The following is a 259,298-nucleotide window of genomic DNA, read 5'->3' on the forward strand; positions in this document are numbered from 1 at the left end:
GTGCACATGACGTAAGCAATCAAGATTAGTGCAACTGCAAGAAGAAGTAATTTTTCCAGCAATGATTCAGCACTTACTTCGGTTTTATCACCATGATAATTTCTCCTTGCAAAACCAGAGAAAGAGCTAATCTCTTGATGATGTTTAAACCCATTAAAATACCCAGATTTTGCAGACCCAAATAACCCACTACACTTATTAGTAGATTGATTGTAAAACAAAGATGAGGAATTCGAATGAACTCTTGGAGTTGGAATAGTACCAAATGTTTTGGAACGCAAGTTGAGTTTTAAAGCATTGTAGACAAACCTTGAATTTCTGTACCACGCCATGATTTTTGAACAACAAAAGCTGCTAACTTTGCTCCAAATTCTTGAATTTCAGGGTCAGTTATGAACTGGGTTCAAGTAACATACCAAAAAAAATTATGTGATTTTTGAATTTGAAAGGTAAAATTTACGAGATTAAGATTTTAGATGAAATGGGTCACAAGAGTTGTTGCTTCCATAAATGGTTATGATATTCCTACTGAATTCCGAAAGTGCAAAAGTTTTCTCTGTGCAAAAGATTTCTTTTGCAGCCAGCTATGCACTACGCAACAAACTAAGAATGGATTAATGGGGTGTACTATTATCGAGAGTCATTCGTTTTTCGTTACGTACCTAGTCATTTTAAATTTTTAGATGTTGATTTGATAATTGGGATCAGGGGATGAAATTTTCTCTAATAAATGGAACAAAATATTTCGAGTAAGTGCGTCAATGCGTTACGAGTCTCTAAATGACACATGCTGAGAGTCTACGACAACTAGAGTGTTTTTTTTTTTGAGAGGACTTCTAGAGTGTATTATAACAATAGCTTTAGACTCGGTTTTTTAGGGAATGGAAAAGCGCAAATAGGAACATGCATCCAAGTACGCATAAAGGATGGTGCACCTTCTGTTAAACGATGTAGGTTTAATATTTTAAGAATTTATGATTTAAGAAAAAGTTGTTATCTGTTTCATTAAATCTTGCAACTTGTTTTACCTTTTAGGAAAAATGGTTGTTGGCGAGATTCCTTTTTTCAAATTTTTACATTTAAAAGTTAGGTTCTTTAAATTTAGACTAAATGTTCATTTACAATAGATGCTTTTTTTTAGGTTTTTTCAAATGTTGTTGGAGATTTACATGTTCTTTAATTTTATATTGTATGCTTTTTTTATCTTGAAAAGTTGTTGAAAAAAAATCATATTCTTCTATATGAATGGTATGTTCTCTCGGGTGCACAATGCTGCTTTGTTCTGAAATATTGCTTTTTATACCAAAAGTGAAATTGTTGCAATAGATGTAAAATTATCCAAAGTAGTAATTGTTGCAATAGAAAAAAACGTAGATTAAAATACACTTAATATCAATATACGAGGCCCGAGGGATTAAAGTGCAACAAAGACCTACAATGTATGCAAATGTTATAGGAGTTTTCCTATGAACAATGTGATTTTCTTGTTGATATTTCGTTGATTCACTAGCTTTATAAGCAGTTTCCTATATGGGTTTCCTCGATTACAAAAAACTCCTGATAAGATATTTTCTTACATGGTGAAAAAATATAATCAAAATTGATGAAATTTGAGTTTGAGAAAACAAATGGCGAATTTTATGGGGATAGAAGAAGTAGCTAGTGCTAAAACAAATCTTTGTTGCATCAGAAAAGGAGAGAGCTTAAAAGTCAACTGTAGCTTAGTTTAAATTTTTGTTTCAACATTTTTTTTTTCATTAAAATTTGTACAAATTTTATCATATACCTAAATGTTGCGAGCATGATACATTTAAAGGCTATTTTTTTGCCTATTATTTATTTGAAATCATTCAAATGAACAAAATATATTAAATAAGAGAATTCTAAATAAGCAAATGAACATAAATTAGTATTGAGTGTACCATGTCAACCGTACATCTAAGTATATGAGGAACGAATTCCGCAATTTGAACCCTCTGTTACTTTTGACTGATGCAACAAAAATTTTATATGATATACAAATAAAAAGTTTCAACCTGTTTAGTTAATTTTTTTACTCAAAATGCACGGTTCTAGCCTTCCTAGGAAGTTTTTTTTCCATGTATTTGAAATTCCTAGGAAGTGTAAAATTGTGTTTGGTTGATAATGGGAAGTAGAACTTCCTATGGAAGCTCTACTTATCTAGGGGACCTAGGTAAGTAACTTCCTCCATTTTGGAGGAAGTAGAACTTCCTAAGAAGTACAAATTCCCATGATTTTGCCAACCAAACAACTTATTCATATACTTCTACTTTCTAGGAATTTTCACTTCCCATGATTTGTTTTGTCAACCAAACAAGACCTTAGAATAAAAAGTTCTAGTTCATTAAGGAATCAAATTATGTACTAATATACCTTACAAAAAGATGTGTATTAATAAAATGGATGGCACGGGACCCCTAAATTGTCTGAGACATCCCTGATTTTGACGATCTGAATTCATATATACTTCCTCCGTTTTAGTGGTTCATATTGAATTTTGACATTATTCATCTAATGTAGTTTGTCTGTCATAGTCATTCGTCTCAAAATATACTTTCCAAATATCAACTTTTTGTAATTTTTAATCATTTACAATGGGATATTAAAGGTCTAGTTAAGTTACGTTGTGCAACGGCAGATCTAAGATCTAAGATCTTTGAGTTTCTTAACACATATTTTCAAACTATCACAATTTCTTTTTAATTTTACTACCACGTAACTGAAAATAATACAATACTCGAATACTGTCTTTGAAATCGGAAAAAACATAAAAATATTGAGCAAGCAATTCTTTTTCTTTTTCTTTTTTTAAGATAAGGAGCATTTCCTTACAAGAATTTGCAAAAGGTGAGAATCGAGCTCCTATTCAATAGGTGGTAGAGGGACCTCACAACCACTAGGCCAACCTTAATTAATCCTCAAATTAAGCAAACAATTAGAGATAGAGGGATTATAAATATGATGAATACAATACAACAATAACGGTTACAATCTTATACCACCATGTATAAATCACATTATTGGCAGGATTGAATCAAACACAAGTAGAAATATACATAATTCAATTCTAATGAATCGAAAAGTTCGAAACCATGCTATCGTAGAAGGACCATCTAGTGAGCTAGAAGAGATTTTCTAGTTGAATCACGAGAGACTGGATTTAGTACTTCATTATTGAACATTATTATGATAGATTACTAAGTTTATGTGGAATTGTATAACATTATTTATTGTAGTACCCTCTTTATGACTACTTAGAAAAAAAAAGTGCTGTTTTATGTTAACCATCGAAAGGCAAATCATAACAACAAGTTTGGTTTTGGCCACAGCATATAGTACAAGGCCAATCACAGTCATTGGAGTCACTGCACGGGTAGCCACAACCGTGAATTTGATATGCTGGTACGCCTGTAGGTGTTACTGCTAGCGGCGGCGGCACTGGTGCTGGAGCTGGTGTTGCTACCCCTGATATTGGTGGGGGTGCTTCATTTTTGCATCTTGCTTCTGCTGCAAATGGAACTACAACTGCAAAATAATGATGTGATTGTAACTTTTTAGTTTATTGTTGTCCATCCTTCAATATTATCCTAGACGATGTTAACAAAGTTTATATCATTTTTTTTTTGGAAAAATTGTTTTAAATAAGTCAATTTTTGCGCGTTTTCTCATTTTAAATCTACCTTTTGATTATCCTTGGTTGAGTTAGGTTTGTATGTCTGTTTTCTTCTATTGAGTTTTAACCTATTTGTGACTTGTTTAATCGGTTACTTATGATGTGTGTTTTTTTTTTTTATCATTTTATTTCACAATCCTTTTAAAAGGGTACTTTCGTCTGCCACTTACATCATACCATGGGAGGGGGTCGGTTCAAAATTAAATGGGAGACTTTTTCCATCTAACTACATCTGAGAAAACATAGATTTCTCCAATTGCATTCTGTTTTACTTGACTTGAGCAGCTTGAGAGATAATCAAACTTAAGAGGGAGCTTTTTGCATGTAGATCTGATGAAGTTCAACAGGAAGGAGAGATTAGTCGGACCAGATGAGAGATTGAGGCACCAACTGATAGCTTGGCTGGATTCAGAGAAAATTGAGATTTCTCGGTCTTTTAGATTTTGCACACTGAGAGAGATTTGCAGAGCTCGGTGAATTGCAATCACTGCAACTTCATTAATACCCATTGGCGGAAAAGGGCAGGAGAAGGAGCATAAGATCACACCCACTTCATCTCTGAGGAAGCCTCCAAAAATGCCTCCTGCTCTAGCACCTTCTTTTGGCGAGAACGGGGTGAAACCCACCATCCACTTGAGACAAGGGTCAGGGGGTTAGATCTGAGCTGAATTAGAGGGGGGAGATGGGAGGTTTTACTTCTTCGAGGCACAGCGCTACCCCATAAGAGACATTGTGGGATTCTGATGACTTCTTCAATTGTGTACGGGAAGGAGAGGTTCCAAGGCTTCATCCACCAACATAAACGGACAAGAATGAGGTTTTTGATTTCTGAAACTGATGATTCTTTCTTATTGAAAATTCTCTCATTGCGTTCTCTCCAGATTGACCAGATAATCACAATGAATGCTGCCAGCCAGATTTTTTTGAATAATTTTTCCTTCCTTGGGCAATTCCATTGAGAGAGGGCAAGATTTAGAGATTTTGGCCATACCCAAGATAGGTTCCAAAGGTCCCACCACCAAGCCCAAATCTCCATTGAGAAGGGGCAAAACAAAAAGAGGTGCGAAATATCCTCAGGCTCCAAACTACATAATGAGCAACCCACCTCAGCGGGTGGATAATGTTCAGAGAAGCTAGTTTCTTCTTAGTATTGATTCTCTCTAGCACTGATAACCAAGTGAAGATTTCTATTCGGAAGGGAACAAGTCCTTTCCATATCTTTTGAGGGAGATTTTCTAGACAGGGCTTCGAGCGCTTGTGAAGTTCTTCATAGAAGGAGCGAACTGAGAAATTACCAGCCATACTAAAGTTCCATATTAACTCATCTGATTCATTGAGGCGGACTGAGATTTGCTGGAGGGAAGGTTGGAGCTGCTCCCATTCAATGCGGTCTCTCTTTCTGAATTCTCTGGACCATGGCAAATTCCATTTCCATTCCAAATTCACCCAAGAACCCATCTCCGCTACTGAAGCCATGGGTAAAACTGAGATTAGAAGAGTCTTGGGAAGGTTAATTTCAGAGGCAAATTGCCCAGCCAAGAGTCATGCCAAAATAAGGTATTCTCCCCATTCCCTAATTCTTTTCCTGGTACCTTGTTTCAGAAGTTCATTGTTGCTTGGTGTTTTAGGAGATGGTTGCAAAGATGTCTCCAAGGACCACCTGATCTTATTGGAGCAATGTCAGCATCATATCATCATTTGCGCCTGGTATTTATATTTGGCTTTAATTGATAGTCTCCATAGCGAATCTGGATTCTAAAAATACCTCACACCCACTTACAAAGGCGCCCAATTTCTAATCAGAAGGTTACTCACATTTAAGCCTCCAACGCTTTTGGAAGCTGGACATATTCCCACTTCACCATAGATAGCCCTTTTATCCTACCACCACTCCAAAGAAAGCTTCTCTGAATTTTATTAATTTTTTCTATAACTCCTTGTGGCATAGGATATAAGGACATGAAATAGATTGGCAGGTTCGAGAGTGAGGCTTTTAGTAAAGTGAGTCTTCCACCAATCGAGAGTAATTTCTCTTTCCATGTGGCCAATTTCTTCCTCATTCTCTCCAAGAGAGGTTCCCATGTTGCTAATCTCGCGGAACTGCCACCTATTGGAAGCCCAGGTAGGTGATCGGGAAATTACCAATCTGCAAAATAATTGCCTTGCCGCTTTCTTTAAGCCAAGATTGAGGAGTATTGATTCCAAGGATCTCACTTTTGTGGAAGTTGATCTGCAAGCCTGAGGATAGCTGGAACAGGATGAGAGTTTTATGGATGTTATTGAGCGCCTTCAAATCCGGAGTTGAGAATACTATCGTATCATCTGCAAATTGAAGATGAGTTAGAATAGGACCCGATTTACAAATAGCAATACCTGACCATTTATTCAATTCTGTGGCTTTTCTGATCATGAGATTCAAAACTTCCGCTGCTAACACAAAGAGAAAGGGAGAGAGAGGGTCTCCTTGACGGAGGCCCCTCTGGAGCTTGAACGGAGTCGAAGGAGAGCCATTTAGGAGGACAGATGCGGCTGCAGATGAGACACAGGAGGAGATCCATTTTCGCCATGTTAATGGGAAGCCCATTTGATCCATGGTCCAATCCAAGAAAGACCAGGAAACACTGTCAAAGGCCTTGTGGAAGTCCAGTTTTAACATTACTGCCCCCATCTTGGAACTTTTGTATGAGTCCAATAACTCGCCAGTGATTAAAACACTATCCAAGATCTGGCGCCCCTCAATAAAAGAAGATTGTTGGGGCCCAATAAGATCGTTCATAACATTTTTCAGCCTGAAGGAAAGCAACTTCGCAATTATCTTGTAAAGGCTACCGACCATACTGATGGGTCGGAAGTCCTTGAAGTTTGAGGGGGCTTCCACCTTGGCGATCAGCGCTATGAACGCTACATTACTACCCCTTGGTAGTGTTCCAGACTGCCAGAATTCATTGACAAGTGAGAAAATGTTTCTTTGATGATTGCCCAGGAAGACTTTATGAAGTTAAAATTGAAACCATCCGGGCAGGGGATTTTGAAGGGCTACATGATGCATACTGCTTTTTCTATTTCAGAGTGTGAGAAAGGTTTGGTGAGGTCCGAGGATTGTATTGATGAGAGTTTTTTGAAGGCTAGGTTCAAGAAAGTTGGTCTGGAAAAGGTTTCTTTCTGAGAACAGATTTTGGAAATAGAGTGAGGCTTCGGCTTTGATTTTTTCCGGGTCACAGACGGTCTCACCATCGATCGTGATGGAAGAGATATTATTCTTCCGTCTTCTAATCGATGCATAGGCATGGAAGAACTTTGAGTTCTTATCCCACACTTCAACCAACTTATACGAGAGTTCTGGGCCAGTGAATTTCCTTGCGTTTGATCCAATCCCATAAATCCAGTTGGGCCTTGGATCTGAGACTCAGTTCATCAACCGATAGGTTTCTCGTGTTGGCAACAGTATCCCATTTGTGAATTTCGTCTTCTAATTGAGAGATATTGGTTTCTAGATTCCCAAATTTTGACTGGTTCCATACTTTCAACTCTTTTCTGACAGCTTTAAACTTCTCTGAAATTGTGAATCCCTTCGAATCTTCCCATACTTTCCTAGTAAGGATCAGGCAATCCTTGTGGGTGAGCCACATGTCAAGAAATCTGAAAGGTTTCGGTCCCCGGTCCTTAGATTGCGACTTCAGTACAAGAGGGCAATGATCCGAGATACTCCTTTTGAGGATGGAGGCATTAAGGAATGAGAATTTCAGAATCCAATCTGGTTGGACAAGAATTCTATCCAGCTTTGATTTTGATTGACCCCTAAACCATGTAAAGTATCCATTGGAGGGTGTGATTTCAGTAAGATGAAGGTTGGTTATGAATTGCCTGAATTTTCCGGCACTAGTTTCATCTATTATCCGGCTGCCTCGATCTTGGGAAGATAGTACCTCATTGAAATCCCCCGCTATTAGAAGAGGTAAGTGTGAGTTTCTGCAAAAATCCTCTATATGGTTCCATGTGTCTGATCTAGTCGAAGCATCACAGGAGTTATAAATATTTATGAGAAGGCATTGAAAATTTTCCCTCACCACCATTCCTTCCATTGCGATCCATTGTGATTCGATTCTACTGGAAACCAGATGAAATTTTGAGGGTCTCCATAGGGAGATTAATCCTCCAGAGGATCCGTTTGATGGACTGATACAGAGGCTGAGGTCATCATCACACCAAATTGATTTTTGCAATTTAGAAGGAATACATTCCAGTTTGGATTCTTGGATGAATACTATCATGGGGTCATGAAGGAGTAGTAACTTTTTGAGAACATTTCTTTTAGGCCATGCTCCGAGGCCCCTGACATTCCACGAGATTAACATGGAACAATTTATTGAGAGTATAAGATGTACTTATACATTGGAAAGCCAGTCCTGCTCCTGGCGTGACAAAATTCCAACAATTTTGTCTTGTAGATCTGATAGTTCACCATTGAATTTCATTCCTAGTTGCAAGCCTAATTCAATAATTTCCGAGGCAGTGTTCTCATGAGATGTTTTCGGGTTTGGGGAGGGAGAGGGAGGAAGAGGTGGGGGATTGGAGGAGGAGGAGGAGAGGCGGTTTTTGGCTTTATTTTTCTTCAGTCGTTTTTGTAATCTCCTTTTTTCATGATGGGCTTTCAGAGGGGGAGGAAGGAAGTCTTCAAAACCGGGGGGGATAGAAGGGCTGGACGTCGAAGGAGAGGATGAGAGTGTCTTAGTTTGGGATTTTGATTGGGCTTTCCTTAGTAGCGGGCCAAAGGAATTATCAGTGTGGATCAGAGGATTGTAGTAAGGAAAGCTTTGGTCATTGAGGCTGGGCTTTAAAGGAGAGTTTCGACTTGTAGAACTAGGGGAGTTTTGTGTATTTTGGGCAGGTTTGGGGACCAATGGGCTTATTGGGCTGATTATATTATTTTGGGAGATGGGGGGATTATTATATTTAAAGGTTGGATCAGGGCTAAAAGGTGAGCCCAGTTTCGTTGTTGGAGGGAAGGGTAAGGTTTTTCGATGGTGAAGGTGGGGCTTTTTGGAGTTCAAGTGGTTGGGAGGAGGACTTTTGTTGATTTAAGTTCCCAATGCAAAGCAGACTTGGGGAACGTGGTGGGTATTAAAGTTCAGTTGAGTTTTGGGAGGTTTAGGGTATATGGGAGGTTTTTGTTTTGCATTGGGAGGACCTTGGCACTAGCTTTGGTAGGCGAAGTAATGATTGTCTCATTATTAACTCCAATGTCCGAGATTCCTGGAGTATTTCCCGATGCATTGAACTCGGAGTTTGGGAGGGTTTTTGGGGTGACCTTTCCCCTCCCGGAGGATCCCAGTCGTCACTATCACGATCATCATCATCCAATGGATCTTTATCAGAGGATTCCGAATTCGAGTTATCAGAATCTAATCTATGGAAGAGGGATTTGGCATACCTTTACTTGCAGGAGGATCATGATTTGGACCAAGACCAAAGTCTTCTGTAACAAAAATCTTAAACGGTTTATCTTCCACGTAAAAAACTATGGGGTTATTGACTTTGAAGAGACAATCTGTGATTAACTGAACTCTGGCGTAATCCATGCGAGAATATTCCACCGATAGCACTCTCCCGAATATACAACCAATTTCTGAAAATTTTCATAACTCCATGCGATCAATGGAACTCCATAAATTGTGATCCACATCTCTCCATCAATGCCGTGCTAGCGTTATTCACATCCCTTAGCTCCAGGAACCATCGTTCAAGCCATTTGCTTTTTATCATGTCATCCTTTTCTTCAACCGAATTGAACTGGATAAGATGAAGCATTCCCCCAAGGGGTTTAATCTTCAGATAGTTAACCCCTTCCGCCAAGATATGCTCATGGATAATCTTGGATGGAGATGAAGAGTTTGCGACTGCTATAACGCTTCTTTCCAGTAACTCCAGGATCTCTTCATTTTTCTCCCTGAGATGGCAAGAATCTGATCGCCCTCTAGTTCCACAAGTTCCACTTGGTCCCTTATTCTCTCCGTGTCTTCCCCAAGGACCCTAGAACTCATCCTACGGTGCTTTGTCATTTCTTTCACAATGTCAGTACTGAGAGGTTCAAGGATTTGGTTAGGGATGATTGATTCTATAGGTGAAGAGGATAAATTCGTTTGATGAGGTGGTTTCCGGGTATTAGGTTTGGTTGAGGGATTGATTGGTGGAACATCAGTGTGGATTGGTATTTGGTTTGGGTTCGAGACATCCTTATACGATCGGTGGTCTCTCCAAGCTGGATGATATTGTACCGGGTTTTTTTGAGGCTGTCTGTGATTTGGTTTAGGATTTGGAAAGTGGTTTTTATGGGGAGGGTCTTGTTTGTCATATTTTGCAGGGTTAACTCGCATCAAAAAATTTCCCATTCTTCTTCCATTCTCCTGCTTAATCGCATTGAGTAAAGCATTCATGGAGAAAAATTTAATGAATGCGTATTTGTGCCCACAGTTTTTCCGGAGTTTTGCTGGTATCACTAAGTCCTCCAGATCACCATATCTACTGAATATGTTGTTGTGATTGTTTGGGTATCAATATTGGGAGGAAGGAAATCTATGAAGGCTGTTCTCAAGGCTCTAGGTTGTGGTTTACTGGCTTGGGGTGTCTCCTTCTTACCATTGTCCATTCTCCTTCTCTTCGCTCGCTCCAGAGTTTTTCTCTCTCTCTCTCTCTAGGCATTCTCTCTCTACCTAAGATTGCTATTACAAATGCAATGACTACTTATGATGTGTGTTACAATGTCATTTCTTCTCAAACAGACGAGAGTGACATTGTAATACGTATCATAAGTAAGTAAGTAACCTACTAAACAAGTCATAAATAAATTAAAACTCAATAGAAGAGAACATACATACAAGCTTAACTCAATCAGAAATAATCAAAAGGTAGACTCAAAATAAGAAGACGTACAGCACAAAGGTTGACTTATTTAAAACAATTTTTTTTTATAGACTTGAGATCTTGACGTCATGAGTTAGTGGCTAAGATTGTATATTATATTAGAGATTCAAACAGTAGAAAATAATTTTGCTAATACAAAGATAATTTTGGAGATTATCAGAGACACTTACATGATGCAGAAGCTACGAGGACAACTAGAAAAGCTAACTTAACTGAAGCTCTCTCCATATATTATAAGTGGAAATTAATTATTAGAGATAATGATGAAAGTTTTGAACCTCAAAACTAGCTATTTATAATAAAGAGATATCATCGTAATTACCAACTAATATGAACGATTGTTATCTACCAAATCTACAAGCAAGGTATTTGACTTCTTAGTCTTAAAGGAGGTGCAAGATTAGTTATTATTGCACCATACAGCTAAGATTCAAAGAACATAGTGCTATATATTGCCAAATTATTGCCAAATTTTTCATATGGTGGTCTAATGTCATATAGAATTAAGGAAGAAGCTGACTTTGAAATGGTATAATTTCGACTCTAAATTACTAACATTATTTCAAGGATAGAAGTATCAAACGCCTAGATATGTTAGTTAAATTGGGAGTGATACCAAATAGGCCCTGAAATTTTTAATTTACTAATAGTTTTTTCAATTAGAATAAAGTGTCATATAGGTGATTTTTTTTATAAAAACTTTTTGAAAATTCAAGGTTAGTTTGTCTAAAACACTAAAATCAATATAGAAACTTGAATCACGTGAAAGTGTTCTTAGAAGAAAGATTCTAACGGCAGATTTCTGATTTGGTTTATTATTAGTTACAGACCCATCAAGAGATCAAAATGTGGACAAAACATCTTTTCAAAAAGAAAATATACCATCAGATGTCCTTATAAAAATTCCATTTGGACCGTCACAGAATGGTTCTTTACCCAAAACCACCTAAGGTAGGTAAAGCTCCCAATCCCGTTGTTCCTCAGCTTGGATTCCTCCACCGCTAAACCACCTAAAATTAACACTGATGCATCTTTCTTCTTGGATACTAATCTTGCTTGCTTGGGTATGGTATGCCATGATCATTTGGGTACCTGGGTCCTGGATTGAGGGTTAACAACTCTCAACTCTCAACTATTAATTCAAATACTTAAAAAGATTACCTCTCTCATTTGATTGATCCTTGCAGGGAGTTGCTCCAAGATCAAGAATGCGTTAGACTAACTCACGAAGGAAGAGGAGCAAATAGCCTTGCGGATAGTATAGCTAGGGAGGCAAAGGGGAAAACGGATGGTTTTGAAAACATTTAATTTGTATTTTGAGTGACCCTTTCCGGTTTATACTAATATCTACCTAAAAGAGAAACTCATCTCCACTACTCTGCTATCTACTACTCTGCTTAAAAAAAGAAAAAGATAAGAGGACTCTTGAAGGAGAAAAAGAGCAGTGATTAACATAGGAACCAAATTAGATTGAATTAACAAGTGGATAACACACTAATAGCAAGTTTTCAACTCAAATTAACCTCTAAACTTTGTCAAACAGACGAAAATATAACGACAATATAATTGATCCATGAGCTGTTTAATTTTGATTACCATAATTAACATAAACAGGCGAAGCTGCTAAAAGAAGATGCTGGTTGGTAAATGGTACTGAAGACCTTGAATTGCACGTCCTGCTACAACTTCATTGTATCTTATCTGCTTCCTTCATAACATCAGCTGAGCTAACAACTTTGCTCTCATTCTTGCAAATGGATGATTGCTAAACAGTTCCAGTCGCCCAGTGGCTTTGCAAGCTTGTCATATACTTGAGGGCAACTCGGGGTCGTATCCAGCAGAAGCCATCAGAAGCACTCCAATGTGATCTGCTTCTATTTCCTTCCGACCAAAATAAAGAATAACACCAAGGAAGACAATCCAACAAAGCCAATCGCAAGGTAGTTCGTGGATAATTGATGAAATCTAGCCTGAATAATCTTCCAAACCCGTAAATTGACACTCTATGTTACCTAACTCGCATATATATTATAGTCCACAACTCAATTTTAATGTGTCAAATGTAAATAAACAACATCAATTTAATGTTATCTGCGGCAAAGTATAGAATATGTGGAATATAGCAATCCATAATTGATCCAAAACCATTACTCAGTAATGGATTAGATTTTGTTAGCATCACACCTCTCTATTTAGTTCTATTACTTTTCCATTCACAACTTGATACAAATTTAAACTTGCTCTCAAATGGATGTCTAAATGAAATCGCTGACAAAGAAACAAGTTACGAGGTCCGGGCAATGTGATATGTTTTGCAATTATGCAGTAACATATGTGATGCAGTAACACAGTTATGCAGTAGCAGTACCACATGTTTGTTTAATCATCAAGAAAACATTTTAAGAGTAAGAGACTTACTTTTGCAAGAAGGATGCCTTAAGAGTAGTTTTGATCTTGCATTGGCAAATTCAGGCGCAGTAAATAGAATTTCAAATAATGTCACGTAGAACCCTAACATTGACCACCAGAACACAGCTGTCCAATGCTCTGCCTCATGTCGAGCCACAGCATGCCCAACCTAACAAATACATACCACCACATTGACATATGACATTCATAATGTAATCTGATAACCTAAAATTCATCAGTTTTTTTTCATATAATTCCTTTCATGTTTTTTGTATAGTTCTATTAACCATCAGCTTAAGCACATAATTGGAGTCCCAGGAATAGTTTTATATACCTGATGCGCGATAATTGTAGCCATTCAGCATCAGAGTTGAAATGGTTGAGCAATCCGGTGTAAACAACAATCTTCCCATCAAATAAACAACTGGACTCAACCAACGGTTTATCAACAACGAAAATTTCCCAATTAACCCTTCCAAATGGTTAGTAGTTATCTTAGCCCCACTATGCTTCTTCCTACTATCTTTATCATCAACTGTCTCCTCCTTCCAAATGGTTTTCTCCTTGAAAGTTTCATCTCTTTCGAGTTCGAGTTCATGGTGATTAATCTCTCTTTCCAGTGATTCAATAATGTGTTGGAATATAGACCTAACCCTCTCAGTATCAGGGTGTGTAGCAGGTTGTATTTTCCGCTTCTCAACTTCTCCATTTTCATTCTCACGAGTTGTTGACATAAGCACATAATGCTTCCTTCCTGTATATGGCACAACTACTGGGTGCACATGACGGTAAGCAATCAAGATTAGTGCAACTGCAAGAAGAAGTAATTTTTCCAGCAATGATTCAGCACTTACTTCGGTTTTATCACCATGATAATTTCTCCTTGCAAAACCAGAGAAAGAGCTAATCTCTTGATGATGTTTAAACCCATTAAAATACCCAGATTTTGCAGACCCAAATAACCCACTACACTTATTAGTAGATTGATTGTAAAACAAAGATGAGGAATTCGGAATGAACTCTTGGAGTTGGAATAGTACCAAATGTTTTGGAACGCAAGTTGAGTTTTAAAGCATTGTAGACAAACCTTGAATTTCTGTACCACGCCATGATTTTTGAACAACAAAAGCTGCTAACTTTGCTCCAAATTCTTGAATTTCAGGGTCAGTTATGAACTGGGTTCAAGTAACATACCAAAAAAAATTATGTGATTTTTGAATTTTGAAAGGTAAAATTTACGAGATTAAGATTTTAGATGAAATGGGTCACAAGAGTTGTTGCTTCCATAAATGGTTATGATATTCCTACTGAATTCCGAAAGTGCAAAAGTTTTCTCTGTGCAAAAGATTTCTTTTGCAGCCAGCTATGCACTACGCAACAAACTAAGAATGGATTAATGGGGTGTACTATTATCGAGAGTCATTCGTTTTTCGTTACGTACCTAGTCATTTTAAATTTTTAGATGTTGATTTGATAATTGGGATCAGGGGATGAAATTTTCTCTAATAAATGGAACAAAATATTTCGAGTAAGTGCGTCAATGCGTTACGAGTCTCTAAATGACACATGCTGAGAGTCTACGACAACTAGAGTTTTTTTTTTTTTGAGAGGACTTCTAGAGTGTATTATAACAATAGCTTTAGACTCGGTTTTTTAGGGAATGGAAAAGCGCAAATAGGAACATGCATCCAAGTACGCATAAAGGATGGTGCACCTTCTGTTAAACGATGTAGGTTTAATATTTTAAGAATTTATGATTTAAGAAAAAGTTGTTATCTGTTTCATTAAATCTTGCAACTTGTTTTACCTTTTAGGAAAAATGGTTGTTGGCGAGATTCCTTTTTTCAAATTTTTACATTTAAAAGTTAGGTTCTTTAAATTTAGACTAAATGTTCATTTACAATAGATGCTTTTTTTTTAGGTTTTTTCAAATGTTGTTGGAGATTTACATGTTCTTTAATTTTATATTGTATGCTTTTTTTATCTTGAAAAGTTGTTGAAAAAAAATCATATTCTTCTATATGAATGGTATGTTCTCTCGGGTGCACAATGCTGCTTTGTTCTGAAATATTGCTTTTTATACCAAAAGTGAAATTGTTGCAATAGATGTAAAATTATCCAAAGTAGTAATTGTTGCAATAAAAAAACGTAGATTAAAATACACTTAATATCAATATACGAGGCCCGAGGGATTAAAGTGCAACAAAGACCTACAATGTATGCAAATGTTATAGGAGTTTTCCTATGAACAATGTGATTTTCTTGTTGATATTTCGTTGATTCACTAGCTTTATAAGCAGTTTCCTATATGGGTTTCCTCGATTACAAAAAACTCCTGATAAGATATTTTCTTACATGGTGAAAAAATATAATCAAAATTGATGAAATTTGAGTTTGAGAAAACAAATGGCGAATTTTATGGGGATAGAAGAAGTAGCTAGTGCTAAAACAAATCTTTGTTGCATCAGAAAAGGAGAGAGCTTAAAAGTCAACTGTAGCTTAGTTTAAATTTTTGTTTCAACATTTTTTTTTTCATTAAAATTTGTACAAATTTTATCATATACCTAAATGTTGCGAGCATGATACATTTAAAGGCTATTTTTTTGCCTATTATTTATTTGAAATCATTCAAATGAACAAAATATATTAAATAAGAGAATTCTAAATAAGCAAATGAACATAAATTAGTATTGAGTGTACCATGTCAACCGTACATCTAAGTATATGAGGAACGAATTCCGCAATTTGAACCCTCTGTTACTTTTGACTGATGCAACAAAATTTTATATGATATACAAATAAAAAGTTTCAACCTGTTTAGTTAATTTTTTTACTCAAAATGCACGGTTCTAGCCTTCCTAGGAAGTTATTTTTTCCATGTATTTGAAATTCCTAGGAAGTGTAAAATTGTGTTTGGTTGATAATGGGAAGTAGAACTTCCTATGGGAAGCTCTACTTATCTAGGGGACCTAGGTAAGTAACTTCCTCCATTTTGGAGGAAGTAGAACTTCCTAAGAAGTACAAATTCCCATGATTTTGCCAACCAAACAACTTATTCATATACTTCTACTTTCTAGGAATTTTCACTTCCCATGATTTGTTTTGTCAACCAAACAAGACCTTAGAATAAAAAGTTCTAGTTCATTAAGGAATCAAATTATGTACTAATATACCTTACAAAAAGATGTGTATTAATAAAATGGATGGCACGGGACCCCTAAATTGTCTGAGACATCCCTGATTTTGACGATCTGAATTCATATATACTTCCTCCGTTTTTAGTGGTTCATATTGAATTTTGACATTATTCATCTAATGTAGTTTGTCTGTCATAGTCATTCGTCTCAAAATATACTTTCCAAATATCAACTTTTTGTAATTTTTAATCATTTACAATGGGATATTAAAGGTCTAGTTAAGTTACGTTGTGCAACGGCAGATCTAAGATCTAAGATCTTTGAGTTTCTTAACACATATTTTCAAACTATCACAATTTCTTTTTAATTTTACTACCACGTAACTGAAAATAATACAATACTCGAATACTGTCTTTGAAATCGGAAAAAACATAAAAATATTGAGCAAGCAATTCTTTTTCTTTTTCTTTTTTTAAGATAAGGAGCATTTCCTTACAAGAATTTGCAAAAGGTGAGAATCGAGCTCCTATTCAATAGGTGGTAGAGGGACCTCACAACCACTAGGCCAACCTTAATTAATCCTCAAATTAAGCAAACAATTAGAGATAGAGGGATTATAAATATGATGAATACAATACAACAATAACGGTTACAATCTTATACCACCATGTATAAATCACATTATTGGCAGGATTGAATCAAACACAAGTAGAAATATACATAATTCAATTCTAATGAATCGAAAAGTTCGAAACCATGCTATCGTAGAAGGACCATCTAGTGAGCTAGAGAGATTTTCTAGTTGAATCACGAGAGACTGGATTTAGTACTTCATTATTGAACATTATTATGATAGATTACTAAGTTTATGTGGAATTGTATAACATTATTTATTGTAGTACCCTCTTTATGACTACTTAGAAAAAAAAAGTGCTGTTTTATGTTAACCATCGAAAGGCAAATCATAACAACAAGTTTGGTTTTGGCCACAGCATATAGTACAAGGCCAATCACAGTCATTGGAGTCACTGCACGGGTAGCCACAACCGTGAATTTGATATGCTGGTACGCCTGTAGGTGTTACTGCTAGCGGCGGCGGCACTGGTGCTGGAGCTGGTGTTGCTACCCCTGATATTGGTGGGGTGCTTCATTTTTGCATCTTGCTTCTGCTGCAAATGGAACTACAACTGCAAAATAATGATGTGATTGTAACTTTTTAGTTTATTGTTGTCCATCCTTCAATATTATCCTAGACGATGTTAACAAAGTTTATATCATTTTTTTTTTGGAAAAATTGTTTTAAATAAGTCAATTTTTGCGCGTTTTCTCATTTTAAATCTACCTTTTGATTATCCTTGGTTGAGTTAGGTTTGTATGTCTGTTTTCTTCTATTGAGTTTTAACCTATTTGTGACTTGTTTAATCGGTTACTTATGATGTGTGTTTTTTTTTTTTATCATTTTATTTCACAATCCTTTTAAAAGGGTACTTTCGTCTGCCACTTACATCATACCATGGGAGGGGGTCGGTTCAAAATTAAATGGGAGACTTTTTCCATCTAACTACATCTGAGAAAACATAGATTTCTCCAATTGCATTCTGTTTTACTTGACTTGAGCAGCTTGAGAGATAATCAAACTTCAGAAGAGGGAGCTTTTTGCATGTAGATCTGATGAAGTTCAACAGGAAGGAGAGATTAGTCGGACCAGATGAGAGATTGAGGCACCAACTGATAGCTTGGCTGGATTCAGAGAAAATTGAGATTTCTCGGTCTTTTAGATTTTGCACACTGAGAGAGATTTGCAGAGCTCGGTGAATTGCAATCACTGCAACTTCATTAATACCCATTGGCGGAAAAGGGCAGGAGAAGGAGCATAAGATCACACCCACTTCATCTCTGAGGAAGCCTCCAAAAATGCCTCCTGCTCTAGCACCTTCTTTTGGCGAGAACGGGGTGAAACCCACCATCCACTTGAGACAAGGGTCAGGGGGGTTAGATCTGAGCTGAATTAGAGGGGGGAGATGGGAGGTTTTACTTCTTCGAGGCACAGCGCTACCCCATAAGAGACATTGTGGGATTCTGATGACTTCTTCAATTGTGTACGGGAAGGAGAGGTTCCAAGGCTTCATCCACCAACATAAACGGACAAGAATGAGGTTTTTGATTTCTGAAACTGATGATTCTTTCTTATTGAAAATTCTCTCATTGCGTTCTCTCCAGATTGACCAGATAATCACAATGAATGCTGCCAGCCAGATTTTTTTGAATAATTTTTCCTTCCTTGGGCAATTCCATTGAGAGAGGGCAAGATTTAGAGATTTTGGCCATACCCAAGATAGGTTCCAAAGGTCCCACCACCAAGCCCAAATCTCCATTGAGAAGGGGCAAAACAAAAAGAGGTGCGAAATATCCTCAGGCTCCAAACTACATAATGAGCAACCCACCTCAGCGGGTGGGATAATGTTCAGAGAAGCTAGTTTCTTCTTAGTATTGATTCTCTCTAGCACTGATAACCAAGTGAAGATTTCTATTCGGAAGGGAACAAGTCCTTTCCATATCTTTTGAGGGAGATTTTCTAGACAGGGCTTCGAGCGCTTGTGAAGTTCTTCATAGAAGGAGCGAACTGAGAAATTACCAGCCATACTAAAGTTCCATATTAACTCATCTGATTCATTGAGGCGGACTGAGATTTGCTGGAGGGAAGGTTGGAGCTGCTCCCATTCAATGCGGTCTCTCTTTCTGAATTCTCTGGACCATGGCAAATTCCATTTCCATTCCAAATTCACCCAAGAACCCATCTCCGCTACTGAAGCCATGGGTAAAACTGAGATTAGGAAGAGTCTTGGGAAGGTTAATTTCAGAGGCAAATTGCCCAGCCAAGAGTCATGCCAAAATAAGGTATTCTCCCCATTCCCTATTCTTTTCCTGGTACCTTGTTTCAGAAGTTCATTTGTTGCTTGGTGTTTTAGGAGATGGTTGCAAAGATGTCTCCAAGGACCACCTGATCTTATTGGAGCAATGTCAGCCATATTCATTTGCGCCTGGTATTTATATTTGGCTTTAATTGATAGTCTCCATAGCGAATCTGGTTCTGAAAAATACCTCCACACCCACTTACAAAGGAGCCCCAAATTTCTAATCAGAAGGTTACTCACATTTAAGCCTCCCAACGCTTTTGGAAGCTGGACATATTCCCACTTCACCATAGATAGAGCCCTTTTATCCATACCACCACTCCAAAGAAAGCTTCTCTGAATTTTATTAATTTTTTCTATAACTCCTTGTGGCATAGGATATAAGGACATGAAATAGATTGGCAGGTTCGAGAGTGAGGCTTTTAGTAAAGTGAGTCTTCCACCAATCGAGAGTAATTTCTCTTTCCATGTGGCCAATTTCTTCCTCATTCTCTCCAAGAGAGGTTCCCATGTTGCTAATCTCGCGGAACTGCCACCTATTGGAAGGCCCAGGTAGGTGATCGGGAAATTACCAACTCTGCAAAATAATTGCCTTGCCGCTTCTTTAAGCCAAGATTGAGGAGTATTGATTCCAAGGATCTCACTTTTGTGGAAGTTGATCTGCAAGCCTGAGGATAGCTGGAACAGGATGAGAGTTTTATGGATGTTATTGAGCGCCTTCAAATCCGGAGTTGAGAATACTATCGTATCATCTGCAAATTGAAGATGAGTTAGAATAGGACCCGATTTACAAATAGCAATACCTGACCATTTATTCAATTCTGTGGCTTTTCTGATCATGAGATTCAAAACTTCCGCTGCTAACACAAAGAGAAAGGGAGAGAGAGGGTCTCCTTGACGGAGGCCCCTCTGGAGCTTGAACGGAGTCGAAGGAGAGCCATTTAGGAGGACAGATGCGGCTGCAGATGAGACACAGGAGGAGATCCATTTTCGCCATGTTAATGGGAAGCCCATTTGATCCATGGTCCAATCCAAGAAAGACCAGGAAACACTGTCAAAGGCCTTGTGGAAGTCCAGTTTTAACATTACTGCCCCCATCTTGGAACTTTTGTATGAGTCCAATAACTCGCCAGTGATTAAAACACTATCCAAGATCTGGCGCCCCTCAATAAAAGAAGATTGTTGGGGCCCAATAAGATCGTTCATAACATTTTTCAGCCTGAAGGAAAGCAACTTCGCAATTATCTTGTAAAGGCTACCGACCATACTGATGGGTCGGAAGTCCTTGAAGTTTGAGGGGGCTTCCACCTTGGCGATCAGCGCTATGAACGCTACATTACTACCCCTTGGTAGTGTTCCAGACTGCCAGAATTCATTGACAAGTGAGAAAATGTCTTCTTTGATGATTGCCCAGGAAGACTTTATGAAGTTAAAATTGAAACCATCCGGGCCAGGGGATTTTGAAGGGCTACATGATGCTACTGCTTTTTCTATTTCAGAGTGTGAGAAAGGTTTGGTGAGGTCCGAGGATTGTATTGATGAGAGTTTTTTGAAGGCTAGGTTCAAGAAAGTTGGTCTGGAAAAGGTTTCTTCTGAGAACAGATTTTGGAAATAGAGTGAGGCTTCGGCTTTGATTTTTTCCGGGTCACAGACGGTCTCACCATCGATCGTGATGGAAGAGATATTATTCTTCCGTCTTCTAATCGATGCATAGGCATGGAAGAACTTTGAGTTCTTATCCCCACACTTCAACCAACTTATACGAGAGTTCTGGGCCCAGTGAATTTCCTTGCGTTTGATCCAATCCCATAAATCCAGTTGGGCCTTGGATCTGAGACTCAGTTCATCAACCGATAGGTTTCTCGTGTTGGCAACAGTATCCCATTTGTGAATTTCGTCTTCTAATTGAGAGATATTGGTTTCTAGATTCCCAAATTTTGACTGGTTCCATACTTTCAACTCTTTTCTGACAGCTTTAAACTTCTCTGAAATTGTGAATCCCTTCGAATCTTCCCATACTTTCCTAGTAAGGATCAGGCAATCCTTGTGGGTGAGCCACATGTCAAGAAATCTGAAAGGTTTCGGTCCCCGGTCCTTAGATTGCGACTTCAGTACAAGAGGGCAATGATCCGAGATACTCCTTTTGAGGATGGAGGCATTAAGGAATGAGAATTTCAGAATCCAATCTGGTTGGACAAGAATTCTATCCAGCTTTGATTTTGATTGACCCCTAAACCATGTAAAGTATCCATTGGAGGGTGTGATTTCAGTAAGATGAAGGTTGGTTATGAATTGCCTGAATTTTCCGGCACTAGTTTCATCTATTATCCGGCTGCCTCGATCTTGGGAAGATAGTACCTCATTGAAATCCCCCGCTATTAGAAGAGGTAAGTGTGAGTTTCTGCAAAAATCCTCTATATGGTTCCATGTGTCTGATCTAGTCGAAGCATCACAGGAGTTATAAATATTTATGAGAAGGCATTGAAAATTTTCCCTCACCACCATTCCTTCCATTGCGATCCATTGTGATTCGATTCTACTGGAAACCAGATGAAATTTTGAGGGTCTCCATAGGGAGATTAATCCTCCAGAGGATCCGTTTGATGGACTGATACAGAGGCTGAGGTCATCATCACACCAAATTGATTTTTGCAATTTAGAAGGAATACATTCCAGTTTGGATTCTTGGATGAATACTATCATGGGGTCATGAAGGAGTAGTAACTTTTTGAGAACATTTCTTTTAGGCCATGCTCCGAGGCCCCTGACATTCCACGAGATTAACATGGAACAATTTATTGAGAGTATAAGATGTACTTATACATTGGAAAGCCAGTCCTGCTCCTGGCGTGACAAAATTCCAACAATTTTGTCTTGTAGATCTGATAGTTCACCATTGAATTTCATTCCTAGTTGCAAGCCTAATTCAATAATTTCCGAGGCAGTGTTCTCATGAGATGTTTTCGGGTTTGGGGAGGGAGAGGGAGGAAGAGTGGGGGATTGGAGGAGGAGGAGGAGAGGCGGTTTTTGGCTTTATTTTTCTTCAGTCGTTTTTGTAATCTCCTTTTTTCATGATGGGCTTTCAGAGGGGGAGGAAGGAAGTCTTAAAACCGGGGGGGATAGAAGGGCTGGACGTCGAAGGAGAGGATGAGAGTGTCTTAGTTTGGGATTTTGATTGGGCTTTCCTTAGTAGCGGGCCAAAGGAATTATCAGTGTGGATCAGAGGATTGTAAAGGAAAGCTTTGGTCATTGAGGCTGGGCTTTAAAGGAGAGTTTCGACTTGTAGAACTAGGGGAGTTTTGTGTATTTTGGGCAGGTTTGGGGACCAATGGGCTTATTGGGCTGATTATATTATTTTGGGAGATGGGGGGATTATTATATTTAAAGGTTGGATCAGGGCTAAAAGGTGAGCCCAGTTTCGTTGTTGGAGGGAAGGGTAAGGTTTTCGATGGTGAAGGTGGGGCTTTTTGGAGTTCAAGTGGTTGGGAGGAGGACTTTTGTTGATTTAAGTTCCCAATGCAAAGCAGACTTGGGGAACGTGGTGGGGTATTAAAGTTCAGTTGAGTTTTGGGAGGTTTAGGGTATATGGGAGGTTTTTGTTTTGCATTGGGAGAGACCTTGGCACTAGCTTTGGTAGGCGAAGTAATGATTGTCTCATTATTAACTCCAATGTCCGAGATTCCTGGAGTATTTCCCGATGCATTGAACTCGGAGTTTGGGAGGGGTTTTTGGGGTGACCTTTCCCCTCCCGGAGGATCCCAGTCGTCACTATCACGATCATCATCATCCAATGGATCTTTATCAGAGGATTCCGAATTCGAGTTATCAGAATCTAATCTATGGAAGAGGGATTTGGCATACCTTTACTTGCAGGAGGATCATGATTTGGACCAAGACCAAAGTCTTCTGTAACAAAAATCTTAAACGGTTTATCTTCCACGTAAAAAACTATGGGGTTATTGACTTTGAAGAGACAATCTGTGATTAACTGAACTCTGGCGTAATCCATGCGAGAATATTCCACCGATAGCACTCTCCCGAATATACAACCAATTTTCTGAAAATTTTCATAACTCCATGCGATCAATGGAACTCCATAAATTGTGATCCACATCTCCCTCCATAATGCCGTGCTAGCGTTATTCACATCCCTTAGCTCCAGGAACCATCGTTCAAGCCATTTGCTTTTTATCATGTCATCCTTTTCTTCAACCGAATTGAACTGGATAAGATGAAGCATTCCCCCAAGGGGTTTAATCTTCAGATAGTTAACCCCTTCCGCCAAGATATGCTCATGGATAATCTTGGATGGAGATGAAGAGTTTGCGACTGCTATAACGCTTCTTTCCAGTAACTCCAGGATCTCTTCATTTTTCTCCCCTGAGATGGCAAGAATCTGATCGCCCTCTAGTTCCACAAGTTCCACTTGGTCCCTTATTCTCTCCGTGTCTTCCCCAAGGACCCTAGAACTCATCCTACGGTGCTTTGTCATTTCTTTCACAATGTCAGTACTGAGAGGTTCAAGGATTTGGTTAGGGATGATTGATTCTATAGGTGAAGAGGATAAATTCGTTTGATGAGGTGGTTTCCGGGTATTAGGTTTGGTTGAGGGATTGATTGGTGGAACATCAGTGTGGATTGGTATTTGGTTTGGGTTCGAGACATCCTTATACGATCGGTGGTCTCTCCAAGCTGGATGATATTGTACCGGGTTTTTTTGAGGCTGTCTGTGATTTGGTTTAGGATTTGGAAAGTGGTTTTTATGGGGAGGGTCTTGTTTGTCATATTTTGCAGGGTTAACTCGCATCAAAAAATTTCCCATTCTTCTTCCATTCTCCTGCTTAATCGCATTGAGTAAAGCATTCATGGAGAAAAATTTAATGAATGCGTATTTGTGCCCACAGTTTTTCCGGAGTTTTGCTGGTATCACTAAGTCCTCCAGATCACCATATCTACTGAATATGTTGTGGATTGTTTGGGTATCAATATTGGGAGGAAGGAAATCTATGAAGGCTGTTCTCAAGGCTCTAGGTTGTGGTTTACTGGCTTGGGGGTGTCTCCTTCTTACCATTGTCCATTCTCCTTCTCTTCGCTCGCTCCAGAGTTTTTCTCTCTCTCTCTCTCTAGGCATTCTCTCTCTACCTAAGATTGCTATTACAAATGCAATGACTACTTATGATGTGTGTTACAATGTCATTTCTTCTCAAACAGACGAGAGTGACATTGTAATACGTATCATAAGTAAGTAAGTAACCTACTAAACAAGTCATAAATAAATTAAAACTCAATAGAAGAGAACATACATACAAGCTTAACTCAATCAGAAATAATCAAAAGGTAGACTCAAAATAAGAAGACGTACAGCACAAAGGTTGACTTATTTAAAAATTTTTTTTTATAGACTTGAGATCTTGACGTCATGAGTTAGTGGCTAAGATTGTATATTATATTAGAGATTCAAACAGTAGAAAATAATTTTGCTAATACAAAGATAATTTTGGAGATTATCAGAGACACTTACATGATGCAGAAGCTACGAGGACAACTAGAAAAGCTAACTTAACTGAAGCTCTCTCCATATATTATAAGTGGAAATTAATTATTAGAGATAATTGATGAAAGTTTTGAACCTCAAAACTAGCTATTTATAATAAAGAGATATCATCGTATTACCAACTAATATGATACGATTGTTATCTACCAAATCTACAAGCAAGGTATTTGACTTCTTAGTCTTAAAGGAGGTGCAAGATTAGTTATTATTGCACCACTACAGCTAAGATTCAAAGAACATAGTGCTATATATTGCCAAATTATTGCCAAATTTTTCATATGGTGGTCTAATGTCATATAGAATTAAGGAAGAAGCTGACTTTGAAATGGTATAATTTCGACTCTAAATTACTAACATTATTTCAAGGATAGAAGTATCAAACGCCTAGATATGTTAGTTAAATTGGGAGTGATACCAAATAGGCCCTGAAATTTTTAATTTACTAATAGTTTTTTCAATTAGAATAATAGTGTCTATATAAGGTGATTTTTTTTTATAAAAACTTTTTGAAAATTCAAGGTTATGTTTGTCTAAAACACTAAAATCAATATAGAAACTTGAATCACGTGAAAGTGTTCTTAGAAGAAAGATTCTAACGGCAGATTTCTGATTTGGTTTATTATTTAGTTACAGACCCATCAAGAGATCAAAATGTGGACAAAACATCTTTTTCAAAAAGAAAAATATACCATCAGATGTCCTTATAAAAATTCCATTTGGACCGTCACAGAATGGTTCTTTACCCAAAACCAACCTAAGGTAGGTAAAGCTCCCAATCCCGTTGTTCCCTCAGCTTGGATTCCTCCACCGCTAAACCACTAAAAATTAACACTGATGCATCTTTCTTCTTGGATACTAATCTTGCTTGCTTGGGTATGGTATGCCATGATCATTTGGGTACCTGGGTCCTGGATTGAGGGTTAACAACTCTCAACTCTCAACTATTAATTCAAATACTTTAAAAGATTACCTCTCTCATTTGATTGATCCTTGCAGGGAGTTGCTCCAAGATCAAGAAGGCGTTAGACTAACTCACGAAGGAAGAGGAGCAAATAGCCTTGCGGATAGTATAGCTAGGGAGGCAAAGGGGAAAACGGATGGTTTTGAAAACATTTAATTTGTATTTTGAGTGACCCTTTGGTTTATACTAATATCTACCTAAAAGAGAAACTCATCTCCACTACTCTGCTATCTACTACTACTGCTTAAAAAAAGAAAAAGATAGAGAGGATCTCTTGAAGGAGAAAAAGAGCAGTGATTAACATAGGAACCAAATTAGATTGAATTAACAAGTGGATAACATACTAATAGCAAGTTTTCAACTCAAATTAACCTCTAAACTTTGTCAAACAGACGAAATATAACGACAATATAATGATCCATGAGCTGTTTAATTTTGATTACCATAATTCATAAACAGGCGAAGCTGCTAAAAGAAGATGCTGGTTGGTAAATGGTTACTGAAGACCTTGAATTGCACGTCCTGCTACAACTTCATTGTATATCTTATCTGCTTCCTTCATAACATCATCGAGCTAACAACTTTGCTCTCATTCTTGCAAATGGATGAGTTGCTAAACAGTTCCAGTCGCCCAGTGGCTTTGCAAGCTTGTCATATACTTGAGGTGCAACTCGCGGGTCGTATCCAGCAGAAGCCATCAGAAGCACTCCAATGTGATCTGCTTCTATTTCCTTCCGACCATAATAAAGAATAAACACCAGGAAAACAATCCAACAAGGGACAAGCAGATAGTTCGTGGCAGTAATTGTGGAGCTCTAGCCTGAATAATCTTCCAAACTCTGTAAATTGACACCATATGTTACCTAACTCACATATATATTATAGTCCACAACTCAAATTTATTGTGTCAAATGTGCATAAACAACATAAATTTAATGTTATCTGCGACAAAGGATAGAATCTGTGGAATATAGCAATCCATATATCGATCCAAAACCATTACTCAGTAATGGATTAGATTTTTTAGCATCACACCTCTCTATTTAGTTCTATTACTTTTCCATTCCACAACTTGATACAAATTTAACTTGCTCTCAAATGGATATCTAAATGAAATCGCTGACAAATGAAACAAGTTACTAGGTCCGGGCATGTAATATAGTTTGCAATTATGCAGTAACATATGTGATGCAGTAACACAGTTATGCAGTAGCAGTACCACATGTTTGTTAATCATCAAGAAAACATTTTAAGAGTAAGAGACTTACTTTTGCAAGAGAGGATGCCTTAAGAGTAGTTTTGATCTTGCATTGGCAGATTCAGGCTCAGTAAATAGAATTTTAAATAATATCACGTTGAGGATATTAACAACCAGAAAAATGCTGTCGAATCCTCTGCCTCATGTCGAGCCACAGCATGCCCAACCTAACAAATACATACCACCAAATTGACATATGACATTCATAATGTAATCTGATAACCTAAAATTCATCAGTTTTTTTGTATAGTTCTATTAACCATCAGCTTAAGCACATAATTGGAGTCCCATGAATAGTTTTATATACCTGATGCGCGATAATTGTAGCCAATTCAGCATCAGAGTTGCAATGGTTGAGCAATCCGGTGTAAACAACAATCTTCCACCTAATAAATAACTGGACTCAACCAACGGTTTATCAACAACGAAAATTTCCCAATTCATCCCTTCCAAATGGTTAGTAGTTATCTTAGCCCCACTATGCTTCTTCCTACTATCTTTATCATCAACTGTCTCCTCCTTCCAAATGGTTTTCTCCTTGAAAGTTTCATCTCTTTCGAGTTCGAGTTCATGGTGATTAATCTCTCTTTCCAGTGATTCAAGAATGTGTTGGAATATTGACCTAACCCTATCAGTATCAGGGTGTGTAGCAGGTTGTATTTTCCGCTTCTCAACTTCTCCAATTTCATTCTCACGAGTTGTTGACATAAGCACATAATGCTTCCTTCCTGTATATGGCACAACTACTGGGTGCACATGAGGGTAACCAAGTATACCAAAAGTCAAAGATTAGTCCAATTGGAACAAGGAATTTTTCCAGCCATGATTCAACCTTACTTCGGTTTTATCACCATGATAATTTCTCCTTGCAAAACCAGAGAAGAGCTAATCTCTTGATGATGTTTAAACCCATTAAAATACCCAGATTTTGCAGACCCAAATAACCCTACACTTATTAGTAGATTGATTGTAAAACAAAGATGAGGAATTCGAATGAACTCTTGGAGTTGGAATAGTACCAAATGTTTTGGAACGCAAGTTGAGTTTTTAAAGCATTGTAGACAAACCTTGAATTTCTGTACCACGCCATGATTTTTGAACAACAAAAGCTGCTAACTTTGCTCCAAATTCTTGAATTTCAGGGTCAGTTATGAACTGGGTTCAAGTAACATACCAAAAAAAAAAATTACGTGATTTTTGAATTCTGAAATGTAAAATTTATGAGATTAAGGGTTTTAGATGAAATGGGTCACAAGAGTTGTTGCTTCCATAAATGGTTATGATATTCCTGCTGAATTCCGAAAGTGCAAAAGTTTTCTCTGTGCAAAAGATTTCTTTTGCAGCCAGCTATGCACTACGCAACAAACTATGCAACAAACTAAGAATGGATTAATGGGGTGTACTATTATCGAGAGTCATTCGTTTTTCGTTACGTACCTACTCATTTTAAATTTTTAGATGTTGATTTGATAATTGGGATCAGGGGATGAAATTTTCTCATTTAATAAATGGAACAAAATATTTCTACCCCGAGTAAGTGCGTCAATGCGTTACGAGTCTCTAAATGACACATATTGAGAGTCTACGACAACTAGAGTGTATTATCTTTTCTCATTTGCTAAACGACGCCCTAGAATATCTTACTAACGCCCTAAATACGTATAATATACGTATTTTTCCATTTTCAGATTTTCCACCTTCTACATTCACTTCTCTCCCCTCTTCTCCCACATTACCATTGGGGACCATTGCACCACCACCGCCGCACCAGTCGCCGTCGCACCAGTACTGCGCCGCACCACCGACACACTGCCACCGCACCACAACCGTCGTAACCCACCCTCCTCTTCTATGTTTCTTCATTAACAGTAATTTGAAATTTTTTTAAAAAAAAAGGGGAGGCGTCTATGGCAGGCGCTTCACCACATGGTGAGGCGCCTGCCATGGACGCCTCCACCAGTGGTGGGGCGTCCATGGTGGACGCCTCCCCTTTTTTTTAAAAAAAAAATTCAGAAAATAAAGAAAACGGAGTAGAGAAAAAGGGGATGGTGGTGGTGTGTCGGGGGTACGGCGGTGGTGGCCGGGATACGACGATGGTGGGGTGTCGGGGGTACGTCGGTGGTGGTGGTGCCGGCACAATGTTGTTAGAAGACATAAGAGTCAGAAGTGTGAAATTGGAGAAGAATATGGTAGTGGTGGTGTGGTGGCAGTTGTGGTGGAGAGGAGAGAGAAATTGGTGGCAGTTATGGTGGAGAGGAGAGAGAAAGTGAGTGAGTGAAGGGGAAAGAGAGGAAAGAAATGCAGGTATATAAATACGGTATGAAAATACCGTATTTAGGGCGTTACCAGAAAAATTTAGGGCGTAATTTAGCAAAGCCTTATTTTTTTTGAGAGGACTACTAGAGTGTATTATAACAATAGCTTTAGACTCGGTTTTTTAGGGAATGGAAAAGCGCAAATAGGAACATGCATCCAAGTACGCATAAAGGATGGTGCACCTTCTGTTAAACGATGTAGGTTTAATATTTTAAGAATTTATGATTTAAGAAAAATGTTGTTATCTGTTTCATTAAATCTTGCAACTTGTTTTACCTTTTAGGAAAAATGGTTGTTGGCGAGATTCCTTTTTTCAAATTTTTACATTTAAAAGTTAGGTTCTTTAAATTTAGACTAAATGTTCATTTACAATAGATGCTTTTTTTTTAGGTTTTTTCAAATGTTGTTGGAGATTTACATGTTCTTTAATTTTATATTGTATGCTTTTTTTATCTTGAAAAGTTGTTGAAAAAAATCATATTCTTCTATATGAATGGTATGTTCTCTCGGGTGCACAATGCTGCTTTGTTCTGAAATATTGCTTTTTATACCAAAAGTGAAATTGTTGCAATAGATGTAAAATTATCCAAAGTAGTAATTGTTGCAATAGAAAAAAACGTAGATTAAAATACACTTAATATCAATATACGAGGCCCGAGGGATTAAAGTGCAACAAAGACCTACAATGTATGCAAATGTTATAGGAGTTTTCCTATGAACAATGTGATTTTCTTGTTGATATTTCGTTGATTCACTAGCTTTATAAGCAGTTTCCTATATGGGTTTCCTCGATTACAAAAAACTCCTGATAAGATATTTTCTTACATGGTGAAAAATATAATCAAAATTGATGAAATTTGAGTTTGAGAAAACAAATGGCGAATTTTATGGGATAGAAGAAGTAGCTAGTGCTAAAACAAATCTTTGTTGCATCAGAAAAGGAGAGAGCTTAAAAGTCAACTGTAGCTTAGTTTAAATTTTTGTTTCAACATTTTTTTTTTCATTAAAATTTGTACAAATTTTATCATATACCTAAATGTTGCGAGCATGATACATTTAAAGGCTATTTTTTTGCATTTATTTATTTGAAATCATTCAAATGAACAAAATATATTAAATAAGAGAATTCTAAATAAGCAAATGAACATAAATTAGTATTGAGTGTACCATGTCAACCGTACATCTAAGTATATGAGGAACGAATTCCGCAATTTGAACCCTCTGTTACTTTTGACTGATGCAACAAAAATTTTATATGATATACAAATAAAAAGTTTCAACCTGTTTAGTTAATTTTTTTACTCAAAATGCACGGTTCTAGCCTTCCTAGGAAGTTATTTTTTCCATGTATTTGAAATTCCTAGGAAGTGTAAAATTGTGTTTGGTTGATAATGGGAAGTAGAACTTCCTATGGGAAGCTCTACTTCTAGGGGACCTAGGTAAGTAACTTCCTCCATTTTGGAGGAAGTAGAACTTCCTAAGAAGTACAAATTCCCATGATTTTGCCAACCAAACAACTTTTCATATACTTCTACTTTCTAGGAATTTGCACTTCCCATGATTTGTTTGTCAACCAAACAAGACCTTAGAATAAAACAGTTCTAGTTCATTAAGGAATCAAATTATGTACTAATATACCTTACAAAAAGATGTGTATTAATAAAATGGATGGCACGGGACCCCTAAATTGTCTGAGACATCCCTGATTTTGACGATCTGAATTCATATATACTTCCTCCGTTTTAGTGGTTCATATTGAATTTTGACATTATTCATCTAATGTAGTTTGTCTGTCATAGTCATTCGTCTCAAAATATACTTTCCAAATATCAACTTTTTGTAATTTTTAATCATTTACAATGGGATATTAAAGGTCTAGTTAAGTTACGTTGTGCAACGGCAGATCTAAGATCTAAGATCTTTGAGTTTCTTAACACATATTTTCAAACTATCACAATTTCTTTTTAATTTTACTACCACGTAACTGAAAATAATACAATACTCGAATACTGTCTTTGAAATCGGAAAAACATAAAATATTGAGCAAGCAATTCTTTTTCTTTTTCTTTTTTTAAGATAAGGAGCATTTCCTTACAAGAATTTGCAAAAGGTGAGAATGAGCTCCTATTCAATAGGTGGTAGAGGGACCTCACAACCACTAGGCCAACCTTATATTAATCCTCAAATTAAGCAAACAATTAGAGATAGAGGGATTATAAATATGATGAATCAATACAACAATAACGGTTACAACTTATACCACCATGTATAAATCACATTATTGCCAGGATTGAATCAAACACAAGGAGAAATATACATAATTAAATTCTAATGAATCGAAAAGTTCGAAACCATGTTATCGTAGAAGGACCATCTAGTGAGCTAGAAGAGATTTTCTAGTTGAATCACGAGAGACTAGATTTAGTACTTCATTATTGAACATTATTATGATAAATTACTAAGTTTATGTGGAATTGTATAACATTATTTATTGTAGTACCCTCTTTATGACTACTTAGAAAAAAAAAGGTGCTGTTTTATGTTAACCATCGAAAGGCAAATCATAGCAACAAGTTTGGTTTTGGCCACAGCATATAGTACAAGGCCAATCACAGTCATTGGAGTCACTGCACGGGTAGCCACAACCGTGAATTTGATATGTTGGTACGCCTGTAGGTGTTACTGCTAGCGGCGGCGGCGCTGGTGTTGCTACCCCTGATATTGGTGGGGGTGCTTCATTTTTGCATCTTGCTTCTGCTACAAATGGAACTACAACTGCAAACTAACTTTTTAGTGTATTATATTGTTGTTCATCCCTCAATATTATGCTAGACTATGTGTAACAAAGTTATATCATTATTTTTAAGACTTGAGGTCTTGACATCATGAGTTAGTGGCTAAGATTGTACTCCCTTCGTTTCATTTTAATCTACACAGTTACACTTTTCACGCATGTCAATGCAAAACTTTGAGACATATATCTTTAGTTTTGTATTTGTAAAAATTATAAAAAGTACATATTAATAAAATACATGTTATGTTGAATTTAATAAGATCTCACATGACTATATTTTCATCCGCGTATAAATCACAAATGATGGTCAAAGTGAAATTTGTGAATAGTGTAAAATATCAAAATGTAACAATTAAAATGAAACGGAACGAATATATTATACTCCTTCCGTCCCATAATATAATGCTTGTTTCTTTTTACACGGTCTCAAAGACGTAACTTTGACCTTTAATATCTTCAATTCCGTATTAATAAAAATTGGGACGGAGGAGTATTAGAGATTCAAACAGTAGATATAATTTTGCCAATACAAAGATAATTTTGGAGATTATCAGAGACACTTACATGATGCAGAAGCTACGAGGACAACTAGAAAAGCTAACTTAACTGAAGCTCTCTCCATATATTATAAGTGGAAGTTAATTAGAGATAATTGATGAAAGTTTTGAGCCTCAAAACTAGCTATTTATAATGAAGAGATATCATCGTATTATTAACTGATATGATATGATTTTTATTTCCAAATCTACAAGCAAGGTATTTGACTTCTTAGTCTTAAAGGAGGTGCAAGATTAGTTATTATTGCACTACTACAGCAAAGATTCAAAGAACATAGTGCTATATATTGCCAAATTATTGCCAAATTTTTCATATGGTGGTCTAATGTCATATAGAATTAAGGAAGAAGCTGACTTTGAAATGGTATAATTTCGACTCTAAATTACTAACATTATTTCAAGGATAGAAGTACCAAACGCCTAGATATGTTAGTTAAATTGGGAGTGATACAAATAGGCCCTGAGATTTTTAATTTACTAATAGTTTTTTCAATTAGAATAATAGTGTCTATATAAGGTGATTTTTTTTTTTATAAAAAACTTTTTAAAAACTCAAGGTTATGTTTGTCTAAAACACTAAAATCAATATAGAAACTTGAATCACGTGAAAGTGTTCTTAGAAGAAAGATTCTAACGGCAGATTTCTGATTTGGCTTATTATTTAGTTACAGACCCATCAAGAGATCAAAATGTGGACAAAACATCTTTTTCAAAAAGAAAAATATACCATCAGATGTCCTTATAAAAATTCCATTTGGACCGTCACAGAATGGTTCTTTACCCAAAACCAACCTAAGGTAGGTAAAGCTCCCAATCCCGTTGTTCCCTCAGCTTGGATTCCTCCACCGCTAAACCACCTAAAAATTAACACTGATGCATCTTTCTTCTTGGATACTAATCTTGCTTGCTTGGGTATGGTATGCCATGATCATTTGGGTACCTGGGTCCTGGATTGAGGGTTAACAACTCTCAACTCTCAACTATTAATTCAAATACTTTAAAAGATTACCTCTCTCATTTGATTGATCCTTGCAGGGAGTTGCTCCAAGATCAAGAAGCGTTAGACTAACTCACGAAGGAAGAGGAGCAAATAGCCTTGCGGATAGTATAGCTAGGGAGGCAAAGGGGAAAACGGATGGTTTTGAAAACATTTAATTTGTATTTTGAGTGACCCTTTCCCGGTTTATACTAATATCTACCTAAAAGAGAAACTCATCTCTACTACTCTGCTATCTACTACTACTGCTTAAAAAAAGAAAAAGATAGAGAGGATCTCTTGAAGGAGAAAAAGAGCAGTGATTAACATAGGAACCAAATTAGATTGAATTAACAAGTGGATAACATACTAATAGCAAGTTTTCAACTCAAATTAACCTCTAAACTTTGTCAAACAGATGAAATATAACGACAATATAATGATCATGAGCTGTTTAATTTTGATTACCACAATTCATAAACAGGCGAAGCTGCTAAAAGAAGATGCTGGTTGGTAAATGGTTACTGAAGACCTTGAATTGCACGTCCTGCTACAACTTCATTGTATATCTTATCTGCTTCCTTCATAACATCAGCTCGAGCTAACAACTTTGCTCTCATTCTTGCAAATGGATGAGTTGCTAAACAGTTCCAGTCGCCCAGTGGCTTTGCAAGCTTGTCATATACTTGAGGTGCAACTCGCGGGTCGTATCCAGCAGAAGCCATCAGAAGCACTCCAATGTGATCTGCTTCTATTTCCTTCCGACCATAATAAAGAATAAACACCGGGAAAACAATCCAACAAGGACAAGCAGATAGTTCGTGGCAGTAATTGTGAGTCTAGCCTGAATAATCTTCCAAACTCTGTAAATTGACACCATATGTTACCTAACTACATATATATTATAGTCCACAACTCAAATTTATTGTGTCAAATGTGCATAAACAACATAAATTTAATGTTATCTGCGACAAAGGATAGAATCGTGGAATATAGCAATCCATATATCGATCCAAAACCATTACTCAGTAATGGATTAGATTTTATTAGCATCACACCTCTCTATTTAGTTCTATTACTTTTCCATTCCACAACTTGATACAAATTTAACTTGCTCTCAAATGGATATCTAAATGAAATCGCTGACAAATGAAACAAGTTACTAGGTCCGGGCATGTAATATAGTTTGCAATTATGCAGTAACATATGTGATGCAGTAACACAGTTATGCAGTAGCAGTACCACATGTTTGTTAATCATCAAGAAAACATTTTAAGAGTAAGAGACTTACTTTTGCAAGAGAGGATGCCTTAAGAGTAGTTTTGATCTTGCATTGGCAAATTCAGGCTCAGTAAATAGAATTTTAAATAATATCACGTTGAGGGATATTAACAACCAGAAAAATGCTGTCGAATCCTCTGCCTCATGTCGAGCCACAGCATGCCCAACCTAACAAATACATACCACCAAATTGACATATGACATTCATAATGTAATCTGATAACCTAAAATTCATCAGTTTTTTTGTATAGTTCTATTAACCATCAGCTTAAGCACATAATTGGAGTCCCATGAATAGTTTTATATACCTGATGCGCGATAATTGTAGCCAATTCAGCATCAGAGTTGCAATGGTTGAGCAATCCGGTGTAAACAACAATCTTCCCACCTAATAAATAACTGGACTCAACCAACGGTTTATCAACAACGAAAATTTCCCAATTCATCCCTTCCAAATGGTTAGTAGTTATCTTAGCCCCACTATGCTTCTTCCTACTATCTTTATCATCAACTGTCTCCTCCTTCCAAATGGTTTTCTCCTTGAAAGTTTCATCTCTTTCGAGTTCGAGTTCATGGTGATTAATCTCTCTTTCCAGTGATTCAAGAATGTGTTGGAATATTGACCTAACCCTATCAGTATCAGGGTGTGTAGCAGGTTGTATTTTCCGCTTCTCAACTTCTCCAATTTCATTCTCACGAGTTGTTGACATAAGCACATAATGCTTCCTTCCTGTATATGGCACAACTACTGGGTGCACATAGGGTAACCAAGTATACCAAAAGTCAAGATTAGTCCAATTGGAACAAGGAATTTTTCCAGCCATGATTCAACACTTACTTCGGTTTTATCACCATGATAATTTCTCCTTGCAAAACCAGAGAAAGAGCTAATCTCTTGATGATGTTTAAACCCATTAAAATACCCAGATTTTGCAGACCCAAATAACCCACTACACTTATTAGTAGATTGATTGTAAAACAAAGATGAGGAATTCGAATGAACTCTTGGAGTTGGAATAGTACCAAATGTTTTGGAACGCAAGTTGAGTTTTAAAGCATTGTAGACAAACCTTGAATTTCTGTACCACGCCATGATTTTTGAACAACAAAAGCTGCTAACTTTGCTCCAAATTCTTGAATTTCAGGGTCAGTTATGAACTGGGTTCAAGTAACATACCAAAAAAAAAAATTACGTGATTTTTGAATTCTGAAATGTAAAATTTATGAGATTAAGATTTTAGATGAAATGGGTCACAAGAGTTGTTGCTTCCATAAATGGTTATGATATTCCTGCTGAATTCCGAAAGTGCAAAAGTTTTCTCTGTGCAAAAGATTTCTTTTGCAGCCAGCTATGCACTACGCAACAAACTATGCAACAAACTAAGAATGGATTAATGGGTGTACTATTATCGAGAGTCATTCGTTTTTCGTTACGTACCTAGTCATTTTAAATTTTTAGATGTTGATTTGATAATTGGGATCAGGGGATGAAATTTTCTCATTTAATAAATGGAAAAAAATATTTCTACCCCGAGTAAGTGCGTCAATGCGTTACGAGTCTCTAAATGACACATATTGAGAGTCTACGACAACTAGAGTGTATTTTTTTCTCATTTGCTAAACGACGCCCTAGAATATCTTACTAACGCCCTAAATACGTATAATATACGTATTTTTCCATTTTCATATTTTTCACCTTCTACATTCACTTCTCTCCCCTCTTCTCCCACATTACCATTGGGGACCGTTGCACCACCACCGCCGCACCAGTCGCCGTCGCACCAGTACTGCGCCGCACCACCGACACACTGCCACCGCACCACAACCGTCGTAACCCACCCTCCTCTTCTATGTTTCTTCATTAACAGTAATTTGAAATTTTTTTAAAAAAAAAGGGGAGGCGTCTATGGCAGGCGCTTCACCACATGGTGAGGCGCCTGCCATGGACGCCTCCACCAGTGGTGGGGCGTCCATGGTGGACGCCTCCACCAGTGGTGGGGCGTCCATGGTGGACGCCTCCACCAGTGGTGGGGCGTCCATGGTGGACGCCTCCCCTTTTTTTAAAAAAAAAATTCAGAAAATAAAGAAAACGGAGTAGAGAAAAAGGGGATGGTGGTGGTGTGTCGGGGGTACGGCGGTGGTGGCCGGGATACGACGATGGTGGGGTGTCGGGGGTACGTCGGTGGTGGTGGTGCCGACACAATGTTGTTAGAAGACATAGGAGTCAAAAGTGTGAAATTGGAGAAGAATATGGTAGTGGTGGTGTGGTGGCAGTTGTGGTGGAGAGGAGAGAGAAAGTGAGTGAGTGAAGGGGAAAGAGAGGAAAGAAATGCAGGTATATAAATACGGTATGAAAATACCGTATTTAGGGCGTTACCAGAAAAATTTAGGGCGTAATTTAGCAAAGCCTTATTTTTTTTTGAGACGACTACTAGAGTGTATTATAACAATAGCTTTAGACTCGGTTTTTTAGGGAATGGAAAAGCGCAAATAGGAACATGCATCCAAGTACGCATAAAGGATGGTGCACCCTCTGTTAAACGATGTAGGTTTAATATTTTAAGAATTTATGATTTAAGAAAAATGTTGTTATCTGTTTCATTAAATCTTGCAACTTGTTTTACCTTTTAGGAAAAATGGTTGTTGGCGAGATTCCTTTTTTCAAATTTACATTTAAAAGTTAGGTTCTTTAAATTTAGACTAAATGTTCATTTACAATACTTTCTTTTTATTCCGGCCTATGTTATTTTATAATTGGAGATTTAGGGTGCGTTCTGCTCAACTTAAAAAAATTAAGTTTCAGGTCCAATAAGTTCAGATAAGTTGTAATAAGGTCTAATAAGGGCAATAACTTCCAATAAGGTCTAATAAGGTCCAATAAGTTCCAGGTGCAATAAGTTTCAATCAGGTGCAATAAGTTCCAATCAGGTCTAATAAGGTCCAATAAGTTTCAATCAGGTCTAATAAGGTCCAATAAGGTCCAAATAGTCAATGTTTAATATACATTTGTATTATTGTCCATTATTTTGTTATTCATAATTTCATATCACTATTAGTTGATTATGTTATTATTAGAATTTTAATTAAAGTACCACAATGATTATATAATATTATACTTGTATTAATGTCTATTACTTTATTGTTTATTTGTATTATGTCTATTATTTTGTTATTTATCTGTATTATGTTTATTATTTTATTATTCATATTACTATTAGCTGATTATGTTATTATTAGAATTTTTTATTAAAGTACCACAATGTGTAGTATTATACTTGTATTATTGTCTATTATTTGATTATTCATATTGCTATTAAATAATATTATAATCATGGTCAAATAATTAAGGTTAACAATAATAATAATAATTATAATTACAATAATTTGCAATTCGTCTTTAAATAACTAGAGATAACATGTTTTCGTTACTAATAACAATGAAAGACATAATTGTTGTCAATTGATTGCTTCATTATCATCACTAGAGTATCTTTCTTCATCGGGGTATCTTTCTTCATCTTCTACATCACCCTCTTCAATAAATGTTAATTTTTTATATGTGTCAATTTTAACTTGTTAGCAATAAATGTTAATTAACTTTTGATTTTCTACTAGTGTTTTATAAAATCAAAACATATTAGTGGTGAAAGTTATGTATAGGCAAATATATAAATAGTAAATTTTTTTATTAAATTAATTATCATAAGAGATAATTAATAATTATTATTTTTAAAGGACGAATTATAATAATTATTACTCCATAAAAAATTTTGAGGGGTAGTATTTACGTTAGTGGTAATATTTATGTTATTCATGGTCAATGTTTTTGTCGAATAAGGTCCAATAAGGTCTAATAAGTTTCAATCAGGTCCAATAAGGTCTAATAAGTTTCAATCAGGGCCAATAAGGTCTAATAGGTTTCAATTAGGTCAATAAGTTCCAATAAGGTCCAATAAGTTCCAATCAGGTTTAATCAGGTCCAATAAGTTGAATCAGGTCCAATCAGGTTTAATAAGTTCCAATAAGTTCAGTTCAGGTTCAATAAATTCAGTTCAGATAAGGTCCAATAAGTTCAGGGCCAATAAGTTAAATAAAACGCACCCTTACATGTTCTTTAATTTTATATTGTGTGCTTTTTTTTATCTTGAAAAGTTGTTGAAAAAAATCATATTCTTCTATATGAATGGTACCCTAGTGCATAATCCATGCTTTGTTCTGAAATGTTGCTTTTTATACCAAAAATGAAATTGTTGCAATAGATGTAAAATTATCCAAAGTAGTAATTGTTGCAATAGAAAAAAACGTAGATTAAAATACACTTAATATCAATATACGAGGGCCGAGGGAATAAAGTGCAACAATGACCTACAATGTATGCAAATGTTATAGGAGTTTTCCTATGAACAATGTGATTTTCCTGTTGATATTTCGTTGATTCACTAGCTTTATAAGCAGTTTCCTATATGGGTTTCCTCGATTACGAAAAACACATGATAAGATATTTTCTTACATGGTGAAAAAATATAATCAAAATTGATGAAACTGAGTTTGAGAAAACAAATGCGAATTTTATGGGGATAGAAAAAGTAGCTAGTGCTAAAACAAAATCTTTGTTGCATCAGAAAAGGAGAGAGCTTAAAAGTCAACTTTAGCTTAGCTTAGCTTAAATTTTTGTTTCAACATTTTTTTTTCATTAAAATTTGTATAAATTTTATCATATACCTAAATGTTGCGAGCATGATACATTTAAAGGCTATTTTTTTGCCTATTATTTATTTGAAATCATTGAAATGAACAAAATAAGAAAATTTCAAATAAGCAAATGAACATAAATTAGTATTGAGTGTACCATATCAACGGTACATCAAAGTATATGAGGAAGTAATTCCGCAATTTGCACCCTCTGTTACTTTTGACTGATGCAACAAAAATTTTATATGATTTACAAATAAAAAGTTTCAACCTGTTCAGTTAATTTTTTTACTCAAAATGCACGGTTCTAGGGACTTCACCAATCACCACTTGACCAAAAAAAAAAAAAAAAAAAGAAATGGAGTATTCCTTTGAGGCTTTGAAGACATAGGAAAATGGTGCATACTATAAGCAACAAAATGATAGATATACAAAGAGTTTACAAATTAAATAATATTCATGATCTTAATTTCCTCGCCTAAAAGCTTAATTGCCATGATTTTACCTTACAAAGTTGAAGCAAATCACATTTTCTACAGACCATCTGTTAATAAACTTCATCCTTATCGTTCTTTATTATTAGAAGAAAACAGTTCTAGTTCATCTATACAAATATATTTAAAGGTGTGCGTGACAATGTATACCCACCACGTGGCACCTCTGTTACTTCAGTAGATTTGTCCAATGTGTATATATCTCATGTCAATTAACAAAAGTAAAATAAGCTTGCAAAAAGATTTGAACTTGTAGTCTCTTGTTATTATACATGACACAATTACCATCTCAACCAACTTTTAATCATGCTTTAAGTCTCCATATTATTATATTTGTATGGTTTAAATGTTGAGTTTTACTTAATACTCCCTCCGTCCCAAAATATAGTTCCCATTTCCCTTTTTTCACGGTAATTTATGTAAGTAGAATATAAGATGAATAGTAATGATTTTTTGTTTATTTAAATAAATGTTGTATGGGAAAAGATGATTTTAGGAGAAAGAGTGGAGAATAATTGGTAGAAGAGCATTAATTGTAACATTTTGGTTGAATAAACAAAGGAAAAACCAAAATTCAAGAAGCAAATAAATGAGGGGACACGGTTTTTCTAGACAAATTACGAAAAAATGTGGAACTAAATATGGAAATGGGATATGGGAACTATATTTTGGGACACCCAAAATGGAAATGGAAACTATATTTTGGGACGGAGGGAGTATATTTTAATGGAAATGAAAAAAAAAAAAATGCATATCAAATTCAGAATACAATACTATCCCGGGGCAACACCCAAACCCAAATACTAGTTAAGAAATGAAATCATGTACAAATATACCTTAAAAAAAGTTGTATTAATATAGGCACATTTAAGCTTGAAGACAATAACCAACACATTCAAATCATCAAATGCACTACAGAGGGCTATCAGGTGAAGGGTCTGCAGGGTTAATCACTCTATTAATGCATCTTGAAGCAGAGCTCATTAGCTTCTTACATCCCTCAAAAGGGTTAAGCAGGAACATGTTCAGCCCGACCCACGACCCCTTTTTCTCCTTGGTTTCCTTCTCCTGAGCCTCAATTGCATCGCAGCTCGTCTGCAGAAGGGTGAGGTAGAGCAACAAAAGAGCAACTAACGTCGATAGACCGACCCACAAGTTAGTAAAGTAGTCATGTTTAAGTCTAGTCTTAGCCTTAATCAACCAACGAGCTGAGTAAGAATTAAGACATTCTACTACCTCACACAAATAAGATTCTTGACCATCATACTCCACTTCTAGGCAAAGATTGTTAACAAGCTTAGCCACTTGTTTGTTGCTACCTAGTGAGTGTTGTATCACTCCTTCATAGTGAAGAAGTCCTACATCTTCAGTCGAGTTAATGAGCTTGTCTAAGAAAAATAGATATGCTGTCATATCTGGTTTGCAATCGTGGTGGCATTGCTCGTAGGCCACAATATTCCTGAAGAAGCTACCAGTGTGATTGTCTATCAGTAAGCTCGGTATCCTTAACTTGCCTCTCTCGAATCTCAGCTCGAGAGGCTGAGTGTTCCTAAGAACGCGTACCTTGATGCCAGCCTCTTTTAGCTCTGTTACAGAGCGGTACATGTGAGGTTCTTTCCTTCGCTCCACTTCTCCATGAGTGATACTAGAGTGGAAGACATCAAGCAGGTGCTGAAAGTTCTGATCATAACCATTGATGGGTTTCCGTAGATTCTTTTCTCGAGGCATCAAAGGGTCAAAGAAATCGAGAGCAAGTTCTTCTAAGGGGGTATTAGCCCCCCTCGATGGTGATTTTGTTATTGTTATTACATCAAAAATTTTCTTGAGGACTATCAACGGGAGTTGATTTTCAAGAGTTATAAGGTCACGACGAACAACAGGCAACATCCATCTCTTGGACAAGAGGGATGAAGAAGCGAAGTTGTTTTCTTCAAGCTCTCTAAAGAGCTCAACAATGAAGCACCCATCAAGGAGCATCATTTTTACAAACTCATCTCTGCTTAATTTCACATCTTCTGAGTAACATTTCCGAGCTTCTTGCTCTACAGCTTCTAAAACTGTCACCAATTTATCAAGTTCTTCAACCCTCAGTCCCTCGCTTAAGCCAACAAGCCGGTTTAGAGAGAGCCACTTGAGCTTCTCTGAAGCCTGCAAGTTAGCTATGCCATGATGATAGGGACCGATAGATATAAAGTGAGGCTCGTAAGCTTTTGGATCGATCTTGCGCAACTTTGCTGGGACGCGGTATATGCTGATCTTGTTAGTCTGCAATGAAAATTGCTGCTGTTGCATTGTCTTCATGTTCTCTTCTATGGAGACACTCAAGTTTTTCCTCCTCGTAACATAGTGCTGAGCTTCAGCTAACAGGGCTTGTGAACATAATTGCCTAACATAGATAATAGATCTTGAGAAATTCATAAAATGTAGAGATGCAGATTTGTTTCTCATCATCTTTTGATACGTTTGGAAAATGGTAGATGTTCAAATGTAAAAATTATACTACACAGAGTTGATTATGTAACTAAATAAGCTATCATTGACTCATAGTAAACTACTATTTCCCTCTTTTGTCACTCTCATTGGTTGATCCAGTGTAATTTAACTACTCCCTCCGTCCCAAAATATAGTTTCCATTTCTATTTTGGGAGTCAAATTTTAAAAACTTTGACCAAATATTCTTACTAATGTATACAAAAAAACATATTCATGAGAGATCTTGTTAGATTCGTCTCAATGTATAAATTCGTAATATTAATTTTTTATATTTTTACTAATAAGAAATAGAAGATATCGTAGGGCAAAAATACATCTTGGAGACTATGCAAAATGAAATAGAAACTATATTTTGAGACGGAGGGAATATATGAGGATCATAAATGATGCAAAGTCATGTATGAAACTGCAGACTATCTTAAATGCAGCATATGATAGCTTAATTTTAAAAGCGCAAGTGGGTAGGTTAATTAATACTGCATTTCTATATGTGATTATCTTAGGCAAGTCAATTAGTGATCAAGTCATTGTTTAATTTTAAGAAGCTGGCTATGATGATCCCGTAGTTATTACTATAACGGCCCGTTTGGTAGTTGGTCATAAATGGTGGTAATGGGAATGAATTTGTGTGTAAATTTGTGAAAAATATCATTGTCCATTCCCATGATAATGCTAATTTATCCTAAAGTGTCCACTTTCCTTCTTGAATTTTCATTCCCATCCAATACCACCTTGTTAGGTGGTAATGAGTGGTAATGAAAATTGCTTCCCCTTGGAGATAAAAACACTAGTTTAGGGGTGAGATTGCTTGTCCATGGAGAAAATATGCCTCCCCATGGAGATTTTAAGGGTGCTTCCCTAATAAAACTATACTTAAAATTCATTCCCATTACTGCAATTTATTAACGACTACCAAACGAGCCGTAAGAGTAATTTATTAAGCAAGTTGATGGATGTAGTTGAATAAGAACAGTAAATCCAGAAAAGTAGTTAAACAATTACATTTTGAAATTATTGCAATGCAGAAGTCAATATGAGAGTAATATAACCAAGTCATTGTTTAATACTATAACGCGGAAACTACAAACCTTTTAGTCCTTTTTTTTTTATTTGCTCTGTTTTTTTTTTGCTTGCTATATTTTTTTTGAATGGATGTCCCAAATTACAAACCAAATTTTTTTTCATACCCATTGAGAAGTGAGGAATGCTTCCACTGTAGCTTAGTAACCGTAAGATTACTATTTTGCCTTTAGGAACAGTGATTTGACGATTTTGCCCTTCACCCTTTACATAACTACTTCCCTACCCTTTCTCTGACACGCGTGTCCTTTGGATGTTGCTTTACCTCGTGGCTCGTCCATCTTCTCTTCCCCTTTCTTTCATCCTCCTCTCCTGAATTGTTCCTTTCTTTTCAAATTCCTCACCTATGATGGAAAGAAACATAACATCAGGAAGTTCAAACCGATGGTGAAAAGAAAGACACAAGTGATCCACACAAACTAAAAAATCCACAACCTGATTAGCCTCCAAGAGCAATGGGAGAAAAAAATATTTTCAAAATGAAGCAAGTCATACCGTGCATTACAACAAAATTATCACATCCCAAGAAATGCTCCAAGTCTTACTAAGAGAATTGATGACAATCAGGTTCTCCTTCGATGCAAATATGAAACATGATATACGATCCTTTGTCTTTTTTATGTGTTATATTTTTCATAAGTTGATGTCATTTTTTACTTACTATATTTTTGCGGAAATTGTTAAAAATCACCCTAAAATTTCTTAAATCGTCTCAGTTCCACTTTTAATTTACTATTGTACCCCTTCTTTTTTTCCACAACTCGCCAACACCTGCCACCACTACCCCTTCCCCAAACAACCACCTCCTCCACCAGCCACCTCTTGAAATTTTGTTATGGGCGAACATCCGGCCTAGACATTTCACCCATGGCCCGAATATCTGGCCTAGAAGTTCGGGCCATGGGTAGAACGTCCAGGTCGGACATTCACCCATGTCTGGGGATGAAAATGGATTGGGTTCGGGGCCAGTGGAGCTTCACTCGTATACATCCACTCCACCCGCATCCATCCATCCATCATCCACCGCGTGAAAGGGTGGTTAGCGGGTGAGGACATATATAACAATTTTTATTTTTAAAAATGTCATAAGATATATATTTACTAAAATCTTTAATAAAATATGAAAATAGACATATATAATTGATAATATGGATGATGGGTAGGCGTTAAGCGGGTGATGGATAAAAAAATCTTACCCGCATCCATCACCTGTTTCACCCGCTTTAAATCCATTTATTTCGAGTTTTCACCCACTTAATAAATCTGGATTAAGCTGATGATTGATGATCCATCATCGATTTCCATCGCTACCCATATCCCCATAATAAATAAATAAAATTTTGAGAGGTGGTTGTGTTGGTTTCTGCGGCCTGCGGGGGTTGGGGCTGCTCGTGGCTGGTGAAGGAGGTGGCTATGTGAATGGAGGTGGTGACGGTCGGGGTGGTGGCAGGAGTGGTGGTTTTCTTTATTTTTATCATATATCGAAATACTACCTCTGTTTCGTTTTAGACGCAACAATTGGAGTGGCACAGACTTCTAGTCGAATTTTTTAAGGGGTGATTAAAAAAAGGAAGGGGCATGTGATTATATTTAAGTGGCGAGAGAAAGTGGATCCAAAAAGAAAAAAAAGGGGGGGGGGATGTGGTCATCTCTACCACTGTCATTAGCTACCACCACCACTCCTGCTGCCATCACCACCACCAAACCACCCTACTAGCACGACCATCACTTTTGCAGCCATCTTCACCGCCGCACCCACTCTACTACCACGACCACCACTCCTGCTGCCATTACCACCACCTTCCTTTTGTCCCCATCACCACCCAACCACCACTACTGCCACATCTTACCACCACCACCGTCAAAAGCACCACCACCATCTAAACCGTAAATCCACTTCATAAACCACTATCAAAAGCACCACCACCATCTAAACCCTAAATCCACTTCATAAATCACCGTCAAAAGCACCGCTCAAAATCCACTCTATAAACCATCGTCAAAAGCACCCGTCATCAAAACCCACTCCACTTCCACAACAACTTGAAGACGAGAGCAAGGGATCGGATAGACAGAGATGCAGGAAAGAAACATATGGAGAAGAGAGAGAAATCGAGAGAGCACGAAGTAAGATGGAGCGAAGGCGATTTTGGGTTGGAACAAAGGACAGAGGATGGACGCCGGCGGTTTTGGGTTGGAACGAAGGATAGAGGACGAGCACCAGTGGCAGAACGAAGGTGGTTTTGTGCTGGTGAGGGAGGAGATCGAAGGTGGAACGAAGGTGGTGAGGATGGTGGGTGCGGAGAACAAAGGACAAAGGACGGACCCCAACGATAATGGTGATGATGATGGTGGTGGTGGAGAAGAGAAAAATGGTGATGGAGGATGGAGGATGGAGGATGGAGGAGAGAGAGAATGATGGAGTACGATGGAGGAGAGAGAAATGGTGGTGGGTGGTAGGTGGTGGGTGAAGGTGGTATTGAATGTTTAGGTAGATTAATTTTGATTTAATTTGTATTTAATTTGATTTGAGTAAATATACTAATATAATATGTGTTTTAAGTTTTTTAATAAGGATATTTTGATAATTTCAAAAATAGAAATCATACTAAAAATTAAAAAAAGGAAATTGTTATATTTTAAATTGTCAAAAATAAAAATTGTTGCATTTAAAACGTAACCAAAGTAATTGAGTATTTTTTTTCTATTGACCGCGTTTGACTCAGTTCAAACATCAAATAGCAGTATAGCATCAGTCCAGTCTGGATCCTCTAGAGTTTTCGTGAAATTCTACAAGGTAGAGTTGTATCTGAGCCATGCATTTTAAAATCAAGGCCTCATATTGGTGGAATGAAAAGATTTAATGGTAGATTTTGATGAGATAAAATAAGGGGAATTTTGGAAAGAGAATATCTGAGCCATTGATTTTTTATTCCATGGTTGATATTGCTCAAACTCTACCTTGTAGAGTTATTTTACAACTCTAGAGGATCCAAACACGCACCAGTCACGTCACGTCCTGCCACTTTCTTGCAGAGCCATTGATGAGATTATTTTCTTCTGAACCGTCTCCTCAAAAACACTTAAACTCCTCAAACCACCCAAAATTTAACTCTTTTCCTTAAACCCAGTTCTAAAATTTGAAGAATTTGGAGCAAAATTACCTTATTTTTCTCTTCCAAAATCATGGCATTTCACAGAAATTCAAGGTTTGTCTACAATGCTCTAAAACCCAGCTTCAATTCCAAGTTACTTACTAAAACTTCATCTCATTCCAATTCCTATTCTTTGTTTTACACTCAATTTAAGTTTTTTAGGTTACATGGGTCTCCTTCAATTTCTTCAAAATGTGGGTACTTCAATAGGTTTAAACATAATCAAAACAGAATTATTTCTGGTGTTGCTACTATCAGAAATTCTCTTGAAGTTAAAAAAACTCAGAATTTCTTTGGAAAACAGCTAAAAAAAAAAAATTCATGGTGGGGGGACGGTATTTTATTTGTGATGACTATTTATTATAGCATTTCAGAAGTTGTACCCTTTACAGAAAGGAAGCATCTTGTGATTCCGCTAACATCTCTTGAGATAAAAATTGGGGAATTTATGAAGAAGAAATTGTATGATGGTAAAATATTGCCTGCTACACATCGTGCTAGTGTGAGGGCTAGAGTAGTATTTGAACACATCATTGTATCTCTTGATCACAAGCTCATACATGAAGGGCATGGATCTAAGACAACTACTAAGCATTTGAAAGTTTTCGTTGTCGACGAACCCCGGGTTTTTTCCTTTTGTTTTCCAGGTGGAATGATTGCTATTTCTACTGGGTTGCTCAACTATTTCCATTCAGATTCTGAATTGGCTGCAATTATTGGGACTCAGGTATATAAGAGTATACTTCATGATAGGTTTTTCTTGCAAACATACAAAGTTTTATTATGTTGAGAATCATGTGGGAGCCCAATGGTTGGATCTCCCAACCTCATGGTCGTTAGTTCGACTCTCGTCAATCCCATATTTGGGGTGTTTGTGTGGATTTATGTTTCTGGATATAAATCTCCAGTTTCAGTCTTTGAAAGTTTCCTGGTAGGTTGGGATCCCGTTCTTACCTTCAGCTCATGAGGGTTGAGTCTGCTTGGGCCAGCTAATTACCAAATCAAAAAAAAAATACAAAATTTTATTATATTGAAAATCATGTTGGAGCCCAATGGTTGGAGCTCCTATCTCCCAACCTCATGGTCGAGAGTTCGACTCTCATCAACCCAAAACGGGGTGTTTGTGTGGATTTATGCTTCTGGATATAAATCCCTAGTTTTCGGTCTCTGAACGTTTCATTATGGGTTGGGATCCCCTTCTTACCTCCCAGCTAATGAGGATTTAGCCTGCTTGGGCCAGCTAATTACCAAATAAAAAAATACAAAACTTTATTATATGAATATTAGTTTAGTGATGAAATTTTTGGTTGCTATCATGATAATGTGATGTTATATGGTGGTATGTTCTTGATAGGTTGCGGATGCTGTGGCTCGGCCTTGTGCAGAACTCTTTCCAAAGTATATGTTGGCTATGTTTGTCATTTCGATTATCAATCCCAGTGCCAGGTCTTATGAACATATCTGCCCCTTTTTTTTTCTTAGAGATTATTGCAAATATTGCTAGTTTCTAGTGATCTTGGATTACTTATTTTGTGGACTGTGGTTAACCTGAAATTCAAACATTCTTGTCAAAATCAAATTGGAAATGACTCACTCAATTCTCCAGACTTCTCTGCTACTGATTTGCAAATTTCATGTCCTTCTATGATATTCTATGCTTCTTTTTAGTCATTTAGTTGCAATACTTTGGCACTTGGCAATATACAACTTTGAGCATTAGTGTTGCTAGTCGAAGTTAGTATATGAATAGTATGAAGGTCAAAATATTGCAACTAATAAAAACAGAGAAGCTACATGGAAATTGAGTAGTGAAACATGTTATATGTGCATGTAAGTTTTGTGACATAGGGTGTCGATTTACAGAATTGTGAAGATTATTCAGGCTAGAGCTTGTAAACTACGGCCATTCACCGCTGGCTTGATCAAATCTGGACTGAATTTTACCGGGCTTCTGCTGTGTTTTGCACCATTGGATTGTTATTTTCTTTGGAGGAAGATGGAAGCAGATTACATTGGCCTGCAGTTGATGTCTTCTGCTGGATACGACCCACGAGTTGCACCTCAAGCATATCAGAAGCTGAGAAGGCAAACTATAGCTTAGTTCTTAGCTCAAGCTCAGATGATGGAGGAAGCGGGTAAATAAGATACATTGAAGTTGTAGCAGGTTTTGCTGAATATGATGCTATGAATATGAATTCACCACAACATCTTCTTTGTAGAAGCTTTGTCTGTTTATGGTACTCAAAACAGCTCATGGATCATTTTCTTGCCATTACATTTCTTCTTTTTGACAATATTAAGAGGTTGTTTTGACTTGAAAATCTGCTAGTATATTATCTCAGTCTGTCAGTCACATTGTTAATTCAACCTAATCTTAGTTTCTAATTTCAATGCTCTTCTACTCTTCAGAAATCCTCCCTATTATTGTTTGGTTTTGAACTTTATTATTATGTTTTGCACATAGTTTCCTGCTTGGATGGTGTTAGTATTATAGTTGCGTAAAAGGCCACATCTTTGTTAGAGCATAAAACGTAGATTTATATATCATGAAAACTATCAAATTCTGATATATTAAGATAAATTGCCTCCAATAACCTTATTTTTGAGCCGTCTACACAATTGACATGAACTTGATGCTATGACAAAAATACCACAAAGTTGCTTACTTTCTATACCCAGCAGGAAGCAGGACAAAATTTCCCTTGTTACTCCCAATATCACGACTGCTGTCAGAGGTATATCCACCAAAGTATCGTTGCTGAGTGTTAAAAAGAGACACTCGGTCTTGTTGTATGTGTGAAAGTGGGAAATTTTGTCTTATATTTGTCATAGCCCCAAGCTCGTATCGATGCTTATAGACGGCCCCAAGTTAGATTCACTAAAGGTAATTTTCTGTTGTCAGAGGTATCTTCCTGATCATTTTCAGTGGCAAGAACACGACTTGAGTGACAAGCCGAGAGATGAATGGATAAGACTCTCTGTTGGTAAATTTAAGACATCGTCTGCACATGTTGGAAAGATGACCTTCTCCCTGGAAGAGATCGAGCCTCAGCTGATAATTCAAGGGGTAATTATCGAACCTAAAGCTTGAATCTCTGAACTGCTGATGGAGGCATGGAGCCTGATCTTCCTTCCAGTTTTACTGCTCTGCCATGCCGCCTTTCTTTCCTCCTATCTTCTGGGCCATTTTTTTAGATTGTAGTTATGTGAATACCTCTGTACCCCTTTCTTTGGGGCTACCTCCACGACACAATTCTCCTCATTATATACTTTCTCCATAAACCGACATATACCCCTACCCCAGATAGATGAATTCACTGATCCTCACTTCGATGGAAACACTCCAATGATTTGACCTCCACCTCACACCTTTGCTCAATGGTAGATGTAATTTCCATCACTGTCTTACTGATTCATCAATCGTCAATTCGTCACCAACACTCGCCTTAGTGCTGTTTTTAAGTACTTGATGTATTCCCACCGACAATTTTGATGCACTCTCACACTGTATTTTGGCAACCCATGTATAAGGCATTTGCTAATTGCCCGTCCTACCCGTCTTCGAGCTCAGGTCTGCATCTGGATTGCAGTTGGTCAACTTCGCCTTTACCATTGTTGTGCAGTGCATCAGTGGCTAATTCTAACACCTTGGAACCTCTCAGACTCTTTTCAGGTACAAGAAGCAATATGTATATTCCGTACATGTGCATAGCAATTTTGCTGCCGGACATATTTGACAGAAAGAACGGAAGTCCATGACAGGCTCCTACTGAGCTTCAAACGCACCTACCCTACAAAAAGGAGCTTCAAACGCATCAATTGGTACGTAAATGGACTAAAAGTCTTTGTTAATTTCAAATGATATCCAATCTTGTCAAGCCTACGAAAGGCTCGTCCCACTGTAATAAAGGCTTGGACTTTTACAGTAGTTGATACAGAAAAAGAAAGGATAAAAAATGAAGTTATGCGCAAATCAGAATCATTCAGATTTGTTATGTGCAAGAAAATTTGTGTGTGTTTGCAGGCAAGCTATTCATTGAAAAACAAGGAAGAGAGGATTTTTAGATAATTTTAGTTGCGGTAGGCGCCAACCCGTCTTTTGTTTCTTGTTTTGTAACAAAGTGTATGTTCTTCAGCCACAATAATAATAATAGACTAGTAGCTGTCTCATTTCTCTAGCTTAGTAAAATTTTGTGGAAGTATCAAGTAATGCTTAGTCATTCTCTAACATGATTTAGATGTATATGGTGTCAAAACAAGGCCGCATTCTATCATATCGCCCGTGTCGTCAAGGTTTTCAAATCTACCGAATCGATATTAGCCGCATCGTAAACGTGTAAAAAAAACCGCATTACGATAACCGTATTATCCCAGTTTCCGCATCACCGTGACGGTTACCACTACCGTGACCAAAACCGTATTTTCGAACTATGGTTTATAATAATACATCAGAATGCGGAGAGATTGGTCAGCATTATTACCAATTTACTGAGTAGGGTATAGTTAGGTGAAAAATCAACGCAACTTTCTAAGAAACTTCCATGATTGTAGACTTCTCGAAAAAAAGTACCAACGACTCTTCCAGTCAACTGGTGATATTAAGTGAAGTATCTCCATCTCATCTCGCCAAACTCCTCTAGCATCCATTAGCAGCCTCTTCTGGTGAATGGTAAGACTTCTTTTACTCTGCCTTTTATTTAATCAACTACTTTATGTTTTATGATCATGTATATTTTTATGATTTTCATGCGCTTCAAATTTCTTTGAATTTCAATGCTTCATCTTTGCTTTTGTTTGATACTAGTTTCAACTTTCAAATTAGCTATTTGTTTGGCTGATTCCTGCAAATGGTAATGGTTTTTAGCTATATTGGTTGGCTGCAACTGCAAATAGGGGGAACAAGGGAGTTTAAGCTTTCTTCATGAATTAATAAATTCCAACTATTAAGTGGAAGAATTAAGTCCTCTTTGCTTTATTACTAGTCAGTTTTAGCATGCTTCAAATGGTTAAACCATTAATCTACTATCCATACATCGAATTACTGCGTTGATGATGTTGTAAGTTGCTTCTAAAGCATTATTACCTAATTCGCCTTTTGAATTTGCCAATTCGCCCAAAATGTGCCAAAAATGAACTGAATTCGACCATAGTTCACTTTTCTCAATTTCTAATTAGCGGAGAATTAGGGAATTAGGTAACAATGTTCTGAAGTATGAAAAACTCATCAAGCACAATTATAAAATTTTCTCTTTTTTATGGGAACTTATAATATAAAAACCCTGGGTTTTAGTCTTTTAGATGTTATTTTGTCCATAACCCCTGCGTCTCCACCCCTTCACTTGACAACATGATTGACTGATTGTAGTTTGACTTAAACAGCTAAAGATTGGTGCAAACTTAAGATCACAAAAATGGGTAGTTAGGTTCCGTTAAATGCGAAAAATAAACATTGTGGTTCATTGATTTTGGGAATGGAATGCGTATAACTTGAGAGAAAGATGGATATATCAGTTTCAGGGTTCTAAGTGGGTGTGACCATGTGAGAATGGTTCTTGAACCTTTATCTGTTATGAGTGAGTTGTCATGGGTTTGTTGCCCAAAATCGTTAAGTACATGACATTTTACAAGTCAGAGGTTCACAAGATGGGGTGCAAACGCTTGGGTATTTAGGAAAAACACCTTAAATATGGGGTTATATGGTATTGTATCCTTTTCATGTAGTAGTATAAATGTATAATATGAGCACACTCACAACTATTGGTTGTAATTTGCAATTTCGGACCAAGTTATTGAACTTCATTATATGTAATAAGTACAATTATCTTAGATCTAAACCCAATTGCTAAATTTTGGATACATCATTGCCTAATAGATATTATATATGTTGAAGCAATATGCTAATTAAACATCGATTTCGACAAGTGTAGTAGGGACTAGCTGCAGTATGGCGGCATCTCTTGTAGCTTCTGCTATTCAATGGATTGGGTCATTGCTCATCCAAGAGGCAAACATGTTATTGGAAGTGGCAGACCAAGTAAGGAACCTCCAAGAAGAGCTTGAACTTATGCAGCAGTATCTCCAAGATGCTGATGCAAAGCAAGAGATGAATAAGGAAATTTGCACTTTGATCAGGCAAATTAGAAAACTTGCTTATGATGCTGAGGATGTCATAGATACTTACATACTTGAAGTTGAAGCAGAGGCTTATATTGTTGGTAGTAAAGGATCATTTATGAGATTTATGTGCTTCCTGCATACTGCACCTCAGGCTTACACGATAGGGAAACAGATACAATTGATGCAGAGTAATGTAAAGCGAATCACTGACAGGTTAATAAGTTATGGAGTAAGAAGAATCACTAAGGTCAGTGAAGATTTTCGATCATCAAGTGACTATCAAAGAAATTCAAGGCAAAAGCCGCGAAGCTATCCCTATGATGATGATGGTGAGTTTATTGTTGGTTTGGAGAAAGATATCAAACTTTTAGTAGAAGTATTGATGGGAGCAGGTAACATTCAAAAAAATATTGTTACCATTGTGGGAATGGGTGGCTCAGGGAAAACCACCCTTGCTAGGAAGCTCTACAACCATCCATATACTAAAGAATGCTTTGATTGCTGTGCATGGGTTTATATTTCCCAAGATTGGAACACCAGGCATGTTCTATCTGAAATCTTAAGGAAGGTTAGTAGTCCTATGGAGATGTCCAACTTGAACTCCAAATCAAGCGAGGAAGAGCTCGTGGACAAGGTTCGGAGCATCTTGGAAAAGAAATCTTATTTAGTGGTATTGGATGATGTTTGGAGGAAAGAGGCTCTAAAGGAAATACTCCCTGCCCTCCCACGGGTGAACAATAATAAAGGAAGCAAAATTATTATCACCACCCGAAACCAAGAAGTTGTTCAATTTCAGAACCTCCAACGGCACCTATATATCCATGAGCCAAGGCCTCTAAGCATGGAGGAAAGTTGGGAACTTTTCTGCAAGATCGCTTTCAATTATCATACAAATTACAATAATGAAAGCTATGAGGATCTGGGTAAGGAAATGCTCAAGAAATGTGACGGGCTTCCCTTGGCTATAGTAGCATTAGCTGGAATTCTGAATGCAAAAAGAAGCATCACGGAATGGCAGCAAGTGAGTGAAGCGGTACGATCAAGGGTGATGGAAGGTACATGCACACATATGTATGGTAGAGTTGGGGATATGCTAGCTCTCAGCTATGATGATCTCCCTTTTGATCTCAAACCTTGCTTTCTTTATCTGAGTGTATTTCCGGAAGATTGCCAAATTCCTGCTGGAATGTTAACCAGAATGTGGATAGCTGAGGGTCTCATGGCTGAAACTGAAGAAATGTCCCTAGAAGATGTAGCAATGCAGTGTTTAGAAGAAATGAGCCACCGCTTCATGATTCAAGTAGTAAGAACCAATTTCAAGGGAGCCATCAAAGCGATTCACTTGCACGATCTATTGCGTGAACTTTGTGTCAGAAAGGCCAGAGAAGATAACTTTCTTCAGATTTATACTCTCCTCAACAACAATTCTGCCGCTAATGATACATCTACAACAGCAATTCAGTCACGTAGGGCTGCTCTTCATTCCAGGTAATAAGAAAGATTTTATCAACATGATCTTTGGCATTCTCTCAATCCCACAAAAAGTTAGTTTGCTATCTGATTCTTCCTCTTGTTGCCGTTTACTCACAGAACAGGAAAACAACTCTCTCTTAAGTATTAGTAAGTTAGCTCACAACAGTATGCATAGATGGCAAAATTAAAAGCAAAGAGTTCTCAGGTCCAGGTTCTTAGTATTAATTCCCAACTGAGTTTCTTAGCTTAGCTTGCAAATAACAATCTTGTCCATATTTCTTATGGTATACCTCCTATATATGTATGCGTAACCCAAATGAGTTTTTTCAGGAATTGCTAAAGATAGTGTTTAGTTAAAAGTACAGTGATAGGTAATGGTTGTGTATAGAAAACCTTGTTTAGAATATGTCCAATATTTAAGTCTTTGCATAATGATATAATTCATTACAGACGTTGAGGTATAAATCATGGAATCTAACATTTGCTTTGTTCTTTCTCATTCTTGCTCATGATTTATATGCATAGTTAATTTGCTGTTTTTCCTTTTTCCAGCATCTCTTTTCCAACACAAATTTCCAGTTTGAGGTCGCTTGTACTATTGACAAAATCTACTGTCATGCATTCTGCCTATATTTCCAAAGAGACATTAGATTTGAGAATTCTCCCTCACAATTTCAAGTTACTTAGATTGTTAAATCTCTGGGGCATTAAGACTTCTGATAGAGCTTTGCCCACACAAATTGGAAGTTTAATACACTTAAGGTACCTTGGGATCCGTGCTTCGAATATAACCAAACTCCCCATGTCAATTGGGAATTTGAGAAATCTATTGACTTTAGACTACAGAAACGTTGATTCTGATAATAATAATGTCAAGATACCTAATATCTTGTGCAAGCTCATGCTACTTCAGCATCTATTTTTGCCAATAGAATGTCCTTGGGATCCTGAAGAACTACAATTGAGTGCATTGAAGAACCTGCAAGTACTCTGGGGAGTACAATGTACAGGGGGAAATTGGTTTTCAAGAGAGATACCAAAGCTCAGCACTACTCTGAGGAAACTGAGGGTGGTTGTATCAACCGAAAAGGATTTGGAGTCTGCATTCAGTTGCCCAAGCCTCATGTCTGATCGACTCCGTACATTCCATTGTGAGTGGAAAGTTGGCGTGGCATTGCGTGTGAATTGTATGTTCTCTCACAATCAAAACCTTCATAAACTGGTATTGGTTGGAAAAATACGGGTGGAGAAACTGTCTCTCATATTGCCGTCTAATCTTTTGATTTTAGAATTGAAGGATAGTGTTCTGGAGGACGAGGATCCCATGGAAGTTGCTGGAACATTAGCCCATTTGAAGCTCCTAAGACTCTCAAATTCATACATGGGAGCTGCATTAACTTGCAACCTTAGTTCTTTTCCTCAGCTTGAGGAGCTCTACCTTGAGAATCTTCAAAACTTGAGCACATGGAGGATAGAGAAGGGAGCGATGTCAAGTCTTAAGAAACTTGAGATTGTAAGCTGTAGAAAGCTGCAACACTTTCCTCAAGGCTTGGCATTTGTCACCACCCTCCAACAACTTGAATTTTTTGGAGTTTCTGGAAAATTCGGCGAACAAGCTAGGGCCTATGGGTGGTCACAGAGGCTTAGGCTGCCTCATAACTTTGAAGCCATCATTGAGCAGAGTGACACTCCGGTTGACATGTCCTCCATCCACAGGCTCTATGAGCAGCTCACTAATGGCATTTTTCTGAAAAACAAAACGAAGGCAAGTCCATCGATGACTATGAACTCTGGACAGGCTTTTGAGTTTTCAACTGTTAAATATTCTGAACTTTTTTTTTGTGTGTGTTTTGTTGATTATATTCATGTTAATGTCTAAAAGCAGAAGTTCTGGGTCGTGAAGCAAGAGGACCACCAATATAATTGCTTCATGGTGTATGTGACTAACCTCTTTGTTGCGACAGAACATGATATTGATGGTCTTCCAGAGTGGAATACCATACATGATATGAATGAAGATGATATATGGACTACCCTTATGCGTGACTGGGAATGGAGTGATGTAGAAGAAAGGTATTTACAAAGGAAAATTGTTGTTTACACTGTTGAAATGATGTATGTTGTCACTAGATAAACTATCATGTTTTCTCATTATAAGGTTAATCTGAAAAGGAAATCTTCCTTATAATGTTAATGTTTCTGCAAATTAAAGACTCGTAATCTTTGTTCTTTTGCAGCAGAGATGGTTCATTGATCAAAGTGGCGAAACTAAAATCTGAAGTACTCGTGCTTGATGTGCATGGAAGATTCAACATCGCTGATCTCTCACCGCATGTCATGTACTCATTCTCTTTTGTGGTCATGTTAGATGACTCATTCGTCGATGATGTGTCTGTTAGAACTCAAATTCACCTCCCTGATGGCAGTTCACAACAGCTGGGACGCCCCTCGCTGAATGACAAACCAAGGAATGAATGGATAAAAATCTCCATAGGTGAATTTGAGACACACCCTAACAATATTGGTGAGGCCGAATTTTACTTGCATTTTAAATGGCGACAGTATTCAAAGGTTGGGTTTAAAATCAGAGCGGCTATTATTGAACCCAAACTCTAATCCTCCATCAAGTTTAAGGCCTGGTTTTCCTGGTTGTCAATGTATGTTGCAAGAACGCGGATGAATGGATCAAACAATGATGGGAGGAAATACGTTGAGATCTGGCTCACCCGAGCTTGTGTTCAGCTGCAAACGAAAGCCGCAGCAGATCAAGAGCCAAGGTTTGCTGTCATAAGCAGGGCTTGTTGTCAAAAGATATCACTTCACATTTGTAATTCTTAAAATTGTAAGAGATAGACTCTTGGATTAACAAGGATGAACATCATGCTTCTAGTGTAAAATATAATCAAAGGGAAGTATCTTAGACTTGTAGAAATTTTCTGGTTTATCATATATCTTCAAAATGTCTTAACTCTTTTTTTTTTATAGTTCTTACATATCTATAGTTAAACTTTATTAAGTTTGCTAGCTACAACTGGTGACGATGATTTTGGTGAGTTGTTGCTGGAGGGAGAGACAAACAAGGGTATGGTGAAGGTGGTACTAATTAGTGTTACACTTATAATAAGTAACAACTTGATACTTCTTTCATGTATAAATAAACTTCTTGTTATAGTCCTTGATGGATCATGAATATTTTTTATTACGTATTTATAAAATTCGTTGAACTTTGAGATCATATATAGAGATTAATTTAGTCCTAACTCGTAACATTCTGATTTTTTTTAATTGATGAGAATTTACCGTCAAAAATTTATAAGTTTACCCAAAAATTCAAACAAAACGTTATTTGTGGGCAGTGATATCCATTTATGTAACAACTGTGGTGGATCACTCTCCCAGTAATTAGCTTTGAACAAGCTCATTATCAATCTACCAAAAAAAAAGCTCATCATGACAGCATCAATGTCAAAATGTCTACCAAACATCTTTTGCTGCTCCTCAGCATGCATTGCTACCTGCAATCTGCAAAAGCAAAGAAAGCATAAATCCTGAGGAGCCACAATACCAAGCATCTAGTTTTTCCTCCCTTTTAGCCAGAGGAGTTCATACAATTGCAATAATTTCATCTGAACGATGAAAATCAAACACATAACTCAGCAAATTCTACGAGTCCTGAGTCCGAAACTGACATGTGTTCATCTCTGTACCAATGATTATTACCTCGAAATAATTGTACACCATTGCTCCTCAATCGTCTAAATAGGCATATTACATTTCTGAAGCAACATGGAACTATCTTTCTAGCTTCACATACTACAAAATGCTAAAATTCTGAAGTTTCTGAAGGTATAACCATGTATCCTACTTCCAGATCATAACTTCCACATAGAAAAAGCAACTAAGATTCAAATAGAAAAAGTGATCACAAAGAAGAAACAAAATTTCTCAAGAAAATCAAATATTAACACAGATGGAGGGGAGCAATCCCGGCAAATAGGGACATAAAAGAGCTTTGTATAAAATCTTGAGTACACAAGGAAAGACTGCCTCCTCAGCAGCTTCCTTTTTCTTTTTGTTAAGCACCATTGTCAAGAGAAGCTAGCTTAATTCCACCAGCAGCAAGGAACTGAATTTTCATTATTTCGCTCTGACGTTCTTCTTCCTTCTGCTTTGCAGTTAGCAGCAGGCCAACCTCCTTTCCTCTGCCTGCCTCAAAAGCTCCTCTTGCCTACGTCGCTCCTCCTCTTCTTTCTTTTGCCTCTCTTCAGCCTCTTTACGCCTAGCAATTTCCTCTTTATTTCCCCAACATGCTTAGGAAGCTTCTTGTCTCCCCCTTTACTCTTTGTTTCATTCTTCACTTCCTCCTTCTCCTTTATCTCTGCTGCTGCAGCAGCTGCTGCCTTTTCCTCTTTCTCCTTCTTTTTCCTTCTTCTTCGCTGCTGCTGACTCTGCAACTCCTTCATCTTCACCCTATTTTTCACCTGTTGCTTCACTGGAGCCAACAGGTTCCACTTGTGTATCAGCTTACTCAGCTTGAGATAGTGGAGCTGGTTCCGGCTTTGAGGCTGCAGTCCCTTCCCCTAGCTTCTGCCAGAATCTCATCCAAATCATCCTCTTCCTCAGCCGTCTTTCCACCCTTTTTCTTCTTCTTCTTCTTATTCTGTGAAGTTTCAGCAACCACTTCACTGACCTTACCTCGAGTCACTGAATCGTTCACTTCAACATAAGCTACTCTCGCCTCTATCTCAATGGTATCATCATCTCCTAATGAAGCAAAGGCACTGGTACCTTTCTTTTTTAATGACTAAATTTTTACCAGTAAATGCAACCACCTCATCAGTTTCCTCTTGACCATCTTCTTCCAACAATGCAGCAGTGAACAAGCTCCCACCCTGAAAAAAAGAATAAACGAGTTTGCTTTTTGCACAACTGGGAGTCGATCCCGCGACCACGAGTCTAAAGGCATGCTGACTCAACATGCAACTGAAACAAAATCATCTTGCTCCGCTTGCTATTCATGTTCAATATCGCACACAAAATATATCAGTTTATTAAATTTTGGTTATTTAAAAAGAACTGCACAATTTTTTTCAAAGTGAACCCATAGTATATCCGCCCAACTTAAGTCTTAGTAATATTTAATAGTATGATGTGATTTATTATAGGTGCAACAACGAATTGGTTTTGCGAGTGCTAGATCATTCTACTGAACAAGAAAAGTTAGTGTGTAATGTACAAAACAATTAGGAGAGCCAAGTTGGAGACCAGTAGCCTTTCATTTGGAATACTAGTCACTTTTGACTTCAGATAGGTGCATCTCAAAAGGCTTGAAGTGCATAAGCATGCCAGAAAAACCTGCAACTAAACCTTAGATCCACAATATACTGTCTCAACCTTTCGGGGAAAACAAATTACTATCTCATTTGTATCAAGAATCAAAATTTGGTACAAAAATAGCAACAAAATTCGAAGAAATGAGAGCCAGTATCCATGTGCATTGTGTATGTCTACATCTATTCTATTCACAGATAAGAACTACAAACTCTTGCCACATTCTATTTGAAGCGTCAGATCCTTAACCCCTGCGTCCTGAATTACGTGCATGACACGAGCTTTTGTTGCAGCTTTGTCAATGTCTGATGAAACATGAAGCTTTAAAGTGCCGATAACATCTGTGTTCGTCAAGCTCCAGACATGCAGGTTCTGGATGCCAGAAACTCCCTCTATCTTCATAACATCATTAACAGCTGCCTTAAGATCCTGTTCGTGAGCTCGGGGAACCCTCTGCAACAATATAGCAGCAGAGTTCCTCAATAGTGGTATTACAGATGATACAATTAAGACTGATATGAATATAGAGCAAGCTGGATCTGCCACAAGCCATCCCTTATAATTGATTAACAGGGTTGATATCACAACTCCTACACTCCCCAAAGTGTCTGCTAAAACGTGCAAGAAGATGCCCTCCATATTGTGGTCAATATGCTGGTGATGGTGCTTCTTATCATGTGCGAATTCAGTCTTTGAGTCTGGATGATGACTATGACCGCAAGAATCTGCTCCAAGAGGCTTGGTGATGCTCCTGCAGACATGAGTATCATGGTGATGATGCTGAAGATGATGACTCTGCTCATGATGATGGTCACGGTGATCACAAGAGTGATTGTCGACCTGATGTCCATGATTATCGCTGTGATCATGGCCATGACTGTGTTCATGATCATGGTGTGCATGACTGTGTTCATGGTCATGGTGCGCATGACTATGATCATGGTCATGGTGCGCATGACTATGATCATGGTCATGGTGCGCATGACTATGACTGTGATTGTGATGTCCATGGGAGTGATTGTGGCCAAAATCTCCATGAGAGTGACCATGGTCAAGTTGATCTCTAACACGGTCCTTATCAAGAGAATCATGCTCACCCTTATCATGGGAAAATCGTTCTTCTGAAACCAAAATGCCATCATCATGCATTATCTCAGTAGCATGAACATGGTCATGGTGGGCATCAGAGTGGGAGTGGGAGTGAGAATGAGAGCAAGACCCTCCATGGGCATGATGATGCTCCTCATGGAAGAAAATTAAACCCACAACATTTACAATTAGTCCCCCAATAGAAACAGCCAATAAACTATTTGTCGAAATCTCTTGAGGATCCAGAATTCTCTCTAGTGACTCCAGCACTATGAGAGCTCCAACCAAAACCAAAAAAACTGCATTAACATACCCTGAAAGCACCTCAAACCTTCCACGGCCATAGTTAAATTGCTCATTAGCAGGCAAACGGGAGATATAACTAGCATAAAGCCCAATAGCCAGTGCAGCACAATCAAACAACATATGACAAGCATCAGATATCAGCCCAAGACTGTTGCTCATGAACCCAGCTACAAATTCCACCACCATATAACCAGTATTAATCATGAGGAAAAGTGCAATTTTGCGAGATTTACGTTCACTTAGCACGTGGCGAACTGGCCGCATTACCATCGAAGAGAATGTTTCCGAAGATTCAGCCCCTATTTCCACAAATCTTGCATGGGCCCAATTTAATTGCCGAATGGCAACCCATAGCAAAAAGCCACAGATCAACAATCCCCAAAGTGAGAGCTCTGGAAAGTAAACGAGCTCCAAAACAAGTGTACACGCAAAGGTGATGAGAAACTCTTTCTCGGAGTCCCTAGGATTCACCAACTTCTCATCATTATACCACTCATTCAAGAGGACACCAAACAAGACTGTGTTTGCCAGCAGCCAACCCAGAGTCATAATGGAGACACTCCCACCCTCTGCTTCAAAAACAAGCATATTAATGATGGCAGGAAAAAGAAGCATAAAAGTGGTGAAGAACAATGAAACCAACTGCACCCTTTTTCGACCCAATTGCCTAATAGTCCCCCAATTCATCATATCCCTTTCACAACATCCCAAAAACCCAGCCAAGAAAGGGAGAAGCATAGGCACAATTCTCAAACACTTCATATCAACAACCACCATTAATGAGCTTTGAATTTTATCAAGATTACTATGAGAAAGAGGAAAACAATCCATCCGATCCCAACTCACAGATAGAAGGAATAACCCAACAAACAAGGCGAAGAATCCACGAACCCTTGAATGCCCGTCTCGATCCCAGTCCTGGTCTTTCCAAAAACGAAAGGCAATATTTCCAGACAATTCAGCCAAGATCATAGCTGCAGTCCCGCAATAACGGAGGGCTTGGAATCGCAAGAGGAAGACAATAGCGAGGAGAAAGGACTTAAAGAGGAGATGCCTAACCTGAGATCGGGAAAGGGAGGAGAGAGAAAAGAGAGGAACGCGAGGGTGTTTGGAGCAGAGAGAGAAAACGAGAGTGAGGAGGAAGGAGAGGAGAGAGACAAGGAAAGAGAAAGGGAACAAAGAAAAGGAAGGGGAGGATCGGAGGAAAGGAAGGAGGGAGTAGAGGGATCGCAAGGAGAAAAGGAGGAGGAATAGGAATGAGATTGAAGATTTATTGTTGATAGTGCTGCTAGATTGATGTCGGAGTTTTGAAGGGGTGGGAGTCGGGGTTAAAGGATAGGCAGGAGTGTGGCGCACGGCTATGGGCACAGTAGTCCGTGATGGGACTGATAGGCGATGTGGCCGGTGATGATGGTGGTGGCTGTCTGCCATCTGTCTGATTGATGAGGATCTGTGGGAGATAAAGGAGGGACAGTTAGGGAGGTCGCAGAAATGTCAAAGGTCTTCCCATAGTAGCTTCACCATTTTAAAAAGAAACTCACCAAAGTACCTAGCATAACAAGCAACAGATCATACAAAAAATGTTAACATAAACATATATCATCAACTAATCAGCCAAAACTATATCTATCTTATATAAGCATACATCATCAACGTATAAATTCATGTTCAAAATCTTGTCTTTGTTACCACGTCAAGTGACAAAAAACAATTTTTGTCTTCTTGGATTGTGTTTTCTTTGCTAGCTAATACAGAATGGGAAATGAAAAGGTCCGAAACTTCCACATTGGAAGTTCTATCACACAGTTTCAAACTAATCATCCTACATTCAGTCAAAATTTACTCTTTCCTTCCCCCTCTCACAGGTCCCACTCTCCCAACACTGGCTGCAGGTTGCCACCCTATTGCCAGCATGACCCCACCTCCAATCCCATTCATCCTTCTTCCTGTCGGCTACAATCTAAGGTCATTCAAACTGTCTTTGAAACCCATCTTGAAAGTTTTGCAAATCTGAGAAAGTGGGGAAAACAGCAATAAGTACTTTGTATCTTATCCGTGAGGATGACCAGTTCTTACTTGAAAGATGCATATAAAATGAACCTGCCACTCCCTCAATTCTTATGTACTAGGCCACATTTAATTTGCGGATCTTTTTCATGGATTTTAGCTAAACCTAGAAATATCCTTTACTTTTTAGTATTACTTTAACTTAAACCACAGCAATGTAGATTTTCTTCACGATTTTTCTTAGGGTATAATAAAGGCCTTCAAAAGTATGTTGGAAGATATAATACTAAACTTAGAACATGGCCTACTGTCATAGGACAACATAGCACTATTTAGTAACCAAATTAAGTTCAATTGTAACACACACCTCTTCTTTCAACATATTCTCATTCTACATTGTGGAACACTCTCCTTCACGCCTACGAAGCCACGTAAAAGAGTAAAACTATGAATCCACGGCATTTCAATCAAGAGCTTCATTTTATTCTACCCCAAAATCATCTTCAACGACAATATATGTCACAATTTTAAATTTGTCTTAAGAGTTGGTAACCTTATTATTTCCAACAACACTGCCACCATTCCTTCCCTTCTTTTCCCATCCTACCCAACCATCACTTTGGCAATTTGCCCTGTACCTTGCTTCTCCCCATCTCTCAAGCCACTAAATAGAAATTCGAATCGACAATTGAAACTTTGACGGCGAAAATAAGGGGGTTGCTAACAATGATCTTCAAATTTTTTCTTTGTTCTGGCCAAACTCTCAAGAAAGTTTAGTGACACCTCAATTCACCAACAAACTTCCACAAAAAACATTCATCTTACTTCTACATAAAGAAGACATTCAAATCCCTAAACAATTATCAGCAAACTTGAGCACCCACAAAACAGATCAAAACTCAACCAATTCAACAACATTAAATTTCCAGTAAACATTAAAAATCCAGTAGTAAATAAAAGCACACTCCCAGAAATAAAATCACTTACCCTACAAAATCACAACAATTTTCTCAAAAACAACCCATCTAATATTAGAGAGATCTTCACATTATAAAAACAACCCAGAAATTAAATCATTACTGCTAACAAGATCGAAGAAATCAACTTGAACAGACAAATTCAATAACAAGAAAAAATATCAACAAAAAAACCCAAAATTATACCAAATAAAAAGACAATCGAAATTTGTTGATTCATACTTCAAATTTATGTCACAAGAAAAGCCAACAATTCACCTGAAATGACGCTTTTTCCAAGCTGAATTTATGATTGAAACTCTTTGGCAGAAATTTGCAGTGAGAAGCAAGAGTTTTGGAACAAAAATGCAGATGTTTGGTTTTATACAAGGTAGCAGTTGTTGACTGAGTTGAAATCTGAGATTAGTCGTTGGAAATTTAAGTAAGTAGGAGTTTGTTTGGGGACAAAAGTTTCAACACACATGGGATAGAAATGGAACACAAACTCACAAAGTACTAAAACAGGAAATTGGCATTTATGGCAAAACAATTTTCATGCATTTCTACTTTAATAAATAAGTTTTGGGCTAATAAGATTAGTTAAGTTCGTATAAGTTTCGTTTAAAAAAGGTTCGATTAAGATAATTTACTTTTTTAATTTTTCGTTGGATAGAGTTTTCGGGAAAAAAAAACAATAATAGTGGAACCAAATAGAGTGAATGTGAGAGTAAAGTTATGATTCTCTGTAGTTATTTGGGATAAACTTAATGTAATACTACCTCCGTTTCTTTTTAATTGTTACACTTACACTTTTCACGCATGCCGATGCACTACTTTGAGCCTTTATATCTCTAATTTTGTATTTGTAAAAAATATAAAAACTACATATTAAAAAAATACATACTAATACGAATCTAACAAGATCCCACATGACTATGTTTTTATTCACGTATAAATCACAAACGAGGGTCAAAGTGCAATTTGTGAATAGTGTAAAATGTCAAAGTGTAACAATTAAAAAGAAACGGATGTAGTATATTCAAATAGACCGACCGCCTTTCAATTATAAATTGGATTTTGTAGATCTATGTTTTTTTTCTATTAAAATTGTTAAGCTAAGCTAAGGATTTTGTTCCTTGATATGTCACATTTATATATAGTTTTTAGATGCATTTTGATTGCATTTAGAACTCCTTTTAGAGCATTTAGGTGTATAATGGAATGAATTACGTAAGTTGTGCTCTACTACTCCCCGTTTGCGTGTTTTGATCATTTTCAGGTTACTTTGATGCAAATTGATTAAGATTACCTAAGATCAAGCCTATTAATCATTGAAGATGAAGATATCTTGCACAAGGATCACAATGCATCATTTCGGGACAATTTCGAGTTAGAATGAAGCAAAGAGTTGGTGAAAGAAGTGTCAAAACTGATACATGTTCACTATTTTGGCCATAACTTTTGATATACAACTGATAATCAAGAAATTCCAGTTGGGTTGGAAACTAGACTTCAAGTTCTTTCCAATGATAGGTCACACGCCCCAATCCGACATCTGGTTTGAGAGATACAGCCATCACAAGTTGACGCAAAATCACTGTTTCTCCGCCCGGTCGACCGGGCGGTTTTGCCCGACCGGGCGAAATCAATTTTTCACCAAAATGCAATGAATATTAGCCCGGTCAACCGGGCGAGAAAAGATCCAAAATCGCTTGCGCGCCCGACCGGGCGAGTTCGCCCGGTCGACCGAGCAGATTTCGCCCGGTTGACCGGGCGGTTTCTCGGGACGCGTTTTTTCGGGTTTTTTAGCCGATTTTGTAAGAAGTATAAATATATTTTTTATATTTTCGAGAGACCTACTTTATTTTCTACTTTATGAGAGCAAAATACTTAGTTTTTCTCTCTCTAGTTTTGTTGAACTTTTATATTGGAAGATTATATAGATCGTCGATTTGCTTTTTCATCGTTCTTCAATCATTTGGTATTCTTCTCTACTTAGTTTAATTTTATGAATTCTTTTACTTTGATTATGTTTATTGTGTTTAATATCATCATGAGTGAGTAGTCTATTTCTAGGGTTTAGAGAGGGAAGCCATGTTTATACCTTTTTATTGTGGTTTGATGTTCTTCAATAATTGGATTGAATTAAAATAATTCCTATTGATTTGTTATACTTGTTTAATTCATGTAATTGCGCAATATCATGAGTTATGTTTAGCTAATAAGAATTGATTATGCTGAGCGACCGTACTGGCATATGTTAATCTAGGAGTTGTTAATGCCTGACCAAGGATTAACGAAATATTCATTTATTCGAACCTCAATCCAAGTGTTGTTGAACTATATTATATTGATTAATCTGGTGTAAGCATGGTGGACCGATCGATTGCCCTAGGTTTTTAATTATTTGATAAATCCCCATTTTTCTGCGTTCTAGTTACTCTAGCTTAGTTATTAATTCCTCAATTATTTTTCCTCTCTGGAAGTAGTTAGATAATTGAACATAAATCTGTAGAACTCCTCTCCCTGTGGATTGACCCGTATTTGCCAGTTTCTGCTAAACAGACACCGTGCACTTGCGGTATATTTTAAAACTCATCATTCCTCTTATTTGAAATTTAATCAGTTTTGATTGAAAAAAGAAAATGATAGGTGCCACAAGTTGATGGTATAGAGATTAGAGAACTAGATACAAGCATTAACAATTGTTCAGAATGGTGGTCTTATTTTGCCTTTAAATTTCTACATTAATTCATGGAAATACATACTTCAAAATACACTCGATTAGTATTCAAGTATAGGCAATGTGTGTTCCTCCCGTAAAAAAAGAAACAATATGAATTTGAGGTTGGATGTGAAGATCTTAAGTATCGTTGTAACATGTATTTTTTTAATTATTAAGATATGAAATAGGAATTTTTTTTTCTCCTTTGCATGACCCAAAGCTTAAAAAGCTACAACCATTGACAAAATTCAATACTAAAAAAAATTCACAAGTAGACCAATAATTTAATACCTATTAGGATTAATAGAAAGGTTTTCTGTCAGAGTAAATGTTTTGGGTATGTATGACTATGAAATTAGGTCGACAAATCTAGTTAATTTGCAAATAGAGATATAAAAACAGAATCCTATGTGAAAAGAGATAAAGAGAAAGATTATCTCAATATTGCAACTAATTTAAAACTACTTGAAAAAGGTAATGTTACAACTAACCTGAAGTGGCAGAAGAATATACAATCAAAATAGAGTATGTGAATAGAGCAAAAATCAAGTGTTGCATCTGGAAAAAAAACATGAAAAATAATACATTTTCCAAATTGATGTTATTTGCACTTGTGACTTGTGATTTACTTATGCAATTATACCCCTAACATTTCAATTATACAGAGTCGTTGGCTTGTCTATAGAGGCTATAGTCAGTTGTACAAGCCCATATAAAGCAGATGACTATTCTAACATATTCTCGCATCTTGGTCTCGATGTTACATGATGAGTGGACCAAAGCATAATATGCACAGTTCAGGCGATCAAAAAATAAGTGAATGCCTTCAGCTGGTGCGGCGTTCATCAGTTGGAAGGAATCGAGTTCAGGCATCACACGTGCAAGCTACCAGAGCTGCAGCCGCTTCAATTTTCCTTTTGCTAACTTGTCTTGATCTATTTAAGCTTTTACCAACAAAAAAAAAACATTTCAATTAGTCTCTTTGTGCCGCCAATGCAAATTACTAGTTTTATCTACACTAGTTGTTGGCCGGCGCGCGATGCGCGCCGCCCCCAAGGTAGAAAAATTCGATAGAAATTAAAATTAATTGTGTAACTATTTGGACCAAATCCTAATGTGTTATTATCTAATTTAAGTGTATTTGTGATATTCAAATTAAGCTAATTGTAATTAGTGTATTGAAGTGAAGCTATTGCTAAGGTTTTTATATTGTAATTTTGGTCTTATAGTTGTTGAGCAAAAGTGATTGCGGACAACTAAATATTAAGCATTAGCATAAGTAAGGAGAAACAAAGGCATCTAAATTTAGTAGATAAAGAGCATAAGCTAAGTAGATTGCACAACATATATGCATATATCCTTGTTAGTTCTGGCTACTGTTGAGTAGCAAAATACGAAAAAGTTTGCTGTGAACATTGAGCCACGAGTTATGTAATTATGTTCCTCTAAAACTCCCTTGAATAATTGTTATATATATTACAAGAACTTAACGATGCGTATTAGCAAAACATTAGTAGCAAAGATGCTAGGTCAATCATAATTGAAGGTTCCCTCTATCAGACTATGTAAATCCTACAACGAGAATGGTGAAGAATACAAGGAAGCAACATAGCTTAAACTGTCTGGGCAGATCTCTGTAAAGTTTCAAAACATTTCTGAGTTGGTCATCGTTTATGTAAGATAGCGTCCACCAACAACAATCCACTCAAAATGCGTTACCAATAGCTTGATTGATCAACTTAGTGACAACTAATAATGTGAACGTCTTCCGACTTACTGAGCATGACAAAGGCCAGGCAAAAATGTCATTCATGCACACAATAGAAGGCTTAAGCCAAAAGATATACGATTCTGACCAGAATATACAATAAAAATGTCTAAATTAACAATGAAAATCCCTAACAAAAGTTCCATCGAGAATTTCGAAATTTCCTAAAATTCTTCGTAAATATTCCAATTGAATCTCTCTCTACCCTCCCTCTCTCCTCTTTCTCATAACCTCCTTATCTCCCCCCTCTCTATCTCTCGCTTCCTCCCTCATCTCTCTTTCGTTCCCCCTGCTCTCTCTCCCTCTCTCCCTAGTCCTCCCCCCTCCCTTCCACCTAACCACGTGGTATTTTCCTTCCCTTCCCACAAAGCATTTTTTGTGACTATTCTTTGTAACCATCATCCGGATAATATATGTAAAATACTCTCTATCTCTCTCGCGCCTTCCCCCCCCCCCCCCCACCGTCCTCTTTCCCTCCCTCCCCCTGTTGTCTCTCCTTCTCTCCCTAGTCCCTCCCTCGTATTTTCCTTCCAATCCCACAAAGATTGAAAGAATTATGTACCTGTTTGAAAGTTCGAAAATCGTCGGGACGAATGTGTGATATGACTGTCAAAATCTTATGTTTTTCTCAGATTTGTGTTTATAGGTAATTTTTGTGAGTATGTAATTGTGAAAGGTTTTTGAGAACAATGATTTGTAAGTGAATTTTGTAAATGTTTTGTGTGTATTGACGTTCTACTATATTAGTTTGAGTTTGTAAGTTAATTTTTAGTTTTTTGTAAAGTTTCTGATCATGTGAGTGATTTGCGTGATTTTTTCAACGTGATTTTCTCAATTCTTTGAGTGATTTTTAAAGCTTCTTGATATAAGTGATTTGTGAGTGATGTTGAAATTTAAAATCTGGTGGCTTTGTTTGAACCCCATTTTGGTATTGATATTCTTTTTGTAATTTAGAAAGGGAAGGGGGCAAAATAGTCAGTTCAAAATAGGACACCATAGGTTCCCCCATCCCTTATGTAATAGAGATAAATGAATAGTTGTGACTGTTTAAAGATAAATAAATAAAGAGTATAATTATTAAGATCTTTGACATTGTATTAGAAGTAACACTTTATGAGTTCGAATAACCAATGTTAACTAATGCGCAAGGGCACAAGACACATTAGAATCTTACTTGGAAGGAGAAACAAGAGTTGAAATTGTTGTGATGTGAAGAGACCCATGATAGGCTGTCGTACACCCGTCAAAGATAATTCCTGCAAAACCTTCTAACAATGTAGTAGGGTAAGTAGGGTCGAATCCACAGAGAAATGGTCGTTTTAATCTAGTTTCTAAGGTATAGAGAAACTAAACAATATCACAAATATCTGAATTAAAGTTCTAAACTAATCAAACTACGAAAATCAAGCTAAAAAGATCTAGGGCAATGGTTCACCATGTTTATACTTCTAAACTATCAAAATATTATCACAGTTCAATTAATCATATATCTAGAGCACAGGTTAATCCTTGGTCAGGAACTAACGCTCTCAAATTAACATATGCTAGTACGGTCGCTCAACATAATCAGATTTGCTAATTGTAGGTAAGCCTCTAAAGAGTACTATCTCTCGATCTATGACTCGATATTAGCAATATTTAATCAGACAATTAATCAGGTTGCAAGATTAACAATATAAACACTAATCAATTAGAAATAACAATGACTATTGAAACCATCAATAAATCATCAAGAATTATAGCATATAAACATGGATTCCCAAAACCCTAGATATAAAAACTACTCTATCATGAAATAAATAATGAAATCTAAAACTATAAAAGAAAATATAATCAAAGAATAATAAAAGAAACTAAAAGAAATCATGAATTAATGAAGGAGATGAAAATTAGAGTTTACAACTAAAAACTAGAGAGAAAAAGAGGAGAGAAAAACTAAAACCTAGAAAAATAATCAAATAACGTGAAGGGAGGAGGAGGAGAAAAAGAATGAAAACCAATCTAAATAATATTCACCTAATATGACTAGGAAAGTAATTTACAAGATAAGGAAAGTATTAATTAAATCATTAATAGGCGGATTAGTGATCCGCGCGTACGCGTGGCAGATTCCAGTAGAAACAATGTAATCTTCCGAAAGGCATAACTTCTTGACTAGAAGTCTCCTCGGGGCGTGCCACCTATCGTTGGAAAGATCTTCAAGTCTAGTTTCCAAATCTGCTGGAATTACTCGATTTTAAGGAGCACATCAAAATGATCAGAAGAGTAGACGTGACTCTTTTTCACATTTCTTCTAATGATTTTCCGCTTCGTTTTTGCTCAAACTCGTACTATAACAAATCCATACAATCCTTATGCATTGTAACTCCTTTCCAAGTACTCCTAATCCTCAAGTTTAGCTAATCATACTCCAAATGCATCTTCAATGCCTGAAATTCATCAAAAACAAGAAAACATACCGAATAGGAGTAGAAAAGTATAACTTAAGAATATAATGCAACAATGAACCTAAATATGAAACTAAATGCTCTAAAATACAACCTAAATGCACCTAAAAACTATATATAAATATGACTTATCAACCCATTATCCTTAAAAGTAATTTCGTCATAGCACGAGTGTAAACTTTTTTCCGACGACCAATCTCCAGGATTAGCTTAGCGTCGTCCGTTTATGCGCCCTCACAAGCAGACGGATGAAGTGACTTAATTCAACTCACTTTGAGAGAGAATATTTTTTAGAGAGAAGAGAGCAAGGAAGAACATACCTTTCTTAAACCAGAAAACAGGGATTTAAGCACGCTAAAGAACTAGAAAAGAAAAAGGTAAGGAAATATATTGAGAGGAAAAATGTCACATATAATATCAACAAGAATTGATTTGTTATTTCAAATTGTTCATTTTTTGAATCCCGCAAAATAAAATCTTAAAATAAAAATGGTTACTAAATGAACCAAGTCATAAAACAAGACACATACCCACAACTCACGCTCACCAATTTTAGGGGCTCTAGGAGCGGGACGGAACCGATTGGAATAATGGACTGACATTTGGAAAAAATTTGGACCGAAAATTTTCCGATCCAATTTTGGACTTATTGGATTGGATTTTTGATATCTAATCTAAACATATTTATAAATTAGATAAATTAAAATTTAATAATCTTAATAATAATATTCCTAAAGGTAATAAATGTTTCGTTTTTAACTTTTCACCTTTTAAACATTTTTAACATATAAATTTATTTTACTAAAAAATCAAAAATTACGATCCACTAGTCAGGTCCATAAACGAGATTTTTAGTGGATCGAGGAACGAAACAGAATCTTCGGTCTGATTCGGTCTTGACCCTGGTCTTTGCAAAATCATTAAAAAATACCTTTTAAAAATTCACCAAAAAAACCCCAAAATCATTCAAAAACCCTTTTTAAAAGTTCAACAAACCCATCTCAAAAATAAACTTGTACAAGAAATTACAAAAAGTCTCAAGTAGTGAGTTTTAACTCCTTGTTTTGAAAACCCATGCTATCTTCCAAATACAAGTCTTTAGAATTCCATAAAATCTTTTGTTTGCCTCAAAATCTTCCGTTTCTCTTTAATCACGAGTACTATTTTCTGGGTTTGTTTTAATGATTTTAACGTTAATCCCATTTATGAGAAGTATATGAAATCGATAAATTTCGGTATGTGTGCGAGGCTGACAGTTTATTTATAAATGTATCAAGACGTGTAAATTAACCGTTCTAAGTGTGGTATAAGCTATAATGCGCGTAGCGTACGTTAGTTGTTGTGATGGTTATATTAGCTATAATGTGCTGGAAACACGCGTATATTAGCTGTTAGAATTGTGACATTCTATAATGCACGTAGAAATGAAAGTTCTTAGTTGTATTTCCTGGTACACGTGGGATATATTTTGATCTTGGCGTGATGACGTGGAATGTGATAGTGGATATACTTTTATTTTATGGGAGAAAATAGAGTCAAGTTGAATAAATTTTATTTTTTTCCATGCATTCTAAATGTTATATTATTGATTTTTTATAATTAAAAATTATAAAAAAAATTGATATTTAAGATTCTCATATTTAGAAGAATTTAGGCTATGTTCATTTGAATTAAACTAATAAAAAATCAGTTCAATTCAGACAAATTCATTTTAGTTTTGTTAGTTTTCTTTCACAGTTTTCATTTATTTCAGTTTAGTTCAAACAAATTCAATTCAGTTCAGACTAATTCAGCTCAAAAGAACAAAGTCTTAACAAAATTATGTTTACCTATGTATTTTTTTTCTTATGTTCTCAAAGTTGGTTAAAGAATAAAGAGGTGATCATGTGCCGGGCCGCGGCCAAAAAAATTTGCCCATTGGTCGGGCCGGGCCCAAAATTCGGGCCGAATTTTTGTGTCCAAAGCCCGCTATTTCGGGATTAAATTAGCGGGCTTTTGCGGGCCAAAACGGGTTGGACCAAAAAATAGACCAAAAAATCGTTTTTGGCTTGCCCAAAGCCAAAAAAAATTCGGTCCGGCCCGGCCCCCGGGCCGAAAAATTCTGCCCAAAAACGGGTCGGGCCGGGCTGATCACCTCTAAAAGAATAATATCCAAACATCAATGGGTGCAATTAAGAAAAATATAAGAAATAAGGCAACTAACCTGACAGGTCCATGTTGATAGGCTATTAAAAAAATTACTAATAATTTGTATTTCACTATGTATTAAATTATGTTTCTAGTGAATTTATCTACCTAATTACACCTAATGACTAGATTAAAATTATATGAAAAGTTTAATTATGGAAATCGTTGTACTAAATTGACACTACGAGTTGTTTTAAATTATTTCAACTTTTGTCATTTCTCGTAGAGTTGTCCCAACATTTAAGGGTATATTCCAAAAGCAATATCCTTTATAACCTTGTTAAATTAATTAATTATGAGACATAAAATTATCCCATAAGCACTTTAAATTAACTTAAGTCAATCAAGGAATTTACATAATATATATATATATATATATATATATATTATATATTAATATATATATATATATATATATATATATATATATATATATATATGGGTTGGGTTCTAGTGAGAACCCTTTATGGTGAGAACCGTGAGAACCACTTAAAATAAGCAAAAACTTCCTAAAATGAGCAAAAAAAGTAACAAATGAGCAAAAATATAAAATGAGTAGAAAACATTAAGTTATCAAAAACGTAAAATGTACAAAAATGTAAAAGAAGAAAAACGAAAATGAGCATAAAAAAGTTCAATGAGAAAAAAAAGTAAAATGACCAAAACGTAAAATGAGCAAAAACGTGATAAATGAGCACAAAGTTGTTAAATGAGCAAAACCATAAAATAAGTGAAACAAAAAATGAGCAAAAATGTTATGAAATGATCAAAATCTTCGTAAAATGAGGAAAAATGAGTGGTTCTCACGGTTCTCACCATAAGGGTGGTTCTCATATGAATTTAAACTATATATTCATATGAGAACCACCCTTATGGTGAGAACCGTGAGAACCACTCATTTTTCCTCATTTTACGAAGATTTTGATCATTTCATAACATTTTTGCTCATTTTTTGTTTCACTTATTTTATGGTTTTGCTCATTTAACAACTTTGTGCTCATTTATCAACGTTTTTGCTCATTTTACGTTTTTTTCTCATTGAACTTTTTTATGCTCATTTTACGTTTTTCTTCTTTTACATTTTGGTACATTTTACTACTCATTTTATATTTCTTCTCATTTGTTACTTTTTTTTGCTCATTTTAGGAAGTTTTTGCTTATTTTAAGTGGTTCTCACCATAAGAGGGTTCTCACTAGAACCCAACCCTATTATATATTATATAATTAATATATATATATTATATATATATATATATATATATATAACGGATTTAGCATATTCGTCATTACGGATGACTATTTGGAGAAGTGACCCCAAGTTAGGATTGCTTTAAAATACCAAAATTTGAACATCTTAAAGTAAAAAGGTTGCATAAGAGGGACTGTTAGGGAAAAATAATCTTGTTGTTTATATAATTTTACAAGTATGCTTCATACATTTTTAGTTGACATTAAAAAATTTGTAATTCATGAAAAATTTGAATAACCAAGAGGAAATGGAAGAACGTTATTTATGTTTTGCTGTAAGGTTTATTTCCTATATATTGGTCTCATTCACTATTACTTTTACATATATCAAGTCAGCCAAATAATTATTCAGTCTATAAAATCATTACTTGTATTTTCACGTCTCTCGTTATTTATGATCAACAAACAAACTATATGAAAAAAAAATACAGACTTTGTCACCTATGGTAAAGGCTTGGTTTGGGCACAATATATGCATTTTAAAGTTTGATGGTCATATGAGACCATTTTAAGAAGAATCTTTGTGATTTTAGAGTTGTAACTAGTTCTAAGTAGCTTTATAGGTACGCGATGTGTGCGTTAATTTCAAAACTTTTTATTCTATTATATACCCCATTCGTATGATAATAGTTATGATTACATTTCAAATGTGAAAGATTAATAGTTAGATGAATTTAGATTTAAATCGCTAATGTAAAAAAACTAAAAGAAGGTTATAAGTGAATTTTAATATTAATCTTTTGTAAATCAATTTTGAAAAAAAAAAAACAGACCTAATGAGTTGATTTGACTGAATTTAAGAGTATCAAAGGTAGTAAATGTGTTAGACTTTAGAGTTGGACGTCATGTATACCATCTTCTCTTATTAAAAAAGGTCAATATATATTTTATCCATTTAATTTTTTTATTGAAATATTTGATGCATATATCATTTTTTACTTGTTTAGAGTGACAAATTGAAATGAAAAAAAAATATTTTTATTATTTTCTTTTGTAATTATTTTTATTTTATTAGATCATTAAGGGCAATTTAATATTTTTAAAAAGGGGACACCATCTTCCTCCCCGTTCCTTTACATAATATAGATAAATGAATAGTTGTGACTGTTTAAAGATAAATAAATAAAGAGTATAGTTAAGATAGTTGACATTGTATTAGAAATAACACTTTGAGTTCGAATAACCAATGTTACAACTAATGCGCAAGGGCACAAGACAATTAGAAGAATCTTATTTGAAAGGAGAAAGTTGAGATTGTTGTGATGTGGAGAGACCCATTATCCTTAAAAGTGATTTCGTCATAGCACGAGTGTAAACTTTTTTCCGGCAACCAACCTCCAGAATTAGCTTAACGTCGTCTGTTTATATGCGCTCACAAGCAGCCGGATGAAGTGACTTAATTCATCCCGCTTTGAGAGAGAACATTTCTTTGGAGAGAAGAGAGTAAAGAAGAACATATCTTTCTTAAACCAGAGAACAGGGATTTAAGCATGCTAAAGAACTAGAAAAGAAAAAGGTAAGAAAATATATTGAGAGGAAAAATGTCATAATAGTCGTGATAATATCAACAAGAATTGTTTTGTTATTTCAAATTGATCATTTTGTGAATCCCGCAAAATAAAATCTTAAATTAAAAACGGTTACTAAATGAACCAAGTCATAAAACAAGACACATACCCCACAACCACGCTCACCAATTTTAGGGGCGTTCACCAATCTAAGATCGGTACGGAACCGACTGGATCGGTGGACCGACATTTGGAAAAATTTTGGACCGAAATTTTTTCGATCCAATTTTGAACCTGTTGAACCGGATTTTTTATATCTAATCTAAAAATATTTATAAATTAGATACACTAAGATTTAATAAATGTTAGGTTTTTAACTTTTTCACCTTTTAAACATATAAACTAGTTATTAGGCCCGGGCTATGCCCCGGGTAAGAAAAATTTTCATTTATTAATATTGTACTTTGATATGATAACACTAAATACAACTTGGTCTAGTGGTTAAAACTTTAGTACATGAACCATGAGGTCATGGGATCAAAACCTATACTATGCAATTTCTAATTTTTTTTTATTGTACATGGATTACATGAACTAAAACTCCCTAGGGAGAGCACCACGTGGCACCATTCCTCGTTTACGCACGCCTTTTAATATATTAGTATAGATTTATTTTACTAAAAAATAAGAAATTACGATCGAGGAACGAAACATAACCTTCGGTTTGATCCGGTTTTGACCCTGGTCTTTGCACAACCCTACTCACCACAAGCTCGACTAATGTGCACGTATACGTGGTTTGCTATATCATTCTAGCTCGTTACCAAACAAAACTTAAAGGATATGTTGATAAATAAACAGGGTAATGAACTTATATTCTTTCCATGTGGGACTTAAACATTCCATGAAAAGAGTCAAACAAAATACTCTTTAAAGATATGTAATTTTGAGACTTTATTTCCAACAACTAATACTAAACGTCCAAACTAAAAGTGAAAAACATTTCATCCGATCTAGAGAGAAAGGTTCGCTTTACAATCTTTTCTTATTAGTTTTATCATCAGTAAGTTGATATTGTAATTCAATGAGTGACTCATATTCTCATAAGATGTAGTCATTCAGTGATCGTTCAATTCGTTGCTTCTAATTCTCCCTTCAAATGCAAGTAACTAACAACCTGAAAGTTGAAATTACATACTACTTCTAATTCTACCTTTAGATGATTCATGACAATGTAACATTAATATATCGAAAATAATAGCTGAAAAGTGCTTTTGCATAAGAAAGAAAGACGGAGAACATGAACATGGCTGCCATGTCTTTTATGCACTAACATTGTAGTATTGACTACATACAATATGCAAATATATACTTTTTTTTGGTGCAAAGTATTATATACATATATTCCACTGCATAAGTGCATATTCTCAATAATGCATTACACAGAATTGTCACGCATTGCATTTGTGCATCAACACTCATTCACTCAACGTGGTACTTTGGCGTGAGCTTATAAAAACATATGCCAAAAGTAGTTGGAGTTATCTTAATTATTTTTTAAATTATGATGGATACAATTGTACGTTGGGATAGTTAAATGTTATAATTGAAACAAATATATGGAGAACTTTGTTTTATTGAGTTCTGTTAATTATGACTTGAAATCTTGTGAATGGCATAAGACTAACTTTGAATGCACATATCTCTCAATTTATAAATGATTTTGATGTGATTCAAATTGGAGGTGATAGATTGTTCAAAGAGCTTTCCAACGATAGGTCATATGCCCAATTCCGATGAGAAACGAGAAAGTTACGCCCGTTTTACAAAGTACTGCCGAGAGCATACCGCGACCCGCGGTTTTGAAGATAAGTTTCCGAATCAGTTTTTCTTTTTAGGGTTTTGTGCGGAGTATATTCTAGGGTTTTTTGTGCGGGGTTCCTTATGATATAAAAGGACCTCTTAGTGTTCATTATTTACACACAACTTATGAAACACTTTTAGCCTCTAGAATTTAGGACTCCTTGTATTATTCTCTCTGATTTTCTCCATTATAGTGAAGAAGCTCTAATCTCCCACCTACGGACGTAGGTCAAATTTGACTGAACCACGTAAATCCTTGTGTTCTTTGTTTGTTCATCTTTATTATTTTCTCACCTTTATTATTTCATTGATTTTCTGTTCCGCATTAATCAAACTACAACACCGATTTCCTAACAAGTTCAATTACTTAAGGTTTATTTCTATTCAGTGTATATATTGCTCATCTATAATATATTGTTGTTGAATAAAATCTCACTTCCTATTAAATTGTACGCCCTCTTTTTCTTTTTGTTCTTATTTTGGTTTTTGCCAATACATGTTTTTGACCTTAAATATCTCTCATTGTGTATTAGTAAAAATTATAATAATTAAATATTAATATAGTATTCATTAAGACGAATCAAAAAAGACCCCATGACTATATTTTTTTTTTCATATGTTGAAAATAATTTAGAAGATTCTCTTCAATTGTGAATAGCGTCAAGATTCTAAATAGTAAGAACAAAAGAGAACGGAGGGAGTATTATTAGTGGTGGTAATATACCATCAAATAATTAATTTGTTTTCCATATCATGGGACAATTAATTTGTTTTCCATAATAATTAATATCTTATTAATTACTCCTTTCGTCTTATATTGTAATTTTTATAGATATTAATTAGATAATTAGTGAATGGAAGTTCACCAATGGAATATGAAGTATTCCCTCTATTTCCAAAATATAATCATATTTACAATAGCAACAAATACTAAGACAAGGAAGAAATTGAGTATGAAAATGGATCATTTTCATTTATTTAGATAGAGAGAAAATGTGATTATTAAATTGTGTAAAATTATGTAGGTCTAACAAGTTAAGTAAGGTAGTGGGAAAGGGAACAATCATTTTTCAAATAGAAAATAAAGTAAAAGTGGAAAAATCATCAAAATGAAAAGAGCAATACACATTAAAGTAGCAAAAATACAAAAGAAAGGTAAGGTGAAAGATGATACGCTTGCAAGTCTGCAACCATTTTTCACAATTTTTTTTTGGAACTTCTATAATATAAATTCCTTACAGGTTAAAGTTAGTATTCCAAATTGAGTTTTTTTATATTTATCACGTATAATTCCAATTGGATACTATTTAATTTATTTGATAACAGTTAGAATTTTTATTCCCCTAAAAAAAATAATACTTTTCTTAGGTAGGTAATATGAAGAACTCTACCGAATTGATACCTCTCGATAAGGGTGTTGATTTTGAAAAACGTGATTCGGAATTTTGGATCGGGAAATATGCGATCTGAACAATCTAAAAACTAGATATCCGAAAATACCCGATATTTTCGGATCAGATTGGTCGAATATCTGATAACTAAAAAGAATATTGAATTTTCAAAAAAAAAAAAAGTTCAAAAAGTAAGTTGCAAATCAGATCGGATCACCGAATATTTGGTCAGGTATCTGATTTGAATTCCTGTGTTTCATATATTCCCGTTTATCTGAAAACAGAAATTTCTCGAACCATATCCCACCATAAAATTTCGGGATATCCAAGCTGAAATACACGAGCACCCCAAATTCGAGTCGAATTTCTGAGTTACCGGGTTGCATATCAGCCAGGTCGAATAAGTATGCACACCCTTAGCTCTCGACTTTCACAGGCATAATTAATCAAACTTGCATGTTAGGCTCCTTCAGAGGGAGGGAATATAGTTTGTTAACCTCACTAGGGGCTCCTCTATAGGTCGATATTTGACCAGTAAGGGTCCTTAGTAAGATTTGATCTCATGACTTTAAAGTTATAAGACCAAACTTTTACTATTAGCCCAAACATTGCTTGACTTATTAGAAGAATTCTGGATACCTACAACATCCCGTTCTATTAGACTGAGAAAAACGAAACTGAACTGCAGAGAAAAATTGAACTAAGTTGAACAGAACTAAAATTAACTGAACTGAAATGAAAATAAGTCCGAAACAACAGGACTAAAGTCTAACAAACAAATAAAGCAACTTTTTCACCTAAAGATGTAATTTGTTTAATCCCTATATAGATAACTTATGCACTAATTCTCACAAAAAATAATCTAATCCTCTACCCTCCAAAAAACAAAAAGCCTAGTCTATAAGTAAAAAGCAAGACCAAAAACAAAAGTTCAAAGTTCTAGCCACCTTTTATGGGTGTATGTCTTTTCTCTCTCCTTCACTTCTTCACCTAATTATTTAATTAATTAACATAACAATACCATCAACCATATAGTTAATTATATTTCAAGAAAGAACACATAACGTCAATGTCACAAAAGAATATAAATAATTTATCCTATATCTTAAAAAAGAATACTAATTATATTTTTTTAATGTTCAAAAAAGTAAAAAAAATAAAAAAAAGAATTCGGCTCAACTCAATTACTAATGACTCCATCATTTTTCTCTCTCCTAAAATCCCCAAAATCATTCTCTTTCTTCTTCTTCCACTCTTTTCATCTTTCTCTCTCCTCTTTTTTTTGTATTCTTTCACTCTTCAACCCTAATTCAATTCACTTTGATTCTTCTCGATAATTTTAATCCTCGATTTTTGTTTCCACATTTATCATCAACTGTTGAATTATATAAGTTCGAATTCGTATTATTAGATTTCGATCTTTTTCTTTTTGTTTGGATAAAATTAGTTACTGTTTGTGTTTTAGGTGGACAGCTGAGAGTTGTGATCTGAGGGTTTTTGAGGTAAGATCTTGAAGTTTTTTTTCTTTGTTTATTTGAATTTTGCTTAATTTCTTTGAATTGTTTGTTTTTTGTTCATTTCAATGCTGCTAATTATGAATTCTGGAGTTTAATTTTTAATTTTGTAGTTGTTGATTGATTTTGTATATTGTTGGGTTTTGTGGATGGAATTAGTTTGTTTGCTATACTAAATTGCAGGTGAAGAAGGTTTAGGTTTTAGGATTTTTTTTTTTACCTTAGTAGATTATGAGGTTTGGAGTATTTGGTATTGGGTATTGGATTGAGCTTATATTATAGCTACCAAGATTTTATTTTGTTGAATTTGAGTTTATTTTATGCCGAATTTCTTTGGATTACCGAGTGTGATTGACAAGCATTTAGTTGTGGCTTCTTGAACTCTTACTTAACCTGCTTTGAAAAAGCAAGCTGGTTAGGGGTTAGGGTGGGTCTTGGATCACCGTACTAGGCATTGTGGAGTGTTGGAGTGGTGGTTGATGGCTGAGTATGTGGTTTATCGCCGTGATGTCTCAAGAAGTGACGGAGTACACATATTAGCTAAGTTAGATAATAAAGTTGTTGGTATCGACGGGTTGTATTAGAATTGCCTTATTTGTGGTCCGATAGTGTGTTAGTGGGCGTGGAGACACAATTTGCTATCTAGTTTTGTTGAATTATCCTATAAGTATACCACTTGCATGCAGGCGTGGTTTTAAATCTTGGGTAGCTGTTGTGGAATCACTTTGACGGGCAATGTGGGTGGTTTGCAGCTGTCAAGGGAAGCTTAAAATTCTATATAATTAATGCGGTCTTTAGTTGTGGCCGAGGCCCGAGATTCACTATCAAGCCTTTCTTGGATTGCAGTTTGCCAGGGGTTTAGTGAATTGCGCTTTGTGGCTTATATCACAGAAGAAAAAGAAATCATGAGTTGATGAAAGTATATATTGATTTAGTAGGTAGCCACTAAGCCAGTTAACCAATAGTATTACTTCCAAGCTGACTTCCCTCCTTTGAGACTACTGGTGATTTCCCATTTTCAGTTGTCTTTGCTGAGCTATCTGATTATGATACTTCCTTTTCCCTTCAGTGCTAAATTGCTGGCCCCTTCTGGAACACCAAATTACTTTTCAAGGATATTAATCTTTTAAATGAAGTCCCACTTATATGTATATTGATTACAATCACATTCCACAGTACTTTCCGGGCTTTGTTGTAGCTCTCCTCAGCAACTCCTATATGAGCTAGAATATAAGCTTTCATCTAAGAATAAAATCCAGTAGGATTTTATAGTTCTTGTAACTCTTGTTTCAAATGCTTTTCACTTCAGTTTTGTTCATAAGCATCTGAATCTAGGGTGTGAGAAAAGATATTAGAGACTTGCGCAGTTGCACTATAATGTTAACTTCAGCCTCATGAAGTCTCCCCCTTTTCTGTAGAGATTTGGGATTTACTAGGCTCGTACTCTGCTGTGATTGTCAGAATGCTGAGATATACTGCCAGCATTGTTGAGGAGGAGTTTGGCAGTTGCAACAAGGAATCGTATTGATGTTATGGGATACTGTGAGATGAATTTTTAAATATTTAGATTTATGGGCTGATACAGATTTAACAGTATTTGGCGTTGAACTGAATTGCCTATGTTTAGTGTAAAAGAAAAGGAAGTTGTATAATGGTGCCATATATTACAGGTTAATACCCAATAGGTTTGTATTGGCTATTGCTGCTTTATTGTCTTATTAGTGCTCTTAGTGGCTATCAGATGATTTGATGAAATCCAGAGCAGAAGTTTACAGCTTCATTTTGGGAGCATTAATGTTCACAAGTTTCTTGTACCTGTTTTGACTACCTCTTAACGGTGATGTTTGGAGTGCTTAACAATTAAGCTGCAATAAATTATTGTCCAAATATCTGTACATGGAATGAGCTTGCAATGTGTGCAAATTTCTCAGTCATATTTAATTACTACAAAGTTATATATCTATCCCCTGGTGCCACACTTGTTCCTTCATTATTAGTCTATATTTGAAACGTCTCCAAAATCATAAGCTCAGCTGGATGTTACATATGAGAATGTTTACTTTTCTATGCCGACCTTGCTGCCCTCTTTTCTTGACTATTTTATGAGCTTTTAGGTTCTCCGTTTCACTGATACGTATATGGATACAGATGAAGTATGTATCTTCTTTGCGGAGTTGCCGACTAGTCAATATTTCAATTCTGTAAAGGCAAATGTAATTGGATTATTCATTTTAGATTTTAATCACAGCATCCTGTATAGCATTTCATACTTTCACACATTTAGTAAGTGTATGCATATACCTGGTTCAGGACTCTTGCTTAATTCTCACATTGAATGCTTTCTGTACGCAGTGTTCACTAGTGACGGCGAGATAAAATTTAATATTCACAGCCTAGCTGCTGGATGCGAATGTATATGCTGAAGGCCTGAGGCTGAAATTGAATAGCAAATTAATCAAGCTGAAGGTTTCTGCAGCCTTCTATGAGAGGGGAATTTTATCTTTCCGAAGAAAATGCAGAATACTGGCGTTCTTCCAAAGAATCCTTCTTTAAGAGTGACAACTCAGCAGTCTGCTCGCCGCTTGAGTTTCTGTTCGCAAATAACCACGGGACAGCACTGCTCCCCAGTTGTGTTTCCTGAAAAACGTAGTAAAGGGAAGGCTTCGCGCCGAAATGATGTTGCTGTTACCAACAATGACCCACAAACCGCGAAGAGGGATGAGCACAGAATTGACATAGGAGATGAACAATCTGACTTGTTAGGATATGATGTATTTTCAGGAAAGTTGGTTTTGGATAATCGGAAGACTAAGAGTAGTACTGATGCACAAACATCAACGGAGACGACAAACCATGAAGCTGCTGATGCCAAACTTACTAGCAAGGCACTCGTTTGGGGGTCAAATACATTATACTTGGAAGATGTGATTTCGGTGAGCTATATTAAATTTCTTTTTCAAAAAGTTTTGTAGTAGGTTAAAAGCTCCATCATCCCTTTTGACCATTTTCTCTTCTCTTTTTGTCTTGTAGGTATCATATAACTCTGGCCTTAGACATTTCACCATACACTCTTATCCAATAAAGAACCGTGCAGTTGTTGTTTCCTGTTTTATGAAGCCTCGAAGATGTCGGAAGGACTACCGGTTTTTGGCTTCTAACCCAGATGAAGCTCTTCAATGGGTTAATGCCTTCGCTGATCAACAATGTTATATCAATTGTTTGCCGCATCCACTTGTATCTTCAAAGAAACAAGCTTCAGAATTTGTATCTAGTGATATGTTTTTTGAACCATTTGAACCTTATATCAAATGTAAGAGTCCACCAAAAATGCTTGTGATATTAAACCCACGGTCCGGCCGTGGCCGGTCAAGCAAAGTATTTCATGGAATGGTGGAGCCGATATTTAAGGTATGCTGATTGATGAATTCCATCGATAAATTGATACATGATTTAGCGTCTCGGCATTGTCTTTCTGATGTTCATACAGAATATTCTAATTTCTGGTACTTATCCAAATTTAGTTGACTCCTAGGAGTGCAACTGGTTTGGATATTGTGCCCTTTATGTTTCTGATTTATAAGGTGACAATTGTTTGGCTCTGTACTATTCTCTTCTCACTTTTCTATCAGGCATATTGATGTCTGAGCTGTGTGTCAGGGCAACAAGAAAATACAATGCTTTGAAATGTCTTCCCATATAAAATTATTGATGAATAATAGACGAGTTCGATTTCAGTTTTTGGATGGATATGCAGAGTACTTGATCTGCTCATGGCTGTCATTATTTCAGCTTGCAGGTTTTAAGCTGGAAGTCGTCAAAACAACTTGTGCTGGACATGCTAAGAAACTTGCCTCTACTGTTGACTTTAGCACGTGTCCTGATGGTACTTGTTAATATTGTGACAATTTGCTTACTTTTTTCCCCCCATTATATCACTTTAATCATTTTCTCCTTTCCCCCCCTGTTTTGTGTTGTAGGGATTGTATGTGTTGGAGGTGATGGTATTGTGAATGAGGTATGCCTTCAATCTTTCCCTATATGGTATGTTCTGACTATCATTTTTCTTGTGGCCTAGATTTATAATTATGGAAGGAAATATTTGGTTAAGGTCCATGAAGTCATGAACTCATGATTTCTATGTTCAGTATAACACATATTTTGTGAGCTGTAAAGAAGAAATCAGAAGGTTTAGTTGATTCAAATGGGTGCACGGAAGTCTTGTATCAATCTATTCATATACTGTGCAGGTTTTAAATGGTCTGCTCAGTAGGGATAATCAGAAAGAGGCCATTTCCGTCCCGATTGGAATTATTCCGGCTGGCTCTGATAATTCTCTTGTTTGGACTGTTTTGGGGGTCAGAGATCCTGTTTCTGCTGCAATATCTATTGTTAAGGTTGGTGGTGATTTTATATTAAGCTTCATTGGCTGCTTAGAGTTTTGTTACTTCTTTGACTTCTGATGTGCAGGAAGTTTGTTAGTGTATTTGTATTGATTTCTTATGTCGCGCTTTTTTTCTTTTATTTCATTCTTTTGGGCATTTGTATCTTTTACTCCTTTTAATATGCTGCTCTAGTTATCTGTAAGGTTAAGGCTACTGTATAAATTCTGCTTCTATCCTCTGTTTTGGTATTGAGATGTGTTATGCTGTATTACTAAGATAAGAATTGGCATTAGTTCGTTTCTTTTCTGTGGATTATTCTCTCCAGTGATTCTTATTTTTTCAATTTCTGCTCCATATTTTGCTTACTTATATATGCACTTGCTTGAGACAACTTTTCTTCAGAGATTCTCTTCCTCTCGCAGTCTATATTGGCTATTAAGCAAAAGGTCCGTGTCAATAAAAAGTGAATTTGGTTGTTTTGAGGTATTTTGGAAAGGACAAAGGTTAAAGTTGCTCAACTTTGGTAAATGAGAGCACCACTAATTTACAGTCACATTCTGGTACTTAGCCTGCTTGTATGTCGCTCAGCAAGGCTCATCATAATGTTTCCTCGAGGCTTGACAAAAGTGGCAAACATGTACATTTGAATAGAATAAGTAGTCCATGAGCAATCCGGATAAAGGAGGGTTGCATTAGGGGAAAACCAGCATAAAACCTTGTTACATCCCATGAGCAATCTATGTAGATGACCACTAGAGAGAAACTTTTTCCATCTTATTGGGGTTAATGCTTTGACATTGTTGTTGTTGCTGCTGCTGTAATATATATATATTATTATTTATATATATATTATATTATTATATATATATATATATATAATATATATATATATATATATATATATTATATTATTATATATATATATATATATAGGGGCAAGAGCACATGAGAATGTTTCTTACATGAGAAATGAGAATGAATCTCAACCACACGATTGGATTAGAGTTACACACTTGTTCATTAGAGTTATATCCCCCTAACAAAATTTTGAGTCCAACAATTTTATTTTTTTTTTGAACTTTTTCTCTAATATTCTTTTTTTTGGAGTTACATCACTTTTTCATTAGATTTATAACACTTACTCATAAGAGTTATAGCATGTAAAATTCTTTCTCATTTCTCATGTAAGTATACATTCTCATATGAACTCACTTATTATATATTATATATATATATATAATATATATATATATATATATATATATATATATATATATATATATATGGCCGTAATGTCTAGTAATTTACGAGTAAATAATTGCTTGCAAAATTTTGCCTTTATTATTAATAAGTTTCTAAGCTGTAAAATTGAGGGGAGTTACCTTGAATTTTAGTATTCAACTAGCATTATGAATGTCAGCTCTTGTTTTATGCAAGCAAGATCAACATGTGAGCCAATTTCTATGGTTCTTGATTTCAGGCCCAATCCTTATTTTGTTCTTGTTTAAATTAGTTAGCTGAACTTCTGAAGTGAAGCTTTGCCATTTATTATGTTTTTTTTTTTGCCTGGCTCCAGGGAGGCCTTACAGCAACGGATGTGTTTGCAGTTGAATGGATACAGACTGGATTAGTTCACTATGGGACGACTGTCTCATATTTCGGTTTTATTGGTGATGGTAAATATCACACTTGCAATGTCTTTGGTGTTGTCAATTTGGTATTTTTAAAAGTGAAGCATCATTTCTCTCTGAATTGTTTTTTTTACCAAGTGACTGTAATTTGAAGCATTAACCCATTTCTTAAGTTTACAATTTTGGGGGTATACCTTCAGGAATTTATAACCCTTTCCCATAGGATGATGTGTCATTTCTAGAGAGAAATCTGGAATGATATCATCTGCACCTAATTTTTCTATGTCAGAGTTGGCTGAAAAACTACTCTGAGATGTGGATGTTTTTAATGATATACTGATTATAGATCTCTGAATGTTACTAAAGGATAGCTCGAGATATTCCTTGTAGCAACCTCCAAAGAAAATTAGAATTATTGTTCCACTTCCCACAAGTTTTTTTAAAGTTAAATTTGTTATGTAAAGTCTTTTGATGTTTAAACTCTTGCGTATATGATGAGTGATTTTCCTTGTTTCTTTCTTTGCCAGCCCATGTTCATGAACCGGCCTTCCCCTCTGAAGATCTTGTCTTTTCTTATGGATAATTTTCTTCAATGGTGTCGGCCCAAGTCAGTGGTTCATCATATTCTGGAGAACTCCATAATTTCTATTGTTATTGGCAAACTCCTAGTAAATATATGCAAATTGTCAATGCAGCTTCTGATTGCTTTTAGCTCATATTGTTTGTGGTGCTTTATATGTAGAGTTGTAGACAGAGAGCAATCAGCTTGCTGGTAGGTACCGTTGTAACTTTTATTGTGTCTGTGGAGTCAATGTTTTGCTTTGATGGGGAAATGCGGCTTGAAAAATTAAGCACAAACTCTCGCTCGTATATAGCTATGTGAATTTATACATTCTCTGTTTCAATTGACCACTTTCTTATTTGCTTTACCTCCATTTCAGTGCTGGAGCTCTCTGAGAAATATCAAAAGCGGTTTGGTCCACTGCGTTATTTTGTTGCCGGTGTTCTCAAGTTTTTGTGCTTACCAAAGTATAGCTTTGAACTAGAATACCTTCCAGCATCAACAGGGGCAACTGAAGACGGAAAATTTCTAGCTGATCGGGAAGTAATTGATATGTCTGATCTGTACACTGATGTGATGAGGAAATCTAATGCAGATCGTCTTCCTAGAGCTTCCAGTTTGTCAAGTATTGATTCAATAATGAGCCCTAATAGGATGTCAGGTGTGGATATGGATACAACTGGCAGTAGCACACGTGCCAGCACAGAGCCATCTGAGTACGTGCGTGGCCTAGATCCTAAAACAAAACGTCTATCTTCTGGGAGGAGGAATGATGTGGCAGAACCTGAGGTTATCCACCCCCAACTTCCACTGTCAACAACTCCCAACTGGCCGAGAACTAGGTCTAAGTCACGGACAGACAAGGGTTGGAGTGGAATGACCACCACCCATGATGCAACTAGAAGCTCTTGGGGAAATACTGGACCAGATAAGGAGGATATTTCTTCCACAATGTCCGACCCTGGTCCAATCTGGGATTCTGAACCAAAGTGGGACACTGAACCCAACTGGTATGAAGAAAATCGCATTGAATTGCCTGGACCACCGCCAGAAGAAGACGAAGAGGAGAATAAGAAGGAAATTACTCCTAGATATGAAGATAAATGGGTGGTTAAGAAGGGGCACTTTCTTGGTGTTCTAGTATGCAACCATTCATGCAAAACTGTTCAAAGTTTGAGTTCTCAGGTGGTGGCACCAAATGCAGAACCTGATGACAATGCCTTAGATTTATTATTGGTCCATGGAAGTGGAAGGCTCAGGCTGATAAGATTTTTCTTACGTTTACAATTTGGTCGACATTTGTCCCTACCATATGTTGAGTATGTGAAGGTATGATATGATTCCTTATTAGAGCCTTTTTTTTGAAACTCTTGGTTTGATGATTTTTGCATCCGTGAAGTACGAAACAAAGTATGCATGTATAGAAGTATTATATATTTTTAATAAATGACGAAAGGCTACTAAGCCTCCGTGTTCTTCAAGATAGCCAAGACCCTAGAAGGATGCTTGCTAGGTATTGAGATTATTCAATGGGAGGGTGTAAACTCTTATATCATGAGGTTGGTGTCAATCCCCACAAGATGCTGTACTATGATGATTAGTTATTTTAATTTAGTTACCAAAAAAAAAGTTCCGCGGGTGCGAGTATTAACTCTTTTGGCACAAAATGTGCTCTGAGTTAGCATTGACTGTGCTTGTGTGTTCAGCTCCTCATTGCTGACAATTTACTGTTTTATATAGGCAGGTTAACGTATAGTGTGTTTCCAATTTGGTGGTGCTAAATCCTCTTGTATTGAAATACAGGTAAAATCTGTGAAGATCAAACCAGGAAAGCACTCTCATAATGGATGTGGGATTGATGGAGAACTTTTCCCCGTCCATGAACAAGTCGTAACTTCTCTGCTCCCTGAACAATGCCGGCTTATTGGTCGACCTCCCAGCCGACAAATATGAGGGTACTATTGGCAAGTGTAGATTGTTTTTCTTCAGTTTGCAGTTGGGGTTGGGTGCATGAGTTCCCGCTGCTTCTGTGTGTGGTAATAGAATGTGCAGAACATAGATGACATGTAAACATTTTAGTTTTTCTTGTGAATTGTGATCCATTCCCTCCTGCTATTTTCTCAGTTGCAGTGTAAGAGCTGCCTGTAAATTTTGTCAGATAATGAATGTCCTGTTGTTGCTCCTCCATTCTTTTTTGATCCACCCCCTTGAGTCTCGACTACGCTCTTTGTTCGTTGCTGCTTGCAGGCTGTTAAATCATGTATTGGGAATTCTGTAGTCACCTTGAACTTGATCCCCGAGATATATGTACTATAAATACTATTCGGCTGTGCTTCGCTTGATCATTATATGGTTTTATCTGAGTCCAAATCTTCTGTTGCACTATTTTGATATTGTCCCATATTATCACTTACAAGGGCGTTTTGTGTAATGTTGGGCAAAAATATGGGTATAATTCTCTCTATTCTTAAAAAATAGCGAAATCGCTATTGTGTTATGCACTATTTACATATCTAGGTGACAATTTCTTAGTTATTCATTTTCAAGCAATACATGTGACAGAATTCACACATAAGTAATTGGTTCACGTCATCCCTTATTTTTCAACAGAAATAAATATTCAATAGATATGGACTAATAAGGAGGTATCAAACTATCAATAGCGGTGCACTGGTAGTCTGGTACATAAATTAGGGGGCAAGATTTGAACCCTGAAGTTGACAACTTCTAGTTAAAAACTTTAAATCAAGTTAAAACTTTAATATTTAACTTACGGTGTAATCTTTGAGACTAGTTCATTGGTCTAAAATTTCATCTGTTCGGAAATAAATGAAAGAAGTATTTTTCTCAAAAAGCACTCACATAAAGAAGAGAAAGTATTTAACGAAGGAAGTGAAAAATTAAGTATTGCCTGGTCAATTAGCTTTGTATCAATCTATTAATCTGCTCAAGTCATACCTTCCCCCCTTTACAGTTCAACCATACAAACTGTTCTAGCAAAACACTAGTGACAAAGAATTGTAAAAACTTAACAAGTTGCAACCTCTGAAAATGAATGCCAACAATAATCAATAAGAAGACCATGCTCTTCCCTTCACTACTTCCGCTTCAATTAGAGTCAAACCACCATCAAACACTTGAAACTTCTTAAGAAGCATGTTTGCTAATTGACCTGCTATATATCCAGGTCCAGCAACCATGACGCCGAGACTGATGTAGGAGAACACTGTCTGCATATACGTCTTAGGAGGCCTTTGGGTGTATGCTTTTCCTATCGAAAGCAATGTGATGCAGATAAGAGAAACTGGTGCAAGTGTCGCGAGTTTGAGGTACTTGTTATCACTCTTGTAGAAGGAAAAACCATAGACTATTGGAGACATTAGGCCAAACACAAGGTAGGATATGATGGTGATTGTTGCATGGAGTAGAAAATGGCCTGGCTTCCCTAGTTGTTGTTCATAATGCTCTGTGTTCTGCTCTTGTTTCAGCGTGCGAAGCTGCAATATCAAGTGTTTAGAGTACACTATTTGATCATAACTGTTTCAGTCTTGGAAGAACAGCATTGTAAGATTTTGTTTAACTGATATGTTACTTACATTATGTGCAAGAACAAGAAGTCCTCCAAAAACATTTGCCAGTGCCAAAGCTACTATATTCACTGGAACATGATAAAAATTAACTTATATTGTGCAGGTACGGATCATTAATCTTTTATACTTCTTCCGTTCCTATTTTGTACTTAATCTTTTCAAAGAGAAAAAAAAAAGTCAAAGTAGGAAGAACAAATGGGAACGGAATAAGTATATAACAATAACAAGAAGAAACATTGACGACTATAAGTAACTTCCACGTTTAGCTATTAGAATATCTCGCGATAACTGAACTATCTATCTGGACCCAGCTTTCAAAAACTAGCATATGGTTTTACACAACACATTTTCTTTATTATAACTCGATTGTTTTGCTCAACCCGATTTTTCCTCCTTTTCCATTTGGTACTTAAACAAATTTTTCATTAACTAAAATTATTAAAAGAGGGGAACTGAAAATTGGTGCAAAACAAGAAGTGTTGCATCAAATCAAGGTCCACATTACCAACCAAAATTCGGAAACAAAATTGTGCTTTTTTTTAGTACTTCTGTTCACACACATATATATTTTGATGGGTTTTATTCATATATTTTAAACATTTCATCATATTAATTAGGCTTTGAAATTATCACCTAACTCAATAAATTGACTTTGCAGGAGAAAAGAGGGAAACTAAAAAAAATTCAATCCAAATTTATGACCCAATAATCAACAAAAAAAACATATAGATTACTAATTGTTGTCAACCACCATATTCGTTTTTAATGTCCATGTTTAGTAGAGAACAGTTATCCAAATAACCCGACTTTTTCTATATGAAAAATCATTTCGCGAAACTCAAAATTTGTAACAGTAAAAGTATGAACAACCACAAACATAATAAATGAAAAAAGGCAGAAAACTCACATGTAGAAGCGTCTCCACCCGCAGCACAAACTACGACACTTAAGCTAGTGATAAATTCAAGGAGTCCACCATATACGACGCTCTTTATCACGTCCAACCGACACTCTTCAGGTATGATCCCAACTTTAACTGTATTGTTCTCTATTATTTCAGGCATTGTTACAATCATTTCATGTCCTGCATTATTTTTCAACTTATTGAGTCAAAGATGTTGGATTTAAAGGTTGTATATTTTGAAAGCAGGTGTACCACTTTCCCACTTTTTTTTTATTCTAATGTTGTGCTTGTCATTAGGGACAATTTGTCAAAAATAATATTTTAGGTACGCATCAAGTGGGTACGTGTCAAATATAATAATAATAAAAAAATACTTCATCTGTTTTAAAATAAATGAAACACTTATCATATTTACCTGTGGTTTTGCTTCGGGTTCACTTAGGTAGGACACTAGCTCTCTTTTTAGGCTTTTAGCGCATATCATCAGTATGTGAGCTTGCCCTCTTTCTCTGCTTTTTTGAGTACGAGAAAGGGGCGGGAACAGAAATAAAGCAACTGGAATTGTTCGTCAAAATATATAAGACGTTATTTTATTTGATATTCACTTCTCTTTTATCTCTTTCCTCATCAAATGGGTTCCTTTTTTATTTCTCTCTATCTCAGTATTCTCTTGAAAGTTAAATTTTTCATATCAAGACTTTATGTTTTATTTAAACAGAACAGAGGAAGTACAAAAGTTCTTATGAGGTGTTTCGAGATAAAAGAAGTTTTCAAAGGTGCTTTCTTAGAATTGTTTTATAAATTGTATTTGTACTGCTGACATATGTGATGCTGTTGTTGTTTAAAGATTTTATTTATTTTTAAAAGGATCAAGTGATAGCTTCTTTTTTGGAATGTTCAAATTGGATACTATATACTATCAGTTTCTTACCATTTGAAGTGTTCTTCTTATGACCAAATCTTTTCTTTTATTGAACTTTTGAAACATTAGGTTTTAAGTGCTGGACATGTCCTACTATGTGTTTTTTTTTATTGAACTATAGAATTAAATATATACCTAAGAATTACTACAGTATTTTTTTTTTTGACGATTACTATTACTGTATTACAACTTCCAAAGGACATGATAGGAGAACTTGAACCAAGTATTTATCTCTTGTGGTCATCCACATATATTAATTTTCATTCATGCAATTCTTTCTAGTGTCATATGTTCTTGCGAGCTTTGCCGAGTTCATAACAGTTATGATTTTATGAACTAATTGTGTTCATAACATTGAATTATTAGGAACCCAAGGAGAAAGTAGGGAGGTTTTCTTGGAAAAGCGTAAAAAGTATCTGGATTTTTTTAGTGCTTCAGGAAGCACCTAGAATTAGGTGTTCTCTCTCACTTTTTTTGCACATTTTACATTTTATATTTTACTCATTCGAGTGAAATATGTGACAACTACCAAATGTGTAAAAACATACTATTGAGGGGACATAATTCTACGTGTTCCAACCTAAGAATTTGCAAAAAAAGTATAGGGCTGATTTGGGTAATTTAAGAAGCTCTATAAGAGGCTTTATTCCTAAGCATTTCTCATAATCCTGTACACACATTTTCTTCATACATATCAAATTTTAAATTCCTTCATTTTTTTCATGTATGACAAACTTTAGAAGAAAAATCGACGAGTAATATAAAACAGAGGAAGTACTATACGAGTTTGTAATATAACTTACCTGGCACTGGAAGGATGGCTTCTTCATCAGGAGAAATATCTCTTCTATGTAGAATGATTCTCTGGGTAACGTATGAGTTACAACTAGAACAACACAAATCATGAATTTCCTGCTCATTTATCATCTTCTCCACCTGAAATTCCGCCACCCCTTGTGTTTCACTGGAAATAACTCTTCCATGTGATTGTGAAGTGACCCTTTTCGTGATGAATGAGTTACAAGTAGCACAATTTAAGCAATCATGCAGCATCTTCTGCTTTTTTATCACTCTCTGAGCAGAAATTGTACTGATGTCTGTCAGCCAAAAAACAAACAAATCTATTCTAATCAGTTAAAGCTGAAACAAAAGAAATATGCAGAAAATTATAGGCATTTTCTATGCATTTTACAGCTTTAAACCAAGTACTCTTACATGTTACATGTTACAATGTTACATCCATTTTTGTGCATGAGAGTATTTCAGACATGTTTACATAGTTACATGGCCTTGATATGTGATCCATTCTTATGTTACTGTGTAGCACGAAAACAGCTGGGGTTGCGGAAATAGGATCGTTTCCCATATGGGGAAACCTCAAGTACAAGTCATTTCCGGACCATGTGCAGTTGCTCACCCTGCACATAGCTTTAGCCGCCTCTGACCACCACATATCCCAAAAAAACATAGGTGCCATTGAAAAAAAAAATAGAAGTTTATAATCAAGTTTACCTGCATTTTGAGCTACATTGATGATATCCTCTCCCTTCATGGATTCCTTAAAGCTTCCTATTCCAACTTTATTAGGAATAAATTCTTCAATAACAAAATTTTCCTCAAAGATTTGAGCTTTTTCACTATCATTAATAACTCTTGGTCTTGATATTCATGATTGCAAAATAATAAGAATAATGGGATATGAAGTTTCTCTGTGTTCTGATTTGTGAGACCAAGTATACTTTTTTTTTTTTATAAACCGTAAATCTTCTGCACTTATTATCCTCTCTGCAAAAAGATTTTCCATTTCCTTAGACATGTCAAACCTACTATAGATAAAATTAATGATCTTCAGCTTTACTCAGTCTAATACTCAATGATAAACAATCCTGTTATTAACTCTATGATAAACACTATGATTATATTATATACAAGTAGTTTAATTATGATAATGGTATAGTTTAGCTGGCATAATGATGGATGGTGTAATGGAAGAGCATAAAAGATGATGGGTAATGCTAGCTGATCATGAGTTGGCTATACACAATCAGATTCTTGGTCAATGATGCCTTAGAGCTAGGAATCAAAACTGTAAATTTTTATGATATGGGGCATATTCTATCTTGCTAATAGCCTTATTAATATAGGTTTTCTCTAAGATCCCTACTGAGTTAAGGTCGCATTTTGATAGTCTGTGTCAGTGTTACTCCGACACCTTCCTTTACCTCAAAAACAGGGTGTCGTTTCCGACACGAGACTTTACTTCACTTTACTTGATTTAAACTAAAAACTTGACTTTTTCTACAAAATAGTCGAATCGGACTCTTGGACACCCGTATCCGAGTAGACACTCAATCCGTATCTGAGTAACATAGGTATGTGTCTTATCAGACAATTTGATAACGTTTTTGGTTAGGCCGCTTAAGTTTTTACTTTTTTTCTCTTAATTTTTCAGTATTTTATTGTAATTATGTAAGTGTTAAGATTTTTGCATAGCTATTTAACATTTTTTAACTTACTTCTTTTTGTAAGTTTTATACTTCCTCCGTTTCGTTTTAAATGCAACAAAGAGGTATTATTTGTGAGATATAAAATATTTATTTGTTGCATTTAAATCGAAACAGAGAAAGTACTTTGTTTTATTTAACTAATTGACCATACAACCAATTTGATGATGTTGGATGGAAAAAGAAGAGACTTCTGTGTTTTGGGAGAGCTTCATCCTAGAAAAAAACTTGTGTCTATATACATTGTTATGTCTGAACTCAACTATTCCATTAAGAAAATGAACAAAATTTGAATGCATTAAAGAATTGCAGCTGCTTAAGAAAAAAATAGAATTAGCTTTTCTTCTTATTATGTTCCTCACAAAACTGTTTATAAACTTACATTAGGCTACAAAGAATACTAAATGATCAAATGCAAAGGTCAAGCATAATCTCTCACTCACTTATCAGTTTTCTAGTTGTAGAATAAAGCCTAAAAAGAGGACAAAAAAGCAGTCTCAAATACAAACAATGATCAGTAAGATGACCATGGCCCCTTCATTGCTCCTGCTTCAAGCACAGGCATCATAGTGACAGGAGCCTTAGGGTCGAACACACCGAGCTTCTTAAGTAGCATGTTTATTAGATCACCAGCAACATATCCAACACCTGACACCATGAATCCCATGACGACGTAATAAAAGATGGTTTTTAGATATGACTTTGGAGGCCTTCGGACATATGCCTTTGCTATAGAAAGAATAGTGATACAAGCAAGCGAAGCAGCTGCTAGTGTCGCGAGTTTGTAGTCCTTGTTATCACTCTTGCGGAAGGAAAAGCCGTAGATGACAGGAGATAGTAGGCCGAAAACAAGGTAGGATAGAATGGCAACAATTGCATGCAGCACATAGTGGCCTGGTCTTCCAAGTTGATCTTCATAACGCTCTGTTGCTTGCTCATGTTTCAGCACCCTTAGCTGCAGAGCAAAGGTATCATGAGATGCAATCCTTTCTTTTATGGCAGATCTAATATCTTTTTTAAGTCTAATTCATTAAGAGAGCGTTTGGTTAGGAGGAAAACATTTTCTACAAAAGCTTTGTTTGGTTAAAAAAAGTGTAGAAAATAGTCCTCCAAGGATGGAAAACATTTTCCTTTTCAGAAGAAGGAATGCCACATTTTCCTCCATACTCTTTTGTGTTCTCCCATCCACCTTCTTTCCGTCCCCTTTTTTCTCTACCTTTTCTTCTAAGAAACCAAACAAAAGACAACTACTTTGGCAATTTTTTTTTTCTCTTGGAAAATGTTTTCGATTAAAGATAATTTTTCATTAAAAATTATATTCCACTCAATTTAACAGAGCCTAATTGATTAAGATTCCTTTCTTTAAGTTTCAGTTCTATAATTTTATGTATACTACCATTACACACATTAAATTTTCTTTATGTCTTAATGTAGTTCCAACCCCGCATCATAATTTATTGTCAGGATTCCAATTCTTTTCCATAGTACTGGGATTTTTATCACCTTCCGGACAAAAATTTGGTGTAGGCAACAAAAATGCTCAATTACTACGAAAAAGGATGTTCAAAATTTAGAACTCTCAGAGCCAAACTTCTGGCGCAAAAGTGGCAATGACTTATGTTCGTTTACTTTATTATGCTTGTAAGAAGCCAAAATGACACTGACATTAAGCTGAGATGAAACTTACACTATGAAGAAGAACAATCAGCCCTCCAAAGACGTTTGCAAGCCCCAAAGCTACAATATTCACTGCAAGCAACACAAGATAGGACAATTATGATGTTCATGCAGCTCTCCAAACAACTTAGTGACATACGAACTAGCATTAAGGCATATATAGCTTCTACATATACATAAAATGCAACCAGACATTTCTGAAGTTGTTTTATGCAAAATTACCATCATTAGCATATAATTTAGACTTGATGAAAGCCAGAAAACTCACATGTGGTGGCATCTCCACCAGCTGCAGAAGTTATTACACTTAGGCTGGTGATGCATTCCAAAAGACCGCCATACACAATGGCTTTAATTATGTCCAACCCAGAAACTCCAGGTCTAGGAAGTTCAAGTGGATGTTCCAGGAGTGATTGCTTAATGCCCAGTGAAGGTCCTGATCCAGATGCATCAGGATGTGTGACTGAAGGTTGAGGCATAGGTTCATCAGAAATTGGCACGATCACATCCAGTGAAGGCCGTGATTCAGATGGATCACGCTGTGTAACTGAAGGTTGAAGTTTAGTTGCATCAGGAAGTGGCACGATCACCTCTTCTGTATTATAATAACATTTTAAGTCAATGATATAAGACAGAAAAGATAGTCTTTCATTTAAAAAGTTGAATTTACGGATCCTACAATTCATTATCACCCTAAGAATAACATAATGAACACAGAAGGCAACATCTCTAAGGAATATAATACTACTATGACTTAGTAAGATCAGAGAGGGGTACCGTTTGGAGGAGTACGAGGAGCTTCTGGCTCAGGTGGTGATAGGATGTCTGCATTATAGTGCAAGCAAGATTAAAAAGCCTCTTCAAAGATCATTTATGGACATTATATCATGCTACTTATATTTCAGAGAGGAGAGATACCATCACCAGGATTTATGGGAGATATAGGCTTAGTTGATAATAGTTGCCCTACATCACATAAGAAATAAATAAAAATAAGCCTCTTATTCTGTTACTGATTGACTGGAGATGATGAGGTCCAGAGGCTATACCGGGTTCAGCTTTTACAGGAGGTTGAGGCATAAGAGGTACTTGTATATCTGCATCATAACAAATAGAAAGCTAATGAGCCTCTAATTTACGGCTGGAAACTATGTTGTGACTTGTGATATGGACAAATTGTTTGATAGCATCTGGAGACAAAGGTTTGATGAATTAAATCAATAGCGGAATTTACCATCGGATGGTGCTGCAGGAGGTTCCCTCTCATGGTGTAAGACCCCTGTACCTGCATGGCAGAGACATGCAGCAGCGAGACAATGAGTCTTAATTTAAAGAATTGAATTTAAAGCTGAAAATTAATTAAATATTTAAATTTCTAAATACAAGACTTCAATAATCCAATTGTTTGTTTTCTTTTGTTTTGTTTGGGGAGTTTCTTCAAACGGAAGGAGCAGAGATGGAATCAGATCCTTGTCTGAAATGGGGAATGAATTTTACTTAAGTTTCATTGATAGCAGAAAAGGGTTTGAAGCTGGTATTTTACCTGGTTCCTTTGAAGGTTTTGATCTGCTTTCATCCATGGACGGTTGACAGCAGGTCAGGAACCATAATGGAAAACCTGTTTCTGCCACTGCCAGTAGAAGAAAGTTAAAACTTAGCGCAGAAAAGGTCAATCACACACAGAAATGCAAGCACAGATGTGATTAAGGGTGAGTGAGCAAGAGAGAGCAATGGATACCTGCTCCAGGTGTTACAAGAGGTTTGTGTTCAGGGAGTACAGGGACATCAGCATCTTTACACAAGAAGACAATAAGCCTGTTAATATGTTGCTAAAGGAGTTGGATCACAATGCTGATTGATTAGAGAGGGCAGTGGGAGGGAGGGTGTACCATAAGTAGGCGTTTTGAAAGATTGAGCAGTAGAAATTGAAATATCTACATCAAAGCATTACAGGAAGGAGACGAATAAGACACTAATTTACAGCTGGAAATTGTATAATACAACTAATTGAATTTATGACTGCAATACGATATAGGAGGAAGACGATGAAGCTCTTTGAACACAAAAATAGGAAGACACTTACTCTGAGATGGTGGAGGAGGACGTTCACTCTCGTGGGGTGGTACTTTTGGACCTGCAAAGTAGAATCAGGTAAGCATCAGCCACCTGAGAATTTGACTGTACATCTCTTGAGCAGAATAATACTAAATTAGACTGACAGGCTGAAAGCCTTTGATAATTAAGCCAAAAAAAGGTTTTGGTTCATGCAGTATCTTCTAACAGCGGAAAGGTATTATTTTTTGAAAAAGCTCAAGTAATTGCTCACGAGTACTGAGTAATGATTTCTCACTGCTAAGTTCAGGCTTCAGGGGTGAATCACTACAGTGCAAACCTTACAACAGCAGAAAGTGGACAACAGGCTTTCTCACAAATGCTCATCACTACAATGCAATATGGAATATTAACATTGGTGAACCTTGACATTAGGAAATTGCAGATTCAATAATTTAATCTAGAGAAGATTAGCATTTAACAGGATTGCATTGGTGTGAACTGGTTCAAACAAACTTGTTTTCGGGAATATTATATAGTGAAGAGGAATTATTAGTGCCGTGTGATGGAATAAGAAATTCCCTGACAAGGCTTTGAAGAAACTTGGACATCTAACAGAGACAGAAATGTTGTGCGAGAATACACTCACATAGTCATGTCTATCTGCGTACGTGTGTGGGAAAAGAAGAGAGAGAGGAGAGCTACATACCTTCATCAGATATCTCAAGAACTTTCTGTTTAAGTGGTAACTTGATTTCTGCACCATCAATCAAAAAGATCATGATAAGACTCTAATAGTTTATTGCTGATAACAGTTGTGAGTACAGCATGCTACTGAAAGGTTAGCCAAGAGAGAGGTACCGTCAGAAGGGTCTATGGGAGTCAGGGGATCCTTAGATACTGCAGAATCATAGGAAGAAATGGCTATAATTTACAACAACTTACAATTGGAAACTCAAGACATGCTAATGATTAGAGAAGGGGGGAGGGGAATGTACCAGATTCAAGTACTGCAGGAGATTGAGTAGGAAGTACTGGTATGTCTACGTCATAACACAATATAAATAGAAACAATTAAATCTCTTGCTTATAGATGAAAACGTAAAAATTGATTAGGATGAGGGGAAAAAGGAAGTTGCTTAAACAAAGGTTGGGTAGAGTTTAGCAATTTACCATCAGATGGTGCTGAAGGAGAGTTCGTCTCATGGGTTGGGACTTCTGTGGCTGCACAGCATAAACACACAACTATGAGCCTGCTAGAAATGGTGTCAACAACCCACCAAATAAAACTATGCTAATTTTGAAATGATTCAGGAGAAGAAAGGTTTTTATTCAAACCTTGGGTGCTCTCATTTATGCATTATACAGGAAATATTGAAATTAAAAAAATGCATACTACATAAATATGAACAATGAGCTACTTTTCAAGTACATACTCCTTTTCTTAAATTGCAGTTACACAATACATTAAAAGATTATTGACATAATTACTTGTTTAATGTTTGTCTGAGAGAAGAAACGGGTTTGAGGTCAATGATGACGTACCTGTTGATGAATGCTCTGGTTTGACTTTGTCAGAAGGTTGACAGCAGGTTAGGAACCACAGTGGGAAATCCTTGCCTGACAGTAAAGGATTATTAGTACTCAAAGCAGAAGTCACTTGAGAACAGATACGCCTTAAATGTCAGAAGTTGCAATAAGCAAGGTGAGTTAGAGACACACAGAAAATGAAACATACCTCCTTCAGATGTTACAGGAGGTAGAGGTTCTGGTGCTAACAAAATATCTGCATCATTTCAGAAAGATATAAGGATAAGCCTTCAATCAATTAATGGGTAGAATATCTAGCTTGTTAGGCAGCTACTAATAACAAGAAAGAGTAGGTACCCTCAGCAGGTCCAGTGGAAGGTGGTAAGTCTACATAATCACAGAAAGAAGAGTGATAAGCCTCTTTAGAACTTACAATATGAAACCTTAACTGGATCAGATACTAATTGACCGAAAGAGAGATAAAGAGACACAGAGTACTAGAGTAGGGATGTACCAGTATCATCAAGTATTATAGTAGGTTGACCTTTGTGAGGTATGGGTGTATCTGCATTAAAGCAACATATACAGACCTTTTAAGACTCTGATTTATCAGATGGAAGCTACATCATACTACTACTTGGATTTTGGTGTAGTTGACTGCTAAAGACATCACAGCATAAGGAAATGAAGTTCTGGTAAACAGAACAATGCGTTTTATACTTGTTATTTTTAAGGGGTGAGGTGGGGGGGATGTTTGATGGATAAGCACACAATGGTATGATACTTACCATGAGATGGCGGTGATGAAAGTTCACTATTAAGGGGTGGGACTGCTGCACCTGCATATTGGAACAAGTACTAGCACCTTAAGAAATTTGGTTTCAGGGTCCTTTTAACAGAACTACATAGCCACTAATTCCAAATTGAACAAGAAGAAGAAAAGTACCATCATCAGATATTGGTGGGAGCCTGGGTTCAGGCTTCGGTACTGTTTCATATGCATAAAATAGAGGGTTAGAAAAGAAGAGATGTATCCATAGAATGTGAAGGGGACAGTAAACCTCGTTTCAAAAGTTTGTCAGTCAAATGCTCTGGTGAGCTTAGATAAATATTTTTGCCAGCAATGTATATCACAATTCCTGAGAGGTTACAAATATAAAATTTTGTTTTTTTGTTCTCATATCTAAAGGTTTTAGAATTTAAAGCCAATACCATACCTGGCTTCTCAGTATGGTATGGCTGACAGCAAGTCAGGATCCACAAAGGAAAAGTCGTGCCTGCCATTAAAAGGACAATGCCTAAAATGTTATAGAAGAAACAAAGAATCCTAAAAAGTAAGAACTCAAAGCAAAGTTTTATTCAAAGAAGAAATGGAAGACATCTCTTCAAACTCATCAACTAAGGATACCTCTGCCACCATCTATTTCGGTTTCCACTGGATCCGTGGATTCGGTTGATGCGTCACCTGCAATCCCATCAAACAATGATGTTAAAAGTGATGTTCAGTCTATCCCATTAATATGATTAATCTTAGTTTCTAATAGCTGCTGACAGCCTAGTTTACTGCATTGTCAAATTGTTTTGTATTCCTGATGGTACTGGTTCATTAGGGTGTAAATTTTAGATTTGTCTACAGGGTAACAGACTAAAATTTCGAGAAATTGCATTATAGATAATAATATTATTTCAAGGAAAGTCAACACCACTTCAAGGCAACAATGATCCATAAACTAATTCTCAAAAGAGGAATTTGAGAGTTCAGACAAATACTTTACCTGGCTGCAGCAAGACAGCTTGTTTAGGCTTGAATCTCCAGCATAGAAAACCATCTCCTGTTAAGTTAGATACAGAGTTTAGAACCAAGGTAGTTAAACTTATAAGCAGAAAAAAAAAAAAAAATGCAATATCCTAGCTGAAGTTAGTGGATTGTATCTAAAGATGCTTTGTTCTCAGACATTAGAAATACAAATCTTAATTTTACATAAGGCTAAAGTGTACTAAGAAGTTTATGGGAAACCTTACAGGCTTACATCAACATTTCTCAACTTTAGTTCCCAAATGGCCTATTAACTCAAGCACATTTTCAGATTTCAGCAACATGGCTCAAGAGAGGAACTTCAATTAACAGATACAGTATTAAAGCCTACCTTTAGGAACGAAAATGCTGAAGCACGAAAAGCACGATATGGCATCAAGACGCGCATCTGGACCTATTTCATCTCGAGGAAGTTCATTTTCTGGCTCCCTTTCATCTATCTCAGGAACTTCATCAGGATTCATGGGAGTCAATTTACCATCTTTTTGTGCAACACTTTCATCCTTGGAAATGTCTTGGATTTTTCTTTTTCTTCTTTTCAGAATGACTCGTTTGGTAATACATGAATGACAATTAGGACAAAATAAATCATGTGTTTCCTGATTCTGTATCACCCTCTCAACATCAAATCCTTCAACTTCTGGTTCAACTTCTTGAGTATGGCCTGTTTCAACAATTTCATTTTGGCCATTTACAATCAGAGTTTTGTTCACTATATTTTCAGTATTATATGTCTCAAACGGCGTGTCATTGACGCCGTTTGAGCCCTCATCCAACAAGCTCTCCACATACTTGAGTCCAACAGCTATTTCTGGGCTCTTAGAGAAACTAGAAGTATTCAGTCCGGTATCCGTTTCCTCATCTCCTCCATTGATATCTGGAGAAGAGTATTCAACAACACCATCCCCATTTTGTTTGACATTGAATCCATTGTTGTCTGCAAGCAATAAGCAATTAACTCGTCTGTAACATAACAAAAAACTAAGTTTTACCAATATCAAAGATAAGCAACACTAAATTCCATTAACAGGAGATATATCTGGACAAAAAAGTAAGATATACAGAAAATTCAATGAAATTTAATTCCTTTCCCAAAAATTCATTGAAACACAGACAAATTAGTTTAGTTGGGTACATAAATTGGCTCAATTAAGAGGTTGAATTTTACTGAATAAAGAGGTGGTTTACAGTTCCATGAAAAGATTACACCTCAAATCTTAGTTCAGTAGAACTCAAAAACTTTCCTAATCAAGAATTGCAGACATAAATCTAGCAAGCAGAAAGTTTTCCAAAATTACCAAAAAAGAGGAAACTACTTACAGCATTTCATATGCAATTCACCCAAAATATGAAAGAAAAAAGCAACAACATTAGATGAATTAACAATCAACTACACCTTCATACAGATAATCATTTCTCAAATTTGGAGCAAAAAGATCAAATCTTTGGAACTGGGTAATACTCAAAAATCATGGATAAATCCAAAATTAACTAAATTTTCCTACTTTTTAAGACATTTTACTCAAAACCCACATGAAAATTACTAAAAGTAAAGATAATAAACAGTGCCCATCAAATAAATTGACTTGCAAAAAGAAAAAAAAAAAGTGGGTCTACCTCCATTTTGTGCTACATTAATGTCATTATTCTCTCTATTATTGGGCTCCTCTTCATCAACTTCAGACAAAACTTCAACAGTATCTTCTTCAGCAACAAATTTACCCTCAATAATATTATGATTTTCACCATTTGTAACACTAATAGTAGTATTATTATCCATACTTGCAGAATATTCAAAACTACTGTCACTTGTTAAAGTACTACTGTCACTGCTGGTAGAATTGTGACTTTTAATTGGTTGTTGAGATTCAAATCTTCTTCTTCTTGTTTGTAAGTCTGCACCAATTAATTCTTCATCTTCTCTTTCATAAGTGACCTCCATTTATCTTGGACTTGGAGCTTTCAAAGGTGCTGCACTGCTGCTGTCATGTAATTTTTACTTGGTCTCATTTATATATGCATCATGCAACATGTTAATTAAATGTACTAATAATATTTAAATTCCACTAAGCAACAATACTACCAATATATTTTGGTTTAGATTTGAAGTTCATATTTTATGTATGAATATCATTATCATAATGTCAAAAGTGTAGGTGGCTTGATGTTAGGTCTCTTGGTATTAAATGGGTATGGGTTTGCTACTTTGCTCATTGCTGATCTGGTTAGTTGACTGAATAATTATCCAACTTGTTTAGTAGTCAATGCTGTTTTTAAGAGTATAATTGAATATTGTTTAGTAATGTGAACATGGATTTTGAGGTGGTTTTGCTGTAAGCATCAATCTTAGGCTATATATGTTTAGTTCATCCGAAATTTTCTGATCTGAACTTATCTGATCTGATCTGAACTTATTCTTTCTGATCTGATCTGATCTAATCTGATTAGATTTGAAATAAGAAAAAATAAGATGAACTGAACATAGCCTTAGTTCATTACACATTAGTACATTACACAAATAATTATACAAAAGAAAAAATGATGTCCATTAAGTAGAATCTACACACTGTAGCAGTATGCGAATTGTCACAATACATTAAACCCGAATTTTTTCCTTGAATAATGCAAAAGTGGGTTTTAATTCCCAAAATATGCCCAAAAATAAAAAAAATTCCCTGCGTACCGTCCACGTAGGACGGCACGCGAGAAACTAGTTTTTTTTTTTGTTTTTGCCCAGGTAAACCGCTACTCTAAATAGCGGTTTATACACATAAACCGCTATCTCAAGTAGCGGTTTATAAATATATACTACAAGAAAATACGTATCAACGACGGCTAAAAGCCATCGCTAATGACAAAAAACAGTCGCTGAAATCACCGACGGCTAAAAGCCGTCGCTAATGACAAACAACAGTCGCTGAAATCACCGACGGCTTTAAGCCGTCGCTAATGACAAAAAACAGTCGTCGTTGTTGTAGGAGTAGCGTTTATCATAATAAACCGCTACTTGAAGTAGCGGTTTATAAAAAAAAAATTCAGTAAACCGTTACTTCAAGTAGCGGTTTTGTTGGAAGTAGAAAAAAAAAAATTCTCGCTTGCTGTCCTACGTGGACGGTATGCAGGGAATTTTTTTATTTTTGGACATATTTTGGGAATTAAAACCCACTTTTGCATTATTTAAGGAAAAATATCATATAAAAATAATATTTCTTTCATTTCAACATAGGTGATATAGTTTGACTTTTGTACTATCCACGCACTCTCCTTTATCGTGTTTTGTGATTTTTACATATGGAAGAAATAGCCATGTAGGATCTTATTAGATTTAGTCTCGATATATAAATTCAAAATATAATTTTTTTTTATATTTTTTACATGTAGGAAACTAAATATAGTTAAATATATGTATTGACAAGTGTGTCGAATAAGTGCTTGAGTATTTTGAAAAAGCAAAGTATGTAACAAAAAGTAAAAGAACTCAACATAAAATTAGAAGAATATTGTGCTTTTGGAAGAGCTAAACGAACATTAGCAAGAAGAAAAATAAACACTAACATACATAATGTATATAAAAGAACATTATAGGTAAGCATTCCTTTTTCACTTTCAAAGTACTTTCAATATTAGTATATTACATAAAAAATTTCAAAGAGGTGAGATTATTCTTAAGAGAATGCACAATCATGCATTAAGTAGTAGTGTACGTACAATAATTGAATTTGAAGCAAATAAAACTAAACCACTCCATGTGAAATGACGATGTACAAGATAACAAGAAGATATGTTTTGATATATTGCTTTGAATAAATCTTTTAAAAAAACATGACATTTAATTGTAGACGAATATTTCATTACATTGTTATAGTATATTTTTATTACTCTATGATTCTATTTTTTTCCCTCTCGAATACTCGTGATAAGATGAACTTCCTCTGGGTTGCCTTTGCACAGAGACACTCACCCAGAGGCTCAACACGCCCCAAATACCCCCTTCCCTCAATATTATTGAAATTTTTGCTTCCACCAAGATATGAAGCGTGGTCTCCCATATAAGAGATAACAAGTCATACCATTGGACTCAAAAATACTTGGTATTTCGCTATGATTCTATGAGAGCTGATAAGTGATAAACAAACATGGAAGGGAAATGTATTCCAACTTTTATGGGTTGGGTACTTGGGTTGGACGTGTGTGGATTAATTTGCAAACAAGCGGGTCCCACAACTGGAATTTGGACGATCCATATTGTATGGAGAAACCAACAAACTGCTGCGTTGATCACATGGCTATTAAATTATCATTGACTCCTGGCTTCCAGAAAAAGTCAACATCCAACAAAGCTGACATATACAATTATATACCTTACATCTTATAATATAGTGTTTGTTTTCTTTTTATACGTCTTCAAGACGTACTTTTGATGTTCGATCTCCAATTTTGTATTTGATATATATATAAAAAAAAATATTATGAAAGCACACATTGAGGAACCTAACAAGAGCCAACATGATTAGATAAGTATATTTTTTGTATATATTAATGAGAATATTCAGTCAAATATTTTAAAATTTAACCTGAAGAAAAATAAACGAGCATTATATTATGAGACGGAGGGAATATATACAAATATCAACTATCAAGTAAACTCTAGCCTACAAATTATAGATGATAGTTTAGTATTTTTGACATCATTTTTTACATAAGAGATTATTGAATTGGGAGTCATCCACTCATCCCTTGTAAATGGGATCTCCAATCCCCCACCTCCTTATAAGGGATTTCAATTTGCCTATCAAAAAAAAATAAACTTTGATCTACTATTAAAGATTTAATTGATTTCATAACTATATCGGATCAAACCCTTAAAATACTATTTAGGGGCCATGTTTCTCTTACAATTCGCCATCTGAATATGCCGGTAAGAATTATGAACCGTGAATTCAGTAGAGTCCTCCTCCCAAAAGATATTGATAGAGCATAAATATCAAGACTGCTTTGCACAAATTGACTTTAGGATATACTCAAAGGCAGATTTAGGATTTTAAATTTGGGGGTCCTAACTAAATCAATCAAATAGACAAAGATCATAGTTTAATTTACAAATGAGGAGTTGAGTTTTAATGATAACAAAACTAAACTTTTATAATATTCGAGTCATCGATTAGAGATACCTTCATTATATTTATATTTCAATATTATCTCCACTTTTAGTATAAATTGACTTCAACACTCATCAACAAACACAACTTTTACCTTTAATATTATGAATAATCTGATCTGTACCTAGAGTTTATAAGAAGTCCATATAAATTTCCTAAATGATGAATAGAGACAAGTCCAAAATCTTACATAATAGTTGGTTTTTTTTAAAAAAAAACGAAAGGAGAATTCATTATATTACAAAAATGAAAAAAAGGATAAATTAGAGGTAAAACTAGGAGAGAGATGGATACTATTCAAAATAACGAATTCCAAAATAGAAAATAGAAATGCTGAAATAGAAAACATAAAGAAGCAAAAAGTTTAAAGTTTGAAAAAAAAAAAAAGAGAAAATGTTTAGAGTTTAAAAAAAGAAAAGAAGGAAAAAGTTTTAAAAAGAAAAGAGGAGCAAGAACTGTTACTAAAGAAATTCGATCCGCCCTCAAAACTACCACGTGATATAGAGTTTGCTTGAAGGTTGACGACTAGAGCAATGTGCCCATTTGGAGTCCACTCATGGTACATCCGGGTGTACCATGCTCATGGTACACCCAGGGGAATTTTCGTAGTTAATTGAAAGTTAAGGGGCATGCTGGTAATTTTGGGGAAATAATTGTTCTTTCTCCCTCTTCCTTCCAAAGCTTAGAAACAGAAAAAAATGGAGGAACCAACACAACCTTGCGGATCATTCATGGCGGTTTTGACTCAAACATCTGAATTAGAGTTGCAATTTTTTTATTAAAAGTAATAAATTGTATTAACGATGATTCAGAAACTAATTTCGCTCATTTTTGCAAATCAACAATGGCGGATTCAACTCATTCGTGCGAATCATTAATGGCGGAATCAATTCAAACATGCGAATGAACAACAGAATTGCAAATTTCTTCATTCAGTGAAATACTTACTGTTGACATGCAATCAGAAATAATCGGGTAAATTTTGCCCTAAATATCTAATTAGTGATGCAATTTTAATTTTTCCCTGAACAGAAGATGAAGACATCAATGGTGAACTCAGAATATTGCCATATTTTCCTGTAGATAACATAAACATCTAATACCTTTTTTGATTTTTTTTATTCTTTTTGGAATTTACTTGTTATGTTTAGGAATTTGATAAATTAATCTTACAGTGATTCAAAATACTGTAAATGAACATGAAGAATTTTGCTCAAGTGTTGAGTTGAATGACAATAGATGTCAGTTACTAGTTGCAAAATTCATTATCCAAAATTACTGTTCATTAACACAAAATGAGCTAGTTTATATGTTCATTTATTAAAATGTGCATTGTGTTTCTTATTCTGTTTTTGAACTTGATAAATGAATATTACAATGATTCAAAATAATGTAAATGAGCAAGAAGAGTTTTGCTCAATTGTTGCTTTGAATAAATATGTGTCAGTCCTTGTTGCAAAATTGATTCTCCAAAATCATTGTTCATTAGCACAAAATGAACAAGTTTATATGTTCATTTGTCAAAATGTGCATTGTTATTTGATGATTTGATCATTATCTTTTTAAAATATTTGCTCATTATCTTAAAATGAGCATATTTTATTTTGCTCATATGTGCACAAAAATATTATTCTTTGCTCAGATATAACAACTAAAGAAATTAAATTAAAATGAACAAAGAGCTTGAAAATGAGCATCAAAAGGAGCTTGCAAGAAGCTGAAACCAAGCAAAAATGGCAGTTAAAGATTGTCAGAGAGGAAAAATGAAGAAGAGAGAGACATAGTGACACAGGAGGGAGAAATCAGACAAATTTTATATTCATTTGAAACATGATGACCTGGGCTGAAAAGTTTGGCTGGGTGTACACCTTAAGTTGCAATAAATTACGAAAATATCCCTGGGTGTACCATGAGCATGGTACACCCAGGTCTACTATAAAGATTCTCGCCCATTTGTGTGAAATATCAACATCAAAATTTTTTTTAACAGTTTTGCTGCTTGATGTTTAAGAGAAATCAAAAACTTAATTTTTTCCAAGATCCCTAATAGATCCGCCTCTTCATATACATCCTTTTACTCATAATCTCTTATTTACTTTTTATTTGGCTTATACTAATCCCTTCTCCATATAATGATTTGAACACGTGTTGAGACGCTAATTTTTAATAGATAAGTTTACTAAAGTAAATTTAACATGAGTTAGTAAAATATAATTTATTAAAAAAATAGTGGAGGCTAGCTAAAAGTAGTATTAGAAAAAAAATATTAACATCGGGATCATATTGAAAAAACAAGTATTCAAGTTGATGGGACAAGCAACAAACGAAAATGGTTCAGATAAATCCTGGAGAATGGAAGTATATGTTACGTAATTTATATCCTTTTTAAGTATATTCCAAAATATCCTAAGTAGAAACTTAAATATTTTTTTTAAGGAAGTACGAACTTAAATATGACCCTTATATTCGATTAACCAAACTCTTTTGTATGGAGCATGGACCAAGCACCAAGGATGGGAGAAGCACATTTGTTATATTAGTGCTATTACTCTAAAAAAAACTTTGCCCTTAGTGCCAAACTAATGTCTTCCATTAGTTATACTATCAGTATTCTTTTAAATGCAATATTTGATTATTAATCTATACAAATATATTAAAAGGCATGCGAAAACAAGAAACTGCATCACGTGGCGCTTTCTTTATGGAGTTTTAGTTCATATGATCTATGTACAATAAAAAAAAATCAAGAAATTGCAGAGTATAGGGTTTGATCTCGAGACCTCAAGTACATATACTAAAATTTTAACCACTAGGCTAAGTTGTATTTAGTGTTACTATCATAAAGTATTATATTAATAAACGAATATTTTTCTTACCCGAGACATAGCTCGGACCTAATAACTAGTATATGCACCAGCCTCGAGTTTAGCATTATGAAGCCTTACACCATGTTCTTATGCGAGCATTGTATTTAACTATCAATATTCTTTTAAATGCAATATTTGATTATTGATTCATCTATCAAAAATGCAAATGTTATATTTTTTTTTTAAAAAAAATATTTGTATCCAACTATGAATTAAGGTTGTTGATATCTTAATTGTCGTTTCTACATTAGTATCCATATTGTGTTTCACGAGGACCAATAATTTCCATGTCATTCTTTGAATCTTTCCCTGTCACCAACTCACCATCATGACCATCTCCCTCTACCTTAAATCTCATCTTCTCTTAGGTGTCTATTCCATATAACACATTATGTACTTTCTCCGCTCTAAATTAATGCAACACTTGTTTTTTTAATTAATGCAAGATTAGTATAAATGAGAAAAAAATATGCCAATATAGAGGACCATTTACACCGAAGTATTCGTCTCTCTCCTAACTTTAACATAAATATTAACTCAATATCTTACAACCAGCTTTTTCCTAAATTTCCGCGTCATATACAAGTGTTGCATTTTTTATGAAGCTAAGGTACTATGTAACTAGCTCGGTTGTTCTCCACTTCACATAGTTTCCTTGAGCTAGCTAGAAGTTACGGCTTACAAGTGTCCTACTCCAATTGATGACTAGCTCTTATGTCAACTTGTTCTATATCAATCAGGCATGAGTCTGCTCAACATCAATCAATCGACTAACTTCGATGTTATCTTTGAAAAAGAGAAAGATCGCTCGCGCAACATATTGATCGAGGATGTAAACAAGTTGTGACAAAAGCTAATTTTGGATCAGAGAAAGTAGTAATATTTTATAATTATCATTGAATTTTACTCGTAATTGAAAAGATAAAAAACTTCGATATCATTTCTTGATTTTGTAGGAATTTTATAGTCAAGATCTGATCTAAAAACATAAAACATAGAGCAGTCCAACGAGGTAGGAGAGGGTCCTAAAACAATTCGAGATCACTCTCATAATTTGCCAAAATTCCTGGATCACATGTGACATGTCCCTTCATCAGATGGATATGTGAACAAATTAATGAATTATAATTTATACAGACAATAGTGAGTTGCAATAATATGGCCTAGCACATAAATTAGTTTATCTTTGAATATCATTATCAATTATCATGTAAGAGTATCTCGTAAGAGTAAGAGATCCTAGAAGTCAACATTAATAAGCCCGCATATGTGACATGCAATTCAAGTACATATCACAAATGAAGCTCGATTGTTAGAGAACGATTGATACAGACTGGACAATGATTTTATATTTAGGATAAAATATCCATCGATTGTGTATTTGCAAGCAATAAGAACGCGGAATTTACAATGATAAAAAGAACATATAAGAAAATGACAAGATGACATTAGACTCATGTCATTTTTATTGGAGAATGTGTCATTATGTACGTGTGATATATTGTTATACAATAATATAAGTTATGGTGTAACATGCTACACCTAAGAATTCAGATGCATTGTATCATTAGTTAGCTACATTTAACAATATTAATTTATCACAATAATACGTTTTATATCTCTATTATATAAGTGAAGGGGGAGGTCGTGTGGTGTTCTCCTATTAATTGACTATATTACCCTTACTTTTCTAATAAAATCAATTTTGTTTGAATTTTTAAGATAATAATGCATAATCAATCAATCAAAATATTTGCCATTTTTAAAAATTACAATTAAAATAACTTTAAATTTTATGTTAAAAAAAAGAAAGACTAAAAAAGTTTACAATAAAAACAAAGATAACATATTCATTTAAGAATATCAAAATCTTCTATCAAAAGGGAAAATTGCCAAAACAAAAAAGAATCAACGATATACTTCCACAACGTTATACACAGAAGACCATAATTGCAGATCAATTAACCTATCTGAACTTATTTTTGTTGAAAGTAACTTCAAATAAGTTGAATAAAACATGACCTTTATTGAAAAAACTGTCAACTTAAACTATTATAATTAATTGTCGCTGCATGTAATGTATGCATGTAAAACTAGGTACTCGACATTAGGAAATATAACAATAAAAAAATTATCGTCGCACGCATCGCGTGCTTCAAAAGCTAGTAATTAACTAATATAACAATTCATTAGTCCATTCTTGAGTAATCTATAGTCATTAAAATGACGTGATTGGGGGATTGTTAAAAAAAATGTTAGGTAATGATAAATTAAAAAAGTAAAATAAAGGGGAGAATGTGAATATGTGATTGACCAAAATTGATGGCAACATTTGGGATTTATTAGTCATACGTAGAATATGAGTTGGTCACGAGTGATCACATGAATGAAAGAGAAAAGTGGTAATATGCTAATCAATGACCAAATGTTTTGAGCAACCAATGTGTAATGTCATTCTATGGGCATGTATGCTCTAGATGCTAGTGTCTAGCGATGGACACAAACATAACTCTTCATGAACAACAGTTTGGAATATGTTCGAACTCGTTTCATTTGTTATGCGCCAAGCTTCAGCCTAAACTATACTCCCTGTGTTTTAAATTATAAGGCATTTTCGCTAAAAGTTTTTGTTTCAAAATGTAAGGCATTTTACATTATCAATGTAAAATTAAATGCAATTTTATACTATCAAGATAATATTATAGGTTATTTTCTATTATCGTTACAATATTTATTGTCAATTCTTATTATCTATGCAAATCTAACTAAAACTAACTAAATTCTTAATATGCGTAAACGGTTTACATGCCTTATAATTTGAAACGTAGGGAGTAGTTGGAACATTAATCGAGCCAAAGACTCGAATTTCATGGTGTTCGACTCGAAAGCTCATGAGCTCATTAATACAAGTAATAAAATTAATTTTTTATGAGATTCTTATATAATTGTTATACCAACGCCTAAATGATTAGTTTAATGATTAAGATATGGGGATTTTCAAACAACTTGTCCAAGTGAAACACTAAGTAATATAAAGCCAATTAACAACAACATTAAAATTTATTGTTGGCTAGATCTGATCAAATCAGCCCGGTCCGATTTTTTGGCCCGCAGGCGGACCCGATCCGATTTTTTTTGCTTTGGACAAGCTAAAAATGACTTTTTAGTCTATTTTTTGGCCCGGTTCCATTTTGGCCGAAAGTAGCGGGCTTTGGGCACAAAATTTTGGCTCAGTCCGACCCGATCAATGGACAATTTTTTTAGGCCCAGCCCGTGATCACCTCTATTGTTGGCACATATTTTAACTAGTCAAATTTGAAACTTGAATTATTCTTATCAAATCATGCTTAAGTCTGTTTTTTAAATTCAAGATGAATTCGAGCTTGGATTCGAGTTCAGGCTCGTAATCAAACCCAAGCCGAGTCATATTAGAGTTTGGCTCATGGCCAGCCCTATAGCTATGAAAAATGGAGAGGGGAGTTGACAAAGGTTCACTAATCATTCTGCTACTATAAGTTTGTTACAACCCACAAACTCAAAAAAATAAGTGAAGAAAACAGGGTTACATATAATCTCACTTACAGAATGTTTAGCAACTAACTACAAGTATACAATAACAAGAGTTTATACATGAAGTTATTTGACAAAAAAATTACAGCAAATTAACAATCTTTTATGCTGATCACTGGACCTTTTTCCCGTTGGTAGTAGTCTTAGGAGCTTGTCTTGGCAACCAACCGTTTGAGTCTCTTAGGGGACTCAAACGGGGATAATTTGGTCATTTTATGCGTTGGAAGATTTTACGCGCGTGTGGCTGACATTTACTTGGTACCAATGCTAGGTTATAATGGTACCATTCTCCGAAAATATTGACTTGGTACCAGTCCTGATAACAATTTGATACCAATGTCAGGTTATAATGGTACCATTGTGTTTTATTTTAGGTGTTTGAGTCTTTTTTGGACTCAAACCGTTGGTTACCAAGCCTTTCTCGTAGTCTTAGGGTGGCGAAGTGTCCCAAATAGCCAGTCCATTAAGATGGTATAGTTACCATAATTATGATGACCTGATGTATGGTGAATGGTATGATAATCAGAACCCAAAATAGGCCAAACTTTTGCATCACTTCTGTCATGTATCATGATTCCCCATACTGCTTCAAATAGGAAAAGTGCCAAGAATGTAGTGAAATGGAGAGGCACAAATAGTAGTACTATACCATAAGGGATTTCTTGTAACGCTCCGTCAAATGGATGCCCCGACCAACCTAATATATGTATAGAATCATGCGACATCTTGTTATATTCATTCTAATTGTTTTAGTATATCAATTTTCGTAAAATTATACATTCTAATAGTATGTAATTAAAGATATTAACATTTAAATATGAGTCTTGAAAATGTGGAAAAACAAACATATTAAGTAAAATTACACAAAGGGAGTACTCGGTATGGGTACGTTTTTCAAATCATCATCATCTTATATGTGAACTTAATAATATTTTCTAATTTTATTTGGTTATATCAAAAAACAAATATTGAAGTTTCAGGATCGTTCATCAATGGTGAACTTAGCTTCACATTTGAAATCAATATTGCAGTTTCAAAATAAGCAAACATTTATGCTCATTTGAGAGAGTGATAAAAAAAAGTTTGCTCATTAACGCAAAAGACATTAGAGGTGGGCATGGGCCAGGGTAGCACGCGGCCCGGCACGAGCCCCTCGAGACTCGGCCCGGCCCGTTGTTCACTATGTGAGACGTGGAACTGTCACGGTCAAGAAATTTCATTTCAGACCCGCACCAACATGAGCCCGCCTAGATGGCCCGCGGGCCGAACACTCATTTCCTTTGTTTTTTAGCCTAAAACGGTCAAAAATACAAAAAAACAACATAAAACTCGAGCCAGTCCCGCGGGAGGCACAAGTTTGGCCAGTGGACAATATCTGGAAATTTCAAGACTGGCCCGGCACTCATGGACCCGGGCCCGCCATTTCCCCAAGCCCACGGGCCGCGTCTGTGAACAGACCCGACCCATGCCCAAGACTAGCAAAAATGTTTGCTCATTTTCTCAAATAAGTAGCTAGAAGTATTCGTCCATTTTAAAAAGTTAATGCGTATGGGCGAATGAGCAGAATTGATTGAGTAAAATTTTGCTCATTAGAGAATTTCAAATGAATAATAATTGAAAAAAGTTAATCTTTAATGTACTATCAGCATACTTGGGTGTACTATAAATCCCCCCCGAGAAAGGCTTGGTAACCAACGGTTTGAGTCCAAAAAAGATTCAAACACCCAAAATAAAACACAATGGTACCATTATAACCTGACATTGGTATCAAATTGTTATCAGGACTGGTACCAAGGTATCAATATTTTCGGAGAATGGTACCATTATAACCTAGCATTGGTACTAAGTAAATGTCAGCCACACGCACGTGAAATCTTCCAACGCATAAAATGACCAAATTACCCCCGTTTGAGTCCCCTAAAAGACTCAAACGGTTGGTTGTCAAGACAAGCTCCCCCAATCCTGATAACAATGGATACCAATACCAGGTTATAATGGTACCAATGTGAGTGTTTGAGTCTTTTTTGGACTCAAACAGTTGGTTACCAAGGCTTTCTGCCTTGGTAACCAACTGTTTGAGTCGAGTTTGTCTAGGCAACCAACCGTTTGAGTCTTTTAGGAGACTCAAACAGGGGCAATTTGGTCATTTTAAGCTTTGAAAATTTCACTCGCGTGTTGTTTGGTACCAATGCTAGGTTAGATTGGTACATTGTCCGAAAATTTTGATACCAAAGTAAGGTTGCTTGGTACCAATCCTGATAACAATGTGATACCAATACCAGGTTATAATGGTACCAATGTGAGTGTTTGAGTCTTTTTTGGACTCAAACAGTTGGTTACCAAGGCTTTCTCCCACCAAACTAACTTCAACAATATATAAAGCTCGTGTTTTCCCTTTACTAGCTACTATAGCCTTTGTAATATTTGTAGAAACTTGGAAGACGAGATACAAACAGGAGGAGAATATGGCCACCGAAGGAACTACTAATATTTACTGATTCATTTCATCTTAAATTATAGTACACCTGTACACCAATACTACTAAATAAATGCTTTACTTAACAAACAAAACTTCGATGCCACCACCTATTTTAGTTCATTAAATAAATAAACTCACTAACTACTACTTATTACTTCCTCCGTTTCTAAATAAGTGCAACACTTCTTGTTTTCACGTTTGCCAATGCATTATTTTAACCATTAATATCTTCAATTATCAATAAGTAAAAATTATAAAAAGTTGATATTAAAAAAATTCACATTCAGACGAATCTAACAAGATCCCACATGACTATGTTTTTCCTAAAATGTAAATCACCAAAGCTAATTAAAGTTTAAACTGTGAATAGTAAACACTATGCAAATGTTGCACTTATTTAGAAACGGAGGAAGTATATTACATTATTCTAGGTTACTTAATTATCACTATCACATGTTGCTAATCACTCCTAACTAATTTGCTTACTACTCCCTCCGTCTCAAAATATAGTTCTCATTTTCATTTTAGGTGTCTCAAAATATAGTTCCCATTTCCATATTTAGTTCCACATTTTTCCGTAATTTGTCTAGAAAAATCATGTCCCATCATTTATTTTCTTTTTGAAATTTGTTTTTTCCTTTGTTTATTCAACCAAAATGTTACAATTAATGCTCTTTCACCAATTATTCTCCACTCTCTCTCTTAAAATCATCTTTTCCCATACACCATTTATTTAAATAAACAAAAAATCTTTACTATCCCTCTTAAATTCTACTTACATAAATTACCGTGAAAAAAGGAAAATGGGAACTATATTTTGGGACGGAGGGAGTACTATTCTTACAACTCCATCCGTCCCATAATATAATGTTTGTTTCTTTTTTATACAGTTTTCAAGACGTAACTTTAACTTTTAATATTTCAATTTCGTATTAATAAAAAATATTAAAATTTGATATATGAAACTACAAATTGAAACGAATATACTATTAAAGATCATAGAAACACACAAAAAAAAAAATTAATGAATATACGAACTATTAATATTTGAGATGAGAGTAATTAAAAGTTAATAGAGTTAAGTTACCTGCAAAAGGAGAAAGCATGATCTCCTTACTATAATGATGATGAGGTGCATGAATATACTTGTAAATTGGCTTGATTTCATGCATTAATCTATGAGCCCAATAAATCCCAAATTCCACCAGAATAAGATAGATTAGTGTATAAAACACATAAGATGACCAACTCATTACACTAATATGGGGGTAACATTTAGTCCAACCATTTTCAGCCATCCATTCAAACACTGTTGAAAACAATGTGCTTATTGGAATCGATGCCAGAGCTCCTTTTGCTTGTGATATCATAACTCTTCTTGAAGGCATGGTTTCTACAATATCATCCAAATTGTATGAATTATATTTTTCAATAAAACTAAATTTTGCTAAAACTCATTTACATAACCAAATTTCCCATTTTTTAGACTAGAAATATTTAGTTTTTGTGGCATTTAACCAGGAACAAACATATATATATATATATATAACAAAAAAAAGTGAATCGCCAACAAGTTCAACAAGCTCATGACATAGCTCAGATGTGTGCTAGAACTTGTTTGGAATTCACGACTTGTATCCCTTAGTTTATGTAAACAATTGTATTCTTTTTGTTTAATTTCGTCACTTGATTTTTCATGATTTTCATATTCTTCAACGTAATTAAACCTTTGCCTATTTTTTTTTAGAAAGAGTTGACCATTATTATTCTTAATTAGCATGAGAGAGATGACAAATTGACAAGCAAGTGGTAAAACCGTTACTACCAAGCAAAGCTTTTTTTTTATGTAGTACTACAAGTTTGCATCTCACTTTATCTCAAGGTTGTGGGATCATATCTCAAGGCACCATATTTGTTAAGTTGGATCAGGTTGATTTATACTAACCGATCAGATAGAAATAAAGAAGTGGCAATACGTATGTATTACTTTTACAACATATAAGTGGTCATGGGACGTGGATTACTGGATTATATACTTTTCACCCTCCCTCTTTATCCGGATTCCGGACATTCACCCTAGTGACCAATTACCAAAAAAAAAAAAGACGTACCCTTAGAGGCATCAGAAGCATAGCGTTTCCAAAAGTTGAGGCAGAGGAAGGCAACTAATGGATAGAGCACAAAAGCACAAAGAGTTGTTCGAAGCCAAGAGCATAAAAAGTGAGGCAACAAGGAAAATAACTGCTTTGGTAGCACAATCTGATTATACAAACTTGTTTCCTCCAAGAACAATTTTGAATACTCCATTTTGTTGCTTACTTTTCGTTGACTTGCATCGAAGTAGAACTATTTTCTTTGATTTTGACCTTTTTTCCTTCTTTTGTGTGTGTGTGTGGAGTATTTCTAGCTTGTTTGTGCTACTTAAATACAGGTATTGACGCATATATTTTGATCAACTAGTGGAAATTCTTGGGGATTTTATGAGTACATCCAATATTATTTTACCACCTAAAAAAAGCATGGTTATTTGCTACGTAATATGTGGATCTAGCGCGGGGCCCGGATCCCCTGCTCTCTACACCGCATTGCAATTGAAAACAATAGACTTTTGTAGTTTGTATGTGAGATTTTGTGAGTTACTCTTATTACCCACATGGCCACCTCAATCCCCATAAGTATGAGTTCATTAATCATATACATTTAGGTGTATCGAGTAAATAGTATATTTAAGACTAGTTTTTATTCATTTGAAACTCTCCTTTTTATACATTTTGCTCATGTGGATGATTTCAGATGAGAAATGAGCAAAAAAATTAGCATTGGATTTACTATGCTTATGGTACAGTCGGGTGTGATAAACTTTTTGGTATAAATACATTCTTTGAGTTAACTTAACTTGAAATAATAATAAAAATTCAACATATTTTAACTTTGGACTCATCTGCCAGGGTAATTAGGCCATATTATTTTGAGTTAAATTAAACTGAATGAAACCAAACTAAACTGAAACTGAAATGAAGTGTACCGAACTAAATTGAACTTAATGATGATGATAATGACAACGATAACTATGACGAAAACGATGGCAATGGCAATGCCAATGATAGTAACAGTACAAAATAATAACAATAATAATAATTATTATTATAATTATAATAATAATAATTATTATTATTTCTGTCTAAAAACTGAGGATTGCTGAAGTGTGTTGAGTAGGGGTGAGCCCTAACAACGTTCGCTTGAATTGATCGTCCATACGCCGGAAACCTAAAAGACAAGGTTAGAATACCCCGGGATTGTTCCGGAATTCCCCCCCCCCCCCGACACTCAAGTCAGTTGAGGTAGAGAGATATGCTCTACTTAGTTAGGTGAGAATTCAATACATGTTCATTGATAAGATTGTTGATATTTGTAGCATTGCGAATTTTCAAATAGGCAACATTGACGGGATGGACTTTTTTTTGAGGGAACGGATCAAGTTGTTTTTTTTTGGTATCAAATCTTTCTCGTTAGTACCAATATATTTGATATCAAATTTACTATTACTTGATACCAAAATCTAACTTCGATAACAACTTGATTTTAGTTTAATACTACTAAATTGACTATTTAGCATGTGAAATTAAAGACTCCAAGAATTGAAATAATTAGTAGGTTGCAGATTGCTACTATGACTCATTGAGTATTATTTGTACGCTTATAGAAGTTTTAAGCGTCGTCTGTCGTGGTCTCGTGGACGATATATATAGTATATGTTCTTCAGACACCGTTGCAGGCTGCTATTGCTATAATAATGCTGATTTTGCTTTCAAGTGTCAGAGACTGATAATTTTGATAAATGATAATTCATCCTTTACCCATCCAGATAATATATATATATATATATATATATATATATATATATATATAGGGGTAGGATCCGCTGAAAACAGCTCTTAGTCTGAAAATGAAAACAAGGGTAACTTTTACCACTTTTAGGATAACTTTATATACTTTAGGGGTAACTTTTGCCTGTTTTAGGGTAACTTCATTATATTAAGGATAACTTTATATATTTCAAGGGCAACTTTATACTTCCTCCGTTTCTTTTTAAGTGACACATTTGCATAGTGTTTACTATTCACAGTTTAAACTTTAATTAGCTTTGGTGATTTACATTTTAGGAAAAACATAGTCATGTGGGATCTTGTTAGATTCGTTTGAATGTGAATTTTTTTAATATCAACTTTTTATAATTTTTACTTATTAATAATTGAAGATATTAATGGTTAAAATAATGCATTGGCAAACGTGAAAACAAGAAATGTGTCACTTAAAAAGAAACGGAGGAAGTATATGATAAGGGTAACTTTTAGTACGTTTAGGGTAACTTTGAGTATTATAAGGATAACTTTGAGTATTATAAGGATAACTTTTAACTAATAGTATTACTATAACTTCTAAGTCTTAATATTTTCCTCACCTTCTTCTTCAACTTTCATCTTCTTCAACCTTCTCTTTCTTTCTCAACTATCATAATAAAAAATCTGGACAATTCCAAAACAACCCCATTTCTGGAACATTCTCAAATCTTCACACGCACAAACACAAAAACAAACTAACTAAATTATGGCTTCAGATTGAGGGAAAAAAACAAATGGAGTTTTCCAAATTAATGCTAAGATTGAACATGCATTTTATTCAACAAATAGAATAGATCTTTAACTTCAAATTCTCACTCGTTGCTTGCGGCTTACCCTCACCAGTAGCAAAATTAATTACCTGAAATAGAAATAAATTTGTCAAAGATTTTAATGTAGGTAAAGATAAATTTGAGTGGAAAAAGAAGAAAAGCGATCGAGGTCAAAGAAAAAAAAAGTGAAAGACGCCATGTTTGCTAGACTCTATGTTTGCTTCAATATCTTCAACAAGAAGTGAAGTCAGACATTAGAATTAAAGAGAGAAAAAAATCGTCATTTCACAGTACATTATCAAACATCAGCCATAATTCTGCAGAGAAAAATCAGACGAATTTAATTTGCACTGAAGAAAAAAATTTAATTTTGCGAAGAATTCAAGCATTAGAATACATTAATTCATCCGAAATGGCAAATTTTGCCCTTGAATTATGCATACCTACCATGAATTTGCTTAAGTTCCTAGAAATCAAATGGTGAGAGGAGAGAGAATTTGGGGTTTTTTTTCTGGGGGGAGAGGATCGAGAGAGGGGAGTTTATTTTGGATTTGGACAAAGAATTCCAGCCTTAGATCATCTTTGTAATTTTATTTGATGGCCCAGATCTTCTGTTTTCAGTTTTCACATTAATGAGTGTTTTCACAAGATCCTATTCCTATATATATATATATATATATATATATATATATATATAACGAAGTTTTTTTATATTTTTATTTTTCTAATAGCTACATTAATGCTAATCATATGATATAAAGTATAATTTATTTTTATTTCTTTTAAAAAAAAATTAGATACAAAGTCAATTTGGCTTCCAATCACTCCCAATTGAGTTATTCTGCTTTTTTTTTTGTCAAAGAATTCCGATTTTGACTACTCAGTTTCCTCATGATACCAAAATAGAAAGTAAAAACTATATATGGAATGTTCATTTTTCAAAAGTATAATATAAATATATACTAAATCTAATATGAAATGGATTTACAATAATTTGAATGTAAGATCTAAGAGGTACTCCTGTTTTTTTTATCTCAATTTTTTTCAATTTATAAGAAAAAAATATAGTCATGTGGGTTGTTCTTGTTTGATTCGTTTCAATTGATACATTGTTAATATTCAATCGTTATAATTTTTACTAATTTATATTGAAAGATATTTAAGTTGAAAGAGGTGCATTGGGAGACGCGTATTGAAAAGTGAAAAAAAAAACAGGGAGTAATTCTTTACTATTTGTAGAGATTACTTCCAATGTTTACAATAAATTTTGTAAGTCTATCTCACATAAGACTTGTTCACGAACATAAATTTAGAAATGTCATTTTCATTTCAGTATAATATAATAATAGAGAAAGTTCCAAATACATAATTAAAAATAGTATTTGTCAAAGTTGTACATTTTATATTTAAGGTAAGGAGAAGACGCTCTAATCGGACCAGAATCTCGTATAGGTTAACCCAGCCCGGGTTTGCTGGCAAGGCCTCTTAGGAGGAGGACATTGTTAACATGAAGATTCGAACCCACAACCTCAAGTATGAAAGAAAGATATCCAACCATCACTCCACCATACTATTATTTTGTCAAAGTTGTACATTGACAAACATAAAAGTCAAACTATTATACGTATTTAAAAATGGAGAAAGTACATATATATATATTGACCATTTAAGTATATTGAAATATTGAATAATAAAGTTTAATAAGTACAATCAATAACGTCTTTCACCTACAAGTAGTAATTAGGTTAAATTTCTTAGGTGACTAGTTTAATCCATTTAATGACTAAGTCTACTTTTATATTAAAATTGGACCGTCTCTTTTAATAATTTTTGTTATACTGAATCCCATCACTTAAAAAATTAAAAATCATAGAATATATTAAAGCAAGCCTATAAAAATAAATGACATACAAGCGATACACAATATATTATCTCCGACAAGAAATTTAGTTTCCATGCATTTGAAGGAGAGGGTACGTACTACGTAGCATGCAATGATGCAAAGCATCGTTCTCGTCTCAAGTGATGAAGTAAATCGAGTATAAGGCATGGTCGCATGGATACAAGCCACATCTTAAGTTCCAACACTCAAATTAAATCACAAATAAAATTGACATATCAATTCACAATGTTTACAATCTACAAGATAAATTGATGTGTAATAATTTCACTTGACAAAAAAGTTGCAACATTTTTTTACCTAATTTATTTGCATATATATAATCACTGAACCTTTTCAGCATTATTGACATTACACTTCTTAGGGTGACGAAGTGTCCCAAATAACCAGTCCATGAAGATGGTATAATTACCATAATTGTTACGTCCGGATGTATGATGAATGGTATGATAATCAGAACCCATAATAGGCCAACCTTTTGCATCACTTCTGTCATGTACCATAACACCCCACACTGCTTCAACAAGGAAAAGCCCCAAGAAAGTTGTGAAATGCACCGGCACAATTGATAATACTATACCATAAGGAAGTTCTTGTAAAGCTCCATCTAGTGGATGCCCTGACCACCCTGATATATATATACAAAATGGGGAACAAAATAATTTAGCAATATAATTATGTTCATTAAAGGATAAGATGTTAGAATATTTTAGGTGCTAAAATAATTAGTAGAGTTTGAGAATAACTTGAAATAAAATTTTAAGTGGTTAAAATGACTGAAATTGATAAGTTAAAATTTTTAGATCATCAAAATCAAGTGACTGAGATTCCGGGAAAGCTTTTTAAGATTTTGATAACAACTTAAATTATCAACTTAAAGCAAAATTAATTTTGCCAAATAATTAAAGTAGTAATTATTAGTTATCTTATCAGTTACAACTCCTTTTCAACTAGTATTGTCAAACAGATCCAAAATATTAAATTTTTAAATGACTAAAAGTAATATAATTAAGCAAACGAGTCAACTCTGCTAATTAAGGTCCTTGAGGAAGAGGATAAAGGATACTTCTTTTTGTATAGATATTCACACAAACACAAAGGATATTGTTGCATACAAGATTTTTGCTTCCAAATTTTAGAAAACCTCCCAAGAGTAGTAAAAAAAACTTTTATACACTTGGTCCACATTAAATGTGCATGAATCTGGTGTTGATATATGTAATTTATTTTAGAAGAATTCATTAGTTAAAATTATTGATATAAAAGATAAGTAGTTATAGATTATAAAGAGTGATTATGTGAGGAAAAAAGATACTATGTTGAATAATATAATAATATCATTTTTTATTATAATAAACTAATGTAAGAATGGGTGACTATATGGAAAAAAAAATTCACTATATTATAGTTTATATTAGTGTAACTTTATATTATAAAAATTGGCTATATGACAAAAAAGAGGTCATTATCTTACATGGGTGTCTTTGGTCCATATTATTTTTATAAGATAAAATGAAATCTCTTGCAATTAAGGAGGGGGGAATCGGGGATCCTTCCTGGCAAGGTATGAGGCTCGATCTCGAGAACTCTGAAAACACCACTAGGCTATCACCTGCTGCTTGTCTTTGATCCACATTAATATTAAACCAAGTTTATACAAGACTAACTTCGAAAACTATACGAGCTAACTTAGACATTCTCTACAAAGATAATTATTTTATTCTAATTTTCTTTTTAATCAATTAAGTTTAGATACATTTTAGTATATAAACATACAATTTTGGTTACGTGGAAGCAAACCCCTAACATGTTATTTTTTCACTAATACGCAAGTATTTTGACCAAGTTGTCTCTTTCCTTATCCAAGCTGTGTTGCATAAGATGATAGTGACATTTTAAGCTACCATCGTCATATATTCTTAAGTGACATCTAATAATGTTTTCTTAATCTTAATTCTTATCTGGCTGCCATTATTTGCAGCTAAGCTAATGTATTTTTAAGTCACATGATAAGATACCCAGTTGAGAACTTATTGCTATACCGGTTAAACAATAATATACTTAAAAAAGAAATAAAATAAATAAATTTAAAATACTTCCTCAAATTAATTGTTCCAAACCAGAAGTTGAAAGCTACTAAATGTCAATTTTGTATACATAAAAGTTAGCATTTAATTTTAAAATTAGTTTTTAAATCTAGATTATACCTCTGACAATTATAACTTTCATTTATTAATATTTTACTCAAAAATTATACTCCCTCCGTCCCAAAATATAGTTCCCATTTCCCTTTTTTCACGGTAATTTATGCAAGTTGGGATAGTAAAGATTTTTTGTTTATTTAAATAAATGTTGTATGGGAAAAGATGATTTTAGGAGAGAAAATGGAGATAATTGGTGAAAGAGCATTAATTGTAACATTTTGGTTAAATAAACAAAAAAAAAAAAAAAATTCAAGAAGCAAATAAATGATAGGACACGATTTTTCTAGACAAATTACGGAAAAATGTAGAACTAAATATGAAAATGGGAACTATATTTTGGGGAAACCCAAAATGGAAATGAGAACTATATTTTGGGACGGAGGGAGTAACACCTAATATTACTTTGATAGTTAAGACTTTATTATATAAGTTTAAAGTTATGAGATCAAATCTTATATCATGCATCTTCTAATTTTTTATTGCATGTGTGTTTACTTAAAGTTAACACTCTAAAGGATAACACCATTTGACACAGTTCCTTGTTTAGGAACGCCTTTTTAATATATTTGTATAGATATCATATGTCATACTTATATATTGTTATAAATGATTGAATATTGTTTTAGAATAACATACAAACGGACAAATAAAAGATTGATAATTACACTTTGATCGAGAAATAATAATTTATCTATACAAAGATAAGTATATTAGTATATTAAGACGTAATTCCTTATTTCCGAACGTACACCTTTTAATATATTAGTATCGATATCATATGACATACTTATATAATATTATGAAAGATTGATAATTAAATTTGTACCGAGAAATAATTCATCAAAACATAGATAAGTATAATAAGATTTTATCGAATTCAAGATATATAATTCAAGGCATATATGTATATATATTTGTTTCTTCATAAAAACCTTATCTTTTTATATAATTTTTTTTGGGAGATAGAGTGCAATAGTGATATCTTATTTGAAATTAAAGTTACCTGCAAAAGGAGAAATCATGATCTCCTTGCTATAACGATGATGAGGAGCATGAACATACTTGTAAATTGGCTTAATATCATGCATTAATCTATGAGCCCAATAAATCCCAAATTCCACCACAAAAAGATAGATAAGTGTAGAAATCACATAATATGTCCAACCCACATCACTAATTCGAGGGTAAGTTTTCGTCCAACCATTCTCAGCCATCCACTCGAACGTAGTTGAGAATAATGTGCTCACTGGAATAGATGTGAAAGCTCCTATTGCTTGGAAAACCATAGTTCTTCTTGAAGGCATACTTTCTGCAACAATATCCAAAATTAAATTTCAAAAAAACAATTTCGTATTTCGTTAATAATGATTTTTTGGTAATTTAAAATGAAATATCTTAAAGAAAATACTTTATTATAAAGTATCTTTCTTATAAAGGGCGAGAATCAGACTCTTATTATAAAGACTGAAAGTCTATATATATAGGTGGTGAAAATTGGAAAGAGAGGCTTTAATCACTCGATAAAATCTAATTCTCAACAATTATGTAAAACTTACATCTACTTATGTGGGTAAATTGAAAGTGAAAAAATTTGTTATGTAATTAAAATCATGAAAGACTATTTGTTTAATTAACTAGCTACTAACTTCTAGTATATGTCACCACTTTCTTTTACATATTGCTTTTTCATAATAAATAGATTTCACTCTATTATAAAATATAAATCAATTATAGGTGTATTAAGAACTTGGTATATTAATTTAATTTCAAATCATCTTTTAATTTATATTTTTGGAGGAATCTACTCAAAAAACTTTACCTATGACCAAAAGGCCATATAAAGATCCAATTGTCATCACTTGATACCATTTCAACTTTCCATTTTTCAAAATATATTGTCAAAGTTTTTCATATTCGTGTATACTGTTAAGATAGTACTTGATTCAGAATTATAATCGCCCTATATATGAATAATATATGACAATCAAACCAAAACCTATAAACTACTTTGATTTGATATAAATTCAAAAGAAATCACAATATATAAGCCCTAAAAATCAATTTGTAAACCTAATTATAATATAGATAATTAAGAAAACATATTCCAAAAGTTGATATAGTAAAATATAATTACCTTTAGAGGCAGAAACATATCGTTTCCAAAAGTTAAGGCAGAAAATTGCAGCAAGTGGATAAAGCACAAAAGCACAAAGAGTTGTTCGAAGCCAAGAACTCAAGAAATGAGGCAATAAGGAATTTAGCTTCTTTGGTAACACAATTTGCAAAAATTATTAAAAGAGACAGTCTAATTTTAATATAAAAGTAGACCTAGTAACTAAATGGATTAAACTAGTGACCGAAATAAATTAACCTAGTCACTATTGGGCTTTAATATTGGGCTTAGCTTTGCCTAATTTTAATTTAAAAGTAGGCGGTCTCTTACAAGACAAACTCCACAATTTGATTATAAAAACTTGTTTCCTCTAAAATCATTCTCAAAGAATTCTCCATTTTTGTAGCATAAAAGCTTGTTAGAGTTATGTATATAAATACTAGTACTTGTTTATCATCATACATAGAGATGTCTCTTAATTATAGGTATGGAAGTATTTGCAAATTGCAATAAAATATTGGGTGTATTAATTGCTCAATGCATAGATTTATTGCACATGATTAACGTCTTGTTTTAATAATTAAAAAATCAAGTCGATCACCACTCAAAAATAAAAAATAAAAATATCAGGTTGACCAAATCTTTAATAAATTCGGCACTCAACTTGTAGCTTGCAAACTGAAACAACTTTATATAAATTATATTCTTATAAATTTATATGTTTATTTTTTTAAATTGAATTTCAATTCAAATATCTCTATTATATAAGTCAAGGGGAACAATAGTGTCCCCTTTTGAATTTAAATATTCACCCCTTTACGACACAAAATCATTATACACATAAACTTACCAAAAAAAAAAAAACCAACCAAATCTCAATTAAACTCAATCAACTCATAATTGTCAATCATATAAACTTGCCACTAAAAAAGATTCAATCATATGAAATTTAGATCCAATTAACTAAAAAGTTCATAATCAAGAACTTAACTAGAATTAATACCACAAACAATAAAAAAAATATGACATTCTCATTACAAAGACAACTCATATACAAAATCAGAGCATGTTCTCCTCAACTTATTTTCAGTTCAGTTCAGCTCTTGACAATACTTTTACTCTCACATATCACTATTCATTTCAGTTCAGTTCAATTCAGTTCAGTTCAATTCAAATTAATTCAGCTGTTTTATGCCGAAGAGAACAGGCCCTTAATCACAAATACAAACTCCAAAAAAGAAATCGATTTTTTCATTACTTGGATATGCAATTTTATCACTTATAGTTACTTTATAAATGTTTTTAGATACTATTTGTAAGTATTTAAATACTTCTTACTCAGCAAATGAAGGTGAACGTAAATACGTACTTTCATAATTTTATTTTTCATTTCTTTTAATACCGAGTAAAGGTTATACTTAAAATGTCCACACGCATAGCGTGCAGAAAAAGCTAATAGTCATGTATGCATGGAGTATATGGCAATTCAAGTTGAGAAGGTGATACTTGATTTTGTTTTATTTCTTTTCAATAGATCTCGCATGTGTGATATAATTCAAAATTAGGCTATATTCTACTCATATGAAATAAGGTGATCTGGTTTGAATTTCTCATAATTTGTTTTCATCTATTTTAGACTAGCAATTTCACTAAACATTAATGGTGTGTTTTCAGTTTTTCCACCAATTCATTAGGAAAAATTTATTCACGTGAAATCTTGTTAGATTTGTATTAACATGTAATTTTCAAAAATCTACTTTTTATGATTTTTACTAGTATAAAAAAATTATATATATAGTGTAACTATGGAACAGGATTAAGAAGATATGTTCTGATATAATTCTAACGAGAATGAGTTTAAATAAGGTAAAGAGAGCATGACTTTAATTTAGAATGCACACATGTAAGAGCGATAAAAATAAACCAAATTTGGCCCCTATCATTAATTGTGATTAATTCCAACATAAAGATCAAACAACTTGCATTGATGTTCAGTTCCTTTAGAATCACAAACATCTAATGAAGTATTGGTTTTTATCCATATGAATCACGAAGACAATACAAAAAAGGGGAAGGGAATTTGAGCCTGTGACATATCGTTCACAGCACATCAATCTTAACCACTAGGCTAAGACATCTTTGATGAAGTATTGGTTTTAAACCCCATTTATAATTCATTCTGAACTCTTCAAGCTAGTTAAGATGCTCAAATTTCTAAAAAGGAACACATTTTTTTTCAAAGGTAAGATGAAGAGGATTCACGGAGATAAGGGGAAATCCTCAAATGAGTCCCATGAGGTTTGATCCATAGACCTCAAGGATATGAAATGGAAAGCGATGTCACTACTCCACCACCTCAACCTCAAAAGAAACACTTCTTACCTTCTCAATCAATTATCCTCTTTAGGATCGGATTCATATATACGTGTAAATAACAAGGGAGTCGATTTTTGAGTAAACAGAATAAAAGTACGAAAAATAAATAAAAGCAGGGCGAGCTCTACATCACATGAAAATGACGAGAGTATGATTAACCAGTGTTTAACATTGTCAAAGAAAGATCAAGGAATGAGATCTTAAACTGTTAACAATTACTCGAGCTCGTCACAAAGATAACAGTGAAAATTACAACTCTTTTCCTCTAAAACTATTCATCAGGACATCTTAATAACATGAATATGACGAGAAAATATGATTTACCAGTGTTTAACATTATCAAGGGAAGATCAATGAATGAGATCTTTAACTGTTAATAGTTACTCGAACTCAGCACAACAGTGAAAATCACAACATTTTTCCTCTAAAACTATTCATCAGGACATCTTAAGTTCATTAGCACAACGATTAACAGTGAAAATACGTCGAATTTCTTCTTCAATGGAAAACTTAGTTTACAGAGAGGAAGACCCTTTAACCTCAAAGAACATGGCCAGCTATAGCAGTGATCTTCCCTCTACATCATTAAACGCCACAAAAATCACGCGTGATTTTTAGATTCTCAAGTAGAAAAAACTCAACCAGTGCAAGTTTTATGTCACAAATACTAATCAAATAAATTTGTTTTGTAGGAAATTAGATGGACTAGTATAAGATTACAGATCTTAGGACTTTTCTTCGATTGGGAAAACATGGAAAACTTCTATTGATGAATAACGACATGTGAGAATCTACAGAACGATACAACGTGCGGACATGGAATCCTAATATGAAAAAATTACAAGAAAGCATGCCAATCAAGCAGGACATCTGAAAGCCAGTGTCTTCGGAAAGCACCAAATGCCACATACCACAAAGAACCTAAATTTAAACATGACCATATATTGGGAAAAACTTAATTTATCTAGTAGAGAAGTAGAGATCGACATCAATACCTAGTAGAACTCAACTCGGCAATATGAAGTATACGAATTGCCTATTTGTAGTGGCCTAATGGGTAGATTGCCCACTGATAATGTAACATCCTCCTCTTATAAATATCAAGTCTTGTATAAGACTACCTTACAATAAAAGTATTGTAAGACCACCTCATTTTGATCCCTAAAATGGTCACTGTTAAATCAAAGAGGTCATTTTATGAGTTACAAAATTCACTTGTAGAAGATGGGCCGTCTTTCACTTTAAAGGGGTCACTTTTACTATAAGTGACCCCTTTCGAACAAAAATAACCCCCACTTTACAAAAAAATATTGTAAAACGGCCTTATATGCGATTTTTCATCCTATAACAGCTAGCTTCAGAGCACTTTATATCAACTCACCTGGATAATAAATAAGCAAAACTCTCCTTTAAAACCAAAAAGCTGGCATCATATAAAGCACCAGCAACTTCATAATGGAGGAAGAGATGAGGAGCAGACCATACGCCTTTCTAACACATGATACATACATCAGCAGACAAAGGCTCTAGTAGGCTGAAGCACTCCGCATCTTTTAAACATCTTTATTTCCAACAAAATTTCAAGGAATTCTGTTCTGAAAAAGTACTGATAATCACTTATCGGGTCCGAAATCCAGTTGTTTTCTCAGCCTCCCCATTCATTGCAAGACCCTCACGTTTTGTCTGGTCTGACATCCAGTTGCAAGTGAAAACTGGAGATGTTGATAGTCTAATGCTACATATCAAGTAAATAGATGCGTTCATCTACAAGAAATCACAGCCAGATAGAGGAGGGTGGAGGAAGGGGGACACGTAATTAACAAGAAGTTAGCAAAAACCTGAAAGAGGCTCGCAGACGGCAGAACATGATTCTATCTAGCATTCTATGCGAACACTGGACAAATTCTTCAGCTGCTCAATCTCCTCTACATTAGCAATTCCAGGATCAACATAGCACAGCTGGAGAAGAAATCTTTATCAACTGATTGATCAAATGGTAAACTCAAACAAAAGCAGCACTAGATTTTCTTAGACCTGATACTGAGGCTTCCTCAAAGTATGAAGTCCTCTTTTCAGAAATTTCTGCCATCCAAAATTTTCTTTCAACGACCTCTCCAAAGCCTCTGTCATCTGTACAAGGTTACATTTTGTAACAGAATACATCACACGATAATATCCTTTAGCAGATTAAGATATATAACGAAAATGTCGAAAATTCTAATGCATTCCCACTCACAGAGAGGATAGGAATGTAGGTCATTTTTTTTCTCTATTAAATGCAGATGTGTCGTGGATCCACTACCTTGAAGAGATTTATGCCTAAAAAAGGTCCAATCAAGAAGTGCATCACCCATAAATGTGCACTTGATTTAGAAGAGAAGGAACTCTCAGAATTGCTCAGAACTAAAGAGGGATAAAACGAAAGAAGGGAGATTTTTGGTTTTTCTCTAGATAATTCATTTCTACCAAGCCAGATAAGTAGCAATCGAGATCAGTTATGCTCATGCGGCAAATTTTGCAGAAAAAGAGATAGTGAGGAGAAAGATGCAGGAAGTTAAAGAGCAAAATCCACAACAACTGTCGACTGAGTCAAGAGAAGATAATTTGAACTCCAATAAAGAAGAGTCTCGCAAATATTTCTGACAGCTGAAACTTGAAAGTGGCGCAAAAAGTGGGCCACAGCCAAGCCAGCCAGCGTTAGCCACACGCGTTGTAGCATGGGGTTACCCAAATCTAGCACAATCCGAGGAAACTCAAGCACAGAATGTAAATTAAGCAATAAGCAAAAGTCATGTTTCCCCAATCCCTTCCATTACCAACTTATTAAGACATATTCTTAGATCGAGTAGGCGTAGTTGGCTACTTGCTAGCAACTGATTCTTCATGTTACGAAGAATATCAAAAACTTGTAGGCTTACAACTTCTAAGCAAGTGAAGTAGTGACATGGTGAAGTGTCAATTCCAGGAAAGATTCTAACAACATGACATGTAACCAGCTGAAAGTACATGGTAAACACAAGAATCAAGATGATATCAAGACGCAATGCCAACTAATAGATCGCCAACAACTACAATCCTTGACTTTATAAAGAGGCTATAAAAAGGCAGTGAAGAAGAAATTCCATAGTTAAGGTATATGAAAATGTTAATTAGTAACAAATTAACACAAACAAAAATTACCAGCACTTCCTGAAATGTTAATTTGAACACAAAGTATAACGTAAAGGTTCCTTAATTGCTGCAAAGGGAAAAGCGAGTGCGACCAAAATGTCAAAAGAATTATAAGTTGCAAGCTAAAAAAAACAGAAATTTGCTTACATGACCAGGATCTAGGACCAACAGATTGTACTGTTTCCGTCCATTTTTCTCATGCTTGACTTGAATACCAATAATGGTCCTTGAATGGCCCTGATGCTGAAAATATAATGGCCTGTTGGAAAAGGTTCACAAATGGATAGAAAGAAGTAAAAATTAAAGGAAGAAAAAAAACAGATGAGCAAACATAGAGGATGGTTACAATTAATACAACGAAGAACTCAAGAATGCCACAACTAATAGTCAAAAGTCAAAACAGTCTCTTACATCTTATTAGTAACAAGAACCCGACGTTGACGTGATTCCTTTGGTTCATACTTAGAAAAGTAATCCCAAACCCAATCAATCAAAGCTTGATAACCCTTTCTATTCTGCGCAGATCCCTCACCAAACTTAGCAAGATCTTCTTTAATGTCAATTTCCCTTCTGACAACAAATTTATCCATAGGTCCACAAGCTCGCCCTACACCATTCTTAACACCCTTACTGTCAAAATCAACTATCCTCGCTCGAAGACCAAAAGAACATAAAACTGCCGCACACTCTGTTGTCCCTATCCATTTACTTGAACCATAAATTTTCCCCTCAAAATATTTTGACCCAACAGTGTCAAAACCCCTTTGCCAAGCAACTTCAAGCCATCTTTGAAGCGAACCAATATCTGGCACATATCCTGAACCTCCAAACAGAACCCCTCTTGCTTCCGGCCTTTCCTTAAGTAAGTGTGAGCTAACCATTTGAATGTTACGCCATCCGCAACCCCATCCCATATCTTCTGATCTAATGCTTTGAAAATGATCAACATAACCTGAAAGTAAACTTGTAGAATTTTCATTTTCCAAGCATTTTTTTAGTAAGTTGACTAATCCTCCTTCAACCTTATAGAAAGTTTCCCTACTCTGTAAGTTAAAAATACAACAAATCTGTTCATCAATATCTTTTCGCTTATCCTTACTACTACTACTATTATTCCTTTGATCCCTGGATGTACTACTTTCTGGAACCCCTTCACATACTGTCTGAGGATTCAAATTCGACCAGAAGCTTCTGTCCTGCAAATCCATCTAAAAATCTCGAATCAACTTTGTCTTGCAGCAAAGTATTAACAACATTTATACAGCAAATTTAGAATTATCTCCTGTTCCTAGTGTTTCTTCTGTTTGAGGAAAGGGGAAGGGGACAATGGCCATCCAATATTCAAGCAAACTACCTCAATTAAGTTCATGCAATCATGAGACCAGGAGCAATGGGGCATAGATTTGGATAAGTTTTTGTAACATAGACGGATTTACAACTACCTACTGAAGTTCAAGTCTACCTTAATAAAATTTCTAAGTTCCTTCAACACATCATCATGCATTGTAGTAACTTTTCTTGTCTCCATCCGCGGCTCCTAGTCACTAGGTACAATTCAAATTTAAAGCCATACTATAACGAATTCTCGGACAAAAAGAGCATAGTTGTAAGAGGCCTACCCTGAGATCATTGTGTTGTATCATAGCAATCAAAATTTTCAACCCAGCAAAAAGAAACAAAACAGCCCAAAAGTTCCATGCCCAATGTTACAAAATCAACCCCCTCCTACCAATTCTTAACAAACATGTTCATGAAGGCAATCATACACAGTCGAATTCGTACCAAATTTGTAGAAAATCAACTACACTTTATGTTGCTCTATTAAATTCATATGAAAACAAATAACATATCTAGCACATAAAACAACCCAATTGATTAAAGTTCATATACAAAAAAAAATACCCACAAATTGAGGTGGGCTTGGTGGGGCAAGTGCAATTTGCTGAGCTAATTCCATATCCTTGCTGAACTCATCATCCTCAAAGTGATTGTTCACATGCCTGCACCATAATTCTCACTTCAATATTCAATAATTTCATTCTTTTGCAAATTTTGGAAAATACAATTCAATTCAATAATATACATTCAAAGTTTAGAACTTTATAGCTTATATATTAACACCCAAAAAAAAATGTTATATACTTCATAAAATCATAGTATAGTCATGAGTAATACCTTTCAATTTCATGGATTGATATCAGATTTTGGCAGATGGGACAGCAAGAATCATTCATTTTTGTTGTATTTGATTCTTCTTCTGGTTATAGAAACATGGGTGCAATGCAAATTAAGTTTTCTGATGAAATATCTTGAAATTGAAGAGCTTGTTTTTGAGTGATGCAAACTGAAGTGGAAATTACGAATTATGATTATGAAGCACAACAGGAGAAAAGGCCGAGGGGTTTCTATTTTTTGAACGGAGGGTGCACTATTTGAACTTTTGGAAGGGACTAGGGAGGTTTGCAAGATAATTATCTAGGAACTAGTTATTATTAGGCCCGCCCTATGTTTTGGGGAAGAAAAAATTTCATTTATTAATAGGATACTGTGTGATAATAACACTAAGGTTATGTTTAGTTCACCTAAATTTTTTTGATTTGAACTTATCTGATATGATCGAAACTTATCTTTTCTAATCTGATCTGATCTGAACTGATCGGATCTGATTTACAATATCCGATTTACAAGATCTTACCTTTTAGATTTTTCTCAATATATACGAAAAAATATAGTCATGTGGGTCTTGTTTGATTCGTCTCAATGAGTACTTTATTAATATTCAATTATTATAATTTTTACTAATATGTAATGAAAGATATTTAATACTAATAATGATTTTTAAATATAAGCATGATCTGAACTGATCTGATCTGAACTTATTTTTTCTGATCTGATCTGATTAGATCTGAAATAAGCAAAAATAAGGTGAACTGAACATAGCCTAAATATAACTTAGTATGGTGGTTAAGACTTTAGTATATGTATTTGATGTCTCGGGAGAGCGCCACGTGGCACAGTTTCTTGTTTATGCACACTTTTTAATATATTTATATAGATATTTGTCAAAAACAATTTTTTAGAATCCGGTAGAAGAATAACCTTTTACAAAGAACTGGTTATTAAGTTCACCTCGGGTAAGAAAAAGTTTCATTGACTAATATTGTACTTTAAAATGATAACACTAAATACAACTTGGTTTAATGGTTAAAACTTTAGTATATGAACGCTTTTAAATATATTTACTAGTATTTTGACCCCTGCAACGCCTCGGGTTAGTTACAAATTTATAGTATTATATATAAATTTCGTAATTAATTTTATTAGTTTTTTGTAATATTTTATCTAGTGAGAAAATGGAAACTAAACATTATGGCATGTGAGTTGTTTAAAAAAAACTTGTAAGGAGTTGGGGATTAAAATAACAATTTCAATAGAATTAGGGTAAAAGAATGTTCTTACTTGATAAAAGTGTTAGAGATCAAAAAGTTAATCTATGTCTTTATAATTATAAGACTTTATTATGTTTTCCTTTGAAATATTAAGCATTAGAATTCTAGTATGGATAGTAGTTAACACTCACATTTTCTTTCAAAGGTCTTGTATTCGAATCCTAAAAACTACAACCATACAGGCCTTGTGACCCATTTAGAAATGGGGTTGAAACTGAAGAGATGTAGGTCACATACCCTGCACACATTTGGTTTAATGAGTCAATGCAGAATATACTTTAGTCATACAGAAATATGGGTCAAGGTTGTTCCTTGTAAAATTTTTCTTTCAATGTCTTCTTTTGCCAATTTTTTTTTATAAAAAGGTTGTTTCTTGCAAAAACCTATATTTTAGAAAGTTTATTTAAATTGTTTACCCATCTATTACACAAGTCTACAATATACTCATATTAAAGCATAAATCATAAACGATACATATCACTCTATAATTAAAAACCTTTCTATCTAAACCACATACTTACTCCATTCTGAAATAAGTGAAATACTTCTCTCAAAAAGATATCACGCAAACGAAATAAGTGCTTTACTTATTTCGTAATGGAGGACGTATAAGATATCATAGGAATATGATATTTTATATTAAAAAGAACACTATTTTTTAGATAATAATCTTAAATTGATAAACTGAATTTATGATAATTTAATTATATATCTCTATTATATAAGTGAAGGGAGGGAGGAAGATAGTGTCTCCTTATAAAAAAAATCTGATATATCCTTAATGAATTTAAAAACCTGCCAAAATAGTTAAAATACTGGTAGCAAACACCTCATAATCAAGTAGGATGCATGAAAATCATCAAACTTATCAAAAGTACATCAAATGCTCTAGGAAGAATTTGAGTAAACCCTTCACTGTCGTAGTGTATGTGTATGGCATTGTATTATTAATTCAAATTTATGACAACTTATTTGAATTTATCAAAATATATTAGATCTGAAAATTATTTTTTAAAGGTAAAGAGCAACATACCTAGCATCACTTTCACTATATTTTTAATTTTGGAAATTAAATACTCATATAATACTCAAATAGTGGAAATCTCATTAGATAATACGGGGATACAAGAATGAGATACTTATAGGGAATTAATAAGGTGCGTTTTCTTTGCATTAAGAAAATAAGTTTTAGTTTTCATAAATTCCAATAGATTCAAATCAAAAGTGACACATTGACCTCATAAACTAAATTTCAATAAGTTCACATAGACTCTAATTAATTGAAGATCTAGACTCTGGAGCAAATTCAATCTTATAAACTTTAGATCTAAACACCTTTTAGACAATATTTAGATGTATTTTTTCGCCTTAAAAAAATAAGTTTCTAATTTTGATGATTTCAATTAATAAGTTCAGATAGGTTCTAACACCTTATAAAATGAACTTAAATAAGTTCACATTAGTTTAGTTAAGTTCTAATAAGTTATGCTCAGATAATTTCAATAAAATTATGGTGAAAAGAATCAATCCTTGATTTTGGTCATATCACCTTAACCCAGCCCAAAGACAAGGACGGAATCAGAAAAATACTTTGAATGAGACCAAAAATATAATTTATTTTTCTAAGTGAAACTATTGGGTCAGACCGTCTGACCTAATAGTTTCCGTCAGACGGGGCTGACCCAAATAAAAAACCGCGCTTCCAAGACCTCCACACACCACCGTGAGGACGACAAAACCGTCTCAAAGAAGCTATGTGCGACACCATATCTGAACTTGCTTCGGGTATTCTTCCTGACAATGGATGGCCTGAACTTCTTCCTTTTATGTTCCAGTGTGTTTCATCTCATTCCTCCAAGTTGCAAGAGTCTGCTTTTTTCATATTTGCTCAGTTGTCTCAGTTCATCTGCGATACTTTGGTGCCTTATATTAAGGAACTTCATCAAGTGTTCTTCAATTGCCTCACCAATTCTCCTTCTTTTGATATTCGAATCGCCGCTTTGAATGTTGTAATTAACTTCATCCAGTGTCTTGAAACCTCCGCTGATAGGGATAGGTTTCAGGACTTATTGTCTGCCATGATGAAGACCTTGACTGAGGTTAGAAGTTTTCTTCATGAATTTCTTAATTTCAGTCTTCATTCTTTTCCTATTTTCCATTTTCAGTTGGACTTTGTTTTGTTTCAGTTGGACTTTGTTTTGTTTCAGTTGGACTTTTTTTTGTTTCAGTTGGACTTTGTTTTGTTTCAGTTGGACTTTGTTTTGTTTCAGTTGGACTTTGTTTCGTAATATGTATACCAACTGAAACAAATAATGGACCAACTGAAACAAAAAATGGACCAACTGAAAGAAATAATGGGCCAACTGAAAGAAATAATGGACTAACTGAAAAAAATGAAGACTACCTGAAAAAAAAAATGAAGACTACCTGAAAAAAATTGAAGACTACCTGAAACTCAAGTGAAGTGGTCCGACGGGCTGATTGTGTCGGACTCGTCAGACACAATACGAACTCTTTTTCTAAAGGGGAGCCAACTAGAAAATTAACCTATTATATTCGAAAATGTACATTTTCGACCTTACTATTTTACGAAAACTCAAAAGTTGGTCGGGAATGCGGCTCCTACTCGGCTACCCGCCCTTATGGTGTTCCGCCACTAGTAAAAAAGAAGCAAACCAACAAATACGAATGTCAACGAATCAAGTTCGGATATGATAAAGCTTCACCCACATCTATCACCCGCCTCCATTCGCTCCATTGCATCACTCTCTTAATCCACCACTAGCCTCATATGCACGCGATGCGTGCGTTAATTTGAAAATTTGTTATTCTATTAGATACTCCATTCGTACTTTATTTATGATTAAACTTAAATGTGAAAAATTCAACAGTTAGATGAATTTAGATATATTAATTCGCTAATGTAAAAAAATAAAAAGGTTGTGAGTGATTGTTAACATTAATTTTCTGTGAATGAATATTGAACAGAAAGAACAAAAATAATGAGTTGGTTTAACTGGATTAAAGGGTATCAAAGGTAGTGAATGTTCAGACTTTTCATGTGCACGTTATGTATGCCATCTTTTTTTATAAGGTATAATAATTTTGTCCATTTAATTTTTGATTGAAGTATTTGATGCATATACCATTTTAAACTTGTTTTAAATGGCAAGTTGGAATGAGAATTTTTAAATGATTTGCTTTTGTAATGTTTTTCATTCCATTAATTAGATCATTAAGGGTATTTTAGTCACTTCAAAAAAGGACACCACACCTCCTCCCTTGGCTTATATAATAGAGATTCATATCCTCATATTCGGATCAAACCGGGTGGATCCTACCTACAAAGGAAATGAGGAATCAAATACGTTGGGCGCTTCTTCAATTTTCAAAGACAAGATAATCACGTCAAAAATCAACGCTTCAAAATCCTCCAATCATACATCTTTTATACCTCATTCTCAATTCTTAATTCTCATTTCACATCTTTCCACAGATCAAACTATGCGATGACTTCACTGGTATGGAGATTAGCGAACAACCCTTTTGATTAATTACCCACAAAACATTCAGTTCATAAATTCAACTTATGTAAAATCATAACATAAAGTTTTAAAAAAAGCCCTCCTTTCAGTTTCCTTTGCTTCTCTTACCCTCTAATTTCTATATCCACTTCACGCAATCACTTCTATAATTTCACGTCTTCTCTCTCCTCTTAAAACTTCTGTAAGTTCTTTCATTGTTATTTCTTTGTTGATTTGAGTTTGATTTTGAAGGAATTTGATCTCATTACTGTTTTTTTTGGTTATTGAGTTGAATTTAGCTTTACCCATTTTTTTTGTTTATCTGAAGTTTTATTTTTGTTGTTGTTGTTGTTGAAATTTGGTTGATCAGGGTTTTGAATGTCTTAGTCAACTGATTATGCATCTTCATGTGAAGATTGATCATACCCATCTCGAAATTTTGGTGAAATTTCTTGATTTACTTCTGTAAGTTTTCTGGATTGGAATGGAATATTGCTATCTGATGTTAATACTACTGGTATAGTATTTGTTACTTTGAGTAATCAATATATCCCACCTTATTTTTTGGTTGAATTGTGATTCTGGGTGTGCTTTTGATCTACCCTTTTATGGAAAAACTGAGGTTCCAAGTGCATTTTGGTTTGAGCTTGATGATCAGAAACTCGAAATATCCTGGTGAATATCGTTGAATTCGATTGCTTAGGTTGTAGTGCTTGGTGCTTTGTTGCTGTGGTTGGATTCATTGAGTGTGAAGGGTGGAGTAGTGCATTGTGTTACACCTGAAATGACCCTTGTAAATTGAGGAAATCATGGATTTTCAAGTGAGTTCTTCATCTGAGTATGGAAGATTCGAGCAGATCATCGCGCAGTTTCTCCTTAAAGCCTTGCATATAATTCTGGAATCAAGGATTCCATCGCTAAAACTCCAAGATCATAGTGGAGACCTGTTGTCCAATTCAAAGGCAAAAAAGACTGATAAATGGTTCAATTTAGCGCTAGGGGACAGACCTGCGGCTCTAGAAAAGCTGCAGTTTTGGCACAGGAATTTGATGGATCCAATGGTGATTGATGTAATAGTCATTCGTCGAGGACTGGATGACTCATCTGGTAATGATTTATACTATGAACAGATTTTTGAGGGGGGAGCTGTTGAAACAGTTATCGAGAGATGGGTAGTCCAGTATGAAAATCATAAGATGATGCCTGTACAAACTAGTGACATTTCTTTATTGTATAAGAAAATGTACCAGAAATCAATCATACTTTTCCGCTCTCTTTGCTCAATGATGAGGCATTTACCTGCTTATAAGATATTTAGGCAACTTAGTTCCTTGAGTCAACCTTCTGACATTGATATTATATATAAGGTTTCTTCGTTCAGTAATCCCTTCTCTAGGGAAGATGAGCAAATGATGAAGCAATATACTTTTAACCCAGTGGAAGCTGTAAATGGTAGACTCTGTGTTTCTGTAACTTATAGATCAAATCTGTCAGAATTTAGTATTAAAAATTCAACAACATTTCCTCCTGTAATTATTGCTGATTATGTTGGTAGTCCTGCTCTTGATCCCATGAGAGCCTTCCCGTCCGTTGAGAAAGTATCTCATTCAATCTCATTCTCATTAAGTGGAAGTAGAAATGCATGTTCAACTTCAAGTCAACGTCCTCATAGCTGGTCTAGCGGCATCAATTTTGCTGCTGCACACATGCAAAATTATCCCCTTAGTGGATCTCCACCTGCACATCGTTCTTCACTTGTACCAAATGATAATCCATCTCTGCCGACATATCTCCAAGGCCAAAGAGTTGAGAATTATAGGATGCTTGGTGGACGTCAAAAAATTAACAGCTATGATGAGTCTCTTTCACCTCCATTCTCTCCATCTTCATCTCCATCTCCCCCAGCATACCTCCCTAAACATAATTCTAGCCAGTCTCGACTTCGGCCAGAGTCAGCACCTGTGACCATTCCGCATCCCATGTTGAACAGAAGTCCTAGATACCTTTCTCCAAATCTATCTGATCCGAGTAGACAGTCCCTCCCTCCGTTGTCTCCAAGGAGTACAAAACCAGAACCTTCCCCACATGGGTCTCCATCTCCCTCTGGAAACAGGTTGTCCAGAAAATTAGATGCATCACGGTCTGGAGAGTTGTATTCTGGGATGACAAATCTCTCTTTTGGTTCAAAGGTAATACTTATACTCCTCATATTTTGTCAAGACAAGAATTCAACTTTTACAAAGTTTCAAATGTGTACACTTCATATGCTCTGCTTTGACATCAAATGCATTTGTCATCAGGTATCTAGAGATACCAAAGAGGAATCTGGGCGTTTCTCTTTGTTATCTTCTAGTAGCTCACCACATAAAGCATATTCAAGAAGCTCAAGTAGGTTATCGTTCCAGGATGAGTTGGGTGTATTTGATTTCTCTTGTCCATTTGATGTCGATGATGTGGATACATCAGATTCCCAAGCTAGGTACTTTTCTCTATCTCTGTTGCCATGGTGTCTTGCTATAAGTGTGACACATCCACTCCTAACATCCTAATTGAAGTTATTATCATGTGGATGTATTTGTAATATTGTTCAGTTTCATGTCACTCTTTGACTAAAGATAAGGTTGTGTATATCTGAAGATTCCCAAACTGTGCCAGCACTATTACATTTAGGTTGTCCGTTGTTGTCATCATCATCATTGTTGTTATATTATCTATTTCATGTGAGTGAGTTGCTTACGGATATGTTCAAAATTTAAATAGTGAAACTCCATTATCCTCTGCTTTATGTATGATAAATCTTGTGTGAAACCACCACAGGGTTTTCATCTTCTCTTAATTATGGAATTCCTGAAAATAGATACTTGGGTCCTCCAAGCCCTTCTACTGCAAGAAAACAACAATGGAATCCTTATGGTTTAAGACTGAGGAAAGCCATTTGGTTAAGCGACCCCTTATTGGATCTGGTAGACTGGTACTGTGAATACCATGAACATGATAACTGTTATCAATACCATCATATTTCTCTAATTGAGGAGAGTGAGTAGCCTGATCTGTATAGGGTTAACTGATATATTTTCCCCCTAAATGGATCTCTATTGATCCTGAGCTTGTACTATAAACATTTTATATTCTCCAGCCGCCTGCTCTCCAATCTCAGTGATGGCTCCATTTGAAATTGATGTCTGTGAGACACAAATTGCCTTTAATATTATGCCCTCAAACTTCTGATTCTAGATATATCTAGCTGTTATTATTCTATGCCAGACCACATACCCTTTATTAACTGTGATCTGCCTTAATAATCTAACCCAAACACATTTGAGGCTCTAAGTTAGCTCTGCAAGTCTACAATGGCACTCTTTGACTATAGCTATACTAGAGTGTACAATATTGGGAGAAAAGGACGAGTGGATGTTAATTCCTCAAATATCTGCGGGTTTAATCCTCTCCAAATGAACCATGAAATTGCCAAGAGAATCATCTTATCTTTCACAATTCAGTACACAAGCATAATTTCATCTTTGATTTCTAGGAAACTAGAATATCTTAGACGGAATGAAGAATTGAGGATGTTCCCAGTTAAAGCCAGTTAAGGGTAAAGAAAAGTGCCAAAGAAAAGAATAAGACAAAGGAAAAGAAGATGATTCAGATTTTTCTTCTTTGAGGTAAGAACTTCCTCGATTACGGCCACCCAAACAAAATAGCAAGTCTTAGAAGTAGCTTTGTCTTCCTAATATTAAAATGACTAAATCCATGGCCAATTCTCTTTTAATGGAAGATGTAGAAGCTCTTAACAGAATAGGATCCACTGACTTGTTAAATGATTCTTTCTCTAGAGGTTGGTTGTGCTGTGCCTGAAGTTATTACGTTCTAAACCGATGAGTTTCTTTTTACGAATTGTTACTGTAGTGCTTTAGCCTTTATGTAAGATAATGTTAGTTCCAGGGCCTCTTTTTTTTATTATTATTATTTATTTTATTTTTTTAATCTTAGCTTTTCCAAGAAACCCATTCGATTGTGACTTAAAATTTTCTCTGAGAGAGTTTGCCTGGTCTAAACATTTTTTCATAGCTGATGATCAAGGTGCAAGGTCTGTAAGATATACTGCTTCTGCATTCTCCTTGTGAGTGGCAGACTTGGACTGTTTTCCAGTGATTTTGCTATGAATCAACATAGCTTAGACACCAATAAATGCATAAATTGAGGAAGAAGAGAAGATTTGATTGATAAACTGAAAATTACAGAAATAAAAGATAGATTGCCAAGTATTCGAGTGACTTGACACACTCCCAAATGAACTCTTAAAAGCTCCCTAATATTCTCAACAATTTTCAACATACTATTCTCTCTCTAATTATTCCTATATATAGAGTAATTTTCTTGACATAACTACCTAGCTTATTCCCCAAGCTACTCATTAAGATAAAACCTAAACTACCCTTCCCCTAAAATACCAGTTCATAGCAGATTTCAGATAAGTTTCAGTTAGAACTCAATATGGAGTTGGGAAAATTAATCATTCACAATTTTGGAGCATCAAATTCATGTATTGAGTGTCAACTCCCTGTTGTTTTTTTTAATAAACAAAGCACTATCAAACTTGGACTGGTCCGCAAACCAGGGTTGGAGAAGTGGAATCATGCAATTTAGTTGGCAGGGGGGGGGGGGAGGGGGATGCTTTGCTACAGACAGTTTCTTGAACGTGTTGTGGCTCTTAAATGGAATTTCCATTGTGCTGTTACAAAGTTGGAAGGTGAGTCATGTATGCCACAGGTCGGTCCTGCAAGCCTGCAAAACAAGGATAATAACTCTTTTGGTTACGTCATCTCCCCATCTGATGCTTAAGTAAGTAGTGTCTGGTGAGAAACAATAAATTTTGGGGATGGAAAGTAGATGGAAAGGAGAGCTAGTCACTGACGAAATCTATAGTTCACTGATTTATACCTTTCTTCAGGAGTTAGTGCTCCTAAAATGACCTAATGCTGGCTTCCAGTTCGCTGATTACTCTAGATACGACAAGTGTCTTGATACGGTTGTAACCATCTGATATTCTTGCTTTGATAAGATCAATTGGGCTTTTTATAAGGCCATTCGTTGTGATTAATACCCATAATGAAAGAGCACTTTTTAGCACTGAGGGACACTTGGCTTCTCTTCGCAGCTTCATGTGTCAATCATCCAACTTTGCCACATCACATTGTTGCATGAAAATGCAGTCACGACAAAACTCCCCAGCACCTATTTCAATAGGTTCTGTTCTCTTGCGGGGCAAGGGTGCTTGAAACCGGGAATAGTTGGATAGGCATCCTACAAAGATCTTTTTGTTAGAAATAAGAGCTCGAAGAGAATAAGAGTGATGGTTTTATTCTAAGGGACCCTGCTGCTCAAGAGTTTGTAGATTAGGCCCTGTGCCGCTGACTTGGTTCATGTATGTCTACGTGAAGGGTCACTGCTGGTCCAGAGCTCCTCATTCTGACATAGAGTGAGTGTTCATAACCATGCCTAATTGTAGGGCAGCCATATGCAATTTGACTCTTAATACTTAAATACCTTGAGATTATAGTGTTGGAAGTTGCTTTAGCTTGAAGTTAAAAGGCATTTGCTAAAACAAGTTTTATTAGGCATGTGAATCTAACAGCAACAACTTTCTTGCCACTTGCAGTTTCTTCTATGATCTTTCAGTTCCTAGAATTACAAGTAATGCATCTAACTGTGATATGTGCTATTCTTCAGTGTTTAAATGCCATGCTTCTTGTGTTTGTTGTTACAGTAACAGTCTTGACGCAAAGAAAGGACCGGAATTCAATTCTGCACTCTCATTGGGCCGGAAATCTCAAGATGCTGCTGTTGGTGCTCTTGTTCATATGCTCAGGACGGCCCCACCGTTGCGTCAAGATTCAAGCTGCTATTCATCACGCTCTCAGAGCGTCACACAACAAGAGGGTAATTTTGGAACTGCTTCTGGGTTTTTTATGACACGGAGGGCATCAGATGCTCTCGAAGAACTGAAGAGTTACAGGGAGATGAAAGAACTTCTTCTCTCTAAGAGTGGAAATCGAGTGGTTAACAGGGAAGACGTTCAAGCTAGGCCCTTGGATATCAAAGGGAGGAAACTATAGAACTAATGTCAACAACTTTGGTATGTATATGGCTTGTTGATGCTCACTGCAATAGTTACAAGAGTGAAGATGTTGGAAAAACTAACGTTACTTGTACATAGATGAGACTTCAATTGTGTATTCTTCTTTGCCTGAGTTTAGCTGCTTACAATCCAGGTGCATTGCTTCACATTCTGTTTCTAAACCTATTTGGCTGGCATTCTTGTCAAATTTCTTATCTATCACATGCTCAACAGTGAACATTGATGTACATTCGAATATCTAGATTTGACTTTTGAGGAATTATACTCATTTCATCTGAGACTAGTGATCATATTACAACGAAACCTTTTTCTTAAGTTTTTCATCGTAATTTTGCTAAAAGACCCTTCTCATAGATGCTTACTCGGCTACTCGCTATTTCTGTCATTACAATTAAGTACGGGTATGTTTAAAAGTTCAATTATTATCTAATTCTATGTTTATTAATAAAAAAGTTTTGAATATTGACAATAGTATATGTCAATATTCATTCAATATATACCTAATCAGCTACTTGCCATCTCTGTCACTACAATTAAGTACGAGATGTTTAAAAGTTCAATTATTATCTAATTCTATGTTTGGTAATAAAAAAATTCTGAATATCTCTATAATACAAGCCAAGGGGAGCTATGGTATCTCCCCAATGAAATGTCGTTTTAATCCTTAGCTAAATAGGAGTATATATAGTTAGTTGGATATTTAGATTTTGTACAATTATATCATTTCCTAATTTAAAGATAGTTCAAAAATTCCAAATAAATTAAATAAGCATTAACAAAGTAACTTGACATAATAAGAAAAATGGTTACTCGATAAAAAAAATTACAAATTAAATTTGACTACAAAACTTTACATCTAAATGTTTATCTCAATTTCTAAAAACTTTATAGCTTACAGTAATTTGTATAGCAATAATTATAAATCACAATTCTATAATTATATTTTAAAAAAATTTACCAAGAATAGACACAAACAATCGACGCATGCATCACGTGCACAGAAAACTAGTTGACAATATTATATGTCAATATTCATTCAATATATACCTAATCAGCTACTTCCATCTCTGTCATTACAATTAAGTACGGATATGTTTGAAAGTTCAATTATTATCTAATTTTATATTTGATAAAATAAAAAATTTCTGAATATTGACAATAGTATATGTTTATATTCATTCAACATCTAAAATTAGCTTATTTAAAGACTTCCCCCACAAAAAAAAAAACACGATAATAGGTATTTCAGTTGAATTGAATTTAACAAATTTAAGAAATTCCAACATGTTCTCGATTGAATTGTACACATAAAATTTTCAACATTTAAAATTCAGCAACTCTGACATTTGAGGCCATATAACATAATATGACCCCCCAAAAAACGCAAACAATTCGTTGACAAAAAGGTTAGCTACTACGTCAACAAAATCTCATTAAAATTTGTGGATACAATGAACCTAGACATTTTAAAGGACACTTACTATAAATAGAGATAACTCATTAACTTATTTCTCCTGTGCCAAAAAAATTGTACGAAAATTTTCAACCAAAAAAAAAGTTGCACTTTCTTCCCAAAAAAGAAACCTACTTTAATTTCTAACATAATCTTAACTAGTTTTGTTTCATAAATTATGGCACACTCAAGTGATTATCAAGAAAATTATGATCTTAAGAAATGTAACGAAGAATTAGAAAGGAAATTAAGGGAAAGTCAAGTAAGAGAAAAAAAGATAAGGGAAGAGTTATATAGAGCATTGGAGAGGGCTAGAGTTGCAGAAGAAGGAGAAGAGATGCTTTGTTCTCAATTAGGAGAGCTTGAAGCTGAGGCTGTTGATCAAGCTCGCGATTTTCGAGCTCGAATGTTAGCTTTAATGGAGGAACTCTCCAAAGCACAGAAGTTACTTCAAGTTCATTCTATACCTATACCATATATTAAGGAGTGGTAGGTTTGAATGTGTGATTTGAGTTAGTAATACTTTTTTCGTTCTGAAATAAATGAAACGCTTTTTTTTTATTTTTTTATGTGAGTGCGTTTTTAGAGAAGTATTTTATTTGTATAAGAACAGAAAAGTATAATGTTTATGTAAATAGCTTTTTTTTTGCACCGGCTTACAAATTATTAATGGTGTTTTTTATATGGACTATATATTTGGATTGAAGTTTGATGTATCATGTGGTATACATAATGATTGAATAACTTGAGAGTAGGTGATGATTTTCATTTTTTTTCATTTCCCTTTTATGTAACTCCTTGTATAATATGGTGTGTTTCATGGTGGAATTTTGTTTGATTTTTGTGTATGTCTCTATTGCTTTAATTGAGAGAGTTTTTGGTTATAAAAAAGAAAGAAAAGAAAAATGTGTATTCTTAGTTACCTCTTGCTCTCTTCAATTCTTTTTTTTTTTCTTCTATTTAAAATTTTGACACTATTTAAAATTAAGTTAATTTTTCTTAATATATAGTTATGGTGGAGTCTTGTATCATATATAGTTATTGGGGATTTTTTTTTAAAAAAGTTTGATATATTAAATAATAATTGAAAATTTGTATTATTACAGAGAATTTGTATTATTCTAGTTAAAAAAATCTAAGATAATTTTTAGTCCCTCTTATTTGTATATCATACTATTAATGTCTTTAAAAAATATCTATTGCCTGCCACTTGCAATTAGAACAACTTTGCCGTTTGAATTGAGTAAAGGTGCTTATGACCGAATCAACTATCATTGCAATTTGACATTTTTTATATCAAGATAAGCTTGGTGTAGTGCATTAGTGGTAAGAAAAGAACCTTCCAACTTTAAAGTTAAGGGTTCGATCCTCATTAGGGGTTGGGAAAGAATATTCCTTTATCATTTCCCCAATCTTAAAGTGTCTATTCGCAAACTTAAATCGGATTAACTTGCGAAAGGTACCAACTTGGTAGAGTTCTTTATCTTACCATGAGGTCCAATGAAGCTAAAAAAATCGACAATTTTTAGTTTTATCTGAACTTGATTTTTAGTAGAGTGAACCAAGCATTACCGAATCACATCATTCTTTCAATTGAATATAATTTCCGATACGTCTAATATCATGCACTATTTCAATGCTCCCCTTGACATTTGACAACGACTTCCTCTCATCCATGTCTATATCTAATTCTTATCTAACTTTTCTTAATACTAGACCACTAAAATTATAAGAGCATCTCGAGGGACTAAAATAGGTCCTAGCTTGCAAATATTAAAGAGTTGGAACTAATCGGCTAGTAGCTTGGTTGTTGCAGCGTGAAAAGATGATTGTTGCTTGGGAATTAAGTCAAGTAGCTGCACAAAGTTACTTATTTTGTTTTACTTTTTGTGGGCCCTACTTTCACTTTTCACTTTTCACTTTCACTTTTCATTTCACTTTCTATGTATAAATGCAATTGTTTGATATGGTGATGACATGCGAGACCTACAAAAACTACAGGTGGTTGTAATTTTCTATTGAGAGATGTTGTAACATGGGAATGTTGTAGTTTGGAAATCTGATGTAGCACACAAAGCTACAAGTGGTTGCTAAGCATTCTAAGCTTATGCATTGCATCTGCAGCATGAAAAAATTTACCATCAAATAGAAATGAAGGGAGTATAGGTTTGAATTTATGTAAGTAATTAGGCTTGAAAATATGTACAATCAATAATAATGTTTTACTTAGGACTCGTTTCGTTGAAATTGTGAAGTATAACTTTTCATGAATCTGAATTGTACATGAAATTTTATTTTCGAGGAAGTACTTTTTTTGCTTGGTTGAACATGAAAAACTCTATTTTCCGTGGGAATTTCCACTTACTAAGGAGACCTAGGTAAGTTATTTCCTCCATTTTGTAGGAAATAGAACTTTCTAATAAATTTTGTTTTTCGTATTTTTGCCAACCAAACAACAACACATATATTTACTTCTTAAAAGTTCTAATTTCCTATGCATAATGCATTTGAAAGTTAGCTAACAAAGTATATTGATTGAGTTAATTTGTAGTATATTTAGGGACAAGTTCATTTATCCTAATCAACTAACAAAAAGTCCTCTACTTTTTTTTTGGTAAACAATCAAGGTATCTATCACCGATAGCAGTGAATAATTCCTTCGCTCCGGGTGCTCCACTTAAGGGTAAAGGGCTAGCCAAGAATCTCTTTCCATTTCCAAAAGTTGAGGATCGAACCATCGACCAATTGGTTAAGGGACAAAGTGAGCAACCACTATGCCAAGACCACTTGGTTTCCTCTATTTTTTGTTGCTTTATTTGATTTGATCACATATTTTTATTAATATATTAAAAAAATTGTATTAAGTAAGATATTACTAGATTCATCTCAAAGTATCCGAGTTTATATTCAATGTTTGTTTATGAAAAGCCGATTGAATTATATTAGTGTCTATATTGGTTTCTAATGGAAACTTGAGCAAAGATATTTCCAATCATGATTTAATGCCTACAGCCTAGAGCTGGTTAATATCATAGTAGTAACTAGTATTATGTTAACCAAGTGGTCTTGGTATAGTGGCTGCTCACTTTGTCCCTTAATTAATTGGTTGAGGGTTCGATCCTCAATCGTTGGAAGGAGAAAGAAATTTTTGGCCAGCCATTTACCTTTAAGTAGAGCACCCGGGGAAAAGGGATTAGTCGTTGCTATCGACAGTGGATAAATGGTTGTTTAAAAAAAACTAGTACTCCCTCCGTCTTTTTTTATTTGCTACAAGCACTTTTTCACAAAGACCAAGGAGGGAGTGGGGACCATTGACATAAATGGAATTAACAAAAAAGCAAATAGGTAAATTGTGGGACCTATGTATTATATATGGAAACATTTACAAAATCAAGAAGGGAGTGATGGCAAATTTGTAAATAAAGTGTGGGACCTATGTACTATATATGGAAATATTTGCAAATGTAGCAAATAAATTAAAACACCCCTAAATGGCAAAATGTAGCAAATAAAAAAAGACGGAGGGAGTATTATGTTGAGACAAATGAACACAATAGAGCACTGAGTCACTGACCCTACCATTAGTCCATTACCAAACTTACCATATACAAGACGTCGACACCTCCCGTTTGATGATTTTACTACGCGACATGATATTATTGACTTTGGAAGGCATGTTTTTTGGTAGTAATAATTAAAAGAAATTTAGATACTTTTTATATGATAATAGTAGATATCAATCTCATATCAACAGATAGATGTCAATAACAACTCCTCTTTTATTAATTTTTCGGGTTAAAATAATATATGTCATGACTCATGACCCTATAACAATAATCTTAAAAGAGAAGCCTTAAAAATGATTGGATCTCTCTCACTACCCCCACCTTACCTCTTTTATTTATTTTTTTGTGATGATTCTTTCGTATTAGATTAGCCAAAGTAGATGAATGACTAATACTCTTTCCTCAATACTTTATGGACAATATTCTAGTGTACATCCAAAAGCATTTAACTAAGGATGTCTTGACCTAGTGGTTAAGATTGAGGTGTTGTGAACGATAGGTCACAGGTTCGAATCCCCTTCCCCTTCTTTGTACTTTATACCGCCTTCATGGCTCATATGGATAAAAAAAAACATAATAGGGCCAATAAACAATCACATTGATGAAATTAAAGTAACTTATTTGAGGAAAGATGAAAACAAACTGTGTGCTTTTTTGGTATTATTTAACATAGAAAGTTAAATTTCTTAAAAATTAGAATTTCTTGATTTTGTTTGGTTGACAATTTTATGGGAAGTAGAGATTTCTAAAAAGTTATACTTCTCACAAAATGGAGGAAATTACTTACCTAGAAGGACCTAAGTAAGTGGGAATTCCCATGGGGAATTTTCATTTTCCGTGAATATCCAAACAACATTTAGCAATTCTTAAGAAATACAATTACATAGGAAAATAAAGTTCCAAGGAATTTGCACTTCCTATATGCAACCAAACGAGCACTGAACATCTATAAATTTTATAGTCCTCTCAAATAGGTCCTCATCAAACAGCTTGTTTATTTATCAGCTTTTCTTTATCTTGGCATCTCACGTACAAGACCTCCGAATGTTGTTTCTTTTGTAAAACCTTCATAAGAAATTAAGAACTCATCCCGTCAAACAGACAAAAAAAAATTAGTACAATCTATTATGATTGCACTAATTAATTAACTTTAACTAGATACGACGACATTTCAACTAAATATGATCCAAATTAAATTGATCGACAACACCCTTATTTGTATTTCAGAGTTCATAATTATATCTGCAAAATTAGTATATAATCACAAAAAAGAATTCTATTTCAATATGTAGAAATAATTAAGTGAAGTGACATGGGATAAATAGAATTAAATTCACTCATAATTATTTCAAAACTAAAAGAATTTTATTCCATGAGGTATTGAAATCATGATGAACACATTAATCATATAGATATAGCCATGATGCATGCGGGTTTTAGTTCGTATGCTATTTTTTTTTCTAATTATATTAAATACAATAGTAACATTTAGAAACATCATCTTTGAAAATAATAGGTACCCACTAGATATACATACATCATCCTTTGATATTGATATTTTAGTTGCCTATTGATTTAATCCATCTCCAACTACGGATTTGCAAGATTTTGGCCGTTTAGGTCATAAATGATGTAAGGGGGACAAGTATATTTTTTTTGGAAGTCATGTTCATGGAAAAGTATTTTTTTTCTATTTTCTGTTCTTTTAATTATTAAAAATTTAAAAATATTAAGAGTTATTATTGCGCATTTGCAAATTTGATAATTCAAAGTGGAACAATAAGAAGAAAAAAGGAAATTTTAAAAAATTATGAGTTAAAAAAAACAGATAAATTGATTGAAAGGCATCTAATTTCACATTATTCCACAGCCTAAGAAGTTGGACTTCACCATTGCTATGGCCTATGGGCACTGATTACTACACGCACTATGCGCATAGTGATATGATCTTTTATTCTTGATAGGCCATTGGGAATTATGTGGCTCCACCATATTATCTTGAGTGATAATCAATAATCAATGTATGAATAAATAATTTAGGTATATTTTGTGCAAAGTTATAATTCCAATTTAGTGGATGTCGATTAGTTTAATTGATTGAAGTATGAGGAGGTGATGCCCAATATCTGAAATCAAATCCCGTCTACATCAATTTTTTTGATAATTTTTATTCATTCAAAGCCAAAAGACAAATGAGTACATGATCTTAGGGGTCAGGGTATCAAAGTTCTCATCACATACAATCAATTTTTGACATGAAAATGAGAATAGTTATAACCAAGCAACGAAATCAAAGCCTCGATGTAGCCCTTGTAACGCAAGTGAATCTGCCACGATGTTTGTACTTCTTCCCATATGGTGAATTGAAAGATTGAGGCCTTTGCGATAAGCGGATTTGTTGAAGTTCAAGTTTCACGAATCACGAACCACCATTTGATGATGTACACCACTTGACTGCATTTTGAGAATCTGATTCCACTACAATGGGGTGGGTTTTGAAAGCGTTGTTGTTGAGTGTGATGTGCACTATTCTATGTATTGTTAGCACTTCGCCAGAATTTATCTCCATGTGAGGTACTCGACATGAGAATAGACATAAGAACTTGCATGATTCATCCTCGAGCATTCCACCAATTGTCGTTCTACCAATGGACGAGTCATATGAAGCGTTCACGTTTCGTTGAGGGTGGTTAGAGAGAGGGCGGTCCAATGTATCAATTTCTTTTATTTTATTCGAGTGTGTGTGTGTGGGGTGGGGGGTTTAAATTGATCTTGAAGGCATCTAGGAATTCTTTTTACCTCTTCGGGTGAGAAATGGGAGGAGTCATTCCATGACTTAATCCACAATGAAAGACACAAAAGAATCAAGGTCCTTTAGTTGCTTGCATTTGTTGTTGAATATCCTCGAATTCCTCTCTGGCCAGATGGACCATATTATTACAAAGAAACTCGCTTGCCAGAATTTCTTTGAGAATTTTGATTTTTCGGGGAAGTACCATTGCGCTATGACTGACCCAACTGAAGGGGGACATACCCATGACAAGGACCATAGATCGCACCACCATATCAACCACGAGAAGTGGCAGTGAAGGAGTAGATGTGAGTTGGACTTCATAGCCAAGTTGCAAAAAGTGCAGTGGTTTTCAGATAGAGGGATAATTAAGAGGTTTGAGAGCCTTTCTCTAGTGTTGATCCTTTCCAAACAGGCGAGTCATGTGAATATCTCGATTCTATGTGGGACGAGGTTTTTCCAAATTCTGTAGGAGGCCAATTGAAGAAAGGATACAGTGAATTTCCTTGATTTGTCTGGACACCAAATTATAGAATCATCTGAGAGAGGATTAATAACAACTTTTCGGAGAGGATTTTGTAGGTTTTGCCACTCGCATTCAGCACAATGCCTAAAGGTACGAGTCCAAGTTGGGTGCCAAGTCCAGTCCAAATTGGTCCAGGAGCCCATTGAATGTATCGTCGCTTGGGGAGTTTGTGAGATTAAATACAACCTGTGAAAATACACATTTTTTCAAAGTAGTGTTAGTCAGCCATATATCATGCCAAAGTAGTTACCAAGTAGTACTTGGTCTAGTGGAAAGGATAGCACCCTTCCAACCTCAAGGTTGGGGGTTCAATCCCCACTAGAGGCACTTTGAGGGTAGGGATTCATCTTACCCTTCCCCTTACTCTCAAGTGCCTGACCCATTAAGACTCGAGCGGGGTCCGGGCCACTTCTTCTTACCAATAATAACAAAAATTATCATGCCAAAATAGTGTGTGTTTAGCATCACCAAGAGAGATCCTTGTGCAGGATTTGGCGTGTGAGCACGCAATGAGGTTTGAGAGGATGGAATTGCATATTCCTTTCCAAGGGCCCAACGATTGTAGTTGTATTTAGTTTGGATTATTTGGCGCCACAGTGAATTAGGTTCAAGGAAGAATCGCCACAACCACTTGAAAAGAATCCCCAAATTTCGGTAGAGTAGGTTACTGACATTCCATCTACATCAATTACCTTGTGGCTCCCTCTACACCAAAAAAAAATAAAATTCAAAATTTTACTGCAAACTGTACTTCTTCTTAAACTATGAACTATATAGTATACTATAATAGTACAATGATATAATTTACAATTAGATTATTGATACATGAATTGGGTGATAAACGAGTAATAGATCAAAAACTATTTGTTTATCACCCATAAATCCATAACCAAACCCAAATTTTATCATCCCCTTCATCTATCATCCATCTTTATTTTCATCCATTCCTTACAAATTTTCATTAAGTATTAGATAGAACGATCAACCACTTAATATTTTCATCCCTACCATCAAGTGCTACTTTAACATGGGAGAAAATGAGGCTTACTAGTCCACTATTCAATCATATAAAGACTCAAGATGTAAGGATGAAAATTTGGACCCAATAGAAGTACAAAAATTACAAAACTATATATATTAATAATATTATATTATTATTCCCTTGCTGTGATTGTGAGCCATACAAAGCCAAAGTGATTTTACCACTACAGCACTACTAGTACCCACGTCTATGCTGATCTCAAAAACAATAAACAAAATAAAAATCAGCCAATCCTTTTTTTAAAAACTTTTTAGTAGGGCAAAAACAGCCAATTAAATGGGAGAGACTATTACAAATTTACAAGATACATTGAACCTAGACACCTTTAGTAAGTCCTATAAAAATTGCTGCCATTTCACACCAATTCTTTACACCAAAGCTTCTACACATCTTTTCTATCAATCAAAAACCAACCAAACTACCACTCTCCCTTTTCCTAACTCCTACCTGTTCGGCACTAGCGTTTTAGGTATAATCTCGTAAACTTTTTCATACAGACACGCAAAAAAAAAAAAAAAAACCTCTCCCATTTGTATTACCTTTTTTTTTTGTAACATTACATAAAATGGCTCCAACTATCGCCGTTTATTCATCGGATTTTAACGGTAAATTCTCCGATAAACGAAAAAATAACGTCGGTAACGACGACGTAGAGATGATGAGAAAGAGAAATGAAGAGTTAGAAAGAGAGTTAAAGGAGAGTTTAATTAGGGAAGAGAAAATGAAGGTACAACTTGAAAGAGTATTAGAAAGAGTTAGAGTGGCTGAAGAAGCAGAAGAAAGACTTTGCTTAGAATTAGGAGAACTTGAAGTTGAAGCTGTTGAAAATGCGCTTGAGTATAACGCACGTATTACTGCGTTGATGGATCAGCTTTCTCGTGCTCACATGCTCCTCCAATCTGCTTCAATCTCTCCTTAATTACTTCCAATTGGTGGAAATTTTTTAAGATTTAGTTGGAGAATTTTGTAATCAGTAAATTATTAGTCAATGTAATTTGGCTAATTATTTGAGATAGAATATGAATGAATCAACGTGACTTTTGTATATGTTGTCGAGAATCGAGATGGATTTTTACCGTTGTACTATTAGTCTATAAATATAGTTTGTGGTTAAAATATGTTCTTCAACCTTAACCAAACTCGCTTGGTGGAGATGATGAGGAACTCACCTTATGATCTTCAGGTCACAAGTTCGAACCTCATTATCTCCTTGAACTTAGAAATAGCGATTCGCTTATATCTCCTATTTCAAATGTTGACTTGTACAGGGCTGACCGATTTGTGATAGGTATCGGTCTAGTAGGGTCCTTCTTACTCACGGATATTAATGATGAATGAATTCAAATTTATATAGGCTCTGTTTGGCGTTAGTGTTTGAGATAGCGGCTAGAGGATTGACAAGGTCAAAATGCTACTTAGGAATAAAATAAGTGTATGGTAAGGTAACAATCACATGCGATTATAACAAACAAGTAATAGAAGCTATGAAAACAAAATGAAAGGAGTATTAGCTATCAAGATGTTCAATGACTTCAAAAGACAAGAAGAAACATTAATCCTTGTTTTATCAATTTATTTCCAATCCTCCCCCATCTTATTTTCAGTTTTCCCAATTTTATTTCAGTTCAGTTCTATTCAGTTCAGCTCACAATACTTTTACTGTTGAACCCCATGTATGTTGTACACATGTGAGTTGTCCCACACTGGAAAAAGAGGAGAGAGTACCACAATATAAATTAGAGGAGCTACTCCTACTATTACCAATTGGGTTTAGTATGGAACCTCCTCTAGGCTTGTATGTAGACCAAACTCTCCTCCTCCGTACTAGATTGTCCAAGCCCATTTTCAGTCATATTAAATTTCGATTCAGTTCAATTATTTTATGCCGAGCCGGAGAGAACTTAAAAAACAACTTTTAGTAAGTGGGGAGCAGCCTTTGTTTTTCTTGTCCTCATGGTTAGGAAATTTCCCATATCTAATTTTCGGTAAAGTCAGTGGTAAAATAGGTTGCCTAATTTCATGAAGTACGATATTATTTCAAATTAGTATAAAGTTGCATATGACAATAATAATGTCAAGACGAATTTGCAACAGATGTTCTCATATCACTCACACGAAATCTTTTTTCTTTTTGACAACGCACACGAAATCTTATTGGGTATCTTTTTTTGGTACAAAGAGAGTTGTAAAAGGTATAACTATTGGTGAGAGTCAATCTCAAGTCTTCAATATCATCTTTTAAATATCTTACATGGACCATGTATTTCTAATATCTTACACGAAGTATTAATTTTAGTTTTGTATACATATTATACCCTCAAGATTAATTTTTTTCTCTCAATAGTAATCATTTAAACCTTATTTTTTTGACATAATTTCAGTTCAGTTCACTTCAATCCAGCTTAATTCACTTTAGACCAGTTCAATTTAGCTACTTTCCTTTCATAATTCAGCTTAACTCAGCATAACCAAACAACAAAGCCTTAAATTAAAGGATTATAAATGAGTAATGAGTTAAAAAAATAGTCTTGAATACTACTGTACTTACTAAATAGATTTTGATTTTGGTTAAAATAAAGTATACAAAAACTTTCTTAATAAATACTCCATCCGTTTCAAAATATAAAACATTCACGTTTTACGAAAATTTGTTTTGACCACAAATATCTCTCACAATATTATAAATATAAATTATAAAAATTATACCGTTGAATTCGTTATGAAAAATACAATAATAACATTAATTTTTTAAATTTTTAAATTTTTTATCCACGTAAATTAAGAGTAATTAACGATCAAAATTCAACCTCAAATATCGTGCGTCGTTTATATAATAAAATAGAGAGAGTAGTATTAATGTAATGAGTTAGTTAGAATTCTTAACGTATGAGTTTGAGCTTAATACAAATCAATTGGACGACAAATGAGGAAGCCTCGAAGTAGAGTTGTATTAAGAAAATATTCATCAGCTACAGCTTGATTATTGCTATTGCTGTATTGAACTATTGAATTAGAGCAATCAAAAAGAACAAAGGGGATCCCACCCAAGGAACTTGTAAATGGCGAATTTTAAACCTTCAACCTTAAAGTCACACTATCTGCACCAAGCAAGCTTAGTACCTAAAATTCATATATCTAGTCGTTTTTGCGAGAAAAGGCATGAATTATACCGTAAGCAAGCAACTTCGTTTTTTTACAAAATGTCACTTAGCATTCTTAAGAGCTGAATAATCAACATTAGCACAAAGCAGCCATTTTTTTCTGGACTACTCCTGTAATAGCGTCAAAAACCTAGTTGATCACATTCATGAATAAGAAACCAAAGTAACTACAGTATACTCGTAGTTAAAAACATTCAAGAACAAACAATCTACTTCAAAATGAAATACCCTCTACAGTAAAGGAGTTTATTCCCTCCCTTCTACCAATAAATGGTGTTTCTTTGCCCAGAAAACTAGTCTGACAATAGGATAGGTTCACTACTTTCTTCGCCTCTCTTTAAGCAAGGGATCCCTGCGTAAGTTTAAACCCAGAAAAACAAATATACAAAAGTTAGGATAGGTTCACTCGAAAAATGAATAATATGAATGGAGCACAAGAGGAAACCTTTCAATTTGGTCGAGAATGAGAAGTCTTGGTCCAGGAGGAATGTTTACGTCTTTAAGCGCACTGAAAAGAGCATTCACACGATTTCAAGACATCAGCGTCCATAGACAAGCAAGTGTACATGAATGCAACAAATGGACTAAGTCAGAAGTTCTCAGTCCGCCAATTTCTCATTTACCAAACATTTAATATTGCAAGTTTTACAATTAAGTGAAAAAAGATGAAGATAGAAGATTATACCAACTGAAGTATCACCGAAACTATCACACATTATATATGGAAAATATATACCAACTAGAAGTTGCAACAGCAACTGTTTGGAGTCGATAGGCACTATTCACATACTATCTAAAAATTGAGAATCTGTATCTATCATCAGTTCTGCTTCTTCAGTCCTCTTCTCCTTTATCCTTTCTCCAAATTTTCAAATCTCCCTGCTTCACTATCCTATTTGTCCTCCCTTTTTCCAGCTCACACTCACCCTTGATTTCAACTAACCTTAATCTCATACCAACGAACATCTCATAATTGTACATGAAAGATATGTTATTAGAGTTTTAAATTTTGTGGACTTCTGAATGACCACCTCAGGCAGTCCTCAGAGATACAGAGATGCACTAACAAAAGCACATAATAAGACCCAATATTTCGAAGTTTTCCCACAATATAATCTACATTACTCAAAGCTTTAGTACTAGTGTGGGGTACGGGTACATTTCCCAGTCTACTACAGCAATTTTAGTGAAGTTTTAGTGTTTTCAATCCTATGTCAGGGTATAGGGTCTCCAGCGGAGAACTTGATGTGATGATAGAGTAAGTACTACAGATTGCGTACTTATTCATCCAAATATAACCTACTTTCTACATAAAAGGATATCTAATGTCTACAAACAACTGCCAAACAAAATTTGAATTGAGAGATTACAAGGATGAGCTCTGATACTTGCCTATCAGTTAGCAAAGGCAATGTACGGTCATTTAGCATGCCTTTTTTGAAGTTCTTTTCATAGCTCTGAAGGCCAAGGGTGATCAACATGCTTCTTGTATTTGCATAGAATGGATCATCATCGGGTACCCCTGGTTTAGAGAACTTCTCTCCCAGCTGCATAAATACAAGACAACGTCAACATACAACAAAATCAAGATTATAAATGAAGCGCCGCAGTGCAGGAGTGATTGGACCAATCACTAAAAAAAAAAGCTTGATCAGTTCAACATTTCAAGCAAAGGGGGCCAAAAATATGGCAGTAACCAAGTGATTTAAGCCTCTACTACATTGACTAGTATGACAAACTCAACATATCTTCCCAGCTCATCCAGTATCAACACTTCTATCATTAAGATTTGATGATCGATAGCACATAATCCCAGATGTCTCAATAAATAAATACATAAAGTCTATTCATGACTATACGAGCAGTATAAATAGTTATATACTGCCACTGATATGTGGGAAAAAAAACAGTCCACACAGGTAAGAGATGGAAGATCACAAAAAAAGACATTACAAACCTTGTAGATTCCTCCTTGGGCAAGGGCGAAGAAGGCTCCAGATGAGACCATATTGGGAATTTGGTTTGGACCACCCATTCCGCTAACCAAAGAAAACATGGCTCCAGAACCAAATGCTGCTATCATGCTGCAATTTAGTACATCATGTTAATACATCTATTCACATGGATTTTATAAACAAGAAGCACTGGAAAGAAAGTGACATATAGCACGCCTAGCTCAGAAAATTTTAAAGAAAATCATCCTAGGATGGTTGATGGCCTAACCATAGTATAGAAATTAGATACAAGGCCGTTTTTGCTACGTAAAGGTCATTCTACAAGGGGAATTTTGAACATTGCAAATCTGTGACATGTGAATTTACATCACACCGAACATCCATTATGAATCGTTACCTATACTAATATATTAAAAAGCATTTTAAAGCAATTTTAGTTGTTTCATTCCATGTCATCATTATGCACATTAAAAAAATAGAAAATGCTCCATATAAGATTCGACCACGTGACCTCAAGTTAATATACTAAAGTTCTAAACAATAAGCTATGCAACATTAGATGATATTTTTTAACATGAAAATGTAACCCGGGGAATCACAGGAGCTTAAAATCTAGTTTAACCATATTAGCCGTTATAACCAGTTTCTAAAATCCTTACACATATTGATATAGTTGAATTCATGTATAAGATAAGAGTAGACTCGTATTTTAGTGAACTAGAGATAGTCATAACCTCTGATCTATACACAACATCATAGTATAAGATATTTCCTTGCATATGCATTAAGCTATATTCTAGAGAATATGCTCCAAAACTCTTAAATTCCAAAGATAAAGTGGATTTTTTTTCAATTTGTCATTTCACATCGTGATAATAGTGAAGCTTGTGGTAATGAGATGCCACTCCCACGACATTGCAGCTGCAATTGTGGTCTAAAAAAGAAGTCTATTCATTGAATTAATCTGTTTGCTAAAACATCCCAGGTCAAAGACTTCAACTGAAATATAGAGGCAATGATGCTATTGACTGTCACCAACAAACACAAATTCAATACTAGAAACAATCAAGCAAAATATGAGGGTAGAAAAAAAGTCACACTGCAAGAACTGCACGATTATCTCTAGTCATGGATGAATAGCAAGCCTCTGAAATATACAAGTCAACAAATAAACAAATAAGGCAAGTTTACCTGGACCATACATCCTCCTTCCCTTTCAATCTCTTCAAGACACAAGAGATGCCAACATTGACACCTGTCATGACAGCAAAGTTGCGAGCTTGAACTAATGGCCCCCCTGAAAGAGCCTACAAACAAGCACTGAATATATCAAGACCATCTCCAAGGACACGATGAAAACTCTCTCTATTATTAGTAAATGACTTCTAAAGTTCAGCATAAAAATTATAGAGTGGTTAATTATTGCATTAGTATGCAAATCTGACAAGTAATATTGCATTAGTATATCCAAGTGCATAGGTACCTGAGGTTACATATTATGGAATAAGTTAAGTTAGTTGAACTTATGATATGGAATGAAACGAAGATAATGTTAAAGGTAAGGATTTCATTATGTATATTCAAGACATGGCCATATATTAGAAGGGTAACTCCCGCCAATTTCATTATAATATTAACCTCTAAGGAAGCCTGATGTCTTGTGCTACAAAAAGTGAACTATGAAATAAAATCAAAAGCTTTATTAGCTCAGTAGCTAATCAAGGTGAGAAAGAACAGAACAGAAAATTCAAGAGGTAATTTTTGCAGTCTGCACTCTGCTATATGAGCAACATCAATTATTCAGTAGAAGTTGGAAAGAGCTAAGCTTGGGCACTCCTTCCAAATGAGGCCAAGACTTCGTCTACCAAAATAAGCCAGTACAACTGGTTATATCATCTTCCCCATCACTAAGGCCAATGAAGCTAACCCATTATCTTAGGTCTGAGAAACAAAAGGTCTCAAGTTACGGAAACTAAAACATAAAGTTTATATTCATACAACGGAGCAGAGTTGTCTCAGCCAAATGAGATAATACTTAGCTTTTGCATAAAGGTTTATAGTTCCTTCAAAGCATACAACTGTTCTGACAAAAGTACCACTAGTGCCATATCTTCCATGTACATTCAAAATCAGAACATTTGCCTTTCTAACTGTTAATTCCTATGAAAATCCTTAATGTTTATATTTTCCATAGTCCCTCTACGTCATGAAGTGTAAAATCAAAACAAGACATAACAACTAACAAGTAGCAATGGGCTCAATACATTAGATTACTTATTACTACTAGATTCTGATGATAATTGACAAGAACTCACGGAACACTTCCTAGTCGTCTTTGCCCAACATTCCAAACATCCCATTTTCATGTGATAGAACAATTGGTCCTAAAATTACTCAGATACTTCATACTTAACTTAACACAGAGAGCCTTTGTAGTTTACCCGGCCAAATTATATAATTTCACGACAATGATGCTAAACTAAATAATACAGCAAAAGCAAAACAATCACAATAAGCTAAAAGTTCAAGCCTTAAACCAAATTCCAACAAAAAACAAATCCTAGATGAAATTACCACTATCCAAAGAAAACACTCAAATATAGAAAAACACAAAAAAACCCAGTCTTCCTGAGAACTAGCAATACTAGAACAAGCATAATAAGCACAAAGTTCAAGTCTTGAAAACCCCCCAAAATTCAATCAATATAGTACAAGAATGCCAATATAAATTCTCAAGAATTTCAACCAAAATCTACATAACAAAACTCAATAAACAATATCAAATGATAGCGAAATTCGGCCCCGAAAAAAAAAAGAATTGAATTGAACCTGAGCTTGTTGCATACTAGCAAGAGTTTTAGGGTCAAGGCCAGGAGTAGGAGGAGGCATAGGCATGGCAGAAGGCATGTCCTGAGTAAGAGTACCCATAAGAGCACCAATAAGAGCACCTTGAGTGGCCCCACCTGCTGTAACAACAACAGCTTCAACAGGAAGAGATTGTTTAGAAAGCCAAGATTTAACCTTTATTTCAACTTCTTTGATTTTGGATTGAATTTGGGTAATTGGGTTTTGTTGGATTATAATACCCTTGGGTGATTCTGCCACTATTAAACCTTGCTTTCCCTCTCCCATGGTGGTGAGGGTTTAAGGGTTTTCTGGGGGGTTTTGAGAGAAAGGAAGGGGAAAGAGATGGGAGAAAGAGAAGAGGGGTTTATTGTGGATGGAAATATGGAAATGGATAGATAAAATGAGAATATGAGATTACAATTTACAAGCCTACAACGAGAAGACAAGTTTTTGCCTGTCACTCGTGACTCGTAGAGATGGCAAACGGCTCATACGGGTCACTTTATATTCGGGTCAATTTTGTGTTTTTATCGGGTTCATTCGAATAAGAAGCGTAAGGTCCATGAAATTTCGGAGAGGGGGTGCTGGTTTGGTTAGACTTAGATGGGTTAAGAATTTAACATCGGGTCGAGTTTTAATTGGTTCGGTTTATTCGTGTAAAAATGCTTTTTTTTATGAAAATAAAACACATAAATTAATGTTTTTGAAAAAAATATTTCATTTTAGGGCGGTTCGAGTTATTATTGTCTGATCACTTCAAGTCGACAGATTGGAGTTGGGTTATCTTTGCGTTGATGTCATATTTTTGTTTTCAAGTCAAATCGGGGTATTTCTGGCTTCATTCAATTTCGGGTGAAACACACATGCATCTGGTTGGTGTCAATGGGTACGAATCTAGTTTGCTGGCTATACTCGTGAGTCGTGACTCGACCCAAGCCCCATAGAATTGCAATGAGAATATAACTCGACCTTCCATTCTCTTTTGTTGTTCCTATGTTTCTCATCGAGCATAACTACTGCTAAAATATTTCAAATGAGAAAGATAACAAATATACGAAGTAATTTCTACTTATTTAGTTGTTATAAACCTGTTTATCAATTAAACCTAAAGCAATCTCATGACAACGATACCTAATTCTAAATCGAAATCATTTCTACATTAGTGCATTTAGTCCCTTTTTCTAACACCAAAACAAGTACTCTCTTCAACCCAAATTAAATCCCACTTTGTTTTCTCTCTCCTACTCGCCGACCTGTACCAAAATTATGGAGGGAATTCTGAAGAAATACCAACAGAAATTTAAGAAAGTACGAGAAGAAATGGATAATTGGGAAAACCTTCAATCCCGTTTAATATCTCAGTTCTCCAATGCTTCTTCAATCATTCAAAGACTTCAGGTCTTCATCTTTCTCTTTAAAGTTTCAATCTTTATAACTGAAATTTGATTATTTTGATGGGTAAATTATGTTCAGGTGATTGGAGATAAGAAGAACTATGGTAATTTGAAAGGTGTTGATGGGATTGAAGATGCTGTTTTGCAAAAGCAAATGGAGTCTCTCGAGAACAATTTGCTATCAATGAAGAACACAATGTTAGTTTAATTTGTCTGTTTTTAGCACTTTTTTTGTTTGTTGCTTCATTGTTTGCAATGTAATATCTTTTGCTATCTTATAGTGGTATATGGTAATTAAATTGTGAGTCCATATTTGGGAAAAGAAAGAAGAAAATATGCGAGTTTAATCAGTATTTAAGGTGTATTAGTAGGCTCATTGCTTGCAATGTGACATGTATCTTGCTTTTTAGTAGTGTGTGACAAGAAGACTATGTGAGTTCATTGTTGTGAATTAGAGAAAGAGGGAGAGAGATTAAGTATGTTCAAGGTACTATTAGAACACTGAATTTGTGATTAGGGTTTGATATGGTGTCAATAGTTTTTAAACAAGTTTTACTCTAATCTGCGCTGCAAAATTTGTGTGGTGGGGAATCTTTATGAATATAACTTCATGTGGCTTCTTGAACTTCATACGTTTCTTCGTACTGTTCGACTTTTGCACTATTCGTCTATTAACTTTGAGTATAACTTTTTTATTATGTACAAATAAAAATGCAATTAAGTAAAGATATCAGATTACTCTCAATGTGTATTTCTAGAAATCAATTTTTATAGTTTTTATTGATTGATAATTGAAGATATTAATGGTTAAAGATGTGGTTGACAAGCATGAAAGTCAAACGGTTGCAAGTATTAAGAAACAAAAGAAGTATATAATGATCAGTTTTGCAGAGTGTACTAGCTTACTTCAATTTTAGGTTGTAGATAAGAGAGATATTATATGTTGTGACAATCATTTCTTATTTTTAGATTTTTTGGAGGTTTCTTAGTTTGTTGATTTTCTGTCTTTTTTTTTTCTTTTTTTTTTTGTTAAGGGAGATTAGATGATATGATCATAAAATACATGATCTTGAATGTGTCAGTAACTAATAAAAGTGGGAATTATCTGCAGGGAAGAATTCCATAAGATCGTACTATCACTGGAAAAGATGGTTCGAGACAGTAAACAGCTTCTTGGAGGAGGATCTCGTCAGCCTTCCACTAAACAATTGCAGCAAAGGATGGGAATCAAACCAAGTATTTCAGATTGCTTAGATGGGCTTGTTATCCTGCAGGAGATGCATAAATCTGAGTATGTTCAACTTGGCTTGTCTTGCATGTAATTGTGAGGATGGGCTAGCTTCAAGTTGTTTATTGTAACTTTGTGAGTGAGAAGTGATGCAATGGAGGATTAACTTTTCTCATAGTTTAGGTTTGTCACTAGCTTGCTACCTTCCCTAGACCTTGTGCTATCTGTTGGTTCTTGTTATTCTCTCCTCGTACTGCATTCTTTCCTTTTAATTTTTCTTTGCTGTTTTTCGTGTTTCTTTTAAGGGTTTGGGTGTGGGGGTTGTTATGTTTCTTAATTGAGGTCTATCTCTGGGACAAGGCTGTTTGCCCCGTTTTCTCTTATCCTTCCATAATTAACCAATCCCAAAAGTTAAGATTGTTGTTGTTCTTACATGTTTTTCCTTTTGCTTTGTAGGTACCTTCTTAAAACTTCAGTGATTTCTGCTCTGTTGAATATTGCTTTTAAGGCAAGGTACATTAAGTAAAACAGCGTGTTTGACTGTTTGTTTTTGTATGCAGCATTAGGAAAATATTACCATTTACTAAACTTGAACCTGGAGTACCCTGCGGTTCCTGTCATTTGGTTATTAGTTTATCGTGGCATCACATTCTAAGAGTTTCCTGATTGTTTATTATATTGGGTATATGTTACCCTATCTTTTGGAAACCATACTAACTTAGGGAATTCGTAAGCATCATTTGGGGTATGGAAATGCTGTGTTTGTGATTGTGATTAGCTGTTTGCTATTTTTGTGTTTCAATACTTGTCGCCCTGACTAAGGTTGGTACCATTCAGTTCCAATGATCTGGGAGCTTTGCGTCAGCTTTTGGTTGATCAGCCCAATATTCCGAGAGATGAAGGTAAGCTATCATTGGGATTACTACTGCTGTCAGATAATCTTCATGATCATTGTTGACTATTTTTTCTAGTTCGAGATTCATGTATTACTATATGACAATTGATAAGTAAGTCGAGAGTTCCTATGTTTCGCATTTGATTTTATCTTTGCCTCATAATTCAGTTTTCAATATTGACTGGATCAGTGGAATGACCAAGTATTGTTTAAGCTTTTGGACCCAAACCTTTACTTTCTGACCTTTTTGCTTATAACTTTATCTTATTGCTTTGAGCGCGCATGCTTAAAATTTTATTACAAGGTAACTATTCCCCAAAGTTGAAACTGATCTGGTAGATGCAAGAGAGGTTTGATCTGGAAATGTTTGCGTTAAATACAAAAAGTTGGCTTTAGCGGATGAAGTTGGTTGAAATTGTTGCTCTCCATTTCTTTTCATTTCTCTTTTCTTTTTCTGTCACAGAGGTGATATCATTCTGATAAATTTGATCTTTATGAGTTGCCTGTAGAAAAAAATTTCTTATGCCATCTCTTGTTGTGGATTGCAGTGCAGTTCATCTTTGACATCATATTTGCTGAAAACATATGTTGAAGTGTCTGATTCAAAGCTAGTATATTGTGCGCCTGCCTTCTTGGTGTGACTCGCCGATCATAGCATGACAGAAATCCCCTTCCCGTTGAAGCACATCTGATTAGGCTACCGCTCAGTGTCACATGACCGACAATATTACTTGTGCAGACGTTACATCAGTATCCGAAGTCCTCAAAGTGTCACTGGCGTTTTTCTGTTCTGTTGAGGAAAATCTCTGGAGAACAGAAAACTTTCTATGTATGCAGTATTAAGGCCAAAATCCGTATGTTGTGAATATTTATTATTGCTGTTGTAGCATCATTTTAGGTTGATAAAAAAGGAGAAGCTTTGAACTCACTGGAACATGTCAATGTATTTCTTCCTCATTGGCAAAAAATTTCATTCTTCATTTGAAACAAGTACATGGAGATCAATTAAAATTCAATACAAATTAATCAATTTCATGCATAACAGGGAATACTAATATTACAATGATCAAACAAAGTAAAACTCTAAATAGCTTATTGTTGTATGGAGAACAAAGTGTATATTAACATCACTACCATTACTCTTTGCACCATGCTTTTTGTTAGTAAGGGGAGTAAAGCTAATAAACCCATTACCTGATGTTCTCTACATAACAGTTAGTTGAATAGCCCAACTCTTAGACACAGATCAGCCTGAAAGGCACGACACGATGCCTCGATCCAAGATCCAAGACTAAGGAATTGTGACAATTCCAACATAGCTTGAAGTATTTGAACATGGAGAATCACCATGAGTCGCGACCATAAACGATCTGAAAGAACGCTTGACCATCTTCTCCTTCATACAGATCCGTCTTTCGTTGCCTCTCAGTGGGGCAAAGAGCAGAGGAGATGGCTGTTAGAGTCATCACACTCATGCCCAACATAAAAATTGTTCCAGTGGCTAACAAAACTATTGAAAACATTTCTTATTTTGGATGATTAGATTGCTTTAGGTTGTTAGTTTAATTTTATCTTCCTTACTTTTGTATATCTTTCTCTAACCCTTACTAGCTATATAAAGACCTTTTGCATCTTATGCTACCATTTCTTTGGGTTGTTTTGAGTTTTGATGCTTTCTATATTGCCCTTTTCCTTCATTGATACACCATACTTTTACTTTAGGATAATTTATTTATTCTGTAAGAATAGACTATGAAAAGTACACTCTTTGATACATATTCAACTAAGGGAAATGTTTAAAAAAGAGCAACAATTTTTTTAAATATAAAGGACAAAAATCAAACTTTGTAATATTTGAGCAAAGTACTTCCACGCAATTGCAACTCTTTTTTCCTATCAACTACTTCATTTTGATTTTTGACCATCTCTCCCTATTTTCCTTCTACTCTAGTGTCCAAATTTTAATCATCTACTAATCTATACACTTTGTTCTCATGAAAAAAAAATTCTATTTCTCGTGAAAATTGTTCTATTTTCAATAAGAAAATGTTCTATTTTAATAAATGTTCGTTTTAAATTTATTTTTCAACAGAAAATTATGTTACATTTTCCATGAAAATTGTTTAATTTTCGATAAGCAAATGTTCTATTTTAAATAATGTTCGTTTACATCTTATTTTTCAAGAAAAAAAAGTTCTATTTTCTGTGAAAATATATTCTATGCTTGATGAGCAAATGTTATACTTAAGTAAATGAATTATGGTAATGTACCAATTTAACAATAAAAATGTTCATTTTCGTAACTGAATTATGGTGATATTCCACTTCAACAATAAAATGTTTGTTTTCATAAGTGAACTCTTGTAATTAGACCTGGGCATGGGTCGGGCCGGGCCTGTTCACGAGCTTGGGGAAATGGCGGACCAGGTCCGACTAAAAATTTCCAGATTTTGCCCACGGGCCCCCTGCCCGAGCTCGTGCCTCCTGCGGGCCTGACCCGTGTTTTATGTTGTTATTCTGACAGTTTTAGGCTAAAAAAGAAAGGAAATGAGCGTTCAGCCGGCAGCCTGGCCCACGCGAGTTCGTGCCGGTGCGGGCCTGAAATAAAATTTCTTGACCGTAGCGGACAGTGGGACGTGTCGAGCCCAAATTGTACCGGGTCGGGCCAGCTCGGCCCGCGTGCTGGCCCGACCCATACACACCTCTACTTGTAATGCTTCACTTCAATAGTAAAATGTTCGTTTTCGTAAGTAAATTCTTGTAACGTTCTACTTCAACAATAATATATTCATTTCGTAAGTGAATTCTGGTAATGTACGACTTCAACAGTAAAAAAAAAATGTTCATTTTCATAATTGAATTATGGTAATATTCCACTTCAACAATCAAATTTCCGTTCTTATAAATGAACTCTTTTAATGTTCCACTTCAATAGTAAACTATGTTTCGTTTTCATTAGTAAATTCTTATAAAATTCCATTCCAACTGTAAAATACTTATTTTCGTCTTCGTAAATGTTCTATTTTGCATTGTAAGAGCACAAGCCACAGAGAAAGCCCGGTTCAGCCATCCTCCTTGCTCTCTTCTTTGTTTCTTCGACGGAGAGTTGTTATTTCCATCTTCCAGGTGACCGGCGCAGCCTTTTTTTCATGTTTGCTAGTTTTTCCTCTGTAATTCCTACTAATTAGATTGAAAAACTACTTTTATTTAGTAGTTTTAGCAGAAAATTTTCCAACTTTTAACTTCATTTGCTTTTTTTAGTTGCAGAAACTCTGAAAAAGCTCGAAGTTTAAGCATGGGAGATTCCAGGGAGGCATCTCCTGATTGGTTGCGTACTTTTCAGGTAACTTTTTTTTTCTGTATTGTTTTCCCAATTTCAGATTACTGGAAGCTGAAAATAATATCTTCATGAATTTTGCTAAGAATTGATTTTTAGTAATGCTAGAAATATATGTGTTTAGGGTTTATGAAGAACTATGTTGTAAATTATTGAGTGATTTCATGTATATATTTCTGTGAAGTATAAAGTAATAGTGGCATGACAATGTGATTTATGAGTTGTTCATCTCTTGTCTATAAAAGTGGTCAAGTTAACTATCAGTAATTCAGTATTCTGATTAGGTTAAAGATATTGGGATCTATATCGTTATGCGAGTTTCGGACGATTAAGGACTAATGTATCTTCAGTGTATTTGTCATTAATTAGTTGATGTAGTTTTAGGGTAGTAGGCTGTTGATATAGCTAATTGATGTCTTTACTCTGATTTGTTAATGTGATGATTTCCTAGGAGTTGTCTGTTCTTTAAGTGATTTTGTGTTTCTAATGATCTTTTTTGTGGAATAGGCTCCTTCTCAATCTATTACGACTTTGTCATCTGATGGTTCTGAGCCTTCTGGTGACAAAAGCCCTGCGAAAGATGATAGCATTGATTGTCAAAGAGATGTGGAGAATAGAACATCAAACTTATTGGAAGTAGATGGGGAAGAAGAAGAGAAAATCTGCGATATTGCCAAGAAGTCGCCCAGTAAGAAGACAGCTAAGAAGCGATTAAAAGTTGGCGATGTAACACCTGCGAAAAGGAAAAAATCAGAAAAACTCGAGAAAATAGGTCTGTGGAAGAGCAATAGTTAGTGTCTAGAAACCACCTTATATGAAGTATACAAGTACTCTTGTTTTTAGGTTAGGAGAGTGAAGATTGGAATTTTGAGCTTTCCATGCTTGATAGTTTTATGATGTTTTAATCATCAATGAAATTTCCTTTAAAATAATACTATTATATCCTCTTTTTTTATTTTTGTTTATTTGTCTATTCTGTGGTATTGTTCTTGATGTTTTCTTTTTATAAAGCAGGGAGTGAAGATGATGAGAATGTTAAGAGGGAAGAATTTTCTGATAAGTCGATGGAAACTCCTGTAACTGTAAGTGCCATGATCAGTATTTTGGAAGGACTGAAATTTATTTGGAGGTAACCTTAGAAAAAAATAAAAATTGCTAGTCTGTTATTGCTTGAGAACTGAAAATCATGTGGGTTATCCCTTTATTGCTATTGCTTATTATGATGCAAGAAAATCATGTGGGTTATCCCTTTTATTGCTATTGCTTATTATGATGCAAAAAAGTCATCATTATCCTTCTTCATTTTGAAATTACATAAAGCTTGTTTACTTGTTCACCTCATCCTCTGGTGCTATGTGCCTATGCTGCATATATGTATTTTAGGTCGATGACCACAATGATCACGATTGGTTATTCTTTAACAGGCACCAAATCATTCAATTTGTGAACTGTCATCAGATTCTGAAACCAAATCAGATGCAACCATAAGGAAAATAGAAGAGAAAATTGATAATGAAGAGTCTGCACCCAGGAGTGCAGTGAAGAGAAAATCTCCAAAGAAACGGGTGAAACAGGAAGATGATGCGACAGAGAAGAAAACTAATGAGCCTGCGAAAATAGAAGGTACCAAAGGATTTTGGAGATGGCATGTAAAGAAGCAAACATATTAATTTTCATAATTGTCTAGCCAGAGGTCCCTATGCACTCATAAGCACTGAAACTTGACCCTCTAATCATTATAAATTCTAATAATTATGTGTGCTGCGTGCTTGCTTAGGACAGGCGAGGTTGAAAATATAGATGTTGCAGAGGAAGTCAAACCTGAGAAGCAATCTGAACCTGCTGTAAGAGCCGTCCATCGGTTAATATCTTGATATTGTATGTATCCAATCTGTGTTAAGCGGATGCAACTTGTTTTGCTATTGTAGGTTAGCTCCTCTACAATGCCTTTGGTACTGCCTGAGAAAGTACAACGCACTAAGGTAGGTCCTCTTAAATTCTTTAACTTTCTGTCTGTTTTTGTTTCAAAAGTAATCTAGTTGTCTTTCATTTGACTGTGGTCCCCTCCGAGTCCTTTCTCCACTCTACTCCCCGTCCCTCCTTTCTTGAAGAGAAGTTATAATTAGCAGCAAATTGAGTTTATTAAAATGTCATCCTGATGATAATTTCACTTCATACATGATATCTTCCTTAAGAATATATGCTTTTGCAGGCACTAGTTGAGTGTGAAGGTGAATCAATTGATTTGAGTGGTGATATGGGTGCTGTTGGGAGGGTAATAATCTCAGAGACTCCATCGAAAGAATCTGAAATGTTTCTAGATTTGAAAGGTTGGTGTACATCAAACACAGCTACAGGCCTACAGTTGATTGATGAGCTATATCTGTAGTTTGTGCACAAAACTTTTTGGATAATATGTCTTGTTTCTCATATATGTGCTTCAAATCTACAACATAATATCTAGATTGAATAACTAGAACAACTTTTGAAGTCATAAGAATATGTCAAATGTTCCCAGTTCTTATTCTTCTGTGATGCAGCGGTGATCTGCTACCCCCTCAGATGTCTCATTTTATGTCCATAACTTCTCATTTTGCTATATCACAAACTTAAATGATCCATTTATTATTAAGTCAAAATGAAAAAATTTATTTTGATGAGGTGGCAAAATCAGGATATGATGGGACACAAGTACACAACATTAAGCACAATGCTAAGTGATGTTTACTCTGCGTCCCTGCCTAATGTGCTTTATCTTGGTGTTATTTCAGGAACCATTTACAAAACCATAATAGTTCCTTCAAGGACATTTTGTGTGGTATGTTATCATGTTCTTGATTTTGATTGTTAAATATCTGTACTCTTTGCTGTGTATCTGAATTTTGCAACTGAGAAACTAAAAGCTATAATTCATCTTATCTCTTGAAAAATTCACTGCTTTATTTGGAAAAACTTTAAATTGTATATTTTGTAACAGGTGAGCATTGGTCAGTCTGAGGCCAAGGTATGTTGTATGATACCTACATCCTCTATCCATTTAATTTACATCACCTTCTAATTACTTCTTTTTCTTGATTAAATGATGTCCCATACTCTTTGCTATATAATGTTTTTAAAGTTAAACTTCTCTCATTGCAATTTGGTCAATACACCTTTTGCTATGTCGCACTCATAAATTACGCTAATTATTCTCATCCAAGAATGAGCTAGGTTAATCTTTTTATTGAGGCTTAACCTAGAATTGGGATATGAATTATGTGTGGTGATAAATTGTTCACTTGTTCTAGTATCCCTTGAGCAGATAGAGGCCATCATGAATGATTTTATTCAGCTGAAACCTCAATCAAACGTGTATAATGCTGAGACTATGGTTGAAGGTTAGTTTCATCTTTTGGAGTCCTTCAGCAGTCTATTTTTCTTGGAGTTACCACATTACTATGTTTTTTTTTTAATACTACGTTTTCTGTGAGTAGGAACACTAGAAGGGTTCACCTTTGAGTCTGATGATGAAGCTGATAAGATGACCAAGGATGTTAAAGGTGATCAGAGTGAAGGTGCTGAAGAGAAACCCACCAAGAAAGCTAAAGGAAAAGCTGAAAAAAAACCGGTATGTACTGGATTTTTCTCATTGTCTCAGTAAGGCAGTATAAAATATTTAAGCAAACTTTTTTCTTATGCATGGTGACCCATAATGAAGGTTGCAACGAAAAGGAAGGGGAAAGATGTAGGAGGCAAGCAGACTAAGAAAAGGAAACCTCAAGCACCAAAGAAAGGCAAGGCTAAGAAGTAAAAAATAAGAATTGTTTTTCTGGCTATAGATTGTACACCACCAGTCCATAAACTTGTAGCTACCATCATAAACCAATTTGGTGTATTTGTTCAGTTAGTTTAGTCAAAAGGTATAGAGTGTTAGTTGCCTCTAGATATTCTATATCCCCCTTTTTTTCAAAAAGAAAGAAATTATTTCATTGCTTGAATATGATACAGCTGATACGTATAATAAGAAGAGTACTCATTCATCTTGTGCTTTGTTTTAAGATTGCAGCCATGAATGAAATCATCATCCATGGATTGGATCTGGTAGTTTCTTTTACAGTTTATCTGCCTTGTGCTGTCTACTTACAAAAGAAGTGTGTGGGTAATCTTCTGTATGAAATTCTGTGTTCTCTCTCAGATTTTTTTATATGCCCTCGCCTTCTAAGTAATAAGTATGACTTCAGCACCTTGTCCTGCCTTGTTGGTCCTGCTGAGGTCGATAAATTTGGATTTTCCCTGCCTAAGTGCTTAAAGTTGAGCTCTGTTTATGGAATCATTCAGCCCAACAGCAGCAAACTGAAGGCCAGAAGTATGTACACAGCGTATGGTAGGATGGTGTTTGAGTTGGAGACCTCCCCCTTAGATGCCCCAAAACTGTGTTTGGTCGTTGGTGGTGAAACATAACTGGAGCTTGGTGGTGTATTATAGCCAATTGTTGGTGAACTGTAGGTGAAACTTGGTGGTGAATTGTCAATGACACTCGGCGGTGCACCATATCCAACTGGTGGTGAATTGTCAATGACACTCGGCGGTGCACCATATCCAACTGGTGGTGAATTGTAAGTTACACTCGGCGGTGCACTATAGCCAACTGGTGGTGAATTGTATATGACACTCGGTGGTGCACCATAGCCGACTGGTGGTGAATTGTATATGACACTCGGCGGTGCACCATAGCCGGCTGGTGGTGAAGTGTATGGGACACTTGGTGGTGACATAGCAGTGCCACCGTTTGGTTTATTTGTCCTGCATCACAAGCAGAAGCAAAGAAAGAGCAGTTAGGGAAGAGAAGGTGTAACCAAAGTTGGGGTTTAGGGAAGAAAGCTAGGTAGAAAAGCATTACATAGCAGCGGATTTGGGACAAAAAACTACGGCATAATTGTAAGCCTTGCATGTGAATGTGCTTGTGCCGTCATCAAAGGCGTAGCTATATGCTCTTGGACAGGCTCTCTTGAAGACATGCGCGTAATATGATGGTCGGCATGTCGTTGGGTTAGCAAACTGTCCGCTACAGCAGTATTGGTCTGATCCAAATGCCTCACATGCGCTTTTACATGCAATGACTCCTCCAGCCTCCCCTCCATCTCCACCCACCACTTGTAGCTCCTTTGGACATCCTGTTTGAGAATATTTTCCAGGAAAAATCGTTAGTTAATCTTTGTCTTTCTCACCTTGGCAGACAAGTTAAATTTCTTGATAGTAAATATACTTCTATTACAGAGTGCTTCAATGTGCTATATAATTCGACATATCATGTTTATAATAGGAACTACTATGCATAAAAGAGGGCACCACGGCAATTGAGGTGGCCAAATAAGCAGCTTGACTGCGGAATGGTTCAAAGTCAGTTGCGTGGAACCATTTGAGCTACCTTTCGGTTGCTAGGGACATGCTTGAGTTCTCTTGGATGCTAAGGTTAAGCAAAAACATGTTGAAAACAAGACTAGCTCAAGCTAGCCATGGTGATGACCAGTTCTGAGCCACATGGGCTTGCATCAATAGATATTACACTGGTTCTGTGCAGTGTGGCCACCTAATTATCGTCCGCAGAAGTCTGTGACAATCGTCCGATGGGATTTGTGATAAGGTGATAGCATATGACAGTAATTTTTCTGAAATTTATTGAGCTGCTAAAATTACCCATATTGATGTCAGAAATACATCCTGTTGCATTGCAAGCAGCACCATTAACCCCAGTAGGCCACGCAACAAGAGGGAGATTATAACCATCCACAATGCTAACATCATAGAAATCCTTATTATTGCCTTGGCCTAATGTGATCTCAAACAGAGAAGCTGGTGGTGTTGCTCCACTCCCATCACATTCCAACTTCCCCCCACAGTCCCCTGTTAGACATTTCCCTGCGCCCGTCTGATCAAATCGGCAGCCTGTCCTAGCCCATATCCTGCCCGACCAACCTGGACTCGCCTCGAGTCTCATAGTCTTCCCGGTATCTAGCTGGAACCCGGTGCTAGAAAGCGGGGGCGTGCCCGACCCAGATAATGTCCCTGGCCATATTGTAAAAGGGCAGTTGTTGGTTATTGTGAAAGTGGAAGAAACTATAGAAGGAAATAGCAAAAATATGATCAAAGTAGAAAACAACAATATTTTGTTTAGCATCATAAGATCTTCTTTTTTGGGCACTAGGGGAAGGAAAGTAGAGGCAAGGTCTAATATAAGAATATGGTGGTTATGAGGGTTTAAGAAATTATAAAGGTTGAGAATTTGAGAATTTGAGAATTTTAAAAAAATCCAACAATGGAAAACCTATGTCCTAAGTTGCTTTGCTGCATGTACTAGCTGCAAGATCAAGTTTGTAGATTTAGACTATTATTTTTATTTATTTTTTGTGATTTTAGATGGCCTCAAGAAAAAGAAATTCCTTTCTTTCAATTATTTTGATATTTTTAACAAGGATAATAAAAACATGTAGAAACTAATAACTTATGTAGACCTTGCTTGTGTGACAAATTAGGGGTAGTCCAAGTTTATTATTGGAAAGAATATTCTACAAACTATAGTATAAAACATAGGATTTGATATAAATGGAGAAGTCATATAAGATCCTTGAAGTTATCTTTGCAGCAAAGTATGAAGATTTTGCTTTGAGGATACACTAGATTTTACTTTGATTATTCTATGTAAGATTCAGAAAGCATCCTAGATGAGGAAGTCCTAAAGAAGGAAGTCCTATCTTTTGTATAGTGTGAATTTGTGAAAGTAAAAAGGTGTCCTTCTCATAAAGTACTACTATGTTTCTATGAAGCAGAGACTACCATAAGAGCTCATACTGTTATTTATTCTAGACTAAGTTGCACATGGAAGCATAATCTTTATTTGGGCAAAGTTATGCACATCTAAGATCTAACCACCTTAAGTCCTATCAAGTAGCTCAAACACTCCACGTCGAAAAAATGGTAGCTCAAACACTTCTATTTGGAGACATATGTCCCATACATGCAGTGGCGGAGCCACATAGTAAGTTTTGGGGTCAATTGACTCCACTCAAACCTAAAAAGTAAGGAATTTTCTCCTAAATTTTTTGAGATTTTGGTGTATTTTCTTATAAATTTAACTATATGGTTCCTCTAAATTTCATCAATTTTGTTTTGACCATACTAAATATATTTTCTAGATCTGCCGCTGCATACATGAAACATTATTGACACCAGCAAGATTGAGGATTACGAAACAAGGGAACCTTTACGCATGAGAATTGAGAATACCCTGTTTTCGAAACGTTTTCATTCTCAAATCTCCTTTGTAATGAGCCTAAAAATGGATGAATTCTTAAGGGTTTACCATTTCCAAAAGGCTAGCCACATGATACATAGGTTATAATTCTTACAAGCTTTAATGTGTTATAGTGTGCTTCATAATTTTCTTTTTTGAAGATGGTGCTTCATTATTTTTGAATACTTTTATAATCAAATCCATAATTCCAATTTTTGTAAAAAGCCACAATGGAAATTGAATTCAGAAAACTGAAGAATCTGTTTTTCCACATAAACCGGCCTTAAAAACAAGGCAAATGTGGAAAGCAGCACAAACTACAGTAATGACATGACACAAGTCATTATTTCACTCTTGTGATCCTTGTGACAAGAACTCTCTTGAAGCCAATACATTGCATTAAATCACAAGTGACATGTTTCACTAATATATCCAATCATACAACTAGAAACTTATATTTTGCTAGTCCTGCAAAACTTATTCTAAATGCCTATGAAGCCGTATAAAGAATAGAACTGTTTCCAAGATAGAACTCGCCGTATAGGCGCACGCCTGTCTTCAGAGATTATACATGCCTTAGGTATGAAATAGCACTTCTAATGAGATAGCTAGCCGAGCATTAGACTACTGGATTATCACTTGCAGCAAGTAGGCAAGCTCAGCGATTCTCATAAAAAGATCAGATGCAGAGCTAGTTGATTAGTCACGGAAACCCCTGAACTACTCCCCTGAGACTCTGAGAGGCTGGATTGTCACTTTCAGCAAGCTCGGCCATTCTCATAAAAGCTCAGATGCAGAGTTAGTTGATTGTCATTGAAACTCCTGAAGTACTTAACTGAGAGGCAGAAGTCTGATATATATTGAATAATCACATAGCATCAAGTCCGAAGAAGCTCGCTTCACAGTACATTATGACATCCGATAGAAGTGAGTCCGTTCAGAGCTTAAAACTCATGCAGAAGAGAGGCATCTCAAGTCTCAACAACTATGGAATGCACGTGAAGACTCCTTTTCTCAAAGAGGTCGATAACTTATCAGCAGCGACTTGCATATTATCCAGTATACTGGTGCTGTTTAAGATACCTTCATGGAACACCACAAATAGCCATACCTCTGCATTTCTGCAAGGGCAAGAAACAAAAGTGTATTAGTAAATCCCTTGTATTGAAATAATACTGAAAGAAGAAATCATTCAGTAAAACTGAAGTAAGCAAATTTGAACTCCCTGACTAGACATAATTTGCACCCTGCAAAATAGCACCAAGAAAAGCACATACGTCAAAACTAGACAAACCATAGTTATTACAAAACTAGGAAGAAATCCAAACTGCTCTTCCACTCTCCATTTCTTAACCTCTTCTTTTTTGGCTTTTTAGGGGAAGAGGGTGATCAAGAGATAGCAGTTACTCGATCCAGTTACAAGGACTTACAACTAAATTATAGAAGAAAGAGTTCTACAAGCTGCAACCAGAAGATAGCACCATAAAACGGTGGAATTGAACCAACAAAGATGTCTGAAACATATACATAACCAAATAGGCAAGAGAAAGGAAGTCTGGAACACAATAAAAGCTGCAACAAGATATATCAGGTATCAGAGAGACACTATTACTAATAAAGATCAGAACAAATGTGATATACGCAACACCATAAGAGAACACCAAAGTAGATGAAGTCTTAATTATTTCTACATAACCATTAAATTCAGAAATATAAGTCTTCTGCCACACATAAGGGGCGCACTGGGTTCCGCATTTAAGATTCTCACATAGTTCACCAAAATGTAAAAGTTAAAGCACTAGAAGTTAGGAAAAAGAAAAAAAAAAGGCTCATAGTGCTTATTAAGTTATCTAGTTCAAGTCCATGCCATCTCCAACTTGACTGCAGATAGGGCTGACTGCTGAGAAGGATCTCTCGAAAGGTGAAGGATGTAAATTTGCATCCCGACGACGCTTGAAAGAACAGCTCTCAGAAGGGCAAGCCTCAGCTTCAAACTTCCTACGAACACCTCTAGCTGCTTGTTGCTCCATAGGTGTAAGTGGGAACATCTGACCACTGACTCTGCACAGTGAGTTGTGATTACCATATAAAATTCGCTGGTTACAATTTTTGTCACATATATGGGTCAGTCCAGTAAGCCTGCATCGGTACATATTTCCACAGACATGCTCGTTTTGACATTTCCAATCACACTTGTGACCCGGGTTTGGCCCATCTTGGCCGAGAATACTTGACATAAAGACAACATTTGAGGAGCCAGTCATCATTGCAGCCCTGTGTGCCTCCATTGAAAGTCTGTGTAACCCCCATCAAAAGAAAGGAATGATGTCAATGACGGGGCACACAACCTAGTGAAAGTACAGAATCAGAACTAACTACCCACACTTGACCTGAGAGATTATAACTTATAAGCCTCTATCAACTACATCCATTATCACGCATATTGGTACCCAAAACTCTTCCAATCATACCACGAAAGCTCCGAAATGGTACAAACTTGTCCCATAAGTGTACCAATGGGAAGGGTTTTGAGTACCACTAATTTTTCTTTTGGAGAGTGTAAATGTGTAATAGTCCCTGATATTGGTTAGCACTTCCTCTTGATCTAGTGAAAGTATAAGATAAAACAACTACCAAACCCGAACAACTTTCGACACGAAGCACGATTTCGAACAAAGATCCTCAAAAACCTTAAACATATCTATCCTAGCATTATCTAACATCTTTATTGTAATTCTAAGAACTCATCCTGGAAATACAGGGTACATCTAAGTAACTAACCAATAACCATGATTCCACATTGTTATTTCTGGATGATTTTTGGGTTGCAAAGATCATATTAGTTAAACAAAATAAAGTTAGAAATCTTGTGGGTTTAACATGAACTCACAAAAACCATTCTTTCTCAATGAATCCCATGAATTTACTAACAATATACTCAAACATATAAAATATTCTTCAAGATGACAATAAATTCTTCTATCAACAAAAGGGGGAATAAATTTGACCAAGTCTAAAATGATCTATAACCAAATAAAAACAGATCTACACAATAACAAAAAGGGAAATAAATTCTAAACATGCTAAAAATTGAATAATATACATGACTATTAATTATACAAAAAAAAAAAATCTGTTTTTGAAGAAAAGACACAAACCCAATTCACTAATCTTGTAAATAACAATTTTTGTAAAAAAAAAGGAGCTTACTTGAGCTAAATCAAAGGTTGACCCAGAAAACCCAATTGAAGCACCTGCAAAAATGAACAAAAAATACCAAAAACAAACACAAATCCCACTTACTTTCTCTCTCTTTCTTTTCTCTGAAATTTGTGAAAAACGGGAAATGTTGTGGAAAAGGAAGCTTCATATTTATAGAGTAAAAAGGGGATAAAGAAACAAGATAAGGGGTGTTGTTGGAAAGTAGATGAAATTCAACTGAAATTTCCTCTAAATTTTAGTTTTTATTTGTTTTTTTATTAGTTTACCCATTTCGCATACATAATTTAAGTTGCGGTTGTTTATCAAAGGATACATCTCCTCTATTTTTTACAATTTTCATTTATACGTTTTTTTTTATTTAGATGCAATATTTTCTTTGTTAGTAAATAATTCGACATCTTTATCCTCATTTTAACTATCCCACATATGAAAGTCTGGGCAATTAGGTCAAATTTTACACTCTCACGTCTTTCTTTGATATTTGTATAAAAAGGCATTTGTTACAACAAATTGAAAACAGAGGTAGTATATTACGACATTGTGTATTGTATTGAAGTTAATATTATGAATTGAGAGAAATAAAGTAAAAAAACTTATTATAGGAAAAATAATAAAATTATTAGAAACTATTCAAATATAGAAAAAAAAAATGGGTATTTTTGTCTTCTTTTACTGATATTTGTGAAGTAGACCATAAAATTAGGAAAAGTCAAAGTCTTTATTTTAAAAAAAAAAAACTGATTTTTTGCAATAGAGGATATATAGATAGAGTGTGGAGAGGAAGTTGGCGAGTGAGACGGAGGTGCATTTACTGTCACGTGTTAGTGGGATGATATTTAGATCAGCCGTTGTGATGATGACACGTGGTGAACTCTAATAAATCTTGGCCGGTGTTTATATATATTTTTTTATAATAATAATAAATTTCCTGCATGTTTGGATGTAGCCGTTACTACATTACAAATTAAAATATGGTGGGGGTATGTAATTATTATTATAATAATAATGTTTGGTGATGGTAGGAAGTGTTTTGTTTGTTTGTGATTAAGATATATAATTATCTTTTGATGATCTTTGCTTGGATTTGGACGTTTTGTATGGGGGTCCACACATTTTGTGCTCTTTTGTTCTTTATCTTGTATGGATATTTTGTCCAAATTAACCTTACGTTTATCATTTTGTTGTTCTCAGCTACCTTATGCCAATTTTCGGTATTGTCTTTTGTTTTTTCCGGTTTTTTAATGTCATGTTATATCACTTGAGATTTGACCAATTCAAACCCTTTTAAAAAATTTCCCATTTTTTCTGTGTGCACTCTCTCTTTGTCATATCTATGTGACACTTTGTACCACCAATCCATCATTAAATTCCTCTCTAACTTTAACTAAAATCGAAACAATCACCCTACTCAATTTTCACAAGGGTAATTTTGTTTTTCCCACAATTTTTAACCGGAAAAACAAAAGTAAACGTCGGAAATCGGCATGTCGAGCCATCCTGCCGGACGAGCAGCATCAATTGAATCGGCATACACAACCATCAAGAACACTAGCACTACCAATGACTGGCTAAAAACAAATAGAACACTCTTTCTTACTCCAGGCAAGTAGTACAAGTTGATTGACAACAACAAAATTGTAAAGTGAGTTAGTTTAGGACAGTAATTTTTGTATAAGGTAGTTTATTGTAAAAACTTGAAAGTTAAAGATAGTTTGAGACAAAAAATCCTTTTTATATTGATGGTGATTTTGTATAGAAAACTTTGATGGTGTCTTGAACTACTAATGATTTTATTAGAGTTGCTTTTGTGGACTTTTTCTTTGTTGGCTACCCTTCTTTGTAATGGCACTAAATTTATGTTATGCTACGCATACTCTAATTCACTAACTACTCGTTTGATAATAAGACTTTTCTTTATTTTTTTTTAAGTAGAATTTTTAAAATTAATTATAGATTTCTAGCAACATGTAAAAAAAAAAAGTCATGTTATATCCTATTTGATTCAGCTTAATGCAAATATTAAAAAGGTCAATATTTTATATGTGTTATAAATATGCTACTAAAAATATTAATGGTCAACATATGTCTTGAAGACTAAAAAAACAAATAGAGAACTTGTTATGCATAAAGAAAGTTTGTATTGTGTACGTACATGCACATGTTGAGAGTGAGAATAACAATATGGGATGAGTTAATGGCAGGGGTGTATTGGAGATTTACGGGATCCTGCTCTAAAATGAAAATTGGGCCTTGCATAAATAAATTCATAGAAGATTTCAATGATTTAACAATTAAATTAGAGTGTCAAATGGATTGATATAACCCGAAGAAATAAAGTTCATATCAATAACATCCACTGATTAAATTTCTCCAATCTCGAAGTGATGTCGAGTCCGTTCAAACGAAATTAACTTTCGACACAAAAAATTAAAAGATTATTAAGCTAACAAATTTTTAAAAATAAAGTAAGTATTATAAAGCATAATTGTTGCTCATAAAGTACCTTCGCCAAATTTTTTGCCACTCTGTCTTAGACACTCAATTATGTGCTTGGTTAACATGAAACATATATCCACAACAATCATATTAAGATTTTTTTTCTTCAATAGTTATATTCAATATGGTTAGCAATTGAGCCTGAAGTAAAAAAAAATGTTAAAATAAAAAACAAAATGCTTACTAATTACTATTCAAATTAGACAATATTCTCAGCAGACAAATAAAAAAAAGCGCATATTACAGAAAAATCAAAATCAAAATCAAAATACTATTTGATTGCAGAAAAATTCAAGCACGTACTTGCAGAAAAATTCAGGCACATAATTGCAGAAAAATAAAATCAAAATACTACATATTGCAAAAAAAATTCAGTCGGAATAAATTCAAGAGCATAATTGCAAAAAAAATAATCTAAATTGCACAAAAATTCAAGCGCACAAACTCAAGCAAGAAAATAGTACATTTTTGATCGAAGAGATTAAGAAAGGTTAATCGCCTGATTGCATGAATTACGAGGGAGACTGCTGGAGAGTCAAGGAGGTTATCTTTACTTATTTGCCATTTACAAACTACAAAGCGTTAGACTTAAATTGAGCCCTCCAAATAAAACCCAATTTTTTTTGGGCTGGGGGCTTTGTGCAAAGGAGCTCTTTGCATACCCCCAATAACGAGACTGGTTAATAGTTAAAACCTCCCTCGATTCCAGGATCAATTCCAACTATGGTGATAAGTGATGAATTTTTTTTCAATGTAATTAGTGCAATACAATAAATATTTTGCTAAGTAATTCTGCAAAATTTATCTTCTTGTACTGTGTTTAATTATTTTCGCATGTTTTTTACAAGTTATTTTAACAAGTTAAGTTTGGGATCATGGATAACTTGACTTACATCAACTCATGCATACTAGCATTTTTTTTGCACATTATGCATATGTTTCATATTAACATTTTTTCTCAATTAGTTATTAATTAGTATTATAAAAAATTCAATTCGAACATACATTTATACGTTTTCTCTTGAACGATGTTTCATTAGTTTTTTCAGCTAGTTGCTCAGCATTATTCAATATTTCAGGCCATGATCTGCTCCGAACCCACAGACCCGATTTTTTAGGAAAAAAAAGACGAGTCATGTTTCATGTACAATCTAAACCAGATATTTTGACCGCCAAACTTTTTTTTCCTTACTCGGGCTCCGATTCAGATCTGATTCGTTACCACATTTACATCTCACTATCTCTTTTACTAGTAGTCATTATTCAATATTCACTGCCTTCAAACTACTCTTTCCAACAACAACAACACTGCCAACCACCATTCACCCACCGTCACCCCATCGGTATTAACTCTTTTCTACACGTGTCGGCCAATATTGCTCAACTTTGCAACTCTAGGGTTTTGAGGTGTGAGAAAGCTAAGAAGTGAGTTGAGAATTGGAAAATGGTAGAGTAAGTAGGGTTTTGTGTTTTAAATGTTTAGAAATCTTTAAGATCAAAAAATCGAGCTTGGCCCAATATAAGTAAGAATAATGTTATAACCTAAGTCCTAACCCAATATGATATAGGTTATGTTTAAATCCGGTCATTTCAAGTTATTTTTAGGTTGAAAAAGTCAACATGAACTTAACCCATTATATTCTCAGGTTGAGTTGAGTCGACCTATTTTTTGTGTGGAAAATCTCAGCTCAAACCCCAAATTTTCAAATCAGTTTCAAGTGGGGTTATCAGGTTAAGGCTATGTTTAGTTCACCTGAAATTTTCTGATCTGAACTTATCTGATCTGATCTGAACTTATTTTTTCTGATCTGATCTGATCTGAACTGATCTGATTACATGATCTTATCTTTTAGATTTTTCTCAATATATAAGAAAAAATATAGTCATGTGAGGTCTTGTTTGATTCGTTTTATTAATATTCAATTATTATAATTTTTAATAATATGTAATGAAAGATATAATGATTTTTAAATATAAGCATGATTTGAACTTATTTTTTCTAATCTGATCTGATTAGATCTGAAATAAGCAAAAAATAAGGTGAACTGAACATAGCAGTTTTTGCCGGCCCAACTCATACGCAAATTCGTCTAGAACCTCTCATACGCAAATTCGCCACTTATCCGCAAATTCGAAAGATCGAATTGCAGAAGCTCGTTCCAGGTTCTTGTTTTGTTCCTTAGATGAATCTAGTTGTTTTGTTGCGGATTTTGGTGTGGAATTGCGATTTTTAAGACCTACTTCATGTGATTATTCATGCGATTGGTTTTATGCGGTTGTTATTGTTTGTTTCATGAATTCAACTTATTTTTTCTTTATCTCATATATGTTATTTCATGTTTTTAGGGATGGATAATCTACATGTTATAAACTTATGATTCGAATGAATTTCTGGTATAACTTGTTAATTCATGTTTGTTTCATGGAACTAAATGATAAGAAAATTTATGTTACAATTTGTAGATGCGCAAATTTGTGTTCACTTGTTCTTGTTTGATTTCATCATATCAATTTTTCAAGTGTTGTGGCTGGAAATCAGGAATGAATGAACTTTCATCCCCGGGCTCAGGGACGGGCCTGTTCATGGGGTGATTACCGATATAGTTAAATAAGAACTGTCCAAGGTGATGGGGTTTTTGACTGTAATTAATTTCATAAATTAGTGGTCCTCAAAGGAATGGTTAAATTTAGTGGTAAAAAGCAAATTTATTAGCTGTGATCGCGTTTTTACTATGGCTTTGCAGCGATTTGAGTGTACTCTACTGATTATTGATGGCAATGAATTGATATAGGACGGGTTTTTCTGTTGTATGTGTCGAATAGGTGAGAGTTGAGAAGTCAGGACGGGTTTTTCTGTTGTATGTGTTGAATAGGTGAGAGTTGAGAAGTCATGGTGGGATTTAAAAATAGGTACATGGTGCTGGAAATTTTTCTAGATCCAAACAAGGATCTCAAGGTGGATGATCCTGTTATTGTTACCCAGTTCAATGTGTCGAAAGCAATGAAAGACAGCATTCTTGTCAACTTTGGGGAGTGTGGTCTGGCTTCTTCACTTGGGTCTTTTCAGGGTAAGTGCCTAAAGATAGTGTTGATTTATATATTTGCATGTAGTCGTTCTATCGTCTGACTTGAGCCAGGATGTATGTGCAGTTAAGTATGTGAATCCAATTACCAAGCTGTGTATCGTTCGAACATCAAGGGAGGACTACCAGAAAGTCTGGTGTGCAATTACCATGGTTTCCAGCATTGGAAATTGCCCTGCTTTATGCAATTTGCTTGATCTAAGTGGTGAGTTGCAGAATTACTATTGTAATCTGGAATAGCTAAATCATGTTTTTTCGAGTACTGTATGCTATGCATTTATGCTCTCAATTGAACTCAGTAACCAGTTGTTCACAAACGTTCTTTAAGAATTTAGCTTCTAATCTGATCTTGGCTATCTATAGTTGCAATATGTTAACTTTAGTTGCATTAAAGCTTGAGGTACTATAGGTCCTACTAAAATTTCATTGTGTTTTGTGAACAAAGTGATGTTGATTGCGTTTTATTCTCTCACTCAAGTCTTTTTACTGATACAATGTGAAGTGTGTGTTCATTGTGTAGGGTGGGTAGTAAGTTAAAGGCAAATGGAGTATTCGATTGAGAATACACTGGTAAATGCGTATTGCGACGAGGTCATTATTCATTCTTCAACCCAAAAGGAAAAAAATTAAAATTGAGGTCCAAATATCCAATCATAAGTCTAGGATGTCTGTTGAAAGTCAATCTATTATTGACTCTTGTTAATCAAGAATTTTTAGCTCTAATTTGAATGCTGGATTAGTTGGCTTGATTAGTTGATGAAATTTGGATTGACAACTTAGGACAAGCACCTCTAGCCAAGATAGATTCATGATCCGCACCTTGTGTTTTTGCTCTCTGATTTCACTGTACAAACCCTAGTATGTATATTGGTAAGCTTCTCTCGAAGCTCAGGCTCTATTCTCCTCACCTTAATTTCACTTAATTTAGAAAGAATAAGTTCAAGGATAATAAGATGAGTGAAAGTTTGTTAAGAGAACATAACCATTGATGCTTTCCATGTAGACGGTGTAATGCAACATATTTGGCTGTTCACTACAGTTAGTAGCCAACTAGCCATTGGCTTGTAGTACCACATTTACTATGCTTTATGATGAATACATTACAATCTGTCTTTGATACGATTGAATTGTTTTACCCTGAAAGACGTTACTTTTACTTCCATAGATCTAAGATGATGTACACGTGAACTGAAGAAATGTTCTGCACCCTGTTTGTTTGGATTGCTGCATTATGTCTGAAAGGTTTTTGGTCGACATTCAGATATGTGATTTGCTTACATCCTGGTTCTCTATATATTGCAGGAAGTATTAAAGCTTGCAGAAAGGCTGCCTTGAGTTGTGAAGAAGCAAAATTTGAGCAGTACAAACTTGTAAAGGGAGGTCAAGTTACAGATGAGTTGAATAAGCAAATGCAAAACTATCTCGAGAGGATTAGATTACTGGAGCATTAGTGAGTATTCTTGTTCTTGTTTAGTAGCGAGGAGTGTTAGTTTTGAAATTGAGGTCAACACTCCTCTTCCACCACTCGGATAGGCTAGTGTTGTTTGGTGTTGAACAATGTTGGGAGGATCATCCCGGGAATCGGGATCCCCGTTTGTACTAATGGACTATTTGTCCTATAACTAATGCACTAGTCTAACCCTGCAAAAAATACTTAGTTGAAAGGAATGATCATAGAAAACAGTTGTCAAAATGTTTTCGCGGTAAGATAAAGGCAAACTTGGATTCCCCTTTAATCTCTCAAGATAAATAATACTCTCCATAAATAGGGGAGATCATTTAGTTATAAGTGTTATGCAAATTCTCCAATAATGCAATAGAGTATCATTTATTTCAAACCAGAGTCTCCTCCTACCCATCTTCTAAGAAACAAAATACAGGGCCAACCACCACTGTATAATACTTCTAGAATAAAGTATTAATGAATTATATATAGTAAACTCAACAGATCTCCACGTTATTAGCATTTACTCACCCATCTCATTCTGGTTATATCTCAAAAGTCCCTGAACTCTCTCACCTTGTAGAAGTATTTCATTGCCATCCATCCTTAATCTCATTTCAAACCTTATCGCACGCAGGCCGCAGCAGCAGCATGGAAGCTGCCTTTGCAGGTGCGTTGAGCTCGACCATCTCGAGCATGCTGTCATTTCACATTTCGCAGAAGCTTACACAAATGGGTGTTTCAGAAGCTGAACTTCAACTAATGAAAGAGAAATTTCGTTCCATCCAACTGTTTGTTGACAATGTACCCAACACAGAATGGGGTACTGGTAGTCACCTGGTGAAACGCTTGCTTCAAAAAGTCAGCGGTTTGACTTTTTTAGTTGAAAACACCATTGATAAGTACGATACAGAAATCCTTCGCAGGAAGAATTGTTCATTCAAGAAAACTTCCATCTTGCCCCTCAGTTTTCGGACATCTCGCAACGTCGCAAACATCTTCTCATTGTTGAATGAGCTCCAGAAGGAGGCTTCTAAAATGGAAAGAGTAGCACAAGTTACGAGCCCTCATTTTAATCGTTATAATAGTGTTACATCGGATCGTGTTCCAGATCCAATGATCTCCAATTTTGTAGGAAGGAAAGGTGATGTGGACAAGATTGTGTCAACTTTGAGTGATGGCAATATGGGAACGGGAAGTAACATATGCATTATCGCTATAGTTGGAGTGGCAGGTACCATCTTATGTTCACTCCATGATCTTGTCTATTTAAAACATACTTTCTCCACTCTTAATCATTTGCAACATACTTCCTCCGTTCCGATATACTTGCAACATTTGTATTTTCACATAATTGAATGCATAAATTTAACTATTACGGAGTAATATCTTCAGTTTTCAATAAATAAACATTATAAAAGATTTATATTATGAGAATATACATCAAGACGAATTTAACAAGATCTCACGTGTATATACTAATCATACTAAATGGTCAAAAGGGAGTGCATAAATAGTGCAAAAATCCATGTTACAAGTAATTTGGAATTGAGGAAGTATAATTTGGACACACTTCTTAAAGTATATGAAGTATGAACAAAAGGATGGAGCTCATGTTATTATGCTAAAGAATGGAGACAAATGCCTTGTTAGGTGTCTTTTGTTACTAAACTTGTTTTTATATGCACGCTCATACGTACAAAATTATTTTTTTAGGAGATGAAAAAAATTAAATTAATTATTAATTATTTCTAATAAATTAGGAATATTTGAATTCTTGATGGTTTTCTTTTTGTAATATTTTTTTATTTTTTAAATTAGTTAGGTAGTTTTCTTTTTTATTTTTTCATTAAAGGAAGTAGTTATAATAGAGATGTTATGAGGGTAAAATGGGATTTCTAATATTTTGGTGTCCTACTCCTCTTCCCATATAGAATAGAGATTGAGAAGTGTTGCAATTAATATAAAACTTTATACCGTATATGTTGCAATTGTAAAAGAATGGAAAATGTTTTTTTTTTACCAAGAGCCATTCCCTGCAAGCGAAATGATTGATTCAAACAACAAATTTGAAGCATACCTCCACAAATTTGCATGCTTCACACATCTTTCACATTTATATTTAATTTGCAAATATTTATCTAATTAATTCCATTAATTTGATTTATTAGTCTAGAAAATGACAAGAGATGCAGCTTTTTTGACCAAACAAGATATGTGAAGATATGCAAATCTTCTGAGAAAGGGGAGAGTGTTGAGATATGTAAAGGAGATGACTGATTTCTATATAGAGATGCTGTAAATCGAGTGCCTCTTCATCTTAGAAAAAAATGTTGCAGGAAATTGACTTAAACAAACTCAACTCACTCAAAACTCGACTCAATTCAACCTTAACTCAGGATGTTAACGAGTGGAGTCGAGCAATCCTCTAACTCAAGTTCCAATAGCATCATTGATACTCCTAAGTCCATGGTAGAAGAAGACAGGAATAAGGAGAAGTTAACAAAATGTCTAATTAAGATCATAATGACCTTGTGTCCTAGATCCGGTGGACGGTGGTAGGGTGACGCTAAATCAAATAATGTAAGTTCTTATAAGGTGTTTTCAGGGAAGATAGGTTCTAAAATGAGTTTTTTCACACAAAATTTGCTTTTAAAAAGTGTTTTATGACAGAAAAAGGATATTTTAGTTTTATAGATCTCATATAGAATGTCCGACGTAACAACTTATTATTGGAGAGGGCCATTAATAATGTGCCACAAGAATATCTCCCCAATATTGAATGTTTTTGTGTAAATATTTCCTTATTGTTCTTGTAAGCATTTTTTGATCTTGTATAACCTATTTAAGGCCTTAAACATATAATTTGTTGATAATGAAAACTCAGTGTTGTTCTATATGTGATGGATAAGGCACACAAATGATTTTTTCTTATTCCTTGCAGGTATTGGGAAAACAACCCTTGCTAGCAGGGTCTATCAAACTGATATAATTCAGAAAAAATTCAGCAAGATGTTCTGGATAAAAGTGGGTGCAGATTTTGACGCTGCAAGAATTTTGAAAGAAATGTTGCAGTCACTGGACGAAGAAATACAAAATTTGAGTGATTTCGAGGCCATCATGAGCAAGCTTCTTAATCTGATAAAAGGAGAACAAACTTTGATTGTTCTAGATGATTGTTCTATGAACCAAGAGCAGTTAAATCTACTCCATCCATTGCAAAGTGGTGGGGATAAAATCAGTATTCTGGTAACTACTAGGAGAGCAGAAGCTGCAAGGACCATGGGTGCTTCCTATATCCATACTTTGGAAGGATTATCTGAAGAGGATACTCGGAGCTTGTTTAAGTCAGTTGCCTTCCATGCAAGGCCAATAGAAGAGGATCGCAAGTTGGAAATGATCGAGAAAATGATTGTAGACAGGTGTTATGGTGTTCCTCGACTTATCTTGAAATTTGCAGGCTCATCACAAGATAAAGAGTTGATCTTGTCAACATTGTCGTCAAATTTCAGCTCGTTGCCCAAAGCTCTAAGGCGATGTTTTGCCTATTGTTCTATATTCCCAAAAGATGCCACTATCCAAAGATCTGATTTGATAAGGCTCTGGCTCGCCCAAGGTTTCATTTCTAAGGAAGAGAATAGCGTCATAAGTGAAACAGAACTTGCTGAAGAATTCTTTGACATTTTGTTGAGCAAGTCACTTCTACAAGTATCCAAGTATGATGAGGATGGGAATGTCATGGACTGCACAATGCATGGCTTGGCTTACGATTTGGCAATGGATTTTTCTAGACATGATGTGTTAATTATTGATGGCCAAACAAATCACCAAAGCAATCTTTCTGATGTCCGGCATTTAGTAATCTCATCGGGGAACATCGAAGAAGCACCACAAGTGAAAATTGCTCCTATTGAACAACTACGTACAATAAACTCAATAGTTGCTGCAGTGCCGGAGAGTTTGTTGAGTCAAGCTAAATCTCTGTACGTATTAAAATTAGATAATATTGATCTGAAAGAGGTGCCAAAGAATCTTGGCAAGCTGAAATTTTTACGCTATCTCGACCTGTCAAATAATCCCATCAAATATTTGCCAGAGTCAATCACACATCTCTACCTTTTGCAAACCTTACTGCTTATAAATTGTAAGGACCTCTTGAAGCTTCCCGAGGGGCTGGCTAATTTGATCAACTTGTCAAATCTTGAAGTTCCACCGCAATTTCCTAAGCAGATGGTACCTACTACTGCTCTCAGAATACAACCCCACATTAGATTGGATGAAGAGGGGGGATCCGTGAAGATTTCTGAATTGGGCAACCTCAATGATATTGCTGGTCCTCTGTGTATTAGTGGGCTTGAATATGTAAAGGACAAAGAAGCTGCTCAAAAAGCAAGGATTGGGAGGAAACATGGGCTTTCAGCTTTGGAACTATGTTGGAATAGAGAAATACTAGAGGCAAGTGAGTGTCAAGATGAAGATGTTCTAGATGGTCTTCAACCTCACCCAAATATCCGAAGGCTTAGGCTGATCAACTATGAAGGCCAAAAATTTCCAATGTGGGTGATGAGGATGAAGGGTGAAGTAAATGAGAGACGACTGTACAGACTACAAAAGATAGAATTAGTCGATTGCAAAAGATGCCAGCAAATTCCAACAATGGGGCAATTACCGTGTCTTCAGGAACTGATTATTGCTGGTATGGACAACATCGAAAATATAGGTCAAGAATTATACAAACATCTTGATGAAAGTGAAAAAAAGGATATTTTAGAAGTATTCTTTCCTGCGCTGACAAGGCTAGAACTGCGAAATTTTAGTAAATTGAAAGAATGGCTGCCTGCTCCGAGAAGTGAGACAGAAGATGATGGTGATTGTCAAGCATTTCCTAGGCTTGAGATATTGCAAGTTGTCAACTGTCCCAATTTGAGTAGCATACCAACCAATTTTCCACGTATGAAAAGTTTGCTGATCCAAGGGATTAAAAGGTCGGGTAATTGGTTGGAGACTATCATTACTAGTAGTTGTGGTTGGAATAAGAGTAGTCTAACCTCGTCAGGGGAAAAAAACAGTACTCTGACCTCTATTGTCTTGTGTATGGTGTCAGAACTAAAGCGTCTTCCTAACGAGTTGTTCCACTGTACATCTCTTGAAAAACTCAGCTTACAAAATTGTCAAAACTTCAATACATGGCCGGCTAATCCATGGAAACTTATTTCCCTCAAGGAACTATGCATAGATGACTGCCCTTGTCTTACTTCTTCTCCACATCTTGAAGGTCTGACTTCTCTCAACACATTAGTCATTAGAGGATGTCCGCGCCTGCCAGAAGCTCCAAGAAGTTTGGGTCAGTGCACATCTCTTATTAAATTGTCAATATCTAACTGCACTAATATTTCGACAGTTCCAGATTTTCAGCGACTTACCAGCCTTGAAGAACTAGATATAATAGACTGTGTGAAAATAAGAACCCTGCCTCCAGGGCTTCATATTCTTCCTAACCTACGAACCATGAGAGTCGGTAGAGTATGTGACAGGTTTGATAGGTTTCCACAATGCAATTCCCTTGAAAGATTGTGGTTGAAGGGCATGCCAGATATGAACTCTCTTCCTGAGACACTAAAACTCCTCATTCAACTGAAAGTATTGAGAATTAGGAGTTTTGGTAGCTTGGAAGTAGTTCCTGATTGGATATGTGAGCTCAAGAACCTGCAGATCTTGATATTTGAAGAATGTGGCATGTTGAAACAGTTTCCTTCACAAAGAAAAATGTTGCAGCTAAAGAAGTTACGCTGCTTGCGTATTGAGAAGTGTGCTATTTATGAGCAAACGTTACTTGAGAATGGCATTGAGAGGAAAAAAGTTGGTCATGTGCCGCATATAAAAATCAAAGGCATCTGGTTCCAGGGATATAGAAGCTCATCATTGCAGGTATACATATATATGTGTTTGTGTGTGTGTATGTGTACGTTTGCGTGTTTGTGTGTATGCTTCACATACTCTGTGCACTTTTCTTAAAATTAGTGCTGTTTATCCAACTTAGCTCTTTGTTTTTGTTTTTGGGTGACTTGGAAGACAATATGCTACAGTAGGTGATTACATTTTATAATGTGTTTTCTGATGGTTGCTAAAAAATTTTGTAGGAAATGGCTGCTAAAAAATTAGATGATGAAGTGATGGACGACGAATATCTTGATGCTTATGGTTATGAGGGGGATATTCCCCACGCAGAAGATGATGGCAGTCGACGAAGAATTCTCTTATCCTTCCTGGTTTTCTATGTGCTGAGCATGGTAATAATTAGTTTGTATTGGACTATCCTCTACAAGTAAGGTTAAATGGCTTTTAAACTGTGTTATACCCAATTTGGAAGGTGCACTCTAGTCTCTAGTGCACGATGTTCATTGTGTATATGGTCAAATTTGACAGCTCCCTTAACATAAGATATATACTCCCTCTGTATTTTTATAACTTACCGACTTTGATCGTGTGCGTTTGTTATTTGCTAATATACTTCTTTGATCTTAATTATACTACTATAAGTTAATAAAGTACTCATTGAAAACAATCAAACAAGACTCATTGCAACTATATATATATTTTCTTATATATTGAAAAAAATATAGAAAATTATCTCTAGTTATATATAGTGTCAACATTTCAAGTGGGTAAGTTATAAAAATACAGAGGGAGTATTAAATAAGGAATTTGTGTTTTTTTGGTTTTATGTTTTGGTTTCGTTATGTTTCCTTAATGTTGCTAGGTTTTTTTTTTTAATGTAAAACATGCACATGTTGTCTAATTATGAATCATATGTATGCTGTTTAAGTGTTTGTTCTTTTCATTACAACCTGTGTTCTTTTATGGATAAATTATAGAATATTGTGCCTTTTTTTTTTGAAAAACGTGAGCAGCTAATATCGCCTAGTTTCTCTAAGTGTCGTCCCAAGTAGGGCGAAATCTCCCGTCCACTCACTGGCCACGCCTCACACTCCATCTCTCTGGAGACTCTAATACTTTCTAGTTGTGTCATCATAGTTTCACTTTCTAGTTGAGCCGAGCTCGTTTCGAATTTCTTTGATTCGGTTCTCTCGAGCTTGAGTTGAACCAACATTTTGGTGTTGAGCCAAACCTTGCCAATTTTCAAGCCGAGTTGAGCATATGCTCGGTCTTGTTTCGTTTCATTAACAGATCTAGGTGGGTTATGATGGAAAATGTTAGAAAATAGGATCTCGCATGTTAGAAAAAGACCGTATTTAACAAGCGGGGTAAAAAGAGCAAAGCTATTTATGTTGGCTGTCGATGAAGTTGAGCTCTCTAATTGATTCCAATCAGACTGTAGTTATGGTTTAAACTACGTATCCTGCATTGTACTTTTTGTAATAACTATCTTTCTTAATTTTATGTATTGATCTAACTACCTTTCTTGCTCCGAAATTATTGGTTTTGCTACCTCTAATCGGATTCCGTTCGCTTTTCCGTTAAGTGATGCCTACTATTATTTTCCCTTAATTTTCTTACATTTAACGCTCGATTTTTTTGCATAATTATCCTTTTCATCCAAATTTCAGCACAAGTTATCAATCAGATTAAATAGTCCATAGTAATTTCAATGAAGGTAAATAGAACAAATCCTAAGATAACATCAGACTAAGTTGATGCAATACAAGTATACAACCATTATCCATTGTCATAAGATATAATCATTAAACATGATAAAAACCTCACAAGGATCGTGGCTGGGAAGACATACATGGCCCTCATGGGTGAGCCATTGCATCCTCTACAAAAATTTGCCTTCATTTTTTTCACAAACTCCTCTTACTTTTACACCTCAAAGACAAACAATATTGCAATTAAATGCAAAGGCAAAATTCTAAAAGTAGAGTTGTTAACATGTCTAGATTCACCAATGTCCACTAGAATAAACCACCATTGTGTTGTGCAGTGTTACTCCGACACCTTCATTTACCTCAAAAACGGGGTGTCGTGTCGTGTCGGACACGACACTGTACTTGGATACTTCATTTTAAACTAAAAACTTGACTTTTTTCTACAAAATAATCGAGTCTTGACACTTGGACACCCGTGTCTGAGTAGACACTCAATCCGTGTCTGAGTAACATAGGTGCTGTGAGCTTGTGATGTCTAAATGTCCACCTTTCATCCAATGAGACAATAATTTTTTCTCTTGAGATTGAATCAAGAAAGGATATTAGTGCAGTATTGGGTAGCGAAATCATCGTCGTCATCATCTACAACTGAAACGAACGGGCAGGTACAATACTTGTCGAATCCTCTGACACAAGGATGACAAACAACCTCAACTGAAGTAGGCAATCCATCAGGAATCATCAGATTTTCATCGCAGTACTCTATCTGCAAACGGTGAAGTTTAGGCATAGTTCCTGCTCCTACCCTCCACTCCTTTAAGGTTTTCATGTTGCTGAGCTTCAGGTGAACAAGCTGCAAGAAACTTGCATTTGAGAAATCCATACAGTTTTCAGGAAATGATACATTGTGCAGAGAAAGAGTTGTCAGGTTACGGAGCTGCTCCATGTTTTTCACAGGATCAGCACACATGAATTTGCAGTTTTTGATTTTTAATATCATCAACTTTTCTGGAAACATGACGTTGTCCTTGTCTAGCCTCAGTTCTGTCAGGGGGGATTCCGTCCCTGCCATTTCTAGAGTATGAAGGCAACTGCAGCTTTGCAAAATCGTGGGGTCTTCGTTTAGTACAGAAGCATGAATCTTGAGGGAAAAACGCATATGGTTATGGTTCTTAATGCTTTGGCATTCTAAAATGATCTTCAGAGTTTCAGCCTTGGAAATCTCGTTCTTGATGGAGAGTTTTCTCAAGTTTTCCAATTTGCGCAGGTCAGTTACTCGATATCTTCTTGTGTCGAAGTTCTTGAGGATCTCCAAGTTGCTTAAACCTTTGATCCTCAACTTTTGAAACCTCTTAGCCAAGAAATTCGATATTCTCATAACGCGGTTGTTGGTATGTGATCGGAAATACAAATGCTTTACTCTTTTCTTCCTCCACGAGACATTTGGGATTCTCGTGAGAGTAAAGTTATCGGGATGTGAAGGGAGATACAAATGCTTTAGTCTCTTCATCCTCCACAAGACATTCGGTATCTTCATAACACGGTTGTATGGAAGACGTGACACACGTAGATCAAGAGTTTGAAGACACCTTAGCTTGCCTATGGATGATGGCAACATGCTTACTTGAGTTCCCATAATGCTCAAATATCTCAAGTGAATTAATGTGCCAATCTCTTTAGGAACCTCTTCAATTCCAGTATGTTCAAGATCCAATACGCGAAGCAACTTGAACTCATTTAGAATTGCCCTTAACCAACCTTGATCACCCTCGTTAACAGGACCAATGCTAAAGAACATCAAGGATCTAAGGTGCGAAGCCTTGTTAAACTGCTGACAAGGAAAAATACTTTGCAGACTCTGACCAAAATGAATGGCTAAACGATGCAGTTTTCCGAATCTTATTCCTGCAGAACTGTTGTAGTTGTAGCCCTCGCTTGTGTTCCCTTGACGAACAATAGAGAGAAAACTCTCCTCTTTCGCCTTAGAAGTACACATCTCCCACATTAAGTCATGTAGGCGACATGTTTTTATCTTCCCGGCTGGACCTCTTTTACCAACTTGCACAATACATCTTTGCACCAACTCCTGCAAGTAACTGTTCGCGATGTTTTCCAAATCTGCAGGCTTATCATCTCTTGGTGCAACAATACCTTCAGCAATCCACATTCGGTACAATTTTTTAGTAGGTATTTCATAATCTTCTGGGAAATTCCCTAGATGAAGGAAGCAAGGTCTTAAGTGGAAGGGTAAATCTGTGTAGCTCAACTCCAAGACACCAGTTACTCCATTTTCTTCATCATTGCTGTTTTGGAAAAATGTCACAACATTATTGTGAACATTTTTCCATTCCTCTAGTCTTCTTTTAGGTGCAAGAATTCCTCCCAGCACAACTATTGCCAAAGGCAGGCCTTTGCATTGAGCAACCATTTGTTTTCGCAACTGCGTTCTAGGATCTGCAAAGGAAGATATAACAAGAACAAATTACGCATTGTATACTAAAATTTAAGAAGTTGCTAACCAAGGATGTTTTAGTCTAATGGTTAAGATTGAGGTGCTGTGAACAATAGGTTACAGGTTCAAATCCCCCTCCCCTTCTTTGTACTTTGTACAACGAAGTGGTGTTTTAGTGAGACCAGTTATTTTATTTGCAATTTTAGATTTGCTTAAATGTTTGGCAATTGGTTGTTAGTTGTCACCCGTTTTATTTGGTTGGTTTGACCAACTATTTATATTGCTTGTTTGACTATTGACGGTTTATATATTTATTGGTAAAATCAGTAGTAATTATAGATGTTTGATGCAAAATGAAATCAATAGCCAAAGGCCAATATAAAAGAAGTATAGTAAAACCAGTCTTTAACTTTTGGATGAAAATCTTTTCAATCACTCAAAAAGCTATCTGACTCGAGCTAATTCTATTCTTAATACTTTCAACTATATTCGTTTTTGAAATGTCTCACAATCCTAACGACATTTATCTTTTGAGTAAGTTAGCATACAAAGAAATGTCTTTATGATTAATCAGAAGAGTCATGTTTCACTCTATATCATTCTCCTCAATTTATGTGCAATCTCATATATTGTAGAAAAGGGGTAGTACTTATTTGTGGCTTGACCACATATATAGAGCAAAAGCTCTCAAAAAATCCATTATTGGCTATTTGAAACAAATAACTAGTTTTACCGAATACTAATGGTCTTCTAATGAGCGGACATTGTGGACACTGTGACTATTAACAACTGCTCCAATGACTCAAGATTACCAAGAATTATCGCATTTAGAGACTAAGGGTGAGCGGGATTGAGTACTCAATCAAAATTTTCAGAATTAGTCTTGCATTCTATTATTAGTCTAACCGTATCTGAGAATGAGGAATCGAACCCGCAAAAAACCGATCTCGAGTACCCAATCAACTTATAATTTTTTTTTTGGATATTACTTTTATCTAAGGCAAAGTGGGAAAATTAACTTAGTACTTAACCTTAATTTTTTTTTTAAGGTGAGAGTAGGCACCCTAAATTCGCAAAGTCTAGATTGTGCACACGCTTGTTCCGTTATGCATATAGCATGGTGCACACATGTACATGGCTAACAAGCCAAATATATCAGGATAACAAGCTAAATAAACACATATACATGACTAACAAGCTAGATAAACATATGTATGTCTCTATAGGTATATGTTCATTAACGTTGGTTTTTGCGTTTATAATCTAGTCCATCATGTTCATAGTGCGTATGATTTTCATCCCGGACGTTTGTATCTTTAGGCTAAATTGGTATCCTTTCAAAACACACGTCATTTGTATTTTATTCCCCCCCCCCCCCCTCTCCCACAGGCGACAGTCCCACCCTGCGACTGGATTCTCTTTGTCTCTCACCATTAAAGGTCGAAAATCATGGTTACACCAGAAAAACAAAGATTGAAAATCATATCATTGTTTTATCACTCTTTCTCTATGTACCAGAGTTCTTCCAAGGTATTAATTTCGCAACTTTCTCTTTATTGTTTGATTTAGGTTTTTGAGTTTATTGTTCACTAATTTGTGGCGGTGTTTGTTGCAAAAATAATTTGGTAGGTAAAGGGGGTGGAAGTTGAGTGATTAATGGAGGAAAGTAATTGCAAATGAATCTAATTTGGACTTAAGATGGATGAAAAAGCACTTAAGCTTGGAAATGATGAAATATTAGGATAATGTATGAAAATGAACTGGTTATCTATAAAGGGGAAAAAAAAGTTGTTATCTAGCGGAACATCCATGGTACATCCAAGCCTATTTTTTTTGCTCGTTTGGAGAGCTGGTAATGAGCAAATCATCATATTAAGCTCTTAAATTGAGCAAATCTTCATATTAAGCTCTTAAATTGAGCAAATGATTTACACATTAAAGCTGCCAAAATGAGCAAAAAAAAAAGCCATGGGTGCACCATTTTCATGTTACACCCGGGTGTATAATAAAAATTGCCGAGGAGTAAATAATAATGATTTCAGTTGAGGATGTAGGATAACTTTTCTTTTAATAGGTAAGGAGATATGCCCTATTGGATTGGAACTTCACATAGGACCTAGCTAAACAGGCAAGACCCTTTGAAAGTGGGGAAAGGTAGGGAATCACACCCGTAAAGTGCCTTTAGTGGGGTATGATCCTACAACCTACAAACCTTACCACTAGACAAAGTACTACTTGATGAGAATATAGATAACTAGTTACAAAAAGAGAGGAACTTTTATCAAATATATACACTATTTGCGACTTGTGAAATTAACTTCTCCAAGATTACATTAATTGTCATTGATATATTCACTATCTTCATATACCAGATACTACCTCCGTTTCATATTAATAGTTACACTTACACTTTTCACGCATGCCGATCCACTACTTTGAGCCTTTATATCTCTAACTTTGTATTTGTAAAAAATATAAAAAGTCGATATTCTAAAACTACATATCAAGACGAATCAAACAAGACCCCACATGACTATATTTTCTCTTAACCATAACTCACAAATGATAGTCAAAGGAAAATATGTGAATAGTGTCAAAAGTGAAAGTGTAACTATTAATATGAAACGGAGGTAGTATTAATTAAGCAAAGCTCTATTAGGTAGATGTAGCACATTTATTGTAATCTAGGACACATAACTTACTGGTGGTTGGTTCATCATCATCATAGAGTTGAAGGTCAGCTGGATGCCTTTTTTTATGGGTCTCTTTTGGTTGTGGGGACAAGTTGTGGAGCTTCTGTCCATTGAGATCCACATAATGGACAATATAGAAGAATATTGTTGGATTTTTTTGCTATATTTCTACCTTGGTGTATTGTTGCGATTTCTATAGTTTTTCTTTAATAATCTATGGCATTAGTTTTTAAGCTTGCATTTGATTGACAACGTATCTTTCTCCGTATTCTTTAAGACAGTAGCTTGCAGTGGTGCAGGATCAAGCCTTAAAAAATTTATATGTTAATTTCAATACCTTCAAAAATTCAGGATGAAGCTGGTAGGTTTCACTTGTCATTCTTAATTCCTCCTCATGTCAACATAACAAATGTAAGCAAACTTCAACTAAAATATACTCCCTCCGTCTTTTATTAGCTTACCCCTTTTGACTTTTGATACTATTCACATACATGACTTTGACTATCTTTTGTAATTTGTATTTAAGGAAAAATATAGTCATGTGAGATCTTGTTGGATTTGTCTCAATGTGTATTATCCAAATATCAACTTTTTGTAATTTTTGTTTATCGAAAATTAGAGATATTAAGGTTCAACTTAGTATCTCGGCAAATGTGCCCCAAAGAAAGGGGTAAACTAATAGAGGACGGAGGGAGTAATCAACAATTGAGCTGCTATAAGAGACATCTACCATGTTTTAAGCAAGAATCTATATACTTTAACTATATATGATCTTTTTAAATTACTAGATTATTATTACCGTGAAATGAAATACTGATAGCATTATAAGTAATATCTCGAATTTGTTGTACTAGTACCAGTAGCTTGTACCTTTCTGTAATAGACTGAACTAGACGGAGGGGTACTATAGGGAATACCAATATAAATCTGTTAGGATCTTGGGGAGTAAGTTGAGTACTTAAAGTAGAGGGGAAAGGAAGGATAAATATATCATATGAAGTCATCACTGATCATGTAAAGGTATTTTGGAAATATAATATGTTTCACTCTAAAGAAGGAATGTCCTGGAAATATGATGTGTTTCACTCTTCCTTGATGCTAACCTATGAATTATCATGAAGGGGGTATAATGGTTCAGCTTCCTTACTTGTAAACTTGAATTAGATTGCTTTCAACACTGATGAGTGATGAGTGATGACTGTTGACTGATGATAATTGTGGTAACTTGGATCAACTTCGTCATGACTTACATTATGAGGACGTAAGTTTTATTTTATTCATGACTCAATTAAACTAAATTTACTTTAGTTAGTTATGACCTACAATTCATGATTAGATACGATTTTTGCTAAATAGAACTTAATTTGTTGTAGTGATAAGAGGGTACCTCCAGTTTTGATATCCTGGCCAAAGAATGCTTTCCTGTCGAACAACTTCAAGCTTTCCTCCTCGTTTAGACGCTTTAATTGATGAAGAAATCCTTGAGGATCAACATGTGATACCAAGCTGTTATTACGTGTAGTAATTAACAATTTACTGCGAGAGTTTGCTTTAACTGGGAATGCACTTTTCAGAGAATCCCAATCACTGAATTTCCATATATCATCAAGAACCACCAGATACTTCTTTTGTTGTAACTCTCTGTATAGCATTCCTTCTAGCTGTTTTCCAGCGTCCCGAACCTCATTCCTCTTCTTCTGATCATCAGCAAAAAATCTGAGTAAAATCGCTTCTATAACATCCTTTGGTTGGAATTTTTGAGACACATAAATCCAAGCACACTTCTCAAACTGACCCCCTTTTACTGAATGATATAGTTTCCTAGCCAGAGTGGTTTTACCAGACCCTGCCATACCACTTATGGCAATCACTTTTTTCTCTTTGTTCATCAGCTGACCAACTAAAGTTTCCGTGTCATTTTCCAACCCAACTATGTCATCCACCGGAAGATGGGAATGAGTGCGTCTTAGCTCTGCCTTATTAGAGTGTAATCGTTTCCATGAGCTTTCGCCATAACTTTCTGGCTTTACTCCATAAGTAATCATTCTGGCTGATAACTTTGAGATCTTACTAGTTAATACATCAATTTCCAAGCCAACTTGATGAGTTGACATAACATCTCCAAGAGCACAAGTAGCCCATTTAAGCGCATTCCAGATTCCGTCATTTTTTCTGGGATGTGAAACCTTGAGAAGGTATTTTTCAAGAATGTCTTCAGCTTCATATGAGAAATCATTGATCTCTGCAATCCATTTGTGAATCATTTCATCATCATTCTTTTTCTCATCCGCGTTTCTCAGGAAACATTGAATCCATTCAAGCTCACTCTGAAGCCCCTCAACCTTATCTTTCACAGCATATAAGTACTTGGCTTCTTCCACCATCCATTTTCCAAGCTGTTGACCTGCTGATCTGAGCAAGGCTGTTGCCTCCATACTTCTGGGTGAAGTACCTAAGTGTGTGGTCAAACTCTTGGATGAGAAATTTGTCTAGGTTGTCACTTGTGATGTTACCTTCTTGTAATAATGTTTACAGATCAGTGTAGTTATCAACTTATCATGCATTGACTAATACAATTATGTTTTCATTATTAAATTGCTAGTTAAGAGGAAAGTAGCAAGAACCATCTTTTATTTATATACTAAAGAGAGAGATTTGGTCAATCATCAACGATCTCATATATCTTATACAACTCACCAATACATCCTTCCTGCCCAAAATTTCTGGTGATACAGTAATAAAAAATGACAGTACCAATAGAAGTCGTATATTTAGGGATATTTTAATCTATAAGTAGTTTGTGCACGATCTATACTCGGAGTAGTATATATGCATATACATATTCATGAAAAAGGTGCAGAGAAAGATATTAGTTGATCTCGCATGAAGATATTATTTTTTATGTATAAATAAATAATAGGAAAAATTGATGGGAATAATCCCACCTTTGGACGGCCTTCTTACAATAGTCCCAGTTTTAGACTAACTCAATAAAATCCCACCTTTTGCGTTATTTTCTTATTTTGGGTTACGTTTACCAGTGACGTGTTGGTAACCTGAAAAATCTTGTCTCAACAGTTAATTTTTATTTTTTTTTCAAAAAATATCTTCACCCAAATTTTATTTGTGGGTCGATTGAGTTCCAAATCTTGCTTGCTTCAGTTTTTTCAAATTTTCCCCATGAAGCTAATTCATGATTCTTGACAACTTCACCGACAAAAAAACTAATAAATTCCCATTATTCATCTTCAATGCAATTATAGTCTTATCATCAACTCCACAACTTATAAAATATATCTATTTTTTGTTTGGTGAAAATATCCAATTTGATAAACCTATTAATATCCATTTTCAACATTTTGTGAATTAACAGTTTGAAAATGTCTTGAATCACTTTCGTGAAAATCCCTAGTCATAACAAGAAGTGAAAGTGAAAGAGAAAAAATGGAGAAGGGGGTTGAGGAAAAATGTGGATTGCATTGGAAATTGGAATATAATATGAGTAAATAAAACAAGTGAGTAACGTTCATTGCCACATCACTCATTAACTTGCAATTGCAGGTTACCAACAGGTGAAGTTCCAAAATAAGAAGATAAGACAAAAGTTAGGGATTTTATTTAGTTCAAACCCGGGACTGTTTTAAGAAGATTGTCCAAAGGTGGGATTATTCCTATCAATTTTTCCTAAATAATGAAGGACGACAATTCATTCATACCCATTGGTTCGTATTGCTGCTTTTATGGTTGTCATCGTAGCGTATATATGGAATTGTCACTAATCACTTACATCCTGGATCTTTATGATTCATTGCAGGAAGTACCAAAGCTAGCAGAAAGGCTGCTTTGCGTTGTGAAGAAGCAAAATTTGAGCAGTATAACGTTGTAAAGGGAAGGTCAAGTGAGTAATGAGTTGAATAAGTAAATGTGAAACTGTCCAGAGAGGATCAAAACTACTGGAGTCTGGAGCATTAGTAAGTACTCTTTGTCTGGTTTAGTAGTTGGTGTTACTTTTGAACTTGAGCTCAACACTACTCGTCCACCCCTAGCTGCAGCTGATAGCTAACATTAGCACTGTGTTACGAGTTTAATATTCATTTGAGTCTTTCGCCCGAAAATATTTTCCATCAAATCAAACGCGGCTCTCAGGTCATAATTAAATGGCCCATGGACCGAACACCCATTTCCTTTGTTTTTAGCCTAAAATGGTCAAAAATTCAAAAAAAAAAAACATAAAACATGGGCTAGGCCCGCAGGAGGCACGAGCCCGTGGGCCTAGGTTAGGTCGTAAACTAAATTTGAAAATTTCAAACTCGGCTGCGGGTCTGGCCCGATCCATCATTTCTCCAAGCCCGTGGGCCGAGCTCGTGAACAGGCTCGGCCCATGCCCAGGTCTAGGTCATATGGTTAAAATGTAGGGAACTACGGATATTGAATTATAAAGGGATTTGCATACGATTTTCCTGCCTAACTTTATTGCTTGCTAATTAATAATTTAATAATGAAGGTTGTGGGGCAGCCTTGTGTACACACAAAAGTTTAACAGGGTTATTTATTTATTTTTATAAAGGCATTAAGACGTTTACATGCGAGATTAGTTCATTAGAATCTCTCGATTCCCCCGACAAAAATAAAACAATATTTTCCTCCGTCTCATAACATGATGTTTGTTTCTTTTTTACACGGTCTTTAAGATAAATATTTGAACTTCAATATGTTTAGTTCCTTATTAATGAAAAGTTGATATTATTAAATTACATCATCGAGGTGAATCTAACAAGATCATACATGAATATATATTTTTATATAAGAGTATTTGGTCAAAAATTTTAAAGTTTGACCTTAAAAGAGAGAAATGAACACTATATTATGAGACGGAGGAAGAGTAGTATAAGCTTTAGAAAGTTATAAAGTAAATATTGATACGCGAATCTTGGACAGTAACGCAATCAAATAAAAACTTTATAATTTTAAGGATTTTGCTATATGCATCCCTAAAGGCCTAAATGTTGCATGTATAACATAAATACACTACTTTAAATGAAAATAAGTTGTGAATTTATAGAAAAATTATACGTCATTCGCTGCATTATGCATATAGCTTTTCCCTAATTTTAATTACAAAAATTATTAAAAAAGATCGTCTAATTATAATATAAAAGTAGACCTATTCACTAAATGAATTAAATTAGTCACCAAAAGAAATTAACCTAATCACTATTGGGCTAATTCTCTTCTTAATATTAGGCTTACTATTGTCTAATTATAATACAAAAATGGGCGGTCTCTTAAAAGACAAATTTTTTTAATTAAAATATATATTAATTATATTTCCCTGACTTAAAATATGAGTTGTTTTAACTACTACTATTAGCTTATGTATCGGAGTATAAGCTGCTCTACTATCTTTTTTTTTTTTTTTTGAGGGGATCTGCTCTACTATCTTAATGTCACATTATAAATATATTTTATAGCATTACATTGTTATATGTTTGGAGTACTTTAAACTAAATCTCTAAATCCATTTCAAAAAAAAAGAAAGATTTATGTAACATCAACTAATTTTTTCGAATTTCGCATGCGTGAAAATTGCTAAATGACATGTACTTTGGATCAGATAGGGTATCAAACTATCAACTAGCTAAATTATTCTTGAAATTATAGTTGATAGTTTTATAGAGAAAGTCTTGTTTGAGCATATATTCGATAGCGTCTATCAAGCTAAGTTTGGTTAATGGTAAGGAAAAAACTTTTCAAACTCAAGTTTGGGGGTTTGATCCTCATTAGGGAAACTTTGGAAGAGGATTTTTCCTTATCATCCTCCAATTTCAAAGTGTCTGCTCGCAAATCTAGACCGCGTTAATTTGCAAGAGGTATCAGTCTGACATGACCGTTCATCTTATCATGGGGTCCCTAATGAAGGCCAAAAAAGAATATTCGAGCCCAAATGCGTTCCGAGTAATTAATCAAACTAAAGAATATTGCTCCCCATTAATCATGTTTTAAAGTTTGTTCATGCATTAGAATAAAGCTAATCAGTTACGTAAAGAAAATTGGAAGAAAAATTTATTCTTTCAAGATGTAGCAAAAGAGGGAAGTATGTATCAGACCATATTCTGAATTTAGAGCATCTTTAAAAAAACATTGTGGTACATTTCAACATTTGTATATCAATGCAAATATGCAATATGTACCCCCATGATTCTACAACATCGAACGAGCTTCCATTCTGATTATGTTTCTCTCTCTTACTCGTCTTCCTACACCTCATATACACATTCTATTATTTATATCCTTTTTCCTTAAAATATTATTTACTTTTTTTCCGATCATGAGGATCCTCGTTACGTTCTCTTCTATCAAACATAACAGTTAGACACAATGAAACAACAAAAAGTAGGCGATCTCTTATAAGACAAACTCAACAAAAAGTAGGTGGTCTCTTATAAGACAAACAAGTCACCACGTGGCGCTCTCCCTGGGGAGTTTTAGTTCATGTAATTCATGTACAATAAAAAAAATTAAGAAATTGCATAGTATAGGGTTTGATTCCAAAACCCTCAAGTACATATACTAAAGTTTTAACCATTAGACTAAGTTGTATTTGATGTTATTATCATAAAGTATTATATTAATAAATGAAATTTTTTCTTACCCGAGCCATAGCCCGGACTTAATAATTAGTTTTAATTTAAAAGTAGGTGATTTCTTATAAAATAAATTCATTAGATGAAAGTTTTTTTTTTCTTGCTTGAGCCCATGCTCATAAAGTTGCAATTAAGAATAGAAAAAGTTGACAAATCCTCCACTTTATGCACAGCGGCCAAGATTTGTCATCCTCCATCCTCATTCTTTAAGGATTCTCAAGAATATTTTTTTATCCATGCGGATCTCCATATACATATTGCTTTTAGCAGAAGAGTTTAAGGAAAATAATTAGTAAACATGGATTCATCATGTTTTTGTCATTATTATAGGACATATTTAGGCACATTACATATACTATTTTGAATAACAAAAAAAGGATTCCTTTATAGAAGGATGGATCTTTTTTAATGAGTATATAGCCCTATACTCATACTTTTGTGATCTTAGATTTTCAAATAACAAATATTTTGGCATAGTATACCATTTAGGTGTCACTTAGTTTTATTGTTTGATTATGATGTACTTATTCTAATATTGAATTTAAAAAATGATGGTCTGTATATATAATAATAACTAATTAGAGAACTAGAGAAGGACACCAGCAGGAAAGTAAATGCAAAAGCCAATGTTATTAAAAAAAATTTTGTCCTGTTTGGCAAATAGAGTTAAACCACGTCCGGTGCCACGAAATGATTGAGAACTAGAAACGGGATCGAAATGCATTTTTTTTTTCTTTGTATAGAGTTTAGCTGTTAGAGTTTAGAGTTTGATGTTAGAGTCTTAACTTTTTGTTCAGCAGACTTGACTGCTGATTTGACAAAAAAAAATAAATGTATTTGGTAATGGTTAATTGATTGCTAAAAGTTTATTGCCATTTGTTTGAGTAAAATGACATTTATAGATTCAATGCCTTTTTTTGCCTCTAATAATACTACTACACATGTCCCATGGGCCATGTGATAGGACAGAAATGTTTGTCTAAAAAAGAAGTGTAACATTTATTTTGTTACAATAATATTTAGAGAATGTAACGTCTATTTAGTTACGCATGAAGTATATAAGATTTGAATTTTTGATATATCTAGTTTTCTTAAAGTTGGAACTTGGAGGGAAACTTGACATTTAAAAAAGATGCCAATTACTAATTTCTAGCTAATTCTTTTTAGCTTTGCTAACGTCTATTAAATTTGATTACTTTGAGCATCAAAAAAATTAAAGTGACTTAATAATGTCGATGCTTAAATGTATTGAAAGTTTGTAATGTTTTTTTTTTTGATAATTTGAAAGTTTGTAATGTTTGTAACAATCAATTATTATAATTGAAAAAATAATCTTATTGCATGACAACAAATTGTGCTATTTGCCAGTTTGGGATATCTCAAATTACTTGTACCGTCCTTTTATATAGTAACATTTTCCTCCTTATCTTTTCCTGAATTTCATATGTGTCATTTGTTATGGAGGAAGTATTTAAGGATTGGAAGAGTAATATTAATACTAGTTTTTGGACCCGTGCATAATGCACGGGAATCCTTTAGTTTATTAAGTAGTTTTTTTCTGTTCCAAATCTATTAAATGTATAATTATTAGAATACATGCATATAAAGTTGAAAGAATATAAAATGTATAATTAAGGTATTAGCTGCTGAATTAAAATTTTATGATTTTGTATTCAAAATAATTATAAACTGGCTTACAACTCATGCGTTGCACCATTATGATTTATGTTACCCATGCTATATCCTTGTTAATTATATTGTACAATATAAATCATCTAGAATATATTATGCTAATGTTGTTTATCATTTTCTTTAATTTACCAACGATGTAATATTAGAAAAAATTTAGTGCTCACAAATGTAATATAACTGTGCTATATCCTTATTGTATCGTACAATATATAATGTTTGAATAAAATTTTACTAAAGATTTAGGGAAATATTTTAGTATATAGTTTTATGAAATAAAAACATGTACCTTGCTTAGGGTAAGTTAATAATAATTTGAAATTGGTTTACAACCCGTGAGTTAAATTATGACATATCACTTATTTGTAATAATTAGTATTGATCACATTGATTAGGGTGAAAATGGCTTACAACCCGTGAGTTGCACGATTATGACTAATGACTTATGACTTATAACCCGGGATTTGCATTCTAAAAATTGAAATCCATAACTCATGATCACATCGACTATGGTGGTTGAAATATTTTTGTCATTTAAAGTTGTTGGACCCGTTCAAAATGCACGAGATTTTTTTATATAATTTTAAGATTTTAAGACATTTCTTTTGAAAACGTAGTGTGATATTAGCTCACGATTCAAAGTTTTTATAGTCATATCATGTAATAAGAAATGTTCAAAACTGATTTATGACCCGTGCGTTTAGTGACTAATCTAGTTAATATTATGGTAGGACATATTAGCAACCATAATTTTAGAATAAAACATATTGACTGAAAAATTTGCCGCTCTGCCTGTAGCTTCACTCAGAAGCTCTGATAAAAACACAATTTGCACTACTATTACACTCAATCATACAACTACTTTCGCTCCCGCTTTATGCAGTCCCACTCACCCCCAATCTCTTGTTGTCTTACACCACCACTATACCGCACCTAGCAACCCACTTGTCACCACCCACCGAACCACCATGCCACGGGGAACTTTGACAGGCGTTATCTATTCAAAAAAAAATTGACAGATTTTACAATTTAAGGGAATAATTACACATAAATGAGAATCTTCAATGACCTGTCACAAAAGTCTAATCATATTATTTTCGTTATATATGCTTGTTTTATAGTCTTGTATCATTGTATGTTACGTTGAAAATTAATGTAAATTAATCTTTAATACCCTCTTTGTTCTAGAGTAATCCAAATACATTTTATTCTTTTTTGTCTCAAAATACTATTTAGACTTTCATGGTTGGAATGATCCTTCTACTTAAAGCAACTTATGACTTTTTATTTTTGTGGTTATCTTGCATTATGTGATTTTTTTTTTGGTATTCATTTATCCCTCAATTAATAATTTCAAATCTTATATTTTATTTATCATTACTTATATCTATTAGAAAGTATCAAATATTTGTTTATTTCATATACCTTGATAATTTTATAACTTTGTATGCTAATGTTCAACATTGTCATTGTCTGTAAAAAAAAAAAAGTTTCATAGGAAAATCTAATGAATAAACACAACCCTATTTGTGATTATAAACGTTCTAAAACGTTAAGTTTTGATTCTTTGTTTTTTGTACATGTTGCCACTTTTTAGTCCCACTATAAGTATCATGGTCTAAGTATAATATTTGAATAAATTTAGCACGTCAAGTTTGTTCAGCTATTGTTTAAACTTATATAGTATGATTAGTAAAATTTCTTAAGGTTTTCAATAAAATAATCAACCGATTTATTTAGATTTGACAATTTCGTGTAATGGATATAAACCTGGTTATCTTGGTTATATATATTAGTTTCTAAGTGATTATGCCCGTTGATGATGAAATTGATCTTGAATATGATATAATCCTAAATCTATTCATTGATATTTAAAGAGTTAGCTAATTTTCTTTCTTCTTTAATCTAGCATAATTTCAAAAAGGACATATTATGAACACGTGTTAACTTTATTTCACTTAGTAGTTGTTGTTGTTTCTTCTAATTGAGATCTAAAGAGTTTCCTAGCTTCTAGACCCGTGCATATAGCATGGAAAATCTTTCGTTTAATCAATATATTTATATTTCAAATTTGATTCGGTGCATATTTATAGTTAATGGTTACATTAAAGGTTGATAAAAAAAATAAGAAATTTTTTTATATTATGATATATTGATATTTTTCCTAAAATTAGGGTGTAGATAAGGATGGTCAATTTAAATGGATATTCAATTATCTATTTCACCCAAATTTCAAAAACAGATAAAAGTCCATATTAAATAGATGAAAAGTCCGTGGTGGTTTGTTGGATGGAGCTGGTGACACATTATTAGATTAGATTTTGGTGGTGCTATGTCCCATTCGTCACCCATTTATTCATTCGTTTTTTATATTTTATGTCTTAGTTTTTAGTAATAAAATCAGGGTGTTACCGTATATCTATATATTCAGAACATATCTATAAATATAAACCAAAACATCCTTCAATTTCTCGCAATAAATAATAATATATTAGTTTAAAATCTTCATACTTTGAAACATATATGAGTGCAGTTGGTTTGTTATGGAAAAGGGTTCTTATAATAATAAATTTTGATGAATAATATTTCTTCATGTTTACTGCTTGAAAATAGATTGAGAGTTAAAAGCAAATAATATTTTAATGTTTTTAAAATTGAGCAATGTGTTTTTACTAACATAATGCATAGTTGGGACTATTGGGAGCAAAATTGGATGAAAAATAATTTTGAGTGGGCGTTGTTGTATGCTTAGGCCGATTAGATAAATAAAAGTTGCTCTATATTTCTTTTCTATATTGTACAATTTCTGCAAGATTGAAGGAAATGTTTTATGTTCTTTAGAGTATAGTAAACATACTAAATCAAGGGGGAATTTTTCATCTGTTAAATAGATAATGTTCTTTATTGTATACGACTTTATGTTCTTTATCTTTATAGATTGATGTAAAACATGGACCATTAAGGGTCTGTTCTCCCCAACTTATTTTCAGTTCAGTTCAATTCAGTTCAGTTCAGTTCAGACCAGTTCAGACCAGTTCAGTTCAGCTCTTAACAATACTTTTACTCTCACATATCACTATTCATTTCAATTCAGTTCAATTCAGTTCAATTCAGTTCAATTCAGTTCAGTTCAGTTCAATTCAGTTCAGTTCAATTCAGTTCAGTTCAACTGTTTTATGCCGAAGAGAACAGGCCCTAACTCATTAAGGGTCTGTTCTCCCCAACTTATTTTCAGTTCAGTTCAACTCAGTTCAGTTCAGTTTAGTTCAACTCAGCTCAGCTCAGTTCAGTTCAGCTCCATTCTTTTGTAATCATTTTGTTAAATATTATTATTATGTTGGTCTAATTTATTTTACTAATTACTCTTATTTATTATTATTTATTTTATCTCATTATTAAGTATTATTATTATTATTATCATTATTATTATTGTTATTATTATTTCTATTATTTTGTTTATTATAGATTTATTCATTATTATTACCATTATTAGAAGGAACATGGTTTAGGTCAAAAGCACAAATGAACCCACGTTTTTTAGCCCATAAACTAATAAATCGCTCAAAACATTTATGATGCAATTTTGCGCGGTCCGACCCAATCATTAATTTATTACTAAATATATTATTATATTATTAAATCTAATTATTAAAATAGTAATATTAATTTACTTTTTATATATTATTGTTATTATATAATCATCATCAAGTATTAATATATTAATACAAACAATATAAAATAAGTATTATTAATTATCATTAATTAATAATAATAATAATAATATTTATGATTATTAATATTATTTATTCATAACTATCATTTAAAAATATCCAATAAATACTATTAATATTCATATTATTACTTATCATTATAATAATTATTTAATATTCATGTTATTATTGTTTAAATATTATTTATATATTTATTACATTCAATTTAATTCACTTCAATTCAGTTCAGTTCAGCTCAGTTCAGTTCAGCTGTTTTATGCCGAAGAGAACAGGCCTTAAGTTAGTACAAAATGAATTATCAAGCGAACGTAAGTTATATCATGAGTCTTGTTGTTATCTTGTACACCTATACAACATACATGACAAAAATAGCTAAGTCAAAGGCTTTATATTAGATGATAGAAAGCATTTATCATACTATGTTATCAGCAAGTTTAGCTTTTGTATTTGTGTACCGGTGGTTTCAATTTTTATGAGCCGTAACTTGTGAGGCATGGCAAGTTGGTTATGAAAAATGATTTGGAATTTTCTGTACAACATAACTATATAAACCCCTTTTCATTTTATTGACAATTAAAGAATGAAACTCCTTCGAAACTTTTATCTTCTCAACCCTATGTGCTGATGTGCAATTACTATTTGTTCAACATACTCCTCATATAGTTATATATAGCACCAGAATGACGTTTTTCTTTTAATTAATCATATATTGAATACTTCCCGATCACCCTTTTGTAACATCATTCGGTTTGCGCCATCTGATGCCCCCTAAGTAACTACTACTGCTGGGGGTTCTCGACTCTCCCTGTTATCGGACCAAGTACTGTTGCTGCTGTTTTGCCGTTCTACTATTGGTTGATTGTGCATTATTTTTATTTTTTTTGAAGGGAAGCGTTTTTTTTTTTAATATTGGTTGAATTATAATAATCAGTTATAATAAGATTTGATTTGTTTCTTTAATTGATAGAAGCTTGATTAATTTCCTTAGTTATTGTAATTGATTTTATTACCCTATTTGTTGCACAATGCACTCGGTGAAGGATGAAGGGTAATTAGAATGTTCAACATTAGAAAAACATTTGTGCCACGTGGCATAAGCAAAGAAAAAGCTGGAAAGTTGAGGGTGAAGAAGAGCAGAGGAAGCTTCCTGTCTTGCCACGTAGGCTTGAGTTTTCTTGCTTTAATATTATATATGATTAATTATAATCACCTCAAAAGAAAAAAATTATTAATTATTATTTCCGGTTTTTATTTGTTTACTCGTATTTTCTTTTGGGATGTTCCTTATTAGTTTACCTATTTGTTTCTATCTTGGAATGAGACCACTAACTTTCCATCACACATACATTCAACTTTAACATAAGTTAATAGTTTCTCTTTCCTTTTATGTCCCACAACATTATTTTTTCTTAAAACTTTGTGCAAAAAAAAACGAGTAAACTAATAAGTACCGGGAGTATTAATATAACAAGGCGTATGGGCTATTTTCGAGTCATCCCGTGTCAAGTTCCCACATAGTGCACATCTTCATTCCTCATGAGTCATGCTCATTGAGTCATTGTTGAGTGCTACTTCTACAATCCTGGTTCATTGCAATTTCCCAAGGTCTGATCTTTGTCCCTGTTTCCCGATTTTATTTTTAAAATTTAAAAAATCATATGATATAGATGGTAATGTTGTATTATGAACTTGTGAAAGTATTGTGTCAGACATTCTGACACAATATATTTGGTCGGACCAGAGCTTAAGTGAAAGAAATTAATGGCAGCAACTCACGACCACTCCTCTGTCTCCTGCAAACCGCTTGCCACTCCAACATCCTCTTCTCAGCCAGCTCCCTGCCGACTCCGATGTCTCCCACCGCAAATCTTCTTTCGAATTGTGGGGCTTGGCACCTCATGTTTGCATCATTAATTTTCTTTGTGGTTTACTGTTATATGAAGCACGAACTTGCCACACCTATTTATATCATATGCATAGGAGAATTCAAAGAGGTTAACAAGATAATTAAAACTGATGAGTAAAGATCAGTCTCTTTTGTTTATTGTTTGAGTTTAATGTTTTCAGTTGGTTTTATTTTTCTTTCATTTAGTCGAATTTTTTTTTTCAGTTAGTCGAATTATTCTTTCAGTTTGTTGGTCTATTCTTTCAGTTGGTTGATTTATCCTTCAGTTGGTTACTTTATTCTTTCAGTTGGTTATTTTATTCTTTCAGTTGGTTATTTTATTCTTTCAGTTCGTTCCTTTATTCTTTCAGTTGGTTGTTGGTCAGGCTGGTCCGACCACTTCCATTGTGTCAGACGAGTCTGACACAATACCTTCTCTATAAACTTAATACATATACTAATTATGTTTATTATAAAATAATAAAATACTGAAAAAAAATACTTTTTTGTTTTTGTTTCCATAATCGTCATGCTTTCGTTTTGAGTGGGAATGTATATTTCTACCCTGAGACCATTTTCATAACTTAACCTTACTATGTACTGTATAAAATTAGATACACATTTTAGGTGCTCCTGGGAGCATATTTTGCACTTTTGTTTGCAAATTTGTACGTAAATGAGTAAAATGTAAAATGTGCAAAAAATGTGAGAGAGAGCACTAGTACTAGGGGATCTGTATATCATATCAAAATGCAAGTAATAAAATTTGAACCCTAGACATGAAGTCACAAAGACTAAAACAATATTGTATACCAACTATGGTATGGTATATGTAGGGTATACTTTTACAAAATATAGAAGATTTATGAAATCATGGGGGATCATGGCCCACTCCAGCCTCCTAGTTCTGCCACTACCTGGGATAAGTTTCAGGTACAAACTTAGTGCGAAGGCTAAAGTTGGACAGGGATCGTAGCGCGATGGCCCACGTGCCAAGCCAGAGGTGGACCGTGCCTAGAACGGACCAAGACAAAATCGTATCATGCCGAGTTCCAAAAAATAAGGTCCGTGCACAGACCCGATCCATGTCTCCTGCAATTATATCATATCAAAATGCAAATAATAAATTTTAGACCCTAGACATGAAGTCACAAAGACTAAATTAATATTTTATACCAACTATGTTATGGTATATGTAGTGTATAGTTTTACAAAATATAGTAGATTTCTGAAATCATCGGGGACCATTGCCCACCCCAACCCCTACTTCCGCTACTACCTGGAATAAGTTTCAGGTACAAACTTAATGCTCCCGGGAGTACTACGAAGGCTAAAGTTGGACAGGGGTCACGGTACGACGACCCATGTGCCAAGCCAGAGGCGGACCGCACCTAGAACGGGACAAGACGAAGTCGTATTATGTCGAGTTTCAAAAACAAGGTCCATGCACAGACCGAACCATGTTTCTTGCAAGTATGTCATATCAAAATGCAATAAATTTTGGACCCTAGACATGAAGTCACAAATACTAACATAATATTCTATATCAACTATGGTATGGTATATGTAGTGTATATTTTTACAAAATATAGTAGATTTCTGAAATCATGGGGGGGAGTGGGGGACCATGGCCCATCCCAACCCCCTAGTTCTGCCGCTACCTGAGATAAGTTTCAGGTACATACTTAGTGCTCCCGAGAGCACTACGAAGGCTAAAGTTTGGCAGGGATCGTGGCGCAACAACCCACTTGCGAAGCCAGAGGTGGGCCGAGCCTAGAACGAGCCAAGACAAAGTCGTGTCATGCCCAGTTTCAAAAAATAAGGTACATGCACAGTCAGACCCATGCCGGGCGACTCGTACCTCACTAGGAATTTTATATTTTGTGGATCTTTTCTGCTCAAGAGTGTGCCAACTGGTGGGGCAGTCAGCCGTGCTAATTCTGCACTCTTGTCAAAATTTTAAAATGTTGTCCATGCACGACCCATGACTTATGAGTGTGCCTCTCGTGTCGTGTCGTGCCAAAAGTCGGCTCGTGTTGCGCTGAGCCCAACTCGTGCCATGCCAAGCTAGCTCTCGTCCCAACCCGACCCGACCCAACCCAACCCATTGTTACAAAGGCTTTGAAAATTAAACCCTATTTCTTTTTCAATCTCATATACATCGAATTAAAATTTAGAGAAATATAATTCTTCGTATTTTATTCATATGTCACACCAAATTGATCTTAGTTAAAGTTATTTTCCCCCTAAAAGACCAAAATGATTTGAAATCACAACAAAAGTTACACAAGTTATTAGAATAGACAAATCTAATACTAATTGTCTACCAAGTCCATCCTATTCCATTTTACTCTAACCTAACACTATTCTAGGTATCTATTCTCTTCTCCTTTTTTTTTTTTTTTGATTCTCGAACTACAACATACAGTTTCAAAAAATAACTCGATAGTCTTACAAAATGGATTAAACTAGTCGTTAAATGGATTAAATTAGTCATTGAATGGGTTAAAAAATATCATTACTGAATCGATTAAATTGGTTACAAAATAGTTTACAGTAGTCTCTACATAGATTTAACTAGTTACAATATCAAAATATATAATATTTTCTCTTTTTAACATTGAACTTGGACCATTACCTAATTTTAAATCAAAAATAGGCGATCTTTTATAAGACCAATCGTAAAAATTAAAGGTAGCGGCGGTGGATTCTTATGGTCTATGGAGATGTTTGGTGGGAATCATAAAACTAACTGACACTCCAAAATCAATAAATAGAGAAAGCAAAGCCCATCTTCCTACTTATATTAAACACTCCAAAAAAACTTCCTCAGTTTTTTCCTCCAAACATTTTGCATATTCATATCGTCTTACACTTGGACACCTCTCTTTTCTTCTTTCTCCCCTTTTTTCTTAAATCCTTCTCTTTTTCTGTTCTTCAACATTTAAGGTAAAAAAAAGAAAAACAGGGTATAAGGTGGGAATTTCCTCAAAGTTCATTAATTTTTTGATCCATCAAAATATTTCTTGTGCTAGTTAAAAAATCTAGAAAAAAGTGGGTTTAAGAAAATAAGTTAAAAATATGAAGGAACAATTGCTTGATTATCTTTTAGTTCCTTTGGGTTTAATGATAATGGCGGGTTATCATGTTTGGCTTCTTCATAAAATCATCAAACAACCCACAAAAACTGTTGTTGGAATTCATGCAATTAATCGACGTTTCTGGGTTGAAGCTATGATGGAGGTATTTTCCTTATATTTTTCATTTTTGGTACTAATCTTGTTAATTTTTTCCAAGGTTTTATTTTTAATTTTCATATTTATCAGCATTTTTTGAAGTTAGTAAAAAATAAAGTTCATAGTAAAAACAAGAAATAGTGGGTGTTTGTTGTATTTTTTTTTCGGGGGTGCATGCTGGTACTTTGTATGATTCGTTTCATTTGATGAATTTTATGTTAGTACTTTTTGATAATCAGCTCAGAATATATATCTAATTTAACTTTATTTTTAGTTCATAAATCATAATGGTATGCATATATTGGCTTAATTCATGAATTTTATGGTTATTTTTTCATGTGCAATTGAATATGAATCCTCAAGGATGCATGAAATGTGAAATGGACTATTTAGTTGTGTAGAGCCCATACTAAATTAATTTACCAAATTTCCCCTCTAGCATGTTTACCACCAAGAGTTCTGTATATACTCCCTTCGTCCCATAATATAGTACTCCTTCCATTTCCTAAAGATCTTCCCACTTACTGTTCCTACAGATACCAAGAAAAATCAAGTTGTGTGGGGCATGGTGTGAGTAAAGTAGGAGAGAGAAAGGAGTCAAGATAAATAAACAAATAAAAATGGGTTAAAGTAGGAGAGAGAAAGGGAGTAAAATTGAATTAATAATGTAAGGATGGACCATATGATAGTGACATGAGAGGGTAAATAGGGAAATTTGTTTTGCCAAATAAGGAATAAAGCAAAAGAGGGAAGATCTTTTGGAAACACCCTTAAACGGAAAGAGGGAAGATCTTTAGGAAACGGAGGGAGTATAGTACTTGTTTTTTTACACAGTCTCCAAAACAGACATTTGACCTTCCATATCCTTCCATATCTTCAATTCCTTATTAATAAATTTTCTTACCAAGTAATTTATTTGCATCTAAACACAAAGCATCAGTATTGTTGTTAGGTTGGCCTCCGCGGTAGGAGGTTCACTTAGTTTTTCTTTCCTTGGTCAAAAGAACAAAAACAAAGCATCACTATTGTACTTGTACAAATGCAAGATACATTTGAGCTAGTAAAGACCATGAAGATTATACTCCCGTCGCCCCCCATTGCTTACACACACACACATGAAGCGAGACATAGTTTTAGGAGAGCGAAGTTTGGAATCGTGTTTTTAGTTATTGTTGTAGAAAAGTGAATGTGATTGTAGTTGATGGGTATTTTGTTTATTGCATAGTAGTTTGGATTGGAGATAATTGATAATTTTTTGTTTAAGAGATAGAGAAAAAGTACATTTGATTCTAGATGCTGGGTAATAACTATTCTAGAGTAAATTAACCTCTTATGTTTCAATGGTATCACTCTCACCAATCCCTATGGTCTCACTCCTTCCTTCTTTTACACAACTAACAATTATTCTTGAGTTTCTAAAAAAAAGGTCCATTTCCCTTGTGTTAACTTTTATGACTTCTACCAGGTGGAGTTGATACGAGGGCGAAACGGTAGGACCATATGACCATAAAAGGGACTGTGCAACACAATATTTTGGGGACATCAATATAAGAAAAATAAGAACAAAGTTAGGGGAAATATAGAACTCGTTGTATCCACTTTTCAAGCTACAACCAACAAAAAGGACCCACAAAGATAATCATCTTAAAAATTTGGCCAAAAACATGTGATTAATCTATTATGGCCGTATGGGATGGAGAGGGAAATGTTGAAGAGAGGGAAATGCAGATGTGGTCCATTCCTAAGTAAGAAGTGTTTGACCTACTTAGGTTTCATAAAAGACTAATCGTGTAAACCTATTCGAGAAGTGCATTCAAAACTTATCTGAATGTGTCTATTCACCCTCTCATTTTCACTTACAAACCACTAATATGAAAAAGAAACGAGCTTATGCGAAAGTAATATACGCCCAAACACCAATAGTTGACACTGTGCTCCTATGTAGATTACGTCCCAAGATTTGATTTTCCTTTCGACTTGTATCTTCTTTTTTTTGGGGTATAGCCGTATAAGGAGCCACAAGAGCAATGATATTGACGAGACCTGATCTAGGTCATGTACTACCCTACATGACTTCATCAACTAAGTAAACATACACTCTCCAGTCTCCACTTGTATATTAGTTATGAGGAACGTTAATCATCTCCTAATGGCCATAAAACAAAGAAAAAACACCCTCTTTTCCCGGTGTTATAAAAAGAGTTACACTATTTAGAGAAGTGATCTCTAAAGGAACAAAAAAAAAAAGAGTAACTAGTTTGTTATTTTGTATTAGAGTTTTCCCTACCATCATCCTCTCTCTCGTTCGATGAAGATCTCTATATAACCTTTTTTGTATAAAAGTGGATTTGGGAGAAGGAGGTGCGTTTTTGTAATGAACTGATATTAGGCGGAGGGTAATTTTGGTATTATCTTGATTAGTAGCTTGGGGAATAAGCTAGGTAGATTATTAAGGGAAATACTCTATATATAGAGGTAAGGAGAAAGGGAAAGACATGCTGAATTTTGATGAGTGGTTTTAAGTGAACTTTTAAGAGTTCTTTTGGGAGAAAGCAAGCCTCTCGAAAGCTTGTATTTATCCTTCTATCATCAGTTTCCAGAAAATTATCTATTCAACTCTGATTTTACTTGTTAAATCTTGTCCTTAATCAGTCCAAGTTATGCTAGTTCATAACAGTTTTTTAAGCGAAAATACAATAACTGACTGCAAGATACACAAGTTTGTATCATTTCTTACCCCTTCCCCCTAAATGAAAGAAATATGTAATATTCGCCAAAGTCTCTTTGATTCCCACAACTATATGTTTTACTTCTAATTATTGGTATATACTAAAAGACTTCAATGAACATGCAGGACACAAAGAATGCAGTGTTAGCAGTGCAAACACTAAGGAATAACATAATGGCATCAACCCTCTTGGCATCAACAGCCATAATGCTCAGCTCAGTAATCGCCGTTCTAATGACAAGCCGAGGGACTAGCAACATGTTTGGGCTTGTTTTAGGGGACGCGAGCCAAATGGGATTCTCTGTAAAGTTTTTCAGCATCTTGGTTTGCTTTCTCTTGGCGTTCTTATTAAATGTGCAATCAATAAGGTATTATAGCCATGCTAGCATCCTCATCAATGTGCCCCTGAAGAAGATATCTTCCCCTTACTTGCCAGCAGACTACGTGGGGAGTATTGTTAACAGGGGAGGCTACTTCTGGTCCCTCGGTCTGCGTGCCTTCTACTTCTCTTTCCCATTGTTTCTTTGGATCTTTGGTCCTATACCTATGTTCGGCAGCAGCATAACTTTGGTTATCTTGTTCTTCTTCTTGGATTACACCGTCGACTTTAGGGGTCTGAATGATGGAGAGTGTGTTTTGCATGATAATGATGTAGAACAAGCAGCTAAATAGACTTGCTTGCTTTAATTTCATAGGTCTCACTAGTTCGAAAGATATGATAGTTGTTTCTTGTTTGTGCTAGCCAGGTTGATTTTTGGTAGGATTATCTACATAAAGAAACATCAAGGCATAGAATGGGGAATAAGAAAATAAAGCAATTCATATTCAATCCAAGTTGAATTGAATTGCATTGCATTAGGACATTTTTCTTTAGCATCTTTGGGTATTTCGTGTTAAAAGTGACTACACATATCTATAAGCTATACGCCTAGTTCGCCTTGTATAATTTCTTTGCCTTTTACATTCGAATCCAGTCGTTACATTACCATACATGAAACTACTATCAATTTGGATTCTTATGTAAAACGCTATTAAATGTGTTACTACTGATTAATGGAGTAGTCTTCCATTGATCAATAACATTTATCTCTATTAATCAGTAAAATTGTACTTCATTGTTAAAATATAATAGTGTAAATATCAAGTGAACAAGACAACTAACAAGTTACAAACGGATGAAATATGCACAAACCAAGCCTAACAAAAATTAATACAGTTGGCTACTCATAGAATAGAAGTGCAAAATCTTTTTAATTGCTTTAAACCAAGAAGAGGCTGCTAATCTGCTATTAAAGCTATAGCTAATAATGGGTTACTTTTGTGGACATCATGTGACTTGTGCAGTTGTGCGCAAAGCTTCTTTCGGCTGTAGTTTGATGATGAGAAAGATAAACTTTTCACTTTTTTCTTTCAAGTTTGGAGTCACTATGATGTCAGGGGATATCCATGACACATTTATACTTCTCTAAGTTTAAGTTTGAGGGATATTCTTTTCCCTCCCATTTTTTTTATATAAGTATTATATTATTGTTTTCACTAGTTTTTAAGATGTCTTTTTTCATTTTTTTTTGTATACTTACTACTTTTGGATGGAAAAAGAAAGAAACAAATATAATAAGATTACTTTTTGGTGGGCCAAGTTTTCTAATAAGGAAAGTTGAAACAATATAACAAGTAAAAAAAGCAACCATTTTAGAAAAATATAGCAAATAAAAAAAAGCGGAGGTAATACTAAGGGCCTGTTCTCCCCAGCTTATTTTCAGTTCAGTTCAATTCAGTTCAGTTCAGATCAGTTCAGATCAGTTCAGTTCAGTTCAGCTCTTGACAATACTTTTACTCTCACATATCACTATTCATTTCAGTTCAGTTCAGTTCAATTCAGTTCAGTTCAGTTCAGATCAGTTCAATTCAATTCAGTTCAGTTCAGTTCAATTCAGTTCACTTCAGATCAGTTCAGTTCAGTCCAGCTATTTTATGCCGAAGAAAACAGGGCCTAAGAATCTGTTTTTTTGGGCACAATTTCAGTTCAATCCAGTTCAGCTCATTTTTGTTATGTTCAATTATTTTCCTCTTATAATTTTACTTTAATTGAGTTCAATTACCTTCCTTTTACGGTTTTACTTCAATTCCATTCAACTCGTTTCATTTCATTTGAACCTAAAAAATTAGGGCCTAGTATACATATAGCATACCTATCTTGGTTATCTATGGAGGGGGAGTGCTACGAAATTGATGACACATTTGACAAAGTCATGTACTCTAATGTGGACATTTCTGTTGGTCATAAATTAATATGATCTTGAAAACCTAATGAACTATAATAAATATATTCAATTTTCTTACATAATCAATTTTTGAATGACATAGTCGATTTATTTTAATATAGTCAGTTCTTGTGTAGTATGTGTTTTCGTTTTTGGTGCCCAAATATATAGCGTTTGTTTCTTTTTTTATTTACATATTTCCATGATTTGATTAGAAAATTATGCCACCATTATTATTCATTTATTTGCTTATTGGAATTATTTTTTATTTTGTTTATTCAACCCAAGGGTTGAACTAGTTATACATTTAGGCTCCGTTTGGTTGGGTGTAGAACATTTTTAGTGTAAAATGATTTTCATAGAAAATAAATTTACAATGGAAAACAAAATTCGAAAACAAGTTTTTTCGTTGTTTAGTTCTATGTAAGAAAAATAAAGAAATGAAAGGAAAACTTTGGAGTGTACAAGATAAATAAGGAAAAGGAAGGAAAATTATTTTCCCTTTATCTTGAAAGGAAAATAATTTTTCATCATTAGAAGAGGAATTTTACTCCTAGGGAAAATGTTTTTATCCTCCTTTGCAAACCAAACAATCTAAAATTGAAAATAAAGGAAAATAATTTTTGAGGAAAATGTTTTACGCCGTACTAAACGGATCGTTAATGTAAATTATTCTCCATTCTCTCTCCTAAATCAATTTCTTTTACTCCCACAACATTTATTTAGGTAGAGAAACATTCTTTACCTCTACTTAGATTCTACTCACCTCAATTCCCGTAAAAAAAAAAAAATCAAGCAAAAGGTATGGGAATGAGTATAAAATACATGGAATTACGACAATGTATATATTTTGGTGTATTTAAGACGTTACTAAGAAGAAGTAGAACGCTATTTAGCAACTCAATTAACATAACCTCTTTTACCATTTCTCCTTCCCACACACAAAAGAACAAAATAAAGTTAATAATAAAATATAAATGAAGCAATTTTTGAGGAATAGAGGAAATAAATTATATTTTTTTAAGGTAAGGAGAATTCCCTTGCAAGGAAGGGAGGCAATTGGAGATCCTTCTTGTAAAGGGTGAGAATCGAATCCCTATCACAGAGATGGAAGGAGGACCATACAACCACTAGGCCAACCTTGATTATCGAGGGAATAAATTACATACATATATTTCTATACAAGAGAGGCTACCCATTTACAAAAGAGGGCTGAAATCAATTATTTGTTTTTTATACATACATATATTTCTATACATATATTTCTATACAAAAGAGGCTACCCATTCCAGCTTTTGTTTTTTGGCTGAAGAATAAATAGCCCTACAGCTTTAATATACACAATACACCTAACACCAACAGTTTCTCTACAAAATTAACAGAAGTTTTATGTCATCAATGATCTAATGCTTGACTGCAGCTATACAATAACCTTAAATAAAAGCACCAGAACTCATGAGTAAGGTCTACCCTAAAAAATAAAAATGTACCGTTCCTTTCTTTCCAAATGCACCACCATACTGCTCTACCGGTCTACCCTAAAAAAGCTGTGCAGATTTTTTTTTCTTTCGAAGTGCACCACCAATCCATCATATATTCATATGGCTCTACGAGTCTACCCTAGAAAATGCTCTGATATAGTGATATCTTTCTTTTCAACTGCATCACCATACTGGCGACAGAACGGTCCTCAACACTTCAACCGTTTCAATGTTTACTTCACCATTAACTATCAATTTGCACAACTGCGCAACATTTTAACCAATCAAAACTTAATAGCAGATACTTTCAACTTCAACTTCAGTTTACCAGCTTGCACTAATATCTCTTTTTTCGACGGTTCCACGTTAAGAACTGTTGCCTTCGTCCCAAGGGAAGAAACTTGCACAGTGTCACCAACCTTGGGTAATATAGATTTTCTCTCTGGACCTTCAATGACAGCAGCTTGTTAGAAAATTGAGGAAAAACTGTTATAGGCCGCAAGCACTAATAAACAATTACTCTAATATCTTCCCTTTCTGTCCTAAAATCGGGGTCCTTTTTACATTTAGAGGTTTCCCTTTCTTTTTAAGTAGTAAATTTTGATTCTCAAATATGCCCCTTCATTAGATGGTTATCTAAAGTATAGCACAAGCATTTAGAAGGGAAAAATGGGAGCAAGTACAGGAATAGCATACGCATACCACAAATTAAAGAGGAAGTATGTGAAAGCAAAGGAATTATTGATTAGTTATACCTGATGTTGATGCCTTGACCTCCTCAACAGAAGATGCACTTCCATTCTCTAGGGTGAGACGATTAGCACCTGTTGCGGAATGCTGACTGTTAGCTGGCGTAATAGGCGGATGTGTGTTGGCTTCTTCAGGATGGGGACTTTTACGTGCAGAAGCACGAGACTGACGCATCTTTTTGTGAAGAGCTGAACGTGCCATTGATGCAAAATCTAATATTTGTTGCATCAGTCTATATCTCGAATCAGAACTATGCTCGTCAAGCTTTCTCTGGACGTCCTGTACTTTCTCATGAAGATCTCTGGAAAGCCTATTAACAAAGACGTGTAGATATGCTAATTAGGTTCTATATTTCACTTCTCCCTCAACAGCCTAACATCCCTCCCAACACAAACAGATAGAACAGGAAAGCAAGATGACAATTGATGTCAAGAACTAGCATTATTTACTATTGTCCAGTCACTAAACTCACTACAGAGAGACAGGTGAAAGCAAACTCATATAGTTCCAGGGAATGCAAAGGTTGTCAGTAGTCGGTAAACTCAAATCACCCAAATAGCAAGGGAAAAGAAAAGAGCAGAGAGGAACATGATTAACCAAGGATAATTCAATCCTAAGACACTAAAATGGTCACACAGTGCGTCATCACTGACCATAAAGAAAAGCTGAGAGTTTAAGCTGTTCTAAAAGTTTGAAATCCTAAAATAATGGGATCTCATTGACTCTAGAGTCTAGACAATGACGATAACATATTATTAAAATATCTCTTTGATTGAAGAATGCGAGTTAAGGGGTTTAAACCTTTGGACCAGAAATGGGAAGCAGTGCTGCCCACTATAGATAGGTTTCCTACAGAAGCAATCAGCTGAGGATGAGTAAAAGACACCTTAACAGAATCACAGATCAAGCGCAGCTCTTATAGACAACCAAGGCTCTGTTTTCACCTTAAGAAAATTATTTCCAGAGAGATAAGTTCATATTAGATACAATAAGGGCAAGGTTAATTCACAGCTAGACTAAGTTCACTTAATTCAGATTCAGGTGAAAAGGATACACCCTAAATGGGTATAGCACACAAGGGCAAGGTTAATTCACAGCTAGACTAAGTTCACTTAATTCAGCTTCAGGTGAAAAGGATACACCCTAAATGGGTATAGCACACAAGGCACATTATCAATGAAGGCCAGGAATGAATAGCTCAAAGTCTTTCTACACAATCTCCACATGCAAATGTTTTTTTTTAAAGAAAGATATCAGCTCACTCTTTCTCTAAAAAAATATAATCTGCATCACCTAAAAGCTAGAACGATTCTCACCGCAGATAATGTTGTGCTTCGTCTATATATTCTTCAACATCTAGCTTGAACTTCTCCAAATCATATATGACCTGCAACATTGAAAAAACATCTTTTGTATATGTGAAGATTAATTCATAAAAAATGCTGATCAGGACAAGTAAACAGGCAGCCATGATAGTAAACAGTTTAGGGGTTGTAAGACTATCTGCTCATATAACTTTTCTCTTTGTCAAACCATCACCAAATGGTAATACGCATATTCAGATTTCAAACCACATTAAATTTAGAAAAAAAAGAGGGAATAGAAGTACCGTTCATAATGTCTACAACATCAAGTTTGGAAGCACAGAAGAAATGATTTGACACACTTGCAATAGTTATAGCACTATGTAACCTTATTACGTTTTCTGCATTTTCCAAAAATGTTCTTTAACCTTTCCAATAATAATTTTTGGTTAGAGCCTAAAAGCAGGCTGCACAACTCTTAAGCTCCCCAAGCCCAGCATCAGCAAGATAGATTCAATATTGGAGTACAATTTTGTAGCTGGTATTTGTGTTGGTGCTGATATTAATAAAATGCTAAGCAGAACCAAGTGAAGGAAATCAACGCACTGTGAGAAAGAGATGTGCTTTGCATGGTATTATACTGCTAATATAATACAAGAACAAACTGATGTGAAGTGTACAAGTAAAATTTCCACTGCGGAAGCAATACAAGAGAGACATTACAGTTCCAGGGTTTCTCCCAAGAAACTTTCATCTTCCCCTAAAATATTCCTCTCTGTTAGAGCAATTACAGAGAGCATAACAAGAGAAAAGAAATATCTATAATTTACCTCATCTATTTCTGCACTGGCCGTTCCATATAGTCCACGAGCATTATTTATGACAGTATTAGGCAGCCCGAGCCTTTCTGCTATATTTATAGCATTTGAACGTCCTGCAATTAAAACATCACAGTATTAGCATGTCCCAGAAACATTCTTTAACAAATTTGAACAGGGTGAGTGGGCACAGAAACAAGGTAACTCGGACCCGGCACAAAACCTTATCCAAGAAGATCTAATTTAAACTAAAAGCCCCGAAGGCAAGAAGAAAAATTTGATAGCAAGGAATTTATTGGCCTTCACCAATGGTGCACAATACAACACAAACAACAAAGCCTTAGTCCCAAAATGATTTGAGGACCATGGTGCACAATACCAGGGCAGGGGGGTGGGGGGAGAAAAACAGCAGACAAAAAATTCTTAGTTATCAAGAATTAATAGATGATTATGCTATTTATAGCAACCTGGAACTCCCCAAAGAATCTTGTAAGTTGGCTTCAAATTGACATCATCAAACTCCATGCATGCATTCTCAAACGCGTCATTGCTGTCAAGAAGACATTCGCAAACGAAAACATCAAGTCTTCTGAAGGGATCAAAGCTTTCCAGACATTATGCGCCAGGAGCAAGGTGTTGCAGAATATGTAGATGAACATATAAATGACTTAAACAGAGACAGGAGAGAGAGACTTATGACTCTTAAGTCACTTGGATATTACTGTCTTACTGATAGTCTTCTTCAGTAATATACCTGTACTTGAGGGTTTTGAGTTCTCCATGATGTGTTGTGGCTATGGTTAGTAAAGCTCCAGCTTCAGCAAATGACTCAAGAATAGACATGCCAAGTGCTGCTCCCTCTAAAGGATTAGTGCCAGCGCCAATCTGCAAATGTGAAGAACAAACCGCTGTCAGTTCTGAAAGATGTCTTTTTAGCTTGAGGAGATGCTGATATGTCATTGAACAGACATCACTCTTAGCTTCAACTATATATAGACAAAACAAACTTACCTACCAGTTCCATTGTGTTGCAGAACATCAGATAATGCATCAAAAGAGTAATAAAAATGATGTCATAGGAAATTAAAATGGCTATCAACATGAATCACAAGTACATACTTCGTCCAAAAGCACCAGGGACTGATTGGTCGACCTAGCTTGTATATCCTGTGTGAGCCGTACAGTAGAAATTAGGTTTAACAATTGAGATTGAACCGTTGAAGCAATCTATTTAGCAGTGAGTGGCAAGCAATTAAAGGATAAAACACCAAACCAGGGATTTTTGAGACAACCACAATAAATATGTCCATGTCCCCCCCCCCCTTTCCCCCCCCCCCCCAACATGCATATATAGAAATCACGGTCTATCATTTAGACAAACTAGGAAACAAGAACCGAGACTGTGATAAGCAAGAAAAAAGATTGATTAGAACTCTATTCTTCATCTTGCTTTTTGTACAGGAATATTATTTCACGCTAGATGACTTTGATGAGTTAGAATACATCAATAGACAAACGCCACTTTGTTTAATCTTATTCTAGAAACTACCATAGTACCATCTAAAGTACCACTCAACTTTATGTAACAATGCAAAATGCACAAAAAACTGGAGGTAACCTGCACTCACTGGTAAACAAGATCCCCATCTAGATAACCTAAAACTTACTAATCAAAAAGAAAGACAAATATTCAGAAACATCCCATCACCATGTGCACCTCCCTACTAAAAGTCCTGGAGTAGCCATCCCTAGTCAAAATTTAAAACGATATTTTAAAAAGTCTCCTTCTCCAGGACATTCAATCAATGCATTCGGTTAATAATCACATGCAGCAGTAATTTACCTTTTTTAATTACCAGCAATCCTTCCTCAATCAATCAATTAATTACTCTTTAAGTATTTATTTTTAAAATATTGACAATATCGCTCCCAACTATGGTTGGTCAACTTTGAAGTGTCTCAACTTTCAATTAACTAGTAATGGTCCCAACTAAAGAGTTGTCTTTCCATACCGGTCCTTAACCTAAACTACGCTGCTAAAGAGATTCAAAGTGTCACGTGGTATGTCTTTTATTGTTCCCAATATTTTTTTTCCAAAAAATTTAGCTGATTCCTCGCCCTCTTTTTACCTCTCCAATCTCCGCCCATCCCCCTTCTTTTCTCTCTCCACCCAACCCCCTGCTGCCCACCCACAGCAGCCCACGGGACCAAACCCACCTTATCGGCATGCATCACCTCAAACCAACATTACCAATCCTCCCCCAATCTTCCCCCTACGACCCCTTAACCGCTCCATTGACCTCTTCTCCCTTCGCTCACCACCAGTCCACCACAGTTTCCCACCATCCTAGTTAAGCTACTATTCAACACGACCCCAACCTACCAGTACCCACCCTTCTCCCCCCTATATAACTCAGACCTTTCATTTACCTCAAGCGACTCTCGGACATGATAACACTGTGACAATCTATTTTGCGCCAATATTATGGACATATTTCGTGAAATAGCCACGTCAGACACTTGGAGACATACTCCGGTCCGACATGAGTAACTGAGTCTTAGTAACATAGCTCCCCTTTTGCGAAACAACCAGATGCCAGTCTCCTTCCCAACCCTTTCTCCTTCTCAACATTCAGCCCTAGCGTCACCTGGTTCAATGTCGTCCCACAAGCCCAAAACTAAACAAATTCAGAAATATCTCTCAAGAAGTATTAGCTCTATCAGCTAGGTCTAAATTTATCAAAGTAGATACCGTAACAGAGAAGCACTGATTCATTCAAAGAATTCAAATGTATGAAATGAAGAACATGTTCTCATTCAACAAGAAAAAAAAAATCAAGCTGAATACTGACACTAATTTGCCTCAGGTGTCCAGAGAAGGTCGATAAAGACTGAGACAATGATTGTTCATCACCTATATCAGCAAAGACAGAATCAAACCATGGGATCCGCGCTGGTTCAGCACATACAACATACAGGCCTGAAATAAGACATATTATTAATGCATTATTGCAACAAAAAAAAGGCAGAAGCAACTAATGCAGTATATTTCAGTCAGTTTAACATGTCACTGAGTGCAGCACATATGCAGGACCTAATAAGACACTCAACAATAATACAATCTTTAATGCTTTCTTTGGAAGCGAAATATACGTAAGTGCAAACTCCATATATATTTAATAGACCTGCACAAAAACTGACTTGTGGTGACAAAGTCTAAGAACAGTCTACAGCCTGTTCATGTTACAAACCACAATTAAGAAATATGTCTGCAAACTTTTAAAATGTAGAGAATCATCATATACTGGAGCCAGAGATAAACTGAAGAATGAAAAAATTAGCAATTCATCTGCCTAAAACTGAAAAACAAGGGGAAGTCGTTAATCATATAACTGTAACATAGACACGTTCAAGCTCCATCTTACACTTATTCAGTATCATTCAGGCTTCAGCTTGTTGTTTGTTACATCATTCTGACAAAATATACAGAATCGAAAAAAATATGTTTATTGCTTCGGATCATCTTTTTATAACAACACCCTATATATCACCTTCTGTCTTCACTTATTGATGATCTTCTCGTATCCGGAATTTCTTATATGCAGAGAAAAGAGGAACAGACAGATTTAGCTAGCACTGGCTACCATATTAGGTGTGCGTCCCACATTCAATTTTTGGACACTGATACACTTTCATACACACATATTTTAGAATAAATTATTTTCAAAATTGCCATATTTTTCGTGCACATATCTGTGTCCATTTCTGTGAAACATAGGTCCAGATTACTTTATGAAAAATAGAAAAAAATAAGATATCCATTATACATATTAAAGGACAGAAAAGAAGAGTTTACCTGCTTTTGCCATCATGGCAGCCAGCCCAACCGCTTTCAAGCAAATGGTTTTGCCCCCTGTATTAGGTCCAGTTATAAGAAGAACTCTTGTATTCTTAGCAATCATAATATCAGCTGGAACTGGGTGAGCCTCCTCCAGTTGTGTAACCTAACAATGTCAAATCCATTAAACTATAATATCTGGATAATTGATAAATACCTTTTCTTAAGCAAATCTCTACAAACTGCAAAATACCTTCTCTTGTAGAATTTTAATATCGACTTGTGTGACTTCTTGCCGGCCGAAATTGTTTCCATATACTTTTCTTCTCCTGATTTCCTAAGGAAATTAGAGTTCGAGTCCCAGCTGGTCAAGGCAATACCAATAAGAACTAGATAAGCAGAGAAATATGAAATCTCCATTCAACGTCCACCTTTACAGTTTGTAATAATTGTCCTTTTCTATTGTCTTCTATAATTAATAAATGTTACTTAATCAACTTATATTCATTCCCAAAAGACTACCATACTATTGGCTGATTTCAGTTCATTATTTACACTGCTCAATGAATTTGTAAGACCATATGGACAAGAACTCTGAAATCGCGGGAGTATATGATATTTAACCTAGCTAGACTTCAGTCCAATAAAGGTGAAGGGCGATGACCAATGAAGTCTTGGTATAGCAAAATTCATATCTTTGTCATGAAAGGTAAAACAATAGAAAGAGCAAGTGCGAGTAGTCATACAGCAATAGCATTAGCGACATCCTTCTTGGCTTCCCGCAGATTATGTCGATGTCGCTGAAGTAAAAGAGGGTGATATGCTTTAGGAAGACACAACCTCCATTGCTTCTTTGTCTTGACGGAATTTTCTAAACGCAAGTCTTCTGTAGATAATGGAGTATTCTTATCATCGAGTACAAGTAACTCAGGATAGGATCCTCCTAATGACAGGCTATAACTTGCTCTAGCATTTACCTGGATTGAAAGTGAAATAACAAGTATAAGAGATTATGGTAGTGATCAGGTTTGTCAATGTAAGCACCAGAGCATTATTTTACTATCATAAGGGTCTATTTTATGGAGCAAAACATAGGATAGAAAACGAAAAGCTTGCTTCTCGATTTTCAAATATATATTAGTCTTAATAAGTTACATATTCAGACATCTAAAGATGAAGTATAACAAACTATGCTTAACCAAAGTACATTATATCATCTAGAACGAAATCGTTGTCCAATAAGAAGCAAACATAGATACTTGCATGCTTAGAAGTAGCAGATAGACTTCTACTTGTTTAGCTAATCACAAATCCTTTACAAAGCAGAAAGACAATGTAATAAACAACTTTTTGCTGAATGTTTGGAATGTACACCTTCATTTTAAAAGCATAGACAAACAGTATTGCCACAGGACTTTCAAACAATGCAAGCTTGAAAAGGACAAGATAATAGAAGCGAGGAAACACCAACAAGCTATACTTACAACATCAAGTGCAATAACACTCTTCAACATTTTTTCAATGTCATCAAGGTCCAGTTTAATCTGCGCCAATTATAGCAAAGTTCCATGTCATTGATAACTTATCCAGGTCAAACAAATATAAGTAAAGGGAGTTCATATCAGGCTAGTACTACCTTTTCTGTTAAATCCAAAAGAACTTCAGTCTCTGCGTCAGCTACAGATGCCTTTGCTCCCAATAACTCATCATTCAACTGTACAGCAGAAACGGGCTCTATAATGTTTCCTCTACCAGCTCCGCTGTAGCAATACAAGATGATTAAGTAGGGATGATAAGAATGTCTTAAAGGGATCAAGACAGAATTCAAACATTAAGAAATTAAAGGATGATGTTTATAACTAAATGCTCAATAACCTCCGACATACGTAAAACAGTAGGAGACGGGAGTGATCTTATTTCCAACAATATTTTCTTTACAAAATGTTAACTGTAGGCTGGAAGTCAATAGATAAAAGGCTTAAAGTAAAAATGCTAAACAATTGATAACACCGAACGACCCATGAGGCCATGACTATGTGACCTACTCACTCCGTCTCAAGATAATATATTAAGTTTTCTCTTACACTGTCCACGAGACAATCTTTGACCGTTAATATCTTTGATTACTTATAAAAATTCTAAAAAGTTGAAATTTTGAAAATACACAAGTAGAAGATTCTAATAAAATACTATATAAAATGTTTTATAATTAAATAATAGTTTAAAAAAAGGTCATGGTTGGTAATTTTAACTAAAAAAAGAAGATTGATACAGTATTTCCTAATAGAGGTAGTATGTCATAAATTTGCAACTTAGTACTACTCGATTCCAGATTAATCTACACTATGTTTTCACCATAACCAAGGAAAAAGTAACATGTATGAGAGATAGGACATAGGAGAGGAAGAGTATGAAAGGGTGAGAGCAAAAGTATAAGAGAAAAGAAAAGGTAGCCAGAAAGTACATCACATGGGGTCCACATCCAAGAATGGTTTTACAGTTTGTAGATGAATGATGAAAGTTTACCAACTGTTGGAGCCTCCAACACCACCTCCACTCACCTTCATTCTTCTTAGTTTATCTCCTACTACCCCCTCCCCATGTATCCCCTTTACTCCAAGGATGTCGTAAACGTAAAATAAAGTAAACCAGGGACAGAAATTACAAGATTCAGATAATTTGCAAGTCCAAAAAAAAAAATAGACAATCTTAGCAGCATGTAAAGTTCACCTTGAAAGCAGCAACCCCTTAAAACTTGTAATTTGACCTGCCCCTGATTTGATGCACCATCTCCCATCAACATTACTTGCTTCCTGAATTTGATCACATGTTAGATGAACTAAATTCCGAAGCATACGACAGAAGCATATAAAAAAATTGCTTACCAGTGAATTTGTTTCATTTGCAATTAGAGTGTTCATTAAGTGATGCAACTGCAAATAAAATTTGGAAATTATCAGAAGTAAGAGATAGAGAATGGAAGGATAATGCCCGAGCACTTTGCAAATTCATAAACAAGCATTGCAGAATGCACATAAAAAAAAATGCTACAAAAAAGAAAACAATGCAGTAACATGTAGATGGATCAAATCAAAACTATCCATAAACACAAATTGTAGAATGCCATAGGAACAAAATGCTGCAAAAACAGCAGACCATGTAAATAGATAAAGTTTCCAGATAATTTTATTTTGATGCAATATCAAGTTTGCTAGATATGCCAATCAAGAGAAGGCCTAACTTTGTTTTCAAGGTCCGAAACCCGCCAGCGTGCTTGTTTAAGCCTTCCACTCTGTTGCAGTAAATGTTAATACACGATTAGACTATAAAAGCTGCTCAGGTAACTTGAAAAGCAGGTAAAGTCATTGCTACATCAATCCGTAGAATGCGTAGATAAGTAAAGAGAATACATACTAGGCATCTACTAGCTCACTACAATTTATATTCCTTTAATACCACCTTAATAATCTTTCTTTCTACACTGAGCCATTTTGCTTCATACAATCACTTCCCGTTTATGGTTGCATTTTACAAATAGATTTCATCCCATAGTTCATCCACGGCTATTTCTCATCTCTGATCTTATACACACTTATTGCTAGTTCTAAATACACTTCTCAGCTATGATTCTCAACAAGCGTAAAGTTAAAAGCATAATAAAGAGGATATCATAAGAAAGAAAAATCTAGTTAAATACATGATAATACCCCCTCTGATTCATAATGATTTACTCACTTTCCATTTGGTGCATTTCACAAAAATTCAGTCACTTCATTTTTCTTCTATTTTGGGACATGAGGCCCACCACATCTTTTCACTCTAATTCTCACATGGTAATTGTTTCTCTCTCCTCACTCCACCTATTCCATTCATATCTCTCTCCATTTTTGCCCCCCATCTCCTTGGATTCGAGAAAAGCATCCTTTAAAATCATGTGGAGGGAGTACTAGCATTACAATTATTTACAATAAAAAAAACATTATCTAGAGCACTAGAAAATTGACTGGTTAGCACTCAGAAACATACCGCTGTGTCTTTGATATAGCCATCTTCATCGATCACTTGCAGTATTGACTTGACTAATGATTTGTTGGTGACCCAGTCCAATATCTGACAGTGATTAAGCAAGAAGGAGCACATAGAGATAAAGAATGAATTTAAAGATTATCCATCCAAACGATTGCTGAGAGATAAAAGCATATATAAAAGGTTCATCTTATATTACCAACTCAGCTAGGGGCATGAAACGATCAAGCATATCAGCGTTTTCCTTAATTGCTCCTTTGATGTTGGTCTGTAAAGCCTCTGCAAACTGTAGCAGAACTGCAACAGCCATAGCTTCTTGTCCAACCACTGGTGTGCCTCTACGTGCATGGTCTATAGCAGACCTCACCTATGAGTTATACACTAAGATTATCTCAAAAGTACACTGTACATGTAAGCTCACTTCATCTTGCTAGTCACCCCCCTGCAGATTTGCCGCTATCTAGGCCAAATATTCTCTTTAGTTGAAGAGGACATGGAACCAAACAAAGCCCGCTCAAAAATAGTTGAACCCTGTGCTCCATAGTGAGGCACTGAGCTACTTTTCAATTTTTGGATTTGCTCTCCTAGGTAGAACTTAGAAGCAGCAACTTTTGTGCACAAACACCAATGCCCTCATACGCAGCTTGACTATAGATAACAGACATCAAAATTATAACCCTACATAAAATTACATTTGACAATCAACGAATAATGTAGAATTTCTGTTTCCACAAGGAATTTCAAATTTGGACACCTTACTTAAAATTTAGAGCAAATACCAGACCCATTGCCATTTGCAGGACTAAACGGGCACATACATGTGTACAACCAATGGAACAAAAAAAAAAGTGTAATACCTTAGCATCAACTGATAATGGATTTCCATATTATCCAATGACACAGTTTCAAGTATGACCTATAATCTTCAAAATCAAATCCGATGGCAATGTTTCCATGTCAAATTTTGGGGGAAAGCTACTCCCTCCATTTAGAATTAGTCGTCACAGTATCCTGATCCCTTATAATTAAGCGTACGACATAAACTTAAAAAGGAAAAGGAAACATTAACAATAATTTGGCCATTTTGACCCTCTCCCCATCATAGACTAAGTGGGCTAATCTAAGGAAAATTCCTAATCTGTTACTACTCTTAGAGAAGAAAAGTGACAACTTTTTCATAAAGCCTAAAACAACACATAAGACTATTTTTTCCTACGAATATTCGAAGAGAGTACATTACAATCATTCAATACAACTATACGAGGTCAAGCTGTCCACTTCGGCTCTTAACAGCTAATAATCAAATCTATCCAGGCCCATAAAGAGAGTTCCAATTCATATTAACACTGCTACTTACAAAAAAGTGAGCATAATTAAGATTAAAAAAAGGTGCAAACCAGAAAAACATCAAGGCCAGTGAAATCCATAATCGCATTATTGTACTTATGAATTTCGACCGCCGCATTAGTCTGTCGTAGCAACATCAAGCTCTCCTCATACGTCTGATCAAACGAACACAATTGTTCCTTCACCAAATACAAGATAATTCAATCAAAAACCCTAAAAATCAAACTCAAACAAAATTTAATTTGAGAGAAAATTGAACAAACCTTGGAAGCAAGACGACCAAGAGAAGTACCGGCGAAGGAAGAAACGGCGTCGCAGACCTTATCCCACTCCAAAACCCTAATACTATTAAGCAAAACCCTAGGTTTCGATTTTTCTCTCTCATCGAATTCTGCAGTATTTGAAGATTGATGTAACAGTGGTTGTTGTTGTTGTTGTAGATTGGCGCGAATTCGGAATTGAAAAGAGAAATTATTGAGCGAATTTGATTTTGATGATTTAGGTTTGGTTTTTGTTGATGAAATGATTGAAATTGAGGTGATTGAATTTCGAAAAACAGATGATGTGAGCATTATTTCAGGGTTTTTGCAGTGAGAGTTACTGCGTTTGCTGAAAGTGGAAGTAGCCGTGGGAAAATATACAAGGTGAAGATAGTCGAATGGATAATACTCCCTCCAATTATATGTGGCTCCCACTATTCCAAGTTAAAATATTTATAAACTAATACCTATATGGTTATATGGACGTTTAGGCTTTGGATTTTTCGCCAATTGCAACTTTTATAATAGCGAGTTTGTTAATTGCAGCCTATTCATTTCAAACTCTTCAATTGCAGTCTTATAAAATCAAGGTACTTTTAAGTTGCAGCCAATTTCATTTTCAGGCTAAAAATAACGTCATGTTAACCATAGTTAAGGTCCAACGGTCATTTTCAGGCCAAAACCCTCTACTTCTCTCTCTCCTCTAACCTCCGTTTGCTCTCTCTCCTCTAACCTCCATTTTCTCTCTCCTCTCTCTCCATGACCACCATTTTCTCTATCTTCTCTCTTATCTCCTCTCTCCTTTCTATGCTGGCATTTCCGAAAATAGGTGTCTTTGCTCTATTTTATAAGTATTTTGTCATGCCGAAATCTCAATCGGCGTCCATTTCACCTAATCAGGGCGGGAATGGAATATGATTGGGGGTAAGAACATTGCTACGCTGGTAATTTTAGCATGAGAGAGTAAGTTGGTATCAACTTTTAATTTTGCCATTTTGGTACTAAATTGACTTTACTTGGCATCCTATTGTTGGTACCAAAATACAGTAAGTTGGTACCATTTCGGTCAATTTGGCACCATATTATAACTTAGTACCAAATTAACTCTATCGGCCCGTTTGGTTGTTGGTCATAAATGGTGGTAATGGGAATGAATTTGTGTGTAAATTTGTGAAAAATATCATTGTCCATTCCCATGGTAATGCTAATTTATCTTAAAGTGTCCACTTTCCTTCTTGAATTTTCATTCCCATCCAATACCACCTTGTAAGGTGGTAATGAGTGGTAATGAAAATTGCTTCCCCTTGGAGACAAAAATACAAGTTTAGGAGTGAGATTGCTTGCTCATGGAGAAAAAATGTCTGCCCATGGAGATTTTAAGGGTGATTCCCTAATAAAATTACACTTAAAATTTATTCCTATTACCGCAATTTATTAACATCTACCAAACGGGCCGTATTGGTATTCAGTGCGTTTCTTTTTAATAGTTATCATCTACCTTTTCATGGTTGCCAATGTAAATGTTAAAACATTCATATCTCTAAATTTGCATTTGAAAAAATTATAAAAATTGATATTCCAAAAGTACATATCGAAAGTCCAAGACGAATCAAACAAAATCTCACATGTACTATATTTTTCCTTATCTATTAATCACAAATGATAGTCAAACATGAATTTATAAACAGTGTCAAAATTCACTCAAAGCATAACCATTTAAAAGAAACAATGTAATATTAAATTGTAATTTGGTACTCCCTCTGTTTTTCTTTTATCTTTCTCACTTTCTTATGCACATTTTTGAACTTAATATCTTTCATCATATATTAGTATAAATTATAACGATTGAATATTAACAATGTACTATTTGAGACGAATCAAACAATATCCCATATGACTATATTTTTGTTTATAAATTGGAATAAATTGAGAAGATTCTCTCTAAATACAAATAATGTCAAGATTATGAGTGAGAATGAGTATCAACTTAAAATTTAATACCAAAAATGACTTTATTGTGATTAACTTAACCGTATTTGGTACCAATTTTTTATTTTTTATTTTTTTTGTAAGAAAAAGTAGTCTGAACCCCGCAACTTAAAAGGCCGATTGTATGAAATTACCCGAATATCTTGGGGGAACACCGGAACAGGCAAGATACTCCCGTACTCCACCACATTGCCTATACAACTCCATATCCACATGATCACATCGCAAAACACCATTTTCTGTTATTCACACCTTTGATTCAAAATTCTATCCTTTGAATAATGAATTCTGTCAAACTATTATTTTAGTGTAAAAAGTTGGCAAGTAAAGCAAGTGACTGATACACACATGTCATATCAATCTCAATGAAGATTCTTAGATCAAGAATCCAGACAAACCAATCATATACTATATCATCAATTTTGGATTTGATTATTCCGTTTATCATTTTCATCCTAAACCATAACCAAAGTTTTCACCTTTGACATTTTTTCGCACTCACCCATTTTCATTTCTAACTCTCTTTCTTATTTCAGTGTTGATTTCTCAAACCCCATTTTACATCATTGCCAAAGTTCCAACCTTTTTTTTTCTTCAGTTTTTTAGCCTACAATTAAAAAATGAGCTTGGAAATGGAAGAAAAACAACCCCAAAAACTCTCTAAATTTAGATCTAACTCCCCTTTAATTCAAGTATTTCTTATAGGGTTAGTATGTTTTTGTTGCCCAGGTATGTTTAATGCACTATCTGGTATGGGAGGTGGTGGGCAGGTTGATCATACAGCAGCAAACAATGCAAACACAGCTCTTTACACTACATTTGCAGTTTTTGGAATTCTGGGTGGTGGAATTTACAACATTTTAGGCCCTAGACTCACCTTGTTCGCCGGCTGTTCGACGTATGTCCTGTATGCTGGCTCATTTGTGAACTATAATCACCACCATTCTCAGACATTTGTGATTGTTTCTGGTGCACTTTTGGGTGTTGGTGCTGGTTTACTTTGGGCTGGTCAAGGTGCAATCATGACTTCATATCCTACAACTAAGAGAAAAGGGACTTATATTAGTATGTTTTGGAGTATTTTTAATATGGGGGGAGTGATTGGTGGATTGATTCCATTTATTTTGAACTATAATAGGGGTGAGGCTAATTCTGTTAATGATGGGACTTATTTTGGGTTTATGGGTTTTATGGGTTTTGGGGCGATACTTTCATTAGCTATATTGCCACCAAGTGAAGTGATTAGGGATGATGGTAGTGTGTGTACTCATAGTAAGTACTCGAATGTAGCAACTGAAGTTGTCGAGGTTTTAAAGTTGTTCATGAATTGGAGGATGTTGTTGATTGTGCCAGCAGCTTGGGGGAGCAACTTTTTCTATACTTATCAGTTTAATAATGTAAATGGGGAGTTGTTTAATTTGAGGACTAGAGGGTTTAATAATGTCTTCTATTGGGGAGCTCAGATGTTGGGGTCGATTGGAATTGGATACTTGATGGATTTCAGCTTTCAAAGTAGGAGGAAGAGGGGTATCCTTGGGATTATGGTGGTTGGTTTCCTTGGGACTGCAATTTGGGGAGGTGGTCTTGCTAATCAGCTAAGGTATTCAAGAGATCATGTTCCTGAGAAGTTGGATTTTAAGGATTCCGGTGCTGCTTATGCTGGTCCCTTCCTGTTATATTTTAGCTATGGCTTGTTGGATGCTATGTTCCAAAGCATGGTTTACTGGGTTATTGGTGCTCTGGCTGATGATTCTGAGACACTGAGCAGGTAATATTGGTTATTAAAAAATTGGTATTGTGTGCTTCTTTGCTAAGTAGAGGTAGTCTGTTTAATTACTTTTATCCTAGTTGGTGCTTTTGTTGTGAAACTGAAATTAGTAGTCTAGTTATTCGGACATTGTTTACCTCAAGTACCCGTGTCTAATCCTTTGGCTCTGGGACACGATACTTTACAGTTTACACTTCATTTTGGACCAAAAATTTGGAAACTTTTCATAGGTTATACTGTGGAAAATTTTCATAGGACCTCAAGTTCACTGTCTGACACTAATAGCTGAGTTCCCTCACATAGGGTGAAATAGAAACATAAAACAACTAAAGGTAACTGGTACGGTGGTGGTGTTATCACAGTTGTTGTTGGTATAACTTTTATGGGCTGAAATTGGTAGTTGCTACATCATTTCTGCACATTGTTTCAGGTATAGTGGCTTCTACAAGGGAGTGCAGAGTGCAGGGGCAGCAGTTGCTTGGCAAGTTGATGTGCACCGTGTTTCCTACCTAAATCAGTTGATTGTGAACTGGGTACTGACTACAGTCAGCTATCCCCTCCTGCTTCTGCTTGTAATCATGGGGGTGAAGGATGAAAACATTGTTTAAGAGCAAATCATTGAAGATGAGGGTAATGGTAAGATAAGCGATGTTATGTGATGCTTATGTTTACTGTTGCACTCTTCAGATACTCCTGCTATTCATGCTGGAATTGTATAGTCATAGTGAAGAAATGATGTAATTTTAGGGTAAGTGCACTCTTACGCGACATGTCTCATACTTGACATGAATATAAATAGGACACATGTGGATGTTTAACCGAATAATCTGTTATTAATAACAGTGGTAATCTGTCAAAAGATTTCACTTTGCTTCTTTATCAGACAATTTCACCAAATAGTTTTGATCTGTCTGAAATTATACGCTCACTTGTCGTTTGCACGTGTGCTCATGTGATTTAAATACTTGCCTTTCTGTCCCTTCAAAGAAAAACTTCTTTCTGAATATTATCGGAAACTATGCTTAGCTAGAGAAATTGAGTAGACATTTATATCCTGTCCACAGTTTCAGCTCTTGTCTGGCTGGTGACAAGAAGTCTGATCATTAACTAGAAAATGGCAGCATCAGATATTGCTGATATATATGCTGCCAAAAGAAAAGTATCGGTGAGATAAAATAGTAGCATGTGTTGTTCTTGTCTTAAGTTGGTCTGCATAAGTTATACGACATCATTGAGAAGGTTTCATCAGCATTCAAATTCAGGTTGTACATCTCAAGTCTGAATTCAGTGATTAAGCTGTTTATAACAATCTGGCTAATTGAACTAGGTGAAAACGTGCTAAAAATTCCAGTATATTACGTTGATGGCTGGAAAGATATGTAGTATATCACGTTAAGTATATGGAGGCATGTCATCTCTGAAAAGGTAATAAAATTGAGTGAGAAGTACGAGAGATATGTGAGGTCATACACTTATATGTATAGATATGTAGTGGATCTGTCCATTGTTGAACTCCTTTTTCGACATTTGGTGTCAAGCAAGCCTAAGGCTGTGAAAATTATTTGTAGCCATCTCCTGCCTCTTAAGCTTGATAATGAGAAACAGATCGCCTGCATCTGATGTATTTGTCTGCCTCTTAAGTTTGATAATAAGGTTGGAATTAGGAACCCCCCCCCCCCCTCCCCCCGGGCCCTGAAGAAAAATAAGAAGGCAGTTATGAAGCAAACCACTAAGATTGCTAGTAATAGCAAAACCATAGAGATCTTATCAGAATCTCGATAAGCTTGTGTATTAATCTGTTGAACTCATGTGCACCCTTGCCGATTATTACTTTGAAAATGGGCATTGGTGGTCCGTTTCTGAAAACCTTTCCTCCCCTTGAGGGGTTGGGAGATAAAGAAACAGGTCCTTGGGCTTGGAGGTGACTATCAAGCAGGTTTGATCAATGATCATATTGCTTCTCACAAGGACACAACATTACACAATTGCGATTTTCGCACCAATTGCTACTTTAGTTGAGATTTCAAGACATCAGCAGGTAACTGTATATTAAAACTATTACATCAGTGACTCCTATCTTCGCATCTCTTTAATTGGGACACACCTCCATCTAAATTAATGCATTAAAGTTCATGTAAAATGGAGGTGCAATACTTATTTTTGGCATTGTCTTCTGCCATCTATGATGGTTGGTATAGTCATGAAGCTGAACACTCAGGAGAAGTGATCTCCGTCTGGTGATGTAGATGACATTTGGTAAATAGTTCTTATTGTACGTTTGCTTGATAATTAGTTTTGGGTTGAGTGCAAATATTATTAAGCGTTCTTGGTCTCTCGGGGTCATTTGGTTCTTGAGTTGTTGCCTTTGTAGTAATAATTTCTTTGAAATTGTATAATTAAAAGTTTTAGTTGGAAAATCGACGTTTGGAGCATCAAATCACACAGATCACACATACATATGTTAGTAGCTGTATATTATAGTACATGCATAGTTGATAGTTGTACATAAGAGAATCAGAATGGAAAAAAACACATTTATTTGGGCTTAAGGCAAACACTCGCTACATGCTGTACCAATTACAAAAAAAATTGTATACTCACGTATATCACAAGTATCTGAACTTTTTAGTACAATGTTTCTAAATATGGTCAAATTTACATTGTAACGAGAGGTGCGTCACTTTTGTCTTCTGAGGTTTGAGCCTCAACTGCCTTGGGTTCTTCTACTGGCTTGGGGGTCTTCTCTGTCTCAGAGGCAACATCAACCTCAGCTGGAGAAGCCTCAGCCTTAGCCTCGGCCTCAGCTGGAGCAGCCTCAGCGTTGGCTTCGGCCTTAGCTGGTGCAGCCTCAGCCTCGACTACAGCTTCGATCTTCTCCTCGGCCTTAGTTTCTGCTACCTCTGTGGGTTCCTCAGCTGGCTTTGATTCTGAGGTCTCTGTTGCTTCTTCTGTGGTTTCAGAGAGATCTACCAAGGGCTCTTCTGTCTTTGTCTCTTCACCTCCATTATTTTCCTGCAATAAAACACACACAGAGTAAGGCATCAGACAAATGTAGTATTCACATTTCATCAGGGGAAAACAAAATGTAGGCACTTATCAATGGTTTAGTTTTTCCATGAACAATCTTTTTATACTTTGTCAGAAACTTAGAAACATAAACTGTTTCAGGAATACACCATATTTTCTAGGAAACCAGAACTACATCCTTAATATTAGCATATTAAGATGATATAAGAGATTTATACATAAAAATTAGTGGGCAATTTTCATGCACACATGACAGTAGTTGCAAGTTTTTGTTCATTCATAAAGAGTATGCACCTCAATGTCATGAAAGTTAACTATTGCATACCTGTGCAACGGGCTCGGCCTCGAGCTTTTCAACGGAAGGAGCCTCAACAGGCTTAGGCTCGGTTGTGTCCAAGTCCCTGGGTTTGCTAGCACAGCCGCCCATGATCGTCTAAGAGGTGTAAGATAGAACGATTTGGGCGAGTTTTGGAGGTGAGAGTAAGGGAGAAAAACTTAGTGTTGAATGTTTTATTGTAAGCTTTATTGTTTTATTCCACAAATGAGGCTGCTGTGAATTGAGAAATCAAGCATCTCTTATAGGATGTAAGAGAGCTCTAAACATAGCTTGTTTAATGTCTTTGAAGCACAACGCAAATTTCTCTTCCTATTTCTTAGGCTCATGCTATTTTCAATAAGTGTATCAACTTTTTGTATGGACAACTAATTTTCTGTTTAAGAACTTTCGTACTTGGTTGAAAATCGTCAACATAATAATCCATTTCTTTTTTGGATCACCAGTGTTAATGAAGTTCTTAAGCTTTAATTTCTTGTGGTTCATATTTCATCTTTGCATTTCCTTCAAATATTTTTTCTAAATGTAGGAGTGTTTAGTATGGTAATTTCATTTTCTATGTAATGAGAGAGAAATACTATATTAATGTATCTGCGCAAATTTTTGTTGTAAATGCATAAAAGTATACTTCCTCTATTCTCAAATAAGTGTTACGTTGTGTATATTGACTCTATTTTCGACTAGCTTTGATTATATTATACCGCTATTATATAAAAGAAAATATAGTCAAGTGAGGTTTTGTTAAATTCGTCTTTATACGCTTTAAAAATATAAAATTGCATCATTTTTCATTTTGATAACGGTTGTTGGAAAATTTGGTTGATCCAAACTTAGGAAGGATATTTACTTCGTTAGGAGGAGATAGTAGACAATTTCCCACGCTCCATTGCTACCACCATTAGTCAGTCGTATTATATTATTCATTGCTATATAAATGCACCTATTGTAATTTGTACCAAGTAAGTGTTGGCCCAGTGGTGATGGAGACTGGCTTTGGTAGGACGGACCCGTGTTTGAATCCCCGCAACACCCTTGGGAGAGGAATGAAACCTAACCACCCCGAACTTGGTCTCGATCCGGATGTAGCCCGAAGGATAAACCGGATGCAAACACCAAAAAAATAAATGCACCTATTGTAGACGTCTATCAACTTAGGGCATGTGTCATATCATAGTGTTTCAATTCAGATACGTTTATTACTTGTATTTTCAGCAACTAGTTCCAACCATATAGGGGTTCTTTTCGTCTCTCTCCTAAGCTATATACGATTCTCTTTTGCTTCCCTATCTCATCATCTCATGGGATTCTTAGGCTATGTTCAGTTCACCTTATTTTTGCTTATTTCAGATCTAATCAGATCAGATCAGATCAGAAAAAATAAGTTCAGATCAGATCAGATCAGAAAAAATAAGTTCAGATCAGATCAGATCAGACCAGATCAGATCAGATCAGATCAGATCAGATCAGATCAGTTCAGATCATATCATGCTTATATTTAAAAACTCATTATTATTAAATATCTTTCACTACATATTAATAAAAATTATAATAATTGAATATTAATAAAGTACTCATTGAGACGAATCAAACAAGACCCACATGACTATATTTTTTCTTATATATTGAGAAAAATCTAAAAGATTATCTCTAATTGTGATAGTGTCAAGATTCTAAGTGAAAGAAAAAAATACAAAGGGATATTATTATTTACTAGTACATTTGTTCAAAAGAATTATTATGTTGTTTTGTTGTACTTATTAATTATTAATATTGGTAATTATTATTAATCTTATTGTTACCATTATAAATGTCATTTTATTATTATATTAAGTTATTTTGTTGTTATTAAATAATAGAAAATTAAAAGCCACGTGTTAAGAACATAAGATTGACGCAAAAATAAGAAATATATAAAATATGATATCTCAAATTCATGACAACGAAACTACTAAGTTCGGATTACATTTCAAAATAAGCTAAGTGTGAGATACAAATTATAAATTTAGATTCGGTATACCTCTTCCTACCGAATTCCAAATCTCTCTAGCTATTTGAAGTTGCACGATATTTATTTATTTTTTGCTCAAGTCATAGTTGTTTGTATATCTTATTCTATTTTATATGGAAAAAAAGAGTTAGTTTGCCGACTTCTCAAGTGTGAAAGTTTTTTTAAGGGAAAGTGTGAAACATTGTATAAGTGCTCTTATAAAATAATGACTTGAGTTATATAATTATTTTTAGTAATAACAAGAATTATGATTATAATTATTATTTGTTGCTTATAATAATGATAATAATAATTTATTATTTAATAAAAGTTGTGTAAAAGTTGTAATAGAAATAAAATGATAATAATAGTAATACTATAAAGAAGATCTTATAATGTATTGCATAATAATGATTTACAAAGTAATAATATAATATAATAATATATTTTAATAAGATAAGTTAATAGATAGATCAGTTAGATCAGATCAGATCAGATCAGATCAGATCAATCAGATCAGATAATCAGATAATCAGATCAGATCAGATCAGATAAAATAGTTCAGATCAGATCAGATCAAAAAAATAAATTCAGATCAGATCAGATCAGATCAGATAAGTTCAGATCAGAAAATTTCAGGTGAACTGAACATAGCCTTAATGGAAATGGATTGAATGAGGTATATCTGAAAGTATGGTAGCAAATCCTTTTTTAAATTGTGAATAATAAGTTAACCTTTGTCTCGTCTACTAAAAATAAGTCATCTTTTGATTATTTCCGAAATAAATCTACTTTTAATACTTACCAATTTTAAACAAGTTATATTACAAATAATCTATTTTTTTTGTAATTATTAAGTTTCTTTTTGTTTTCTTTGTCGGTCGGTTGAAGAGTTATACATATCATATTAAGTGGGTAAATAAGTTAATAACAGACAAGAACTTGAAAAAGTTAACTTGTTTTTAGCAGATGGTTTAAAGGTTGATTTATCCTTGAAATTTTTTCCTAGACTAAGACTTTGTTTTTTTGGACTGAATAAGTCTGAATTGAATTGAACTGAAATGAATAAGTTTGGACTAAATTGAACAAGAATGAATAAGGGTATGTTCTCTCCAGCTTATTTTCAGTTCAGTTCAATTCAGCTCAGATCAGTTCAGTTCAGCTTTGGACAATACTTTTACTCTCACAAGTCACATATCACTATTCAGTTCAGCTCAGTTTAGTTCAGTTCAATTCAATTCAGTTCAATTTAATTCAGTTCAGTTGTTTTACACCGAAGAGAATATGCCCTATATCTGAACTGAACTGAAGTAATTTGAACTGAACTAATTTGAAATAGATTTTCATTTATTCAGTCCAAAAGAACAGAGCCATAAGCCGCAAAGATACTTTTAAAGAGAAGTAAAACAAAAGGAAAACAAAACTAAACCGTTGGTCAAAATTCCTGAATGCAAACTTTAGGAAAGAATCAGAAAAAGTCCAAGTAAACAAATAATTCAAACAGCCCACAACAGCTTGCAGGAAAGGAGAAAGAACAACTCAACAACCAAACCAAACCCACCCAATTTTCTTCCTCTCACAGTAAAACCCCATTTCTAATTTTCGCTCAATTCCCAAATTTAGGGGATTTTCCAAAAATCCCCAATTTCAATCCCCAATTCCTCTCAAACCCTAATTTTTACAGAAACCAAAACAAAATGTTCCCAAATAACCCGAAATTCTCTCTCCTAATATTACTCTCTCTCTTTTTCATCTCATTTCTCCAATTTGCAAAATCTGAAACTCAACCTTCCGTCATTCAATTACCCTCAGATTTCGCCGGAAATCACGATATATGTTCGCCGGAAGAATTTACCGGTAAATCTTGCCCGGTAAAATGTTTTCGACCCGACCCAGTTTGCGGCGAAAATGGGGTTACTTACTGGTGTGGTTGCGCTGATGCTCATTGTGCGGGTACTCGGGTCGCTAAATTAGGGTTTTGTCAGGTGGGAAATGGTGGATCGGGTCCATTATCGGGTCAAGCTCTTCTTTTAGTTCATATGATTTGGCTTATTGTTTTAGGGTTTTCTCTTCTTTGTGGATTGCTTTGAAATTTTAATTCCTACTCATTTTTTTTAGGATTATATTTTGTATAATGGGAGAATTTTTTTTTTTTTTTTTAGGGAGAGGAACTATTGATTTTTGTGTGCGATGATGATTATGATGATGATTCTTTTTGTATGTATTGTAATTGGAATTTGACAAATTCATATTAGGAAATGAAATTCTTTTACGTCTTGGTTTGTATGTAACAATTTGGTTGTCTTTTGAATTCTTGTACTATTGTATTCTTTTGTGATTGTTGCATTTGAGATGTATGAAATTTTTCTTTCTTATAGATGAGTAGAATATTTGCCTAGTTTTCCATCGTTTGCTTTACGTTTTTTTTATTGCAGCAATTCTCATTGTTAGGTGTTTTTATTTAGACGCAATATTTTCTTTTTTGAAAGGTTTTGGAATAATTTGATATGCAAAAAGTATGGATAATTGGGTTGAATTTTACACTATTATCTTCCCTTAATATTAGTGTAAAAATAATAATTAGTATACGTGGAAAATTATTGAAATTATAAGTTAATACTTCCAGTTTTTATTAGTTTACCCGTGTTTCTTTTTGAGGTGTTTTTTTTTAATTTACCTATTTTTTTTTTCTATTTTTGGAATAAAACCAGTAATTTTCCATCACACACACATTCAACTTCAACATAAAATAATAATTTCCATTTCTTTCTATGTCCTACAACATTATTTCTCGTAAAACTTTGCGTAAAAAACGGGTAAACTAATAAAAATCGTACGACTATGTTATTTACTGCAATTTTGTATTACAGTTTTACCAGTGATATTGAAATGAACACCTTGACAACAAAATGGCCTGGGTATAAATCTCCACATTATCTGCGAATTTACTTCTCAATTATTTTGTCACAGTAGACAAACATGGTAACATGAGAAATTCATCCAATTCAAAACCTTTTACTCAAATTCTTCAATTGAAGTCAAATTTCGAAACAGACTGAATAATGGATGAAGATAGCAGACCATAAGATGACAAGTTGCAATTGCAACCATGAACAATTGATGATCGCTCCATAGATGATTCTGTTTGAGGTAAACAAGTACGTAAATCTTGTGCAACTGTTTTGCACAAGTAGACAGACAAATGTATGTTTTGCTCGAAACGTTATCAGCAGTACAGAATTAACCAAATGACGGGCAGTGTGAAAGAAAAGAGGCTATTGTTTCCCTCTCAACATTTGAGCATTATGTACCTCAAGTATGCAAATTGAATTTGACAATTGCATGAAGCAAAATTGTTAAAAAGTTTTTCTCTCTAATTACCCAACAATGAATGAATCTCTCCCTTTTATGTTTTATGGTATCTCTATTCTATTTTCTTCGGGTCTTGTAGTGAAAAAAGAGGTTTGTCTTCTGGAATAGAAGCTTCTCCATGAAATTCATCGTCAATTTGTCTGGATGAAGATTCCGTGTTTGAAGGTTCATATAATGCCTTAGTTTGACGTGTGTCCGCAACCAGTTTTTTGTAGAGAGTAAGGGCTGATGCTACCATGGTGTTTACATCATTGACTGATGCGGGAAGCACCATGGTCGTACACTGAGATAGTAACAAAGACGGAAAATATTATATTATGACTATATGAAGCAACACCTAAAATAAACAGATGAGCAACTGTAGGTGTAATATACCTCCTTAGCCATATTGTTAAAAGCTTGCACATAATCCTGCGCCACTTTGAGGCCAGCAGCCTGCGAAATCCCATAAAGGCCATAATCGTCAATGTAAAATCACACAAGTTAATTGCTTCAAGAGCCACAATACGAAGAAGACTAACCGCTTCCCCCCCGCTTCCTTGAAGGGCATTAGCAATAACACGTATGGCTTCTGCTTCACCTGTATCCCACAAAAGTAATATATATGTTATTACCAACACTACAAATGCAGCGCCATCAACCTAGATAAACAATGACCTGTTGCCCGGTTGATTGAGTCCATTTTTGCAGCATCTGACGTTAATATAACAGCTTGTCTCTTTCCTGTTACAGATAAATAACACATGAAAGGAGGAGTTGAGTATTAAAATGTTCTCTAAGCAAATTTAATTTCCAAATCTATCAATAGACAAAATCTTCAAGAATTTCTGGAAAACATACAGAAAAAAGAAACAATTAAGCCTGATCAAGTACAACTGTACAAAACTAGTGCTTCTAACTTTTATAAATTTCCTCAGAAGTCCATTCACTTGTATTACATATCAAGCTAACACCAACCTCTGCCTGCCCACAATAAGGGGGAAAGAGAACAAAATTCACAATGACAATTCATTGAAAGTCATATGTCTTTGTTTGACGAAGACAAGGTCCAAAATATACTTATCGCTATACAATAAGCAATAACCAACCTTTGCTAGACGAAGGCTGAAGTGGAACCTAAGTTAGGCTAATTGATTCTGGATGATGTATAATTGTTCTAACAAAAAAAAAATGACTTAGTTCGGGAAGTCAATGCTAAATATGTACTCAGCTATTGGCAAGACAACCCTTATTGTAAAGTACACAAATTGTTGTACTGTACTAATTGAAGGAGGGGGGGAGGGGGGGGGGGGGGGATTTAAGCCTGCAGAAGATGCCAAAGCTGTTGCATAATGACATTGAAAAGCTACGAGCAACATTATGTAGTACTCTCTGTCATTTGCCAGAAAAGATGGAAAAACTCTTATGATGACACAACATATTTAAGTATTTAACTAGCATTTGAAGTGTGGATCTAGTAGTTTTTTTTTTTTGTTCCCAGCGAGTTCAAGTAAAAAAAAAACAGATAATACATATAAATAACATTTGCAAGAAATCCGTCTGAAACGTAATGTCTGTTAGGGAAAATCTGTCTGGTGGGTTCATTCTCATGGCCTTGCAAGAAATCAAGCTAATCTCCCTCCCTTAATCAGTTATCACATTTAACCACTTATCACTTAAAATCGGGCTCTCTGTTCTCCCTCATTACTTCATTTACTTTGTGTACTTCATTTACTTTATCGAGGAAAACTGGCTGGTGGGTTCATTCTCATGGCCTTGCAAGAAATCAAGCTAATCTCCCTAGCTCCCCTAATCAGTTATCACATTTAACCAGTCATCAGTTAAAATCGGGCTATGTTCTCCCTCATTACTTCATTTACTTTGTGTATTTTAGCCTTTGTATTATGTTTATGCCCAAACAGCATAGGATGTATCATTTTCTTGTGCTCAAGAGGGTGTTCAAGGCTTCGAGCCTTAATGAACAGGATGTTCGCCATCTGTTATCAATCTCAAGTAATTCAGTCCTAGCAGTCTGTCATAAGGTTTTTAATGGAGATACTCTGCTGAATATCAAAAGGGGAAAGAAAACCCAATGTTCTGGCAGAATTCATTCACCGAAAAAATAAATCGAATCCCGACATCAAATTTATACTGGAAAGGATGACTTATTCTGGATACAGTAAAATAATCTTTAAAATCCATGTTTTGATATTTGATAATGAAGTTACTATTGACCCAGTCAAACACTGATGATATTTGGATTTTTATTGCAACACAGATAACATTTTAGTGAAAGAAGACACTTTACAAGATAGATGTGCACGTCTTCTAATCAACTTCAAATTTCAAACCTCTTAATAAAGAGGTGTCAATTCCGGGATGAATTGCCCAGCCCAAGAGCAAGACCGAATCTGTTTGGAAACTACCTATATTCCTTGACCTTATCAGGCATCAGCTACTATTTTCCTCCCATGGCTACTGGTTTATGAGTCTATGAAATGCTTTTGAGAGAAACTAAAGCTGGGAGAATCCACTACTCCTATGGCAAAGTCCATCAGCTACTATCTTCCTAACCTCTAAAATGTCTCTCAGACCACGGCATTCCTTGCCTACAAAAGAATGTTTCCATGAAAACACATTATTCCCATTAATATCATTTACGAGAAACCTCACAGGCAGCAATTTATTCGTCCAATGTTCCCCTAACTCGCAACACTCAAATTGAAAGCTTCACAGTTTTTGATCACCCCCTTCCCCTCTTCTGTACTATTCTAAGCTCTAATAATAATCAATCTAGTAGAAGACCTTGGATGAAGAAACACATCAGTTAGTAAGAAGTATTTTATTTTGACCATTCTATCAAGGGCTCAAGATTCTTTCAGACATATCAGAAACTCTCTCGTACAGAAGTTAAACTTAATTTTGGGGTTTACATGAAAAAAAAAATAGTAAGCTCCCATCAAATAGGAATAAAACAAAGAACTGGAAAACAAACTGTCATCACAGTCGTACAACCCCATATTAGTAAGACAATAGAGCTATCAAACAAAGAGAGAAGTTAGTCTTGTTCCGCCACAAATATTGGAGAAAATAATGGTTAACTGAAGGAAAATGTCGGAAGATTTGTTTTACAATGAAAACAAATCCCCGTGACTCCATTTTCTGATTTAAGAATGAACTCAACGAGTAGGTAGACACTCCCTTCAAGGTAAAATCTCTTCGGTTATACTCTTTAGCCGAAACATTGTAAACACAACTCTTGACCGGTTTCTTGATTTTGGTGAGTTACCTTTATGCATTCTTTGTGATTATCTAAGTGTCAATAGCTGCAGTGGGGCAGTCGATTGTTAAAACTCATTACCAAGAAGATACAAATATAACTCATCAGATTCCTACTCTTTTCTCACCTCGATTTCTAGAAGAGCAAATCAAGGCGGATTTTAGAAATATGAACCCGCAAAAAGACCCGAGGTCAAACATTTTAGTCAAAAATTCTTCCAAGCCTCGTGGCATGTTATTGAAAAGGGTGTGACTATAGCTGTTCAACAATTCGTATTCCATAGGATTCTTGCCTCTTTTGAACCACCTCGATCACAATCATCCTTACATGAAATGCCTGAATTCTTAAAATCAAGTTTGGCCCATTAGCCTCTATGACACTATATATAAGGCCATCTCCAAACTCATGGTCGAGCGTCCTTTCCCTATTCTGCAAAGCATTATTAGCCTACTTCATGATATTGCCGTGCCCCGCCGCTCGATCCATGAAACCATCCTCATTGACCAGAATTTCGCAAACATTTTCCATAAATAAATTAAAAGAGGCTGTGCTCATTACTGAATAAGGAAAGAAGTCCAGTGGGAATTGATGTGTGCCGATCTCTATCAGTTAGGTTATTAACCAAAATAGTTAGTTGGATTCAAGAATGAGTTAGAAATATTGGTTACTCCTCAAGAAATCAACAGTAAAAGTACAAAACTTCAAAAACCTTCTAGAAGGCTTCCCAAAGGTGACCTGTTTTCCCCTTATCTCTTCATAATCTCCAAGGAAGAGTACTATTGATTGAAAGCCAATTGAACAAGTCAGGAATAGGTTTCTAATCAGGGCCCTACTGGTGATCTTATCTCAACCATTGCCTAATTCCACGGCTCCACACATCGTTTATGGTCAAAGCTACTGAGCTCAATAAACGAATGTTTCAATTGAGAAAGTTGTAAAAAATTAATTATCAAAGGCAACCTCTTAGTGATAAACATGGTTCTTTAAATGGCTTCCCCTTTTCCTCACAAGGCTATCAAGTGGCAGACTCGATTTCCCATGTAGGTAAGGTAGTCAACTCTCATATGTTAACGACTCTAATAACCCTAAATTCCTCAAAATTTAAGTCAGACTCGTAATTATCCCATCATGAAGAGAACTTCCTAACTGATTCTTCCTTTTTACATTTTTTTTTTAAATAGAGGATAAGAGTCTGGAGCACAAGAGTCACAGATGAGGTGACAAAGAATCATTAACAAAGCATTACATATTAGGTACAGAGTACATAGTTTATAAATAATCAAAATAACATAATTTTCCTTAACTATCTATGGTTTTACAATTTGGTTATGCCACAAGGAAGACTGTTCAAGTTCTTCATTACTAGTATTATTAATAGTAACATAAGGAAGTTCAAATTTTAACTAACTAATTAAGAAAAGCCTATTATTTCAAGACGGCCTAAAATTGAAAACTGACCTATTACTTATAAACAAAGGGATCACTTATCTTTGAATTTCAACTCAGGATCACATGAATATGAATTATATAGTAAATTACAGACTGTGCATTCACACACAAACTGTAAAAAAGTAGCAAAAAGCATGGCTCACAAGCAGAGCAGGTAAAAAACCCCAACTAACCTTCTGCCTCAATGACTACAGCTCTTTTCTTCCTCTCCGCTTCAGCTTGCATTTCCATACTTTCTCTTATCCCAGGAGGTGGAATAATATCCCCTAAAAGATTTTAATACAAGACCAAAAAGCAGAATGTATTGAGGGAAAAGATATATCCTTGTGTAAATAAAAGCGCAAAGGCACCAAACTTATCAGATTAAGGTAAAGATAAATCAGCTTACTTATCTCATAACGACGACAATAAAGACCCCACTGTGAAGCAGCATCATTGAGAGATTCCTGGATGTATAGTAATTCAGTTAATTATAATCATATATTCACCAATTGTATTAAGGTGCATGTATCTGTAAGGAAATACACATAACACAATCTATTGCGAGTAGGGAACAAAAATGTGTGGCAATGACTTGTTTAAAAAAAAGGAAAACAAGAATTACAGCCACATTTGATTAAACATTCTCACCATAGTAATACAAAGGAGTACTATGAGGAGCACTAGAGCTTTATAATCTTTATCAATACGTAGTTGAAGATGTTAATGGTCAAAAGTGTATCTTGGAGACTGTGAGTGTACTCATAACAACGCAAAGAACAATAGAAACATACCACAATGTTTGCATTTAAAGTGTCTCTCTCCATGAAAGTCTTGTCAAGTGGCAATTTTCCAATAGCACTACGCGTCACAGTTTGTGCTAATTGAGTTATTGCAAACATTGCATTATCATTGCCATATGATACCTTTTCTGCATCAATGACCTACAATCCATTGATCCAACATTCCTGAGTTAAGCACCACACAACATACAACCTCTCACCAAAAGAAATAAAAGAACATACAACCAAGAAAAAACAAACGAACGGGAAGATAATACCAAAATACCTTGACAAAAAGCACACCATTCACCCTGATGCTAACATTGTCTGTTGTAACAGCAGCCTGCTCTGGGATTTCAATTGTCTGTTCTTTTAGTGAGTGTATATAGGCAATTCGGTCCACAAATGGTATCAGTAGATGCAACCCTGCTTCAAGAACTTTACTGAACTTCCCGAAACGTTCAATGACATATGCTTCTTGTTGAGGTACAAATTTAACCCCCCAGTTGATACCAGTCCTCCTCATATACCTGCTAATATCAGTGTGCATCGTGCAAATTACATCTCCAACATACTAACACAGCATGAACCCCAAAAAGATCTCCAAAAAATCCTTGCATCATTATGTACAGTAATTCCACCACCAGGTCTCAAAACAATGATGCAAGAAATGGGTCGCATACTGTATCTAATATTCTAATCCACTAGCCACAACTTACAATTTTACAATAGATTGAGAAGTGTATCAATAGTGATGAAGTACTAAGAACTTAGTAACTCAAACCATATAGGACATCTAATATTCTCCAAATTACACCAACATTAGCAAACACACAAATGTATTGTGGAAGGAGGAGCTTATCAACGTACGCACAGCTACTTAAGCAAACATTATGTTGCAAATTACACTAACTTAATCACCACTTCCAAAAACTTAGTACCTCCAGCTGAATAATAAAATAGCATTTACTCCAATATACTGCAATTCAAATAGACATTTCATTGCAATCACAAATTGAATCTCTAGGCCCTAATTACACATAACTGAACACAAAAACAAATCATAAACTGAAAACGAGACGACTTCAGCACAAAAATTTGGGAACTAACGAAGTTAGTACCTCAAATCCAAATTTTAAGAACCACAATTACTCCAATTAGCATAGAGCATCACAATCACAACTTCGTAATTTCAAGTCACATTTTACACAAATTAAAGAGCAATCAATACAACAACAACAGCAACAAAAGCTGAATCAAGAATATAAAATCAATCACAATCACAACTTCATAATTTCAAGTCACGTTTACACAAATTAAAGAGCAATCACATACAACAACAGCAACAAAAAGCTGAATTAAGAATATAAAATCAAGTATCAGAATCACAATCACAACTTCATAATTTCAAGTCACATTAACACAAATTAAAGAGCAATACAATACAACAACAACAACAACAACAAAAACTGAATCAAGAATATAAAATGAAGTATCAAAATCAATAAATTACCTCTCATAAGGATCGAAGTGACGACCAGTGGAGAAATTACGAGAAATAGCAAATTGAGGTGAAAACTCTTTAGAGGAGAGAGAAAGAGATTGATTGAGAATCGAAGACGAAGAAAATCTTGAGATTCCACTAATTGCATTACTTTGAACAAAACGAGATTGGTTGAGAATCGGAGAAGACGAAGAAGTAGAAATTGTTCTTTCAGTTGAATTTTGCAGCGAAGAATTCGCGAAAATATGGCGAGAAGTAGCAATATATGACAGAGGAAGTTGTTTTCCAGACGATTCTTGAGCTGCAGTTCTTGCTAATCTTCCAATCGACATTGTTGTTAACTTGTTAGTTTGATTGAAGTTCCGAATGTTTTCTCAAATTTTTGTACTAAAACCCTAGAAAAACAATGTTGAGCTAAAACCCTTTTATTTTCTTCGCATTATGATGACTAGAATTTTTTACACGCGATGCGTGCTTGAATTTTTTTTCGAAACAGAAACTCGATTTTCTTCAGCATAAGAGTCAAAATTTGAATATTAGACATACAAAGTATAATTGTTTTTATTAGTTGCAAAATTTGATTTGTTTAGTTTCTATCACTTAAGTCTCTCACCATTCTTTTTGTTTTTTTTTTTACTTTTCAAAGTAAAATTCTATGAACAAAATAGAAATTTTATTGAATTTATTTATGATTTCTAATATTGTAATTTTTTAGTTGATTTTTGAATTAAGTACAGTACTTCATAAATTGTAAAGAAAGTGGACACTTTGATTTCAAGTCAATTATTTCAGAGGTTGTAGTTTGTAAGTGAATTTTTAAGTTTTTATAAAATTATGCAATTATTTCAAGTGTTGTAGTTTGTAAGTGAATTATTTCAAGTCAATCATTTTAGTGATTTGCATAACGTAAATTATGCAATTTTATGATTTTAGTTGACTTGTGAGTGATTGTTATAATTATATTTTTGGTATTTTTGTTTGAAGCCCCCTTTGATTTGTAAGTGAAATTGTAATTTAGAATGGAAAGGGGGGCAAAATAGGCATTTCAAAAGAGGACACCATTGCTCTCCCCTTCCCTTATATAATAGAGATAAACTATAAAGTACGGTTCATCTTGAGGATGAACAATTTTCGCAAATTAAATGACATTTCCGTAATTAAAAATTCTATTGATGTAGATTCGTGAATATATACAATATATTATTTGAATACACAATTATGGTTGTTGATTATATAATCGAATATTTGAGAATTGAGATGTATTTTATTCATACCTCTTAAAGATGATGAACGTGCAGGATGCTCTATTAAGATCGACACATTACTTACACTAGAATTTCTATTGTCATTGTGTCTTTGTAATACGCACTAAACACATAAAGCAATGAGAATTTTGTAATTTCTAGAGCACCAACTTAACATGTTAGTTGAAAATCACCAAATTATTATAAAAAATAATATCTTAATAGAAATTCGAGAGAAGCCAACATATACATCCTAATGATACTAACTTATTCTCAAATATAACCATTCAGCGTATATCAATAGATTATAGAAGATTATCCTACATAAGTTCAAAAATAACCATTATCCTACTTCTCAAAATCTTTAAAATATTAGAGGATTATCCAGTAGAAAAATAGGTTAGCTTAGTCTTTCGAGTTGGACATCAAGGCATTATCAGGATTCAATTTCTTGTATAAAGTGAGAGCTTGTGTTATCATGCTTGAAGGATTATCAACAGATGAAGGAAGCAACACCGTTGTTGACTGCAATCACAACAAAGACATACACAATCATGATTAGTAGGAAAGCCGTAATAAAAAAGAAAACCTTCATATGTAGAGATCATAAATCAAAAACTAAAATAAACATTCCTTTCAAAAAAAACTAAAAATAAAACATACTCTTAATAAATCCTAGATATACTTTATCGATCCAAATATAGTCGTCATGATGTTCAATCTCATACAATCACAAATAAGTTGTTATTATACTCCTTGGTACTCAATAAACTGAAATATATATATATAATTCAAATGGACGTATTAGATAATTTAATCGAACACCACTTATATTTTGAAAGATGCGACAATTTAATTTAAACATCCAAATGTTATTTCATATTTTTGACTATATGAATTAGGAACAGGAGCAATTAGAATTTAAAAATGTGCATGAACTATATATTATATATACCTCCTTAGCCAATTTACTGAAGGCTTCTACATATGACTCTGCTACCTGAAGGCTTGCAGCCTGAAATCATTGCCCAAAAGATGAATCAGAATTAAGAAGTTAAACGTACCAGCTATATATATTATCACGTAGAAATATAGATTGTGTGATCATAATAGAAAGAGGCATCAATTAACCAACTAACCTCTTTGCCTCCCTCTTTTTTAAGGGCATCGGAAATAAGATTAATTGAAGCTGCAGTTGCCTTACTTCTTAGCATTAGAGCTTCAGCATCACCTAATTTTTTTTGGAGAAATAAACATGTCCGGAAATTATATAAATGACTAATGAAGAAAACCACATATTTTTCATCAAATAGTCTCTTATAAAACCATCTAGCAAACATATTTGGTTAGAGCAAGTATATATATAATTAGTTGCACATTAACATCAATATTTAGATAACATAATATGATCTCTTTTATATGTAATTTGATGATTTTTAATATTATTTTGTGTAACTAACAATCCGTAAATATCATTCTAGGAAGAATGTGCCCCTTTTTATATTGCATTGTGTTGGCGAATTGTGTTTTCATAGAACTTTATGTTCTTTTTCAAGATTAGTCATCAAGTGTTCTATCAAATTGAGGTGGGTCAACTCGTCCTAATAGTTATTCAAGTAAGACCCCTGACCCTTGAGAGTTGAGACTAGAGAGTGAGGGGAAAGGTAAAGTGGAATAATTGACTCCAGGCCAAAGTGCCTTCAAGCTCTACTACTCGTGAGTCGTGGTTGTGAGATATAAGCTTTAATTTTAGGACATAACTACATCCATGATCCATCCATTGGATAGATTTTCACTCTAATAGATCATTAAAATATATTTGTTAACGTTCAGTTGGATTTCACTCCACATTAAATTCTATTAGTAGTGGTGATTATGTACGGAAAATCCTTGTCTTGAAATATAAATGAAGTTTACTAATTAATAGAGACAACTAACCATCTGCTCGATTGATCTCTCCCATCTTTGCAGCTTCTGATCGTAAGATGACATCCCTCTTTGCAGCTTCTGCTTTCAGTACTACAGATTCCTTGAGCCCTGCACATAATCGTCAAAACAAAGGAAATACCCATCAACTATATATAATCTCTAGTATTCTTTATGGAAAACACATGTATTCAAATACTTCCTTCTAATCCAAAATAAGTGTCAATGAAAACATTACTATATTTTTACTGCCAACAAACAACATGACCATTCTTAAACTATGAAGTAATTATACACTAATCCCTATTTTATGCAAGACTCTTAAACATCCCCTATTTAAGCTCATGAGATATTATAATCTAAGGGTTATGCTATATGTAGCCCTTAGGGTTGTATATA

The 259,298-nt window shown here is 34.9% G+C and overlaps 30 protein-coding genes and 4 pseudogenes across 57 annotated transcripts; 13 read left to right on the forward strand and 21 right to left on the reverse strand.

Annotated features, from left to right (window-relative positions):
• Positions 1 to 332, reverse strand: part of LOC125496057 (uncharacterized) — a 2,105-nt pseudogene extending 1,773 nt beyond the window's left edge.
• Positions 333 to 2,826: 2,494 nt separating this feature from the next.
• On the reverse strand, positions 2,827 to 5,170 carry LOC130590677 (uncharacterized; annotated as a pseudogene).
• Positions 5,171 to 7,020: 1,850 nt separating this feature from the next.
• On the reverse strand, positions 7,021 to 7,776 carry LOC130590678 (uncharacterized). The gene has a single exon (XM_057393224.1). The coding sequence runs from the start codon at positions 7,774 to 7,776 to the stop codon at positions 7,021 to 7,023; it is 756 nt and encodes a 251-aa protein (XP_057249207.1).
• Positions 7,777 to 9,346: 1,570 nt separating this feature from the next.
• Positions 9,347 to 14,388, reverse strand: LOC125495945 (mitochondrial metalloendopeptidase OMA1-like; annotated as a pseudogene).
• An 11,548-nt stretch (positions 14,389 to 25,936) lies between these two features.
• Positions 25,937 to 28,437, reverse strand: LOC125495944 (mitochondrial metalloendopeptidase OMA1-like; annotated as a pseudogene).
• A 5,480-nt stretch (positions 28,438 to 33,917) lies between these two features.
• On the reverse strand, positions 33,918 to 36,127 carry LOC125495802 (mitochondrial metalloendopeptidase OMA1). Its single transcript, XM_048640631.2, is given in 6 exon segments — positions 33,918 to 34,281; positions 34,283 to 34,330; positions 34,332 to 34,355; positions 34,784 to 34,941; positions 35,082 to 35,533; positions 35,536 to 36,127. Coding segments are annotated over 6 exon segments (1,281 nt in total). The 5' UTR covers positions 35,867 to 36,127; the 3' UTR covers positions 33,918 to 34,013.
• A 4,663-nt stretch (positions 36,128 to 40,790) lies between these two features.
• Positions 40,791 to 42,515, reverse strand: LOC104888089 (UPF0481 protein At3g47200). Its single transcript, XM_010672924.3, has one exon. The coding sequence runs from the start codon at positions 42,408 to 42,410 to the stop codon at positions 40,872 to 40,874; it is 1,539 nt and encodes a 512-aa protein (XP_010671226.2). The 5' UTR covers positions 42,411 to 42,515; the 3' UTR covers positions 40,791 to 40,871.
• Positions 42,516 to 46,528: 4,013 nt separating this feature from the next.
• On the forward strand, positions 46,529 to 49,082 carry LOC104888056 (mitochondrial metalloendopeptidase OMA1). Its single transcript, XM_010672886.4, has 3 exons — positions 46,529 to 47,414; positions 48,042 to 48,133; positions 48,551 to 49,082. The coding sequence occupies exons 1-3, from the start codon at positions 46,719 to 46,721 to the stop codon at positions 48,786 to 48,788; spliced, it is 1,026 nt and encodes a 341-aa protein (XP_010671188.2). The 5' UTR covers positions 46,529 to 46,718; the 3' UTR covers positions 48,789 to 49,082.
• A 2,105-nt stretch (positions 49,083 to 51,187) lies between these two features.
• LOC104888057 (probable disease resistance protein RF45) lies at positions 51,188 to 57,451 on the forward strand. 2 transcript variants are annotated; one of them, XM_010672889.4, is made up of 5 exons: positions 51,188 to 51,356; positions 52,615 to 54,292; positions 54,830 to 56,042; positions 56,163 to 56,350; positions 56,518 to 57,451. In XM_010672889.4, exons 2-5 carry the CDS (start codon positions 52,632 to 52,634, stop codon positions 56,891 to 56,893), a joined length of 3,438 nt encoding a protein of 1,145 aa, XP_010671191.2. In that variant the 5' UTR covers positions 51,188 to 51,356; positions 52,615 to 52,631; the 3' UTR covers positions 56,894 to 57,451. The 2 variants fall into 2 exon arrangements, with proteins under 2 accessions (XP_010671191.2, XP_010671190.2); XM_010672888.4 differs by having other exon boundaries at positions 51,189 to 51,356; positions 56,515 to 57,451.
• A 2,221-nt stretch (positions 57,452 to 59,672) lies between these two features.
• On the reverse strand, positions 59,673 to 64,468 carry LOC104888058 (hypothetical protein). Of its 2 annotated transcripts, none has more exons than XM_048640809.2 (2): positions 64,246 to 64,468; positions 59,673 to 62,453 (listed from the first exon to the last, which is right to left on the reverse strand). In XM_048640809.2, the coding sequence occupies exon 2, from the start codon at positions 62,432 to 62,434 to the stop codon at positions 59,813 to 59,815; it is 2,622 nt and encodes an 873-aa protein (XP_048496766.1). In that variant the 5' UTR covers positions 62,435 to 62,453; positions 64,246 to 64,468; the 3' UTR covers positions 59,673 to 59,812. The 2 variants fall into 2 exon arrangements, with proteins under 2 accessions (XP_048496766.1, XP_010671192.2); XM_010672890.4 differs by having other exon boundaries at positions 59,673 to 62,552; positions 64,246 to 64,467.
• Positions 64,469 to 80,299: 15,831 nt separating this feature from the next.
• Positions 80,300 to 89,540, forward strand: LOC104888096 (sphingoid long-chain bases kinase 1). Its single transcript, XM_010672954.4, has 9 exons — positions 80,300 to 80,605; positions 82,970 to 83,550; positions 83,648 to 84,025; positions 84,407 to 84,500; positions 84,595 to 84,632; positions 84,865 to 85,011; positions 86,576 to 86,675; positions 87,572 to 88,521; positions 88,996 to 89,540. The coding sequence occupies exons 2-9, from the start codon at positions 83,131 to 83,133 to the stop codon at positions 89,143 to 89,145; spliced, it is 2,277 nt and encodes a 758-aa protein (XP_010671256.2). The 5' UTR covers positions 80,300 to 80,605; positions 82,970 to 83,130; the 3' UTR covers positions 89,146 to 89,540.
• Positions 89,541 to 90,085: 545 nt separating this feature from the next.
• LOC104888163 (membrane protein of ER body-like protein) lies at positions 90,086 to 91,921 on the reverse strand. Its single transcript, XM_019248473.3, has 3 exons — positions 91,690 to 91,921; positions 90,789 to 90,850; positions 90,086 to 90,689 (listed from the first exon to the last, which is right to left on the reverse strand). Exons 1-3 carry the CDS (start codon positions 91,856 to 91,858, stop codon positions 90,261 to 90,263), a joined length of 660 nt encoding a protein of 219 aa, XP_019104018.2. The 5' UTR covers positions 91,859 to 91,921; the 3' UTR covers positions 90,086 to 90,260.
• Positions 91,922 to 95,428: 3,507 nt separating this feature from the next.
• On the reverse strand, positions 95,429 to 104,319 carry LOC104888095 (membrane protein of ER body-like protein). 9 transcript variants are annotated; one of them, XM_048640810.2, is made up of 26 exons: positions 103,805 to 104,312; positions 102,519 to 103,124; positions 102,147 to 102,203; positions 101,780 to 101,836; positions 101,589 to 101,648; positions 101,318 to 101,359; positions 101,160 to 101,210; positions 100,886 to 100,936; positions 100,729 to 100,758; positions 100,580 to 100,627; positions 100,387 to 100,461; positions 100,015 to 100,065; positions 99,840 to 99,884; positions 99,703 to 99,765; positions 99,551 to 99,598; positions 98,873 to 98,923; positions 98,679 to 98,723; positions 98,528 to 98,581; positions 98,333 to 98,419; positions 98,024 to 98,074; positions 97,839 to 97,886; positions 97,708 to 97,755; positions 97,567 to 97,614; positions 97,058 to 97,384; positions 96,800 to 96,861; positions 95,429 to 96,067 (listed from the first exon to the last, which is right to left on the reverse strand). In XM_048640810.2, exons 1-26 carry the CDS (start codon positions 104,127 to 104,129, stop codon positions 95,627 to 95,629), a joined length of 2,871 nt encoding a protein of 956 aa, XP_048496767.1. In that variant the 5' UTR covers positions 104,130 to 104,312; the 3' UTR covers positions 95,429 to 95,626. The 9 variants fall into 9 exon arrangements, with proteins under 9 accessions (XP_048496767.1, XP_048496769.1, XP_048496777.1 ...); XM_048640812.2 differs by having other exon boundaries at positions 99,703 to 99,741; positions 103,805 to 104,310; XM_048640820.2 differs by lacking the exon at positions 103,805 to 104,312 and adding an exon at positions 103,508 to 103,784.
• A 9,871-nt stretch (positions 104,320 to 114,190) lies between these two features.
• LOC104888098 (delta(7)-sterol-C5(6)-desaturase) lies at positions 114,191 to 118,865 on the reverse strand. Its single transcript, XM_048640633.2, has 4 exons — positions 118,374 to 118,865; positions 117,350 to 117,655; positions 114,433 to 114,480; positions 114,191 to 114,279 (listed from the first exon to the last, which is right to left on the reverse strand). Exons 1-4 carry the CDS (start codon positions 118,567 to 118,569, stop codon positions 114,191 to 114,193), a joined length of 639 nt encoding a protein of 212 aa, XP_048496590.2. The 5' UTR covers positions 118,570 to 118,865.
• Positions 118,866 to 123,027: 4,162 nt separating this feature from the next.
• Positions 123,028 to 128,070, reverse strand: LOC104888101 (delta(7)-sterol-C5(6)-desaturase). The gene is made up of 4 exons (XM_057393475.1): positions 127,493 to 128,070; positions 127,173 to 127,311; positions 126,042 to 126,347; positions 123,028 to 123,462 (listed from the first exon to the last, which is right to left on the reverse strand). Exons 1-4 carry the CDS (start codon positions 127,613 to 127,615, stop codon positions 123,158 to 123,160), a joined length of 873 nt encoding a protein of 290 aa, XP_057249458.1. The 5' UTR covers positions 127,616 to 128,070; the 3' UTR covers positions 123,028 to 123,157.
• Positions 128,071 to 129,770: 1,700 nt separating this feature from the next.
• On the reverse strand, positions 129,771 to 135,164 carry LOC104888100 (ubiquitin carboxyl-terminal hydrolase mug105). 4 transcript variants are annotated; one of them, XM_048640822.2, is made up of 7 exons: positions 134,874 to 135,164; positions 134,605 to 134,698; positions 133,110 to 133,906; positions 132,846 to 132,957; positions 131,562 to 131,657; positions 131,366 to 131,486; positions 129,771 to 130,104 (listed from the first exon to the last, which is right to left on the reverse strand). In XM_048640822.2, the coding sequence occupies exons 1-6, from the start codon at positions 134,930 to 134,932 to the stop codon at positions 131,403 to 131,405; spliced, it is 1,242 nt and encodes a 413-aa protein (XP_048496779.1). In that variant the 5' UTR covers positions 134,933 to 135,164; the 3' UTR covers positions 129,771 to 130,104; positions 131,366 to 131,402. The 4 variants fall into 4 exon arrangements, 3 of the variants coding, with proteins under 3 accessions (XP_048496779.1, XP_048496778.1, XP_010671263.1); XM_048640821.1 differs by lacking the exon at positions 129,771 to 130,104 and adding an exon at positions 130,598 to 131,262; XM_010672961.3 differs by lacking the exon at positions 129,771 to 130,104 and adding an exon at positions 130,598 to 131,262 and having other exon boundaries at positions 133,110 to 133,894; positions 134,874 to 135,163.
• A 4,327-nt stretch (positions 135,165 to 139,491) lies between these two features.
• LOC104888102 (autophagy-related protein 13a) lies at positions 139,492 to 146,091 on the forward strand. Of its 2 annotated transcripts, none has more exons than XM_057393476.1 (4): positions 139,492 to 139,873; positions 140,042 to 141,860; positions 141,972 to 142,150; positions 145,448 to 146,091. In XM_057393476.1, exons 2-4 carry the CDS (start codon positions 140,481 to 140,483, stop codon positions 145,788 to 145,790), a joined length of 1,902 nt encoding a protein of 633 aa, XP_057249459.1. In that variant the 5' UTR covers positions 139,492 to 139,873; positions 140,042 to 140,480; the 3' UTR covers positions 145,791 to 146,091. The 2 variants fall into 2 exon arrangements, with proteins under 2 accessions (XP_057249459.1, XP_010671266.2); XM_010672964.3 differs by having other exon boundaries at positions 139,496 to 139,873; positions 145,442 to 146,091.
• Positions 146,092 to 147,308: 1,217 nt separating this feature from the next.
• Positions 147,309 to 148,104, forward strand: LOC104888103 (protein RESPONSE TO LOW SULFUR 2). The gene has a single exon (XM_010672965.4). It carries the CDS (start codon positions 147,445 to 147,447, stop codon positions 147,757 to 147,759), a length of 315 nt encoding a protein of 104 aa, XP_010671267.2. The 5' UTR covers positions 147,309 to 147,444; the 3' UTR covers positions 147,760 to 148,104.
• A 7,441-nt stretch (positions 148,105 to 155,545) lies between these two features.
• Positions 155,546 to 156,238, forward strand: LOC104888104 (hypothetical protein). Its single transcript, XM_010672966.4, has one exon. It carries the CDS (start codon positions 155,757 to 155,759, stop codon positions 156,108 to 156,110), a length of 354 nt encoding a protein of 117 aa, XP_010671268.2. The 5' UTR covers positions 155,546 to 155,756; the 3' UTR covers positions 156,111 to 156,238.
• A 2,231-nt stretch (positions 156,239 to 158,469) lies between these two features.
• On the reverse strand, positions 158,470 to 163,609 carry LOC104888105 (hypothetical protein). The gene is made up of 6 exons (XM_010672967.4): positions 163,137 to 163,609; positions 161,499 to 161,614; positions 160,310 to 160,436; positions 159,745 to 159,899; positions 158,798 to 158,860; positions 158,470 to 158,704 (listed from the first exon to the last, which is right to left on the reverse strand). Exons 1-6 carry the CDS (start codon positions 163,437 to 163,439, stop codon positions 158,671 to 158,673), a joined length of 798 nt encoding a protein of 265 aa, XP_010671269.2. The 5' UTR covers positions 163,440 to 163,609; the 3' UTR covers positions 158,470 to 158,670.
• Positions 163,610 to 164,288: 679 nt separating this feature from the next.
• On the forward strand, positions 164,289 to 167,661 carry LOC104888106 (uncharacterized protein At5g43822). 5 transcript variants are annotated; one of them, XR_007272378.2, is made up of 6 exons: positions 164,289 to 164,552; positions 164,628 to 164,746; positions 165,660 to 165,839; positions 166,233 to 166,288; positions 166,587 to 166,678; positions 167,220 to 167,661. XR_007272378.2 is itself a non-coding variant. In XM_010672969.4 (6 exons), exons 1-6 carry the CDS (start codon positions 164,421 to 164,423, stop codon positions 167,261 to 167,263), a joined length of 597 nt encoding a protein of 198 aa, XP_010671271.2. In that variant the 5' UTR covers positions 164,293 to 164,420; the 3' UTR covers positions 167,264 to 167,661. The 5 variants fall into 5 exon arrangements, 2 of the variants coding, with proteins under 2 accessions (XP_048496782.1, XP_010671271.2); XR_008968619.1 differs by having other exon boundaries at positions 164,290 to 164,552; positions 166,233 to 166,521; positions 166,614 to 166,678; XR_007272379.2 differs by having other exon boundaries at positions 164,290 to 164,552; positions 166,233 to 166,284; positions 166,614 to 166,678.
• Positions 167,662 to 169,678: 2,017 nt separating this feature from the next.
• Positions 169,679 to 173,860, forward strand: LOC104888107 (DNA-binding protein BIN4). Of its 2 annotated transcripts, none has more exons than XM_010672970.4 (13): positions 169,679 to 169,797; positions 169,933 to 170,014; positions 170,516 to 170,780; positions 171,023 to 171,090; positions 171,433 to 171,631; positions 171,791 to 171,852; positions 171,937 to 171,990; positions 172,221 to 172,338; positions 172,780 to 172,826; positions 172,986 to 173,012; positions 173,310 to 173,385; positions 173,482 to 173,615; positions 173,706 to 173,860. In XM_010672970.4, exons 2-13 carry the CDS (start codon positions 169,967 to 169,969, stop codon positions 173,796 to 173,798), a joined length of 1,191 nt encoding a protein of 396 aa, XP_010671272.2. In that variant the 5' UTR covers positions 169,679 to 169,797; positions 169,933 to 169,966; the 3' UTR covers positions 173,799 to 173,860. The 2 variants fall into 2 exon arrangements, with proteins under 2 accessions (XP_010671272.2, XP_010671273.2); XM_010672971.3 differs by having other exon boundaries at positions 169,686 to 169,797; positions 169,939 to 170,014.
• A 143-nt stretch (positions 173,861 to 174,003) lies between these two features.
• LOC104888164 (pathogenesis-related thaumatin-like protein 3.5) lies at positions 174,004 to 176,834 on the reverse strand. The gene is made up of 3 exons (XM_010673046.4): positions 175,685 to 176,834; positions 174,888 to 175,161; positions 174,004 to 174,790 (listed from the first exon to the last, which is right to left on the reverse strand). Exons 1-3 carry the CDS (start codon positions 176,166 to 176,168, stop codon positions 174,322 to 174,324), a joined length of 1,227 nt encoding a protein of 408 aa, XP_010671348.2. The 5' UTR covers positions 176,169 to 176,834; the 3' UTR covers positions 174,004 to 174,321.
• Positions 176,835 to 177,520: 686 nt separating this feature from the next.
• Positions 177,521 to 180,648, reverse strand: LOC104888109 (uncharacterized). Of its 2 annotated transcripts, XM_019248474.3 has the most exons (3): positions 180,489 to 180,648; positions 179,146 to 179,573; positions 177,521 to 178,399 (listed from the first exon to the last, which is right to left on the reverse strand). In XM_019248474.3, the coding sequence occupies exons 2-3, from the start codon at positions 179,564 to 179,566 to the stop codon at positions 178,353 to 178,355; spliced, it is 468 nt and encodes a 155-aa protein (XP_019104019.1). In that variant the 5' UTR covers positions 179,567 to 179,573; positions 180,489 to 180,648; the 3' UTR covers positions 177,521 to 178,352. The 2 variants fall into 2 exon arrangements, with proteins under 2 accessions (XP_019104019.1, XP_010671276.1); XM_010672974.4 differs by lacking the exon at positions 177,521 to 178,399 and having other exon boundaries at positions 178,945 to 179,573.
• Positions 180,649 to 185,059: 4,411 nt separating this feature from the next.
• LOC104888111 (probable ribonuclease P/MRP protein subunit POP5) lies at positions 185,060 to 187,874 on the forward strand. Its single transcript, XM_048640827.1, has 4 exons — positions 185,060 to 185,159; positions 185,820 to 186,064; positions 186,147 to 186,284; positions 187,382 to 187,874. Exons 2-4 carry the CDS (start codon positions 185,887 to 185,889, stop codon positions 187,528 to 187,530), a joined length of 465 nt encoding a protein of 154 aa, XP_048496784.1. The 5' UTR covers positions 185,060 to 185,159; positions 185,820 to 185,886; the 3' UTR covers positions 187,531 to 187,874.
• On the forward strand, positions 187,389 to 194,364 carry LOC104888110 (putative disease resistance protein RGA4). The gene is made up of 4 exons (XM_010672975.4): positions 187,389 to 187,529; positions 188,161 to 188,757; positions 190,468 to 193,451; positions 193,664 to 194,364. Exons 2-4 carry the CDS (start codon positions 188,175 to 188,177, stop codon positions 193,850 to 193,852), a joined length of 3,756 nt encoding a protein of 1,251 aa, XP_010671277.2. The 5' UTR covers positions 187,389 to 187,529; positions 188,161 to 188,174; the 3' UTR covers positions 193,853 to 194,364.
• An 812-nt stretch (positions 194,365 to 195,176) lies between these two features.
• LOC104888112 (probable disease resistance RPP8-like protein 2) lies at positions 195,177 to 202,713 on the reverse strand. Its single transcript, XM_048640828.2, has 2 exons — positions 201,666 to 202,713; positions 195,177 to 197,587 (listed from the first exon to the last, which is right to left on the reverse strand). The coding sequence occupies exons 1-2, from the start codon at positions 202,711 to 202,713 to the stop codon at positions 195,723 to 195,725; spliced, it is 2,913 nt and encodes a 970-aa protein (XP_048496785.1). The 3' UTR covers positions 195,177 to 195,722.
• A 14,278-nt stretch (positions 202,714 to 216,991) lies between these two features.
• Positions 216,992 to 221,179, forward strand: LOC104888113 (hypothetical protein). Its single transcript, XM_010672980.4, has 2 exons — positions 216,992 to 217,470; positions 220,318 to 221,179. The coding sequence occupies exons 1-2, from the start codon at positions 217,309 to 217,311 to the stop codon at positions 220,861 to 220,863; spliced, it is 708 nt and encodes a 235-aa protein (XP_010671282.1). The 5' UTR covers positions 216,992 to 217,308; the 3' UTR covers positions 220,864 to 221,179.
• A 2,489-nt stretch (positions 221,180 to 223,668) lies between these two features.
• On the reverse strand, positions 223,669 to 236,673 carry LOC104888114 (uncharacterized). Of its 8 annotated transcripts, none has more exons than XM_048640829.2 (20): positions 236,283 to 236,670; positions 236,070 to 236,198; positions 234,872 to 235,039; positions 234,673 to 234,756; positions 233,888 to 233,938; positions 233,532 to 233,579; positions 233,377 to 233,459; positions 232,283 to 232,406; positions 232,131 to 232,190; positions 231,393 to 231,623; positions 230,900 to 230,983; positions 230,665 to 230,812; positions 229,661 to 229,788; positions 227,928 to 227,975; positions 227,563 to 227,693; positions 227,276 to 227,358; positions 226,821 to 226,924; positions 226,003 to 226,073; positions 224,692 to 224,996; positions 223,669 to 224,399 (listed from the first exon to the last, which is right to left on the reverse strand). In XM_048640829.2, exons 1-20 carry the CDS (start codon positions 236,589 to 236,591, stop codon positions 224,221 to 224,223), a joined length of 2,568 nt encoding a protein of 855 aa, XP_048496786.1. In that variant the 5' UTR covers positions 236,592 to 236,670; the 3' UTR covers positions 223,669 to 224,220. The 8 variants fall into 8 exon arrangements, 7 of the variants coding, with proteins under 7 accessions (XP_048496786.1, XP_010671283.2, XP_048496787.1 ...); XM_010672981.4 differs by having other exon boundaries at positions 223,669 to 224,384; positions 236,283 to 236,668; XM_048640830.2 differs by lacking the exon at positions 227,928 to 227,975 and having other exon boundaries at positions 236,283 to 236,671.
• Positions 236,674 to 238,333: 1,660 nt separating this feature from the next.
• LOC104888115 (UNC93-like protein 1) lies at positions 238,334 to 240,915 on the forward strand. Its single transcript, XM_010672983.4, has 2 exons — positions 238,334 to 240,036; positions 240,467 to 240,915. Exons 1-2 carry the CDS (start codon positions 238,889 to 238,891, stop codon positions 240,642 to 240,644), a joined length of 1,326 nt encoding a protein of 441 aa, XP_010671285.1. The 5' UTR covers positions 238,334 to 238,888; the 3' UTR covers positions 240,645 to 240,915.
• A 1,666-nt stretch (positions 240,916 to 242,581) lies between these two features.
• LOC104888116 (uncharacterized) lies at positions 242,582 to 243,662 on the reverse strand. Its single transcript, XM_010672984.4, has 2 exons — positions 243,389 to 243,662; positions 242,582 to 243,048 (listed from the first exon to the last, which is right to left on the reverse strand). Exons 1-2 carry the CDS (start codon positions 243,488 to 243,490, stop codon positions 242,692 to 242,694), a joined length of 459 nt encoding a protein of 152 aa, XP_010671286.1. The 5' UTR covers positions 243,491 to 243,662; the 3' UTR covers positions 242,582 to 242,691.
• A 3,180-nt stretch (positions 243,663 to 246,842) lies between these two features.
• Positions 246,843 to 247,761, forward strand: LOC104888118 (hypothetical protein). Its single transcript, XM_010672985.4, has one exon. It carries the CDS (start codon positions 247,082 to 247,084, stop codon positions 247,472 to 247,474), a length of 393 nt encoding a protein of 130 aa, XP_010671287.2. The 5' UTR covers positions 246,843 to 247,081; the 3' UTR covers positions 247,475 to 247,761.
• Positions 247,762 to 248,645: 884 nt separating this feature from the next.
• Positions 248,646 to 256,176, reverse strand: LOC104888119 (uncharacterized). The gene is made up of 9 exons (XM_010672986.4): positions 255,739 to 256,176; positions 254,512 to 254,755; positions 254,238 to 254,387; positions 253,853 to 253,910; positions 253,638 to 253,730; positions 249,414 to 249,479; positions 249,278 to 249,336; positions 249,132 to 249,191; positions 248,646 to 249,039 (listed from the first exon to the last, which is right to left on the reverse strand). The coding sequence occupies exons 1-9, from the start codon at positions 256,059 to 256,061 to the stop codon at positions 248,809 to 248,811; spliced, it is 1,284 nt and encodes a 427-aa protein (XP_010671288.2). The 5' UTR covers positions 256,062 to 256,176; the 3' UTR covers positions 248,646 to 248,808.
• A 978-nt stretch (positions 256,177 to 257,154) lies between these two features.
• Positions 257,155 to 259,042, reverse strand: LOC104888120 (uncharacterized). The gene is made up of 4 exons (XM_057393478.1): positions 258,912 to 259,042; positions 258,113 to 258,204; positions 257,929 to 257,988; positions 257,155 to 257,498 (listed from the first exon to the last, which is right to left on the reverse strand). The coding sequence occupies exons 1-4, from the start codon at positions 258,934 to 258,936 to the stop codon at positions 257,379 to 257,381; spliced, it is 297 nt and encodes a 98-aa protein (XP_057249461.1). The 5' UTR covers positions 258,937 to 259,042; the 3' UTR covers positions 257,155 to 257,378.
• Between the last annotated feature and the right edge of the window lie 256 nt (positions 259,043 to 259,298).

The sequence above is a fragment of the Beta vulgaris genome, chromosome 3 (genome assembly GCF_026745355.1).
Source record: "Beta vulgaris subsp. vulgaris cultivar EL10 chromosome 3, EL10.2, whole genome shotgun sequence".
Classification (NCBI taxonomy): Eukaryota; Viridiplantae; Streptophyta; class Magnoliopsida; order Caryophyllales; family Amaranthaceae; genus Beta; species Beta vulgaris.

Excerpts from the sequence above, each read along its gene's own strand:
- LOC104888105 (XM_010672967.4), bottom strand. The coding sequence starts at position 163,439 with ATGGGAGAGGGAAAGCAAGGTTTAATAGTGGCAGAATCACCCAAGGGT. Across the intron at positions 161,615-163,136 it reads CTAGTATGCAACAAGCTCAG|GCTCTTTCAGGGGGGCCATT; the intron begins GTTCAATTCAAT and ends GCTTGTTTGTAG. Across the intron at positions 160,437-161,498 it reads AAGGAGGATGTATGGTCCAG|CATGATAGCAGCATTTGGTT; the intron begins GTAAACTTGCCT and ends ACTAAATTGCAG.
- LOC104888113 (XM_010672980.4), top strand. The coding sequence starts at position 217,309 with ATGAAGGAACAATTGCTTGATTATCTTTTAGTTCCTTTGGGTTTAATG. Across the intron at positions 217,471-220,317 it reads GGGTTGAAGCTATGATGGAG|GACACAAAGAATGCAGTGTT; the intron begins GTATTTTCCTTA and ends ATGAACATGCAG.
- LOC104888058 (XM_048640809.2), bottom strand. The coding sequence starts at position 62,434 with ATGGCAGACAGCCACCACCATCATCACCGGCCACATCGCCTATCAGTC.
- LOC104888100 (XM_048640822.2), bottom strand. The coding sequence starts at position 134,932 with ATGAATGATTCTTGCTGTCCCATCTGCCAAAATCTGATATCAATCCAT. Across the intron at positions 134,699-134,873 it reads TCAATCCATGAAATTGAAAG|GCATGTGAACAATCACTTTG; the intron begins GTATTACTCATG and ends ATTATGGTGCAG. Across the intron at positions 131,487-131,561 it reads TGAGGAAGCCTCAGTATCAG|CTGTGCTATGTTGATCCTGG; the intron begins GTCTAAGAAAAT and ends TTTCTTCTCCAG.
- LOC104888096 (XM_010672954.4), top strand. The coding sequence starts at position 83,131 with ATGCAGAATACTGGCGTTCTTCCAAAGAATCCTTCTTTAAGAGTGACA. Across the intron at positions 85,012-86,575 it reads CTGCAATATCTATTGTTAAG|GGAGGCCTTACAGCAACGGA; the intron begins GTTGGTGGTGAT and ends GCCTGGCTCCAG. Across the intron at positions 86,676-87,571 it reads TTTCGGTTTTATTGGTGATG|TGCTGGAGCTCTCTGAGAAA; the intron begins GTAAATATCACA and ends CCTCCATTTCAG.
- LOC104888111 (XM_048640827.1), top strand. The coding sequence starts at position 185,887 with ATGGTGGGATTTAAAAATAGGTACATGGTGCTGGAAATTTTTCTAGAT. Across the intron at positions 186,065-186,146 it reads TTCACTTGGGTCTTTTCAGG|TTAAGTATGTGAATCCAATT; the intron begins GTAAGTGCCTAA and ends ATGTATGTGCAG. Across the intron at positions 186,285-187,381 it reads CAATTTGCTTGATCTAAGTG|GAAGTATTAAAGCTTGCAGA; the intron begins GTGAGTTGCAGA and ends TATATATTGCAG.
- LOC104888107 (XM_010672970.4), top strand. The coding sequence starts at position 169,967 with ATGGGAGATTCCAGGGAGGCATCTCCTGATTGGTTGCGTACTTTTCAG. Across the intron at positions 171,632-171,790 it reads TGAGCCTGCGAAAATAGAAG|GCGAGGTTGAAAATATAGAT; the intron begins GTACCAAAGGAT and ends TGCTTAGGACAG. Across the intron at positions 173,013-173,309 it reads TTGGTCAGTCTGAGGCCAAG|ATAGAGGCCATCATGAATGA; the intron begins GTATGTTGTATG and ends TCCCTTGAGCAG.
- LOC104888095 (XM_048640810.2), bottom strand. The coding sequence starts at position 104,129 with ATGGAGGTCACTTATGAAAGAGAAGATGAAGAATTAATTGGTGCAGAC. Across the intron at positions 101,837-102,146 it reads AGCTGTCTTGCTGCAGCCAG|GTGACGCATCAACCGAATCC; the intron begins GTAAAGTATTTG and ends ATGGGATTGCAG. Across the intron at positions 100,066-100,386 it reads ACCAGAGCATTCATCAACAG|CCACAGAAGTCCCAACCCAT; the intron begins GTACGTCATCAT and ends TATGCTGTGCAG.
- LOC104888101 (XM_057393475.1), bottom strand. The coding sequence starts at position 127,615 with ATGTATGATGATAAACAAGTACTAGTATTTATATACATAACTCTAACA. Across the intron at positions 127,312-127,492 it reads GTTTTTATAATCAAATTGTG|TTACCAAAGAAGCTAAATTC; the intron begins GAGTTTGTCTTG and ends TTGCAAATTGTG. Across the intron at positions 123,463-126,041 it reads CATGATTTCTCCTTTTGCAG|GGTGGTCAGGGCATCCACTA; the intron begins GTAACTTTAATT and ends TATATATATCAG.
- LOC104888110 (XM_010672975.4), top strand. The coding sequence starts at position 188,175 with ATGGAAGCTGCCTTTGCAGGTGCGTTGAGCTCGACCATCTCGAGCATG. Across the intron at positions 188,758-190,467 it reads CGCTATAGTTGGAGTGGCAG|GTATTGGGAAAACAACCCTT; the intron begins GTACCATCTTAT and ends TATTCCTTGCAG. Across the intron at positions 193,452-193,663 it reads ATAGAAGCTCATCATTGCAG|GAAATGGCTGCTAAAAAATT; the intron begins GTATACATATAT and ends AAAATTTTGTAG.
- LOC130590678 (XM_057393224.1), bottom strand. The coding sequence starts at position 7,776 with ATGGAAGGAATGGTGGTGAGGGAAAATTTTCAATGCCTTCTCATAAAT.
- LOC104888057 (XM_010672888.4), top strand. The coding sequence starts at position 52,632 with ATGGCGGCATCTCTTGTAGCTTCTGCTATTCAATGGATTGGGTCATTG. Across the intron at positions 54,293-54,829 it reads AGGGCTGCTCTTCATTCCAG|CATCTCTTTTCCAACACAAA; the intron begins GTAATAAGAAAG and ends TCCTTTTTCCAG. Across the intron at positions 56,043-56,162 it reads TTCTGAAAAACAAAACGAAG|AAGTTCTGGGTCGTGAAGCA; the intron begins GCAAGTCCATCG and ends GTCTAAAAGCAG.
- LOC104888115 (XM_010672983.4), top strand. The coding sequence starts at position 238,889 with ATGAGCTTGGAAATGGAAGAAAAACAACCCCAAAAACTCTCTAAATTT. Across the intron at positions 240,037-240,466 it reads GATTCTGAGACACTGAGCAG|GTATAGTGGCTTCTACAAGG; the intron begins GTAATATTGGTT and ends ACATTGTTTCAG.
- LOC104888164 (XM_010673046.4), bottom strand. The coding sequence starts at position 176,168 with ATGATGCTAAACAAAATATTGTTGTTTTCTACTTTGATCATATTTTTG. Across the intron at positions 175,162-175,684 it reads TATTTCTGACATCAATATGG|GATGTCCAAAGGAGCTACAA; the intron begins GTAATTTTAGCA and ends ATTCTCAAACAG. Across the intron at positions 174,791-174,887 it reads TGTCCCAAATCCGCTGCTAT|GACAAATAAACCAAACGGTG; the intron begins GTAATGCTTTTC and ends CTTGTGATGCAG.
- LOC104888098 (XM_048640633.2), bottom strand. The coding sequence starts at position 118,569 with ATGGAGTATTCAAAATTGTTCTTGGAGGAAACAAGTTTGTATAATCAG. Across the intron at positions 117,656-118,373 it reads TGCTTCTGATGCCTCTAAGG|AAACCATGCCTTCAAGAAGA; the intron begins GTACGTCTTTTT and ends ATGATATTGTAG. Across the intron at positions 114,481-117,349 it reads CATGCTTTCTCCTTTTGCAG|GTTGGTCGGGGCATCCATTT; the intron begins GTAACTTAACTC and ends TACATATATTAG.
- LOC104888103 (XM_010672965.4), top strand. The coding sequence starts at position 147,445 with ATGGCACACTCAAGTGATTATCAAGAAAATTATGATCTTAAGAAATGT.
- LOC104888118 (XM_010672985.4), top strand. The coding sequence starts at position 247,082 with ATGTTCCCAAATAACCCGAAATTCTCTCTCCTAATATTACTCTCTCTC.
- LOC104888089 (XM_010672924.3), bottom strand. The coding sequence starts at position 42,410 with ATGATGAGAAACAAATCTGCATCTCTACATTTTATGAATTTCTCAAGA.
- LOC104888102 (XM_010672964.3), top strand. The coding sequence starts at position 140,481 with ATGGATTTTCAAGTGAGTTCTTCATCTGAGTATGGAAGATTCGAGCAG. Across the intron at positions 141,861-141,971 it reads ATCTCTCTTTTGGTTCAAAG|GTATCTAGAGATACCAAAGA; the intron begins GTAATACTTATA and ends ATTTGTCATCAG. Across the intron at positions 142,151-145,441 it reads ACATCAGATTCCCAAGCTAG|TAACAGTCTTGACGCAAAGA; the intron begins GTACTTTTCTCT and ends TTGTTGTTACAG.
- LOC104888114 (XM_048640829.2), bottom strand. The coding sequence starts at position 236,591 with ATGCTCACATCATCTGTTTTTCGAAATTCAATCACCTCAATTTCAATC. Across the intron at positions 234,757-234,871 it reads TCATGCCCCTAGCTGAGTTG|ATATTGGACTGGGTCACCAA; the intron begins GTAATATAAGAT and ends AATCACTGTCAG. Across the intron at positions 230,813-230,899 it reads TTAAAATTCTACAAGAGAAG|GTTACACAACTGGAGGAGGC; the intron begins GTATTTTGCAGT and ends TGACATTGTTAG.
- LOC104888056 (XM_010672886.4), top strand. The coding sequence starts at position 46,719 with ATGGCATTTCACAGAAATTCAAGGTTTGTCTACAATGCTCTAAAACCC. Across the intron at positions 47,415-48,041 it reads CTGCAATTATTGGGACTCAG|GTTGCGGATGCTGTGGCTCG; the intron begins GTATATAAGAGT and ends TGTTCTTGATAG. Across the intron at positions 48,134-48,550 it reads ATTATCAATCCCAGTGCCAG|AATTGTGAAGATTATTCAGG; the intron begins GTCTTATGAACA and ends GTCGATTTACAG.
- LOC104888104 (XM_010672966.4), top strand. The coding sequence starts at position 155,757 with ATGGCTCCAACTATCGCCGTTTATTCATCGGATTTTAACGGTAAATTC.
- LOC104888109 (XM_019248474.3), bottom strand. The coding sequence starts at position 179,566 with ATGGAGGCACACAGGGCTGCAATGATGACTGGCTCCTCAAATGTTGTC. Across the intron at positions 178,400-179,145 it reads CTGCAGTCAAGTTGGAGATG|AAATGCAGAGGTATGGCTAT; the intron begins GCATGGACTTGA and ends TTGCCCTTGCAG.
- LOC104888106 (XM_010672969.4), top strand. The coding sequence starts at position 164,421 with ATGGAGGGAATTCTGAAGAAATACCAACAGAAATTTAAGAAAGTACGA. Across the intron at positions 164,553-164,627 it reads CAATCATTCAAAGACTTCAG|GTGATTGGAGATAAGAAGAA; the intron begins GTCTTCATCTTT and ends AATTATGTTCAG. Across the intron at positions 165,840-166,232 it reads CAGGAGATGCATAAATCTGA|GTACCTTCTTAAAACTTCAG; the intron begins GTATGTTCAACT and ends TTTGCTTTGTAG.
- LOC104888120 (XM_057393478.1), bottom strand. The coding sequence starts at position 258,936 with ATGGGAGAGATCAATCGAGCAGATG. Across the intron at positions 257,989-258,112 it reads AAAAAGAGGGAGGCAAAGAG|GCTGCAAGCCTTCAGGTAGC; the intron begins GTTAGTTGGTTA and ends CAATGATTTCAG. Across the intron at positions 257,499-257,928 it reads TCAGTAAATTGGCTAAGGAG|TCAACAACGGTGTTGCTTCC; the intron begins GTATATATAATA and ends TTGTGATTGCAG.
- LOC104888119 (XM_010672986.4), bottom strand. The coding sequence starts at position 256,061 with ATGTCGATTGGAAGATTAGCAAGAACTGCAGCTCAAGAATCGTCTGGA. Across the intron at positions 253,911-254,237 it reads CTTTAAATGCAAACATTGTG|GAATCTCTCAATGATGCTGC; the intron begins GTATGTTTCTAT and ends CTATACATCCAG. Across the intron at positions 249,040-249,131 it reads TTAACAATATGGCTAAGGAG|TGTACGACCATGGTGCTTCC; the intron begins GTATATTACACC and ends TTACTATCTCAG.
- LOC104888163 (XM_019248473.3), bottom strand. The coding sequence starts at position 91,858 with ATGATTGTAACAATGCCTGAAATAATAGAGAACAATACAGTTAAAGTT. Across the intron at positions 90,851-91,689 it reads GGGTGGAGACGCTTCTACAT|TGAATATAGTAGCTTTGGCA; the intron begins GTGAGTTTTCTG and ends ATCATGTTCCAG. Across the intron at positions 90,690-90,788 it reads TTCTTGTTCTTGCACATAAT|CTTCGCACGCTGAAACAAGA; the intron begins GTAAGTAACATA and ends TTGATATTGCAG.
- LOC104888116 (XM_010672984.4), bottom strand. The coding sequence starts at position 243,490 with ATGGGCGGCTGTGCTAGCAAACCCAGGGACTTGGACACAACCGAGCCT. Across the intron at positions 243,049-243,388 it reads AGGCCGAGCCCGTTGCACAG|GAAAATAATGGAGGTGAAGA; the intron begins GTATGCAATAGT and ends GTTTTATTGCAG.
- LOC104888112 (XM_048640828.2), bottom strand. The coding sequence starts at position 202,713 with ATGGAGGCAACAGCCTTGCTCAGATCAGCAGGTCAACAGCTTGGAAAA. Across the intron at positions 197,588-201,665 it reads CCAGGATATCAAAACTGGAG|ATCCTAGAACGCAGTTGCGA; the intron begins GTACCCTCTTAT and ends CTTCCTTTGCAG.